Raw genomic sequence first — 249,245 nt, 5'->3', positions numbered from 1 at the left:
TTCCCAGGCCTCTACTGTGTTGTGAGGCTGGTAGTAACGTTGAGAGAGAGACAGACAGACAGACAGACAGACACACAGACACACAGACACACAGACAGGCGTGGATGAGGGAAGGAAAGGAAACAGAGAAGGGAAAGTGAGAGAAAAAGATGAAGATAGTACGAAGGAGGAAGAGGAAAGTAGAGGGAGAGAAGAGGAGAAAAAGGTAGGGGAGTGAAAGACAGAGGAAGATGGGGAGGGGGAGGGGAGAGGGAGGAAGATTAGTGTTAGAGATGAGAGTATGCCAGGAGAATGCGTTGAAAAATACCCCTCTTTAGCATATCATAGTATAATTGCCGGTCCCTCATCCCTGAGTAGTAAAATTGTCTGTTGACCCCTCGTGAGTTAACTGCATCTCTTGATAGTTTAATAAGGGAAAAAGGATGATGATGTTTTATATACTGCATCGTCCTTGCTTTGTGGTAGGTAGGGGCTCATACCATCCACTCACTTGATGTACTGTAGTTACTGCATTTAGGGTTAATGAGAGAAAAACGATGATGATGTTTTATATACTGCATCGTCCTTGCTTTGAAGTAGGTAGGGGCGCATACCATCCACTCACTTGATGTACTGTACTGTACTTGCTGTATTTAGGCGACTCTGCACTGCGTGACCCAGGAAACCATTTACTACGCTGAGTGGTAGCCATAGAACTAAATGATGCCTGGTGGTTTAGTGGGTATAGGCGCTCAAACCCGATGGAAGGCAAGGGTTTGGGGTTTGTTTTTCGCATAGTGCCGCTCATGGACGAGTGAGGCTGGCCACCCTTGCCTTAAATATCAGAAGTGAGTAACCTAGCCCCCCGGATCCCTAACCTCCAGATGGGGGGAAAAAATGAAGGATGGATGAATGGTAGCAAAAATAAACTTATATGACGTGGTGTTCGTGAAGAGGCTTAGCAAATTTGGTATATGAGAGAGGGGTGTAAGTTGGGGGAAGTGCAGCGATATGGTAGGGGACAGGGCGGCATGGAGACGATTTGTCTGTGGCCAACCCTTAAAGGATTAAGGAGTCTAGCTATAGATTGATATAGATAAGTAGATAGATTGACAGCTAGAGATTTATTCCATTAAGACGTCTGCTAGATAGATAGGTAGATAGAAAAATAGATAGATAGATAGATAGACAGACAGACAGACAGACAGACAGATCATATAACCAGCTAGTATTTCATGCATCTTTCACAAGGCTTTGATGATCGCTGCAGCAATCATGGCGTTGTCTGTTTACCACTGTGTTTGGTACTACTACAGTTCACTCTTATACTGAATACTACTCTTTTGTGACGAAGAAGGACGATGGGGAGCTAGAAACGCCTTCTTCTAAAAATGATGTAGAAATGTGAGGACCCTACCGCCCAGCATTCGTGTTGCAAGCAGTCTCGTACCTCTTAGGGCGTAAGGAGTGCGTTTAAAATAGCTAGACGATTTTTCTTTGCGGATACAACGACAATTATGATGATGATTATGATGATGATTATGACAGCAGTGATGACCTCAGACTTGACTCACTCAAACAAGGGTCGTTCGCCTCTCTTCCCACTACTCAAGTTTTACGTTCATCTACTAAGATTCTGCAACGAGCAACTTTTTCTGCCTGTCTTTTGTTTTAAGGAGCCGACTGTGGGCATAAACAAGCCATTTCGTTCCCTGGGACCCGCCAGTTCTCCCCCGTACTAACAGATGCCGTCATAGTGTTTCATCATTACTCTGTTTTGACCAATTCACTCAGCCTGTTCCCTCCAGTCTCAGCAGATTCGAATTTCATCTACCAATCTTGCTATCCTCTGTGTTTGTGTCGCATTCTCGTTGGGTCAGATTTCATAACATTTTCCCTAATATGCTTTACGTTTACATACCTGAGAAGCAAATCAGTGGCCAGGTCTTCACAAATGGGGGACGAAGGTGAGACCAAACCCTGTTCTGGGGGAGTCCACTGCTGCCTATAGTGTGCACACGTTAAACAATCCAAATTTTCAAATGAGGGAGCCTGTGGGGAAAGGGGGCAAGGAACTGACAAGGGGACTATGCCAGTGCCGGTTGTTCAAACGTCCCTCACCTTCCTCCCTACAACATCCAACAGGGGGATAGTGGACTGAAGGAGAAGGGCAGCTTCACCCTGCTTGGATGTGCCGCTCAGTTACCCCCGTTGTTCATGTGCTTGTGTGTGTTGCAGCCCACACCCTCATACGGGAGCTAATCCCAGCTATACCATAAAAATAAGAGAGGGAGAGGGGAAGAAGCAGCAGCGAGAACCATAAATCCACGCAGATGTGACGGCGTTGGGTGTCGGGGGCGAGGGGTAAGTAAATCCCTCTTAAGATGTAATGGCGCGGCAAGAAAGTGACGCCATTGTTATTACGAACCAGTGTTTGGTTTTGCTGTCAATAAAAACACACTTGCCTTTCCCTGACATATACAGATATAAACAAAAATTCATCGATATTTCTATGTTCACTGTGACAACGAACTGGATTTGAGTGCTAGCAAAGTGAAGCACACAACGAAAGAGTATGAGGAGGGATACTCTGTTGCTTGAGGAGGAATGAGAAATATGAAACGCAGAACGCAGGATTGGTGGCTTGCTTTTGTACATGACTGTAGATAGTCACACGCATCTATCACTTCTTCCTAAGTGATTTATTTTACTTATTACACTTACATCTCATCTATATATCGACACACTTTTGAGTCAGTAGCAAACACGAGTAGATTATGGTGTGACAAACAAAATAAATCGCTTAGGACTAGGTGATGGGAAAGCACTGGTCACACTGCAGCCACAGCATCGTGATTCATACTTGGCCAGGATGGTGAAAAGTTAATTCTGGCTAACACTCTCCCTATGAGGCGCTGGTCGTGCAGTGGATGATGGTGGTGGTGGTGGTGGTGGTGGTGGTGGTGGTGGTAGCACCGTTTCTGGATCTTGCCATGGGAAATATAGATAGACAGACTGGTAGACAGATAGATAGATGGACAGAAAGACAGACAGACAGATAGACAGATAGATAGACAGACAGATAGATAAGACAGGATGATGCCCAGATCATCATAATAAGCAACACCTAAAGTTTATTGTCGGTCCTTCAAATTCCCGCCTGAGTTGAGACCTTTAAAACTGTTGAATATTGTGATGGCATACTTGAGAGGGAGGCCAGAAGAGTGTTGTGGTGTGGTGTGTGGTTGGCACCCTAAAGTTTGGGCCCCTTCACATTATTTATCGCTCCTTCACAAACACAGGTCGTCTTTCTTTTTCTCTTTCATCTCTAGAAAGTATACGCCCAACGACAAAAACCTACAGACTTTATTTCCTTCAGTGAAACTCTGACAGGGAGTCACGACCACCATTAGTATGAGATGCGTGGACGGTAGGTGGTTGTGGCCATACTAAAACCCTTATCATATGACCTTGCCCTCTATAGGTTTAATTGCTAGAGGTTCTAATGCTTCTGAGTACAGGCGCATCTCTGAAAATGCACAAAATTGTCCGGTAGTAACCAAGTTAAAATATAAACGATCCCCTGCTCCCTAAAAGGATAGGTCGTAGGTCATAGACCTCCAGAATAGGGCGGCAGGATGAATGAGGCAAAGCAGAGGCTCTCAAAATATACATGGATGCCATGAGAGGCGTGAGGAAATGATGGGGTGGGGTGGGGTGAAGTGGGGTAAGGCAGGGTGGGGTAGGTCTGGGGCGAGGTAGGGTGAGGAAGGCAGGGCAGGGCAGGGTGGCACCAGGATGCTGCCTCAGTCAAGGCCAAGGCTTCTACCACTCAAGGTGTACCCGCAAAGATCGCTGCTGAGGCACTCCACACGGCTCTCCCTGCCCTGCGTTACTTACTGCCTCGCCTCTCTGCATCATCTTGGAATCAGAGAAGTGCTGATACGGTGATGCTGTCTCGTGTAACCGGATTATAATGGTGAAAGTGAAATTCTAATCAATGTGTTGGAATTCTGACAAGAAAATCCTTTGTGGAGATGACTGGCGATGTTTGTGTGTATATTAGCGAGGAGTTTAAACTTGAATGTTGATCTCTTTGATGGAGCCTCTCTGAATACACTTTTTTCGGGTGCACCAGTTTAGTATGAATATTTCTATATTTTAATGCGTCATGATTTCAACGCACGATAGCAAGCTTCAGTTGAAAGTTTTGCCGAATCAGTTTGGTATTGCCTTAGTTCATTTTTAATTGTTCAGGGACGATTACTAGCATGGCAAAAGTCTTTACGCTCGCAACGCACATAAACAGTAAATGGGAAAAGGGATGGGGACACTCAACGGAAGGCGTTCTTACTGGCCTGTTCACAATGAAACCGTACATATTTTCTCACAAATTATCTGATAGGTTTGTATAAAAACTAGAAGATAAACACCGGTTTCATGCTGGTGGTTTGAGAAATATGGACAAAGTAACGGTGGAATTAAAAGCAAGGTAGGACACACACAAGACACTGGTCGAAAACAAGACACTAGACAGAGGTATGGTTTAGGATCGGTGATGTAACTGTCAGTGGGACTTGTGACATACATCAAAGTATCTCCTGGACATGAGACCAACACCAGATCGACCGAACTGTACAGTCGCCCAGTAAAAGTATGAAAGGCACAGTCCCTCTTCAACACATCCCCCTTTCCTCGACTGTTAGTGGAGGGGCGAGATTATAGACATACTGCTGCTGATGGCTGTATACCTGAGATTATAGACATACTGCTGCTGATGGCTGTATACCTGAGATTATAGACATACTGCTGCTGATGGCTGTATACCTGAGATTATAGACATACTGCTGCTGATGGCTGTATACCTGAGATTATAGACATACTGCTGTTGATGGCTGTATACCTGAGATTATAGACATACTGCTGCTGATGGCTGTATACCTGAGATTATAGACATACTGCTGCTGATGGCTGTATACCTCCCATCAGTCACATATAGTAATTTGGCTGGTCTATCTATTTATCTGTCTGTCTGTCTACCCGTCTGTCTATCTATCTATACCCAGACGCATCCATCCCGCAAGGGGGTTACCACAAACAAATCATCTCCATGTCACCCTGTCCCCTGCTATTTCGCTGCCCTCATATTTAGAATGAAGTTAGACTGACTGACTGACTGATTCACTGACCGACAAGCACAACCTCCAAACATTTCCCTTCAATACACAACTCTCGCTGTTCTAAGACATCAAAGATCATTCTAAACGCTGTAACAAACAAAATAACTTCTGTAAGTGGCGTGGTAATCTCAGGATCGGTATATGGGTGTGTGTGGAAGTGTTATGAATCTCACATGTGTGGTGTGAGTGTCGAGGTAATGGTTTATTTGTGCTGGCAGGAACAGGAGGCGAGGGAGGCGGCAAACGGCTGTCCAAACAACTCAAGACACCCGCCGCGCTGTAACCCAACCGCTCCCGGGGATAAAATTCTAAATCTCCCGTCCCTCAGAAGAACGATGTGATAAAAGGCAGGGTACGGCAAGGCTGAAATTTATGGGCCTTAAGCTTATCTCGTTTCTCGGGAAAAATTGTTAGAAATGTTATTGTAGGATTAAAACCGAAACTTTAAATTTCTCTCGTCCCACAGGAAATAGGTGTTCTTATTAAAAAAAAAAAAAAAAAAAACATCGCAGGGCTAATACTCTGACTTTGATCCTCATTCATCTTGAAAAAGAAATGTTTTGAAAAAAAAAGACATTATCCATAACAGGACTGAAACTTACAGACTTTAATCTTCCCACGTATCTCTAAAAAATGATTTTATGATAAAAGACAGAATATCACAGGTAAATTTTCCAGGCGTATCTGAAAAAAAGAAAAATGATAAAAGAACAGAAGTTGTCACGGTACTGAAACCATTAGACTATACTGTTTTCATATATTTCTGTAGAAAAAATGTTATGATAAAAAGACAGAAGCTCTCACGGTGTTAAAACTTGGAGACTTTCACCACGCATCACGGAAAAAAATGTTATGATAATAAAGAAGGTGTTAGTTGCTGAAAAATGGCCGTGATAAAGCCGTTGCTAGTGGTGGTAACGGCGGTGATTCTGATGCGTGTGGCAGGTGGAGATGATGACACCAAAACCTTGACTTCTCGACGAGAATCTGGCCATGAAACCTCCTGGCTGGATGAGCTCCTGGAAGACACAAACTCTGAGACAAGGTGGCCTCGGCAAGTCGGTTATAACGGCCATAACGAACACCAACGGTCGAGGGAGATTTTGGATGACATAAACAGGGCGTCGTCAACTAGATTATCCTCCCACACCAACCTTGGTCATAAATTCTCCCAGGGTTACATCGACCTGGGACAAAGGAATCCTGTGGAGGAAGGTGCTGCCACTTTAGCTTTCGTTTTTGACACCACGGGGTCTATGTCCGATGATATGGAACAGGTAATTCATTCTAAAGATTGTTTGTTTATGCGTTCAACTTAATTCATACGGGTAACAAAACCTTCACAACCAAAATAGCAACAGGTATAGTCTGACACAAAAATCCCTTCTCCTGTCTTTCCTCTTTCATCGCTGGAGTGGATGCTTGACTGACACGTAATGGACAGATCGTAACATTTCGTTTCGCTTCATTTATAAAGGCTCCAACATACTTGCATACGTTGGCCTTGTTCACCTAATGACGGCTCCCCATGCTGCCTGATCTCTGGCAGCTTCCCTGTTCAGTCCCTTATCCCTGAGGTCACATTCTATGATCTCCTCCCAGGTCTTTTCTGGTCTGCCTATTGCAACCCTATCCCCGACTTTCACACTTTTTTTCCTCACCCAAATGACATCCTCCATCCTCTCCACATGCCCAAAGGTGCATATTAATCATTCACAGAGGGAACTTTGTCCATGTGTCACGTTTAAACATCTATGAATCTAGCGATGAAAGAGACAGCAAGGACTTTTTAACTAACTGCAATATGCACGGTCCTCCTTGGGGTAAGTTTTATCTAAGATCGCTTATTTTAGACTCAGTTTCACTCATGTAGCTACCAATATTTCGCAGCCAAACTATAGGGAATATTAGTGGACAAATGCAGCGGGTATGTGGTCAATGTCTATTCAGGCAAAGATGTATGAAAGAACAAAGGTGCTGGCTATGCTGTATGGACGCCAGACAAGGGACCCAGATGCCAAGGACCGGAGAAAGATGTAGGCGTTGGAAATGATGTGCAGAGAGTGACACAAGCATCTTCCTAGAGTTGAACTAATGCATAGCGAAAAAATAGAACCAACTGAAATACGCACCATCAGAGATAGGGTTTTTCACTGTATTTCCTCAATTGTAAGTTTTCTTCGGACGGAATTGGGAAGATGGTTGTTTTTCTGACTGTACCTCAGATCTACATGTGGGTGAGACACAGTAAGGTCACGTCCAGACCAAATGCTTGCTGGTACAGGCTGGAATTTTGAATCACTGGATGCTTGAGGAAGCGAGGGAGAATTTCCATGGGTTATAGAGTGGAAGTAGACGCATGATAAAGGAAAGAGCCAACCAAGTGAGGTAAAGTGGATGATGAGACATTAGTAGAAGAGGGTTAGAGATCAGAAGTAGACGGAGTGAGAGGAAATATGGATGCCAAGATGTAAGTGGAAGGATGGTGCGAAGGAAGATGTTTCCAGGAAAGTGAGAGGCTTGTATGGAACAGAGCAGATTATGGATTATGAGGGGTGTCAAGAAGTGAAGCGGCTGGGGTAAACCGAAGAGTGATTAGCGTCTCCTGGTTGTGGATGTTTTAAAAATTGCTCTTGTTCAGATCATTATTTACGAAAGCTGAGAGACTGTATGTGGGAATGAGGTTGCTCTCTCCTGCTTTCAGACACCGCTCAGCTGGAATAGGCAGCAGCAGGCATTTATTATTATTATTATTATTACTATTATTATCATTTTTTTTTTACAGACTTCCTTGGGCTTGAGTTTTGTATAAGACAATGATTGGTGTCCGGTGAAACGTGTGCCAAGCTTCAGGAGGCTATTTTTGGACATTTTCTAGAGTACTGAATGCTATATCAAGAGGGATTCAGTTCTCTTTAGTTGTCTCGTTACACATATTAATGACCTTGTGGGAAAATATTGAGAGACCATTTTTCTCTGTGTTGATATAATTTTTTCCCTTAAAATTAGTCCCAGAATAATCTAACTTCCTCAGTTATCTCCAGGGACAAGCTGCATATTCAAAAAGTTATGAGTTTTTGAATATTTCCCCAGGTGATTGACGGCGCAGGCAAAATTCTGAATACTGTGCTGGAGAAGTTTGAGAGACCCATTCACAACTTCGTCTTCGTGCCGTTCCATGATCCGGGTAAGTAGACCGTTGTGTGGGTGCGAGAGGGAGAGAAGAGGGAGGAAAGGCGAGGGGGAAGGAGAGAGGGAGGGAGAGAGGGAGAGAGAAAGAAGAGAAGAGGGAGAAGGAGAAGGTGAAGGAGAGGGAGAGAGGGAAGAAGAAAGGCAGAGGAAGAGGGGGAAGGAGAGGGAAACGAAGAGGCAGAAGAAGTAATGGGAGAAAGAGGAGGAGCTGGAGGAGAAGGAGAGGGATAGGGAGATGGGGGGGGGGAGAAGAGAGAAGGGTACACTGATGATAGTCGTGACCTCGGCCTAAATCAGTGCCCCGAATGAGAACGGGAACAGAACAGTACGTTGGGCGGGACGGGACATTTCAAGTGGTGGCAGTACTCGAGTTGAGGGCCACACTCAAGGGCCAGGTGGTTGACGCTCAAGGGCCAATTCAGGCGTTTCCGGGATAGCTTGGGCGATTAACATATCAAACTAGAAATTACCATCGGAGTGCATACTTTCGCTAGGACCAAGAAAAGTTGAAATTTCTGCTTTAATTTTCTTTCCTTATCAGATAAATACTTTCAGGGTCCCATATTTTATTTATTTTCTACGGTCTTAGTCTGGCCTATTACAGTATCAGAGAACACATACCTCCGCCAACACCATTTAGATTTATTATTCATTCCTGCATACGAATCCACCTCAAAGTCCAGTCAACTCTTCCTTGACCCGCTGCCCACTTGTCCACCAGATTTTATTGGAATCCAGAAGCAACTTCTTTGAGATATCTTGTACTCAGACAGACAGACACGCGTGAACACATAACCTCCGTCCAATTTCGTTGACGGAAGTACTATAGGACGAATTCTAAGTGGCACACCAGACTTCTTAGCTCCTCTTCCCCGGCCATTTATATTGATTATTGCGCCTTAATGTTTTATACTCCCACTATCTTCTGTGTCACCGCCTCTACCTTGTATCTGTCCCACCATACCACTGTCTTCCACCACTGCCTTCTGTTTCTAGACGAAATTTAAAGACAGGGGCTAGGTTACCCCCGGAGACTGGCATCACTGCTCCGACTGACACGTAAGCTGAGACAAAGAAAAATAAGTTACTCATTAGCAGTCACTTCGGCCGTTTTCCCTCAGTCCTATATTACTCTCTATGTTTGTGGTAGGGATCATGAGAAGCTCCGTTGCACCTCTTAGTAAGCGACTTATTTTTGTATGTTAAACTTATCGTTGTCTCTTTTCATATCGTTTTAATATCGTCACAATTCTGCAGTATCAGCAAAAAAGAGGATATTGAGGTGTAATGTTCTGAATAAACTGCTAAGTAAGAGGATACAAGGCACAGACGGTGACACAGATGGTAGTGGTAGTAGATAGTGGTAGTAGAAGATAGTGGTAGTAAAAGACAGTGGTAGTAGACAGAGACACGGTTAAAATTGATGGTTATTTGATAGCAAGAACAGGCGTAAACAGATTCAAATTCAGTGATAGTCAGCATATGCATTAAGGGCAATCTCTCTCTCTCTCTCTCTCTCTCTCTCTCTCTCTCTCTCTCTCGGGAATGAGCAAACAGATTATTGCGTTCCTAAGCTATATTTGGCTAAGGGAATGTGAAGAGCGTGAAGGAGGTGGAGGAGGGGAGGCTAACGCTGCCTTCCTCCTCGCTACACAAACACACTCCCTCCCTCCCCTTTCTCCCTTCCTCCCCTCACTCCCTCCCCCTTCTCCCCTCTCTCCCTCTCTCCTCTCACCCTCTCTCCCTGTCTCCCCTCTGTTACCTCTCGAAACACAATATAAGGCTCAGATTCCCATTAACCTACGATGCTTCTTAACCTCCCCTCCATAACGAACCCCTGGGGAGTGGGGAGGAAAGAACATCTCCCCAGTATCCATGCTTGTTGTAAGGGGCGACTAGAAAGGGGCGTTTTTGTCTCCCCTCTCCCCTTACTGCCCTCTTCTTCTCTTCTGGCCTGCCTCTCTTCTAGATATTTCCATGTTTCTTCCTGCCTTTATTTTCCCTCGCCTCCAATCAGGTTAGTTATTTGGTTCCATTTCATAAATTGTTTAAGGACGTCCCATACTGTATTCTCTCTCTCTCTCTCTCTCTCTCTCTCTCTCTCTTCTCCCTTACACCACTTTCACACCAAGACCACCTCAACACCAGCCTTAATCCTTGGCGCTGGCTCTTCATCATTCCTTCCTTCACATATCCCTTTAGACTCTCCAAATAGTGCTACTGCTAGCACCTCTGCTCTCCCTTCTCTTGCACATGTTCGTCCTCGTCCCTGTCTCAGAAATATACTTGGAGATTCCTAATATTTTTCTATAGATCGTGCAATGAAAGGTCTACAAAATCCATATACTTTACCTAATCTAAAACCTCCCTTTAGTTTCAAATTTTCCTCTGCCGTGTCCTGCTTTTCATATCATAACAGTGTGCCCGTATGATCTTTGCCATGTGGAATTTAGATTTACTCACTCACATACCAGATAGATAAATAGAGAGAGAGAGAGAGAGAGAGAGAGAGAGAGAGAGAGAGAGAGAGGCCAGTAGGATGGAAAAGAAATACAGTGCTAGAGTAAGGATGCATTTTTTTAGTGTGTGTGTGTGTGTGTGTGTGTGTGTGTGTGCGCCGTAGCTACATCTGCCAGGCCACTCCTCTTCCTGCCATCGATCTTTTTTTCTTTTCTCCGTTGTTGTTCTTCTTAGTTACTCTATCTATTTCTTATCTTTTTCACTGTATCTACTACTGTTTATCTATTTTTCTATCTATTATTTTTGCCAACAGCCTTTCTTTTTTTTTCCTGTACAATGGGCGCCCTGGGAGAACACCTTATAATCAATATCCACCTCCTTTGCAAACGGTTTCTCTTCACCTATTTCATATATGTGGTACCCTATTTATGGACTCGTGTGTGTGTGTGTGTGTGTGTGTGTGTGTGTGTGTGTGTGTGTGTGTGTTTTGCACCGTTCCTACCCCCACCAGTTCCCTTCATCATCTTGGGTATTTCCTTGTCATAATGATCTCCAAGCCAAGCATGTGTGAGGGAAAGACCAGAGAAGCAAGAACGTTTCAAAATAAATAAATAAATAAAAAGAGAGATAAACACATGGTTACAATGCATGTTTTTTTCTTAGGCCATATGTCATGTGAGAGAGAGCCCAGATGAAGAAAGATAGTTTGAAATAATAGCAATGGTGTTTTGAGTGCGTGAATGCGTAGGGCTATCATCGACGCTTTTGTTTTTTCTTTTTCTTTTTTTCTTTTTGACAGATTTCCCTTCGCTCAGCTGGCCCCAGACTAGCAAGGATATTAACACGATTTATCTGAGAAAACTACGGCTTGAAGGATTTGAATTATGCAGCACATTATTGTAATTTTGCGGTGTACGCTCGTTTGCCCCCTACCCCCTCCCTCTCGCCCACTTCATACTCGCTACACACTTCTTGGCCGACACAAAAAGCAACACAGTGGGCGGCACCTTTGGCTCTGGGTTGGCATAATTTTGGGGTGGACACACTCAAGGTTAAATCTGTTTTGGCATAAAGACTGCAAGATAAAAACTGATCTTTTTATTCTCATTTCAAATAATTACGAGGCACCGCTAGATAAAAACTGATCTTTTTATTCGCATTTGAAATAATTACGAGGGAGATTAGCATAAGTGGGCGTTTAAATTGAGTGGGAGAAGGAGAGATATTTTAATTAACTCCTACTGTCGGTCTGGCACTTATAACAGTTTTTATTCTGGGTAATTTCAGATGATTCCGTTTTTTAATTTGGCTCTCTGTTATTTTGTTTTTAGTGTTTCTTGGAAGGGACGCTCTTGCGGGCTTCTGGCCTTTGGTTCCTTCTTCCTTGCATTAAAAAAAAAGCTAAGGAAAGCTGCCAAGTAAGGGAATTAATACAAATATTTTATTTCCCTCATATTCTGAAAAACAAGATTGATTTATATTTATTTGGCGATATACTCTGCTTACGCATGCCCTCCCCCCCTGTGTGTGTGTGTGTGTGTGTGTGTGTGTGTGTGTGTGTGTACTGCAAGCGCTAATAATAACCCATTTTTATTCCATCCTCAGTGGTGGGGCCAGTAACAGTAACCACGGAGCCCAGAGAATTCCACGCTTCACTCAAACGTTCCCAATCCGAGATCTACGGAGGCGGTGACTGTCCCGAGATGGCTGTACAAGGGATCAAGCAGGCCCTGGAAGTTAGCCTGCCTTCGTCCTATATCTACGTGTTTACCGATGCCCGTGCTAAGGACTACTACCTCCTTGATGAAGTCCTAAGGCTCATACAGAAGAAACAGTCCCAGGTGGGGTGGTTGGTGGCCTTTGAATTTGTTTAATGTTAGGTTCTCCTTTCGTGTCTACAGGCCTTCCTCCCCCGTCGCACCTGAGCTCTTACTACGGTCATTTACCTGTCAGCTAAAATTACTACTACAACAACTACTACTACTACTGTTACTACTATTGCTACTACTACTACTACTACTACTATTATTTTTTGTTCAATATGGACAGTAAAAAGATATTGCATGATATAGTTTCTCTTCGTTCTTCTTATAAAACAAATTCTAATATGAGAAGAGAATAAAATGAAGGCTAAATGGAATAATTCATACCCCTCTTTCTTCTTTACTGATTTATTTCTTTATTTTTATTTTACCTATCTTTTTTTCTTGTTTTTTCTTGTTGTCTTGGCGCAGGTTGTGTTTGTAATGACGGGAGACTGCGGCAACCACACCCATCCCGGCTACCAGGCATTTGAAAGCATTGCATCTACATCCTCTGGCCAAATCTTCCACCTAAATAAGAGTGATGTGAATGAGGTGAGTGTCTGTGTTATCTGTCTGTTTGTCTGTCTCTCTGTCTACCTTCCTATCTATCTATATACTCGTATCTATCTAATTTTATCTATCTATTTATCTGTCTGTCTGTCTGTGTCTCTCTGTCTGTATCTCTGCCCACTCACCTTCCTACCTATCTATCTATCAGTTTATCTATTCATCTATCTATATCTATCTATCTATCTGTCTGTCTATATATAATCATGATGCTGGTGATAATGAACTCAGCTTGTTGATTTCTCCAGGTTCTGAGTTTCGTGCGAGTGTCCCTAGAGGCTAGGAAAGTGAACCTGCTCTCAGTGGACCGGGAAAGAGATGGACCAGGGGAGGAGAACTTACCCCTGCTTGTGGACCGCACGCTTCGCCAATTTACCATCTCGGTTTCGGGAGAGAAGCCGAAAATTGAGGTGAGCCGAATCTTCTCTTTCCCCTAACCTAAATTAACCTAACCTAACCTGACAGATTAACCCAACTAGCTCACTAACCTGACCTAACCTAATACTAAGAAAAACAGAGTATGTATGAGTGAAGTGGAGAGAGGGGGAATTGGAGACCTAGGTTGAGATGCAGGAGTGGAGTGGAGAGGTATATGAGAGAGGGAGGGGTGTACACTGGGGAGAGGGCAGCGAAATGCCAGGGGGACGACATGGAGGTGGAAACAGAGGATGAGATGGAGGGGTGGAGTAGAGAGGTACATGAGGGAGTGAGGGGTTTAAGTTGTGGGGAGGGCAGCGAAATGGCAGGGGACATGGCGACATGGAGGCGATTTGATTGTGGCCACCCTTTACGGGATTAAGGCGTCTGGCTATAGATAGATAGACAGATGGATAAATAGATAGATAGATAGATAGATAGATAAAAATGTGTATTGAAATTTAAACCTACCCGTCACCTTTATTATTCAGATTTATGGACCTGAGAGTGAGGGCTCTTCTGAACCGGCTGGAGTCGAAAATCTATTGGCCTTAGAGAACGTGAAGATTGTTGGAGTGAAAGAACCGCCGCCAGGTAAGAAATTAAAGACAGTTTCTCTCTCTCTCTCTCTCTCTCTCTCTCTCTCTCTCTCTCTCACTAATGATAATATTTTATAATGCTTTGTGTTTCAAGTCAATGATGATGATGATACTGATGATGACACTGATGATGATGATGATGATCAAGAGGATGATGATATTGATGATGATTACCATGATATTGATGATGATGATAATGATGACTTATACTGGTACTTTTTTCAGGACGGTACAATATATCAGTGGGCAGTGAGAGCAAATACACAGTGAGGGCCACGGGACTGTCTTCCATCAATTTTGAACATGGATTCTCTCTCAAACCCACAACTAACTTCAAGGAAACGTATCATCGCCCCATGAGAGGTTGGTATTGCTTTTCATGTAGGCAGTTCGTTCCCTAAAACCCAGGAAAATACTCAGAAACCTTCAAATAGCCACCTGCCCACCGTCTATATTGAATACATACTGTAGAATTGTCTCACTTAGCTCTGGTGTAACGGTAAGGACGAGGCTCTACATCCTTTTCATAGCACTTCTTCGTGACTAGTATCATTTTCCCGTGTTAATGTCTTGTTACAGCTCAGCACGCAGGATGGAGAGGTGGCAATTGTAGGTCAAGATGAAGTGAAGAGAGTATAGGCTAACATTTCACCAATGGCCATGAGTTAGGGGCGCATTTTAGGCCGAGTTAAAAATAGTATAACACATCAATGACATTTTTTGCCAAGCGAAAGTGAACAGAGTATGTACAACATTTTACTGACATTCTTGACGCAGGTGGTACTAATTTCCTGCTGGTGAGGCCGACGGATCCCACTGAGTTTGGAGAGTTGTACCGTCTTCAGCTGGTGTCTCTAGAAGGGGACGTTTTAGAAGACTTGTCACTTACTCGTCTTCAAGGGCCAGAGCATCTTTATAATGCCTCATCCTTCGTTGCTCCCGACCAGCCCTTCAATATTAAGGTGAGAGAGATGGGTGGTTGGATGGATGGAAGGATGGATAAATAGATGAAAGATAGATAGACTGATTGATAGACAGATAGGTAAATAAATAGATGCAAGATAGATAGACAGAGAGGCAGACAGATAGATACTGTACATACATACATACATATAGGCAGACAGGTAGAGAGATGGATGGATGGACAAATAAATGGACGGATATATATATATATATATATATATATATATATATATATATATATATATATATATATATATATATATATATATATATATGTGTGTGTGTGTGTGTGTGTGTGTGTGTGTGTGTGTGTGTGTGTATTTATCATCATCATCATCCGGATCTCCTTTCCCACCCTAGGGCAGGGTGAGGAGTGGCAACGTCCAGACGGCCTAAGTTTGCCCAGTTCAATGGGCCACGCTTCCATTCACTCATCGTTCAAGCCCCCTGAATCCTGGCTCTATCGGATACGCCAAAAACATTCAACACATTTTGTAGCTTCACATATACCTATCTGATAGAGTCAATCCGAACACTGTCACGTTAAATAGAGGTGCCAAATCCCTGGTTATGCGCTTCTCCACACAAAATTCATCCAGCCAGCTCGGTCTCTTGTCAGTCCCTTAGCCTCACCAACTTCCATACCTCTCTTCCTCACAAACTCATCCACCATATCTCTCTTCCTTCTTCTTGGCCTACCTCGCCTCCCTCCTCCTTCAAATTAGTTCAGATATACCTTTTTCACCACTCTATTGCCATCCATTCTCTCCACATGCCCAAACCATCTCAGTACACTCTTTGATTCTGGTGTCCACAGACTGATCCGCATCTTTCACGAATCACATTACACATTTGTAATCTCTCATTTCACTCTGCCACATTTCATTCATCAACAGAGGAACTCCTTCCTTGCATCTTCCTCACCAATTCATGCCCGACCTTACGCACTTTACGCCCTCCAACTGCTACACTTCACACCCTCTCATCTATCTATTTATCCATCTATCTATCTATATCTATATCTACATCTACATCTATCTATCTATAGGATATATATATATATATATATATATATATATATATATATATATATATATATATATATATATATATATGCTGTACAGAGAGAGAGAGAGAGAGAGAGAGAGAGAGAGAGAGAGAGAGAGATCATGAGGCTAGGAGGGGTTTGACATACCCTTAACCTCTTCACTTGCATAATTTATTTCCCTGATAATTAAGTTGAAAAATGTTTCAGCGGCGTGAAAGGAGCATCTTGTAATATTTTTCCCTTTCCAGTCAGTCGACTGCGGCTACAAGGAGCCATTCTTACAGTACCTCAGAACTAGGGCTCAACAGATTTGATGCTTGTAGTCAATTTGTAGGTGTGACCAGTTCCATCAGATGAAAACGGACCGATTATAAGAAGCTTTGGATCACCTTTTCCTTACACATTGATTTCAGTATATTATATATTGATAACTATGTTGGCCTATTTCTTTAAATTAGCTGATGATGGTATTAGAGGGATATGGATAGGGCGTCACATGCAACTCGAAATGAAAGTACGATCGGTTGATTGTAGTTGGGTAAGTTCTTGAGATAAGCGAGAATAAACTATAGTAGGAAGATATTAAGATTCAATGCACAGAAGAAATAATTAAAAAGAGGGCATTACGAAACCTATAGAGCTATGTGCAATGACGGGACGAAAGGATGACGGTGTGTGTTTTGATGGGAACGGCTGTTCGAGAGGCTTTAAACCTATGCAACTTTACCTTTTTAACTGAAATATATATCATCCATAACTAATGGGTTCGTATAGTTAAAATTTCATCTTTCAGCGACAGTATGTAGAAGTCTGACCGCTGACTGGCCATGTTTACTGTTTTTGTCGAATATTTCGTGAATCACGGCATTTAATTAAATATCCCGCCTTTCATGTGCTTCTGTATGTAAACAAAACCACGTGACTCGTCGGACGTAAACAAACACTCCCGCGTCCATTTAAACGTTTAAACGCCCATTGCGCGCAATTTGTAGTGTTTTCTGGGGTTCATTTCTTGACTTTGTTATTGCACAGACAACCTGGTCTGCCGTAGAACATTGGTTAAATGAGGATGGGCACTAATCACAAGTCCTTCGGGTATAGAAATGAGGACGAGCACTAATCACAAGTCCTTGGGGTATGGAGATGAGGATGGGGACTAATAAGAAGCCGTTGAAGAATAGAAATATATAGATACCATGACCTTAAAGGTATGGGACAAGGCCAGGGAAAGAGTAATAATCTTAAGGCATATCAGTGCTGGTTTTGGCACTTGGTTTATCTTCCAGTCCATTGAAAACTTCAGCTCTACCATGGCCAACCTCAGTATGGGGAATCCCTGGGAGGAATCGTGGTATCATTTTTCTATGCTTATATACTTAATTTCTTGAGTACAAATTAGCTTAAAGACTATAGCACAGTCTGTCATCCCCACATTACAGTTGTTTGGACGAGATGAACACGGGTATGACTTTGAGAGGATATCACCTACCGCTGTCTCCTCCCAGCTGCCATGTGAGTCCCACTGCCTACCATGTTGCTTCACCTCACATGCATTTCTTGCTAGAGTTGTATGACCACATTATTAAAACTGAGTGTGTGAAGATGTAGGCAAGTCCTGGAATTATGACCATGAATTTTAAATCACGTCATGACAGGGAAAAATTAGACAACATTCCACTTTATGTAGGTGACACGTTCAACAGTGGGATACAAAAATCGTCTTTCTTTTATTTCCGTTATTAGTAAGAGAGGTTTGCCTTTCTTCTTGATATCTCAGTGTTAATAATGCAACCCGTAAGTACCTAGTGGTCTGAGGATATGATGATAATGATAGTGATTGTGATGATGATGATGATTACCATGCTTTATTATACTGGTAATGATTCATTCATTCATTCATTGCCAGATGCCATGTATCCCAAACAGGGTGGCCGAGGCTTAGAGTTAATTATTTTACAGGGAGGGGCACTAATCCTCCACCAACCCCACTTGACACGTAGGGAGAACGTTATGCCAACAGCATCTGGTGTTCCCAGGCGGTCACCCATCCAAGTACCAACCAGACCCAACGTTGCTTAACTTCGCTGATCGGACAGGAAGCGGTGTACTCAACGTGGTATTTACAAGATAGTTCTCTGCTTTCATCCCCAGTGAAGCCAGAAGTGAGTGCTTTGAGAGAGGTGAGCGGCCACCATGGTAGACCCACCAGCATCCGGTGCCATGTCCACACCCTGGTCCCATTCTCATTGGTCTGGCAGAAGGATGGCTCACTGCTCACTGTACCTACTACTTATCCGTGAGCTGACACCTTATATTATCCCATATTATTTTGTTCATACTAGCTTTTGTATTTTATTTGTACTATCTCCAAACTACAGTGGTATATAAAGGCTGTCTAATTCATTTTTTTTAATGCCTTAATTGTTTTATTCTTCCTCTTTCTCCACACTATTCTCTGTGCTCAATAAAGGAAGTACTTCTAGCAGTGTTCCAGTATGTACGATATCTGTTGCCAAATGCCTTTATTCTGTAAGGAATGGCCACAAACCAGTAGTCTCCATGTCCCTCTATCCTCCACCATCACTCTATCCTCTATCCAGCTCACATTCTCCTCCCTCATATACTTCGATCTCTATGCCATCCATCCATTTCATTTCAGTCTCCCCCTGCCCCTCCTCCATCTCCCTTATTCATATGCAGTCTCCCTAACAATCTCTCTTTTTTTCCTCTCTTATACTCTTTGTATTCATCAAATTTATCTAGTAAATGATCTGTCACCACAGTTATCAAGTTAAAAAGTGTTTCATATTGCATATTACATGGAGTATGGTAGGATATGTTCCTTGTTTAACTCTGTAATTGTTACCATGTATGCAAAGAAGTTTGTATGACAGTGATTGTAGTCATAAAGGTGCATGTGTGTTTTGACCTGGGACCTACAGTGAACTGGAGTATTATGCATTCATGGATATTCTTCCATAATGTGGGTATCTCTGCAGGCAGTCAGCTGAGGTGGAGTATGTGGTGGAGAGGGCCCAGCGAGAGGATGAGGGTTATTACACCTGTGAGGCCACAAACGTGGCTGGATCGTCATCAGCAACTGTCTTCTTGGATGTCAAGGGTGAGTGCATTGTGAATGACAAGGAAAGCAACCCAGTATTCCCCCAGACAATAAACCACAGCCATTTACATTTTAGGTCTCCACATTTCTAGGTGTTTTTTGTTAGCTTTACTTTTTTTTTTTTTTTAATCTTGATTCCCAAATTCACCATTCAGGACTACTGGGTCACACATAATTTTCTGTCTCCTAATATATTGCACTACTTTATGCCTGTCATCTTTTACCCTTATCATAGGGTTATTATTAATTTTGCAACATTGGTACTATAGTTTAGCGATCTGTATTGTATTTTATATTTACCAGTGTATTTTGTGTTTCTTTGGGACTATAAGCAATGTTAGATTATTGGTAGTCAGTACTGTAGTTTGTCTGTTTAATGAATGTCTGTCTCTACCTAATTGCCTGACACCATATATTGTACTGTAGGTTCAGTGCTGTTTATGTTTGATATTTAGTTTGAATTTCTTACTCCTTATACTCTTCATTTTCACAGTTGCATTTGCACTGTCAAAGACACTTTGGATGGCCTGCAGAAATTTACTTTCTATTCCACATACTTTATTCACTCGCTTTAATACTACTTCCAGGAGCTTCTTAGCTAAACATCAGTGGCCAAATATCTGATCCTCACTTCCTCTACCTTCTGTTATATAACCCCTGTTCCTCACACAGATTAATTATGATTTAAATCCTTTTTGTGAAACTTTTTGTAAGCCCTACTTACAACTTTTGTGCTACAGGTAATGTTAAGGATGATGCCACATGAAGTTCCAAGCATTCATCTGTATTTCATGACAGCATAGAGAAATACAGTATCACTATCTTATTTCTGGTGCAGTACAGAGATGTAACTGATTTTTTAAGTGTTTAAATGTCACAAAATAATTTTCTTTCACAGACTTAAGAAATATAACTTTTTTTTTTTTTTTTCCCATATACCTTGCCACATAGTTTTGCCTTTTTTCACTAATGATTTCATGAAGCTCTTTCTAGTAAACACCTATGCCTATGGTCCTACCTTTAATCCACTGAGTAAATCCTCGTGTTATGTCCAATGCAGAGAATGTTTTTTTTTATATACTGTATGTGTACCTGAGTATTAGTAAAATTCTTCCCTATAAGTCTGTCTTCCTCGGTCTTCTCAGTTGGTATTATGTAGAGGTAGACTCTTCTCACATGCATCTGTGGTTATGCCAGTACAGTAGTTTGGTAGTGTTGACTGTGTTTTTGTGGGATTAGGAGGCGCCTTAGAACTTTTTCTTTTACCAGCAAAGTATCTATGTAAGCTACATCAGTACCTCTACTTAAAAGATAGATACTCTGTACAGCATGTCTTCACTAATAGAGATCTTTCCCATGCTTAATTAAATTGTTTGGCCTTGATCATAATACTGAAGGGGTTAAGATGCGTGATGGATGTAGTACCTCCCACTAGCCCTTGTCAAAAGCGCCATTAAGTTGGACCTTTTAACTTCGATTCCCATGTGCCATACAGTATACAGAAATAAAATGATAAGGAAGGGGTTCTAGAAGATCTCCTAAGCCCATGAGATTATGACCCTGTGAGTGTATGACCTTGAATTGTAGATACTTCACATTAGTAGAACCTCATGACTGTACAGTCATCCTTTGTTTTTTGCAGGTGTTGAGGAAGAGATGCACCTGTAGATAATAAAAATCCATGAATAATGAAAACTTATTTAAAGGGCCCCCACAACCTTAATTTAACTACTGTATGTGATTCTCTGCAGTCCCTATGTAGTGTCCCAAAACATCACCTGATATAAGACATTACTTATTTAAAGTGTATTTTCAGATGATTTGGCATCAAATTTTGTTGAATCATACCAGAACAGACCTTAAAATGGTATGTTTTTTCATGCTTTACTCACTCACATATAAGCAAAACCGACAAAGATGAAAACACAAAAAACGAAGGATGATCATACTGTAAAACCCTGTAGCTAGACCCTCTCACCCTCACCCCCACCCTACAGAGCCACCCCCATACCTGGTAGCCCCTGCCAGTGTCTCTCTCACCCCTGCTCAATCGGCTGTCCTTACCTGCGACGTCACCTCCACCGTCCCATACAACCTTACCTGGAGCCGATATGTCGAGCAAGGGCAGGTTCGGGACTTTTTCGGCCGATTGGAAACCAGTAGGTACAGGTGCTGTAGTTCGTCCACCTTAACTTGGCAGGGATTTTTTGTTTTTTGTAGCTTATTTTTTGTGGCTTAATAGCAGAATAAGACAATACTATGGCTGCATATCTTTTTTAGAGCATTTTTTGTGTGTGTGACCAGTGCCATGTTCTATTGCTTATACCTTGTTACAGCTCAGCATTCAGTATGGAGAGATAGCAATTTTAGGCCAAGTTAAAGTGGACAGAGTATAATCAGTGAGTTCCCTGGCCTTCCTTTCCTCAGACTGTCATGGATTGCTGCATGAAATTGTACTGTAGTTGATTGCAAATTGGTGTTGGTTTGAATTGTTTTTGCCACCATATTCTTGCATATTCAAGCATGTTTTTCCTTCCAGACTGACCACAGTATATTCTTCATGAAATATTCAGTCTAATTAGTGAAGTTACAAAGCTTCTTATGTAATGCTATTGTTCCATGAAATGAATGGAACCCTGTTTTATGGAGGGAGTTGCATATGTATTGGTTAGAATGATCTGTGGAAATAATATCACTGGATTTAATATTATAATACTGTGTCAAGTACTTAACAGATTTAGTAGAATATCATAAATGTTGAGATGTTAACCCTTCATTCCAGTGATGTATTCTTCATATTATTCTTGCCAAAACCAGAAAATTTTAGTCATCTTAGGAGAGAATAAATGGTGATGTGGTGATGTGTTCTGATGCATAGTGATTATTCTAGATCTTACCACACCCAGTCTATAGGTGGGAAAAAAAAAAACATTAATGATGATGATGGTTATGTTTAAGGTAGTTTTAAGACAGTTACTGATCATGTTGATGGAAAGATAAATGATAGGGTAAAGTTGATAGAAGCAAACCTTAGGTGGCTTTGAAGAAGAGTGGACCAGTATATTGATAATAGAGATGGAAAAGAAAGAGGAATATTTGAGTGGGTGAGAGAGGGCGTGAGGATAAAGTAACCTGAAGGTGTTTACGTCATGGCCATCCCCTGTCCAGAAGTTATTGGGAGGAAGCAAGACATCAGAGTTAATGGTGATGATTAGGTAATATTTTATGATCATGTGGTGACCTCAATGTGATGCTTTGCAGTTGGAGAGTTTGTGAGTGTACGTTTGATGGAGGGATACCAGAGACTGGATAATGGCTCCCTGCTCTTGGAAAATGTCACTCCACAACACCAAGGCTGGATCAGATGTACTGCTGCCAATGAGGGTAAGATAGTTGGAAGAACTGTGCTCACATTTTTAAAGTTTATTGTATTTATTTTTATTATTATTATTATTATATTTTAATTACATCTCCCCAGTAAATCCAAATGTGCATATAATTCTTCTGTCTGATCAAGTCATAGCTTTGTAATGGCAAGAATTGGTAAGTGAATTTTTCCAAAATCATCCACTGTCCACGTACATAATACAGAGCTGCCTGCAGGTGACCCTACAATGAGGGACATGAGAAATAGTTTCTTATAGCCCAGGAAATTATTTTACTACATTGATTGGTAAGCACTTAGCCAAATAAGCACTCCAGTCAGATCTGGCCTATCAGAGTTTATGACCAGTATGTGGCTGGGCTTTATCACTTATACAGGGCGATACAGCTCTCCACTAGAAACTCACGTGGTAGTATATTATGTGTCTGGGGGATGGCTCATTCCTGTAATGTAGTCATGGGTGTCAGTAGTTATGAGGTAGCGATGAGTCTCCCTGATTAATAGTCAAATCAGCTCTACAGTCTGACTACACTGAAGGGGTAGGGATCTTCACTGTGGTAGAAAAAAATAGGCTAGAGGTAGGGATCTTCATAGAAAAACAAGTTAGAGGTTAGGGTTTACAACAGATTAAAAAGTATGTATTAGAGGTATTGGTATATGAGTGTGGTATTGTTCTTCCCTGGTACAGGAGGGCGAGTTTCACGTGAGGTGGAAGTGTTTGTGGCAGCGGTACCTGTGGTGACCGTGTTGCCACAGTTGACCTCATACCGCACTGGTGAGAATGTTACCCTCGTGTGTGAGGCCCAGGGCACCCCTCCCATCACCCTGGCCTGGTGGCGGGGGGGAGTGCCGGTGGAAGAGTGGGGTGGGGGCAGGGTGAGGACAGCACATACACAAGATGGATCTCACCTGCAGCTGTTCTATGCCCGTAGGGAAGATGAGGGAGCTTTCACCTGCCAAGTCTCCAACACTGCAGGCACAGGTCAATCAACATATATACAGTAGCTACAACAATACCCAAAGTTCTTGTTGACAGTCACATATTTGATATTTTTTCAGCTGCTAGGTCTAAAGTGAATACAAGAAAAGTTTCATATTATAGTTTTGTTGCTTCTTATAAAGCTGATTTTTCCAAAGTACCCCAGTTGACAGTACCTGTTGTATGAGAAATGTTATCAGTTGAGAGAATTCTGAGCAGTCAGTGGCTTTAAAAGATATCATGAACAATATCTTCCCTGCTAGTGGTACACCAAGGAGTTAGATTAATACCAGATTATTTTGTTTGTGTTAGGGATATCCTAACAGTCAAAGGATCAAATGAGCCACATGATCATTCACACATCATTCTAGCCATCATTACTTGTGTCTATATGTATGATTTTATTGCAGGTCAAAGTGAAGCCATTCTGAGGTACACAGAAGCTCCCGAGGCCAGAGCAGTTCAAGATGATGTCTTGGTTGCTGCTGGAGGCACGGTAAGACCATGGTCATTTTAGTTTTTTTCGTGGTTCTGCTCAGTTTGTGTAATTTTCAGTTTATGATTTAACTCCTTCAGTACTCTGACGCATTTTTATATTCTTGCTGTCATCACATAATTATGTTAAACTTTTAACAGACTTCTATTTGTGAAGGGGTTAGTGAAGGCTGAATCTAAACTCTGCAGTTCAGAGCATCCCTTCAAAGGCGAATAAAATCATCTGATGGTAATAAGAATAGAATAAAAAACTTGCCACAAGTATGAAAGGGTTAAATGTGTCGGGTCAGGACATGTACTGTACTTTTATAGTAGTTTGGGAACCATTTTACATAAGATATTTATAGGTGAGCGAATGAGAAGACAAGTGTTGGATGCAAGGGTGTGGAGAGGGTGGGGGAATGGAGTCTTGGACCATCACTTAGTGATGGCCAAGGTAGAGCTGCAAAGAAAGTGGTTGAGGAGGCGAAGGGGAAGACAGGAGGAAGCAGCTCCTATGAGAAGAGTGGAGAAATTGCAAGATAGTGAGAAGAGGACAGAGTATAAGAGAATAGTGGAAGAAAGATTGGGAAGGTATGAGCTAGAGCAGATGGAAGGGGTGGAAGATGTATGTAAGATATTCACGGAAGAGATAAGCGCAGCGTGTGAGGTGGTTTGTGGAGTGAGGAGGAGATGCAAGGGTGTGGAAGGGACAGCATGGTGGAATGATGAGGTGAAACGAGCTGTGGAACAAAAGAAGAAGGCATATGGTGAATGGTTGGCGAGTAGAGGTAGGGGAGAAGATGAGAGAGAGAAGGGAGAGGTATATGTGAGCAGGAGAAGGGAGGTTAAGAGACTGGTGAAGGAGAGTAAGAAGAAAGTGGATGAAGAGTTTGGGAGGAATCTGAGTGTGAAATGGAGGGAGAGCAAGAAATTGTTTTGGAAGGAGGTAAAGAAAGTAAGGCAGTGTGAAAGGGGAAATAGTAGGGGAGTGAAAGATAGGAATAATAGATTGTTGGTGGAGAAGAGAGAGAAATTCAGGAGATGGAAGGAGCACTTTGAGGATTTGTTGAATGTAGAGAGTGAGAGCAGTGTGAGTATAAGTGGTTGGGGAATGGCTGGGAGAAGAAGAGATGAGAGGAGGGAGGAAGAGATCAGTAGGTCGGAAGTAGTGGAAGCGATGAAGAAGATTAAGCTGGGAAAGGCCCCAGGAATTGATGGAGTGTGTGGTGAAATGCTTAGGTATGGGGGTGAGATTGTTGTGGAGTGGATATGGAAGTTGTGTAGATTGGCTTGGGAAGAGGGAAGGGTTCCAGAGGACTGGAAATCAGGTATAATTGTTCCTCTGTACAAAGGAAAAGGGGAGAGAGAAGTATGTGGTAACCATAGGGGTATTTGCCTTCTTAGTATGACTGGTAAAATATATGGTAGAATACTCATTGATAGGGTTAGGCATATGACAGAGGAGCTAGTTGGAGAAGAACAAGGGGGATTTAGGAAGGGAAAAGGGTGTGTAGATCAGATATTTGTTCTAAGATGTTTAGTGGAGAAGTATCTAGAGAAGGGAAGGAAAGTGTGCGCTGCCCTCATGGACTTGGAGAAAGCTCATGACAGAATAGATAGGAAAGGTATGTGGAAGGTATTAAGAGTATATGGAGTGGAGGGGAAATTGTTGAGTGCTGTGAAGAGTATGTACGAGGGAGCTAGGGCTACGGTGCGAGTGGATGGTGAGCTGAGTGAGTTCTTTGATCTCAATGTGGGACTGAAACAGGGGTGTGTAATGTCTCCATGGCTGTTTAATATATATATATGGATGGGGTTGTAAAGGAGGTACAAGGTAGGGCAGTGGATGTGGGGGTGGCCCTAATGAATGAGGGTGAGATTTGGAAGCTTCCGGTGTTGCTGTTTGCTGATGATACAGTATTGTTGAGTGAAGATGAATGGGAGTTGCAAGGTTTGGTGAATGAATTTGGGACAGTGTGTAGGAGGAGGAAGCTGAAAGTTAATGTAAACAAAAGTAAAGTTATGGTGTTTGAGAGGAATGAAGTCACAGAGTGTGCAGTGAGGTTGAATGGTGAGGATATGGAGAATGTGAGTGCATTCAAGTACTTGGGTAGTGTGATGAGTAAGGATGGAACTTTGGGGGATGAAGTACGTGAAAGGGTACAGCAGGGAAGGAAGGTTGTTGGCACACTGAAAGCAGTGATGAGAAATAGGGAGGTGAGTATGGAAGTTAAGAAGTCACTGCATGATGGTATTGTGATCCCTACCCTGACGTATGGAAGCGAGGCGTGGACCTTGCAAGAGGGGAAGAAGTCAAGAGTGAGAGCAGTGGAAATGAGTTACTTGAGAGAAGCATGTGGAGTGACGTGGAGGGACAGGTTGACGAATGAAGAAGTGAAGGAACGTTGTGGGGTAGATGTGGATGTGGTTGAAAAGATTAGGAGAAATACACTGAGGTGGTTTGGACATGTGGAGAGGATGGAGAATGAAAGACTGACTAAGAGGGTGTATGTAGGTGAGGTGGAGGGAGGGAGAGGGAGGGGTAGACCGAGGATGAGGTGGAGGGATGGAGTTGAGAGGTATATGAGGGAGGGGGGGTGAGTTGGGGGGAGGGGAGTCAAATGGTGGGTGACAGAGTGACTTGGAGGCGTTTTGTCTGCGGCCACCCTTTGCGGGATTAGGGCGTCGGGCTATAGATAGATAGATAGATAGAGTGATATTTACCTATTTGTAGTATACAGGAATTGAGCAATGCTCGTGTTGTCCTGTCTCCATATCCACATTTATCAAGTCTACCTTTACACACATGAATGTTTTTCTCATGCACCACCTCTTTGTCTAAGTCGTTCCAAATATTTAAGTATTTACCTAATATACCTAATTGTGATGTGGAGTGACGTGGAGGGACAGGTTGCCGAATGAAGAAGTGAAGGAACGTTGTGGGGTAGATGTGGATGTGGTTGAAAAGATTAGGAGAAATACACTGAGGTGGTTTGGACATGTGGAGAGAATGGAGAATGAAAGACTGACTAAGAGGGTGTATGTAGGTGAGGTGGAGGGAGGGAGAGGGAGGGGTAGACCGAGGATGAGGTGGAGGGATGGAGTTGAGAGGTATATGAGGGAGGGAGGGGTGAGTTGGGGGGAGGGTAGTCAAATGGTGGGTGACAGAGTGACTTGGAGGCGTTTTGTCTGCGGCCACCCTTTGCGGGATTAGGGCGTCGGGCTATAGATGGATAGATAGATAGTGATATACACGGAATGTACTATGCTCGTGGGTTTCCGTCGCTGTTTCTCAATAAGTCGAATTTAGCTTTAAACTTGTTTAAGTTTTTAGACTGGACGATCTCTTTGTCCAGGCTATTCCATAAGTCTATACTTCTGTAAGGAAAGCTATATTTCTTGATATCCTTCAAGCAGCTTGACTTTTTCAATTTCATTTCGTGTCCTCTTGTTGCTCTCTTATCCCATGCAAACAGATCTTCTTTGTCAATTTTATCTACTCCCACCATAGTCCTGAACACCGCAATCATGTCTCCTCTCTTTCTCCTTTCCTCTAACGAAGGCAAATCCAGTTTTTCCAGCCTCTCTCTGTATGACAGGTCTGTCAGACTGGGGACCTTCTTGGTTGCTGTTCTTTGTATTCTCTCAATCTTGTTTATATCTTTCTTTTTGTGTGGGGACCACACTACCGCTGCATATTCTAACCTGGGGCGGATCATGGCCACTATCAATTTTTTTCATCATTTCCTCATCCATATAATGAAATGCTACTCTTATGTTAGTCAAGAGTTTATAAGTCTCTCCAACTATCTTGTTAATGTGCTTTTCTGGTGACAAACTATCTTGGACCAGCACTCCCAAATCTTTCTCTTCTCTCCTTTTTGTGATTAATTCATTACCCAAAAAATAATTCAGTGATGGTCTCCTGGTACTTTTACCCATTTCCAATATTTTACATTTCTTTACATTAAATTTCATTTCCCACGTCCAGCTCCAATTGTGTATCCTATCCAAATCCTCCTGCAGTATTTTACAATCCTCCTCAACCTCTATCTTCCTCAAGATCTTTACATCATCAGCAAACAGACTTGCATAACTGTTCACTCCATCTACCATATCATTTACATAAATCAGGAACATTACTGGCTCCAACACTGAGCCTTGAGGGACTCCACTTGTTACTTCTCTCCATCCAGACATCCTTTCCTTTATTACTGTCCTCATTTGTCTGTCTCTCAAAAAGTCTCTCATCCATTCCAGAAGTTTCCCCTTTAATCCTCCTATATATTCTAGTTTCCACATTAGTCTCTTATGAGGTACCTTGTCAAAGGCCTTCTCTAAGTCTAAGTACACACAATCCACCCAACCATCTCTCTCCTGTACCACATCAATCGCTCTTGAGTAAAAGCTCAACAAGTTAGAAACACATGACCTTCCACTTCTGAATCCAAGCTGACATTCAGCCAAAATATTCATCTCTTCCAGATATTTTATCCACCTGTCTTTCAGGATTCTCTCACACAATTTTGCGACCATGCTGGTTAGAGACACTGGTCTATAATTCAGGGGTTCTTCCCTGTTTCCTCCCTTGTAAATTGGTACCACATTTGCCCTCTTCCATTCTTTTGGCACTTTCCCCTCTTCCAGTGAGCATACAATTAAGCTGTGAATTTTATCTGCCAGTTGTTCTCTGCATTCCTTCAGTACCCAATTAGAAATTCCATCAGGTCCTGGGGCTTTCCTTACATCCTGAGTTTCCAGTAATTTATACACTTCCTGTACCTCCACTTTTATATCTTTCATCACTGGAACATTTCTAATCACTCCCTCCCCTTCCACAAGCTCCTTTTCTTTAGTGAAAACTGACTGGAAACGTTTGTTCATTATTTCTGCTTGCATTGCCGCATCCTTAAAGACCTCTCCTTCTACTTTCAGTTTGGTGATTCCTTCCTTTTGTTTCAGTTTGCCATTAACAAATCTATAAAACAGTTTGGGTTCATCCTTGCATTTGTCAATTATACCTTTTTCAAAATTCCTTTCTTCTTCTTTACGTATTCTTGTGTATTCATTTCTTGTTCTTTTATATTCTTCCTTTGTTCTGTCGTTACCTCTCTTTCTCCAATTGTTCCACGCCTTATCTCTCTCTTTTTTTGCTATCATACACCTTCTATTAAACCACTCCTTTTTCCTGTTTTCTTTCCCTCTTACTCTTGGTACAAATTTTTCCACACCCAAATTATAGAGGTCTAGAAAGATATCCCACTTCCTCTGTATCTCTCTTGTTTCTCTGAATTTTCTCCAATCCGCATTTTCAAAAAAGTTTCTCAATCCTGTAAAATTTGCTTTCCCAAAGTTGTATCTTCCCTGTCTATGAAGCTCGTCTCTTGGCTCGACATTTCCTGTTAACATCTGAAACTCAATGACCACGTGATCACTTTTTCCCAAAGGACAGAGATATTCCAATGATTCTATTACATCAGGTTCTTTGGTGAACAGTAAATCTAACCTTGCTGGTGTGTCCTCACCTCGAAACCGTGTCTCTTCTTTGACCCATTGCGTCATCACATTATTCATTATTATATTTAATAACATAGTGCCCCACGAATCCTCGCCGCCTCCTGAGTACCATTCCTCCCAGTTCACCTCTTTACAATTAAAGTCGCCCACCAAAATTATATTATTGCTTTTCTCAATTATTTTTTGCAAGTAATTAGCCATATCTAACAACATCTCATGGTATTCGTCATCCTTCCATGCTCTTGTCTTTGGGGGAACATACACTACCGCCATATCTCTCTTAACATTCTGTCCAGTTTCTAATTTCATATATATCACTTCAGCCCTGCCTTCTCCCATTTCCACAGTATCTACATTTATGTTGTTCTTCACTGCTATCATCACTCCTCCTCCCTTTTTTTCTTTTCTGTCTTTTCTCCACAGTTTGTATTTACCATCTCCCAAATGAACATCAATATCTTCTCTTAATTTGGTCTCTACAAAGCACATGACATCAGGTTCATGTTCTCTCAAGAAATCATTAATTTCGATCCTTGTCGATATGAAACCATCCTCATTAGTATATATCACCCTCAAATTATTTTTGACATTATTAATACCCTCTTCTCTCCTACTCTCTGTCCGTACCACTTCCTCAACTTCTGATCTTTCACAACCATCCCCCTTAGTTTCCTTCATTTCTATTTCCTTAAATACCATTTCCTTACTTTCATATCCAATACTCTCCAAAAAAAAGTATTACATTCTTCCTCTGTCCTCTTATCATTTTTTTCCTTTACTTCTTCCTTTAATGATTTTAAAACTTCTCTTTCTTCTTCATTTAGATCTTTTCTTATTATAATATTTTCCATCCCCGCCTCTTTGCTTAATTTCCAGGCCACTTTAAGTATCTCATTTATTACACTTTCTGATGTGTAAGTGTTTGTGTGTATATCAGGCAGTGCTGGAGTGTGTGGTGAGAGGGATACCAGCACCTGACGTACACTGGATCAGGGACGATATGGCTGACATCACACCATTGTCGTTCATACAGGTGGGTTACGTATGCTCATTTCCACCCTTTATGTACAGCTGTGAAAGTGATGATGATGATGTGTTTATACAGGTAGAGGAGCTACACAATGTTGTTGCTGCTGATGATTATGATGATGATGAATAATGGTGCATTTATACAGGAAGAAGGGCCACAGCTGATTATCACCAACATTGAAGAGAGTGATGGTGGAGGGTACAGCTGTGTGGCAGCCAATGAGGCAGGGATAGCTCAGGCTTCGGTTACTTTGAGGGTTGGCCGTCCTCCCACCATCATCAGGCCTCCTGCAGGTGTGTACAAAGAGATACAGTAATACTTGCACATTTAGTGGGGGGAGAGAGATAGGGAGGGAGGGTGAGAGAGAGGGAGGGAGGGAGGGAGAGAGGGAGGAAGGAAAGGAGAGAGAAGGAAGAGAGAGGGATAGGGAGGAAGACAGGGAAGAAGGGAGGCATTGAAGGAGAGGATAGGAAGGCAGGTAACAAATGAGATGGGGAGGCAAGTAGAGGGATGGTAATAATGCCAGTAATAATAATAATAATAATAATAATAATACTCTGTATTATAATGATCCGATTTCTGCACATTTGTTTGTTATTGTAACACAACAAAAATGCCAAAACGTAGTGCTATTTTTACTAGAGCTCTAATTTGAAGAATAAAGCTATTTCCAGTCCAATTGGGCTACTGGTTCCCGAGTTATGACTCATTTCTGGCCGTTTGACATCAAACAGAGGCCACCAAAGGTGGTCTTTAAGCGAGCAATAATAATAATAATAATTACCTCAGTGCTGGAAAGGGATGCTTTCATCTGGTGGCACCAATATAACAGGGCAGTTCTGCTACCTGGTTATTTAAACATCCATTATCCTCTTATTAGTTACTGAAAGGGAGGATGGCAGACTGCAGAGAGAGTGAAATTTTAGCCTATGGTCCATTGGGTTTATGTCCAGATGAGTCTGGAGCCACAACAAGAAGCTAACCACTTTCTGATCTCCTCAAAGACACTGGTGTAGAGTTTGGAGGGACGGGTCAGCTGTCATGTCAAGGATCGGGTGAACCTGAACCAATAGTGAGGTGGCAGAGAGTTGATGGCCTCCCACTATCACCCAGATTCGTACAGGATCACCACGGCAACCTTAGGGTTAGAGGTCAGTTCTGCTGCTTTTTTTTTTTTTTCTTTCTTTTTTAAGGGTTGGCATTTTTTTTTTTTTTTTTTTTTTTTTTTTTTAAAGGCTGTTTGATATATAATTATGAAACTGCATGTGGAGGGTGTGTCTGTGAGATGGAGCCAGGATTCAAGGGACTTGAATATTGAGTCAGTGGGTGCATGGTCCATTTCATTAGGCATCCTGTTACTGTAATTAGATCTCCCACTATCATATATATTGCTTTTCCTTGCATTCTGGGCCCTACCTCACCCCCTTTCCAGATGAGAAAAAGAGGTAGGATGATGATGATGATGATGATGATGATGATGATGATGATGTATTAAATTCCTCCCAGATATGCAGGTGGAGGATGAGGGAACATACATGTGTATCCTGGAGAACCAATATGGCCAACAACACTTCCAGGCCTCACTCTCAGTCACGGGACTCTGTAAGTTGAATTGGGGAGAGTATAGCGTTTATTTTGGTGGTGTTGTTATGTTGTTGTTGTGACCCCATGCTTGGTGATTTGTGATACTGTACTTATACATGATGTTCTATGAGATCTTTTTAGAAACTCCAGATTATTCCAGGGCTAATTTTGAGTAAAAAATGGTGTTTAATGTGGGTCCAGATAGCACTCATTGCGGAGCTACAATTACTGATGAACATATGTGGGAAAATGGTTTTCCTTATAATTAACCCATAAAGTCATCAATAACTGTAACCTGAGAATTGGAACCATATTGATATAGATTTTTCTCCCAAAATTAGCTGTTAAATAACTTCCTTAAGTTTCTCAAAAATCTCATGGGACTCCCTGCTGTATATACAGTAATTCGTCATCTTCATCAGTGGCACCGTTGATCGCTGCCCCACCTGACCCCAACCTGAGTGTGACCTTGGACTCCCCCATCAGCCTGCCCTGTGTGGTGGTCCTAGCCAGCCCTGTTCCAACCCTCACTTGGCTGCATCGTGGCCAACCCATCACTCAGGAAAGAGGTTGGTTCCACAACATGAAGAACATTTAAAATTTATGTGATCCCTGTAACCTTTTTGCTGTTGCTGTCATAGTTTCTGCACACCACACTGTTAATCTGCCATTAATTTCCCCTTCTTTAACCCGTGCTGTCCCGGCGACATGAATTAACGCGGCAACATTGCTAGGTCCCTAATTTGCACAATTTTCAACTTTCGCGGGTGATTTCGCGAGTGATTTTTGGCACGTATACACGGGACACCTTCCTCTATTCCTCTACAAGATGCCAAGCAGGAACAATGCCTTACACCGCATAACCTGCACGCCATTGTCTCGACAATTCACCTGTTACCAGTGACCTGGCCAATAAAGACATTCAGGGCCAGAGTGATTCCCCAATCGATGACAGTGTGGAGGACAAAGTTTAGAGGAAGAAACAGTCAGAAATGATGATCAGGTAATGTGGGAAAAAAAAGGTCATGAATGGTGATGAGTTAGTGAGTGAAACAATGCTTATAATGCCTATATTACTGTTTGAAAACCAATATACTCTTGTACTACATATAAATTCGTACCAAGTAAATAAATAAATACTGTTTATGAGTGGATAAAATAGTTACCCTCCCATAGAACTCGTTTTCTTTGGTGCCAGCCTGTTAGAAAACCCAATCAGGTAAGGAAGTACTCGCACCTAAATCCGGTATTTTAAACCTCAGGTGAGCGATTTCTCTATGAATTTTCGATGTTTCTTACCAAAAGCGGATGTTTGAGCCAAAAAAAAAAGGTCCAAAAACGTCGGGATGGGGCGGGTTAAGTAGGGATAAGGATCAGAGTAATGATGATGTTAACTAGTCATATAGTCATTATTCCTAGGCAGAATGTTCAACGACAAGTATACACATTTGCATTCAGGCTAGATTCTCACACATTTACAAGTTGTTTATATATATTAGATTTTTTTTTCTCAGCCACTCCTAGGTGCCATTAGGAAGTACTGTAATTATATATATATATATATATATTTTTTCTGGGGGGAGGGATGATCTTCCAGCTCTTAGAAAGCCTCCAGTTGCACCATGGCCATCCCTGGCATGAAGGTTCATTAAGAGAAAACAGTGATTCTTTTTCACTTGGCATGCAGTTGATATTTCTCCATCATTTATGCTTTCCATGCCATATTTCATGGTCCAGTCTGATATATATACTGTATATATTTTTTTTTATAGTTAATGGTAGGTGGGGGCACTCACCATCCTCTTGCTCAATAGAGTGCTGCTCTAAGGTGACTGTCCTTTCCTCTCTTCTTTCCTTCCTTCCTCCTCTGTCCTTCTTTCCTTCATTCTTTCCATTTCTGTCTACAGGTGACTCTACACTGAGTGACAGGCCAAATGGTTTCCTTTACACCAGGAAACCATTTCCTATGCAGGGTGGTAACCATATAATCAAATTACGACACCAAGTGGCTTAGTGGGTAATTAAGGTGCTTCAGTCAGATTGAGCCTATGCAGGTTTACATCCAAGGGATGGTTGGGGTTTATTGCTCATGTGATGCCACTCAGGGATGAGTGAGACTGGTCACTCTCATCTTAAATAGCAATATCAACTTGCCTAGTCCCGGGCTCCTACTCTTTTTATGGGGCAACTCAGGCTTAGATGATGGTGATGATAATGATACAGGACGGTGATAGTTGTGATAACTGATAATTTTTGTAGTGTGATATTCTGGAAATGTTGTGTTACAGGTGTGGTGGTGCGCAGTGATGGATCGCTGCACATCGCTGCCGTGAGGGTGCGTGATGAGGGAGAGTACCAGTGTGTGGCCACAAATCTTGCCGGAAATGCTTCACTCACACTTAACCTCTCCGTCCTTGGTTAGTTGAGAGAGGGAGGGAGGGAGATTGCTGAAGTCACAGTTTGGTGTTGACAGTTGATTTATAACTACCTTTACTGAGCCATATTTTTGTAATCTGTAGAGTTCACAATTTGGCGTAGACTCTTGACAGAATGTTGATTTCTTGTCACATTGTGTAATCTGTTTGATCCTTTTGTTTGATGTTCCTCTTCATAACGTCACCCAGATTGTATCGTAAGGAATCCATATTTCTAAAGCAGTCACCTCATTAGAGTCATTTAAGAAACAACTCATAACTTTTCTCTTCTCTGAAATTTACGAACTGGTTAATGATGCTGTGAGGGATGCTAGTAGAGTTGAATAGGGATCCTGATCTGATAGGGTGATGTACTATAGACTGCTGATTTTAGGGTGATAAGTTTTAATATTTATTTTCCTATATGTAGAAGTTGTTTTGTCTGTTCTGAGTGGCAGGAGGGAGAGATTTATGACAATACACTAGTTTGAAAAGTGATTCCTTATTACCATATATTTTCAGTTCTCCCTTTCTTTTTTTTTTCATATCTCAGTCCATCTCAGGCTGGCATTACAGTTGGGTTGATGTTAATGATAATGATAATATTTTATTTATTTATTTTTTTTTTCCCCTCTGTTCTGCCTTGAGCAAAGGGTGGACAGGCCAGGTTGGATGTTGAGGCAGTGAATTAGGATTATGATGATGATGATGATGATGATGATAATTTACTTTTTTTTTTTTTTTTTTTTTTTTAATAATCTCAGTGCCACCTCGAGCAAAGGGTGGCCGGGAGAATGAGGAGGTTGAGGCAGTGGAGGGGTCGATGGTAAGGCTTCGATGTCCTGTCAAAGCCCACCCTCGTCCTGTGTTTTCCTGGAGCAAGGATGGACAACCCATTACAGGAGACTCCAGGTTAACAAATTATGCTGACTACAGTTTTCCCATACTATCATGTAGACTTTCAATGCCTGGTGATCTAGTGGCTTTAGGTCCAGCAAGATGAGGCCCTTAAGGGTTTACATCCAAGGTGAGGCTGGAGTTTATTCGCGACATAAAGCCACTTTTTTTTTTTTTTTTTTTATGCGAGGAAGAAGGAACCAAAGGCCATGAGCCCGCAGTAACAGTTCCCTCCAAGAGAAAAACAAAATACAATATAGAGCCAAATTCAAGATCCGATCATTTTGAGATGCCTGGACACACTGCGTTTGAAAGACTGGAGATCATAGGCAGCAGGAAATACAGACAGAGGGAGACAGTTCCAGAGCTGACCTGTTGCATAAATGAAAGACTGGGAGTAACGGTTAACTCTTGCATTAGAGAGTTGGACAGAAAAAGGATGAGAGTTTGCTGCCAGACGGGTGCTACGCGCCCGTCGTAGAGGTGGAGGAATGCAAGCAGACAGTTCAGAGGAGCAGTGACCATTAAAGTAGCGATAGAAAAGAGATAAAGATGCAACAGTGTGGCGAAGAGACAGAGGTTGAAGGGAGTCAGTAAGAGGAGGAGAGTTAATGAGACGAAAAGCCTTTGACTCCACCCTATAGAGAAGAGCTGTATGTGGGGAGCCTCCCCACACATGAGAGTTGTACTCCACACAGGGGCGGATAATACCCCTGTATAGAGTCAACAGTTGTGCAGGGGTAAAGAAAGAGCGGAGTCGGCTTAGCACACCCAATCTCTTGGAAGCAGATTTTACAAGAGATGTAATATGATCTTTCCAAGATAAGTCCCGAGTAAATGAAACCCCAAGCATGTTCAAGGATGATGCAGGATTAAGCTGAATATTATTAAACATTAGTGGGTATACCTGTGGAAGATTTTGTCGGGTTGATAGGTGTAAGAACTGAGTCTTAGATGCATTAAAGACAACCATATTATTTTTACCCCAGTCAGAGATACGAGCCAAATCAGACATTAGGTGTGCCACAGCCTCATCCCTTGCTTGTTGAAGTAACTGTTGAGATGGGCGTTGCGGGAACCGAATGGAAAGGTGAAGGGTGGAGTCGTCAGCGTATGAGTGGATAGGGTTAGATGTACAGCTTAGAAGATCATTGATGAATAAAAGGAAGAGAGTTAGTGATAGGACAGAGCCCTGAGGAACACCACTGTTGATAGATCTAGGAGAAGAACGATGGCCGTCTACAACAGCGGCTATAGAACGACCAGAATGGAAGCTAGCAATGAAGGCACAGATAGAAGGATAGAAACCGTAGGAGGGCAGTTTGGAAATTAAAGATTTATGCCAGACTTGATCGAAAGCCTTTGAGATGTCAAGTGCAATGGCAAAGCTTTCGCCAAAGTCCCGAAAGGAGGATGACCAGGAGTCTGAAAGGTAGGTGAGAAGATCGCCAGTGGAGCGTCCCTGACGGAACCCATACTGACGATCGGAAAGAAGGTTGTGATAGGAAAGATGCCTTAAAATTTTTCTATTAAGAATTGACTCGAAAACTTTTGAAATACAGGACGTTAAAGCAATTGGACGATAGTTGGAGGGTTGGGAGTGGTCACCCTTCTTTGGGACTGGCTGAATGAGAGCAAACTTCCAGCAAGAAGGAAAGGTACAAGTTGACAGACAAAGGCGAAAGAGTTTGCCTAGGCAGGGTGTAAGCACAGAAGCACAGTTCTTGAGAACAACAGGAGGGACCCCATCAGGCCCATATGCCTTGTTAGTACTGAGGCCAGTGATGGCAGAAAATACATCAACTGAAGAAATTTTAATGTCAGCCATGAGGAAGTCAGAGGGGGGAAGTGATGGAGGAACAGCACCGGAATCGTCTAAGGTGGAATTGGAGGAGAAAGTTTGTGCGAAGAGATCTGCTTTATCAGTAGAAGAAATAGCTACAGAACCATCAGAGTAGAAAAGAGGGGGGAAGGATGATGAGGTAAAGTTGTTAGAAAGATTTTTGGCAAGATGCCAGAAGGAGCGGGAAGAATTCGAGTCGGAGAGTTGAGAGCATTTAGTATGGATGAAATTATTTTTAGTAGAGCGAAGAACAGACTTAGCACGATTCCGGGCAGAAACATAAAGATGATGTGATTCAGGGGTGGGTTGGCTCCGGTACCTTTTGTAGGCCCTCTCCTTGTTGCGGACAGCATTAGAACAAGCGTGATTAAAAAAAGGCTTTCTTGCATTAGTCAAAGGATATGAGAAAGGAATGTATGCTTCCATGCCCGAGAGAATAACCTCCGTAATGCGCAAGGCACACTCAGATGGCTCACGGCCATGGAAGCAATAATCATTCCAGGGAAAATCAAAGAAGTACTGCCTGAGGGCCTCCCAGTCCGCGGCTCCAAAATGCCACAGACAACGTTTCCCTGGAGGGTCCACAGGCCGTACCGGAGTGATAGGACAGGTTAAGGTAATAAGGTTGTGATCGGAGGAGCCCAACGGAGAGAAAAGATTAACAGAGTAAGCAGAAGGATTAGTTGTGAGGAAGAGGTCAAGTATGTTGGAGCTCTCTCCAAGGCGGTCAGGGATACGGGTAGGGTGCTGTACAAGCTGCTCTAGGTCATTAAGGATAGAAAAGATGTAGGCTTGTTCACCAGGTGGATCCGTGAAAGGAGAGGAGAGCCAAAGGTGGTGGTGAACATTGAAATCTCCAAGAATGGAGATTTCAGAGAAAGGAGAAATGGATAGAATGTGTTCCATCGTAGAAGTAAGATAGTCGAAGAATTTTTGATAGTCAGTAGAATTAGGGGATAAGTAAACAGCACAGATATATTTAGTCAGAGAATGACAGGAAAGCCGAAGCCAGAGTGTGGAGAATTCAGAAGAATCAAGTTCAGGAACACGAGAGCAAGATAAGTCGTTGCGTATATATACACAACAGCCACCTTTGGCTTTGAAATGAGTATAGAGAAAGTAGGAGGATACAGAAAAGAGTTTGCTGTCAGTTGCCTCAGACAGCTGAGTCTCCGTTAGAAAAAGAAGGTGAGGTTTAGAGGAGGAGAGGTGGTGCTCAACAGAGCGAAAGTTAGAGGAAAGGCCGCGAATGTTGCAGAAATGAAGAAGAAGAGACTCAGACCGTGGTTCCAGGCACCTTGAGTCGTCACCGGGAGACGGGCAGATGGTGGGGGCATTTATGGTCCCCCCCCCCTGGGGACTCCGAGGCTTGATAAGACAACGCCATTTTGGTAAATTTTGAATAGGAAGTGTAGTGTGTACTGTGCATGTAGTTTGGTGAAGATAGTTAGAGAAATCTGTACTGGAGAGCATGCTGGCCTACTCTCTGTGTAACTGAGACACTGAAAAAGTTCAGCAAAGGGGGATGGTCAGGAACTAGTCCTGAGGGCTGATGAAACGGGAGCTCCAGCACTCCCTGTCATCAGCTTTCCATCCACCTCGGGAGTACTGCCCTGCTCGACTTGGTGACCAGGTGAGGTAGGTCACGCTTGCCTTAAATGCTAGGACTGAGTAGCCTCTATGTCAGTTAAGGATTGAATAATGCATGAATAAATAAATCATGTACTACTTGGTATTGCTGAGATATGAGCTTTTTAAATCTTGGGTGCTATTTAATAAGCTAGTTTTTGTACAGACCTTAATCTCTAATGCTGGTTTTGGAACAGAATTACATTATACCTGAGATATTTTTTGTTCCTTTTGTTTAATGCCTCAAATACTGTTTGTATATGTGGGTTGCAGTGGATGAGCACATGATGATTGAAGGTGTAGTTGTAGGTGTCAAACAATTTCTCTTCATCGAGGGCAGATGAGAAACAGCAAAAGATATTCTCTTTATTTTAGACATATTGTTCCAGTAATTCCATTGGTGGTCTCAGATTCCGTGTGTTGCGAGGGGGAGTGCTTGCTATCCGTGGTGTTGGTGAGAGTGACGCTGGCATATACACTTGCACAGCCACAAATGCAGCAGGCACCACCACTGTCCCCGTCAACCTCGACATCCTAGGTATATTTTCATGCTTACCAGCTTTTTTTTCATACGACAGGTGCTGTAATTTGAAAGAAGATGAAAAACCAGCTGTGTTGAAACCATGTTGTATGTTTGTTGATTACGTGACCGTTTGCTATAACGATCTTAAAATTTTAGCACCCCTTTTCTTTATATATAAAATTGCTGTATTTGGTTACGTGATTGCCATGACCCTATATGAAGCACCATCTTTTCATATATTACCCATACATTTGATAAATGATTGATCATTGTCCAATTTTCCCCTGAATGTAACCAGATCATATCATGAGGTTGACCTGTAGTATGGAGGTTAATTACTTCACTGATGTATAGTATATTATGTTGTTGCTGCCACCTAAAGATTTTATGATGCAGTTCTGGAAATGCTTTCAGACTGGCAGAGATCGCTACTAGAAGCCTGCCATAAACTGAATAAAATCACTTAGTGTCAGCCTGAATGAAATAAATAAGTCATCAGCTTGAAAGAATTGATAGGTAATTTTTCTGTAATGTGTTGTGAAGTTAACCATCAAACCTCGGAGAATGACCCGTCTTTTCGAACTGTTTAATCTTTCGCTAGGTAACCTGGGATCTGAGGGATAAGAAGCCACCTTCTTTGAACACTAAGACCTCAGGGAATGATTTGTCTGTTTTATGATGTCTAATGCCATACAATGTTGTTTACTACTGCAGCATTTCCCAAGGTGTATACCAGTAGGTTAGTAACTAAAGAATATGTCAGTAAAAGCAACTTGCAGTATAATTGGGACTCACAATATAAACAGCCACACTGAATATGTTTGCATCATGCTGGCTGTTCCTCCAACCATAAGGAGAGATTTAGAGGTGTTCACAGTGTGGATGAGAGTAGTCATTTTTTATCTAATTCCACCATATATTACTGAAAAAATATGAAAAGGAAACTTGTAATGATGAATGAAGTGTTATATATGACTTACCTTACCAAAGAAGTTAATTTTGTACCTCCAGTGCCTCCAGCCATCAAGAGAGATGCAGAGGAGTACACAGTAGATGAGGGTGATACAGTGGAGCTGCCGTGTGAGAGTCAGGGTCGACCCCCACCCACAGTGTCCTGGACACGTCGTAGGGACCGTAAACTCCTTTGGGACAGCACCAGATATGATGGCACACTCAGGTGGGACTGCAGTTATGTCTTAAAAAAATAAAATCCATCCATCTGTATTAATCAGTTTTTGTGCTTATCTGTCTGTTTATCTGTATACAGTACTGTATAAGTCTGTCTGTGTGTCCATTTTTCTTTGTATCAGTCATTTAGTATCTGCTTAAGTTTGTCCATCTGTCTGTCTGTGGTTGATCTGTTTACCAAGTTAAGTATGTATATACATGTAGCTGATATCTAGTATCAGAATTGAATTTTGTAGATGTTCTTAATGTCTATTTCTTTAGTCCATTTGCTGAGTTACTGCATTCTTATTAATGCCAAATAACTTTTTTCATCAAGAGAACCCTCGAGATATTATTCAGTAGAGAGAATCTCCCAGTGCTGTGTATTATTCAGCTTTGAGAACCCTTAATAATGTAATCAGTTGGGAGAATCCTAAGTAAACCATTCAGCTGAGAGAACCCTTAATATTTTATTCAGCTGCAAGATCCACAAAAATTATATCCAACTAAGAGAACCCATAATTTGCCTGAAGAACCCCTACATAGTTGAGGGTGGAATTAAAAACTGTGTGTGTTTTTTTTACAGATTGGTGGGATCACCTGAGACTGAGGGTGAATACGACTGTGTTGCCTCCAATGTTGCTGGTTCAGATGAGCGATCAGTTACCATTATCCTCAGCAGTAAGTAAATAATTTTATGAAACTTGGCCTGATGTTTCTGTGATTTTGCTCATAGGATATTATGTCTGGCAGTAGGTAAATAGATGTAAACTACAGGTTCAAAGAAGATGCTACTTCTCTTAATGATACTTTGACTCTACCATCTGTAACCAGATACCCAGCTCACAATATTTTTATATTGAACTTGGGCAGAGATACCTGAGATCTTTCCTGCTGGAGATGAGACCTTGACGGTGGATGCTGGGCAGGACCTGAAGTTGCCGTGTGAGGTGGAGGGGCATCCGGAGCCTCGAGTCACCTGGCAGAAGGAAGGCAGAAACTTGGTGGCAACAGAGAACATGAGGTCAGTTGTGAGACTGTTTGATCATTTGCTTATTATCAAGATTCACTTTGGATGATGGTGACGATGCTGATGATGGTGAATATAGATGCAACAGTAAATGTCCTACAAGGATATGTATTAGGGAACCTCCTAATTCATGACAGTGTAATGCCCAGCAGTATGATGAGGGGGGGGGGGGAGAAGGATGAGATGGCTGTGAAAAAGCCAAAATGATCCATTATGTCCGCAGACCAGAACGAAGGTACCTTCTGCTGGAGGGTGCCATGCCAGACACCGCTGGTCAGTACACCTGTATGGCCACCAACTCTGCCGGCTCCACCACCAAGACCTTCACCATCCATGTCAACTGTGAGTCACCATCTTTACCTGTCATTTTTTATGACATATAAGAAGGAAATTTGTAATACAGTATACATCATTGTACTGAAAGACTTAATAAGTGGTACTGAGAATGTAGCAATGAGTTTTGTGCCAACAGATGCACCCATTGTGTCTGAGGACAGGGTTCAACCGAATCAGAGTGTGGTTTTAGGGGGTCAACTCACCCTGCCCTGTCCCGCTCATGCCCGCCCACACCCTAGACGAGATTGGACCAAGGATGGCAACAGGCTGGTTACTGATGCTAGTGAGTGAATATTTTCTCAGTATGTTTTACTCTCTTAGGAGGAGGGATGAAATGGAAGTCAAGATTGGGATGGATGCCACTTATGTCAGTTTTTACCCTTAGTCATATATAGTTTAGCTTGTGAGGTTCCTGGAGTTTAAGTGGACAGTGAATTTTTCCTTTGAATTAGTTAACACTGAAAATTTTGAGGCAAAATAGCAGTCTAGATACTTGTTGGGTATGCTTTGAGGCCAACTGACTGTGCCCTGCCCTGCACTGCCCATGCCCACCTACTCCCTAAACAGAACTGGACCAGAGATAGCAACGGGCTGGTTACTGATGCGTATGAGGGAAAGATTACCTTGGGTTGGTTGACACTCTAACAAGGAGCAGTAAAATAGCAGTTTATATGTGGAATGGTACCAGTTTTGCAATAGTCATACTTCTTTCATTGATGTTTATTGATATTTTAGCTTGTAGACAGGAGAGTGAATTTTTAGCTCAAATTAGTTGGCGGATGAGTGTTGAAATAGCTGTAACATATAGAAGAATTTTACCACCTCCCCATGCCCCAGACCATTTTCTCTTCCCTTACACACATCTGTGCTTAACTTGGTGAAATGTGCTGCCCCAGACTTGAGCATCTCACGGTCAGGGAGTGTGGAGGTGCATCGTGCAGTCCCTTCACATGCTGGCCAATACCGCTGTACTCTCACCAACGCCCTGGGTCGAGCTCATCTTGACTATGATGTTAATGTTATGGGTGAGTATAATACATATGTTTACACCTGATGGAACTGGCAACTGGAATATAAATTATAGTTGCACAAAATTCAGTGAGTCGTTACATATATGGGAGGAATGAATCTCCATTCTAATTAATCAGAGCAACTTTCCACTCTGACTACCCTTGTTTATCAGTTGAAAAATGGGGTAGGGATCTTTGTATGTTAAAATCAACGTGCTGCAACAGTAATAATAATAATATTATTAAAAAAAAAATAATAATAATAATAGCAATAATAATAATACAGTAATAATAATGACAATAATAATAATAATAATAATAATAATAATAATAATTAATAATTGTAATAATAATCCATCCATCCATCCATTGCCAGACGCCATATATCATAATAATAATAATATTGTAATATTTCTTTATGATCCTCAGTACCTCCCCGCTTGACCTCACAGCAGCCTCCCAGTTCCCCCCAGGTGGTGGAAGGAGAAGGCATCACCATCAACTGCCCTGTGGATGCCGTGCCAATCCCCACCATTGACTGGTTCAAAGTATGTCTTCCTCCAAAACACCTTCAATACCAGGGGCCTCTCTAAGCTGTATACAATCATCTGGTGGCATTCTGCTAGTACTGGCAACATAAGTAAATTTTTAAAGCTGTTCTCATTTGAAACGAATTAAAGTTTAATATTTCTGCCATCAGTTTACCTTATTCATCTTGGAATTGTTGTAAGTCAGGGATAAGGGACTGAATAGGGAAGCTGCCAAAGATCGAGCAGTATGGAGAGCTGCCATTAGGTAACCAAGGCCAACACATGCAAGCATGTTGGATCCTTTACTAACAATATGATACAAAACAATACAAAGTGGTTTCCTGTTGTATGAGAGTTAAATGCCTAAGGGATGTGGATGTACTGTGTTACTGATGAGCTGTGTTAAATAATGTACAGGTAACTTTAAGTAAGATGTGCTTTTGATTTATGCCTAAATGTTTAAAAGCACAAGAAGCCAATCATAACTGACTGAAAAATAAGTTTTTATTAAATCTAGAGCAAATTTACCTGAGTAATAGGTGTTCATTCTAGAGCAAATTTACTTGAGTAATAGGTGTTCATTCAGCAGCAGCCTGAGAATAAATCAGTGCAAAGTGAAACAAGTTTTAACGAAGACTAACAGTACAGAAAGTCCTTGATATATCATGTTTTTATTTATTTTTTTATTTTTTTATTTATTTTGTTTTAAATCCACAATTATTCAAAGAAAAATTGCCCCTTAAAATTCCATTGCTGTTCATAAATTTGATTTGCCAGTTTCCTCCAATTCACAGTATATATTAGTTATTTGGTAAATAGTTGTGATGCAATATTTTGGGACACATCACCAACATACAGTGTAAAGAGAATGTACTGTATTAATATAAATATGAATTCCACTACAGGACGGTGTATCCATCCTCTCAACCAAGGACCGAGCAGATATGACCCACATTATCATTGAGGACCAGGGCCAAACTCTTCACATCTTGGAGGCAACTGCTGATGACCAAGGTACAAATTTTCCCTTAGACATTTTGGTTGCCTATGATAAGGATTTGAGCCCCACTGGTTGGCTAGGATAAGAATTTTAGCCCCCTTACAATGCTATCATACTGATCACTTTGATAATTTTACTCAGCTTAGGGACCAGAACCAGACACTTTTTTATCTTGGAGGCAACTTTAAGATTATACATTAGTTCATTCCTATCCCGTGGTATTCCCATCAGGTGTGTATCGGTGTGTGGCACGGAATGAGGCAGGAGAGACAGAGTTAACCACACAGTTGGAGGTTCTGGTGCCGCCACAGTTCACACAGTTCTTCCACGTGCCTGAGGTCACACTCAGAATCGGACAATACTTACATCTTGACTGTGAGGTTAATGGTGACCCTGAACCACAGGTTAGTATACTCTGTCTCTGTTGGCATTATTGTTGCTGTGACCAGAGGCTCATCTTGATGTAAACCTTGTGAACTGCAGGCTAAAACTACCCTTTTCTACCAGTCCACCATCTTCCTTATAGAGGGATATGAAGATGGTGAGGGATATTTACGTAACTGGGCAGTGATAGTTGTACAATTAGAAGCATGAAGGCATCCTTCCTTAGCACCACATTGTCTTTTTACGTGTGCCTTCCTAGGCAATACATACATCTCCCTCACTTTATCTCAAAACAAGTGCCAGAATCTAATAAGCTCCTAATGTTTGAGGATGAGGATGATGATACTTTGTTAAGATGGTTTGGTAGGAGTTACTAATTATTTTTAAATGATGCTTACAGGTTGTTTGGCATCACAATGGAGTTCCACTGAGGGAAGGTGTGATAAGTATAGGCGGGGAACAAGTGGGAATAACAGGTGTTGGACTGGATGATGCTGGCCTTTATACCTGCACTGCCACAAATGCTGCTGGAACTGCTAACAGGAACTTCACTGTTACTGTCCTAAGTAAGTGCACACCGGTTTTCAGCAAATGAATGTGAATGTGAAATTTAAAATTTTCTGCATATTTATTTATTTATCTATATGATTTTTCATCATTTCAAAGTTTCCAGTATGTTTATTTAATCATCCATCCATCCATCCATCATCCAATCCTGTGTTGCCCTATGAGGGATGTAGGAGCCCAGGGCTAGGTAAGTTGATCCTGACATTTAAAAATGAGATTTATTTATTTATTTATTCATTTTTCCAATTCTGCCATATTTTCCCTGTAGTGCCACCCACACTGGAGGAAGGTGAGGATGTGGGTGATGGAAGTGGAGTGATTGAGGCAGTGAGTGGGCAGGATAGTCAGCTGAGATGTGGTGTGGTGGGCTCTCCCCCGCCAACACTAACATGGAGCAAAGATCAGCAGCCTCTTGACCACTGGTGAGTCATGCACTAGATACATTATACAGTACACCTTCATGTTACAATGGAGGTGAAGGTTTGAAAATTGATTGTATAATGAGTTTAATGTTGTAATGATCATATAAGTATGAAAAACTATTATATAGCAGAAAATTAGACATTACAGTGATTGCATACATTAAAAAAAAAAAAATGATTGTAAAGCAAAAAAAAAAGTCCTAAATTTTTACTGATTGTGTAAACGAATGACTTCAATGTATACCCAGTGATCATATAATGAGGATATACTGGGGTCACCCTTGTTTTATGATTGACTATTATATGACAGTTTCCTTATTCAGACTGTGTTAATGTTTAGCATCTTTATTTTTTATATATGATTGTCATTTTCACTTATATGGTTGCTAAGATCCCCAGTGAAGTCCAACTTTTCGATAAATGGTGGCTATTTTTGCCTAATGATCACTGCAGTTGCTACATTTCGTATATGATCGATTGCTATTTGATTGGTTTCCATGAACCGAGCACAGTCATATAGTAAGGCTGACCTGCAATAAAGCCTGCAGCATCATCATCCTTTCAGGGGATACGGAAGGAGTTGAAGGACATTTATATAATAGAGCAATGGAGACACCTTGGGGAGAGGGAGAGGGACACTGAGGATGAGACTGAGGGAAGTTTAGAGAGATACATGAAAGAGAGGAATGTAAGTTGGGGTGAGGGCAGTGAAATGGAAGGGGACAGGGTGACATGGAGGCAAGACATGTTTGTGGCCACCCCGTATGAGATTAAGGCCTCTGACTATAGATAGATAGATAGATACACACCTGGGTATATCAGTACTACCATATGAAGGGGTCTCTCTCCAGTACCAGTAAGTACAGTATGATGATGTTGATGAAAAATGTATCTCCCTCATTATAAGTTGCCAATTACTATGTCATAATGTTACAGGTCAGAGTTGGAGTATTCACTGACAGATGACTACCAGGTGCTGACACTCCACCAGGTTGACCCCCACTACTCAGGCCTCTACCTCTGCTCTGCATCCAATGCTCTCGGTGCCATACAGAGGCAGTTTAACTTCTCCGTTTTATGTGAGTTATTGGAGTTGTTGTACAGGTATAGATAAGATTATGTTCCAAAATATCTCCACTTTTTTCTAACAACTGATACTGTAGACTGGGAAAACCTGGCAATATAGCCCTGTAGGTAGTAATGGAACTTTAATTGGCAGTTCTTATGAAAGTAGAAAAAAAGATGACATAATAAAAAATTACTGTAGGCTACTTATTTTAGTATTTGTTATTAATCTTTTCTCTTTCCTTGTTCTGGATCCTACTTCACCCAGTCTTCAGGTGGGCAAAAGGGCCAGATAATGATGATGATGTTAAGTGATAGACTTCTGAGAGCCAAACTTTGTGTCTCTGCAGCCCCTCCCACAATGGAAGGCAAGGATGGTGAAGGTGATACAGTAGAAGTGGTGAGTGTGGAAGTCGGTGAAGACATCACCCTCCTTTGCCCTGCCTCTGGTTCACCCCCCCCCTCCATCACCTGGCTCCGGGGTGGGCGGGCACTGACTCCAGCCCCGCCCTTCCGCACCCGCCCTGCCCCACACCTCCTGCGGCTCCTGGGGGTGACCAGGGAGGATGCTGGGGACTATACCTGCCTGGCCACCAACCGAGCAGGAGCAGCTGAGAAACAGTTTGATCTGAGGGTGATTGGTGAGACTCTTGGTTGATTTTTGCCCTTATAAGATAAATTAATAAGTCTTCTGTAATATAAACATAGATCAAGAGGCTTTTTCTGATTTCAAAGGCTAAATTAAAAGTCTTCTATATTATAAGTTAGATTAAGATAGTCTCCTCCATTTTCATTGAGGAGAATTATGAAAACACAGTCGTTGCCAATATAAGTCCACTAATATCATAAGTAACTGCCTTACTCCCCTTTATTTAATACACTCACAGTTTTATTCAGCTAACAGGACACTTCGGTCTTAAAGTATAAATATAATTTTCCAGTATTAGCTAAAATGAAATGTAAGAGATGTCATCATACCGAAAGTTAAAACATTCTCCAGAAATGTCATAAATTAGAATAGCTAAAAACAATCTCTGCCAGTAACGCAAGCTAGATTCATTGCGGAAATCTTCCCTGATATTATACTGAAGTGGTTGTGAGACCCTAACCCGGCTGACATATATGTTTCAGTACCGGCCAGGATTGTATCACTGGGAGATGAGGTGGACAGCCCCGAGACCCAGCCTGAGCAGGAGGTGATGGTGGACATGCCCTTTACACTGTACTGCCCAGCCACTGGTACACCTGAGCCCCTTATAACATGGGCCAAGGTAACAGGGGAATGGATTTAAGACTAAAATACATGTCAATACTCCCAAACTGTACTTTAGGAGAGCCCTTTCATTGTAATGTAGGTAAGGGTAAAGTGATAATTGTTGAGATAAAGTGGAAAGTGAATGCAAATAAAAAGTAAAAGGATAATTGCTAAGATCATACTGCTCTCCCCAACCTGCATCCAGGATGGTGCTGCTATAGTGGATGGAAATGAGAGTGGTGTCTTTGCTGGTCATGTGAGTGTGGTGGATGGCGGACGGCGGCTTCTGGTTGCAGGTGCATCTGTGGCAGATGCCGGAAACTACTCCTGCACTGCCACAAACCACGCTGGATCTGACACCGCACGCTACCATGTTTCAGTGCTAGGTTGGTAAATTTTGGCATCATCCCTGTAAGAACCTATAATTAATGTTGCTTAGTGGTTTGTAATATATTGATATGACACCTTCCTTTCTGGACCCTACTTCACCCTGTCCTTAGGTGGGAAAAAAGTTGATGATGATGATGACACCTATGATATCTTACACGTACATCCATAAAAAAAAAAAGATTATTGTATCGGAACCTTTACAGTGCCTAATGTGTAATATTTTTTTTTGTCCCTCCACACCTCCAGTTCCACCTCTGATTAATGTGGATGAGGTGGACACAATGCACTCAAGTGTGGAGGGTGAGGAGGTGGTGCTTGAGTGTGAGGTTGAGGGTGAGCCAGGCCCCAGTGTGATGTGGGAACAGGATGGTGTTGCCTTGGATGACCTGGCCCTACCTGGGGTCACCGTAAAGGACTCAGCTTCCATCTCGCCTGCTGGGATCACTGTTACTAAGGTCAGTATTTATTTGTCTGTCTGTCTGCCTGTCTGTTTGTCTGTCTGCCTGTCTGTTTGTCTGTCTGTTTGTCTTTCTGTCTGGCTTTGTGTTTCTCTGTCTGTCCATCCATCTGTCTGCCCATCCATCTATTTATCTGCTGTACCTGATATCACAGTAAGAGACTCAGCTTCCAAATCATGAGTGGGGATCACCATTACTAGAGTCAATGTGTAGAAAAATCTCTGAATGGTCAATTTACATTTATGCTTAGAGATCACTAAAATCCAGTTGCCTTTACAGTCTGAGGTACATGTGGCCAGTGTGGGTGAACAACATGCAGGAACGTACACATGTCTGGCCAGCAGCCCAGCTGGATCAGACCAAGTGAGCCACCAGGTGCGTGTGGCCACAGTGCCCCGACCGGAGGAGGAGTGGGCCTTGGGGCAGGACCCACCCACAGACCTCATCACCACACTCGTCAACCGCCCTGCCACACTCACGTGCCGGGTCCACGCCACACCTGAACCACAGATTATATGGTTCAAGGTACTTAATATCTTCGCTATCACGACTTCTGCTTTATCATCTTTGTAATTAAGACTTCTGCCTTCTTGTCTCCATAATGTAGACCTCTTTTGCTTTTTCTGTTATTTACTTTCTTATAATTACATGCTTTAAACCATTTAACACCTTCACTCATAGGATACAAAGTTTTATGACAGTGTACTGTCATCAAGGGAAGTATGCTTCATCTACTCTTATTTGAGCTAAAATACAGTAGCCTAACCTTGGGCTCCGACACCTCAAATGGGATAATACGGGATAGACTGCCATTGTTTTATTTTTATTTTATATTTTATGTATTTACTGTTCTTATTGTTTTTTTTTTACCAATACCCCAGGACTCTGTGCCCCTGGATGAGAATGACCCTAATGTAGTAGTGAGTAGTGGGGGTCGGGAAATTCGCATCCTGGCAGCCAGAGAAGAGAATGCCGGGAACTACACCTGCCTTGCTGTCAATGAAGCTGGTGACCTGTTGCTCAACTTTACCCTTGATGTTCATGGTAAGATAAAGGACTATATTCTGGGTAGCATAGGAGGCCTTAGCACCTTTTCCTAAATTGTTTTCCATATTAGAAAATTTTAGCTATTTATTTTGCATAATTGAAAATGCCAAAAGCTATGTCTGCCTTGTCATCAGTGAGGCTGGTGTTCTCTTACTCAGCCTCACACTTGATGTTCACGGAATTTCCTTTTACTGCAATCTGTTCGTACCTAGAACGGAAACAGGGAACTGGACTATATATTTGACTTTACTGCACTTGTTTATTTATTTATTTTTATTGATATACCAGTATGATTTTACAGTACATTTTAATTATTTGTTTATTTATTTATTTTTCGTGACCTATACAGTGCCCCCAAGGCTGTCTGATGATGTACAAGAGGAGGTGCATGTTGCTGAAGGAAATGATGGAGTCCTTATCTGTCCTGTTGATGCCACGCCAGCTCCCTCCATACTGTGGATGAAGGATGCCAATATCTTAGACCAGTCCTTTACCTCACTGTAAGATATGGGCATTATCATTTCACTAGAGCAGATATACTAAGGTCAACTGTGCAATTGTCTGATGTGATTCATATAACATAATGAGTTGAACTAAAATGCTGTGTACATACATAACCTCTTTATTCCTATGATTCCTTTTCTTGCTTCCTTGTCACCCTGTCCCCTGCCATTTCGTTGTCCTCCACCCAGTGCGCACTCCCCACCTCTTTTATATACCTTTTCTATTTGCTATTTACAGACAGTTTTAATCAGCTTTACTGAAGATTTGTTCAAGCTGGAGGAGTTTAGTATAGCCTTCATGAGCCTTTGCACCATCACACATCCATCTTAAGTTGAATGAAATCTGAAGATAGCAAGAATATTCTACAACAGGTGTTTTTGGGTTAAAGATGTCAAAGATCGTTTAGCATTATTTAAAGTTAGTTTTCAAACCAGTATTTCTCTTATTTCAATCCAGAAATCCAGAACGTTTGGTACTGAGGAATGTAGGTCGTGAAGATGGTGGCCAGTACACCTGCCTGGCTACTAATGAGGCAGGCACACTGGAACAGGACTTCACTCTGCATATCCAGGGTAAGTTTAATGTGCTGTGAGAGTAGTGTGCAGCTTGGATGTGATTGTGCATTTGTCAGTTGTTGATCTGAACTCATATTTATGTGTGTAAAGAGACATGATGGTTCAGCAGTTACTGTGTTTGTCCATCACTTTGCAGTGCCCTGAGTTCGTTCAAATCCAGCCATGACAAACTTTTAAAGTGGGTGCTCATATGCCTTTTCATATGCGTGTATGTTTGCACTATTTGAGTTCCACCAGTAGCATATGCAGACTGTCACACAGACATAACGTAGCCATTATGGCACTGCAGCTTTCACATGCATCTTTTTTGTACAGACATCCTTTCCCCATTTGTACTTTGCCACCGAGGAGAAGATCCAGCCATGCAATGGAACTAATATGAATATGCAGCTTTAGAAATAATTCTAATGAAAGAAGTTAAAATTACTTTTAGTTGTCCACTTTTCCAGTACCACCACAGCTGGGAGACCTAGAGGATCCAGTGTTGGAGAGGGATGTGGTGGTGAACCGTCCTGTTACCCTTACCTGCCCAATCACAGCAGACCCACCACCTACATTCACATGGTTCAAGGTTTGTCTTTGCCTGTTTTGTTTTTGTGATTTTCCTTTTTCCTGGGTGCTACAGTGAGACACCTTCACATGATGAAACCAGTATAATGACTATACAGACGTTCCTCAGCTCCATATCCCCCGAAAGGAGGATGGTGGACTGCAGAAAAAGAGCAAGGTTAGCCTGCAGTTGATGGAGTTCACATTCAGATTGAACCTGGGGATACCAGCAATCCTCCCCCCCACACACACACATGCACATGCACAGGAAAAAAAAAAAAAAAAAAAAGGAAGATAAGATGACAGAATTAAAAACAGGAAGGGATTAAGGTATATAATTTGTCAGCAAAGTAAAAACAGCAATTTCTCTCTTAGGATGGCCAGCCAGTGTCGAGTTTCCTGAGGGCAGTGGATGGGTCGCGGCGTCACCTGAACCTTGGTCGTGTGAGAGTGGAGGACTCGGGCAACTACACCTGCATGGCCACAAACCCTGCTGGCTCCACCAACCTTACCACCTCACTCAGTGTTCTGACACCACCTGCATGGAATACGGTTAGTCTTTGTGTATATCCATCAAGAGTTTTAAAAAATACTTTGAATTACATGGTACAAGAAAAGTGTTACCACCTCACTCACTGTCTTTACCCACTTGGAGGTTAGAAGTTAGTAATGTTAGACAAGTAATTCATGGGACACCACACTTAGAAAATGAATGGTCATTGGGATTTAAGGTTGCTTGTGTATTAACCTAGTGCCTGAATTTATACAGAACTCGCTTCCCCAGAGTTATTTCCCTCCAGAGTTCAACCCACAGCTCTTCAAGTCTAATTGTTACAGTTATTTTATGAACAGAGGACACCAGTAATCTGGTGTATGGATTATTATTTTTTATTCATTTGTTTTTCCTTCCTCTGTTTTGTTAAAAAAAAAAAAAAAAGAGAAATTACAATTAAGGTATTAAGTATTTCTATTACAAAACAGTGCATAGTCAGATTTTAAGAATGCCTGACATGCAGTATTAAAAACAAGAGACATGAATGATCATAAACCCCATAATTGTTACCTTATTTTTATGTTCTTACCTAATTGTTCTTACCTAATTGTATCTTTACAGGAATGAGTCAGGCTTGTACTGTCCTGTGTCTTAAACCATATTTATCGTACATATCCTTAAATTTGTAAATTGTTTTGGCACACACTATTTCATTCGGTAGTGCATTCCATTGATCAATTGCTCTGTTTGGGAAACTGAATTTCCTTACATCTTTATCACCTCTCTTCTTATGCAGTTTTTTGCAGTGTCCTCTTGCTGATGCTTCTCCATATGTTAAGTAATCATTTATGTCTATTTTCTCCTTTCCTGATATGCACTTATATAGCATTATCATGTCACCTCTTTTCCTTCTTTCCTGTAGTGTTGGTAGCTTCAGTTTATTTAGTCTTTCTTCATAGCTTAGGTCCCTTAAGCTTGGTATCCATCTTGTAGCGGCCCTTTGAACTTTTTCAATCTTGTCTATATGCTTTTTGAGATGAGGACTCCAGACTACTGATGCATATTCCAGGGTTGGTCTAATGAATGATGTTATTATCCTTCTTAGCATGTCTTCATTTATGTATGTGAATGCTATTCTCATATTTGCAAGCAGTGTATACATGTTCCGTACCTTCTCGCTGACGTGGTCAGCCGGAGATAGTCTGTTATTGATAATCACACCTAGGTCTTTCTCTCTTTCTGATGTGTATAGGGTTTTATTTCCTAACTTATAATCCCAATCAGGTCTTTTTCCACTTTTACCAAACTTGATTACATGACACTTGTCCACATTGAATTCCATTTGCCATGTACTACTCCATTCATGAAGTTTATTTAATTCTTCTTGTAGCTCTTTACAAGAGTCTGTGTTAGTAATTCTCATTTGTATTTTTGCATCATCTGCAAACATATTCAGATAGCTCTCATTTCCAGTGTTACTGTTTATATCATTTATATACACTAAAAACATGATTGGTGCCAGCACTGAACCCTGTGGTGCTCCACTAGTCACTTCTTTCCATGATGAGTAGTTTCCTCTTAGTACTGTCCTCATTTCTCTTTTTATGAGAAAGTCTTGCATCCAACAAAACAGTTTGCTTCGTATTCCTCCTTGATGGTACAGTTTCCATAAAAGTCTTTGGTGTGGTACTGTGTCAAAAGCTTTCTTGAAATCTAAATAGATACTGTCCACCCATCCTTCCCTTTCCTGTATTGTGTTTGTTACTCTGTCATAGTAGCTCAACAGATTAGTAACACATGATTTTCCTTTTCTGGAACCAAACTGTCTTTCTGATTTCATACTGTGTTCTTCTAGATGATTTACCCAAGCTTTTCTTATAAGTTTTTCTTTTGTGTGTGTGTGTGTGTGTGTGTGTGTGTGTTTTTGTGGGTTAATTTTTATGTATGTGTGTTTTTTTTTTGTGGGCTAAGTCCCATACTAGCTTCATAGCGCTGTACAGTGGACTAGCATTAAGGAAAATTTCATGATCCGGTAGCATTTCTGGTATTACTGGACAAACAGGTTACTGCCAATTTCAGTTGGGTTCTGAAAGTGAGAAGTGTCAATGTCGGGGGTAGGCTTACAAGAGGCAGACCAAGAAAAACATGGGATGAGGTCATAGATTGTGAGCTCAGAGATAAGGGATTGCATAAGGAAGCTGCCAGAGATTGAGCAGTGTGGAGAGCTGTCATTAGGTGACCAGGGCCGACACATGCAAGTATGTTGGAGCCTTTATAAATGATACAAATGATATGATACAATACAAAGAGGCGCTGCAAAGTCTCCTGTGCCACTTAGAATATCCTGTAAGTTAAGGTGTTGTGGTTTGGCAGGAGATGGACTTCAATGAGAACGTCTTGGGTGTGGTGAATGGAGAGACCATCCTGAACTGTAATGTTGATGCCGTTCCCCCACCCTCAGTCCTTTGGCTACGGGATGGTCTGGTATTGCTGCCTGACCCACCACGAGTCAACCTCACCCATGATGACAGGTGAGTTGGGTTGTTAGGTTAGTTGATGCAAAGGAAGTGTTTTTTGCAGATGATACTGTGTTGTTGAGTGAAGACGAAGGGGAGCTGCAAGGCTTGGTGGATGAGTTTGGGAGAGTGTGTAAGAAATGGAATCTAAAGGTGAATGTAGGGAGGAGTAAAGTGATGGTCTTTGAGAGAGGTGAAGTCAGTGAATGTACAGCGAGGTTGGATGGTGAGGAATTGGAAAATGTGAGTACGTTTAAGTACTTGGGTAGTGTGATGAGTAAGGATGGAGGTTTGGAGGGTGAAGTGCTTGAAAGAGTACAGCAGGGAAGAAAGGTTGCTGGTTCTTTGAAAGCAGTGATAAGAAACAGGGAAGTGAGCATGGAAGTGAAAAAGTTACTACATGACAATATTGTGATACCAACTCTAACGTACAGAAGTGAAACTTGGACGTTGTTGGAAGGACACAAGTCAAGAGTGAGAGCAGTGGAAATGAGTTATTTAAGAGGAGCCTGTGGAGTCACATGGAGAGACAGGCTGATGAATGAGGATATAAAGGAGCATGTGGTGTGGATGTGGATGTGATAGGAAGTGTTATGAGGAACACACTGAGATGGTTTGGCCATGTGGAGAGGATGGAGGGTGAAAGACTGATGAAGAGAGTGTATGTGAGTGAGGTGTAGGGGGGAAGAGGGAGGGGGAGGCCGAGGATGAGATGGAGGGATGGGGTGGAGAGATATATGAGAGAGGGGGGTGTGAGTTGGGAGCAGGGCAGTGAAATGGCGGGGGACAGGGCGACTTGGAGGCGATTTGTTTGTGGCCACCCCAAACGTGATTGAGGCATCTGGCAGATAGATAGATAGATAGACAAAGATAGGTGAGGTGGGTTGCTATGTTAAGTGTGCTAAGGGAAAGTCCTCTTAGATTAGGTAATGTGAGGTAGGTAATTTATGTTGGTATTGTGCTACACAGGCATTCTTTGTTATAAGCAGAGGTGTGTTCTAAAATATCACAGATTTTTCGCTATTGTAGGTAATGTAACATTTCCCATATAATTGATTGCTTATGTAAGTTGACAGTAACTGGCAAATCAGCATTATAGGTAACAACTGAGCATTAATATGCAATTTTTCTGCAGTTTCTGGTATATTTAATAACAAAAGCAGGATAAAAAATGCTATATGTCTTCTTCAATAAGGTTAGATCTTTTTTTTTCTTTATATTCTGGCTGCTGAATGGATAATAAGACTAGTCTATAAATAGTTCCCCACTAGAAACTCAGATGGCAGTATTTTATGTGTTATTTTGATGACTCAGCATGCTAATGTGGGCATGGATGTGGCAATGGGAACTAAAAATAAATACTGGTATATGATGCAGGATAGACATTGATAAGGGTGACTGAGATGAAGAAACACCATGATGGAGTGAAAGAGGAATATTATACAGTACATGAACCACCCAGTATTATAACCAGTGACACCTGTATTTGGTTCAGGGTCTTAGTATTGAGTGAACTTGATGTGAGTGACAGTGGACGGTACGTATGTGTAGCCAGCAACCCAGCGGGAACTGTGGAGTACGAGTTTCAGGTCAACGTCCAATCTCCACCCACCCTCACTCACCAACCTCAGCAAAACCATACAGGTACTTTTTAATACTTTTGTTTATTTATCAGGATTCCTAGGGTTTAAACAGTGTAGATGAGAGTGTGGCCTATTTAGCTGAGTTGACTTTTGGTTAGTTTATCCTTCTATCAGTTTTTTTCTTGTTCCTTGGACCCTATGTCACTCCATCCTGAGGCGGGATAAGAAGTAGGATGATGATGATATTGATGATGATGATGATGATATTCACTACTTTTATCGACTAGATTGCTGACGGAGAGGGATGCCTTTACATGGCGGCAACCATGCCTGTAGAACTGGTGGTTTTTCATATATATCTTAGCCTCCTTCCTGTCTCTTGAAAGAAGGAGGATGGACTGCAGAAGGGCACTTTAAGCCTGCATTCCACTGGGTTCATGTCCAGGTGAACCTGGGACAACAGCAATAATAGTATAACAGCATTTACTTGTTTGCATAACTTTCACATGCATGTGGTTTTGCTTAGTTTTTACATATACCATTTTTTAGTCATGAAAATATTGATGGTGGTGTAGATGAAATTTGTTTACTGGCCATTATAGTGGTAAAGATGGTGATATAACTCATACCATTCAGTTGTGGTGAACCGTGCAGTGACATTGGAGTGCCCGGTGGAGGGAGTACCAGAGCCGGAGGTGGAGTGGGCAGTGGCAGGGAGGGAGGTGAAGGGATCCGGCAAGTATGTGAGGCTGTCACCTTCAGGACGACATCTACATCTCTTAAGGTAAGGTGCTGGGATTGTATATACAAGAAGTCTGACAAGATTTTTGAGAAATTCGAAGATGTGATTTTGTGGCCAATGTAAGCCATAACAATAAAATCAATAACTTTTGTGGGCCGTATACTTTATTACATCTTGTAAGATGGTATGTTGCAGACAGTTGTTTCATTACACCATCATGCTTATGTTTTCCTCTAGTGGGTATCTTGAGCTGCTGCAGTTGTGGTTAGTTTTCCCTCTGCCATTACATAAAATAAGTGATTAACAGATGGGTTGATGTGCTTTTTTTTTTTTTTTTTTTAATGAATTTTTTAGCATTATTGTCAGAGTTCAGTGTTAAGTCAATAATGAGTCAGGCTGTACTGAGTTTTTTTTTTTTTTTTTTTTTTTTCACGTGGTAGACTTGCCTATTCTCTTCAGGGTGCTGGAGTTCATGGCAGGGGAAGTGAAGTGCTTTATAAATAATAGATAAGTGGATTTATTTGTTTATTTATTTATTATTTGCCAGTACTGTATATTTAAGTAACAGCAGACTCCCATATTCCCTTCAGAGTGCTGGAATCCATGGCAGGGGAAGTGACATGCACAGCTGAAAACCCAGTGGGCAGTTTGGTGACGGAGTACAACCTGGAGGTACTGGTGCCACCTACCATAACTCCAAGCCCACCCTCACACCGCGCCACCGTCATGGAAGACGACACACTTATACTCTCATGTGCTGCCACGGGATATCCACACCCACAGGTTTGTGTCACACTCCTTTTTCCTGTTCCTATTTCTGGATTTGCCTAGACCCCTTTTGTCAAGGGTGCAGCCAAGCATTTCTTATGGGGGAGCCTGAATTTTGTTTGTGATTATTCTTGAAACAGAACTGCTTGGAAAGTGTTATAATTGTATCTACAGTAGTGTAATAAAAACTTACTAAATGTTATGTAGTAAAGGAGGAAAATTGAGAAACAATCAGTTACATTAAATGTTATTATGGCACCTACTGTTTCTTGAACAATGACTGCTTTCTGTTCAACTTATTTTGTATAATGTGAACTCACCAAGGAAGAGGTACTAGAAAGCTTCTTAAGCTCATGAGAGTAAAGATCAGATTTTTTTATGTATTGACCAACAGGTAGCATGGGTGTCAGGTGATGAAGGAAAGACTTAATGTACTGTATTGCCCATCAGGTAGCTTGGGTGGTTGGTGATGAAGGATTGGTGATTGGTGGTGGTGGTAACGGTCGTGAAGGGTGGGTGCTGCGTGAGGGTGGACACACACTGGTGGTGGAGGCTGCCAGGGCCTCAGATCAGGGACCATTTACCTGCCTTGCCACTAACTCCGCAGGATCTGCACAGGAAACCTTCACTGTACAGGTCCTCTGTGAGTATAGTAATACAGTAATATGTTTTTAAATTTTGCATTTGCTACTACGATACAATTTATTCGGATTATATATATATATATATATATATATATATATATATATATATATATATATATATATATATATACATATATATATATATATATATATATATATATATATATATATATATATATATATATATATATATATATATATATATATATATATATATATATATATATATATATATATATATATATATATATATATATATATATATATATATATATATATATATATATATATATATATATATATATATATATATATATATATATATATATATATATATATATATATATACAATATATATATATATATATATATATATATATATATATATATATATATATATATATATATATATATACGATCTATATATATATATATAAATATATATATATATATATATATATATATATATATATATATATATATATATATATATATATATATATATATATATATATATATTTTTACAGTCTAGGGCCTTTCTGAGTATTGCCTTTGTTATTTTAAAAGTGTAAACAAGATTATTTGGATCTATGAAGATTAAAGTAACAAAGGTATAATTACTGTATAATCAAAAGTTCACATGGTAACTGCCTCCTCTCTCTTTTCCTTCTTTGTCTCCTCTACCCCATCTTACCCCTTCCCCTCTCCCTCTCCTCCTCTTTGCTTTTCTTTTCTCCCCATTTCTTTCTCTTCCATCCTCTTCTCCTTCTCACATCCTCTTCTTCTTCTTCCAGTGCCACCTGAGATCGAACAACCCGAGAGTGGCACAAATCTGGAGGTGGTTGAAAGTTCAAGTGTCACCCTTAACTGCCCCACTTCTGCCAGACCCCAACCATCCATCACATGGTTCAAGGTTAGACTGTGCCTGTACAGTAGTAGTAGTAGTAGTAGTAGTAGTAATGGTAGTAGTAGTAGCAGTAGTAGTAGATGTCGTAATAGTAGTAGTTGTTGTTGTAGCCCCATGATCATCAGAAATGTAAAAATGTGAACCCAGTGGACTGCAGGTTGAAGTTGCCCTCTTGCATTCCACCATCCTGATGAGTTGAGGGACTTCTGTATACGTAGGTATTGGAGCCACATATTTATTTTGATGCCACTGTGATAATGTAATAACTTTTGTTCTTAGTACCTCCTGATTATTTCATTCAGCATAGGAGAGGCTTTCTGATTTGAGGGGATTGATACAGCATTCACTAATCCTATTGCAGCTACAGAACCTCCTTAAGTTAAATAAAATAATCTGTTTGGAGCTTCATTACAATTTTAAACATTAGATTTAAGAGGTTAATCAAATAGTAAATTCCTCTGTGTGCATTCAGATCAACAAACGTTTTACAATGGAACTAAATGGGAGAAATTACTTGACTCATTTTATTCACTCCTCATTCACCAGTCATTCACTATATCCATTGAATACATTAACCTTGATCAGACACTTTAATATATTCACTGAATGCTTTCAAATTAACTGACATTGCAGGATGGAGCTAGCCTGGAGGAGGGACGTGACCCATTCCTTCATGTGACTGGTGGGGGAGAGCGTCTGAGGTTCCTGAGGGTGCTGGATACACATGCTGGCAATTACACATGTCTGGCCACAAACTCAGCTGGCCAGGATGCCCTCACATATCAGCTGAATATCCTTGGTAAGCATGGGTGGTTGAGGAGAGGGAGAGACAGAGAAGGAAATGGATAATATTGTAGAAGAATTAGGAAGGCAGTCCTTATTGTAGTAGTGGTAGAGTAACCTATCCTGCAGTGGAATGCATGTTGAAGCTGTCCTCATGCAGTCTGATATTCTCATCCTGGGGAACAGGAAGGGAGTTGAGGGACATTTGTATAGTCAGGCAGTGTATTCACCTGGTCATATCAGTGTCACTGTATGAAAGCACCCCTCTCCAGCACTAGAATGGGAGGCCAAAAAAGGAAATGAATAATAGACAGAATTGTGATATACTGATATTCCTTTATTATAAATCAGGGATGTGTTGCAAAATAGCACAAGTCCACCAAGACCTTCCAGACTCTTCTTTTCTCCCCAGTTCCTCCAGTGATACTGGATGTAAGTGATGGCAGTTTGGGTGAGGATGGTGAGACAGTGGGTGTGGTAGGTGGGAATGTGGACCTGGAGTGTTACACTATCGGTACACCTACACCCACTGTTACATGGACTAAGGATGATCAGGTAATAATCTCACTCACATGCTACGGCTGGGGTGGGGTAGACTTATGAATTTATATGCAGAAACTCCAGTATGCACACACTCTGCTTTAATATAAAAAAAAAAAAACTTCCTTTACCAAAAGAAGATGTCTTCCAGTAATGAATTTGGTGTCACAGAAATCTACTGTTATCATATGTTCCTGCAATTATGAAGCAAATAATTCCAAGTAGTTTTGGGAATAGTAAATTTTTCTTTGTAAGACTACATTCAGATGCCTGAATATTAGAGCAGCTTTACCCAAGAGAGTGAGTTCAGAAATCACCTGCCTGAGTGGAAGAAGATTTGTGACCACCCTGGATTTTAATAAGTGTAACATTGATGCCAGTTTATCCTGGCAGAGTGTGGAGGAGGGTGGGCGTGTGTCAGTGGAGGAGGATGGCCAGGTGCTGCGTTTGACAGGGGCACAGGTGGATGACTCTGGCCGCTACACCTGTACAGCGACATCACCTGCTGGAGCTACTGCCAGGGAGTTTGTGGTTGTCATTCATAGTGAGTCCAGTTTTGTATTTTCCTTTGTCTTTATCCATTCTTTCATACTCTCATTTCTTTATTTCTCATCTCATCTCATCTTACCTCTTCTCTTTGCTTAAAGAGTGAGTGCATTTTGTATATATTTCTCATTCTCTATATTTCTGTTTCTTGTCTCGTCGCACTTCTTGACTTGCATTGTCGTCTTGCCATGCCTTCCCTTTTCTTCTTACTTCTTTGCAGCTTTTCTTTTCATTTCTCTTCTCTTTTCTTTTCTTCTCTTTGCTAACCGGCATCACATGAAAAATTAGTTGAGATTATCATCAGACTCACTGAAATAATTGAACACCCCTTCTCCTACCCTCCACATTCTAGGTCCTCCAAGAGTTGTTCCACCAAAGGAGAGGGATGTTGAGGCTGTGGCAGGGAGACGTTTGGTGTTACCTTGTGAAGTGGAAAGCTCTCTTCCTCCTGCACGATCCTGGCTAAGACATGCTCGGCCCCTCTCCCCCTTTGCCAATCCTAATATTCAGGTTTGTTACGTGGAGCCATATTCTTGTGGCTGAGAATGCTGTCTGATGTCTAATTCTTAACAATTTACTGTATTTTCTGTACTGCACTGCTCTTTTTTTTTCATTATCTCAGTTCTTAATGAATTTGGGGGATACTGGCAAAGTAACTTTATAAGGTAGCAGTGAAACTGTATTAGATAATATTTCCACAATTTATCATAGTCTTAGTGCATTACAATACTATAAAACTGTGAGTACAAAAATGTGGACAAGCCCCCAAGATATGACAGTAAATTCCGAAACATGTGATATCAGTGCAGTATATTGAATCTCTCTGTATCACTGATGACTGTACTCTGCAATGTGGGGTGCAGTCTGATCACATTTAACAATTGTATGGTTTTATAAATGACTGTCAAAACATTAGAGGTTTTCTTACAACTTCACATACTTTAAATGATAAGGCTTCCAACAAAAAATAGCATCAAAACAGGGGACTGATAAAAGAAGATTGCATACAGGTTCGAGGTGGCGGTAGTGAGGTTGAGTTGATGCGAGTGAGGGAGGGTGATGGAGGCCAGTATACCTGCGTAGTCATCACCACTGCTGGACAGGACACCCTCACCTATAATGTCCTCGTGCAAGGTGACAGATCTTGCATTTCTTTTCCCTCACTTAATGTCTTTATTCAGTGTTATAGCTCTTGCATTTCTCTAACTGTGAAGACTATAAATCCTTGTAGAAGGTTTTCTCATGCATTTTGCTTCTCATAGGGCCTATAATAACCACCTACAAGGTTTTGTTTGTTGCATTTCTTTTCTCACTAGGCCTTTTGTTGCCTCTCTCATTACTTATAATATGTAGTTGTGGTCAGTGATCCTTTTGCTCATTAAATTGTAAACTACATAAAAAAAAAAGATATTAGCTTTTCAAGCCCATTTTAATTATATTGGTTATTTTAGCAGGTGCTCATAATGTTTTGACACATTTTTGAAACAGTGTAATGGAACTATCAGCTTTAACTCCATGCTCTTAGTCATCAGATCTACCTGATTCAAGCATAAAAACATCTATAAACTGTTACCCTGACAAAATCTTATCTATAAACTGCTACTCTGACATATATTGCAGTACCAGCAAGGATCGAGAGAGCCAACATTCGTGAGAGGGTATCTGGTGTGGCTGGTCGCAGTGTGGAGATTGTCTGTGAGGCAGCGGGCAGCCCGAGACCTAACATTACGTGGACATTAGGTTCTACTCTCATCACACCACAACACCTTAGATATCAGGTTTGTTTCAGCCTCTCTTTTTGTTTCTTCTCTTCTTTTTCTGTATTTTTCCTCTATGCTTTTTTTTTTTCCATTAATTTCCTTTCTGTCCCTTGTTCTCTGTTCTTTTTCTTTCCCTTCCCTTCCCTTCCCTTCCCTTCCCTTCATTTCCTTTCTCTTGATCTTTATGCTTTTATTTTTTGTGGTTATTACTGTATATGTTTTTCTTGCCACAGATTTTGGATGGAGGTCAGCGGCTGCACGTGGAGGAGGTGAGGACAGATGATGAAGGCATCATCACCTGCACAGCTGAAAACCCAGCAGGATCAGACTCCCTGAATTTCACACTTGAAGTCTCAGGTGAGGGGAAACAGGGGTAAAGTGTGGTGTGTTGCTGTTCAAATGAGCAGCGTGTTTATCTGCATGTCACTGAAGAAAAAATTAAAACAGTAAAAATGAATGGTTATGGACAAGAATATCATTCCACTTTTTAGTCAAACAAGCATGATATTCTAATGATATATTTTGGAAAGTTTTGGCTTTTGAGATCACCTCACTTGGTTTTGAGACTCATTGCTCACCATCTCGCTGTTTATTGTAATGGGGTGGATCGGTATGTAAGTCCGCAAGTGTATGTTTCTTTTCACTGCACTCGTAGCCAGTGTAACCCAGTTTTGTGCTTCTCCCAACAGTGGCTCCCTATGTGCCCGATGATGCTGTGTTGGAAGTGAGGGTACGGGAGGAGGAAAGCGTTACCTTACAGTGTCCCGTGGAAGCAGTGCCTGGTGAGTACAGTACACTGGATTATGGACAGTATCATACCACTCTTCTTCTTTTTTCTTTCCTCTGTTTTTTTTTTTTTTTGTTACTGCATTGTTTACTTAACTTTTCTTTCTCAAGCTTTCTTTTTTATGTGGAGCACACTGCATTATATATGGGTATTACAGTAATGTACTTTTTTCTTTTCTCTTGCCTTCTTTTCTAGAGATACTCTAGTCATCCATTTTCTAGGGCCCACAGTATGGATAAAACTTTGATCCATAGAGCATTTGTTTTCTCTCCCTTGTGACCTCAGGGATAAAGGACTGATTAGGGAGGCTGCCCCAAGTGGCATGGAGAGCTGCCATTGGGTGACCAAGGCTAATGTGTGTAAGCACATTGGAGCCTTTATAAATGATATGATACAAATTAAGCTCAGGTAAATTCAGGAATATTGCCCCTTGAGCTTAAATAGTTGATGTTATTTTTTTTGTGCATATCCTGGTAGGGCAGTTTCTGTGTGCTTTATATATTTATTTATTTTTAAGTTGTACAGAAGGTGTCAGGGGATAATAATGACAGATATCTCTTTTATTTTGCTTTATTCACTAAATATCACACAAGGAACATGCGATACTTATATATTTTATTCTATACTGGAAGAACTACCTGTACTTAATGAAGTTTGCATGTAGTTGTTATCGGTGGAAGGAGATCCATTGCTAATGTGTTTCATCATATGCTATTTTTGTTTCGTATAGGACTTCTCTGTTTTTACTCAGGTATTGCACCTACCTTTAATAATTTGTTGTTTTCATTTTATACAAGATTTCTCTGTTTTTTTTACTATGCTTACCAGACACTGTTATTTGTAATTGCCAATGGATATTGCCTGTATTTATTGTACTAATGGATTTTTTTTTTTTAAGTTTTGACTGAGATAATGATGTGGATGTTGGTAAAGTTGAAACGTTATACTGTACATACAGATTTTTAAATTTTGATAAGAATTACTGGGTTGATGTGGTTATGATGAAGGTGAAGTTCTATTCTGTAGTGTACTTATGCATTTTTATGGTACCGTATGAAAGTATTGATAAAGAATTAGGCATACAGTATATACTGTATATAGATGAACTTGGAGTGTTGTGACATTTGTAGCATAATTGATGTGTTGGGCAGCAGAAACACATACTTTATTGTTTTGGTGATAATGGCACTGTAGTTGTGTTAAGCTCATTCCATTGTTGATGAAAGTTCAATTAATATATACATGACTCATAAGGCAGATGAGTCTCTTGTCAAAGATTCACTGAGCGTGGTTGGTGTATTTAATGTCCGCTCTTGCTGATTAAGTTCGTATGTTTTGAAAGTTTGGTAGTTTTTGTATGTAGGTGAGTAGAGGCATTTTTTGGTCAGTGAGGGTGGTTTGTGTTTTTAGGATTAGGTCAGACATAGCCTGTTGATCAGTTAGTCATTAGTTACCCATCCAGGTCTATATATCAACAACAAGAGTACCCTTTCAGCCATAGCCAGTCAGTCACGTAGCAGCTGTTAAGGTATTCATTCTGGTGATTATTCTACTTTATTCTTTTTACCTCCAGGTGATTGTATCACTATGGGAAAAATCTCTAGCAGTGAAAAGATAAATTAAGGCTTTTCCTAACCCCTCCTGTTCATAATGCACCTCTTAAATTCAAGAAATTACCTAATGGTAATAAGACTTGGGTAAAAAAGACGGCATCAGATAACAGGGATTAAGCTATTCAATCCACGTATCGAGTGTAGTCTCTCTCTCTTTTGTGGCGGAGGATGGGGGAGAACGAGAGTAGACTAAGTACTCGGCCAACAGCAAAGCCACCCCCAATAGACATCCCCCTCCCAAGATCAGATACAGCGTGAAGACCTGGGATGGGGGCAGGAGGACAAAATGGTTAGGATTAATGCTAGTAGTACTAAAACTGAGCTCATGGAGATTTAGACAAGCCCCAGTTTTTTTATTATATTTTCTGAAGCATATGATGATAGAACATGTCTGAGTTTTATTTTTTATTTTTTTTCATACACCTGGTAATGTGAGGTGCAAACTGATCACATTTAGTAATTACAAGTGTTCCATGAATTACCATAAAAAATTAGAGGTTTGGTTACATCTTTGCATACTCAGTTTTAAAAATATGGTTGTTTGTGACAGGAAGATCTACAGTATGTTGATGCAGTTTTATACCATGAACTCCTTACTTAGAGAGTCTGAGGCATTGCTTCTATTTGGAGGGCTTTTGATGCTGGAGAGAGCTCCCTTGATGCAGTGGCATTGATACTACTAGGTGACTCCACTGTGTAGGTATACAAATGTCCCTAATTTTCCTCCTCATCCCCCCAAAAGAGGACAGCAAACTGTAGGAGAAGTGTAGTTTTAGCCATGCACTGGGTTCACATTCAAATGAGCCTGGGGTTGCAACTACTACTACAGTACTATTACAACAGTGGAAGAAGCATACTGTACCTCTTTGAAGCCCGGTGATGGATACTCAGCTTCTGGGTCGCGGTCAATGTTGGGCCACCATTTTCGTTTGAGTCGGTTCAAGTGACCCTTTTGTGTCATCTTGGTTAGGCTGGTAAAGACAGTGTCTGGAATTAATTATGAGAACAGGAAGCTGATTTGTGTTTAGATAGCTAGCTTCTGGAGAAAGATATAGTAATTTTTGGAGCTAAAATTTTTATACATCTGATTGAATTATTACCCCATGGAGTACTGATAGTCTTATCAGTAAAAAAAGAAAAAGAAAGAAAGAAAAAAAAAATCTATCCCCCAAAGCTAGACTACAATATTCCAGACAGCTGAGGTAGGTTTTGGCATAATCTCATGGTACAGTACTTTATTAAGTGAGAGGGATGCCTCAATATACTGGTACTGATATACCTGTGAGGGTGAATTGCTTGTTTATATACTGTAAATGTCCCTCAACCACTTACCTCTCCCTCAGACAATGGTGGATTGCAGAAAAAAAAATGGCTTAAGCCTACAATCCACTGGGTTAATAGTAACACCAACAACTGACAGCATTAAGCTGCACAATAGAAACCTTCCTGTACAGCCAACTTACACATGGTTAAATAGCTTTTTATAGGGTGATCGCTTCTGTAGCCCAAAACCAATGCCACGTTTTAGGAAGTCTGTCTTGGTGTCCACAATATCCATAGCCTGTGCTAGTGGTAGTTTACGCTGCAGGCGGTAGATGATGTACTCCTTGTTAGCAAAGAAGGCATACTTTCCTGTTGGGGAATAGATGGTGAAATGGAGAAATAAAAATAAATTACAACTGTGCTCTATATATATTCTTTACAGTATAGGCAAAAAAAGAGGACTTACATGGTGGGGATTATTAGTAATGATAATAAAACTAGGGTGAGAGGAAGCAAGGAATAAGGTAAAGAAACGGGCAGGAATAACTTATACAGAGAGAAATTTTATAGAATGCATTTTGTTTGGAAGAAGATGTGGGCCAAGAACCCATTTAATATGCTGGTTTATTATGTTACATGCAATAACAGTTAGTAAAGGAGAGATGAGCAACAGTAATGTATACAGAGGGTAAAAGTATATGCTGCACTTGAGAAAAAGAAGTAGACCAAGAACCAGTTGAATATATTTCGTGTACAGTGTGTAACATGCAATATCAGTTGAAATGGAGATATGGGCAGCAATAATGTATACAGAGGTTTATAGTTTATGTTGCTCATTGTCTGGGAGAAGAGGTAAATTAAGGATGTTTTGAATATGAATTATGTATGGTATATGAGAAGCGGTAGTGGCATAAATGATCAGGAGAGATGTACATATTATAAATTATCAGGAGAATCTTTGTATTGATACTGTAATACAATCATTACCTTTGAGAACACTAGCCAAGGCATCATCATTGTTACTTGGCAGGTTGTTGATTGGGTCCTTCCCAACAAACCTTTCCCATGACAACCTCATTGAGGAATGTGGGGGGGCCAGCTGGGGGAAGAAGAAAAAAACAAGACATAAATAGGAAGGGAAATCAGGAGAAGAGGAAGATAAGTTGGGTAGTAGGGAAAATACAAGATGATACAAGATGGAGATTGAGTATATTTGAGGAGGAGAAAAAGAAATAAAGAAAAGAGGAAGATTTTTTTGGCAAGACAGAAAAAAACTACCAATCATCTTTCTGGAACTGAATGGATTTTTCTTGTAGTAGCAAGCTTGATAAAGGGTCAGGGGAAGTAGATAATAAATTAGGCGGGAGGAAGAACACAGGAAAGAGGGGGAAAGATTGTTAAAAGTGGAAGAGAGAGTAGATGCACACAAGAAGAAATGGGTGTAGAAACAAGAGAAATGGATGATGAAATGGGTGGGATGAAAATTACAGGAAAGAGCATAAGTAACCTGGTGTGCTGAAAGTAGAAGAGAATAATGCACTATAAGATAATTAGAAAACTATCTCAGGCCTTTTGAGGGAAACTGAATGCTTAGATATTGTATTGCAACTTATGTCATGCAATTTTAACATATGAAGAAAGATTTGTGCCAGATAAAAGATTAAAATAATCACAAAGCAGGTTTTCATGAAAGTAATTACCACACTTGATGCTTCATTTTCTACCGTTGATATGCACTGTATTAGCAGTTAAAGATTTTTGTTCAAGTCATATGCTGTGCTGTGATCCCTTGCTTTAACAAATCACACTTCACCCACTATTTATCCTGCCAACTAACCTACCGCAAGAGAGTCTGCCAGTGCTGTGTTTGTCCGGACCCCAAGATTCCAGTCTGGGTTTTCTAGAAGTTCCTCGAAGTTTCTGAAGGGAAGTTTGGGCTGGCGGGTGGTGAGGATTGAGACAAGGATGGCGGAGTAGCAGGTTAGGAGAATCAGACCCATCCATAGCCCAGAGAAGAAGACTAGTTTGCCAGACACAGGCCGGGGTTCATTGACTGTTGCTGTAGAGAGAGAGAGAGAGAGAAAAAAAAAGTAGGGAGTAAAAGGGAAATGTATAGAAAGAATGTGTAAGTGGGAAGTGAGGAGATGAGGATGGTGGAGTAGCAGGTTAGAGGTTCAATTACTGTAGCTTATGATGAGAAAAAAATAATTCTTACATGTACGATTGTGGATATGAACACTGATAAACTTCAATACAATAAATAATGATGCAGTGATCAGTAACTTTCCAAACACAGTGACAAGATTTGTAGAACCCAGCCAACTTTTTAGAATATTGTTTAAAAGTTTCAGAATTATTTGACTAGAAAGTGTAGTGATATACTTGTCCACAACTGTACATTCTTAAGACTGATATCTCACAGAGGAGGGAAGTGTTTAGTTTATTGTGTTAGTGAAATGTGAGGGAAAAAGAAATGTGGTTTTTCTTCTTCGTTGATCCATGCATTTATAGTATGTACTGTGGGGTGCTGTCTAGCCATTTGCTACCCTTGCAGGTGTTCTAGAAAAATTCGTCTGGTAGTCTATCTATCTATCTATCTATTGCCAGATGCCTCAATCCCGTTTGGGGTGGCCACAAACAAATCGCCTCCAAGTCGCCCTGTCCCCCGCCATTTCACTCCCCTGCTCCCAACTCACACCCCCCTCTCTCATATACCTCTCCACCCCATCTCTCCATCTCATCCTCGGCCTCCCCCTCCCTCTTTCCCCCTCCACCTCACTCACATACACTCTCTTCGTCAGTCTTTGACCCTCCATCCTCTCCACACGGCCAAACCACCTCAGTGTGTTCCTCATAATGCTTCCTATCACATCCACATCAACACCACAACGCTCCTTTATATCCTCATTCGTCAGCCTGTCTCTCCATGTGACTCCACAGGCTCCTCTTAAATAACTCATTTCCACGGCCCTCACTCTTGACTTGTGTCCTTCCAACAACGTCCAAGCTTCACTTCCGTACGTTAGAGTTGGTATCACAATACTGTCATGTAGTAACTTTTTCACTTCCATGCTCACTTCCCTGTTTCTTATCACTGCTTTCAAAGAACCAGCAACCTTTCTTCCCTGCTGTACCCTTTCAAGCACTTCACCCTCCAAACCTCCATCCTTACTCATCACACTACCCAAGTACTTAAACGTACTCACATTTTCCAATTCCTCACCATCCAACCTCGCTGTACATTCACTGACTTCACCTCTCTCAAAGACCATCACTTTACTCTTCCCTACATTCACCGTTAGATTCCGTTTCTTACACACTCTCTCAAACTCATCCACCAAGCCTTGCAGCTCCCCTTCGTCTTCACTCAACAACACGGTATCATCTGCAAACAACAGTACAGGGAGTTTCCAAAGACTATCCTCTCTCACCAGGGCCACTCCAACATCCACTACCCTACCTTGAACCTCTTTTATTACCCCATCCATGTACAGATTGAACAACCATGGAGACATGACACATCCCTGTTTCAACCCAACCTTCAAAGAGAAAAATTCACTTAGTTCACCATCCACACGCACTGCAGCCTTCGCACCATCGTACATACTCTTCACAGCATTCAACAACTTCCCATCTATTCCATATATTCTTAACACTTTCCACAATCCTAGTCTATCCACCCTGTCATATGCTTTCTCCAAATCCATGAAAGCCGCATACAACTTCTTTCCCTTCTCTAGAAACTTTTCCACTAAAGATCTGAGAATGAATAACTGATCTACACAACCTCTTCCCTTCCTAAAGCCTCCCTGTTCTTCTCCAACTAATTTCTCTGTTCTTTCTCTAACTCTGTCAATAAGTATCCTACCATATACTTTTCCTATTATACTAAGAAGACAAATGCCCCTATGATTACCACACACTCCTTTTGCAATTACGGAAAGATTTCATATATTCTTGCATGTTTTAGCTTTATTCACGTGATGGCAGTACTCCATACTACATAATCTATGATGATATTTTTACCTTATCCTTAAATAAATCAAGGAATTTAAAAAGAACAGAATTCGGGGAACTAAAAATAAACTAACTCAAAGTGACCTACACTGTTGTACGACACCAGAGAAGATGATCCAGAAGGCTTCCCCCATGGTGATATGGTGGGAGTTGCCAGCCAGCTGTCCTGTCACCCAGTTGAACACCCACAATACAAACACTGCATGTGGGATGGAGGACAGTGTATTAAAATAAATTCTAGTGACATAGTACCCCTGTAAGTTGTATTGGCCTGATGTTGGGCTACTGTTGTCCAGATTATGAATCGGTGACTTGCCTATGCCCCTGATTGGAAAGCCTGCAATTGCCATTTAGGGATTCAAATTCATACACTCACAGCACGTGATCATCATCTTGAGTGGCATCTTTGACCGTGGAATTGTTAGATGACTATATATCTTGCAAAATTATTTCTTGGTGCAATAATCATGAATTAGCATTCTCTTGTCTCCTGTATTTGTGTTGAGTAGAAATGAATGAGGTTTAGTTGTGGGAAATTGCTATAAGTACCCAGAGCTTGATCTTTGGTGATGGGAGACTACTTCTATCAACCTTTTCCCTGATTCTGTTCCCTACCCAGTCCATGTATAGTAGTGGGAGTTGGATTGTTATGATATGGCTCAGGATAGTTCAGTGTACAGTACAGTATATTTTCATTGTAAATTGCCTTTTTGACATACAAGTATTTATTTTGGCATTAAGAAATTAGAATATCACAGAAGAATTGCTTGTGAAAGATGCATTATTACCTACATAACCAATATGGCTGTTTCTCCTAATTTATAGTGTCATTACTATGGAAGAAAAATGCTTGTCATGTATAAAATATCCCTGACTTTAATGATGGCTGCCTGTAAGTACCAACCTCTAGCAATGGGTATGAAAAGAGACTAAAGGTAATTATAACATGAATCATACAGCCAGTGTTATCAGTGATTCCATAGTAATACTGACCACAGACTAGGACAGAGATAGGGATGATGAGCCACAGAAAAGAGTCAAAAGGCTGGGTGTAGAGAGTCCACGTGCCTTCCAGAACTGGTCGCTTTATGTACAGTCGGGTGCTGAGGAGTAGAAATACAGTAGATGTTATATTTGATCTAAGCCATAAGGTAGTTTGATAGTGTCTACCATGATCTGCCATTGGAACGTGCTCTAAGAAATGGTTTACTCAGCATAAAATTCCATAGTAAACAGGTAACCCATCAGGTGGGCTGTTTGTGAGTCTTATTTTGTGTTCATATTGTAGCAGGGAAGAGTGGTGATCACATTGAAGTCTGGCTAGGAGTACTCATAAAAAGACCTATACAACTTATTACTGTATTAGCCAGTCCTACCTGACCATCTGTATGGGTATGGTAAAGTCAATGGTGATGGAGCGTATCTGTGTAATGGAGAGAGGTGCTACAGCCACATCGGCATCTCTGGTCTGAAGCATTCCAACCATCCCATTCCAGGTTTTGCCATCATCTTGTAGGGAGCCAAATAGGGTGTTGGTGGCTGTGTACCTGGTGGATAGATAGATAAATAGATAGATAGATAGGTAGATAGAAAGTGGATGAATTGATAGATAGGTGGATGGTTGGATGGATGGATGGATGGATGGATGGTAGGTTGGATGGATGACTAGAGAGTAGGTTGAAAGGGTGGATGGAGGGATGAATAAACAAAGAGGTAGGTTGACAGATAGATAGATGGATGGGTGGATAGTTTGGTTGACTGATGGACACAGGTGATAGATAGATGGATGGATGGAAAAATGTCAAGGAACATCCATAGCCCACAAGAATAGGGACTAAAGATGGGTATTTTAAAGGGTGACGTACGTGAAATTGAGTTGTTGTTGGAGGATGTGCCAAACGTCCACCACATATCCCTCGCCAAAGTTCTGAGGCTGGTTCTCCGCTATCAGACTTTCATAGGGCATTGCCTGAAAGGACCGAGAGGGGCTTAGTTGTTGTAGTAGTAGTAATAGTAATAGTAGTGGTAGTACTAGTAGTAGTAGTAGTAGCAGAGTAGTAGTGGTAGTAGGTGTTGTTGTTGTTGTTACCCCAGGCTCATCTGAATGTAAACTTGGTGGACTGCTGGCTGAAGTTGCCCTCCTGCAGCACACAGTCCTCCTTTTGGGGGATAGAGAAAGGACTGAGGGACATTTGTATAACCAGGCAGTAAAGCCACTTGGTCATATCAGTGCCACTGCATGAAGGCATCTCTCTCCAGGGCCAAAGTGAAATTACCTTGATAGTGGCAACACGAAGATGGTAGCCAAGCAGGTCCTTACGTCGGTCATACTTGTGGTCGAGTGGGAGGGGTCTCAGCCCCCCCTGATGCCCCCACCATCCCCACAACCCCCTCTGCCACCCATCACCATTCTCCCCCACCTGCCACACCTCCTCTAACACCCACCGACCATTCTCGCCCTCACCTGTCCACTCTCCATCGTAGTAACACATCCACACCTGTGGAAATAATGACTATGAGTGAAGGAACATTTCATTATTGTGACATCTTTTGAAACTTTGATCATGCTTCCTTCAGGCAGGTTTATTTGATTTATGAGAGGCAATGTTCATGTGTGTGTGCATGCATGTGTGTGTGTGTGTGTGTGTGTGTTCTTACCTTACCTAATTGTATCTTTACAGGAATGAGTCAAGCTCGTATTGTCCCGTGTCTTAAACCATATTTATCGTACATATCCTTAAATTTGTGAATTGTTTTGGCACACACTATTTCATTCGGTAGTGCATTCCATTGATCAATTGCTCTGTTTGGGAAACTGAATTTCCTTACGTCTTTATCACCTCTCTTCTTATGCAGTTTTTTGCAGTGTCCTCTTGCTAATGCTTCTCCATATGTTAAGTAATCATTTATGTCTATTTTCTCCTTTCCTGATATGCACTTATATAGCATTATCACGTCACCTCTTTTCCTTCTCTCCTGTAGTGTTGGTAGATTCAGTTTATTTAGTCTTTCTTCGTAGCTTAGGTCCCTTAAGCTTGGTATCCATCTTGTTGCGGCCCTTTGAACTTTTTCAATCTTGTCTATATGCTTTTTGAGATGAGGACTCCAGACTATTGATGCATATTCCAGGGTTGGTCTAATGAATGATGTTATTATCCTTCTTAGCATGTCTTCATTTATGTATGTGAATGCTATTCTCATATTTGCAAGCAGTGTATACATGTTAGCTTAGGTCCCTTAAGCTTGGTATCCATCTTGTTGCGGCCCTTTGAACTTTTTCAATCTTGTCTATATGCTTTTTGAGATGAGGACTCCAGACTATTGATGCATATTCCAGGGTTGGTCTAATGAATGATGTTATTATCCTTCTTAGCATGTCTTCATTTATGTATGTGAATGCTATTCTCATATTTGCAAGCAGTGTATACATGTTCCGTACCTTCTCGCTGATGTGGTCAGCCGGAGATAGTCTGTTATTGATAATCACACCTAGGTCTTTCTCTCTTTCTGATATGTATAGGGTTTTATTTCCTAACTTAAAATCCCAGTCAGGTCTTTTTCCACTTTTACCAAACTTGATTACATGACACTTGTCCTCATTGAATTCCATTTGCCATGTACTACTCCATTCATGAAGTTTATTTAATTCTTCTTGTAGCTCCCTACAAGAGTCTGTGCTAGTAATTCTCCTTTGTATTTTTGCATCATCTGCAAACATATTCAGATAGCTCTCATTTCCAGTGTTACTGTTTATATCATTTATGTACCCTAAAAACATGATTGGTGCCAGCACCGAACCCTGTGGTACTCCACTAGTCACTTCTTTCCATGATGAGTAGTTTCCTCTTAGTACTGTCCTCATTTCTCTTTTTATGAGAAAGTCTTGCATCCAACAAAACAGTTTGCCTCGAATTCCTCCTTGATGGTACAGCTTCCATAAAAGTCTTTGGTGTGGTACTGTGTCAAAAGCTTTGTTGAAATCTAAATAGATACTGTCCACCCATCCTTCCCTTTCCTGTATTGTGTTTGTTACTCTGTCATAGTAGCTCAACAGATTAGTAACACATGATTTTCCTTTTCTGAAACCAAACTGTCTTTCTGTTATCATACTGTGTTCTTCTAGATGATTTACCCAAGCTTTTCTTATAAGTTTTTGTAATACCTTGCTTACAACACTGGTCAGTGATACTGGTCGGTAGTTGAGAGGATTTTGTCTATTTCCTTTCTTGAATAAGGGGACTATATTTGCTTTTTTCCAAATATCAGGTAGTTTCCCTTGACTCAAGAATTTCTTGAAAATTAAAAATAATGGTTTACTTAACTCCTTTGCACATTCTCGTAACACCCAACATGAAATTTCATCAGGACCACTTGCTTTTCCTCTGTCTAATCTACTTAACTCCTCCTGTATTACTTTTTCTGCTATTTGTATATCTGGTAATATGTGTGGACATGCGTGTTCCACACAGTCCCTCTCAAAATTTTTTTCTTCTGTAAAAACTAATTGGAAATTCTTATTTAGTGCTTCACAAATATCTTTCTCTTGTGTATAAGTGATTCCCTCGTCCGTAATGGATTGTATTATATCTTTTACTTTGGTTTTGCTTCTGATATAGCTGTAAAACAGCTTTGGTTGATCACTACTTTTATTTATTATATCCTCCTCAAACTGTTTTTGGGCTTCCCTCCTTATTCTTGTATAGTCGTTTCTTGCCTGTTTGTAATTATTATACACCCTTTCACTATTGTGTCTTCTGTATCTATTCTGTGTCTTCTGTATCTGTGTGTGTGTGTGTGTGTGTGTGTGTGTGTGTGTGTGTGTGTGTGTGTGTGTGCATGCATGGGGAGGGAATTAGAGGGGCTATCTGTCTGTCTGTAGCCAGATGCCTTAATCCCAGTAGGGGTGGTCACAGTTGAATCCCCTCTGTTTTGCCTGTTCACCATCAGGCTGCCCTTTCTCCAACTCACATCCCCTTCTTCCGTATGCCTCTCCACCCCATCCCTCCATGTCATCCTCGGTCTCTGTAGCCTTTATAAGCCCCTCCACTATGAGGAGCCCTTACCCTCACCACCCCCGCCCTTCCCACTTACCATCAAAGTAACCCATCCACACTTTGGAAATTAAATGTCAGAAATTAACACTCAGAGGTCGGGAAGCCTTTTTAAAGCTGAATAAAATCATCTGCTTGAAAAGATAAAATTGCCAGGTGCATGATACCGCCTTGTTAAATAGTACTGTATTCCATTTTGCAGTTCTTATATTACTTTTCCCTTTTGAAAGTCTGTCTATTGCCAGACGCCTTAATCTCGTAAGGGGTGGCCAAAAACAAATCGCCTCCATTGTCGTCCTGTCTCCCGCCATTTCATTGCCCTGCTCCCAGCTCACACCCCTCTCTCTCATATACAACTCCACTCCATCCCTCCTTTTGAAAGTATACGTTGAATTATGTGAAGTTTCTATTTAAATGTAAGAATAAAACATGAATAGGGTGCTGGAGAGGGATGCCTTCACGTGGAGGCACAGATATAACTCGGTGGCTCCTCTGCCTGGTTTTACAAATGTCTCTAAAGCCACTCCCTGTTCTCAAAACAAGGTGAGTGGAGTACAGGAGAATGTCACCTTCAGCCTGCAGTCCACTGGGTTCACATTCAGATGAGCCTGGGGCAATAACAACAACAGCAACAAATAGGATGTAGATACCTGACTGTCAACGAAGATGCGAGTATTACGAAGTGCTGAAGTAACTGCGGCCAGGGATGTGTTTAGCGGTAGGAGAATCAGCCACTCTTGCTGATCAGTAAAAAGACCGAACTCACTTGCCTGGGGGAGAGTAGGATATGAATGAATAACGTAGAATAGACTTTGGTAATGCTAAATCATCTTCACAACTCATGAGAAATCACGGAGGAAAGTGAAAGAAGAACTTTATATATGGACCTTCCCGTACCGGTATAATGAGATTGTCTGCTGGGATAAAAGTCTGTCTATCTATATATCTATTACCAGACGCCTTAATCCCGTAATGGGTGTCCACAAACAAATTGCCTCCATGTCGCCCACTCCCCTGCCATTTCACTGCCCTGTTCGCAGCTCACACCCTCCTCTCTCATATACCTCTCCACTCCATACCCCCATCTCATCCTTGGCCTCTCCCTTCCTCTCCCCACCTCACATTAACGATTTGACAGACGTGTGTGAGAAAAGGAAGGAAGAGAGATTTGAAACAGCAGTACTTGTGAGGCCATATTACCTTGTTCATGAAGGCAGCTGCAAATCCTTCCTCATCCCACACCAGTATATACTGAGATCTGTAATGTGGCGCTCTCAGATACATCACTTGTCCACCACCGTTACCCACATCACCATCACCACCACTGTCATTACCAGTGCTGTGGAGCAGAACATAATTACTTCACTACGAGACTAATGATGCAACTCAGTCAGAAGGAAGAGGGTCATTTATTCATTACTGCTTAGTTAAGGAGTATCTGCCACGTGGGAACATTCTCAGTTTTGAGAATGGAGGGAACGTTCAAGTCTGGACCTACTGTACGTGCTGTGTGATTGTGAACTGGTAGGCGAATGGTGGTACGCATGTGTAGAAATTTCAGACACAAGTGGGTTAAGGCAGACAAATAATTTTATACTCAGTTCCAGTCTTCCTCTAGAACATGACCTACCAGCAACATTTGATGTGACTGAGATGATATACTTACTGTGGTCTTGGTAGGGAGAGTGTGAGCGTGGTAGGAGGGGTGAGGGGCATTATGGCGGCTGACAGCGAGAACACAAGTCTTGATAGTAACTTCCCTCCTTGTTTTGATGTCACTAAGCCTGTAAATATTATTAAGATAGCTAGAACCAACGGCTGGAACCCCGTAAAAATTTGTCTTTTCCTAAGAAATAAAACGAGAGAGACAAAATCAAGATCCATTCATTGTGAGCAGTAGAAATAGTAAATGTAGGGATAGGTTCAGCTGAAATGTGAACCCAGTAGAATGTAGGATGAAGCTTAATTTCCTCTCTGGCATTCCACCATCTACCTTTGGGGGATAAGGAGTAAGGTAAGGGACGTTTGTATAACCGAGCAGAACACCTGACCAACTATATCAATGCCACCACATCAAGGCTTACCTCCCCAGCAATAATTTCAAGATAGATACAGTGTGTTTAAAAGACTGGAGATCATAGGCAGAGAGAAGTACAGAACGAAGAAAGACAGATCTAGATTAGACCAGCTGCATATATGGAGGACTGTGAGTGTCAGTTACCTTTTGATTTATAGAGTTGTGGTGTGGATGTGCATGTGATAAAAAGCGTGAAGAGAAATACATTGGGGTGGTTTAGCCATGTGGAGTGGATGGAAAGTGAGATTAACTAGAAGAGTGTATGTAAGTAAGGGATGGAGTAGAGAGGTATATGAGAGAGGGGGATGTAAGCTGGGAGGAGGGGAGCTAAATGGCAGGGGACAGGGCGACATGGAGGCCATTTGTTTATGGCCACCCCATACGGGATTAAGGCGTCTGGCAATAGATAGATAGACAGAGACAGGGGGCAGGAGTGCATTGTTAGACGGGTACTGCATGCATAGTGAAGGAATGTAGTGACTTACAGTACCATTGTCTTGTGTGAGGTGCAGAGTGACATGATCCCAACCGCGATGAGTGATGATGTCGTGGATGAGCTGGATAACATCACTGTCACCATCATCACCTTCACCACCATTACACACCATCATCACCATCAACACCATAAGTAGGGTAACTTCATTTCTTTTTCCCATCATTGCTCTGGAAAAAAAAAAAAAAGTCTCTCTCTCTCTCTCTCTCTCTCTCTCTCTCTCTCTCTCTCTCTCTCTCTCTCTCTCTCTGTAATTACATAACGATTATTCCGCGTAGTGTGCAGTTACAAACTAATAGGCTAGAATTATTCATAACTAAGAAAGTGCCTTTATCATCATCATCATCATCATCATTTTCTTCTTTTACCTCCTCCTCCTCCTCCTTCTCCTCCTCCTCCTCCTCCCAGCATTCTCTTTTGATATCGACATAGTTTTGCGTTGATATCCTACAAGAGGATACTGAGGTGTAATGTGCAAAATAAATCGCTTAGGCAGAGGTGTTAGGAAATTCCATACCCACATAGACCTGCTTTCTCGTCGGGTAAGGAAGCTCCCTAACACTTCATCTTTAGCGATTAATTTTTGGATATGGCTGATTAATATCGTTTTGTACGTTATTTATGCAGAGTATGGAGATATTAGAAGGCTGTATGTGAAGCAGAAGAAGACAGTATGGTGTAATAAGCAAAATAAATCGCTTAGGAAAATGTGTTAGGGATCCCTCAACTGACGTGAATACTCTGAGGCTGTGTGTGTATTTCACCGGGTCGGTCATTATCACTTGATGGTCGTGATCGTCAGCTTTTTACCCTCCCGGAAGGGAGCTGAGAGCTCATATAGTCCGATCTAAGGGCAAGGCTGTGACCTTCACACACACACACACCCTTCCCCTTGTTCGAGGGGGACAGTAACCACCCACTTCATCAGTGAAACTTTTCGCAACCTGAGCGAGGCGCGAACTCCCGTCCACCAGTTGGCAAGCGAGAACGTTACCACTGCGCCAGTGTGTGTGTGTGTGTGCCTAAGTGCCATACATATCACAGGATAACTACAATATACTCATTCATCACATTCGTATTTCATCCTTGGGTGCCTTCACGTGATGGCACTGATATAATTAGGTGGTTCGGCTGTCCGTGTGTACAAACTTCCCTCAACTCACTCCCTATCTCCCGAAAGAAGGATAGGGAACTGCAGGCGAGGGATATTCAGCCTGCAGTCCACTGGGTTTACAAACAGATGAGCTTGGGGCCACATCAGCAGAAAATCCAATCAAAACTGCATTACTAGTCAAATTTCGTATTGAAGGATGTTATTTTCCCCTCCCTATCCCCCGAAAGGATCATGGTGGACTGCAGGAGAGGGATTTTTAGCCTGCAGTCCACTGGGTCCTCGTTCATATGAGCCTCTGATTCTCTGTCATATTAAATTCTTTCTGACGAATCTGTTTATTTATCTTATGGGCGTAAAATGAACTCACTTCAGTGGATTTTTTGAAGGCTTCATAAAGTTGACTAACAGAGAGAGAGAGAGAGAGAGAGAGAGAGAGAGAGAGAGAGAGATGGAGCTTGCATGTTCTTACCGACTCTGTTCATGATTAGCTGATGAGGTGTGTGTGTGTGTGTGTGTGTGTGTGTGTGTGTGTGTGTGTGTGCACGTTGCTAAGGCAGTCCGTATCGATGCTGTAGTACCATATAAGAGAATACCAAAGCATATCACACATAATAAATCGCTAACGTGAGGATCTTACGAAACTTTCATAGCCACTGTAATCACGAACCTGTAGCGAGCCAAGCCAGATGTTATGTGAGAGGCTTGTAGTCTGCGCGGCTTTGGAAATTTCGCAACAATTCTCCCGTTGCGATTCATTCTCACATCATACTTTAATATTCTTCTCTTTGTTACTAATGCTTTCTGTTCTAACCTAAGCCTTAGCCCCTTTCAGCTCAGTTGATGGTCAGGTGTACCTAGATTGAAGGATTGATTTGACTAGTAACCAAGGAGACTCATTCACACCCCATAGCTAAGGTGAGCTTGGTCTAGATTGAGAACTGACTGGGAAGCCTATACCCAGAAGCAGACACACAAGAAGTAAAAATAAAATAAAATAAAATGGAGTAACTTCCTTATATAGATCTGATCCCCCAAGAGGTGTCTGTTAGGGGATGTTTGAAGACTGTAATGCCACCAAGGGAGTAGGCTGCTCATCCACCTTCAGATATACTTGACTATGTAGCCTAGCCCCGGTGCACTACGTCTCAGGGGACTGGGTGTCACATTGCTACTCCCGGGAATGTAATGATGTACAACTGAGCAGGGAGGCTTGTACAAATTTGCTGTTTACGTTTTATTTATTTAGATTATTTACACTCTAGGGACTTTGCCTCTGTCGACCTAGCAGGAAGGATAGATAGGAGCAGGTGGATAGATTGATGCAAGCAGGAAGGACACATGAGAGCAGAGGGGTAGATTGATGCAAGCAGGACATATGAATGCAGAGGGATAGATTGATGCAAGCAGGACACATGAAAGCAGAGGGATAGATTGATGCAAGCAGGACATATGAAAGCAGAGGGATAGATTGATGCAAGCAGGACACATGAAAGCAGAGGGGTAGATTGATGCAAGCAGGAAGGACACATGAAAGCAGAGGGATAGATTGATGCAAGCAGGAAGGACACATGAAAGCAGAGGGGTAGATTGATGCAAGCATGAAGGACACATGAAAGCAGAGGGGTAGATTGATGCAAGCAGGAAGGACACGGGATAGCAGAGACAGATTAATGTGCCTCTAAGCAACGCAGGAACCCTTTAAATTACTGATCCTATTTCTAGTAAGCTCGAATTGTTGAAAAAAAAAAAATGTATATATGGAAGACTGTGATAAGTAAAAGTGTCCTTATTTTGAATGAAATGAAGCCCTCAGTACAATTATTTTTACACACACACACACACACACACACACACACACACACACACAAAAACTACCTTACCCACTCAGAGCAACTTACTCCTCCCCCCGTCTCTTGCCAACTGAGAGCCAAGCCATGTTATTACTAGTAGTCTAGGCTAGCCTCTCATAGCTGTGGCGCCAAATATCGCCACGTAGATAAATATTTAAATGTCAGGCTCTCTGTTAATTGATCCACTACGTAATATGCAATTTTTACTCTAACTTGGGCTAATTTTCTCTCTCTCTCTCTCTCTCTCTCTCTCTCTCTCTCTCTCTCTCTCTCTCTCTCTCTCGTGATTCTTCAACTTGGCATTTTTTACTCTAACTTGGTCTAAAATTGCCAATCCTCCATGTGGAATACTGAGTTATGAGAATAGAATAAACAATGACATTATGCTAGTCACGAAGAGGTGCTATGGAAAGGACGTAGAACCGTAGTATTGTCCTTTTCCTCAACTGACCGATGTGAAATAAGCAGCAAAAGGACGAAAATCTAGGCCAGGTTAAGATGAAAAGAGTATAGATCAATATCCATTTGCCACGATTTTTATGCATGTTGTTGTATTTTGATTTCTTGTGTTCCAGGAGCATATGTGTGTGTGTGTGTGTGTGTGTGTGAGAGAGAGAGAGAGAGAGAGAGAGAGATGAAGTTCAAAATTTCTCTTCTAATCTGAATAAAATCGTATGCAGTCAGAAAGAATGAAAATGAAACACGTAATTGAATTCAAGATGTTAAGGAGCATTGTGTTGATGTGGATGTGCTGGAAAGTGTCAGGAGAAGTAACTTAGATGGTTTGGCTATGTGGACAGAATGGAAAGTGAGAGACTGACTAGGAGAGCGTATGTGTGTAGCGTGTGGAGTTACGTGACGAGACAGATAGGCAAATGAGAAAGGGGCGTTGTGGTATTGATGTGAATGTGTTGGATTATGTTGGGAGGGCCTTGAGATAGTTTGGCTACGGTACGTAGAAACAGTGGAGATTGAAAGACTGACTAGAAGAGTGTATGTGTATGGGGCAGAGAGGGAGACTGAAGATGAGGTAGTAGCACATGAAGTGAGTGGATGGTGCGTACCCTTAGCTGTGCAAAATTCAGTGACCTAAAGTGACATCCTGTTGTTGCCTGAGGTCACGAGACAGATAAATATTCATGCCTGGCCCTATCTGAATAATCTATCTTGTTACGTCACGGTGTATAAGGATTGTTCTTCCTCCACTCTTATGTAGCTTTTGTACCCCTTCCTCAGCCCATCTTTAGGTGGGAATGATGATGATGATGATGATGATGATGATGATGGTGGTGGTGGTGGTGGTGGTGGTAGTGGTGGTGGTGGGGGTGGTGGTAGTGGTGGGGGGTGCTGTTGGTGATGATGATGATGATGATGGAAGTTCTCCTACCTTCGTACCTTTTACTTGTTCGTGGATATTACAGTACTTCACCTCATTTTTTAAGTAAAGCACACACACACACACACACACACACACACACACACACACACACACACACACACACACACACACACACACATCCCACATCTCACAGCACAAAGAAGCAGATAAGAAAATACAGAAATGGTTCAATACAGAATGTAAAAAATCAAAAGAAAGAAGAGATTTGTTGTGGAATAGATACAGAAGACACAATAGTGAAAGGGCGTATAATAATTACAAACAGGCAAGAAACAACTATACAAGAATAAGGAGGGAAGCCCAAAAACAGTTTGAGGAGGATATAATAAAAAAAAGTAGTGATCAACCAAAGCTGTTTTACAGCTATATCAGAAGCAAAACCAAAGTAAAAGATATAATACAATCCATCACGGACGAGGGAATCACTTATACACAAGAGAAAGATATTTGTGAAGCACTAAATAAGAATTTCCAATTAGTTTTTACAGAAGAAAAAAATTTTGAGAGGGACTGTGTGGAACACGCATGTCCACACATATTACCAGATATACAAATAGCAGAAAAAGTAATACAGGAGGAGTTAAGTAGATTAGACAGAGGAAAAGCAAGTGGTCCTGATGAAATTTCATGTTGGGTGTTACGAGAATGTGCAAAGGAGTTAAGTAAACCATTATTTTTAATTTTCAAGAAATCCTTGAGTCAAGGGAAACTACCTGATATTTGGAAAAAAGCAAATATAGTCCCCTTATTCAAGAAAGGAAATATACAAAATCCTCTCAACTACCGACCAGTATCACCGACCAGTGTTGTAAGCAAGGTATTAGAAAAACTTATAAGAAAAGCTTGGGTAAATCATCTAGAAGAACACAGTATGATAACAGAAAGACAGTTTGGTTTCAGAAAAGGAAAATCATGTGTTACTAATCTGTTGAGCTACTATGACAGAGTAACAAACACAATACAGGAAAGGGAAGGATGGGTGGACAGTATCTATTTAGATTTCAAGAAAGCTTTTGACACAGTACCACACCAAAGACTTTTATGGAAACTGTACCATCAAGGAGGAATTCGAGGCAAACTGTTTTGTTGGATGCAAGACTTTCTCATAAAAAGAGAAATGAGGACAGTACTAAGAGGAAACTACTCAACATGGAAAGAAGTGACTAGTGGAGTACCACAGGGTTCGGTGCTGGCACCAATCATGTTTCTAGTGTACATAAATGATATAAACAGTAACACTGGAAATGAGAGCTATCTGAATATGTTTGCAGATGATGCAAAAATACAAAGGAGAATGACTAGCACAGACTCTTGTAGGGAGCTACAAGAAGAATTAAATAAACTTCATGAATGGAGTAGTACATGGCAAATGGAATTCAATGTGGACAAGTGTCATGTAATCAAGTTTGGTAAAAGTGGAAAAAGACCTGATTGGGATTATAAGTTAGGAAATAAAACCCTATACACATCAGAAAGAGAGAAAGACCTAGGTGTGATTATCAATAACAGACTATCTCCGGCTGACCACATCAGCGAGAAGGTACGGAACATGTATACACTGCTTGCAAATATGAGAATAGCATTCACATACATAAATGAAGACATGCTAAGAAGGATAATAACATCATTCATTAGACCAACCCTGGAATATGCATCAATAGTCTGGAGTCCTCATCTCAAAAAGCATATAGACAAGATTGAAAAAGTTCAAAGGGCCGCTACAAGATGGATACCAAGCTTAAGGGACCTAAGCTACGAAGAAAGACTAAATAAACTGAATCTACCAACACTACAGGAGAGAAGGAAAAGAGGTGACATGATAATGCTATATAAGTGCATATCAGGAAAGGAGAAAATAGACATAAATGATTACTTAACATTTGGAGAAGCATCAGCAAGAGGACACTGCAAAAAACTGCATAAGAAGAGAGGTGATAAAGACGTAAGGAAATTCAGTTTCCCAAACAGAGCAATTGATCAATGGAATGCACTACCGAATGAAATAGTGTGCGCCAAAACAATTCACAAATTTAAGGATATGTACGATAAATATGGTCTAAGACACGGGACAATACGAGCTTGACTCATTCCTGGAAAGATACAATTAGGTAAGAACAATTAGGTAAGAACACACACACACACACACACAGACACACACACCGATCGCTCGCTGGTGCAGTGGTAACGTTCCCGCTTGCCAACTGGTGGACGGGAGTTCGCGCCTCGCTCAGGTTGCGAAAAGTTTCACTGACGAAGTGGGTGGTTACTGTCCCCCTTGAGCAAGGGGACGGTTGTGTGCGTGTGTGTGAAGGTCACAGCCTTGCCCTTAGATCGGACTATATGAGCTCTCAGCTCCCTTCCGGGAGGGTAAAAGCTGACCATCACGACCATCAAGTGATCCTGACCGACCCGGTGAAATACACACACACACACACACACACACACACAGGGAGCTTCGGCTCGACAGACCGTTGCTTGTTATGTAATGTTCAAATGTATAGCCTACATGGATGTATGACTATAAAGCAATAAACATTTACTTACTTACTTACACACACACACGCACACACATGACGTTCAGATTTTACTGTCTCCAAACGTTTTATTTTTAGCAATGGAGAAACGTTTCTAACTGTAGGAAGGGATCAGATATGAACACCCAGTAATTTTTATAAGTTCTGTGTGTGTGTGTGTGTGTGTGTGTGTGTGTGTGTGTGTGTGTGTGTGTGTGTAAAAGTTCTGTGTGTTTTTTCGTTATGCAAGTCCTGTGTCTGTTTTTTACTTTGTGTAAGTTGTGTCACCTCTGTTTTCTTATTCTCACGAGTTCCTGATAGAACAAAAGCATATGTAACTTCTCAAAGGCCTTGTGTAGGAAGTTAAGATGGCGTTAAAGTTTGATGGAAGTGGTTGGGATAGTGGATGTTTCTCTCTCTCTCTCTCTCTCTCTCTCTCTCTCTCTCACACACACACACACACACACACACATACACATGTAATTATATAATATAACTCTGCATATATCTATCAGGCCGTGTTTATAAAAGGTCTCAGTGAAGGTTTTTTTTAGATTATTATGCAAAAGAAATTATTTAGCTCCTTATTTTCATTTAGATATTCTGTACTCTTTTCACCCTGACTAGGTTCGGAGTTTAGTATATTTGCAGTTAATTTCACATAGCTGAGTGACAGAATGAGGTAATATTAAGGTCTAACACCCTTTCCATAGCACTCCTTGACACTCAAGATGGAGGGATAGCAATTCTAGGCCAGGTTCGAGTAGAAAGAGTGCAGTTTGATTTGGCAGATATAATGGGTGAAGATACGGGAACAGAAAAGCAGCCCTATAGACAAATCAAGTTCAAGAAGGTGTATAAATATAGTCTCTGGGGAATGATAGAAATAGTGGTTGGTTAAGATCTTTTGTGGATTTGCACAAACTGCCTGGTTATGCTGGTCCCACCACATGAAGGTGTCCCCCTCCAACCACCCTGAACTGTCACATAAGTCTAGTCTCCCATAACAGTACTTACAAAACTTTGTCCACGTCAGCCATCTTTAACTTCTGCCCACAATACATAAGAAAGGAAGACCTACTAGTTTTGTAGAGCTTGTGATTAGGATAAGTCTACAGTGGATGACCAAAGTAGTGAGATATGAGTGAAATGAACTAACTTATCTCTTCAAACATGGCATTAGAAAGGTCTTGCTGTTGTGGAGTGGGAAATGGGTAGAATGATGATGATAATGATAATAATAATGATAATTTCTGACCCCTACAGCTGCCTCCGTGATATGGACACGTGAGGGCTCTGTCGTTGGCATAGGTGGGCGTGGAAATGTGGATGTGGGTGGAGATGGGCGTACATTGCGTGTGGTGAGGGCGGGACCACATAATGCAGGGGAGTATATCTGCACTGCCACCAACATTGCTGGATTCGTGGATATCCCTGTTACCCTCACAGTGCTTGGTAAGTAATCTCCATATAGTCTTGGAGAGGGATGCCTTCATGTGGCCTCACTGATATGGCAGGATGATGGAGCTGCCTGGTTATACAGACATCCACCAACCTCTTCCTTATCTCCCCAAAAGGACTGCAGAGTAAGAGCAGCGTTAGCCTGCAATGCACTGGGTTTATGTGCTGATGAGACTGAAATTGCAGCTGGTTCCTCTCCCACTGCTATTCTCCCCATACCTAACCAGCCAGAGTACATCATTACACCTGTATGCACGGTAGTGCAGTGGGTGTGTTGTATCACATGATATATAGTAGGTGTGTTTATAGGCGTGTGAAGAGCCTAATTTCTTCACCTTTTTTCTTAAATTTTCCCCTCATTTTTTCTTTCCACATTTCCTCCCAACATCAATCCTATTTCTCCATCATTTCTTTCTGCATTTCCTCCCAATACCAGCCTAATTTCTCCATCTTTTCAGTATGAAATTCCTCCCAGTACCAACCAAATTTATCGAGTCTCTTTGTTCCACAGTTCCTCCGGTCATTGCCCGCAAGAGACCTGGGGTGGTGGGCGACGTGGGTGTGGCTGTGGGTGTGGGTGAAGAGGTGGTGAGGGTGCGGGAGGGTGGACATGCGGCCTTGGAGTGTCATCTCATCAAGGGTTCACCCACTCCGTCCCGCACGTGGCGATCCCCACACCATCCCATCCTGCCACCACACCACACAGTAATACCCCATACTCTCTTGCGTAATCATCAGTTTGACTCTAGCTGACAGTTAATGTGAAATGCATAAGTGTGGATGCTTATGCCTGTGAGGTCGAGTCAGTTTTCCAAGATGGATGACTCAGGGTGATACAGATGACATTGATAATGATAATAATTTGCGATTATGAGTAGATAAAAATCCTGCATCCTATTTTCAGGTTGTGGATTGTGAAGAATGACTGATGATAGCAGGTGTAAATGTGAAAGATGATGATGATGATGATGGTAGTGATGATGATGATGATGGTAGTGATGATGATGATGATGGTGATGGTGATGATAATGGTGATGATGATGATGATGATGATGATGATGGTGATGATGATGATAATAATAATAATAATACTGTATTAATAATAATCATCATCATCATCATCGTCATCATCATCATCATCATCATCATCATTATCATCATCATCATCATCATCATCATCATCATCATCATCTCTAACCCTGTGTTGCCCCATGAGAAACATAAGAACCCTGGGCTAGGCAAGTTGGTCCTGACATTTAAGATGAGAGTGACCAGCCTCATCCCTGGGTGGCAGTACGTGTGCAATAAACCCCAACCACCCTTTGGATAATAACAATAATAATATGTGTGTATGAATATGGATGAACTAAAGGTTACCTTCCACACCCTATTTTCAGATTGTTGGTGGTGGAGAGAGACTGGTGATCGCTGGTGCGGGTGTGGATGATTCAGGGCGCTACAGCTGCCGTGCCAACAACTCAGCTGGTGAGGACGTGAAGGTGGTGGTGGTGGAGGTGATGGCCCCACCACGCATCAACACCACGGCGCTGCCCGGCAACCCCATTGTTCTCAACCCAGGTCAGGATTCACAAGAAAATCTTTTATATTGCCTTGTCTCCAGTTGGAATCTAAGAGGATGAATTATATGTAACCCAGATTAAGCTTAACTTAATCTAACTAATGTAAATTAAAATGTGTCTTGGTTTTCAGGAGGTGAGGGCAGAGGACGAGGAGACACCAGAGTGAGCACCACTGTCACCACCACACTGGGCACCACCATCACACTTCCCTGCCCTGTCACAGGTAACACTATAATTTGTTCACCTTAACCTGGCCCAGACTTTTGTCTTTTTGCACCTTATTTAAAAAAACTTAGTGGCAGAATAAGGCAGTGCAATGGTTTTGTGTACTTTCATTGTATTTCTTTATAACATTTTATCATATTTTAACCTTAATCTCCTTACAGCTCAGGGCAGAAAAGGGCAATGCTATGGCTCAGTTTATTATATCCATGGCACTTCTTCATGACTAGGACTACAGTAGCATGTTACTGAGGAGAAGACCACAGCTTTCACTTCATCTGGCTTTAAGTGGTCTCAATATGAAGCATTACATCAATAGCCTTTCCTCTCATGGTTTCACAGGAGCTCTGTCACTGCATCCCCTGTAACACTGATGCTTGTTTTGCTGCCCCACAAAGCAGTAAGACCACCATTTTTTTCTACCGGTTCTGTCCTACTGACCTATTTATTCAAACAGTACCCTGGCAACAAAGCATCTATTGTTTGGTTGCCTCACTGCTTTTAACTTCTTCAATCTGAGGACATATAATTTATTCTATTCTTGCAATTTTGATAATTTATGGATTCTATTCAGTTTAGGAGAGCCCCAAGTTGAGAAGGATTTAATCAAGCCTATACAGCTACCTAACCCCTGCATTTCAAAACATTTGTCCAGATCTTAATGAAGTCGTCTAGAGGTAACATGGATAAAACAAAAGAGGACATCATTGTAGTGAAAGGACTGCATTCACAGGTTCACCGTTGCCACGTCGTTTATGGTACCGGGGAACAGAAGCCCTTGTGTCAACTTCCCGGCAGGTCCTGGGCACAGGTGGGCGAGACCTGACACTAGTTGGCGTCACTGGGCGGGAGGCGGGCGTGTACGTGTGTCTGGCTGTCAACCCAGCTGGGGAGGCTCAACTTACCACCACACTTATTATTATTGGTAAGTGGTACAGCTGTAGTTCTAAGTCTTTTAATTTATTGTTTTGCTCATAACTTTTAATAGTTTAAGAACAGATATGATATGAATATTTCCTTGATTTTGATTACATTGTCATGTCTCATCAAGCTTCATTTTAGTTGCTACATCACATGCTGACAAGGATACATTAATAATATCACTTTTGTTTATCTCAGGTCGTCCAGAAGTGGAGGGAGACAGTGAAGAAGAAGTGACGGTGGTGGAAGGAGGCAGGGCAGAGTTGGAGTGTCGGGTGAGGAGGCCTTCCACTTCCCTCACCTCCACAACCTCCACCCACACATTTACTCCTAACCTCCATGACTACAATATCACATGGACTAAGGTAGGGATTTGGTCTATACACACTGGTGTAGCTAATTTTGTTCTTCTCTTACATATGATTACCTGCTTTTGTCCAGTCCATCCATTCTTTTATAGTTTTAGATTTACCCACTTGCTTATGTACTTCATTCCGTTTTCTTACCACACGTACTGTATAAACCTCTCATCATACCCATATCTGTGCTACACACACATACCATATTTCTGTCTTTGCTGTCTTTGGTTTGCCCAGCCATATGTCTTGTTTTCCCCATACATCCCTCCTTTTGCATTACTCTTTGTCCCACCTGCACATATCTAAGAGTACTGTAATCTCTTCAATACAGTGAAGTGTTTCATAGTTTACTTTTGCTACTGTCAGATGATAATATCAGCATAGAGGAGACTCATCTTCATAAAGATGTTAAAAACTTATATTTTTATGAGAAAACTATTATTTTTATTGTTACCCTATATAATCTCTGATTAACTGTCTGGTCAGGAACTGCCAAGACTATCCCAAGCCAGACTGTGCATCCCACAGTTGATTTTATTTAATGAAGGGGAGATTACTCATATTAAGATTGAGATTTGTGATATACATTATTAAGAAGAAAGGGAAAAGAGGTCTGAATGACGATGATGATGTATTAAAAAGACGCCTGTTTGTTTACACCCTGTAATGGCTTATCTACAGTATTCTTTGGTTAACAGTCTGGTCGGGAACTGCCAAGAGTATCCCATAGCAGGCCATACATACCCCAGTGGCCAGTGTTGGGCAGCCGAGGGACAGTGGACCACCTGACCGGCCCATACCTGGACAACTCAACCTCCTTCGACAACATATACTTGGAGAATGGTTTCTTTGATGGCACCCTATCTGACAGCCCTACCACTTTTGACAGCAACTTCAATGCCTCGTACCTGGACACCATTTATGAGTATGCATATGATTATCTTACACCACCAGAGAGCCCCAAGAGGCCAGACAGCATAGAGTGGGGGAGGAATGGGACAGGCTGGTACACCATATCAGGGGATGGATCTCGGCTGTTGCTGCCTCGGGTCACCGAGACAGAAGAGGGGCTGTACACATGTGAAGTCAGTAACCAGGCTGGGTCCACCAGGAGGACCTTCAGAGTGGATGTGCTGGGTGAGTCAAATGTCATATTGTCACCATGATGCAGGTTCCATAGGAAGCTTAGTAGCATCATTTAGTTAATATATTGCACCTTAATATTCTTTTGTAAGCTATTTAAATCATCTTGTTATTGACATACAGTAGTTGCATCAGTGACATACAGAAGAATATCATGGTGTATAATGCAAAATACATTGGTAAGGGTGAGGTGTTACAAAAAAGCCACTTTAAAATATGACACTTAGGACATGGACTTATTGATTTATTGTTTAGTACTGTATTTCAGAATGTCTTGTCCTGTTTATCGCTTTATCTCCCTTCTCTTCACATGTCTGTCCAGTGCTGAAATATAGCCTGTCAGCAGGAGGGAGCAAGAATAAAAATAAAATGATGCCCTCAGGCAGACATTGTTAAGAAAGCAAGCATGGAACTGACATAAATAGTAAATAGCCTTTGATGTTCTCAATTGGTTTCTGGACATTCATTTGTGTGTGTGAAATGCTGGTATTATGAGGTAGTGATGGCCACAAATCAGTTGCCTGATCATTGGTTTTATACACACATGCACGCAAGCACACACACACACACACACACACACACACACACACACACACACACACACACACACACACACACACACACACACACACACACACACACACACACACACACACACACACACACACACACACACACACACACACACACACACACACACACACACACACACACACACACACACACACACACACACACACACACACACAAATATAATAATTAAGAAGTCCTTTCATAATAAAATGTGTACATGACATTTCTTGAGTGAGGTGTAGATGAGTTTATGTTATGATATCAGGAAGTGTTAGGGAGTAGGTGCACTGTGTTCTTGCTGTGAAAATCAATAACACAAGAATTATTTACCAGAATGTAATTTATGCTGAAAGCCAGTCCTAAGTTGTAAGACAAGGAAATCAATGTTTCTAGGTATAATTGATTGATTCATATTATATGTAAGCTCACTTTGACTCCATATTTATGGCTTATATTTTTACCTGAGTGGTTTTCATAGCTGGAAATGTAATGGGGTGTGATATTCCAAACCTTTTTAACCTCAAGATGTACTGTACTGTACTTTTTATATTATTCTTGCTTCCTCCTGCCAGTTTTAATTTAGCTTAGGAGAAAACATTTGAACTGGAAGGGTTGGATATAGCCTATAAGGACTTCTTCAGTTTAGATCATTCCTAAGATGAATATGACAATGGTTTAGAAATAATGAGAATGAAATACAAAATACAACAAGTGCTTAGCCTCTTCAGCCAAAGACATTATATCTATCTTGTTCTTTCTGTGACCAAGCAGTTTTTCTCAGTTCAAGATAAACTTCAAACATGAGGGGATACACACAGTCTTTGTCTACCCCTTCATTACCAGTGAACTGTCCGAAGCAGAATAAAATTATCAAGAAGCAGCAGCAGCAACCTATAAATAGAGCATCATAGTCAAGAGGTTAAGTGCTGTGCATTTTGAAGAAGGCATTGTGCATAAGATATAATTCATACCATTGATTAGTGGTTAGATTTTACACTACTCCCTAATGACTACTTATGGATGATGTAAGGCAAACAGCACTTAGTGCTTTGTGTATGTAACTTGTACTTTATAAATGAAGATGAAAGTTCAGTGGTAGTAATGTAAAAGTGCTGGAAAGTGTTTGCAAAACTCCCCTGAGATGGTTTGACTATGTGGAGAGAATGGAGAATGAGAGACTGACTAGTAGAGTGTGTGTGAATGAGGTGGAGGGGGAGACCAAGGATAAAGTGGAGAGATGGGGTGAAAAGATATATGAATGAGGATGATACGAAATGGAAGAAATGCAGCCTGATGATAATGGACAGGATGACATTAAGGTGAATTGTTTGTGGCAACTCCCTCCAGGATTAAGGCATTTGGCTATAAATAGTTGGATAGATAGATAGATAGTGTGAAGTTTGTATGGTAACTGTGGGTGTGTATGCTTGTGAGGTGGAGATGGGTTTCCAAGGGCTTGAATAATGAGTGAGTGAGTGTGTTGCCCCTTCAGTTGGGCAGACTTTGATTAGTTTGTCCATGTATCATTTTTTTTCTGGGATTTGAATCTTACCTTACTCCATCCAAGGGTGGAAAAAAAAAGTATGGATGATGATAATGATGATGATGATGATGATGATGATGATGATAGTTTCATGCATGTTTACTAAATCTTTCAGAATAACTTATGACTGTTTGCCACCCACTCTTTCTCTACTTAGTCAACAAAATAAGATCAACTCTGCTTTGTCTACAACCTCACTTAGCACTCTGTTGACATCCCATTGACTTGTCCGCGGAACATGGAATTTATTTACTACATAATTTGTGTTGGCTTCAGATATGTAGTAAAATTATGCAAAATATTACTTGGTCTAGTGCAGCCCTTTCCATTGATTTGTTTGTAAAGTTTTAGTCTTTGTACTGAAACAAGCAGGAGCTTATCCATGTTGTTGTTTGGTTGGCTAGACTTCCCCCCCCCCCTCTCCCCATCCCTTCTTAGGATATTAAATTTGAGGACATATTTTTGATATTATTCTTGCCACCTGATAATGTTATTTGGCTCATGATAATCAGTGGATATATTCTCATTAAATGTGAAGGACATCTTTGAAGAAAAGTGCATTCAAATGCTGCTGTATGATTGACCTATGTTCATGGAGAACCAATTGGATGATGGTTATTCTTATATTCAATGTAGGGATTGTAGTGCCTGTGCAAGTGAACATAGCCATCCATCCATCCATCATCCAATCCTACGTCGTTGCCCCATGAGGAGCGTAGGAGCCCGGGGCTAGGCAGTTGGTCCTACAACGACATATAAATAAATGGTGATTCATAGAGAATTATGATGATCAGATAAGGAAAAATGGTGGTCATATATGGAAGAAAGTGTGCTAAATGCTAAAACTGTATAGGTGAATGATCATATAATGGGAGCTCACATAGCAGGGTTTGAGTGAATTATGATGATGATGATGATGATGATGATGATGATGATGATTCCCTCCTACCTGAACTTTATAATCACCCTAAGTTTTTAAATTCCAGTGGCCCCAGCAATTGAGGAGATAGGTACAGGACGGAGACAGCTTGCAGCAGCTGTGGGGGAGCCAGTGGTGTTAGAGTGTGATGCCAGAGGAGATCCACCACCACAGATCAGCTGGTTCCATGGCTCTAAACAGGTGGATTCTGGGGCTCGGTTACAGCTGCTGGAGAAGAATCAGGTCCTGCTTATTACTTCAGTTGAGGTGCGTATTGTACATTTGTTTTTATCTGATGGAACTGAGCCACTCTCAGAACTTGAATACTATGTCTTGGTTGTTTGAAATATGAGCCTTAGCTGTGGAATGAGTCTTCTTGGTTATTAGTTAAATTAGCCTTTCGTTATGACTACACTTAGCCCCTCAGTTGAGGTAGAAGGGGTTAGCGATCTTTTTCAGAATAGGACAGACACACTGTACTGTTGGGGTACTGTGTAATGTCAAAATGATAGTCCTCTCATTTTTGGATGTACTGTATCAGCATAGTATACTGTACTGAAATAGTTTGTTGTGACTGTACAAACTTGGACACGTAATGTTTAGTGGTGAGAATCCCCCAGTTGAAGTGACAGTCTTGGCATGTGCATGGATTCAGTTCTTTAACAAGTTGGTGGAAGTTCTTCAGTCAATACTTTAATGCCACCAGGGGTTTAGGCTGGTCACTTACCCTTAAACATTCTCGACCATTGAAGTGTAGCTAAAAGTCACTACACATTGCAAGGGCTATTATTGTTATACATTGCATTTGTGAAGGATGAAGCAGCTGCGACACCAGGCTTTTCTGGATGTGGATCTGGTGGACTGAAGGCTAAAGTTGCCCCCCCTCCTGCAGTCCACCATCTTCCTTTTGAGGGATAAGAAGAAAGTTGAGGGACATCTATATAACTGAGTAACAAAGTTGCCCTACTATGTATGTGCCACCACATAAAACCCTCCCTCTCCAGCACCATATGTGTTATAACATATCTTCACTCAACAGGAAGGTGATGAGGGCAGCTATAACTGCCTGGCAACTAACTTGGCAGGTGACACTGAAGAAAACTTCCAACTCCAGGTGTTAGGTTAGTGAATTTATCCTTTCACCATGAGGACTTCAGATTTTAGGTTGATGCTGTCTGCAAGTAATTTTATTTAGCACAAAACACTTTTTGAACTTGAGGGTTTAGAGGTAGCCTTCAGCAGTCCCTTCACTAAGTCTTCAGTAACCCCTTCATTAGTTGGGGTCATTTTAAGGTTGAATTAAACTGCGAGGTAGTAACAAGAATTGGACTAAAAAGATGTCCTCAATAGTGTAAATTTCAGAAATCACTGTTTGTCTGTGTGCATGTGTGTGTACAGCCATGTCTTGTTTTTCCAGATTTTGACTTTGCTAGTTTTGGTTATTCATGAATGAGTAAGCCATCACAGAATGCAGTAGTTTTTTATGTATTTAGGGATGATTTAGTTAAAGTTGTGGGTCAGCCTTCTGAAAATATACTGTACACAAGTCGATTCTAATATCTGGTTTTGTTTTGGGACTCCTTATAGAGTTTTTGGGTAGTCACATAGTCACATTATGGCTGTGAGGACAGTTTTGGATGAGTTTTCATCATTCACAGATTTTGGGTAACTAATGGATGTGTCTGTTCCCAAACTTCTGCAAAAAAAAAATGTGATGGCTGTACAGTAATCACTCCAATATCCGGATCAATAGAGCCATCGGTAGGTTCGGATATTGGTTTTGTCCGGATATTGGGCCCCAGCTTATGGACTTGTACTTACGGACCCTAACACAGAGAAACACCTATACAACTCCCTCCGGACATGCATAGCACCTATTTAACACCCAAATCACACCAATAAGGCACATAAATGACTGAAATAAATGCAATAGACACATAAAATGTGGGTTTAGAAGTATGTTCATACATTAATAAACATTCTGGTACTTATGGACTCTAACCGAACCTAACCTAACCGAACCTAACCGAACTCTGAAAAACACATTCCTACTGCACATGCATGAGGTAAGTTTAGTATGGAAAGAAGTACAGTATGACACTTTCTGGTAAGTATAGTATGGGAAAAAATACAATATGAAACATTCTGGTAAATATAGTATGGAAAATAGTACAACATGAAACATTTTGGCTACTTACAGCAAGTCCCTGGCCACCTCGATGAATAACCGCCTCCTCTCGGACTCTGACAGTAAGAACGATTTCCTGAAGCACTTGCACTACACTCTTCCTGAAGTCTTGCACTGAACTTAGTCACTAACACACAGAAGTCCGTTCTTTTTCACAGTGTTCACTTTAGTCCAAATAATGTTCCATTAAATTTAAGTGTTGCACATTAACTTTTCCCAAGTTTTTTAAGTTTCCAAAGCCAAACAAAGAAGGTTAGTTACGTTAAATTTCTTTTCTACTTAGTCTTTTCTCCCAACTTGAAAACCTTAACACAACACACCGTTTTTTTTTCACTGCACAACACTCAAAATTCCCGTGTGGTCTAGTGGAGAAGTTCTTGCTGCTTATTCACTGTCAGAGCCCGAGAGTATCACTGGCAGGCGTCCAAGGGGTGCATCGGTGGGTAGTGGTGATGGCGTACCGACTACAGAAGACTCTGAAGACAGCCGCAAACTCACGTCGAGCGGTGACTCCACTGTAGCTGATGTGCTGGGCTGTGGCTCGAGCATGAGGGCCTGTCTTGGGAGGCAACGGAGTGGAACCAGGGCTTGGCACAGCGGGGGTCACGGGCCTGAAAAAACTGTCAATCGTTGACTGACGCAAGGACCGACGATTCTGGCGATTGATGATGCGCTGTCGGAAAGCACGCACTTCCTCCACGAGTCCCAAGGGCCCCATCTCCCTGTCGCAGTCCGGGTGTTCCAGGTAGTCTAGGACGAACTCTAGATGTTCCCGGAGTGCGCTCAGCTTGGGGATGGCTGGAGTAGTGTCCTGCTGGGCGGAGTCTGCATCATCATCACCTTCGTCGTCGGAATCTTCAAGTTCGGGACTGACACCAGCAACCGAAGACGCGATCTCGATATCAGACAACGTCTGATACCCAGGATCGCCTCGTCGTCGTCCAACCACTCACGAACATCGTCCACATCAACATCGTCGCCGTGCGTACGTAGCCGTGCATGGAAGTCATCCACGTCAAACCCTAGGAAATCGTACTCCACATCTGTTCCGAGAAGCAGACGAGACCAACCATTTTCAAGAGTTTTCACAGGGACTTCCTTCCATGCACTAGCCCAGTTGTACAGCGCAGACTTGATGTTGTAGCGGCGAAGGTTTTCCAAAGTCCGCTTGCCTCGAGTGTCACGTCCTTCCCTGCGCTCGTCCTCGTCCTCGAGAACCACCATCACCTCGTCCAGGAACTTCCGACGGTACAGGCGCTTGGTTGCCACGATCACTCCTTGGTCCATTGGTTGAATGAGAGCAGTCGTATTAGGTGGCAGAAACATGCACCTAATACGGCCATTCTCAGCAACCAAGTCCTTGTCGCACGGGTGGGCAGGTGCATTGTCGAGGAGAAGGAGAGCCTTTACCTGGTCGCGAGGAATTCCCAGTGTCTTCGTCTGGTAATGTATGACCTCCTTGACGAAGTGATGGTGAAACCAGTCTTTGAAAATCACAGCTGTGAACCATGCTTTCAAAGAATGGTACCATACGACAGGAAGGACATCCATCACCCCACGAAGGCACCGAGGCTGCTTTGCACGGCCAACAATAACGGGCTTAAGCCGGTGCATGCCGTTAGCATTGGCACAACACAAAGCAGATATCCGTTCCTTAGAAAGCTTGCGGCCAGGTACACGCTTCTCCGTCTCATCGGCGAGAGTGTTCGTTGGCACCGAGCGATAGAATAGGCCAGTTTCGTCAGCGTTATAGACTTGACCGAGAGTGAGGCCCTCCCTGTCGATCAAGCCTTTCACCTTGTGCCGAAACTCGTCCACTCCATCCTCGTTAGCGTCCAATGCTTCGCCATGTGCTTTACGGTTAGTAAGGCCATGTCGCAACTTGAACGCGAAGAGCCAACCCTCGGATGCCTTGAAGTCTAGGGCGTCGTGAAGCCTTGCAAACTTCTCAGCAGCAGCCTTCAGCTCCGTTCCACGTACCATCACACCAGCTGCACGTTGCTGTCGATACCAAATCAACGTGGAGCGGTCGATCTCTGCATACTTGGGAGTAAACATAACCTTCCTCTCCACGTTGCGTTTGCTTCTCGACGAGAAGTCAGCCGTGTACTGCATGAGCTTGTCTCGGGAACGCTTGATATCAAACAAAGTCGACCGGGCCAGGTTGAACTCGCGGTAGAATGCGAGAGGAAGACCAACCAGCATCAACCTTCTCCAATATCTCCCGTTTCTTCTCCAGAGTCAACACCACTCTTCCTTTTCTCAGGAGGCGGGGCCATCATCACACACACTAAGAGTAGGGCAGAGAGCAGCAGGAGGCCTTGCAGCAAGTACGGCACCACCACAAAAGCGAGCACGTGGGCAGCCATGACGAAGAGCGTAGGTCTTGTCGCGGTGAGAGACAGGCGGGAAGTGGGGAGGATGCAGCGGCGCTCTATCGGACGTCGGAGGAATGACGAACCAAAACAATGCTCTCACGCGGCGCGCGCGGCAAGTTCAAATTACGGACGGCAAAAAATCGATTTTTTTTCCAATTTTTTTGGATTTTCGGACCATTTTGGGAATGTTTGATCCCAGGACGATAAGGTTCGGTTAGTGGGGATGTTCGGTTATTGGGCGTCCGGATATTAGAGGGATTACTGTATTTGTATTTATGCCTATGGAAGTATTTGTGTATACTGAGTATTCTGCAAAAAACAAGTGATGGCTGTATTTGTATTTATGCATATGGAAGTATATATGTGTACTAGGTATTCTGTATAAATCCTCTAACCAAGCCCTGCACCACCAGTCCCCCCAGAGGTGTCTGGTATGAGGGAGGTGTCAGTGTCAGAGGCCAGTGGGGGTGAGGTGAGGCTGGAGTGTCAGGTCAGAGGTCACCCACATCCGGAGGTCACGTGGACATACGAGGGCGAAGTGTTGGAAGACAGTGACAACATTATCATTGACGACAAGAAGCTCACTATCAAGAGGTGAGAGAGAGAGAGAGAGAGAGAGAGCATATACTGTATATATCTCTTTGTCTTGAGAATATGTGGCAGAATGAGAATGATGATGATGATGATGGTGAGGAGGAGGAGGAGAAGGAGGAGCAGGAGGGGGAGGAGGAGGATAATGTAATATGGAAAACAAATTGTTAATAAAGATGTGCATTGATGCCTCCTGTTCCACCTAAAATACGAGCCTTGATGTATGTGGGTGTGGGTGCGTTTGTACAGAGTCGGGGTAGAGGTGGCAGGAGGATACCAGTGTGAGGCTGTGAACTCTGTGGGGGCTGCAGTCAAACGCTTCAACCTCGAGGTCACAGGTTAGTTTTTGTGTGTTGCTCAAGTTTCTGGCACACCCCTCAAAAAAGTACTGTATCATGCCACTGGGGTTCAGTGGTTATGGAAATGAACAAAGTACCCCCAAATAGATGGCTTTATTATAATGCTCTTCCAGACTATATAGCGTCCTTTATTTTGCCATATCATATATTTTCAGAGTTCTAATATGTACCAGGAACAATATTTGCACTACCCTACCCTGTTCTATTCTCCCATGCTCTCCTCTTCTCTCCTCTCCTCTCCTCTTCTTTCCTCTTCTCTCCTCTCCTCTCCTCTTCTTTCCTCTTCTCTCCTCTCCTCTCCTCTTCTTTCCTCTTCTCTCCTCTCCTATAACCTACACTAATTCATTCTTCCATTCAGAGGCACCAGTGATAGTGGGTGTGAGTGAGGAGGCAGTGGTGACAGTTGTAGAGGGGGACAGTGCAACCTTAAACTGCCTTGCATCTGGACATCCTGAACCTCTCATCTCTTGGCTCAAGGTAACAGATCTATCAACATTTTTGTAATGCTATAGTGCCATAGACTAATGTCCATATTTAATGCTAGTTCATGCTGCATATGTGTGTCAAAGCTAATTGAGACATTTATTTATTTATTTATTTATTCCTAGACCTCTGTAGTTTGTAAAGCTCTGAGGGTGGAATGCATTGTTGCTTAGATGCTGCAGTTTGACTCTCACTGGTAATCAGGTCTTTTTCTGTCATGTAAAACTCTACAAGGGTATGGGTCAGGCTCCAACCTTTAAATGTTCAGGACAGTGGTAGCCTAGTCTTGGCCCCCTATGCACTGAAGGTGGCAATATGGGTATAGTAATTTCATCCACTAACCTTGATGTTGTGCGTCCTCAAGCTCGTATCAACATGAACCCAGTGGACTGCAGGCTGAAGTTGCCTTTCTGTAGCAGTTCTCTTGTTTTGGGATATGGATCTGTTACATCTGTTGCCTTGCCAGAATGGTGTGGGTGTGAGGGTGAGTGAGCGTGTGGACATGACAGCTGGAGGACAGACACTGGTGGTGAGGAGGGCCAGTCGAGATGACTCTGCACGATACACCTGTCTGGCATCCAACGTGGCCGGCAATGACACCAGACACTATCGACTCCAGGTCCTGCGTGAGTATGTTATTGTTATTGTTGTTGTTGTGTCTCCAGGATCATCTAGTTGTGAACCTGGTGGACTGCAGGCTGAAACTCATGCAGTCCTCCATCCTCCTTTGAGGGAATGGGGAAGGAATTGAGAGACATTTATATAACCTGTTGGTACCAATGCATGAAGGCATCTGTTCCAAGCACCCTTGCATGAGTTAGTGGGTACATGTATATTGGTACTCTCTTTTTTATTTTTATTTATTTAATCTTTTTGCCTTTTTCCACTTGGCTTTCTTCACAGAACCGCCTGAGCTGTTGGAGGGTGTAGGTGAGGTTGAGGCAGTGGCAGGTGATGTTGTCACTCTGAGGTGCTCCTTCAAGGGATACCCTCCTCCTCAGGTGGGTCATGCCAAAGCAGTAAACACTTACTTTGAGCCATACTGTATTTTAGTTAGGCTTTTGTTAGGAGCTTTGGTGATAGTTCACCTAATTTTGTCTTTTTATGTTTACTGTTTCTGGATTCCACCGTGTCACTTCTAACAGTGAGATATATGGTTAAGATGTTAAGATGCTGGTAATGACAATGATGATGATGATGATGATGTCGATGATTATGATGATGATGATGTCGATTATGATGATGGTGATGATTGATGGTGATGAAAATGATGAATAGTGCAGCTGGGAATGAAATATAGAGCTAGGATAGAGGAAATAAAAAGGGAATGACAGAAACACTTAATTTGTTAAAAAAAAAAAAAAATGAAAGTGGCTGTTAATCACGATGTTATGACAGATCAGCTGGTACTTTGGTGATGTGCCTGTGGGTCTGAGTGAGGGTGAGGACTGGGTTGTGCTGCCATCATCTGCCCTGCAGATCGCACCAGCCCGAGGTGCACACTCAGGCCAATATGTCTGCCTGGCTGACAACGAAGCAGGCAGAAGCAACCACACCACCACACTGACCGTCATGAGTAAGATTGTGCTGATTTTTTAATGTAAAGAGAGAGAGAGAGTTAGAGAATTACCGGTAATAACTCAAGCCAGTATGTCTGCCTGGATAATAATGATGGGGGCAGAAGCAATCACACCACCACATGAACAAGACTACTTCTTTTAATGCAGAAATTTAAGAAATGAACCCAAGGGTGGGGAATTGCAAATTTGTCCCTTTCAGGATAAAATGAAGACAATGTACTATCATTTAACTTTTTGGCTGTGTGTTACCTACTTTGCTTTTTAATTTGGCTAATATCAGAGATAATTTACCACGCTCAGGAGAAACTTAAAATATGCCACCATAGATATTATGAACTGTTACAGTCAACATTTTGCCTGAGAATAAAGAACAGTCATACTATTTTCCAGCTTGTGACAAGTGACATAGACAGTTAAAGAGTTAATGCACTTTAGAAGAAGCTTATAGTGATGGGGCTAAATGGAAAGAATGCAGCTAGGAAAGAATCTAAAATGCTAAAACCTCAATAACTCTTCCAGCCCCACCAACTGTGAAGGTTGGATTGCCCCATGTGGAGGTGGTGAGCGGAGATGAAGTAACATTGAGGTGTAGAGGGGATGGTGCCCCCCCTCCCACTATAAGGTGGCTTAAGGGACATCAGCTTATCCTGGAGGACCAAGGTATGTTATGGAAGACGGGTGAGAGAGAGAAAGAGAGAGAGAGAATTAATGAGCCAAATAACAGAAGGAACTGACAAGGGACTGAGTTGGTTGGATGAATTTTGTATGGAGTGCATCAAAGGGGTTTTATATCTCATTTTTAACTCCATCTGATAGGTAATTATGAAGCTACATGTGGAATTCGTGCCCTTGATGATGGGCTGAGTTTCTGAAGGTTTGAATGGTGAGTGAATGAATGAATGTGTGGTCCATTTTGTTGGACATGTTAGCGATTAGTTCTTCAAGTATCATTCTTTTTTTATTCTTGACCCTATTCTAGCTGTGAGTGAGGAAAAAGATTATAATGATAGTGATGATGATGATATATTAATTTACTTTCTCATTCCATGCAGAAGAATTTGAGGTACAGGATGATGGCTCACTACACATTGCATCAGTGACCCCTGCCTTAGCCGACACCTATGTTTGCAGTGGTCGCAGTCAGGCTGGAGCTGCACATGACCACACACAACTTATCGTACTGGGTGTGTTGATGATGCAGCATGCCTTTTATTTTTTACTACACACTCTGCCTAATTCTGCATACTGTACTTTCATTGTCACTTCACTTTCATGCTCCTTTTGTCCAACCATTAAATATTTTTATCATCTCCATATCCACTTACTGCAAACTCATACTGACTACTACACACTATTGGTTAAGGATAATGTGAGATGTTTAATTGTATTTTTACTTTGTGTTGTGCCTCATACAGAGCCACCAACAGTAGTTCCAGTAGAAGATGAGGTAGTGGCCGTGGAGGGGCAGGAGGTGAAGTTGGGGTGTGAGGTGACTGGTCGACCCACACCCACCCTCATGTGGGCCAGACCAGACCAAGGACTGACACCTGTCACCCCGGAGGATCCTAGAGTGCTCGTAAGTTATATGAGACCTATCAAATTAAGTTGAATGCTTCCTCTTAAGGAGTCTTCGTAAGTCAGCCATGGTACAGCTGATGGTTTCTATGGAATGGGAGCTAAACTAAGTGCCAAAACCAGGTAGCTGCTTCTCAACAGTTGCTGGAAACTATATGAAGTAAAGAAATTTGAAATATGTAGTAAGAATTGTAGCAATATGTGTCTCAGCTAAGACTGTGACTCTGTTTCCTTTTGGCAGAGTTTTCTGCCTAAGCATAATGATTGTGTGGCTAGTTACATATCATTTACTTTATTTTACGCATGCCCTAGATGTCTGGACTATATATTTTAGCCCTAGGCACCTTTTTCTGTATTAGGCAATGTATATTAAAATTATTCTGGTACTTATATTTAAAAACATGATGTGGTGTATTACTGTTGCAGATATCAGAAGAAGAGCTTGTGATATCTGGTGTGGAGGTTGGTGATGGTGGCAGTTACCAGTGTTCAGCCCATAACACTGCTGGTCATGCATCTGCTCTCATCCACCTCACTGTACACTGTTAGTATTGCGAAGTATATTTCACTCTTGTCTATGTGTTTCCCCAATTTAGAATCAAATCATCAGTTAACTTTTTCCTGTACATCCCCCATCACAGCCCCACCATCCGTGTCTGAGGAGCTATTCGAGAGTGTGAGGGTGCGGCGTGGGGAGGAGCTTGAGCTAGGGTGCAGTGCCTTGGGATATCCTCTGCCTCGTGTCACATGGCGTAGGGATGGTCGTGCCTTGCAAGTCTCTCCCACACAGTCCATCACTCCTACTGGATCACTCATTATACCTGTTACCCAGGTTAGAGGGTGACAGAAAGAGAGAATGTGCGTGTGTGTGTGTGCGTTCTTGCCTGTGCATTTGTGTGTGAGAGGGAGCAGTTTAAATAATTAACTCCAACAAGAGAGTAACACTGGAACCTAGGTTAGTTACAAGCAGGTGCTATGGAAAGGATGTAAAACATTATACATTGTCTTAGTCTGTCACCATTCAATAGGAAATAATCTGGATGTCAAAAATCTCCACCAAATTAAGGTGAAAGAACTATGCAGTATCTAGAGACGTGCATCTCTGTTTATGACAAGCTCCTTAAGTGACGGGTTAGGTAGGTCAGGTCTCGAGGGAGTCACTGGTAACCTGTACATAAAGCTGGGTTAGCCAAAGTCACTTCACTCCTTGGAAGGGGTCTGTTGTTGAAAACGGTCAGGAATAAAGTTCTGTCTTGGACTCATTTTTCCATACAGCATCACCATATAAATGTCTTAGTATTTGGCAGTTTCTCCTTCTCTATCCCACCAGGCCTCAGACTCTGGGTTGTATACATGCCTGGTGACCAATCCAGCAGGGAGGCTGTACAGGGAGGTGGACGTGACTGTTTTGGTACCCCCTCGTCTCACCATCCTGCCACGCACCACTGAAGTCACCATGGGACAAGAGTGAGTTAAAATTTCACCCTCTTTCTAGTGTTATTGCCATTGATATTAGTTTTTTTTTTTGTTATGGCACCAAGCTCATGTAGAGTCATGAGTCTCTTCATGATTATTCATTAATTAATGCATTCAGGCAAGGGACATTGTTTTATTCAAGTTATCTTGATGGTTTTATGCAATATATGATAGACTAATTGTACTGGAAGGTGTAGATACAGCCCTAGCAAATCCCTTCTATATGTAAGGCCTTTTCTAAGTTGAACAAAATCATGTGGAAGCAGCAAGAATGAACTAATAAGGATATCACTTGCATTCAAGGTTTTAAAGTTCATTGACTTGTCTGTTGCAGGTTCACTCTGGAGTGTGAGGCAGAGGGTGTGCCTACTCCATCCATACGCTGGTTACTGAATGGAGTTGAGGTGAGTCCACATCATATGAGCTGGAAATGAAGCATCCTTTAACAGGTTAGCCATCACATTAAATCTCCAGATTATTTTACTCAGATAAGGAGAGCCGTTACTGAAGGCTGAATCTAACCATTGCTGTCTAAAAGGTCTCAGATGAAGCTGCATAAATTCATGTTGAGATAGCAGGAATTAGATATAAGAGACATCTTCATATTGAAAGGGTTCATTTAAAAAAATTCACAAGAAAGGCAGCTAGATCATAGTTCATACAATCATTTGTTTTTATATACAGGTTGAGGGTGTGGGAGCAACACCAGGTGGCCGAGGGGAACTAGTGGTTGAGAAGGCAGCCAAAACGGATGAGGGCACATACACTTGCCTGGCCGAGAATGAAGCCGGCCATCGAAAAGCTGTTGCTGCCATCAGAGTCAAGAGTCAGTTAAGTTTTGAATTGTTTACCTTTTCTCACTCTTTTTTTCTTCTTCTCAGCTAAGTGTAAACAAAAGACCCTACAAGTTTTAATCTTGTCATTATTATACCTTTATATTTAGGACAACTCTAGCATTATTTTTCACCTAACACTAGATTATTTTACTCACCATGAGTCATAGGAGACTGAGAGTAGTAATGCTGTCTCCATTAACTCATTCATAATCAGAGTAACTCTAATATTGTATTCGACCTAAGTAAGGTGAATGAAAAGGGTCTGAAGGTGTTAATGTTAGTACTGTATGGTGTTCTGTTGCAACTAATGCCAAATGATTTATTCAACTGAAAGTAAATCATGCGAGCCTGAGATTAATATGTACTTTTATTTATCCTTTTTCTTTTGCCTTGTCTTTGCATCAGTACTTTCTGTGATCAGGGTTGGGTTGGGTTGGGTGAGACAGCAGCACTAGAACTAACTGCTGTGACCCTAACAAGCCAGAGCCCATCAGTATGTGCCTTTATGCATGTTTTTCCTCTGTTCTTCCTTTTGTGTCAGTGCCTCCTGTGATCAAGGCTGGGCCAGGCGAGACAACGGTGCTAGAACTAACTGCAGTGACCCTGACCTGCTTGGCTGAGGGTGACCCGGCCCCTGCCACCACCTGGACCAAGGGTGGCCACTCCATCCATTCCTCTGACCGCGTCCATCTCATGGAAAACGGATCACTGGTAACTCACAGTCCCTTCAGTCTGATGATGTATTTTTCATTTTATTTGTAATATCTTCAGATGGTTTAAGATTTATTTTTTGAACTGGAGTGGTTAAATGTAGCAATGATTATATGAGATCTGTTCACAATTGAATAACATTTTCTGGCTGATCAAGTTGAGCAGAATGGTGTTGCAATGGTTTGGGCATATACAGTAGAGAGAATGGATAATGAGTAATTGGTGAAAAAGATAACTAGATCTGATGTGAGAAGTGTAAGGCTGAGAGGAAGACCACAAATAGGATGGATGGACAGTGTGAAGAAAGCATTAGATGTGAGAGGGATGTCTGTTGAGCAAGGAAGCGTGGCTGTGTGTGTTGGAAATGAATGGAAATTGTGAATGAATAAATGATGACGCAGCCCTGAGGGGATATTCTCCCGCATTTGTCTGATCAGCTGATCAGGTCAGGTGCGGGTAAGGGGATGGGTCTATTATGATGTGGCAGGGGTACACCAGCTCTGCTGTCAGGCCCTGCTGCAGATGTCTCTGATTGCACTGTGCAGTTGACCCTCGTGTGGTGTGGTGTGGTGAGGATGTGTCCCTTCTCCCCTTTGGGGCTAAGAGGCAAATGAATGTGTTTGAGTGGATGAGTAAGTTGAGAGTGTGTCGTCCTGTCTCGGCTACCTTCCTTTCCTTGGGGGAAGCAGGCTAGGTATATAGATAGACAGTTATACCAAGCATATAAGAAAAGTATGTCATCAGACTAAAGTGGTTAATTCATTCAGTGTAATGATATTATTTTTATATTATTCTTCCTTCCTTCATATGTTTGCTGGAGGGGATGCTTTCATGTGGTTGCACAAATATGACAGGCAGTGGAGCTGCCTGGCTATATGAACATCTCTCAGTCCCTCCCTTTCCCCCATAAGGAGGATGGAGGACTACAGAAGGGCAACTTAAGCTTGCAGTCCACCAGGTTTACTTATATATGAGCCTGGGGTTGCAGCTACTGTCACTACTCTTAGATGATTTCATTCTACATGTGATAGACATTCCAGATTGGAAAGGTTAGGGATAATTTTATTCACCCCTTCACTACTAGGGATCATGCCATATTTGAATAATATCATCTGGTGATAGATGATGAAATATAAACAAGAGGAAGCACTTGGAGAATGCAACACCCCCCCTCCAGTGCAATTTAAGGGCTGAATCTTCAACCTTGCATTGTAACCGTGATCGTGAGACCCATGAACTGAATGTGTGGAGTGATGTTACTGTGTGGGTTTGGTGGATTGTATGTGACATGTACAACTTATTGGTATTGTCCACTTTCTTCAGTTATTTGACTCCTTTAAACATCATTATCAACTCTCCTCTCCTCTGATGTGTGTTACAAGTAAGCAATGCATTCCAGGCCTCTGTTGTAGGTGAGGACAAGTGTTTGGTGAGCAGTGATATAGTATATTGTAATGTACTGTATTATAATGCTTCGTGTGGTATGTGTTGCAGGTAATCAACACATCCCGGGCCTCTGATACAGGTAAGTACAAGTGTGTGGTGAGCAGTGATGTAATGCATTGTATTGTAATGTACTATAATGCACTGTGTGATATGCATTGCAGGTAATCAATGCATCCCAGGCCTCTGATGCTGGTGAGTACAAGTGTGTGGTGAGCAATGATGCTGGTGCAGCTGAAGCAACAGCACAGCTAGTGGTTTACACTCCACCCGTCATCATACGACCTCCTGTTACTTCTGGTATGCCTAAACGTTTTTTTTTTTTCTCTAAGTTTCTTCCCATCTTATCATGTCCCTTCTCTTGTCCGTTTTTCACTTTTCTCTTCTCTTTTCTTCTCATTTCCTCTCATCAAACAACCTCCTGTCACTTCAGGTATGCCTAACTGCCTCCTCTCTCTTTGTTTTTTCCGCTTCTCTTCTCTTGTTCCTTCTTCTCTCTTCTCTTCTCTCCAATTTTCTTTCCTTCTCTTCTCTTTTCCTTTCTTATCATATGGTCTCATCTCACTTCAAGTATGCCTAACCACCTCCTCCTCCTTTTTTTTTTTTCTCCTTGAATGTCAGAGAGTATCTGTCACTATGCTTTCCTGTTGTGTACTTCATATTGCACTCCATCTCATATACAGACTTTTGATAGTGATAATTCTTTGTAGCCCCATATCTGTACTTTATCAATTGCTTTTCTTGTATAAACAGTGGTAGAGGTGGGAGCTACAGTGGTGTTTGACTGCATAGCAGAAGGCTCCCCAGAGCCAGCCATCCAGTGGAATGTCTCACCTGGAGACCTACACGTACGCTACCTCAAACTGACAAACGGATCACTACAGGTGTGTTGTGATGCTGTACACATACACGTAGGGAGGTATTTATAAAGGAGCCTGAGTGTGTTAATATCAGTACCATTAATCCTCTCATAGTCAGTATAACACCAACATTCTGTGGCAGCTGATACTTGATGATTATATCAATTTTAGAGTGAGTATCAGAGGCAGGGAGTGTTGTTGCTGTCACCATTAACCCTCTCATGATCAAAACAGCTATAGTGCTATGTTTTAGCTATACTGGATGATTTTTGCACTGTACACCCTGTATCAGGTCTCAGGTGGGGGCGCTCACCATCCGCTCACTCGACATAGTGCTGCTTTGGGTGTCTGCCCTTTCCTCTCTTCCATCCCTCTCTTTCTGTCTTTCTTTCCTTCATTCTTTCCTCTTTCTTCTGCCTACGGTGGACTTTACACTCTCTCTCTTTCCACTTCCTTCTGTCAGTGGGTGACTCGACATTGAGTGACAAGCCAAATGGTTTCCTGTACACCAGGAAACCATTTACATTGCTGGGTGGTAACCTTATAACCATATTATGGCACCTGGTGGTTTAGTGGGTAATGAAGGTGTTCCAATCAGATTGAGCCTGTGTAGATTTATATCCAAGGGGTGATTGGGTTTATTGCTCACGTAATGACACTCAGGGATGAGTGAGGCTGGTCACTCTCATCTTAAATGTCGGGACCAACTTGCCTAGCCCCGGGTTCCTACTCTCCTTATGGGGCAACATGGGATTGGATAATGGATGGATGGATGGACACTTTATATAATTTATAATTAAAAGCTGTACTGTACAGAACATGCATGAAATTTCAAGTGGTCTAACTTTTGGATATGAGAAATCTTACTTTACATTATTTTTTATTAAGTTTCTATATTTTATTCATATAAGCTTTTTCTTATGTTGTGCAGTTGATAGCAGCTCAGATAGAGGATGAAGGTCAAGTAATCTGCCAAGCATATAATGACCTAGGAGAGGACCTGGCCAAGGCAAACCTGGATATCAGAGGTAAAGTTTGTATTTATCCAGTCTTTCCTTCCAGTACATTTACTTCCCCTCTGAAAAGCCTGGATATCAGTGGCAAGGAGCCTGTTTCCACATAATGAGGAATTACTGTAAAAATGACATCCATAGATTGAATGTAATAGGATATATGATTTGTTGTGTCAGTGTCTGGGATGTGGGGGCTGTGGGGTCCATGGTCTCCATGCAGTGTGTCATGTGGCATGGGGAAGCAGCAGAGGCGGCGGCTGTGTGATTCCCCTGCCCCTCGGCACGGCGGAGCAGCATGCCCGGGGGAGGAGGCCCAGGTCCGACCCTGCCGTCCAGACCCTTGCCCTGTTGATGGTCAGTGGTCACCCTGGCAGACTTGGAGTGAGTGCAGGTGAGAGCCATTGTTACTGTAGAGGAGATGGTGGAGGAATGTAAGAAACGATATGGGACAGGATGAAGATATGAAGGGAAGGAAAAGAAGCAAAGGGAAGTGGAGGAATAGAAGGAAGCAGAATGAGGGAAAACCAGGAAAGAGAGGCGGAAATACTGGTATATATATATTTTTTTCTTGACAACTTGGCCACTTCCACAATTTGAGCACTAAATTGTGATTGCATGAACTCTTTCCTCGTTAGCTATGAGCTAAGGATGAGCCTCCTTGGTTAACTGGCAAAGTGATGCTCTAGTCTAACTACATGTGGCCATCACCTAAATGTAAAGTTATTAGGGATATTTGTCAGGTTAGAATAAATGTGCTGTAATCACTATCTAGTGGAATCATCATGGGTGTCACCATGTACAGTATATCTATATCTTCATCAGTATATTTGTCTTCTTTAATTCTTTCTTCATCATTACCTTTATTTATACATCACTCAAGCATCCACATTTCTCAACATCTTCCACATGCACATTCCAGTGTGACGTGTGGTGTGGGTGAACGTGTGCGCTTACGTGTGTGTGCAGATCCAGCTCCTGTGTATGGAGGTAAGACATGTGAGGGTGCTGCCACGCAGAGGGAAGAATGCCACCCCAAGGATTGTCCAGGTAAGTCCTTCAAAGTTTATAATAAAAATATAGGGTTTGTCTGTTACAATGAGAGAGCAAGAGAGAGGGAGAGAGACCAGAAGAAAAGGTAGAGAGTAAAAAAAATAAATAAATAAAAAGCAAACAAAGTTATGTAGTGAAGCACAGCAGTGGATGATTACTGTTAAAAATTTAATTGCTTATATATTTTTTTATGTTTACTTATTTCCCCAGTGTCTGGGGGATGGGGCGAGTGGGGTGAGTGGTCAGAGTGCAGCAAGACATGTGGGGATGGTCTTCGTCAGCGCACTCGCCTGTGTGACTCCCCACCACCTGCGGCTGGAGGAGGCGAGTGTGAGGGAGACCCATTAGAGCTGACACCCTGCTCTGGACCTCCCTGTCTGGTGAGAGAGAAAGAGACAGATATAAAGACAAACAAACTGACAGAAAAAGGGGGGAAACATATAGAAGATGAAAATTTTAGTGAAGATGAATATAATGCCAGAGAGAGAGAGAGAGAGAGAGAGAGAGAGAGAGAGAGAGAGAGAGAGAGAGAATAACTGGAAATGAAAAAGTGCAAGAGACAAAAGTTACTACCCTTATATGTTTCATTCTTTGTTGTCAAGTATTCCTAATGCAAGCAGAGGATCATTCAAGAGCAGACCTTAATTGACATTACTAATATGCTTATGACATATTTTGTCTAATGTGATAGAGATGATTAACTCCCTTTTAACTTAGCTGATGATCAAGTTTAGACAAATGGAAAACTGATTTTGACTAGTAACCAAGGAAACTCATTTCCACCTCATAACCAAGGCATACAGAATTTACTGCAACCATATCTTAGTGTTTATGTTGTCAGAGTTATCCTGATAGAAGTATTTGAGCTGTCAGAGTGGTTCAATTCTGTCAGTTAAAAGCAAACTGACTCTTCTTCTTCTCCTTTCGGCTCTCCCGTTAGGGGTCACCTCAGCAGATCACCCGTCTCCATCTTACTCTGTCTTCTGCATCTTCTTCTCTTACACCTACCACCTGACTGTAGTGAATGAATTATATCTACGTATACCCAGGTGGACGGTGGATGGGGTATATGGAGTGGATGGAGTGTGTGCAGTGTGTCGTGTGGTGGAGGAGTGAGGAAGCGACGGAGGGTATGTGACAACCCCACCCCATCCAATGGGGGACGATACTGTCCTGGCTCAGACTCCATTGAGGACTACTGCAACCTGGATATGTGCCCTATCAATGGTATGACTTAATGGTGCTTTAGTATTTTATTGCTCATATGTTAGATTTGGTGACTGTTGCAACCTGGACATATGCCCTATTAACTGTATCCATTTTTATAATGACATGGTATGTGCATGTGTTGAGTTAATGCTTGATGGTTTAGGGCAGAGCATTCAAGTTGTAATGTTGTTATTATGTTGGTGTCATGATTGTGTTAGTAAATGTGTTTTGATTCTTTTATTGTTATATAGTTATGTTGTAATTTTGCTGTGAAAGTTGCGCTAGAAGGGTGGTTTTCATAGTCCAAGTGGGATATATGTACTACATATATCATGTGGTTGTGGTATGATTGTGTGATAGCAGGGTTGTGGTGGTATGATTGTGTTGTAAAGCTGTGGTGGTGTTACAGGAGGATGGTAATTATGATTTGAGTGATGCATTTGTTCTACCATGTGTAGCTGTGGTATGGTGATGTTTTAATGATGAAGTGGTGTTATGCTGTATGTAAAAAAATGAATAGACTGTAGTGTGATGCTGGACTATTGTAACGTTATTGTTAATGTTGTAGGAGGGTGGTCATCATGGTCTGAGTGGGGTATATGCACTGCGTCATGTGGTGGTGGTCAGCGGCGCAGATTCCGCACCTGTGACAGCCCTGCCCCATCACCTGATGGTCGTGCCTGCCCTGGCCCTGACACCGACACACAGTCCTGCAACAACCACACCTGCCCTGGTAAGATTCACCTATGTGCTTTCAAATCTTCTGAATCTTAGTTCTGTTGTTTTGTACTTAGATACTGCCTCACTGCATCATGTAGTTGGGAATTACCAGTAAATTTAGGATAGCAGTGACAGTGGTGATGATGATGATGTGGATCATGTTATTTGTGCAGTGTCAGGCTCATGGGGATCATGGGGAGAGTGGTCAGCATGCAGTATGACATGTGGCATTGGATTCCGCACCAGGACCAGGCAGTGTGATGCCCCCTCACCCAGATCTGGTGGAAACCCGTGCCTCGGAGACTACACACAGGTTGGTGGTTGTGTGTACTGTATACACTTCCCCTTTCTTTGCATCAGCCTTGCCTGATATTCTTTTATTTTCATTACATCCACCTTTTCTAATATTCCATGCCATTTGGCCCCTTGCCTCTTTCTTTCCACTTATTCCACATGCCTAATATTCCCATCCACTTCCCATCCCTGCCTAATATTCTTTTCCCCTCTTCCCCTTTGCTTAATATTCCCTTCCTCTCACCCCTTTGCCTAATATTCATTTCCCCTTTTCCTCCTTGCCTAAAAAACCTTTCCAATTGTTCCCATGCTTAATATACCCTTCCATTCATCCATCTTCCCTAAAATTCCCATCCCTCTTCTCCTTTACCTAATTTCCCTTCCTCACGTCTGCCTTGCCCAATTTTTCCGTCGTCTTCTCTACATCCACCGTATTTTTATTGTTTGTTACATCCACTTTTCCTAATCTGCCACCACCATCCTCTCTCCATCTATTAGCCATACCATCTTCTTTCCATCTCTTATCCACACCATCTCCTTTTCTTCCAGCTCTCTCCTTTCCCTCCTTCTTTACATCCAATTTGTCCTTTATTACCTGTACTTTGATTTTGTGTAATGTGTCCATCCGTTTTTACACATACCTTGTGTAATCATTCCTTACTAGCCTTCCTGTATTTACCTTCCTGTCTGAATTTTCACCCCCAGACAGCCACGTGTGAGGGTGAGGGTTGTGATGAACTTCCTGGTGTGGCTCGTGGTACACTGATGGGTGAACTGAACAGTGAGGATCTGGGTGTGGTGGGGCTGACTGCAAACCTCTCAAACAGAAGTCCCCATCGCACCCTTGGAGCTGCCTTCACACCCGTCACACACAAGCATGTCAGTTTCTCAAGGATTTTTTTACATGTTCTAGCACAGTCAACATTATGCTGACAATTCCTTGCCAGTTGTGGTGACGGAAGGTGTTTCACGAAAAGTTAATCATAATAGTAGTAGTTTTAAATACCTGACTTATGGCCCATGAAAGTAATTCTGAGGGATGGTTGGGGTTTATTGCCCATGCAATGCCACTAAGGGGCAAGTAACTGCTCGCTATCACCATAAATGTCTGGACTGTGTAGCTGAGACCCAGGCTCCTATGACCTTACAGGACAGTACTGCATTGGATGATGGATAGCAGTATGAAGTACACAACAAAAGATTATAAGAAGGAAGTATATTCATATTGCATTAAAATGAATCAGATTATAAAAAAATAAAATCTTGCTGAAGGGGCTGACTGCCTTTCTGAACAACCTGCAGTGTGAAGTAAACAGAAAAAAAACAACAAAAGTTGAAAAGGAGAGATGCTCACAGAAATTGAGCAAAAAGAGAAAAATATCAGAGAATAGTATGCTAAAGAAAATAACCCTAATGGAGGGGTAAGTTAAGCTGAATAAAATCATCTGGATAATAATAATGAGAACAAAATACTACTACTGGTGGTGTTAATTCTCTGTACAATTTGTAGGGTACTTGGCTGGTTCCACTGCTGCCAGTTCTATCTCCAGGGCAGTGGGTGGCAGCGTATGAGCGAGAAGGAGCTGCCAATGGACACACACTCACTAGGGGATTCTTCAGGCGGGAAACCCATGTCACATTTGCTACTGGTAATGTTTTTTTCTTTTCTTTGTTTTTGGATCCTGATTGTCCTATTTATGATAGTAGGAAAAGTTTTAGAATGGTGGTGGTGGGGATGGTGTTAATGATGATGATGATGGCAATTGGGAGTAGGACAAAGAGAAACCGATGATTTGGGCAGAAATGAAATGAAACTTGAATTGTTAACATATCCAGGCTTCTTGATAATAATGATAATAATAATAATGGGAATTAATATTATCAGGTGAGACTGTGGATGTGACTCAGGTGGTACGTGGTGTGGATTCCTCGGGTGTGTTACTGGTGGATGTGGTGGTGACGGGTGATGTGCCATACCTCCCTCCAGACTCACCTGTCACACTACAGCCATACACAGGTGAAACACATATTTAGAAGTAAATATAGTCTGTTAATTTAGAAGATGCCTGGTGATGTGGTTGGCAGAGCATTTGGGTTGCAGTGCATTGTGGCTTTTGTGCTATGGTTTGAGTCCAAGAGCTGACCAGAGAGGTTTTTTTCTATCATGTAAGTGTTACCAGAGGCATAAATTGGTCTCCTACCCTTAAATGTTCTGAATTAATGGTAGCCTGGCCTTGGACCCTATGCCTTAAAGGAGGCAAAATAGGATTTGACAGTTACCATTATCAAATTACTGTAGTAAGTTATTACTCTTTTTTTATTGGAAGGGACAAGTTTTGCAGCTTCTCAAGCCTTTGTTTTTTTTCTTTTGTATTATAAAAAAGAAATCAGTCAACCACTCAAATCTCTTCAGAGGATTATGTGCAGACTGGAGGTGGGACCTTGTTTGCCTCTTCCACTCGGACTTTCGGCCTGGGTGAACATCTGCTTCCTTATGCTTGGAACCACACACTCTCATACGACCCTGAGCTGGGAAATATGCCGTACCTTGTACAGACTCTACAAGCATCTAATCTCGACTCAGCTTATAGGTAAGGAGTTTGTCTTGTTAATAAGTGATTGTGAGAGAGAGAGGGATCATAACGTGGAGTGTTGTGGTGTTATATTTTTTCATGTGTGTGAGTAGTGTGCCAACGGCCATACCACGTTGAGTACACCGCTTCCCGTTCGATCAGCGAAGTTAAGCAACGTTGGGTCTGGTTAGTACTTGGATGGGTGACCACCGGGGAACACCAGATGCTGTTGGCATCCCTACGTCAAGTGGGGTTGGTGGAGGATTAGTGCCCCTCCCTGTAAAACAGTTAACTCTAAGCCCTTGGCCACCCTGTCTGGGATACATGGCGTCTGGCAATGAATGAATGATGAATGTGAGTAGTGATGTATACAAAATGAATTTCTGTATTGCACAATATAGTGTAAGCAGTAGAGTGTATTATAGAGTGCTGTAGTGAAATATAGTGTGGTTTATTGTAGTGTATCACAATACTGTACGGTACTGTGCAACTGCAGTAGTGGATGTATAAATGGTAATGATAGTACTGATGATGATTGTAACAGTAATGACAGTACAGTATAAGCATATAAACTTAATTATCTCCAGCACAAGCCGGGGTGAGCTCCAGTACTCTGCCTCCACCACAGTCAGACCCGGTACAGTCAGTGGTTCATGTCCCTCTGGTTTCACCCTGGATCCAGCTGGACCGTACTGCCGGGACAACAATGAATGCCAGGACTCCACCAGCCGATGTTCACATGGATGTATGAACACTCAGGGTGGATATTCGTGCACATGTACACCTGGTTACATGCTTGGACCTGATGGTTATACTTGCCAGGGTGAGAACTGTACTCTATTGAAGTGATTTGTGCATGTGTGCATGCGTGCGTGGATGCGTTCGTGCATGCGTGTGTGAGCCTAATTGTAGTATGCATGATTTAAACTAAGCTCATGTCTTGTCTCCATGTCTACATTTATCCAATCTGTTTTTCAAGACACAGTTGTTCATTGCTGTCACCAACTTCCTTTTCAAGGTGTTCAAAATATCCATTGATAGATATGTGAGGTAATGTAGACTAATACATGATCATATTTTGAGATGTGGATGAGCATTCTGTATGAAGTGTGCATGTGTTATTTTGTTGGTGATCCAGTTCTGTCATTTGAAAGCTGTCTGACCATACCTATTACCATTTACAGTTTTATTTTATATGACAAGTGTTTTAGGATCTGAATCTTTTCCTGGTGATGCGATAGGTGTTGGATATAATCTAGCTAATAGGTAATATGAAAACCATAAGTGTAGGTGTTTATGTCTGTGAGGTGAAGTAAGAGATGCTGGGAACTTGAATGGTGACTGAATGAGAGTGTGACCCAATTAGCCGGATAGACTTCTAGTTAGTTTCTCTTTATATTCGTTTTTTTCTGGGCCCTACAATACCCCATCCTTAAGTGGGAAAAGAGGTATGGATGATGAATCAAGACCAATACGTGACCTTGTTGTCAGATGTGGATGAGTGCACCATGGCGGGTGTATGTGGTCCGCGTGAACAGTGCAGCAACACACCTGGCTCATACACCTGCACATACACCTGTGGACCGGGCTTGCGCAACACACCTTCGGGGACATCGTGTGAAGGTTAGTATTAGTCCTGCCAAATCAAGGAATTCCTGTGGTTCCTCTTATGATGACTAGTACATTTGTGTATTCCTATCTCCTGTTTCTGAATCCTACCCACCCCTTATATAATTACAGGAAGCAGATGTGTAGTATGCTGTGTATAAATAATGTTACAGTTGTACCTTGTAATCATAAAGGTGCAAACATGTTTTAAATGCTAGTGAATTCCTGCGTAAGAACTGGCACTTTTCAGAAATAAAATACTACATTGTTGTTATGATGATGATGAGGAGGAGGAGGAGGATGGTTTATTCATTTTTGTATATTTTAAGTATATAAAGAAAATTATGATGATTACCATGACAAACTATTTTTTCTATTGTCCTCAGACATCAACGAATGTGAGGAGGTGCCAGGTGTGTGTGATCAGACATGCCTTAATCTGATTGGTGGGTACCGCTGTGATTGCCAGAGAGGCTTCAGGCTCATTGGACAAAGCCGCTGCGTAGGTTAGTACGATTCTTTCATCTTAACATAGCCCAAATTTTCATCCTTTTGCAGCGTATTTTACGTAACTGAGTAGCAGAAAAACATAATGCTACAGCTCTACCTCCTTTCCTTGGTATTGTGTTTGGCATCATACTCTGGTGTTAAGCAGTTACTACATTTTAGCACTCAAGATGGAGGGATGGCAATTTTAGGTCAAGTTAAAGAACGGTGAGCAAATGGAAGCGTGGCTCATTGGACTGGGCAAACTTGGACTGTCTGGACGTTGCTACTCCTCACCCTGCCCTAGGGTGGGAAAGGAGGACCGGATGATGATAATGAAGATGATGGTGAATAAAGTAAAAACAGTAGCTGTTGATGAACATACTGTAATGTTTTTGTTAGAGTTTGAGAGCTTTCCCTTTTATTCTTTGTGGATTCTTCCTCACCATACCATTTAGTTGGGAATTAAGATTAGGGTAATCATGATAAAAATGATGATAGTAGTGATGGTGATGATGATGATGATGATGATGACCTCCCACAGACATAGATGAGTGTTTGCAGCTGGTGTCACCATGTAGCCACTCTTGCCAGAACACTGTTGGCTCCTTCAGGTGTCAATGTCCAGATGGCTATGCAGTCCTCCCCAATGGACGCTGCAAAGGTGAGATGCTGGGATACCATTTTCTGAACCTCTTCATTTCTTCTTCTTGTGGCCAAGGAGGCTGAAGTTGCCCTTTTCCTGTAGTCCATCGTCTTCCTCTCAGGGAATAGGGAGGGAGTTGTGATATATGAGTATTTGTATTGATTACTAGGTTATATCAATGCCACTGTGTGAAATCATCCCTTTAGTTCTAGCTTTTGGTCTTTAAAAAAATATAGTACATCATCATACCAAGGGACTTAATAATAAAAATTATAATAATAATAATAATTATTTTATTTCTTGTTACTCAAAAACATCACCAATTTTAAAGAAATTTTACTAGCACTTGAAGCACATTTATGCTAACATACTTTTATTGCCACAGAGTAACATTAGATACAACTAATTGCAGATATTGATGAGTGTGCCACATACGAGCATGACTGTGTGGAGGGTCAAGACTGCCAGAACACACCTGGCTCATACACTTGCACCACTGACTGTCCACCAGGCCTCACTCAAGCCAACAACGTCTCTTGCATAGGTAACATTCTTTGGTTGCTTGGAGTGGTGTTTTCAAATTTATAATCCATTACCAGTCATATCTTAGATTTGGTTTTGCAGGAAGAGCAGGAGACAAGAGGAGTTGCTTCACTCCCTTTTTCTTGGCCTTCCTTCCAAAAGAAATAGATAATCCTCTGATAATTTTCCCTTCCTGACCAAGATTTTGTTTTATAGGAGGAACAGAAGACATGGAAAGTCTCTGAATTCTCCTTTCCTTCTCCTTCAAAAATTAATTAAAGTTGTGAGCAGTCATTGATTATAAGTTTGTGAATCAGGCCTTGATTGTGATGGCAATAGGAAGATTAATATAGGTACTGTAAGTTCTCATACAGGTCATCTTGTATTGTCATTAGTTTTTTCTGTAGTCCAAAGTATATTACATTTTTTAAAATGCCTGTTTACCCCACAGCCATTAATTTTGAGATGGGCTGTTCCATACACAATACTCTACTTGCAGGGGGAGGCCTGGCTGGTGGGTGAGTGAATTTTATCACTCAAAAATAATTTTTCCAGGTTCTCTGATACTAATTGCACAAGTACAACTTCAGGAGGCAATTTTTGTCACTCAAATTGTGTTCAAATACCAGTTTAAGAGGTATTTTTTTATGATGTGATTCATGTCACTGTGCAGTTTCAGGCGGTAATCAAGTCACAGTGTGCAAAGGGATTAAAGTTCCATTGCTGCTTATGAAATGGTTTGCAAATTTTCCCCAGTATGTAATAGCAATTGTATGAATCCACTCACTCAATGTAGTGCTGCTCTTGGGTGTCTGCCCTGTCCTCTCCTCCATCCTTCTTTCCTTCCATCTTCTTCTATCTTTCTTTCCTTCGTTCTTTCCTCGTCCTTCTGCCTACGGGTGACTTTACACTCCATCTTCTGTCTTTCATTCCTTCATTCTTTCCTCTTCCTTCTGCTTATGGGTGACTCTACACTGAGTGACAAGGCAAATGGTTTCCTGTACACCAGGAATCTATTTACTATGCTGGGTGGTAACCATATAACCAAAGTTTGGCGCCTGGTGGTTTAGTGGGTAATTATTGCGCTCCAATCGGATTGAGCCGGTGAAGGTTTATATCCAAGGGGTGGTTGGGGTTTATTGCTCACGTAATGCCACCTAGGGATGAGTGAGGTTGGTCACTCTCATCTTAAATGTCAGGACCAACTGCCTAGCCCCGGGCTCCTACGCTCCTCATGGGGCAGCATAGGATTGGATGATGGATGGATGGATGGATGAATAAATCATCATACTTGGAACACATCCTTTATATATAATGGGGTCTGTCTGCATGTAACTCCTACAGACAATGATGAGTGCAGAATGAGGTGGTGCTAATTGTAGTAGGTTCATCAACAACTATTCGTCTTACATCAGTCATTGTATCCTGCAGATATTGATGAGTGTGCAGATGAGACAGCAGCCTGCCACTACACACAACAATGCACCAACACTTGGGGGTCCTACCACTGCTTGTGTTCTCGTGGATTCACATCACCTGGACCTGGACACCCTTGCCGCGGTCAGACCTTTTGTCACATGCTTGCTTTGCCTCTAGTGTCTCCTTGTTAGCCCTCCTAATTATTGTATATTAGGTGTGGAAAAGTTATGGTCCTGTAGAGGATTATAGCACACAGTGTACACTTCATATCACACGAACACCCCTCACACTGTCACACATTAAACACACTTCACTCTTAAGTATCACATATTACTGCACCTCACAGTTACACCTTCCACTGCCACACCACACACTGCCATACCTCACACTACCACACCACACACTGCCATACCTCACACTGCCACACCACACACTGCCATACCTCATACTACTGCACCACACACTGCCATACCTCACACTGCCACACCAGACACTGCCTTACCTCACATTTCCCTGAGATACTCTGCCACACTACACAGTACCACATTACACACTGCCATATCATGCATCTCACAGTAACACCTCACAGTGACATACTTCCCATGTCCTACTGCACAGAAACTCCTCCAACACCATATATAAGTATTCTCATTTCATTTTTTGTTTTGTTTTCAGTTTGATATATTCACATGTTTTTAGCAACTGCTGGCTCTTTTAAAATCATCTCAATGTTTTTTCTGTTTAGCATAAAACTTTAAAACTTATGGATACTTAATGAACAAGGTAGAATTATTTAGTGGTAGCCAGAATGTTTTCTTAATGTGATTATACTTTGAGTTTGATTATTTCAGCAATTCCCTTGACTGGATTTACTATTGACTGCATACAGATAGATAATCTTCACAATCCTTACCCCTAGTTCTTCAGTTGTAATTTTCAGTGCATGTCATTCATTTCTTTCATTTTTGCATATTTTTCTACTGCATATTTAATCTGCTACTTTTGCACAGTACTGAGTTTAAATCTGCCATTGAAGACTGTATATTATTGCCATTTTGCTACTGTTAAATGTGTAATATGGCTTACTTAATTCTTGCTCAGCTGAATGTGTTGTAAACCATTTTACTCATCTTGTGTATGGGTGTGGGGGTTTCAAGAATACTCCCCCAGTATCCCTGCTTGTCGTACGAGGCGACTAAAAGGGTTGGTGGTGGGTTAGTGTCCCACCCCGTAAAAAGAACTAACTAAAAAAGCAAATAAAGCGCCTCGGACCCGGACGGACCATACGTTGACGACTAAGGAACGGACAAAGGACATTCTGAGGGTGGGAACGTGGAATGTGAGAGGAGTGAATGATGAAGTGAAAGAGAGAGAGATTGTCCAGGTGCTTGAGGATGCAAAAGTGGATATATGTGGATTGACTGAAACTAAATGGAAAGGTGAAAGGATGAGAGAATGGGAATACGGTGCAGGTATATGTGCGGGAGTCAATGAGAATGAGAGGGCAAGAGAGGGAGTATGTCTGATGATAAGCAAGAAGTGGAAGGAGAATATAAGAGAGTATGGAACAGTGGGTGCAAGGATTGTATGGGTGAGGATGAAAGTAGGTATACAAGCATGGGCGATTGTATGTGTGTATGCTCCAACAGAGGATCGAGTGGCAAGAGTGAAAGATGAGTTTTGGGCGAGAGTAGAAGCATGTATGGACAAGTTTGAGAGGAGTGAGAGAGTGCTGTTGATTGGAGACATGAATGGCAAAGTTGGGAATGTACGAGTGGATGGAGTGGTTGGTCAGTGGGGTGTGCCAGCTGAAGTAGATGGGAATGGTAGTGCTTTGGTGGACATCTGTGCTGGTAAGGGGTTGGCAATAGCCAACACCTACTTTCGTCATAAGATGATCCACCGGTATACATGGAGAGTAATGAGGAGGATGGATGGTGAACTTGTTGAACGAAAGGCAATGATAGACTACGTGTGTGTGGATGAGCGAATGAGAAGACAAGTGTTGGATGCAAGGGTGTGGAGAGGGTGGGGGAATGGAGTCTCGGACCATCACTTAGTGATGGCCAAGGTAGAGCTGCAAAGAAAGTGGTTGAGGAGGCGAAGGGGAAGACAGGAGGAAGCAGCTCCTGTGAGAAGAGTGGAGAAATTGCAAGATAGTGAGAAAAGGACAGAGTATAAGAGCATAGTGGAAGAAAGATTGGGAAGGTATGAGCTAGAGCAGATGGAAGGGGTGGAAGATGTATATAAGATATTAACGGAAGAGATAAGCGCAGCGTGTGAGGCGGTTTGTGGAGTGAGGAGGAGATGCAAGGGTGTGCAAGGGACAGCATGGTGGAATGATGAGGTGAAACGAGCTGTGGAACAAAAGAAGAAGGCATATGGTGAATGGTTGGCGAGTAGAGGTAGGGGAGAAGATGAGAGAGAGAAGAGAGAGGTATATGTGAGCAGGAGAAGGGAGGTTAAGAGACTGGTGAAGGAGAGTAAGAAGAAAGTGGATGAAGAGTTTGGGAGGAATCTGAGTGTGAAATGGAGGGAGAGTAAGAAATTGTTTTGGAAGGAGGTAAAGAAAGTAAGGCAGTGTGAAAGGGGAAGTAGTAGGGGAGTGAAAGATAGGAATAATAGATTGTTGGTGGAGAAGAGAGAGAAATTGAGGAGATGGAAGGAGCACTTTGAGGATTTGTTGAATGTAGAGAGTGAGAGCAGTGTGAGTATAAGTGGTTGGGGAATGGCTGGGAGAAGAAGAGTTGAGAGGAGGGAGGAAGAGATCAGTAGGTCGGAAGTAGTGGAAGCGATGAAGAAGATTAAGCTGGGAAAGGCCCCAGGAATTGATGGAGTGTGTGGTGAAATGCTTAGGTATGGGGGTGAGATTGTTGTGGAGTGGATATGGAAGTTGAGTAGATTGGCTTGGGAAGAGGGAAGGGTTCCAGAGGACTGGAAATCAGGTATAATTGTTCCTCTGTACAAAGGAAAAGGGGAGAGAGAAGTATGTGATAACCATAGGGGTATTTGCCTTCTTAGTGTGACTGGTAAAATATATGGTAGAATACTCATTGATAGGGTTAGGCATATGACAGAGGAGCTAGTTGGAGAAGAACAAGGGGGATTTAGGAAGGGAAAAGGGTGTGTAGATCAGATATTTGTTCTAAGATGTTTAGTGGAGAAGTATCTAGAGAAGGGAAGGAAAGTGTATGCTGCCTTCATGGACTTGGAGAAAGCTTATGACAGAATAGATAGGCAAGGTATGTGGAAGGTATTAAGAATATATGGAGTGGAGGGGAAATTGTTAAGTGCTGTGAAGAGTATGTACGAGGGAGCTAGGGCTACGGTGCGAGTGGATGGTGAGCTGAGTGAGTTCTTTGATCTCAATGTGGGACTGAAACAGGGGTGTGTAATGTCTCCATGGCTGTTTAATATATATATGGATGGGGTTGTAAAGGAGGTACAAGGTAGGGCAGTGGATGTGGGGGTGGCCCTAATGAATGAGGGTGAGATTTGGAAGCTTCCGGTGTTGCTGTTTGCTGATGATACAGTATTGTTGAGTGAAGATGAATGGGAGTTGCAAGGTTTGGTGAATGAATTTGGGACAGTGTGTAGGAGGAGGAAGCTGAAAGTTAATGTAAACAAAAGTAAAGTTATGGTGTTTGAGAGGAATGAAGTCACAGAGTGTGCAGTGAGGTTGGATGGTGAGGATATGGAGAATGTGAGTGCATTCAAGTACTTGGGTAGTGTGATGAGTAAGGATGGAACTTTGGGGGATGAAGTACGTGAAAGGGTACAGCAGGGAAGAAAGGTTGTTGGTACACTGAAAGCAGTGATGAGAAATAGGGAGGTGAGTATGGAAGTTAAGAAGTCACTGCATGATGGTATTGTGATCCCTACCCTGACGTATGGAAGCGAGGCGTGGACATTGCAAGAGGGGAACAAGTCAAGAGTGAGAGCAGTGGAAATGAGTTACTTGAGAGGAGCATGTGGAGTGACGTGGAGGGACAGGTTGACGAATGAAGAAGTGAAGGAACGTTGTGGGGTAGATGTGGATGTGGTTGAAAAGATTAGGAGAAATACACTGAGGTGGTTTGGACATGTAGAGAGAATGGAGAATGAAAGACTGACTAAGAGGGTGTATGTAGGTGAGGTGGAGGGAGGAAGAGGGAGGGGTAGACCGAGGATGAGGTGGAGGGATGGAGTTGAGAGGTATATGAGGGAGGGGGGGGTGAGTTGGGGGGAGGGGAGTCAAATGGTGGGTGACAGAGTGACTTGGAGGCGTTTTGTCTGCGGCCACCCTTTACGGGATTAGGGCGTCGGGCTATAGATAGATAGATATTATTTGTTCTGTGGTGGTGGTTAGGCTATATGCAGTGACCATCTGTGATTTGTTGAATAAGGTGTCATGTGTTGTCATGATGTGTGGTAATACAGATATAAATGAGTGCCTGGGCAGTCCATCACCATGCCAATACCAGTGCCAAAACCTGGTTGGCACCTATGAGTGTATCTGCCCACCCGGCCAGCAAAGACTACCTGACGGAAAGTCATGCATTGGTGCGCATATGTTTCCTATTTTGTTGACCTACTTGAATATCCTGATGTATTTAGTGAACTACATGAAACATAAGCAAAAGTATCATGAATGACAAAATCATCAGAAGGAATCTTATTCATAGTAAGGACTCCTTTTGACTACCTAGATGATTTTTACAAACCACAGTGCTGACAGAGAAATATAGGCTGGGTGTTTTAAAGTTTAATGGTCCATGAAATACTGCAAAATAAAAGTTTTGTAATGTGGGGGCTTGTTTATCGTAAAAATAGTCTGAGATCCTTTTGAAATGCTTCCCAGGGCTTCAGTATGTAGAAGATCCCCCCCGCACCCGCCTGCCCCCTGCCCCCCGCCATCCCCGCCCTGCCCAGCCTGGCCTCCCTACCTCACAGTTCCAAGAGCGCCTCCTCCGTAACTTCTACATTCAGTCCAGCTGCCCCACTGGTTTTGAGTACCGACAGGGTGAATGCCAAGGTAAACACACTTGGTTACCTCCTTTTATGCATTATCATCATCGTAAACTTAATTCCCCCATGTTATAAAAGGCATTGGTATGTTCAAGATACCATGGTGGCTGTGGGGTGGGTGTGGACCCAACCATCAAATTGATTGTGGGTACAGGGTGGGTGTGGGTTTTACCCACAAACTTCAGGGAATAACATCTGTTTTACACTGGCTGATGCTGAACAATATTGCTTACCTGTGGAAAGCCTACCAAAGTTTGAGGTTTAAAATGCTAAAAATTCTTGCAGATGCTGTGCAGTTTTGTCCTGCATTGTGGCCTAAACCTCCATCTCACCATTCATATTTCATTACACTCAAATTCATGAACATATTCCTCTTCTTTTGCCTGTGCTTCAACACTGTACATTGTGTGTGTCCATCTGTCTGTATGTATGCATGCTTGCATGTGTGTATGAGTGTGTATGAATTTCTCTGCATTAAACAACCATCCATTTGTCTCCTATAGTGTATTTATTATTATTACTGACCCCATAGGGTTTGGATGATTAGGATGATTACCGGTAATAATAATGATGAATTTTTCTTCCGCAGATATTGATGAATGCCGTCTGCTGGAGCGTTGCCAACACCAGTGCCACAACACCTATGGCAGCTACATGTGCCTCTGTCCACCAGGGTATCGCCTAAACCCTAATCACCGCACCTGTGATGGTACATTGTATTAGCACCTAGTTTTCGTTTCGTTTTCGTTTTCGTTTTTAAAGGCTCCAACATGCTTGCATGTGTCGGCCTTGGTCACCTAATGGCGGCTCTCCATGCTGCACGATCCATTGCAGCCTCCCTGTTCAGTCCCTTAACCCTAAGGTCACACTTAATGACCTCGTCCCATGTCTTTCTCGGTCTACCCCTCATAACCCCACCCCCAATATTAACACTTCACACCTTCCTCACCCAACTATCATCCCCCATCCTCTCCACATGTCCAAACCACCTCAATCTACCTCTCCTCATGACAACACCAATACACTCCAGTCCCATCCTACCTCTCAACTCTTCCATTGTAAACCCAGCCCCTCCAGGCCTTGGACACAGGGACGCACTGCACATCCACCTAATCATTGTCATTTCTGTACGTCTGAGCCGGCGAATGTCTTCCTCCTTCACTGCCCAGGTCTCACTGCCATACAGCATTACACTCCTAACACACGCTGCATACAAAGACCTCTTAGCACGTAGGGAGAGCCCCCTCAATGTCAGGAGAGGCAAGAGCTCCCTGAACTTCTTCCAACCACTTCTCACCCTAGCCACAGAGCTAGCTCCAGCCCCACCTCCAGCACACAACATGTCTCCTAAATAACAAAACTCTTCCACACACTCAAGAGATTCACCAGCAAGTTCAATTCTTTCACGTCTGACAATCTCCACCTGCTCACCCCGGCACGCCGTACACATAAAATCAGCATTATCTCGCAGTCTACCTCTGATACCACTACATCTCTTATGCACCCATTTATCACACACACCGCACAAGATGGAATTACTTCCCACGCCCTTGTGGCAAACTGCACATGGCCACTCTCCCTCGTCTTTGACAGTACCGCCACCAACCCTAGATATCATCACTTTTGTTTTATCTGCATTTACCCTTAAACCCTTTTGCCCCATACCATCTCTCCACTTCCTAAACCTTTCCTCCGCCTCCCTTTCATTCTCTGCAATCAACACCAAATCATCAGCATACAACAACTCCCACGGGAGTCCGTTTCTAAAGTCACGTGAAAGGGCTTCAAGTACCATGATAAACAACATGGGACTCAAGACTGACCCCTGATGCACACCAACATTCACGGAAAACTCATCACTCAAATCTCCATTCACTCTCACCTGGGTGTGAGCACCCACATACATGGCCATAACCACCCTAACCAGCCACTCCTCCAAGCCAAGCTTTCTCATTGCCCACTTCACCACCTCTCTAGGGACTCTGTCAAAGGCCTTTTCCAAATCAACAAAAACAAAATAAAGATCCCTTCTCCTACCAATATATTTTTCCTGAAGCTGTCGAACAATGAATATGGCATCAGTGCTCCCCCTACCTGGCATAAACCCAAACTGCATCTCATCAATATTCACTCTTTCTCGAATCATACCTTCTAAAACTCTCTCCATTACCTTCATTATCTGATCTAAAAGCTTTATACCTCTATAATTCCCTCTTTCCAGGGCATCACCCTTCCCTTTATACACATTTACAATTACACTCTTCAGCCAATCATCTGGGACAACACACTCATAAATAATCCTATTTATCAGGTCAGTGACTAAACTCACCCCTATATCGCCTGAGGCCTTCAACATTTCGGCAGTCAACCCAGACACACCTGCTGCCTTCCCCACCCTCATCCTGCCTATTGCCTCACTCACAGTAGCAGTATCAATCAAAGGCCAAGGGCCAGACACTGGATCTGCTGGCTCCAAACCTTCCCTGTCCCAGTCAAACTCCTCATTCAACAACCGGTTATAATGCTCTCTCCATGCATCTTTAATATCCTCACTGTTCACCACTACCCTTCCTTCATCATTCTTCACACACTGCTCACCTATGATATCCCGATTATCCCTCTTCACCTGACCTGCCACCCTAAATATATTTTTCCTTTCCCCATGATTTAGGTTATCAAGTAATTGTCTCTGTGACTCAGACTTTGCCCTGTATACCTCTCTCCTAGCCCTACGCTTGGCAGCCAAATATTCCTCTTTGCTACCACCCTTCTTCCATTCCCGGAAAAGCCTTCTTTTCTCCTTAATTGCAGCTTCTACACCCTCATCCCACCACCAAGTTACTTTATGTCTTGGTGGTCCTCTTGTCCAGCCGCATGTTACATCAGTAACTCTCAAGAAATTGTTCTTGAGGGCTCTGTACTGTTCATTAACGCCTCTGTCTACAGCTCCCTGTTCAGCCACCACTCTCCTCAACTCGCTATAGAAGGCATCCCTTACTACTTGGTTTTTCAGCTTCCATATTTTCCTCCTAGGTACATAAGTCCTCTTTTTCATCATTTGTTCTTTAAGCACCATATCACAAATCAATAGTTTGTGCTGCTGCACACACTCCTCACTTCCTATAACTTTAACATCCCTCACTAACCTCCTATCGGCCCTCCTAACCAGAAAATAATCTATCTGACTGCTATTTCCCCCAGACTCATACGTAATTAACCTACAGTACTGTCTCTTTTCCTAAAATATGTGTTGCACACAATCATGTCCGTTGCCTCCCCAAACTCGAGTATCCTTTCCCCTTCTGCATTCCTTAGACCATATGCACATCCCCCATGCACTCCTTCATAACCTTGTGCTGCTTCACCTACATGACCATTTAAGTCCCCTCCCAAAATCACTATCTCATCATCCCGCATACCACCCACTACACGTATTAAATCATCCCAAAATCTATCTTTCTCTGATTCATCCAATCCTGCCTGTGGAGCATATGCCGATATAATCACAGCTATCTTTCTTCCCAACAGAATTTTCACAACCAATATCCTATCGCTTACTCTCAAAACATTCATAACATATTCCACCCATTTCTCCGCAACCATCACACCAACACCTCCATATCCGTCTGTCCTCCCCTGCCAAAACAACTTATAGCAACAGTCCTTCCCAACAATCTTTCTGGCTGATCCACCCCTGTACCGGACTTCCTGCAAACACGCCACGTCCACCCACCTCCTACTGAATGCCTCAACGACTTCCCCTGCTCTTCCCCTCAAACTTCCCACATTCCATGAACCCACCCTCATCCCCATGGGTGATTTACTGTCCTCAGGCTTGCTTTGAAACCTTTTTTGTTTTGTCATCTTCAGTATTAATAAATGGGGACAGACACAGCACAGGTCCCACTCACCGCACAATTCCAGGTCCAGGCAATGGATCTGGGACCCCTAGCCCACCAGCTTACCAGTGGCTGTGGTAGTGGCCTCGGGGCACCCTGCCAGGACAGCTGCAGGGACACCCTCCAAGCGCGTCTTGGCACTGCAACTATCCCGCCATTATACACCCACTGATAGGGCAGCCTCCTGGGACGCTACTCCCAGGTTCGGGCCCCTCTCTATTGGGCGAAAGCGGCAGCCTGGGAACCGCAATGCCCTGTACCCTCTAGCACAGGCCCGAGCCCCATCTCGCCCTGGACCCATGATCTATGCCGGCGGAACCCCCGCCACGCCTCCCCCCAGAAGTCCGCCACTAGGTAGCGGGGGCAAAGTTTTCTGGCCGCATGCCCTTGCTGGCGCCAACCCCTGTAACGTAGTGGGATACGTTGTGTGAAATGTAAAGTGCATGTGATGTAGTGCATAGATAGTTAGAGGAAATGTTTGGGAGAGTATGCTGGTCTACTCTCCATGTTACTGTCACACTGAAAAGGTCAGCAAAGGGGGATGGTTAGATAGCTAGTGAAACAGGAGCTCCAGCTCTCCCTATCACCAGCATTCCCATTCCCCTCAGGAGTACTACCCTGTTCGGCCCGTGCTACGGCCTCCTCCTACATCTAATTAAACTACATTGACTGCATCTAATTAAACTACATTGACTGTATTGACCACTTCTTTCCAGTTATGTGCTATATATTTCATTATTGCTATCACAAAATAATTTATTCAGCTCTGGAGAGGCTTTTCAAGCTGGTGGAGTTATATATAGCCGGAGAGGGATGCCTTCATGTTGTGGCATTGACATAGTTGAACAGCTCCATTTCCTATCTATACAAACATTCCTCAGCTCACTTCCTGTCCCAGAAAAGGAGGATGGTGGACTGCAGAGAAAGGGCAGCTTCAGCCTGTAGTCCAGTGGGTTTATGTTTAAATGAGCCTGGGGCAATGACAACAGCACCAGCAGTATTTAATTATTTACCGTAACTACTTATTCATGCTCTGACTACCTTCCCCCCAGATGTAAATGAGTGCCAGGAACAACATGTACAATGTGGTGCTGATGAGCTGTGTTTCAATCTGCGTGGGTCCTATAAATGCATCTCCACCCCATGTCCACCTTACTACCAGCGCGATCCAGTCACTGGGTAAGTACAGCAGTGTTATAGTTAGTTTGTTATTATCAGATGGAACTGGACCACTCCCTCAACCTGAATACTAAGTCATGATTGTATCAAATTTGATAATCTGTAGTTTTGAGATAGGAGGAGTCACACTGGTTACTAGTCCAATCTGAATACACTTGGCCATCAACTAAGTTAAAAGATGTTAGGAACCTGTGTCAGGTTACAACAAGCATACAATGGTACTTTCTTCTTTTGTTTCAGCTCATGCCTGTTGGACTGCCGGCATGGGGGTCCTGGGTGTCTGCCTGGTGAACACTATGCACACATCCTGGCGTTCAAGACAGCCTCACTCCCTGCCGGCATCCAGGCCAACCAGGACTTAGTGCGACTCATGGCATATGACCAGGCTGGCAGACTTGTACCTCACACACTCTTTACCATCATTGAAAATGACACTGGTAGGTTGTTGTGTGATCCAGTTCATTATTGCACACAGGGTTTTTGTTATATATGGTAAATTAGGTGAACTGTTGCCATTCCTATTGTTGGATGACTTCATGATTTGCCCTGATGCTTGAGAGGAACACCTCCAGGTGATGGCACTGATACTGCCCTCAACACCCCCATTAAGACTATTGTGCACTGCAGAAGGAGGGTAGCTTCACCTTGCTGTACATCAAGTTCATATTTAGATGAGGCTGGAGTCATAATAACAACAGTAGCTTACCAGTGATCCCTCAATAAAGTCACAAGACGTCAGTTGATTTAGATAAATTACTCTGCATTTGAGTTTTATTACAATTAATTGTAAGGAATTAATGTTGTATATATTTTGAGATAATTCACTTGAATCACTTTCTTCTCCGTTATTCCAGGTATTCCATTTGGAATTCGCCTAGAGAATGGAAAAGGCATTTTGCGTACCTTCGAGACCCTCACAGCTGGAAGGGAGTACAGGTGAGTAGCAGTATTTTACTGAAATCTGAAGTAAGGTTTGGAAGTTAATGAAACTAGATAACTGGCATGGGACTGAGTTGCTGAGATGAATCATGTAAGAATTACATGCAAGGGTGTGGCACTCCATTTTCACCTTGACTGCTGACATAGTGACTGTTCGACTTGTTACGTAAAGTCTATCTTTAAAGAAAATACAATTAATGTGTGCATATGGCTAGGGCTGTGAAGTGAAGACAAGATTTCAGAGTTCTGAGTGATGTGTGAATGAAAGTGTTGCCCATTTCACTCGGCATGCTGCACATAGTTCTCCCAGATAATTCTCCTACTTCTATGTCTGGATAATTAGGTGGAAAAAGGATCAGGATGATGATGATGAGGATGCAACTTTTCTCTGCTGTTACATCTGATAACTTGATATTCGTCCTTTGCTGGCAGGATGGTGGTGAAAGCAGTTTCATACGATGAGGTGAAACACTCCATCAGATACTTCACACGTTTCATCATCTTCCTTCACGTCTCAGAGTATCCTTACTAATAAGGACTCTATTGGATAGTTTGTTAAATTTTAATAGATTATCCATGTGAGCTGTTGTGCCTTATTCCTGTGCATTTCATACTCATGTAAATGTTATAGACACTCAGAAGCAATAATTGGTATCTTACCAGCAGACCAAGCCAGGGCCAGGGAGCAGCCCAGTTACCTAGTGTAAAAACAAACACCAGAAGAGGGTGAGAGTGAGGGTGAGTTCACAGTAAGATGATGGGGAAGACAGTAGAAAGTGGTAAACTCTATAGGCTTTTGTCTACTGAAGGGATAGATATTACTGCTTTTGTCTGTACCTGTCATAATGTAGATGACTTTAGTGAGACTCTCTAGGCTGATATGGATTGCCTCTTGCCTGGATTAGGGTAGGGATGGAGTTGGGAGTTTAAGGGTAGGATCAGGCATGCAAGGACTTAGCTTAAGGCAGATGTCTTGTACTGAAGAGCTTAATGAAGGCCATATTTAACCCCTGCAGTCTGAAACTTCAGTCCCCAGGCTAAGTAAAATTTTCTCTAGAATGCAAAAAAAAAAAAAAAGAAAGAAAAAGAAAAAAAGGTGTCATCTGACTGCATTACAAATAATATGGGTTCATGGAAATGCAAAACTCTCCAAACTGCTTTTTTCGTGATGCAGAAGTTATTTTGATGTATGGGGGAGGACACACTTTTCCAGTAACTTAGCCATTTTAAAGAGTTTGTGCCAAAATAAGTAGATTTCTCACAGACCTTCTTCAAATATGCTGTGGCTTAGCATCTGCAGAAAAGTTCTATTTGTACTTTTCTTTTCATGTATGATACATGGATTCAGGACAACAGGTATCATTTCACTATAGTACTAAACAATCCACAGTACAGTACTGCACTGAACAGTACTACAGTGCACACGTGGACACACACAAATACTCTGCCACAGCAATTCCTGCCTTTGGATCTGCCAGATGAGATTACTACTGCCTTTTAGATCTGTAGCAATATTTATTTTCTTGTAATATAAGGTAGAGGCACAAGTATATGTGTGCCTTGTCCTGGCTAGTATTTTCAGTAGAGCATAATGATTTTGATGATTATCACTAATGTTATTAATTTTATAGACTGGTGTGGAAAACTAATGATTATGTATAGTCAATCAAAAAAGTATTGGTGCACACTTCATGTGAAATGGTATAACACCACAGATAATGACTATTGCAGAATTCCAGATGATTCTGTTGTACATTAATAATTTTGGATTCTAGAGGATACCATTTATATATATTGCTTGTTGGACATTTCCTAGTCATTACTGTTATCAGATGCAACATATGATTATAATACTCATAGATTAATCATCTTGGAACATCACAAGCAATATAAATCAGTTAAGGTATCATCAAACCCTTTGTGTACAATAATTTTTTGATCAAGTGTGCAAGCACATAACTTACATCACAAAATTTAGTATTTCCACATAGAGCACTGGTTCATTTTCAAAAAAGTACAGTTAATGTCTTATTCTGAGTGAACCTTTAGCCTGCACCACTTACTTTTATTAGTCCCTTCAGCTCAGGGTAGTCTTTCTTAGGATAACATGCAGACATAAAAATAACACCATGCTTCCTCTAAAGTAATCCCCATATTGGGGTTAGCCGTGGTACAGCTTATGTATTCAGTGGACTGAAAGCTAAACCAAGTGCCAAAACCAGCCAGTTTCTTCCTAGCAGCTGCTGGAAACTGCTAGGAGAAAAGAATCCTACAATGTTTAACAGTGTGAGAGTCTCCGCTTGGATTCTGTTTACATGTGACTGAGTGTCCTGCCAAAGAATTTTTATTGTGTCTCGCTACCAATCTGATAACCACATTCCACCCTCATGGTAGTACATGTGAGGATGGATGGTAGCTACCCATCTACTGCCTCATGTAATGGTAAGCTGAATGAAATTGTTTGGCACATTCCAGGCTGAAGGGATTAATAATAAATTTATATAGTATAGATACTGTTAAGGCAGAGAAAAGGTGAATGTGTTGGTGTGTCGTGTTAGTACATTACTGTATAAACAGGGAATGTGTTGTATGTGTATCTGATATCATGTCAGCAGTGTACAAGTACCTTATAATGTAATTTTTCACAAATATAGATAAGGTTTATAAGTTGTTGGTTTTATTTTAATCCTCGTAAGTCTCCACACAAATTGTTATTATTGTGGCCCCAGACTTATCTGTACCTGAACCCGGTGGACTGTAGGTTGACGCTGGCCTTCATCTGCATTCCACTATTCTCCTCTGGGGAACAGGGAGGGAGATGAGGAATGTTTGTGTAACTGGGCAAATGAACCACTTCATTGGAGCCACTGTGTGAAGGCATCCCTCTCCAGCACTATGAATGTTCTACTGAGAGTTAAAAGAAAGATTTGGAAGCATTCACCTCTTCTCTCTCTCTCTCTCTGTCTCTGTCTCTCTCTCTCTTCATGTGTCTGTCTGTCTGTCTGTCTGTCTATAGCCAAACAATAATCTCAGAGCAGGTATCACACACAATTGCCTTCATGTCACTCTGTCATCTGCCAAGGGGGTGCCTTCCCCTCAGCTCACCCCATCCCCATCTACATACCCCTCCTCCCCACCCCTCTGCCTCATCTTTGATTCTTCCCTCCCCCCACCCTCTGCCCCATCCTTGATCTACCCCCCCTTCTGCCCTTTGCCTCATCCTTGATCTACCCCCCCTTCTCCCCTTTGCCTCATCCTTGATCTACCCCCCTTCTGCCCTTTGCCTCATCCTTGATCTGCCCCTCCTCCCAACCCTCTGCTTCATGCTGGATCTCCCCCCATCCCAGCCCTCTACCCAATCTTGATCTCCCTTCTGTCCTTTGCCTCATCCTTGATCTCCCCCTCCTCCCACCCTTCTGCCTAATCCTTGATCTCCCTCCCCCCTGTCCTCTGCCTCATCCTTGATCTCCTCCCCCTGCCCTTTGCCTCATCCTCGATCTCCCTCTCCTCCCACCCCTTGCCTAATCCTTGATCTCCCTCCCCATTGTCCTCTGCCTCATCCTTGATCTCCCTTCCCCTGCCCTTTGCCTCATCCTTGATCTCCCTCCCCCCTGCCCTCTGCCTCATCCTTGATCTCCCTTCCCCTGCCCTCTGCCTCATCCTTGATCTCCCTTCCCCTGCCCTCTGCCTCATCCTTGATCTCCCTTCCCCTGCCCTCTGCCTCATGTGGAATAAAAAATATAAATGGAGGAGGCGCAGTCATCTAAGTGTTAATATTGGGTGTTCGAATTTGCCCTCGTTCAGTTCATCCATCCAGACATTTTGGTTTAATTTAGGAATGACCTCTCGTTCTGGAAGGGTTAATGATGGCTTTATCTAACCCCTTAAATTCAAAATACCTCTCCCAGTCTGTATAGACTCATATGGAGATAGTAAGAATAATAGAAATGGAGTATATATCGGCTGCTCAAACCTTCCACCACAAAGTTCATCCTACTGCTAAGAATCCTTTGAACCCCAAGACCGCTCATCCAGTCTCATTCACCTTCAGACTATTTTATGCAATTTAAACAACACCTCTCGTGCTTAGGAGGTTAATGAAGGCTATATCCAAGTTTACTCCATCGAAATATCCCTTCTAATATGTTTTAAATTGTCAAAATAGGGTAAACATATGCCAAAGAAAGGACACATCACAGTGAACCATTCAGTATCAGCTATTCGAATCCTCCACACCAAAGCTCATTCTCCTGATTCGAATCTTTTGAACCCCTGAACCTGCCCGAACACCTCATTTGCCGGACTGAATTGAGAGAGGGAGGATACGCCGGTGGAGAGCAGAGGTGAGATTATTACTTCAATTATTATTATGCTTTTATTTCCTTTATCTTTACTATTATTTGTGGCACTTTTTGATGTTTTGTGATAGGGTATAATATAACTATTGGTGGTTGTTGTTTAGTTAAGGTATATGTGTGGTTTAATAAGCCGGCTGGTGCAAGAGAGGGACACCATAGTGAACACTGTAGCAACTTTCACAGTATATGGACGCAAATTTAAACCCATTGAGCCGGGAGCTTGCTTACCATAGTGCCTGCTTACCGTAGTCATTTATAAGAAACTAGAGAGATTATTCATCTGGATTACTTTTCCTAAGCTGATAAAAGTCCATTGGTAGCAGCAAGCAGGAGACATCTGAGCATCCACCCTATAATATCGTCTGTGTTTATTGTTATTATTATTATTGTTAATGGCACCTGGTGGTTTAGTGGGTAATTATTGCGCTCCAGTCGGATTGAGCCGGCGAAGGTTTATATCCAAGGGTTGGTTGGGGTTGATTGCTCATGTAATGCCACTCAGGGATGAGTTGAGGCTGGTCACTCTCATCTTAAATGTCGAGACCAACTACCTGGCCCTGGGCTCCTACGCTCCTCATGGGGCAATGTAGGACTGGATGATGGATGGATGGATTATTATTATCACTCTCATCTTAAATGTCAGGACCAACTGCCTAGCTCCGGGCTCCTACGCTCCTCTTGGGGCAACGTAGGATTGGATGATGGATGGATGGAATTATTATTATTATTATTATTTGATCATATTCTTACTATTATTACTGATTATTGATGGCTATTGTGGATTATCATTGTGATTTGTCCACAGGTGCTGCCACAGTGACGTAACCTCTTCACCACAAGCCGTTTAACCAACTTCAGCCAGCCACCTTATACCAGTGCAAGTGGCCACAGACAACTCTCCTCCACGTCGCCCTGTTCTCCGCCATCAGGTTGCCCTTCCTTCCAGCTTGCACAACTCATTCGTGTACCTCTCCACCTCATCCCTCCAGCTTACACTCCTCTAATATACCTCTCCTCCCCATCCTTCCATCTTAGCCTCAGCCTCCTCCTCCCCCTTTTCCCTCTCACTTTCCAAGTTAATCTCTCATTCTCCATTCTCTCCACAACCAAAACATCTCAGGATTCCTCCTAACACCTTCGTGTGTATCCACATCAACACCACAAAGTTCCTTCACTTCTCTCTACGTAACACCACATTGCTCCGTCACTTCTTGATTTTTCTGTCTATGTACCTCCACATGCTCCACATCCACATCAAAACCACAACTCTCTATCGCTTCTTTTTTTCAGTCTACGTAACTCCACATGCAATCCTCTCAGCTCATTTTACACCTCTCACACTTGGCATATACTCTTGCAGTAAAGTCCAGGTTTTTTGTATTGCAATCTGACACATCACGGTTTCATTCTAAAATCTTTCTTTGGACATTTTCCACATTGGCCGCTGCCTATGCACATCCATACATACTCAGCTGCATTCAAAGTTTCCCATAGACTTCATTTATTCTCAGACCCTTCCACATTCCTTTATCTATTCTCATATGCTTTCTCCAGATCCATAAAGACAGCATACTTCTACAACTTCTCTAAATACTTTTCTACCATAGAGAAAATAGTCTACACTTTCTCTCCCCTTCCTAAAATCCCTTTCTTCCTCTCCAAAGCAATCTCTCAGTTCTCTCCTATCTCTCTCGACAGTTGTCCTATCATCATCTTTCCCACTATAAGACAAATACCCCTATAATTGCCACACCTCCTCTTTCGACTTTACTTTCATACAAGGGAACTGTTATTGGTATATTTGACTTCCAGCTCCCAGACACCGTTCTCCCAGGTCTATGTATCTGTCTATCTATCTATCTGTTTATCTATCTATCTATCTATCTATGGTCAGATGCCCTAATTCCGTAAGGGATGCCCACAAACAAGTCACTCCCATATCACAGTGTCCCTTATTATCGGGCTGTCCTCTCCAGCCCCTCTTGCATATATCTCTCCACCTCATCCCTCAATCTTATCCTCGGTCTACCTCTCTGACTTCACCCTCCACCTCGCACATAAACTCTCCTAATCACTCTCTCCCAGGCCAATCTACACATTTTCCGTTTCCATTCAGTCATCATCTCTCCTCCATATTTCATCGTTTTTTCCCACACACTCCATAAATTCTGGTGCTTTCCCCACTTTGACTTCCTTCAGTGCCACACACACTTCTCTACTCCTCTCTTCTCGCCTCCCTCTTCTCGCCTCCCTCTTCTCGCCTCCCTCTTCGCCTCTCTTCTTGCCTCCTTCCTCGCCTCTCTTCTCACCTCTCTTCTGGCCTCTCTTCTTTCCTCCCTCTTCGCCTCTCTTCTCCCCTCTCTTCTCGCCTCTCTCTTCTTGCCTCTCTTCTCTGCTCTCTTCTTGCCTCCCTCCTCGCCTCTCATCTTGCCTCTCTCCTCGCCTCTCTTCTCGCCTCTTCTTTCCTCCCTCTTCGCCTTTCTTCTCCCATCTCTTCTCGCCTCTCTTCTCCCATCTCTTCTCGCCTCTCTTCTTGCCTCTCTTCTTGCCTCTCTTCTTGCCTCTCTTCTTGCCTCTCTTCTTGCCTCTCTCGTCCTCTCTCTTCTTCCAGTCAGTCCCCGGCTACTTGAGTATCGGTTGATCCAGCCACAAGATTAATCCGTCCCGAGTCATTTAATCCCTACTAACCTAATCTAACATAACTAACATAATCTAACCAAACATAACTTTAATTCTAACCTAACCAGAATGACAGGGACGGATGCATTTTTGGCAGGATCGACTTGTTCCCACCACTTTTATTATTATTATTATTATTACGATCACTATATTCGTTCCCTCTATTCAGAATCTCATTGAAATGCTCCTTCCTTCCGATCACCTCACTCAATTTCTTTACTACTTACTAATTTCTCTTCTCTCATCTCTCGCTAGTCTCTCTCAAATCTCTCTTGTCTCGCTAGCCTTCTCTGTCACAAATTTCTCCTGTCTCTCTTTCTCTGGTCATTTCTTTCTCTCTAGTCAATCTTTTACAACTCTTCGTTTATCCTCACCCTCAGCCCCTGCAGCTTACCCACAAGACCTGCAGCTTACCCACAAGACCTGCAGCTTACCCACAAGACCTGCAGCTTACCCACAAGACCTGCAGCTTACCCACAAGACCTGCAGCTTACCCACAAGACCTGCAGCTTACCTACAAGACCTACAGCTTACCTACAAGACCTACAGCTTACCTACAAGACCTGCAGCTTACCTACAAGACCTGCAGCTTACCTACAAGACCTACAGCTTACCTACAAGACCTACAGCTTACTCACAGGAGAGGGCAGCTTTAGGCTAAACTAAAGTGGACAGTGTATAGACAGTCCCAGATCTCCCACGTCTTCACCTCTTGTGGAAATTGGAAGTTACAGCCTCGTCATTGCTGCCTGTAAGTTGTGGATTTGGCCAACTGTAAATTCTCCTTCAGGGTAAGTCGGTTTTGCTTTTTTTTATATTCACAACAGATTTCATTCATTACCATACACGCACAGAAATGTCCCAAACTGTTCGTATATTTTTTAAGATATAATATGTGAGATATGGAAGTGGAGACAGGGATGGAGTGAGACATGAAGTGGAGGAGCGTTGTGGTGGTGGTGGTGAGTTAGTGGAGAAAGAAATGAGGAAGAGGAGGAGCGTTGCGGTGGTGTGGTGTTAGTGGAGACGCACAACTGAGGAACTAAAGGAGCGTTGTGGTGTTGATGTGGATGATTTGAAAGCATTAAAGATATGGTGTGGCCTTTAGGAGAGAATGGAGTGTGAGAGACTGACTAGGAGAGTGTATGTCAGAATGGTAGAAGGGAGGAAGGGAAGGGGGAGGCTGAGGAGATGGAGGGACGAGTTGGAGAGGTATATGAGCGTGGAGGTGCGAGCTGGAGGGATAGCAACCAGATAGAGGAAGAAAGGGTGATAGAAGTTGTATATGATCACGATATACACAGATTCATAGATAATTTTCACTTAGGTTTTTTTTTTAATTATATCTTCATATTTCTAATTTCTGAAATATTTTCAGGAGCAGAGGAACAGGACGAAGAGGAAGAGAAGGAAGCAGGAGAGACGAGAGAAAGGAGAGAGAAGAGGAGAGAAGAAAGAAGAGAGAAGAGAAGAAAGAAGAGAGAAGAGAGAAGAATGAAGAGAGAAGAGTCAAGAGAGAAGAGTGAAGAGAGAAGAATGAAGAGAGAAGAGTGAAGAGAGAAGAGAGAAGAAGAGAGAACAAAGAAGAGAGAAGAAAGAAGAGAGAAGAGAGAAAAGAGAAGAGAGAAAAGAGAAGAGAGAAAAGAGAAGAGAGAAGAGAGAAAAGAGAAGAGAGAAGAAAGAAGAGAGAAGAGGAGGGGGCCGAGGGGGAGGAAGGGTTGGGGGGAGGGGGATGGGGAGGCGGCGGCGGCAGCGGCAGGGGTGGAGGTGGAGGCGACGGCGGTGGTGGAGGTGGAGACGGAAGAAGAAAGAGGAGGAGGTGGAAGAAAAGGAGGTTAGTCTCTCTCCTCCTTTAAGACCCTAGAAAACTGTTATATGAACTTACTACATACACACACACACACACACACACACACACACACACACACACACACACACGCGCACGCGCACGCGCACGCGCACGCGCACGCGCACGCGCACGCACACGCACACGCACACGCACACGCACACACACGCACACACACCGCTCGCTGGCGCAGTGGTAACGTTCTCGCTTGCCATCTGGTAGACGGGAGTTCGCTCCTCGCTCAGGTTGCGAAAAGTTTCACTGAAGAAGTGGGTGGTTACTGTCCCCCTTGAGCAAGGGGACGGGTGTGTGGGTGTGTGAAGGTCACAGCCTTGCCCTTAGATCGGACTATATGAGCTCTCAGCTCCCTTCCGGGAGGGTAAAATGCTGACGATCACGACCATCAAGTGATCCTGACCGACCCGGTGAATTACACACACACACACACACACACACACACACATACATATACACATACATACACACATACATGCATTAATAGACTTTTTCTCACACTTCTTCAGGCTCTGTGCCACCAGCCATCGCCTTGCAGCACCAGCCGCCATCATGTGACACAGCTGACATCTGCCTCATCTTGTGCCGTAGGAGATGAGTATTTTTCCTTTTCTGTCGGTTTGTGAGAGAACGTGGTTGTGTGTGTGCGCCCACTCCTACCTTAACTTGGCCTTTACATATCTTTAATGCTAAGTAACAATAGGGTAGCTTAGAATGTGATGCTAGTCACGAAGATGTGTTAGGGAAAGGCTGCAGTCTTAGCACTGTCATTCGGATCCAGGCCAAGTTAAGGTGGAGTATAATGTAGTGGAGGTAGTTAGAACAGAAGAGGGCAATCGCCAGAAATAAATCAGTATTATGATATTTGATAACTAATCTCACTTTAAATATCGAGATAGTTTTTAAAGAGTATTTTACTATTATAGCATTAGTATTTTATCAGGCACTTTATCACTGCTGTCACATTGGCGATTGTCTGTCTGCTTCTGCTGCCTCTTGTGTAGTGTTAGTGTTAGTCTATGGACCACGAGGCCTAATGATCTTAGCTTCCATAGCTCTGATCTACGGCCGACGGTCTTAGATTATGACCGTGTAGGGTAGTGTTAGATACTGTGTGTACTTGTGTGTGTACTTGTGTGTGTGTACGTATGTGTAGATTTATGTAGACTTTGTGTACTTAATCCATTACCTTCCCTTACAGGTACTTTTGCTTAAACACTGTCTAATCTCTGCTCTTCTATTTTCACTCAGATAACTAAGATTGGCGTTATCGGGCATACAGTACTAGAGTTGTTCCCACCGGGAGAGGATTAACGCTCTTCCCACTGCTCTATCCGACTCCATCAACTTTAATTTGTAACACTACTGTAACGTAACTTAATTTAAATACTGCGATATATGAAGATATATATTGGAATACTTTGTATTGCAATATATGCATATAGTGACATACTTTGACAAGACTGTAATACATGAAAATACTTAAACTGTATTACGATATATGAAGATAACCACTGTAGTGCGATATATGGAGATATACAGAAATACTTTGTAACAATGAAATACTTTGAATATATTTAAAGAATTGTAAACTTTCCATTTGTATAAGCTTTTAAATTGATTATAATAAAAAAAGACGTTTACAAAACCTTTTATTTGCCGAAATACACATTACTGGTGGATGAACATGACGTAACTGATACCTGAGAGAAAAAAGATGTACTTAGAGTATTGAAAATATTATTGGGAAAGCGAAGTCATCGACTTAGCTTCAATATCAGAAGTCTAAGCCACCAAGGCTAGACTTGGTGTATACAGTATATACAACACTGTATAGAGAGAACAGTATATATATAGTACAGCCACCAAGGCTGGACTTAGTATATATACAACACTGTATAGAGAAGACAGTATATATACAGTACAGCCACCAAGGCTGCACGAAGTATACACACTGTACAGTACAGCCACCAAGGCTGGACTTAGTATATATACAGTACAGCCACCAAGGCTGGACTTAGTATATATACAGTACAGCCACCAAGGCTGGACTTAGTATATATACAGTACAGCCACCAAGGCTGGACTTATAATATATACAGTACTGCCACCAAGGCTGGACTTATAATATATACAGTACAGCCACCAAGGCTGGACTTAGTATATATAGAACCATCAAAGCTGGACTTAGTATACAGTACAGCCACCAAGGCTGGACTTAGTATATAGGCTATACAGTACAGCCACCAAGGCTGGACTTAGAATATGTACAGTACAGCCACCAAGGCTGGACTCGTCATGGTTGGGCTTGTGCTACAACTTATTTGGCTGTATTTAGTATAGTGTAGTACACGAAGGCCACTTTTACATCAACCAAAATTATGGTACGTAAGAGTAGGGGTTAAGAAAATTTAAAGTTCATTATTGCTGTTTATTATATATCACCTTATACATTCATACTGATTACATGAACTGTCATATGCAGTAAAATAGATATGGTGTACACAACTTAGGTATTTCAGCTCATCTCATACAAGCAATTTTATATCTACCTAGCAATGTGTGTGATCTTAACATTGTAATCTCATTCAAAAAGTGTTACACTTTATATGGTATGTAAAAAATTGTAAGCACATGTTTGTACTTTCCATTATCATTAAAGTTTTTCCTAAAATCTGAAATTATCAATCCCATTTCCTGATACAGTTTGTGTGGGCAGGATCCAATAAAAGGTTTTCCTATTTACAAAATTGTTAAATAGGCCTGACATCCATTCTTCAAGTCTAGCCTTTATCATTTTACCGGCAAAGTAAAAGAAATGCAGTGCTTAAAGCTAAGTACAGTAGTCAGTTTACCCAAGTAACAAATGCTGCTTGATCTGGAGAAGTTTGGTTTTCGGAAAATGGTAGAGGATTTGAAGGTACTGATTACGATAGTGAAAGGGAGGGGAAGATGCAGGGATGGGTTGCAGAGATACAAGAGGGGGAGCTGAAGAGAGAGCACCCTGATAATACCTATGAGACTGACTCCATTATGTTCCTAGATTCCTCTACCATTTTCCACAAAACATTTTCAAGACCAACCATTGGAGAACGACAGGCCACTTGTAAGCTGACAATCACCTAGCGGTATTTACAAAAGTTACTATAAGTTACTGTACAGTTAACATGTTATTACGATTCGGTACTTACGATTGTTATGCTTTGTTTAGTGTCAAAGGATTATCAGGCACCAATAATTTCAGCTTAGGAGCGGCCATTTGTTCTCTAAAGGCTGAGAAACTTCTTTTGAATTTCAAGATAGTCAAAAAGTTATGTTTTAAAAGACTGGGTCAAAATTATAAACATATGTATGAAATTTTGAACATCTCAACATCGGTAAAAGAAACAGATGCTACTTATATATTTTTATTTCAGCCACTGGACGAACAACTACGAATTCTTTGCCTCTGGAACCAGCCTCTTCTTGGATACAACCCTTCTCCTGAAATCATCTCTGCACCACCCATCCTCGCATCACCTGTGGGAGAACATTACAGCAGCCAGCATCAATGAGGAAGGTAGAAAGTGATAGTTTCGTAATCTAAGCCTCTAATGAATTCCAACCCATTCAATCCCATAACGCATTTTTCAATTACGTTTTTATGAATTAAGGACACCTGTAGTTTAGCATGGATTTACATAATGATTTTTTCAAATTGAAGAAAGAGAGACTTTCAGAAAGACAGTTAAAGGCAATAGCTAACCCTTAGTTCTAAAAATGTAAATAGAAATGAGATAGTCTGGTGTAGCAAGAATGAAAAATACGTTATTGGATACATGGGGATTCAGTAAATATGCCAGCAATACGAATCTCTCTCAAGTTTTAATCCCACAACAAGAGATAACCCCTCCACGAAACACCCAGACCACCCTCACCCCAGACCACCCCCACCCCAGACCATCCATCTTCGATACTCATACTTCACAGGAAACCCTATAAAACTCTTTCACCTCCCCAAACTTCACAAAAGTCTCCAGGACTTTTACTAAATACCAGAATCCCTTTGTGAAGCATCCAAACCTCCACGAAAACTACCTAAAACTTTACGAAATATTCTTATCCCCTTACGAAGCCCCCCCAGACCTCCACGAAACCACCCAGAACTCTGTACTAAATATTTAGATCACAAAAAAAAAAAAAAAAGGCTTAGAGAAAAATAGTCTGGAACTTTGTTAAATACCCATATCCCTTTACGAAAGGCCAAAATCACCAAACATCATGAAATGTCTAAGTAACAGTAACACTAATAGTAATTAACAATAACAGTAACTCGACAGAATATAATAACCATCTATGTAATTTTAGTAACCCCCTACGAAATAAATCAATCAGTAATCAAGAAGTATGCAGATTCAACTAAAAGAGGTTCCACTACAAAAGACCCCACTACAAATATACAGATTCCCCACTACAAGAGTACAGATTCCCCTACGAAATAAACCCCACTAAATATTCAAATCTTCCAAGAGATATTGAAACCCCATACGAAATTTGACCCCCTGCGAAACAGGTCCGTTTACGAAATTTTCTCGTTCCCCTACGATATATTCAGGTTCCCCTACGATATATTCAGGTTCCCCTACGATATATTCAGGTTCCCCTACGATATATTCAGGTTCCCCTACGAAATATCCAGGTTCCCCTACGAAATAAAATAAATTCGAAATATTCAGATCAACACCCATATCCCTCTCCAAAAACAGGTACAAAAGTATCAGTTCCCGCTACAAAACATCCAGATCTGGCTACGAAATTCTAGTATACTGTTTAAAAATACTAATCTCTTAAAGTATCCAGACTTCTTTACAAAATGTTTGAATCTCTCCACGATACACCCCAGGTCCCCTCCACGACACACCCCAGGTCCCCTCCACGACACACGAATGCCAGTCCATATATACCTTTATTTTCTTGAGTTTTTGAATATGTACTTGTCATAGGCTCATTGATTCCTCGATCCTATACTCGTAATCTCTAGGTATATTTGTCCCTACTCAGCAACGACCCCTCATTGCCATGTCATATACTGTTCACTTTATCTTCTCTTCCTACCCCACCCTAGAAATGCTACACCATGGACACAAAACACAGTAGTGGGATAAAATTTTATTCTGAAAAGTATTGCGTGGCTCTTGTGATGGTGCAGGCAGGCAAGCGGGCAGTGGAAAGGCAAGGTAAGCAGGCAGTGAAGAGGCAAAGCAGGCAAGCAGGCAGTGAAGAGGCAAAGCAGGCAGGCAGGCAGTGAAGAGGCAAGGCAAGCAGGCAGTGAAGAGGCAAAGCAAAGCAGGCAGGCAGGCAATGGACGCAGGGCAGGCGGACAGGCAGGCAGGCCAAGAAGAGACGGAGGCACTGGAGGTAGGGCAGGCTGGTAGGCAAGCGGGCAGCGGGGGGGAAGCGGGCGGGCAGCGGGGGAAGCGGGCGGGCAGCGGGCGGGCGGGCGGGCAGCGGGCGGGCGGGCGGGCAGCGGGCGGAAGCGGGCGGGCGGGCGGGCAGCGGGCGGGCAGCGGGCGGGCGGGCGGGCGGGCCGCGGGCGGGCGGGCGGGCGGGCGGGGGGCGGGCAGCGGGCGGGCGGGCGGGCAGCGGGATGGCGGGCGGGCAGCGGGCGGGCGGGCAGGCAGCGGGCGGGCAGGCAGCGGGCGGGCCGGCAGGCAGCGGGCGGGCAGGCAGGCAGCGGGCGGGCAGGCAGGCAGCGGGCGGGCGGCAGGCGGGCGGGCGGCAGGCGGGCGGGCGGCAGGCGGGCGGGCGGCAGGCGGCAGGCGGGCGGGCGGCAGGCGGGCAGGCAGCAAGCAGGCTAAGCAAATAGCCCAAACTAATTTAGACCTGAATGTAACTTAATCACATCAAGCTTCTTGCCCCAAAAATATCCTTATCAGCACAATTAGTAGGCAGCCGATATCTAAAGTCATTTTAATGTTATGGTTATATCAAAGTAAGTTCCTCAAAGTCAGCTATTTTGAAGTCAGTCCCTCTAAAGTCTTTATTCAAAGGCTTAAGACTTCAAAATTAGTAAAAGTCTGTCAGTTACATTAAAGTTATTTAGTTCTGTTCAGAGTAAGTTATTTGCTCTGTCAGTCAATGTTTAGTAAATTCTAATGTGAAATAAACTGTCAGTCATTATATATTACCCAGTCACAGCTATTCCCCCTCCCCTCACAGTCACAAAGTCGAAGTAAAAAATCATCATCATCTCACCCTTCAAAGTCAAAGTCATCACCACCATCTCACCCTTCAGAGTCAAAGTCATCATCATCATCTCACCCTTCACAGTCAAAGTCCATCATCATCATCATCTCACCCTTCACAGTCAAAGTCCATCATCATCATCATCTCACCCTTCACAGCCAAAGTCCATCATCATCTCACCCTTCACAGCCAAAGTCCATCATCATCTCACCCTTCACAGCCAAAGTCCATCATCATCTCACCCTTCACAGCCAAAGTCCATCATCATCTCACCCTTCACAGCCAAAGTCCATCATCATCATCATCATCTCACCCTTCACAGCCAAAGTCCATCATCATCATCATCATCTCACCCTTCACAGCCAAAGTCCATCATCATCATCATCATCTCACCCTTCACAGCCAAAGTCCATCATCATCATCTCACCCTTCACAGTCAAACTCCATCATCTCACCCTTCACAGTCAAACTCCATCATCTCACCCTTCACAGTCAAACTCCATCATCTCACCCTTCACAGTCAAACTCCATCATCTCACCCTTCACAGTCAAACTCCATCATCTCACCCTTCACAGTCAAACTCCATCATCTCACCCTTCACAGTCAAACTCCATCATCTCACCCTTCACAGTCAAACTCCATCATCTCACCCTTCACAGTCAAACTCCATCATCTCACCCTTCACAGTCAAACTCCATCATCTCACCCTTCACAGTCAAACTCCATCATCTCACCCTTCACAGTCAAACTCCATCATCTCACCCTTCACAGTCAAACTCCATCATCTCACCCTTCACAGTCAAACTCCATCATCTCACCCTTCACAGTCAAACTCCATCATCTCACCCTTCACAGTCAAACTCCATCATCTCACCCTTCACAGTCAAACTCCATCATCTCACCCTTCACAGTCAAACTCCATCATCTCACCCTTCACAGTCAAACTCCATCATCTCACCCTTCACAGTCAAACTCCATCATCTCACCCTTCACAGTCAAACTCCATCATCATCTCACCCTTCACAGTCAAACTCCATCATCATCTCACCCTTCACAGTCAAACTCCATCATCATCTCACCCTTCACAGTCAAACTCCATCATCATCTCACCCTTCACAGTCAAACACCATCATCATCACAGTCAAACTCCATCATCTCACCCTTCACAGTCAAACTCCATCATCTCACCCTTCACAGTCAAACTCCATCATCTCAACCTTCCCAGACAAACTCAATCATCTCACCCTTCACAGTCAAACTCCATCATCTCACCCTTCACAGTCAAACTCCATCATCTCACCCTTCACAGTCAAACTCCATCATCTCACCCTTCACAGTCAAACTCCATCATCTCACCCTTCACAGTCAAAGTCCATCATCTCACCCTTCACAGTCAAAGTCCATCATCTCACCCTTCACAGTCAAACTCCATCATCTCACCCTTCACAGTCAAACTCCATCATCATCTCACCCTTCAAAATCAATTAATTCAAAAGGAAGTAAAGGCAGCTAAATCAAAGTTACAATATTTTAGTTACACATCAACTAAAGTCAGTTATCAAAGTAATCAGTTACCATAGTGTTTTCCTAGATATGGTAATTAATAGATCACTTATTACCACTGATCAAGTTCCATTGTCACAGTCAAATCAGTCAGCCATAAATTATCAGTAAGGTATCGGCCAGTTATTTCAGTTTATCAGTCATCAGCCAGTTTATCAGTCATCAGCCAGTTTATCAGTCATCAGCCAGTTTATCAGTCATCAGCCAGTTTATTAGTCATCAGCCAGTTTATCAGTCAGCTAATTAGACATACTTATAGCCAGTGAATTATCAGCCTTTCACTTATATCAGCTCAGTTTATCAGTCAGTGCATCCTCAGTTGATTGTCAGTTTATTACCGTCAGTTGTCAGCCAGGTACGCTGTCATATCCATTTATCAGTCAACTATCAGTAAATTGTCAGCTTTAAGCCACAGTTGTCAGCATTAGTAAATTGTGAGTCTGTTCATTTCTCATAGCTACTAAACCCATCAATCCTAGATACTCATTTCACCTTAACTTGACCCAAATTTTAGTTTCACGTAGCTCATTGGCACCAAATACTATCACTATCATTTCATAACACTTCCTCGTAACGAGTATAGTCTTGTCTTATTGGTTACATCTCTACAATTACGAATATACCAGTTGTAGGCCAAGTTAGAATAAAAAGAGTAATCGGTCAGTAAAAAGAGTAATCAGTCACTTTAAAGTAACCTAATTAAGTCATAGAAAATTTCATTTTTAAGTCAACTTTCCTTATACCCAGACATCTTAACCTCCCCGTATAAGGGGTGGCCACTAATATATCCACGTCACCCTCTCTAACTCAAACCTTTCCTCTCTCCACTCCATCCCTCCCGCCCTCCCTTCCTCCATCTATCCTCGTTTCTCTCCACTCCACCCCTCCCCTCCCCTCCATCTATCCTCGTTTCTCTCCACTCCACCCCTCCCCTCCCCTCCATCTATCCTCGTTTCTCTCCACTCCACCCCTCCCCTCCCCTCCATCTATCCTCGTTTCTCTCCACTCCACCCCTCCCCTCCCCTCCATCTATCCTCGTTTCTCTCCACTCCACCCCTCCCCTCCCCTCCATCTATCCTCGTTTCTCTCCACTCCACCCTCCCCTCCCCTCCATCTATCCTCGTTTCTCTCCACTCACCCTCCCCTCCCCTCCATCTATCCTCGTTTGTCTCCACTCCACCCTCCCTCCCCTCCATCTATCCTCGTTTCTCTCCACTCCACCCCTCCCCTCCCCTCCATCTATCCTCGTTTCTCTCCACTCCACCCCTCCCCTCCCCTCCATCTATCCTCGTTTCTCTCCACTCCACCCCTCCCCTCCCCTCCATCTATCCTCGTTTCTCTCCACTCCACCCCTCCCCTCCCCTCCATCTATCCTCGTTTCTCTCCACTCCACCCCTCCCCTCCCCTCCATCTATCCTCGTTTCTCTCCACTCCACCCCTCCCCTCCCCTCCATCTATCCTCGTTTCTCTCCACTCCACCCCTCCCCTCCATCTATCCTCGTTTCTCTCCACTCCACCTCTCCATCTACCCTTGATCCCCCCTCCTTTCCCTCCCCGCAGGACACTTCTAGCCCGTCTCTCCTCCATCCTCTTCACATGGTCAAATCATCTATTTCTCAAAGCTTTCAAACTTTGCACATCAGTACATCATAATCTCGGGGTAAATCACAATAGTTTCATCTAATCCCTTAAGAATTTTAATATAAATTCATAATATGTCAAGAGTGAGAGCAGTGGAAATGAGTTATTTAAGAGGAGCCTGTGGAGTCAAATGGAGAGACAGGCTGACGAATGAGGATATAAAGGAGCGTTGTGGTATGGATGTGATAGGAAGCGTTATGAGGAACACACTGAGGTGGTTTGGCCATGTGGAGAGGATGGAGGGTGAAAGACTGACGAAGAGAGTGTATGTGAGTGAGGTGGAGGGGGGAAGAGGGAGGGGGAGGCCGAGGATGAGATGGAGGGATGGGGTGGAGAGGTATATGAGAGAGGGGGGTGTGAGTTGGGAGCAGGGCAGTGAAATGGCGGGGGACAGGGCGACTTGGAGGCGATTTGTTTGTGGCCACCCCAAACGGGATTGAGGCGTCTGGCAATAGATAGATAGATAGATAAAAATATGAAAGTTCTATAACTATCTGCAAAGTATATACCCTTTCGCTTTAACTTGGCCTAAAATTACCATCTCCACCTTGAATGAGAGTTGTAATAATACTTTAACATCAGAATGATACTAGTCACGAAGAACTGCTGTTGAAAAGATGTGTAGAGCTGTACACTTGAATTTGCCACTACTGTATTACTTGAAATACGCTCTAGAGTCTAGAAGGACGCAAATCTGGGCCAAGTTAATGTGAATACATAAGTATTCGATATATTTAAAACCTTAGTACATTGGCTTCTTGATGCCACCAGATTTTTCAGCTTAGGGGAGTGATGAGGGGGTTAAAGAAATCTATTGTCTTTTATATACTGTTATCTTCAGGTCACTACACTGATTGACAACCCAAATTAATTGTAACACAGGTAACCATTTGCTACGTTGGGTGATGACCATATAACCAAACTGATCCTTGGTGGTGTAGTGGGTCAGGTAATCATTTGCTACGTTGGGTGGTAACCATATAACCAAATTGATCCTTGGTGGTGTGGTGGGTCAGGTAACCATTTGCTACGTTGGGTGGTAACCATATAACCAAATTGATCCTTGGTGGTGTAGTGGGTCAGGTAACCATTTGCAACGTTGGGTGGTAACCATATAACCAAAGTGATTCTTGGTGGTGTAGTGGGTCAGGTAACCATTTGCTACGTTGGGTGGTAACCATATATTGGGTGGTAACCATATAACCAAACTGATCCTTGGTGGTGTAGTGGGTTTAGGCTGTGGTTCTCAAACTATGGATCGTGAGAGGAACTTTGATGGGTCGCAGAAGAGACCTAATACAATCGGTTTATTTTACTTTGAAGTTATAGTAAGCACTATGCATTCATAATTTCTGTAGCATAGTTGCTGTGAGAGCTTTGATTTTTTAAACCATCTAGGTCTCAAATTCTTAATTATTCCGAAGAGATTACACCAGAAGGAGTACCACTGGGTTAAGGCACTGACCGGATGTGGACAGTAAGTGTTTGAGTCCGAGGGTCAGTTGGGGTTTATTGCTCATTGCCACTCAGGGATGGGGGACTGGTCTTTCCGAGGGTCAGTTGGGGTTTATTGCTCATTGCCACTCAGGGATGGGGGAACGGTCTTTAGCCTTAAATGTCTAATTAGCCTGGTCTCGTGTCCCTACCCTTCTGAAGGGGCAACTGGAGTGGATAGTAGGGTGGCAATTGTTCCTTAAGTCAGACGTTTTAACTCTGGTCTGATGGTGAAGGGAATACGAAAACTTTGCCGAGTAACCGCATAACAGAACATGAGTAACCAGACGGAACTAAAGTGTGTTGGGTGTACTGGGTAAGGAGAGGGTATTTTGTACTAAGCTGAATAAAGCTGTCTGGAGGCAACATTAAAGCCATTGCAGTTGACGAGCTTAAGACTTAACTACTCAGGACGGGAGGAAGCCAAATTTAATAATCTGGTGTTGTCTTTAGTAAATGATCAGATTTAAAGAATTAATGATGAACTGCTAGCGGTAGCATGAGTCACCAAACTGAAGGAGTTAACGTTCCAAAGCGCTAATACGAAGGGTCAAAATCGTCTAGCAGCCTCTTTAAAAAAAGCGTTAGTTATTAATCCCAACCTTCTAACATCTAAGCTGACTTTATATCGATTGGTTGTGGTAGGATTAAAATATAGTTTTGAATGTGCTAATAAATACACTATATCTAGGTTTTATCTTTGCTATCGTCAGACTAATTTATGCAGTGCTTTGCGTTGTCTGAGGGATAAAAATAGTCTTCACTAACGAAAGACATTACCACCTGAGTATTACATTTAGCTCCAGGGCCTCCCGTCATCTAAGAAATAATACACAAACGCATTACCGTGTTCCAGAGCAGAGCTGACCCAGGGCAAGGCAGGGCAGGACACGGAGGCTCGTGAGGGGTAGGCCAGACGAGGCAGAACCAGGGCAGGACGCTGAAACCTGAAAAAAACAAGGTAAAGTTACTAATGGCTCTGCTTATACGTTGACTCCTGAAAATTTTGCTCAGTATGACAAAAGCTCATAAGTCAAAGTCGATATGAAAACTGTGTCACGTTATTCTCAAGTTATCTCTATTTTCACTGATAAAACCAGAAAATTGCCAAGTGTAAGTGCTTTTACGTTATACTGACTTGTATTCTTCCAGGAGTCTTCATTCGCCTCTTCTATATTTCATCCTTTTACTCCTCACGTCCTTTCCCTCTTCTGTGTTAACGTCTAAGTCACTACCTCCCGCTGGGCATATCCTCTCTTCTCCCATCCATCCAACATCCATCCTCCTTTCTCAGCAAGTTGTGGTTTTCAGGGAGCACAACTCTTGGCATCTTTTCGTAGCTCTTTCTTCGGTCCTCTTTCTTTAGCCATCTTGTCTTCCTTGGCTCTCTTCTTTGGCGGTCCTTTTCGCTCCTCTTCTCTCTTCCCCGGCGTCACTCCGTCCTGTCTCTCCGTCCCTTTGGCATCGCTCCGTCCCTCTGGCATCGCTCCGTCCCTCTGGCATCGCTCCGTCCCTCTGGCATCGCTCCGTCCCTCTGGCATCGCTCCGTCCCTCTGGCATCGCTCCGTCCCTCTGGCATCGCTCCGTCCCTCTGGCATCGCTCCGTCCCTCTGGCATCGCTCCGTCCCGACTCTCCGTCCCTCTGGCATCGCTCCGTCCCGACTCTCCGTCCCTCTGGCATCGCTCCGTCCCGACTCTCCGTCCCTCTGGCATCGCTCCGTCCCGACTCTCAGTCCCTCTGGCATCGCTCCGTCCCGACTCTCAGTCCCTCTGGCATCGCTCCGTCCCGACTCTCAGTCCCTCTGGCATCGCTCCGTCCAGTCTCTCCATCCCTGCTCTGCCTCCACACCAGTCTGTGGCCTGCTGAAAATAATATAAGCTGTAGTACTGGTTACACAAATTGCACCGCACATTCACACACTCATCCACACAGTTTAGTCATTCACTCCACAGCATACTTATATACTTGCTGACCTCCTCTTGCTTCTGCATACATCTGCTCACGTCTGCTTCCAGGCACCACGTCTGCTTCCAGGCACCATGTCTGCTTCCAGGCACCACGTCTGCTTCCAGGCACCACGTCTGCTTCGGCTGCTGCTGGATCACACTGCTGCCTAACAACCAGAGAGACGATACCGGCGCCGGATTTCAACCAACACGTCAACAGACCAAGAAACCAGCCAAGTAACGTAGCTAAATACCTTTGTACCTGACAACTTTAACACTGCCTAGTGTCAGCTAAACTGTACCTTTCTCCCTAACATCTTTACCTGTCTAAGTTTCCTGCCTCACCCACCCCTATCTCACCCCACCCAGCCCTACCTCTCCCCACTCCACCTCTCCCCACCCCCACCCTTGCCTCCCACCAGCCTTTCCTCATCCTATTTCACTATCTACCAGGACTCGACAACCAGTAGAATATTGGGAAGGAAATTATCATTAGTGCACATAAGAATTTAACGAATATTACGACTTCTGAAAGCAATCTGATGTAGCTCTAAATTTAACAGCAAATTTAGGTTACCTTTATAATTCATTATTATGACTCAAAAGCTCAAAATTTAACGGCAAATTAACTTTATAAATTAACTTTATAAATTATTATGGATCAACAGCTCAAATACAACAGCAAATTTAAGTTAACTTTATAAATCACTTATGGCTCAAAAATTATAGTTCTATTCGTTAACGTTATAATAATTCTGGTAGCAATAACATTAAGAAAAAACTAATTCAGAGCTAATTTGATCTTAGCAGTCAAAAAAAAAAAAAAATATATTCACAAGGAGATGTTAAGACTTGAAAATATTACAAGGAAAAGAACCTCATACTTGTACCTTGAGTTCTCGCAGTTTCCGCTCGAGTACGAGTAGTAGTCTCTCGTAGAATTTCAGGAACAGAGTAATCTAGAATAAAAATTGGTTCTTTAGTTTTGTGTACAGTCTGTAATTTTGTTTCATACTACATCAGGATGGTTACGAAATTATCTGTATTCGCCTATATGTATGTATCTATAGCCAGACACTAATCCCTAAAGGGGTGGCCACAAGTGAATCGCCTCTATTCCCCTTGTCATCAGGCTGCCCCCCTCTCTAACTCCCTCCACCTTCTCATACTTCTCCACCCATCCTTCAGTTCACACCCATCATACCTTTCCATCCCGCCTCTCCATTGTCTTCCTCTGTTTTCCCTTCCACTTCCCCCTCCACTTCACTGATCTATGCTACTTAATTTTCTCCATTCTCTCCACATAAACCCCAAGATGCTATTTCTTTCCAGCATATACCACCATTAACAACTCATGCTTCCGTCTTATTTACCAAATCAATCTATACAAGTAGGAGTATACAGTAGGAGCCGTCGATTTAATATTTGCACCAGCTCGCAGTCATTTTTGTTCCTGTTAACTCCAGACGATGTACTCAATACAAACTTCACTGGCAAAATCAAGCTTATAAGAGTAATGGCAAAATCAAGCTTATAAGAGTAATGGCAAAATCAAGCCTATAGGAGATTGACTGTTGATAACTACCTACAGTATCATTAATCCCGTGAGGGGTGACCACAAGTTTATCTCCACGTCGCCCTGTCCCCAGCCATTTCGCTGACCTCCCATCTTACATCCCTCTCAAACCTCTCCACTCCATCCCTCCACCTCATTCTCGGTCTTCCCTTCCACCTCACACTCTCCTAGTTAGTCTCAGTCCTCTCCACATGGCTCTATTAGTCTATTCATTTCTAAAACTGATCATCAATCATCTTAGTCAAAATTACGCATTTCTCACTTTTCAAACCTGTATCTTAAAGTACTATATGTTTTTAAAAGGAAAAAAACATAGGCATATCACAAATACCTTATAATTAGAGGAGTGACTGGCGTAGGCCTGGCGGTAGATTGGTGGGGGTAGTGGCAGTTGTGGTAGGAACGGTGATAGTGGTAGACTGGTGATGGTAGCTGCGGTAGGAACGGTGATGGTGGTGGTGGTGGTGGTGGTAGGAATGGCGATGGTGGTGTGGTGGTGGAAGGAACGGCGATGGTGGGAGACTGGTGGTGGTAGCTGTGGTAGGAACGGCGATGGTGTAGGAACTGCGATGGTGGTAGTTGTGGCAGGAACGGGGATGGTGGTAGACTGTCTAGTGGTGGTAGTTGTGGTGAGAACGGAGATGGTGGTAGACTGTCTGGTAGTGGCAGGAACGGCATTGGTGGTGGTAGGAACGATGATGGTGGTAGACTGTCTGGTGGTGGTAGTGGTAGTTGTGGTAGGAGAGGCGATGGGAGATGGTGGTAGTGGTAGTTGTGGTAGGAGAGGCGATGGGAGATGGTGGTAGTGGTAGGAAGGGCGATGATTGTGGTAGCAATGATAGACTTGTTACCCTCCAGCAGAACCAACTCCTCTCCTCCGCTCTCTGGAAAACCCACATCAGTCAGTACATTGCAATAACCATCTACTTTATTTCTCTCTATCTACCTATTGTCAGACGCCTTAATCCCGTAAGGGGTGGCCACAAACAAATCGCCTCCATGTCGCCCTGTCTCCCGCCATTTCACTTCCCTGCTCCCATCCCACACACTCCCTCTCTCATACCTCTCCACTCCATCCCTCCATCTCATCCTTGGCATCCCCCTCCCTCCACCTCACTCACATACTGTACACTCTTCTCATTAGTCTCACTCTCCACATTGCCAAACCACCTCACTGTGTTTCTCCTAACGCTTCCTATCACATCCACATCCACACCACAACGATCCTTCACTTCATTTGTCAATCTGTCTCTCCATGAGACTCCACATGCTCCCCTCAAATAACTCATTTCCACACCTCTCACTCTTGACTTCAATCCCTCCAACAAATTCCAAGCTTCACTTCCATACATTAGAGCTGGTATCATAATGCTGTCATGTAGTAACTTTTCACTTCCATGCTCACTATACTGTTTCTTATCGCTGCTTTCAAGAAACCAGCAACCTTTCTTCCTTGTTGTACCCTTTCAAGCACTTCACTTTATTTCGATAATTTTAGAGGCACCATGAAGCCACGTCACTTAGAATTAAAATAGCCTTCAGCATTACTAACCTTCTACCCTACGCTACATAAAATCGTCTGGAGATAAGAATAAAATACTAAGCCGGAATATTCAACGCACAACTCAAAAAAATGTTGGTACGTAATTTTATCTATTTCCATGTCATTTTTTTTCACCTTGGGTCAGATTTTTTATAGAATCTTTAAAAATCATTTTATTATTACAGGGGCTTTAGTAGTTAACTTAAATATAATTAAGAATCCTCACCCTGCCCTGGGGTGGGAAAGGAGGTCCGGGTGATAAAACTACGTTGGAGTGAGGATAATCACGTACTAAAGACAATTAAAATACTATAATTTTGATATAGGGCCGTGCTTTTATTTCTAGCAGCTTATTTAATGCTATTTTTCATTGATTAATAATAGTAGCTTGTATCATGTACGTAAAATGCAGTGCCGTGATGAACCAGCGAACCATATGTTTCGAAATTCATCACTGCTACAGCATTGAAATCCCCTCTAGTACACTCGGATGGGCAGTTATAGTGAGAAATCTTTTTCAATAATTGACTTTGGAGAGTGAAAAAGCCGGTTTATTCATCAGTGTCCAGCCGGCTTCCATATGGTACAAAACCTGCCGGCTTCCCACATATTTCCGTCCATTATATAGCCAAAACGTACTTAACATTACGAAAAAGGCACGTTCAAGCCTTCCACAAATTCCAGTAACTTGGAAAATATGTCACTTATGCAATTCGGACTTTAAAAATTATTAACCAATTTCAGGGAACGAGAAGTGACGAGAACTCTTCACTTACCTGTTAACTCCAGGACTGCAGGCTGCAAAATGGGAAAAAGGGCTGATTTTACCTTTCCTCATCACCTCGGTCGGCCAGAGCTGCCATACGTCACCAGAATTTTTATTTGTAAGTACGATTTTTCTTGATTTTCGGGCTTTTTTCTTGCTCTTTAAATGCCCCATTGTAATTTTCAAAGCATTTTAAAGGCGCTGAAGCCTATTTAACTAGTATTTTTCCCCTCTATAAGTGATTTTGGCAATTTCAGTACCCTATATTCTAAGGTGCTTTTTTCGGCTTCCCTGCACAGAAAATGCATTAAAAATAGGTACAAATAGGTCAAAATAGGCAGAAAAAGGGAAAAAAAGGGGTTAAAAGGCCTAAATATGGGAGATTCCGCAGGCAGCCATGCTTCGGGCACGTAGTTCCAAATTCCTGCAATAGATGGCGCTGGTGAGGCCTTAGGAATGAATTATCCTGGCTTCTGATTAGTCGAATTTCCTATGACGTCATCGTGCGCGCGCGCGCGCCAGTTTTGGCACCACTAACGCCATCTATAGGAGCAATTTTGCCCTACCCTTTTTGTTTCATTATGGTCCATAGTTTATCGCACTATTTCATATTGTTTCGTCTCTTCATTTATTGCAGTCATACGTTTCATTGCACTTGCTAACATTACTGTGTTTTCTGGCATTTATCGCTTTTATTCTGTTGCATCTCGTTACCTTTGTTCATTTCTCCTCTAGTACTGAAAGCTATTTGAGAGACTCCTATTTTTATTATTTTATTACATTATTATTTTACTCTTGCTGCCTCCAGACGATATCATTTAACTTGTGAAGGGATGATGCAGATTTTTGTTATTCATTTGTTCTTGAATAACATCGTCTGGTGACAGCATGAGTGAATGATGGAGGGATGAATGAGAAAGGCCACATTATGAAACAAGGTATTTATTCATTTATTTATTTATTTATTTTCAGTGGAGAAGGTAACACAAGGGCGCTTGCAGGACACGCAGCAGGACACCACCAGGACACGTAGCAGGACACCACCAGGACACGCAGCAGGACACCACCAGGACACGCAGCAGGACACCACCAGGACACCACCAGGACAGCAGGACACCACCAGGACACGTAGCAGGACACCACCAGGACACGTAGCAGGACACCACCAGGACAACACCAGGACACAGCAGGACACAGCAGGACACCACCAGGACACAGCAGGACACGTAGCAGGACACCACCAGGACACGTAGCAGGACACCACCAGGACACAGCAGGACACCACCAGGACACGTAGCAGGACACCACCAGGACACAGCAGGACACCACCAGGACACCACCAGGACACAGCAGGACACCACCAGGACACAGCAGGACACGTAGCAGGACACCACCAGGACACAGCAGGACACGTAGCAGGACACCACCAGGACACAGCAGGACACGTAGCAGGACACCACCAGGACACAGCAGGACACGTAGCAGGACACCACCAGGACACAGCAGGACACGTAGCAGGACACCACCAGGACACAGCAGGACACGTAGCAGGACACCACCAGGACACAGCAGGACACGTAGCAGGACACCACCAGGACACAGCAGGACACGTAGCAGGACACCACCAGGACACAGCAGGACACGTAGCAGGACACCACCAGGACACAGCAGGACACCACCAGGACACAGCAGGACACGTAGCAGGACACAGCAGGACACAGCAGGACATTAAGTACCTGTAAGAGAAAATAATGTATCATGTGGAAATATGCACCATGATCAAAAATTGTTATAATAAACACTAATTATACTATGTGTTTGTTAAATAAACCTTTGTATTCGTTAAAACACAGACACACAGAGATCGATAGATAAATAGACAGACAGATCGATAGATAGACAGACAGATAGATACAGATCGACAGACAGACGGGTAGGTAGACTGAGAAACACACAGACAGATACAAACTGATAGACGGACAGACAGACAGATAGACAGACAGACATAGACGGACAGAAAGACAGACAGGCAGACATAGATAGACAGACAGACAGACAGTTTGACAGACATAAACAGATAGACAGACAGATAGGCAGCCAGAAAGACAGATAAATGGATAGCCTTTAATACCGTCAACCCCTTCAGTACGATTATATATCTCAATTTAGGCAAAGGCAGGTGATTTTATTCAGCTAAGAGACGCATGACTGGAGAGAAAGGGAGAGAGAGAGAGAGAGAGAGAGAGAGAGAGAGAGAGAGAGAGAGAGAGAGAGAGAGAGAGAGAGAGAGAGAGAGAGAGGAGGGGGGAGGGGGAAGGAATGGGGAAGGAAGGAAGTAATAGAGAGAGAGAGATAATTATAGGAAGCACACAATGACAAAAGATCAAAATTCAACATACATAAAACAACATATCAGAATATGAGACCAAAAGCAAAAAATATATAACAGATAAGTGACTATATGAATGAAATCTCCTTGTTCTGTGTCTCAGTAAATGAAATAAATAATAAATGGTTTTCTTCCTTTAATATCCTTGAATATAGAAAAGGATTAGCCAAAAAGTGTATGCTAAAAGTTATCAATTATTCAAAAGTTGATTTCGAACTAAGGTACTGGGCTGCCTGTTAAATGTGCCAAAAAATAAATATACGTTTGATGAGACAGTTATTATAAATCCAAAAATATAAATTAATCTTGTCAGTTAAATTCTTTTCATTCATTCATTGCCAGACGCTACGTATCCCGAACGGGGTGGCCAAGGGCTTAGAGTTAATTGTTTTACAGGAAGGGGCACTAATCCTCCACCAACCCCACTTGACACGTAGAGAGAACGTTATGCCAACAGCATCTGGTGCTCCCAGGCGGTCACCCATCCAAGTACTAACCAGACCCAACGTTGCTTAACTTCGCTGATCGGACGGGAAGCGGTGTACTCAGTTAAATTCTTCATTGTGATATGACTGCTAACTTCACACGACTTGATCCTATTGGGAAGAGACTATGACACATGGCCCCTTGGCTATGACACATGGCCCCTTGACTATATGACACATGGCCCCTTGACTAACACATGGCCCCTAGACTAACACATGGCCCCTAGACTATGACACATGGCCCCTTGACTATGACACATGGCCCCTTGACTATGACACATGGCCCCTTGACTATGACACATGGCCCCTTGACTATGTCATGGACCCCTAACCATGACACATGGCCCCTTGACTAACACATGGCCCCTAAACTATGACACATGGCCTCTAGACTATGTCGTGGCCCCCTAGACTATGACAGATGGCCCCTAGACTATGACAGATGGCCCCTAGACAATGACAGATGGCCCCCTAGACAATGACAGATGGCCCCCTAGACAATGACAGATGGCCCCCTAGACAATGACAGATGGCCCCTAGACTATGACAGATGGCCCCTAGACTATGGCAGATGGCCCTTAGACAATGACAGATGGCCCCCTAGACTATGGCAGATGGCCCCTAGACAATGACAGATGGCCCCTAGACTATGGCAGATGGCCCCTAGACTAAGGCAGATGGCCCCTAGACTATGACAGATGGCCCCTAGACAATGACAGATGGCCCTAGATGGCCCCTAGACAATGACAGATGGCCCCTAGACTATGGCAGATGGCCCCTAGACTAAGGCAGATGGCCCCTAGACTATGGCAGATGGCCCCTAGACTATGGCAGATGGCCCCCTAGACTATGGCAGATGGCCCCTAGACTATGGCAGATGGCCCCTAGACTATGGCAGATGGCCCCCTAGACTATGACAGATGGCCCCCTAGACTATGGCAGATGGCCCCCTAGACTATGACAGATGGCCCCTTGACCAGTGGTTTCCAACCTGTTGGGCGCGCCCCCCCAGGGGGGCACGAAGGGCTGCCTGGGGAAGGTGGCGCAAAGGCTTGATAAAGAGGGTAATTATATTTGAAAACTATGAATTATGATGGAATTCAGTAATTTCTAAATATGTAGAAAATATTTCATATATGAATAAGAAATCTAGTTATCTGAATATATAAACTATTGCAAAGATTAAGAATCTATGATATTTATTGACATGTGCCAACTATGCCAGTAAAATACAGTACTTGAGGAAGGGGGACGCAGGGAACGTGTCATTCAGTGAGGGGGGGCGAGAATTAGAAAAGGTTGGAAACCACTGCCCTTGACTATGTCATGGCCCCTTGACTGTGACACATGGCCCCTTGACTATGTCATGGCCCCTTGACTGTGACACATGGCCCCTTGACTATGTCATGGCCCCTTGACTGTGACACATGGCCCCTAGACTATGTCATGGCCCCTAGACTATGACACATGGCCCCTAGCCTATGACACATGGCCCCTAGCCTATGACACATGGCCCCTAGACTATGTCATGGCCCCTTGACTGTGACACATGGCCCCTTGACTATGTCATGGCCCCTTGACTGTGACACATGGCCCCTTGACTATGTCATGGCCCCTTGACTGACACATGGCCCCTTGACTATGTCATGGCCCCTTGACTGACACATGGCCCCTTGACTATGTCATGGCCCCTAGACTATGACACATGGCCCCTTGACTATGTCATGGCCCCTTGACTGTGACACATGGCCCCTTGACTATGTCATGGCCCCTAGACTATGACACATGGCCCCTTGACTATGTCATGGCCCCTTGACTGACACATGGCCCCTTGACTGTGACACGTGGCCCCTTGACTATGTCATGGCCCCTTGACTGTGACATATGGCCCTTAGACTATGTCATGGCCCCTTGACTATGACACATGGCCCTTAGACTATGTCATGGCCCCTTGACTGTGACACGTGGCCCCTTGACTATGTCATGGCCCCTTGACTGTGACACGTGGCCCCTTGACTATGTCATGGCCCCTTGACTATGACATATGGCCCTTAGACTATGTCATGGCCCCTTGACTATGACACATGGCCCTTAGACTATGTCATGGCCCCTTGACTATGACACATGGCCCCTAGACTATGTCATGGCCCCTAGACTACTGTATATCATGGCCTCTAGACTATGACAGATGGCTCCTAAACTATGTCATGATCCCTTGACTATGACAGATGGCCACTTGGCTGACAGATTGCCCCTATGACAGCAGGAACGAGTCTCCTTGGTTACTAGTCAAATATATCCCCATTCCGAAAATCCTTAGGGAGAGACTGACTGACCAGGCCGCATCAAAATATGCTCCAGTATCTAATCCTGGAATACGGAGAAAAATTAGTAGGAGAAGAGAATATTATAAGTACATACAACTACACTGAGGTGGTTTGGACAAGTGGAGAGAATGGAGAATGAACGACTGACTAAGAGGGTGTATGTAGGTGAAGCGGAGGGAGGGAGAGGGAGGGGGAGACCGAGGATGAGGTGGAGGGATGGAGTTAAGAGGTATATGAGGGAAGGGGGGGGGTGAGCTGGGGGGAGGGCAGTCAAATGGTGGGTGACAGAGCGACTTGGAGGCGTTTTGTCTGCGGCCACCCTTTGCGTGATTAAGGCGTCGGGCTATAGATAGATAGATAGACGTATAAATCATTGTATTGATGTTGGAGAGGGACGCCTTCACGTGGTGGCACTGGTATAACTAGGCGGCTCCACTGCCCTCTTATACGCCACTCAGCTCCTTCCCTATCCCCCAAGAGGAGGATGGTGGACTGCAGCAGGAGGGCAACTTCAGCCTGCAGTCCACCGGGTTCACGTGAAGATGAACTGGTGCCACATCTTAAAATATTACACTGTGAAATACAACACACACACACACACACACACACACACACACACACACACACACACACAAACTACATGAATCCAACAAACCTATCCTGGGCGAGAATGAGTGAGTGAGTAAGAATCTAAACACACACACACACACACGCACTCACAGGGTCGTACTGTAAGTGGCTTTGCAGTGTTCGTAAAACCTTTTCCTTGGCTATTTATCCTGGTCTATGCACCTTAGTACGCTCTCGTGTGTTCCTGATCCAAACTATGTCTATCTGTCTATCTATCTATTGCCAGACGCCTTAATTCCCGTAAGGGGTGGCCACAATCAAATCGTCTCCATGTCGCCCTGTCCCCAGCCATTTCACTGCCCTGCTTCTAGCACACACAACCCTCTCTCATATACCTCTCCACTCCATCCCTCCATCTCATCCTTGGCCTCCCCCTCCCTATCCCCCCCCTCCACCTCACTCACATACACTCTCCTCGTCAGTCTCTCATTCTCCATCTCCTCTCCACATGGCCAAACCATGTCGATATAAGGATATAAAAAACAATTACTGTATACAAGGAAATGTTCAGGTGTGGTATGCAAAACAAGTCGCTAATTAAAAGAGTTGGTCTGGCCAGGAGAGGATGGAGGGTAACAGACAGGCTAGGAGACAGTGAGCGAGGTGGAAAGGGGAGAGGGAGGGGGAGACCGAGGATGAAATGGAGGGATAGAGTGGAGAGTATACTCGTATGATAGGGGGTGTAAATTCGGGGGAGGGCAGCGAAATGGCAGTGGAGGCTATTTATCGTGTCCTCTCCTTACCGGATTACGGCGTCTGGCTATAGATTGTTTGATAGACATAGACTGATAGAAATAAAACCAGTTACCTTTCCTTCCAGGCCGACGGACAGGCAAGGGGGAAGGGCTGATGCAGAGGCGGCAAAGATGCCAGACTTGAGTTGGCGTCGTGAGCCAAGACTGAGGTGGCAGAGGACCCAGTTGGAAGTTTTCATAGCAGTGCATTGGCTGAGTAATCTGTTGTGTTGTCCCTGAAATACATGAGAATAGTGAGATAAACTTTGTATCTTTAACGTTGATTAATCATTCTTTACCTCTGTTTACATTCCTTTATTCACATTAAGTTTATTTACAATTTCAATTCGGTGCATCTTAAATTCCTTATTGCTGTTAGACGCTTTTATAAAGTTCTAGGATAGTCCAATACTTAGTGTCAGTGATGGTTGTATCTAAATTCCTCCAGTTCGAAAAAGCTCTCTAAACTTGAATAAAGTTGCCGGGAATTAGCTAGAGTAATTTTTAAAATGTCACTGAATTGAATGGCGTTGTCATTGCAATTTTAGACACTGGCATACTTCACTGCCACGTACTATCACTTCATTGGTCGAGTGTTGGTTTGGCTAGGAGGAGGAAATGAATAAGACTACAGAGGTGAAGAGGGGGAGGGGTGAGCAGAAAAGATGGGGGAGATAGGGAGAAGAGGTATGAGTGAGGTATGAAGTGGAGGGATTATAGCCTAATGGTGGAAAGTAAGGTGACAACATTTGTTAGTGACCATCCCCTCCGGAATTAAGGCGTCTGACTATGGATGGATAGGAAGATTGACAAAAGGGGAATAAACAAACATCCCTCACATCCCTCATCCCCTTCCCTTTTACACTCTACCTTCAGCAAAAATCTTCCTCAATGATCTTGGCTGCTGTATATTTCTCCCGCAGGTGATGTGAGGACAGCTAGTGCAGAGATTGTTCCAAGAAAAGGATGTATTCCTGGAGAAAGGTGTCCATGAAGGGGCTGGTTCCAGGGGCAAAGATCGTGGTTGCTCAAGGGAATTTCCAGTGGCAGCTCTTCCAAAATTTTCCTTAAATAAAATCAGAATAGTAACTTCCGTCTATCCGTATAACAGTATCAGTGAGGCAAGGATTTCATGTTTCAAACCTTTGCAATGCACATGAATTTGATATAAAGTGGCATCTAAAGGTTTAAATCAGTGGGCTGGGTGAAGTTTACTGCTCATGTCACTCAGGGACTAGACAACTCAAATGCCAGGACTAATACCCCCCATCCCGGGCCCCTACGCTGTTGAAGCGTAAATAACTGGATGAAACCTTGCTTGGACTACATTCAGTGTAAATATTAATACGATCGCACATATACAAAGAAAAATACTTTGAAATTATCTGCAATAATATTTTAGACTACAGCTAAAACTACTAAAATAATATTGTCTTGAAACACTAAAACATGGTATTATTAGTGTTAGTTGTAAATTATACATTTGATCCAGAGTTAAATACAGTACTAAATATACAGTAGCATCATGCACATATATCCCGTGAGATGCAAGCTAACACTTCGCCTTTATGCAAGTACAATTAATGAGCACCTTGTCAACGTCCACCATCACCAGCCTGAACCTCTGAACCACCAAGGACCTACTCCAAACCTGACAAGCTACCTGTCTACCTAAAAACATTGCTGATTAATATAACCAGCTTTACAGGATTATAAACTGAGTAGCTAGAAAAATTCAATCACGTTTTCCTTGGCTGTCATCGATTGAGTACAGGAAGATTTAACAATACTCCAGATTAGCTTCCAATATATCTAAGCAGAACTAATACTGCTTAGAACAGTTAAAGTGGCTGACTGCATTAATGAACACTGTACCATACACCTTACCTACAACACTCAACAGACTTATACCCCTAAAGCTAGTACATTCATATTTATCACATTTACCTTTATACAACGGGACCACACAAGCACTTGCCCAATCAATTGGCATCATACCTTGCACAAGCACACATTCAAAAATCTTACTAACCAGTCAACAATAGTCGCTCCACCTTCTTTCAGACATTCCACAGCACACCCATCCATACCTGCACCTTTCCCTGTTTTCATCTCCTGTACTGCCTCCTGCACTTCCTCCTTCGTAATCAAAGAATCAGTCAACTCTTCCAGCACATTTATTCCCTGCACCCTTCCATCTGCCACAATCTCAGCCTCCCTTTCTTCCTCTTCATTTAACAATCTTTCAAAATACTCCAACCATCTCTTCCTTACTGCATCCATCTCAGTTAACATCCTTCCATCCTCTGCTTTTACTCGCACTTCCTTCCCAGACTCTCCCTTTCACACCCTTTTCACCTCCTTCCAAAACATTTTCTTATTCTGTTGAAAATTCGCAGTCAACCGTCTGCCCCACCTCTCATCTGCTGCCACTATACCATCACACACAGCCCTTCTCGCCCTATGCCTCGTTTTCTTATACCTCTCATATGACACCTCATCCTTCCTCTGTAACCAAACTTCATATGCATGTCTCTTCTCAGCCACAGCCATACTTATTTCCTCACACCACCATTCACTTCTCTCTCTTACACCACCACCCACTCGTCTCACACCACACACCTCTTCTGCATGCCCCACCACAGCACGCTTAAACAACTGCCATTCCTCCTCCACACTGCCATTCTCCTGATCTTTCAATTTCTCCTGATACGCTATCAATTTCTCTCTTTTATCCAACTCAATCACTTTCAAAACCTCCCTGACACATCTAACTCTACTAGCTCTTACCCAGCTCTTACCTATTCTCAACTTTCCCTCCTCCAGGTAGTGGTCAGACATACCTCCACCCTCCCCTCTCAAAACTCGCACATCCAACAATCTTCCTATTACATTCCTGGACACAGCCACATAGTCCATCAATATTCTATCAACAATCCTTCCACCCTCCTGTCTCACCCATGTATACTTATATCTTTCTTCTCAAACAAGGTATTTCCAATCACCATCTCTCGCTCAACGCACATCGCTATCATTCGTTCCCGATTTTCATTCCTTCCAGGCACATCATTCTTACCAACTACACCTTCAACTGCTACGTTTTCCACTCTAGCATTCATATCTCCCATCATTACCACATTTACATTCGCTTCAAAACTCGGCAGACACTCATCAACATCATTCCAGAAAGATTCCCTTCCTTCCTCATCCCTTTCAATACCAGGCCCATTTGCACTCACAAATACCCACAACTCACGTTCACATTTCGCTTTCACCTACATCAGTCTCGATGACACCTCCTTTCATTCAATCACACACTGCTGCACGTCCGGGCTCACTAACAAGGCCACACCTTCTCTTCCCCTTCCTCTATCAACACCTGACAATCTTCCATTCACACTTCCAAACTTAGACTCACCTTTCCCTTTGATTTTTGCTTCACTCAAAGCTAACACATCCAACTTTCTTCTCACAAATATTCACCCAGTCTCCTCCAGTTTAGCCTCAATCGTACTACATCCACGCACATTCATAGACCCAATCTTCAGGGTACGGGGATAACTCAATCCCCCATCCCTTTCTATGGCCTGTCTGTTTTTAGGAACAAAAAACAAACAAACAGAGGAGGGGGTTCCTAGTCCCCTCACCCAGCCCCTATTAGTCGCTATTTCCGACACGCTGGGAAAACGGTGGCAGAATTCTTCCTAACACAACCTGGCCACAGAGTAGCAGTACCACTCCATAGTGCAACCAGATAGTGTCCCCCCTGCCACAGGGGGGAGTATTTCGCACTGTCCATATATTGCAATACAAAGTACTGTATTCCGATATTTATTTCATATATCGCAATACATTTAAATATATCTTCATATATCCAAGTATTTCACTCTGTCGAATACAGTCAAAGTATTTCACACTGTCCATATATTGCAATACAAAGTATTCCAATATGTATCATATCTCGCACAGGATTTCAATTATTTCAATTATTATTACGTTAGAGTATTGTTATAAATTAGATCAGAGTTGATGGAGTGTGATTGACCAGTGGGAAGAGCATTAGCCCTCTCCCGGTGCAGACAACTCTAGTACTCTGTGCCTGATAACGCCAATCTAATGCTCCAGTCACACTGCAGGTATGACTTGTCGCAAACCTGAAATTCGCAAAACCAGTCCCCGACCACGGAGGTCTCCGAGCAGTCGTGCCACCGATCGGCTACCGGTGGTCGTCCAGTGTCTGTCCAGCGTATGTCCAGTGGGCGGCCGAACGGCAACCATAGCAAGGTTCACACAATTCAAGACACTGACAGGTGGCTGGCCGGTCCGCGTCCTGTTGCAATTTAGACCACGACCTCTAGGCTGCCACTAGACCGACACCGGCCGCAGATTGGCCGGCGGCTCGTCTCGGTCAAGCCCACCACTTGTCACTCGACCATTCGCCCGCTGGACGGCGGCCAGACTTCAACCACCACCCCGGACAGGAGACTTGTGGACGGCGGCCGCTGCAGTCCAGTCGTCGCCTTGACGGAGTGCGAATGCCCACCGCACAGAGTGAACGGCGACCGGCCTCTGTCCGGATGGCAACCACCGCTTAAAAATCCGATGTCGCCGACCAGTCGCAGTCCTTAAGCCGGCCAGACGCAGTCCAGCCGCCCACCTGGCGGCTTCTGTGCCACGACATCGGTGGTCATGGGGAGGTTTTTTGTGCAGCACGAAAAACCTCACGACGATTTTTTGGTAGCCATGGTGGCCTGCGGCTAGGCCGAGACATATGAAGACCTGTCATAAACCTCACCAAAACCACCCACGACTTGCAGGTCGCGGGTGGTTTGCGATAAGTCGTACCTGCAGTGTGACTGGGGCCTTAGTTATCTGAGTGAAAATATAGTAGAGCAGAGATAAGATACTGTTTAAGCAAAAGTACCTGAAAGAGAAGGCAATGGATGACGTACACAATAAATAAAATGTCTACATTAATCTACACATCACATACACACACACACACACACACATTGAAAGGAAACCAAAAATATTCATCTTAAACAACGTAGAAGACGAAGCAGAATATGCTGACTGATGTCAAGACTTTTGCTGCTGTCACAAGATAGCGGCTGGTGTCACAAGATGGCGGCTGGTGACACAAGGTGGCAGCTGGTGTCAAAAGATGGCGGCTGGTGTCACAAGATGGCGGCTGGTGTCACAAGATGGCTGCTGGTGTCACAAGATGGCTGCTGGTGTCACAAGATGGTGGCTAGTTGCAAGTTCTGGAAAAGTGGAAGCGAGACGGTCTCAGTGTTAAGGTCGACTTATGAAGAAGCGTGCATGTTCGCGTGCATATGTGTGTGTGTGTGTGTGTGTGTGTGTGTGTGTGTGTGTGTAACATTGCTAATCAGTTTGTATACTGCAATAAAATAGGGATGTGTCATGATTCAGGGAGCAAGCATGCACTTCACTATGGGGACACAGCATCATGAGTGAACGGACTGGAGAACAGAGGATAGGATGTGGAGTTACCTGGAGACAGATAAATGGAGAAGTGGAGGAGCGTTGTGGAGGTGATGTGGATGTGCTTGACTTGTTAGAAGAAGTACCCCCACATGTATGGATTATGTGGAGAGAATGGAGAGAGACTAAGAGAGTACATGTTGAGGTAAATGGAGATAGATAAATTAGGAAGTGGCGGAGCGTTGTGGAGCTGACGTGGATGTGCTGGAAAGCGTTAGGAAATGTACCCTGACATGTTTGGGTTATGTGGAGAGAATAGAGATTGACTAGGAGAGTGCATGTGAGTGACGTGGAAGATGCAAGAGAAAAGTGGAGAGGGGGATGCTGAGGCTAGGGTGGAAGGATGGGAAGGAGAGGTACAGTATGTGAGTGAGGTTGGTGTGAGGTGGAGGCTGGTCTTATGTCTCCTTATAGATTACCGTCCGCAGATTGAAGAATAATATATAAAATTTCATCAGCCAACTGAAGGAGTTTCGGTAGGCATTATAAACATCCCAGAAAGTATAATAAAAAAAAAACCCTTCTAGACAAGTAATATCCCTGAACAAAAAATATAGGACAGTAAATAAGTGTTAAGAAAATCATACATAAGGGACGATGGTCAGACGTACGCTTGCTGCTGCCAAAGGAATTTATTGATCTGTGGAAATGGAATGAAGACGCCCTCTGGTCTCTTATAAACGACTACGGTAGGCAGTAACTATGGTGAGTAAATCCTAGTTCAGCGGGTTTAAAATGTTTCGTTCATATACCGTGAAACAAATAGTACATGATGTCACAGTTATCAATATGGCGTCCCTCTTCAGCACCAGCCAAAAGTTACCTCACATACACCTTAAGTAAATACGAGTCACTTTTAACTAAATCACATCCTAGCACAAGACATCAAAAAGTGCCACGAATAAGGGTAAAAATAAAAGAAAGATATGCACAATAACAATATAAAAAGGACTTACCTCACCCCTGCTCTCCATCAGCGTGTCTTCTTCACGTCAGTCGGGCAAATGAGGGAATCGAGAGGGTTCAGGGATTCAGAGGATTCGAAGCAGGAGGCTGAGCATCGCCGTGGAGGGTTCGAACACCTGATCCTAACTTGTTCACTGTGACGCCTCCTTTCTATAGTCTAATTGTGCTATATTCAGACAATCTAAACTCACTAAGAGGGATATATCGATCTAGAAGGTTTAGATATAGGGTTCATTGATATATTTAGTAGGAGAGGTCTTACTTAAATAGCACAATATCGTTTGAATGAGACGGATGACAAGACGTTGAGGGTTCGTGGGATTGGATGTACGAGGGAGTGGATTCGAACAGCTGATATTTCCTCCATTTCCATGATGCTTGCTGTTTCCAGATGGTTTTTATACAAATTATGGGATGTATTTCTAGCCAGAGGGATTAGACATAGCCTGCATTAACTCTTATTGTACGAGAAGCCTTTCCTAAAATGAACAGAAGCATTTGGATTGTTAGGCAGAGTTCGAACAAATGATGCGTTCTCCTTCATGGGCGTGGGTGAGGCAGGTTTGTCGTTTCGTGGAAATCGTCTGCTATTGTGGAAAAACAAATGAGCGATCGACCTAAGCGTGGAAGATAAGGACGTCCTTCCACACCAGTGTGGAAGATTTCCACACTACCCATTTATGCAAGTTTTGTACTATAAAAGAGATTTTAACATGGTTAGGAGATATTAACCTGCATTGTTATTTATATTTATCATAGTTTTGTATTTGAAAATGTATCGTTTGTGCATAATACACTTATTTATAACAAGGAAAAATACGTCGTGGACCATTGTTGACCTGCACCTGGCCAGCAGTATCGTTGCTACTTTATTACTTAGCAAAGTATTCACAAGACAGTGCCAACACTGGAAGTCATACTTACTTAAAAGTGTTCAGGAACAGCAGAAGCAATTCTCGCAGTAAATCGTGTGTAGATGAACTGCGAACGAGTTTGGCATAGATTGATGGCCAGCATGACCACAGATTAGATGTGATAAACTGATGTAATCTATTTGTGGTTGGTTACCTGTATATATACTTTTATCGTGTAGAGATAGACTAATGAATGTAAGAGTTACCTGGTTAGTATCTTTAAATTATTTTTTGGGTGTGGAGAAATTTATTTGTCTATTGTTTCATTACTTTTCAGCAGTACTGAAGATTTCTTTTTGCACATTAACCATTTAACTGCTGTCCACATCAATCAGGATATTTTTAAATTCGTTACTGATACCTTTTTTTGCAATAATCATGTCTAATATATATATGATTTCAGTGGTACCAACATCACCTGGCGGAGTGTAATGGAAGCGTTATATATGTGAACTACCCTGCATGCCATTCTGACGGGATATTTCTCTTGTGTTGTGTGGACGGCTCAGTGTTATCAGTATCTACTCTGCATCATTCAGTCATTTCCTACTCCCACCTCCACAACCACGCCCACACTAGCCGACTGAGCCGTCCTAGCAACACATCAGATATTGCCAAGAGAGTTTCCAGTGTAACACCATTTACGCGTTTCAGAAATCTAAGTCTTTTGGCAATATTAATTTTTCAACTACTTTTTCTACGTCTCTAGGGTGAAAAATTAATCTTCAGCTGACTAAAATCGTCTTGCGTCCATAATAATTCCTTTACGAGTTCAATATCTAAACCTTATAGAGGGTGATCTGTACGGATCACTACTCATGTGGCAGTATTTTGTGTTGCGGGGACGGCTAAGTCTGCTGGTGTGGTCGTGGCTGCGGCACTAGGAGCAGGAGATAAATGATGCAGGAGAGACATAACACTAATTGAACCGTTCTCGCAACACACAAGAAATCGCCCAGCTGAGTGTTAGAGGAGGGTTATATATGGACCACTCTATACGCTGTATTCTAAGTGGCTTTGGGGATATCTTAACACTTCTTCCTTAGCGATTTATCCAGCACAATACACCTAATTATTCTCTCGTATGGTACTGATTCACACTATGGCTATGTCAGGATGATTGAAGGAAGATGCAGGAGATGGATTAATGCCTCACAATCTTGAATAACGAGTTGTAACAATAGATTAAAGTTAAATTATGATGCTGGTCACGAAGCAGTGCTATGGAAAGGAGGTGTAGCCATAGCATCGCCCTTTTCTGCCAACGTGCTACGTGGAATAAGCTACTCTGGCCCAAGTTAAGGTGAGAAAAGTATAGTACTCGACTCCCACGACCATAAAGCTTTTCAATTCAATGACATTAATTTTCTCTCTTATTCTTGCCATCTCCAGACGATTGATTCAGCCAAGGAAGGATGTCTGGCAGTTGAGGGGTTAGTGAAGGCTGAATGTAACCCCTCCGGCTCGAAAAGTCTCTCCTAAGCTGAATAAAATCGTCTGAATAAAACGAGAAATGTCAGCGGAATGAAGGGGCTGGCTCTCTCCGCGACTGTACTATTATGATGATGATGATCATGGTGATGATGGTGATTATTTGTAGTAATATCAGTAGTACTGTGATCTTTCCGCTGTTGTTATTGCATCATCATCATCATCATCATCATCAGAAGCAGCAGCAGCAGAAGTAGCAGTTGCAGCAGTAGATGTATAGTAGTAATTGCTACCCCAGGTTCGTCTGTACTGTGAACCCGGTGGACTGTAGGCTGAAGTTGTCCTTCACCGCAGTTCACCATCCTCCTTTCGGGGGCAGGGAGGGAGGGAGATGAGGGACGTTAGTGCAAGGGGCAGTGGATCCACCCAGTTATATCGGTGCCACCACGGGAGGGCGACCCTCTCCAAACACCCCCCCCGCATATGGCGTGCTTGGGAAATTTTGTCAAACACATCAGTATTTTTTTTTTTAACTCAGTAATATCGAATTAGTCACAGGCTTTACAAAAAAACTGCAGAGTAAACCTGTCTGTGTTACTGGTACATCATTATATTTTCATCAGGCCAACAAGACGATTTCTTTCAGTAATGGGAAATTCTGTCTGTCAATGGATTAAAACAGAGTGAGGGTTTATATTTTAAACTAACTTCAGACGATTTCCTTAAGGTTGCGGGAGACTTACAGAATATCTTCAATAACCTCTCCATTCCTGTGTTTGTTTTACGCTAACTTGACCTAAAAGTGCCACCTCTCCATCCTGAATTCTGGACCGTAGCAAGAGATTAGTATTAGAATATGCTGCTAGTCACGAGGAGGTGCTTTGAAGATATGCAGAGTCGCAGCAGTGTCTTATGTTATTCTGTCACTGGGGAGCGGGGTGGCTCAGTGGTGAAGCGTGTGACTCGAGATTGTGAGGTCGAGAGTTCAAGCCTCGCCCGGGTAGCTGCCTTTGATGGGAGTGGTAACGCTCTCCTGTAACCCTAGCATGGCTGTATGAACTATCCAGGTCTAGATCGGGGAAATAATCCCTTTATTCTGTCACTGAACTAGGTGAACTACACTACAAAACGACGAAAATTTGAGCCAAGTTTTGGTTTGAGGCAAGTATAGCTAAAAAAGAAGGAGTAGTAGTAGTTGTAGTAGTAGCAGTAATATTAGTAACAGTAATTGTAACAGTAGAAATAGTAGTAATAATAGTATTAGCAGTAGCAGTAGTAGAAGTAGCAGAAATATTAGCAATAGCAATATTAGTAGTAGTAGTAGTAGTAGCAATATTAGTAACAGTAGAAGTAGTAGTAATATTGGTAATAGCAATACTTGTGGTAGAAGTAGCAGAAATAATAGCAATAGCAGTAGCAATAGTAGTAGTAATAGTAGTAGTAGTAGTAGTAGTAGCAGCAGCAGTAACGTCCATAAAATCTTTTGGTGGTAGCAGGATTAAAATGGTTGGTACGTTATCAGACTGAAGGGCTTGAACTCATGATAAGTGATAAGATGTGACTGCTGGACCCCGCTGCTGCACGCACTCTATAACGTGGCATGCAGTCTAAACACATCTAATGCTTAAGTATAGATGTATCTGGCTTCCCTACCTCCTTGCTGAACGCAGTCTATAACGTGACATGCAGGCTAACCCACCCCATCAAATACTCAGCAGGTGTTCCATATAAACCCTTCACAAAATTGGCTGTTTGCATACGAACGTCAGCCTTTGAGTTGATGCGGCTGTTGTTTTGGCTCCTGTGTCCAAAACAAGATCACATTTCCACCAGACAATCAAGAAAATGTCAGCAGTAATCGTTCAGCTATTTAATTCATTGTTTTTCACTGTACTGGCTCTGGTGATTGACCCCTTCGTGTGGTGGCACCGATATAACTAGGCGGCTCACCTGTCTGGTTATACAAACATCCTCCTCATACAATTGGTAAACTGGGATTCGTGTTTACTGAGGATTTTATGTCTCTTAGGTGTGCAGAGGGACGCCTTCACGTGGTGGCACTGACATGGCTGGGTGGTGGAGATACCGGGTTTACAAACGTCCCCCAATCCCTGAAATACTGCAACTACTACTGCTGCTGCTGCTACTACTACTGCAACTACTACTACGACTACTACTACTACTACTACTAATATAAATAACAATACTAGCAATAAACTAATATTAATAAATCACACAACGAGAAATTAACCATATGTGTTCGTTCATGAATTTGCCCTTTCCCCACTGCCACATCCTCCCTCTCCTCCTCACCCCCCTTACTCCTCTCTCTCTCCTCCTTCTCTCTCTCCCCCTTCCTCTTTCTCCCTCCACACGCCTGCGCCAAGCCCCCTGGTGCCGGCTATAAGGTGCTGGTGTTTGTGAAGGTGTGGTGGTGGTGTGGTGGGGCAGGTGTGGTCACTCGCCATGGCGTCTTCATACACACAACACTGCCTCTGCTTCTCTCTCCTCGCTTCCATCGCTGGACCTGTTGAAGTCCTACGCAGCTTCCCAGTGCCATCCGGTGAGAGAGAGAGAGAGAGAGAGAGAGAGAGAGAGAGAGAGAGAGAGAGAGAGAGAGAGAGAGAGACTAATAATACGAGAAATTACTTTTCGAAATTAAACATAATCATCTGGCTGAGGTTTTGTAGCATCTGTTCCTTAGCGAATTATTCTCCTGTATACTGCTGATCCAAGCTGCATGGAGATTCAAATGGTTTAAAATGAAAAAAAAATAATGTAAGGATTCGGAAGGAATTTAAATGCATAGCGGAGGGAATAAAAGAAAATGTTCTGGATGAAGGTAAAGAGAGTTAGACAGGGTGATAAAGAAGTTAGTAGGAGTGTGAAAGGCAAAAATGGTAGATGACTAGTGGAGAAGGGAGAGAAAAGTGAGCAGATCGGGAGAAGACTTTAAGGAACTGTTGAACACAGAGAATGAGAGTAATGCGAGTATAAGTGGCTGGGGAATGGCTGGGACAAGGAGGGATGTGAGAAGGGAGGAAGAGATCAATAGGATGGAAGTTGTGGATGCAATGAAGAAAGAATGGAAAAAGCCCCCAGAATTGATGGAGTGTGTGGAGAAATGACGAAGCATGGGGGAGAGATACTAATGGAATGGATATGGAAGATGTGAAGATTAGCCTGGGAGGAAGGTAGAGTCCCGGAGGATTGGAACTCAGGTATAATTATTTCGCTCTACAAAGGAAAAGGGGAAGAAGTGTGTGGTAATCATTGGGGCATTTGTCTTCTTAGTGTAATAGGAAAAGTATATGGTAGGATACTTATTGACAAAGTTAGAGAAATAACAAAGGAATTAGTTGGAGAAGAATAGGGAGGTTTAAGGAAAGGAAGAGACTATGTAGACCAGATATTTATCCTTAGGTCTTTAGTGGAAAAGTTTCTAGAGAAGGTAAAGAAGTTGTATGCATCCTTCATGGCTTTGGAGAAAGCATACGACAGAGTGGATAGACAAGGAATGTGGAAAACATTAAGAATATACGTAGGTATGTAGCTGAATGCTGTGAAGAGTATGTATCAGGGTGCTAAGGCTTCAGTGCATGTGGATAGTGAACTGAGATAATTTATCTATCTGAAAGTTGGATTGAAACAGGTATGTGTCACGTCTACATGGTTGTTCAGTCTGCATAGGGATGGGGTTATAAAAGAGATACAAGGTAGGGAAGTTGATGCTGGAATGACCCTAATGAGGGAGGGCAGCGTTTGGAAACTTCCTGTATTGTTGTTTGCAGATGATAATGTATTGCTGAATGAGTTTGGGAGAGTGTGTATGAAACAGAATCTAAAGGTGAATGTAGGAGAGAGTAAAGTTATGGTCTTCCAGAGAAATGAAGTCAGTGAATGTACAGTGATGCTGGATGATGAGGAAATAGAAAATGGGAGTGCATTTATGTACCTGGATAGTGTGATGAGTTATGATGGAAGTTTGGAGGATGAAGTGCTTGAAAGGGTATAACAAGGAAGAAAGGTTGCTGGTTCTTTGAAAGCCATGATAAGGAACAGGGAAGTGAGCATGGAAAAAAATAAGTCACTGAATGATAGTATTGTGATACCAACTATAACGTATGGAAGTGAAGCTTTGACCGTTGGAAGGACACATGTCTAGAGTGAGTGCAGTGGAAATGAGTTATCTGAGAGAAGCATGAGGAGTTATATCAGGGGTGGGGAACGTTCGGCCTCCGGGCTGTATAAGGCCCGCAAGACCATTTGATCAGGCCCGCGAGACAATTCATAAATGGAATTTCATAAACTCATGAACGAGTAAATATATATATATATATATATATATATATATATATATATATATATATATATATATATATATATATATTTATTAATTAAGTTAATAATTTCGTATAGCAGGCGAAAGATGTTAAAAATATCCTAATGGCCCTTCATAGGAGAAAGGTTCCTCACCCCTGAGTTATGTAGAGAGACAGACTGACAAGTGAGGAAGTGAAGGAGCATTGTGGTGTGGATGCGGATGTGACAGAAAGCGTTAGGAGAAATGCATTGAGGTGGTTTGACCATGTGGAGAGGATGGAAAGCGACAGGTTAAAGAGGAGAGCGTATGTGAGTGAGGTGGAGGGAGGGAAACCAAGGATGAGATGGAGGGATGGAGTAGAGAGGTATATGAGAGAGGGGTGTGTGAGCTGCGGAGGTCAGTGAAATGGCTGGGGACAGGGCGACATGGAGGCGATGCTTGTGGCCACCTTTTACGGGATTAAGGCATTTGACAATAGATATATAGGAATACGAAAAATAAATCACTATGGAAGAGGTGCTACGAAGCCTCCTCTGTCACGTAGAATCGACTCTATCTAGTAGTAGTAGTAGTAGTACTGTAGTAGTAGTAGTAGTAGTAGTAGTAGTAGTAGTGGTAGCAGTAGTAGTAGTGGTGGTAGTAGTAGTAGTAGTAGTAGTAGTAGTAGTAGTAGTAGTAGTAGTAGTAATAGTAGTAGTTATAGCCCCAGGTTCATCTGGAACGTGAACCCATTGGAGTACAGGCTGAAATCGCCTTCCTCTTGCAGTCCACCATCGTCCTGTAGGCGAACACGGAAGTAGTTGTGGGATGTATGTATAACCTGGCAATTGAGCCGCCTGGTTATATCGGTGCCACCACGTGAAGGCGTCCCTCTCCAGCACCACGACATAGGAGTATAAAGAGTAAAAATGGCCCAATATGTTAACGATCTCGGGGAGATTTTCATTTAACAGCTTTTTTCCCGTAGCCCATGGGTAGAAAAAGGCAACACTGCGGCTTAACATCTCTTTTTAAGCACTTCTTTGTGACTAGCACCATATTCTAGTGTTAATCTCTTGTTACTGCTCTGTACTGAGAATGGAGAGAGGGCAGTTTTACGGTTATTCACTGTTCACTTCAGCTAGGTGTAAAATGGCCATCTCTCCATCATGAATATTCAGCTGATACGAGAGACTGACCCTAGACTATGATGCTAGTCACGAAGAAGTTCAATGTGAAGGAAACAAAGTCGTAGTCTAGCCTTAGTCTGTCAGTGAGTTACGGGATGAAAATATCCGCCAAGTTAAAATGAACGAGATATAGGTGAAGTTTAAGATATATTTCTCGTCCTCCTAACTTCAGTCTTCCCTCTTGAGCTTCAGATACTTCAGCCTCCTTCAGAAAGTCTTAGCTTCTTCCGGTGACAGTGGAACGTATCCTAAGTGGTACAGGGGCCTTCGTAGCACCCCTTCCTTAGCTATTTAGCCTGAATATTTCACTTAACATTTTATTTCGTGCCATTTTTTTTCATCGACACAGGCGGTGGAGAGGGACGTCTTCCTGTGGTGGCACTGATATAACATGGCTGTGGAGCTGCCCGGTTATACAAACTTCCCTCAACTCCCTCCCTATCCTCCCAAAGGAGGATGGTGGACTGCAGGAGGGCAACTTAAGCCTGCAATCCACTGGGCTCACATTTCAGATGAACCTTGGGTAACGAAAACAACAACAACAATTACTGCTACTGCTACTACTACTACTACTACTACTACTAATGCGATTACTACTACTACTGCTACGACTACCGCCATCGACAGTTTCCACAAATACGAAGGGTGATCAGAAAGTAATGACAGTTCGTGCTATAACATGAAAACCTTGAATGATGGGAGGTAGGGGAGCAAGGAGAGTGCAGAGTTGCCTGTCCTTACGAGTTTGAACTTGTCGCCGTATGCCTGACTTTTCTTGTTTTATTGTTGTGAGTGAATGCTTCACTCTTGTTTTTGCTCTCTGGTCAGAAACATGGATTACTCGAAAGAAGGCTGCATGTTCTACATTTTTACGAGGTGGAAACTCGGAAAGAAAGCAACAGAGATTCAAGGGGAATTATTACAAGTTTATCCGCCTGGTTATATCGGTGCCACCACGTGAAGGCGTCCCTCTCCATTCGTGCTTTCACAGCAGGAAAAACTGAATTGAAAGATGAACAACGCTCTGGACGCCCCCGGACATCCGTGACCGAAGCAACAACTGTCCGTGCACGGTCCATCATTGACGAGGATCCAACTGTAACTCTTAGGTTCTTAGCCTTGGAGCTTGATATCAGTTATGGGAGTGCATATGACATCGTGCATGAACAATTACACCTGAGGAAGAAGTGTTGTCGATGGATACCCCATTTGTTGACTGATGAGCAAAAGGCTGAACGGGTGAGGATTTGTCGTGTCTGGCTTGCTGAATTTGAACCAAATGGTCCAAAACGGTTCTCAGATGTTGCTACTGGAGATGAGTGTTGGATTTCATTCTTCACAACCCGTGACAAGCAGTCAAACATGGTGTGGTTGGGCGATGAAGACCCTCGACCTCAGATTTTGAAGGAAGGATTTCGCAGCCGGAAGCGCTTTTTCACCATCTTTTTCAATTCTCAAGGACCAATATGCGTGGATGTGATGCCTGAAAAGTCCACTATCACAGCCCAATACTACACAGACCAGGTCCTTCCACAAGTCTTGGAACACAAGGCCAACACCGCACCAACCCACCGTCGGTCTCGCCTTTTGCTGCACCACGACAATGCTGCACCCCAACAAAGCTCGCCTCACTATGCAGTACCTGGAACAACAAGCGGAGTATAACGTCTGCTCCCCCACCCACCCTACTCCCCTGACCTGGCTCCCTGTGACTTTCGGTTGTTTCCAAAAATTAAATCTGCCATTGCTGGGAAGCAATTTCATCGCATCCAAGACTTGGCACGGACCGTCAATTCAGAACTCCGAAGTATACCGTCTTCAGAGTACCACGCTTGCTTCAGATGAACCTTGGAGAAAGAGAATCGAACGCTGCATAGAGGTTGGAGGGGAGTACTTTGAAGGAATGTGAGTCATAGTTTGATAGTTCTTCATGCTAATAAAAGTTTATGGACTCACTGTCATTTCTTTCTAATCACCCCTCGTAACATGCAAGGACGTTGGGGTGCAGTGTGCAGACTATATCGAAAAAAAAAAAAAATCTGTATCTTGATATCTATAGTCACATTTAAATATTCTCATACCAGATAATTTTGAGTTTAAGAGAGTTCCCCCTACTAGAGAATAAAATATATTCTTTCGCCCTAACCTGGTCTAGATTTTCGTTCAATGGTGCTTATTTCACATAGCTCAGTGGCAGAAAACGGCAATATTATGGCTTTACATTCTTTTTATACCACTTCTTCATGACTAGCATCATGTTTAAGTATTATTCTATAGTTACTGCTCAGTATTCAAGATGGAGAGTTGTTAATTTTCGGCAAAGTTAAAGTAAAAAGAGTATAGTTCTTTTAACTTGGCCTTGATTTCCGTCCTCTGGAAACTTAAGTGGTACAATAAGACAGTACACTAGTTTACGTCATTTACATTGAACTTGTTCGTGACTAACATTGTATTCTAGTGCTAATCTACCATTACAAATTAACAATCAAGATGGGGAGATGACAGTTTTAAGGCAACCTTACCTACAGTGGGTCCTCGAAGTTCATGCAGCCACAACTTAGTATTCAAACAACAGAAGTGACCCAGTTCCCTCAGATGAAAGCCAACCAACTCTAATTCATTCTTTCTCCCCCAGACAGCCACATCCTCCCAACCAACATTCTGTCATCGCTGGTCGGGGGTCCTTTGCGTGGGCAGGACCTCCTGGTGGTGAGCGAGGACCACTACCATCACGTACTAGATCTGAGTCAGGTGGTGTCAGTGGCAGGACTCTCCCTCACTCCCGTGTACCTCGCCAGCCATCACTCACTCCTCCACACCCCCAGACCCCAACACCACATCAGGGGATCAAGACTCACCGCTGTCATCATCTTCTACAGCGATCCTACTTCGTTTTTCCTCCTCCTGGCACTCAACAAAGACTGGAATCCTCGGTACCTGGTCCTCTTCTGTCTGGACCCATATCTCAACACGACCTCCATCTTGAGTCAACCTGTCATCCAACGCTCAGAATTCATCCTACTTCTGCAGTCTGTCGTTCAAGCGGGAAAAACACGCATATATTCCTATACCAGCCTGCCCACACAGCGCAACAGACAAGGACACTCACTTACAAAAGCTCCAATGGATGTTTGGAATGCTAGTAAACTTTACACACTGAAATCTCTTTTCCCACCTCGCTTCCTGGATTTCGGGGGCAAGATTTTGCAGGTTTCGGCCTTTTGCTACGATAATCCTTTCATTTACTATGGCAAAAAGGGTAGCTGCCTCGGGGGGAATGTGGACGCCTTGAACATCATCGGAGACAAGTGTGGGTTTGGAGTGAACATGATTCCCCTCCCTAATGTTGAGTTCGCTCGTAAAATAAACGGTACCTACACGGGAATGCTTGGCCAAGTGATGTACCACGGGAAGGACATGACCATCAACGGTCTTCAGTCGAACACAGATCAACTTCACGACTTTGATCTCACGTATCCTCACTGGGGCACGGGATACGCCTTCATTTTACGTGTCCCGCAGCCACTGGCGCGTTGGAGGAATGTTCTGTACCCTTTTTCGACGCTCATGTGGGGACTGCTGGCCGCTACGACCATTGTGGTGGCTTCGTCCCTTGCCTTGCTTCTGTATCAACAACATGTTATAAGTGATCCTGTCAACATTGCTCTCAAGGTGATTGTATTGGTGTTGATTGATAGATGGAGAGATAGATATAGATAGACATATGGATAGGCAGACAAATGGACAAATAGATAGTCTGTGTGTGTGTTCTTACCTAATTGTTCATATATAATTGTATCTTTACAGGAATGAGTCAAGCTCATACTGTCCCATGTATTAAACCATCTTTATCATACATATCCTTAAATTTGTGAATGGTTTTGGCACACACTATTTCATTCGGTAGTGCATTCCACTGATCAATTGCCCAATTTGGGAAACTAAATTTCCTTATGTCTATTTTCTCCTTCCCTGATATGCATTTATATAGCATAATCATGTCTCCTCTTTTCCTTCTCTCCTATAGTGTTGGCAGATTCAGTTTCCCTAAAATTTCTTCATAGCTTAGATCCCTTAAGCTTGGTACCCATCTTGTTGCGGCTCTTTGAACTTTTTCAATCTTATCTATGTACTTATTGAGATGAGGATTCTAGCTAACTGATCCATACTCCACGGTTGGTCTGATGAATGATGTTATTATCTTTCTCAGTATATCTTCATTTATGTATGTGAATGCTATTCTCATGTTTGCAGGCACTGTATACATCTTCCTTACCTTCTCACTGATGTGGTCAGCTAGAGATGGTCTGTTATTGATAATCACACCTAGGTCCTTCTCTCTTTCTGATATGTGTAGGGTTTTACTTCCTAACTTATAATCCCAATCTGGTCTTTTTCCACTTTTTCAAAACTTGATTACATGACACTTGTCCACACTGAATTCCATTTGCCATGTATTACTCCATTCACGAAGTTTATTTAATTCTTCTTGTAGCTCTTTCCAAGAGTCTGTGTTAGTAATTCTCCTTTGTATTTTGCATCATCAGCAAACATAATTATTTAGATAGCTTTCATTTCCAATGTTACTATTTATGTCATTTATATACACTAAAAAATAAATGGTGCCAGCACTGAGCCCTGTGGAACTCTGCTAGTCACTTCCATCCATGGTGAGTAATTTCCCTTAGTACTGTTATCATTTCCCTTTTTCTGAGAAAATCTTGCATCCAACAGTACAGCTTGCCTCGGATTCCTCCTTGATGATACAGTTTCCATAAAAGTCTTTGGTGCGGTACTCTGTCAAATGCTTTCTTGAACTCTAGATAGATACTGTCCACCCACCCTTCTCTTTTCTGTAATGTTTCTGCAACTCCGTCACAGTAGCTTAATAGGTTAGTGACACATGATATTCCCTTTCTGAAACCAAACTGCCTTTCTGTTATCATATTGTGTTCTTCCAGATGGTTTGCACAAACTTTTATCAGCTTTTCCAGCACCTTACTTACAACACTGGTTAGTAGTAGTAGTAGTAGTTGTTCCCTAGGCAGCCTGGCCAAACAGCCCAGAGTCCCTTAGGAAGGCCATGGCCGAGACCGGGCTTTCCCATAGAGCTCTCGAAGAGTGTATGTTGTGTTGTTGGCATAGATGATTGTGTGCAATGCAGTCTTCCATAATGTGCTTAATAGTATGGGGTGCTGTGTTGCATCCTGGACAGGCATCAGCGATGGAGTCATCCAGCCTCTTCTGGTAGCTTAAGAGGGCTGGATGGTGCCCACATCTCAGCCTGGCCAGATGGACCCTGTCCTCACGAGGAAGATAGGATTCAGAAGGGTGGATGTCAGGAAGCCGTGCATGCAGCTGTGTGTTGTCTTTAAGTGACTGAATGGAGCGGCGAGTGATCTGAGTGTGGATATGCTTCTGGAAGCTGGTCTGAGGTGGGCGAGGAGGGAGAGATGACAGTATTTGTGTATAGTATCGTGTGCTGGGTGTTGTTTTGATGTTCCTTGGTGTGGGTGGATGTGCTGCCATGTACTGTAGTGGATGTTGTGGGTTTGTGGAGGCTGCAGCAAGAAACTGGGTGCCTTTCATGTCTAGGTGATCCTTGACTTTGAGGACTTTGGTTTCTTGATGTAGGTGGTCTGTGGGTGTAGTAGCTGTACAGCCTGTGATTATTTTTAGGGCCTTGTTCTGTTTGGTCTGTAGAGTGTTGTAGTGTGTTTTGGTCAGGTTAGAAGCCCAGGCAGGGCTTGCATAAATTCATCACTGAACGTATGTATTGTTTGTATACTGTGTTGGTGGTTTCTTTGTTGTGTCCGAATGTTGTATGGGCAAGTGACCTCAAAGCATTGAGTCTTGGTGTTATTTTATTTTTTATGTTTGTGATGTGTTGTTTAAATGACATTGATGTATTGTATGTTACACCAAGGATTTTGTGTGTGTGTGTGTGTGTGTGTGTGTGTGTGTGTGTGTGTGTGTGTGGTAGGGGAGTGTTGTTTATGGTGAGGGTGTGGGATGTGACTGTGTTCTGCTGTCCAGTTTGTGAGAAGAGTCACTGTAGATTTGGCTGGGGCTATTTTGAGCCTGTTTGTGGTGAACCATTCGTGTAGTGTGTTGAGGTAAGGTTGAATGATGTGTGCAGCTGTGTTTGCGTTTTGGTGTGTACATGTAAGTGTTATATCATCTGCATAGGAAGCTATGTGAATCTGTGGTGTGTGGGGTGTGGGTACGTCGTGCAGGTATAGATTAAAGAGTGTAGGGGACAAAACACATCCTTGGGGGACGCCGTTTGTGAAGTTTCTGATGTTAGAAGACTGACCGGCAAATGTTACGTGTGCACATCTGCCTGCTCCAGCCATCTTTTTGTGTTATTGTGCATGTTTGTGTTGAATATTTTGTTTGTGAGGTTGTGGCGGGGGATGGCATCAAAAGCTTTGCTAATGTCTAGTGTGACTAGAAGTGTTCTGTGTGGTGGCCTAGCTGAATTCATGCCATCGAAAACTCTCCGTGTAAGGTCTGTAAGAAGGGTGTTTGTGGAGTGTAGTGGCCTAAAGCCATGTTGTGACTGGGCTAGGGGAATGTGAGGTGTGACTAGTTGTAGTATCAGTCGTTCAGTGACTTTAGTGGGGGTGCAGAGGAGTGTGATGGGGCGATGTGAGGAGGGTAATATGGGATCTTTGTTGGGTTTAGGGATAGTGATGATATTGCCATGCTTCCAGATGTTGGGTATTATGTTGTGTGAGTAGCTGTAGTTTGATATGTTGGTGAGTGATTGTATGCCTTGTGGTCCTAGGTGTTTAAGGTGAATGTTGCTTATGTTGTCTGGTCCACAGGCAGATGAGTGCTTGAGGTTGTTAATGATGTGCTTCGTCTGGTTGTAAGTGAAAGGTGCGTAGTCTGGGTCTGTGGGGAACTGTCTCTTACGTCTGATGATACGTCGGTCTTCCGGATGGAGGGTTAAATGGCTGACTTGTGAAAAGTGATTGATGAGAGTGTTTGCTTGTTGTTTGTTTGAGGGTATGGTGTCTGTTGTTGTGATGGCAGCGTGTGATTGTGTGGTGTTGCTGTTGGAAAGTGTGATGCTGTTTAGTGTTTTGTAGAGTTTGCTGATGTTTGTTCTGTGGTCAAGTGTTTGGAGGTAATTTTTCCAGTTTAGTGTTTGCTGTTCTGATATTTTACTGTTTATCTGAGTGTTGAGTTCTTGTATTTGTTGTATGGTGTCTTGTGTATGGGGTGTTGGGGAGTGTCGCAGTGTGTCCCGTTGTCTGATGAGGCCTTGAATTTCTGGTGTGAAGTTGGGGTTGTGTCTCTTTCTGTTGCCTCTAGGGATGTGTCTTTTGTCTGCATTTTGTATGATTGTATTGAAAGTGTGCACAGCGGTGTTGATGTTTGTGATAGGTGTACTGTTTAGTGTTTCAGTTACAGGTTTGTTACAGTTTCAGTTTGTGATAGGTGTACTGTTCTGTTTCAGTTACAAAGGCCTCCCAGTTGGCTCTCTTATAAATAGTGTATGTGTGTTTGCGGCCAGCTGGGGTGATTCTGGTTTTGGTAGTGATGATGATTGGGAGGTGATCAGAACCTAGGGTTTTGACCACTCCCCATGATGTAGTGGGAGCGAAGTTTGGGGAGCAGAAGGTGATGTCTGGAGATGATGGGAGGAAGAGGGCTTGGTGTGGGATATGGGTATGTTGGTCTAGACTGTTTAGTATGAAAAGATGATCTGTCTGGGATTGTAGTACCAGCCCTTTCTGTGTCAGGGTTGTTGACATGCCAGGCCGACGACTTGGCGTTGAAATCACCACCCAGGATGATGTTGGGTATGTTAGTGATGTGGTGTATCTGTGAAGAGTATTTGTGTGGTACTGTGGGGGACGATTGGGGGGGAATGTATGTGTTAGCGATTGTTATGTGCGATTTGTTACCAGTGCGTATTTTAATTGATTGTATTTCTGTTGTGGTGTCATGTGGGGGGAGAAGTGACTTTTTGTGTGCACTGGTATCTGCAAAGTTGATGGATTTGTGTACCAGGGTGATGAGTCCACCGCCATCGCCGTCAGCCCGGTCTTGTCGAATGGTGGTGAAGTTATGAAATGTCAGTGTTTTCTGTGCTCTGTGTAGTTTTGCTTCTTGTAAGATGGCAATGTGTATGTTCTGTTGTTTGATGAATTGTGTGAGTTCATGTATTTTGGTGTTTATGCCATCTATGTTTAACTGAAGGATGTTTATGTTGTGTGTGCGATGTGTGTCGGCTGCTGCAGCACAGGGGGGAGGTGGTGTGGGTGGAGGGGAAGGGGTAGGAGGAGGTTGTGATGGAGGGAAGGGTTGAGGTGGATTAGGATGGGTTGGAATGGGAGGAGTTGGGGGAAGGGTCAGTGGGTTTGGCTGTGAAGGTGTGAAGGAAGTAGGAGTAGGATTGGAAGAGGGGTTGATGGGTGGGGGAAAGGAGCATAAGGAGCAGGTCCAGGTGTTTGTGTAATGTTTCCTGGATGCAAGTGTTGTGCAGGTGTAATGGGTCCAGTTCTTGCAGGAGTTGCACTGAACTGAACCCTTTGTCTGTCGGCTCGACGTGATAGGTTTTGAGCATGTTGGACATATGTATTTGTTGGTGGGTCCTGGATTGCTCTCAATGTCCCCGGCTAGAAGAAGTTGTCGAGAAATGACAACCGGGGAGTCATTTCTCGGTGTAGAAAAAACGGTGTTCTTGTGTGTCTTGTGTTGAGAGATGTGGTACTTGCCCAGGCGACCGTAGCCACTCCCAGGAACTCGAGCCCCGTGAGGGGCCGGAGGGGTTTGTGGTGGTTTGGCCCCCATGCAGTCCTCCTCTTCTCTTCGACAGCCTCTGAGGGGTAGACCCACGGCGAAGACGCCACCGCTCCAGGTCCACACTGGTTAGTGATACTGGTCGGTTGTTGAGTGGATTTTGTCTATTCTCTTTCTTGAATAAGGGAACAATGTTTCCATTCTTCCAAATATCAGGCAGTTTACCTTGACTAAACGATTCCTTGAATATTAAAGATAATGGTCTACTTAACTCCTTTGCACATTCATGCAGCACCCAACATGAAATTTCTTCAGGACCATTTGCTTTTCATTTGTCTAATTGACTTAACTCCTTCTGTATTTCTTTTTCTGATATTTGTATATCTGGTAACATGTGTGGGCATGGATGTTCCGTATCATCCCTCTCAAAATTATTTCTTTCCGTAAAAACTGATTGGAAATTCTTGTTTAGTGCTTCAGAAATATCTTTTTCTTGTGTATAGATGATCCCTTCATCCGTAATGGACTGTATTTTATTTTTTTACTTTGGTTTTGATGTAGCTGTAAAATAGCTTCGGTTGATCACTACATTTATTTTTGATGTCTTCCTCAAACTGTCTTTGGGCTTCCCTCCTTATTCTTGTATAATCGTTTCTTACCTGTTTATAGTTGTTATATGCCCTCTGACTACTGTGTCAACTGTATCTATTCCACAATAAGTCTCTTTTTTCTTTTGATTTTTTATTTTCTTTATTAAACCATTTCTTTAATTTCATTTCTGCTTCTTTGTGCAGATGGATGTCATCTTGGACTCCCATTTCATAAAGTTCATAGAATTTTCTATAAATAACATTTAAATCTTGTCCTCTGAGATCTTTTTCCCAATCTATTTCTAAGAAGTATTTCTTTAGGTCATTATAGTTGTCCTTTTTAAAGTTTAGGCTCTTTTTGTAACTTTCATTTCTGTTAACTCTGTCATATGCAGTCCTGAAGTTGCAATTTAATACTGCATAGTCGCTTTTACCGATTGGAGGGTGCTACATTATATGTCAATACCATTTTCTTGCCTGGTAAATATAAGATATAATACTGATGGTACACCAAGTCTTCTTTTTCTGGTGCTTTCCTTTACATGTTGTGTTAGGAAAAACTCCTGCACAAGACCCAGAAGCTTTTGGTTCCAACAGCTTTCCTGGCTTTTTATATCTAGAGTATTCTAATTTATATTTGTATTGAAATCTTCAGTTAACATAATTCTTTCAGATTTCTCCTCCATTTTATGTAGTAATGCTCTTAAACTCTGAATTGTACTCTCTCCCAAGTCTTCATATTCGGCTCTTTCCCAAGTGATCGATCTGTGCGACATGCATAAACCTGCCACAATTAATTTCCCCTCAGATGTATTAATCTCTACTGCAGTCAGTTCTACTTGTGAGAATATATCTATTTCTGTTTCTTTGACCTATAGATTTTTCTTTGTAAATATTATAATTCTCCCTCCTTTTTTAAAGTTCCTATCTCTTCTCCATAGTGTATTCCTCCAGGTTTAGGGTATCGTTTGATATCCTTGGTGTTAATTTTGTTTCAGATAGGCAAATAATATGTGGTTCTTTCTCTTTGATATAACCATTCATCTCTAATAATTTAGATACCATTCCATCTACATTTGAGTACATCAACTTAATCATCTTGTTTACATATTTGTCATGACTTGGGTCTGCTACCTTCCTCATTTTTATTCTCTCCTTGTTATGTACCACTTTCGTACCTGCAATCCAATTACGTTGTAAAACAAAAAAAAGTATTCTTCTCTTCCTCTGATCTTCCCTCGTTCTTTGTTTTTGCCTCCTCCCTCTTCTCTTTTAGTAATCCCAGTTCCTCTTGAGTTAGGCATCTTTTTATCCACACATTTTTAAATTCCTCTTTTACCATGAGTTTGTTTGCATTTTTTAGTATCTCCTCCGAGGTGTTTACGCTCTGGAAGGTTACTCTCACAGGCCTATACTTATTTCTCTCATATTTCCCAATCCTTTTGCATTCCCCTATGTTCTTATTACAGATTTCCTCTGATACTTCCTTCAATATGCTCATTACGTTTGCCATCTCCTTTTTGTCTCTGGAAATCTTGTGTGACAAATATTTGGAGGTTCTGGTAAACAAATCGTGGCTCCTCCCTCAGGACACCACAATGTAAGAAATTTCTAGTATTTCCGAGTAAACAACTCGTAGATCCTTACTCGTCCTTAGAATTGTCTTTAAGTAAATTCAAACAAGTCTCATAGAGTTAGGTGAACCGTAACTTAACATTAACTCACCTACAGTAACTATTTCTCTTCTATCTCCTAGATAATCCCCCTTGAATTGGCCAGTTCTTAAAGGTTACTTAGCTAGACAGTTCGGACAGCAGATGACGATGAGGCTGCTTTTCTGTAGTTACTTGGGCTGTCAAGCGTCCTCGAGTGTGTATGTACAAGCTAACTCGATGAGGTCTAGGAGCACAGTGAGTGAAAACGGCGGACCCCTAGTTCCTCATAGAATTGTAGGGGTGCCAACTATTAATAACAATGCTAAATACAGTTAGATTACATCATGATATATACAGGGCGAATCTAACAAATGAATCTTAGTTGTAATTAAACTAAAGTTAAACCAAATATTCCCTTTCACTATGTGACTATCTTATATCCATATCTGCTTTACATGAGGACCTTTTCATCCTCGCCACGTCATCTAACGCGCAGACGCAGTTTAGGTCCATGGTACTTTCCATATAATTACATGTACAGTATTTACAATATAGTAGTCCACGAGGGTTAGGCGCAGCAGCATTTCATTTATCAATAGTAAGAATTATGAAACAGAAATAATTTCTGGGTTATAAAAACCGCTCAAACAAGTGACAACGATCTCAAGTTTTCCTCTGCTTCTAACTAGGGATGACTATTATAAAAAGTAGAGAGCGCAACTGCTCTGGGGGGAAAGTATTTCCCACAGTTTTGGGGCTGAGCGGAAAATGATACGCTGTATCATGTAATATGACCCTTAGCCAGGAGTTCCCTCCCTAGCCCCTAAAACGCGGCTGTGTACGGGCGATCCCCCCGCTGTGGCGGGGTTGTCGCGGGGTCTGAGTACCTGTGGGAAAATATTTGCCAAAAATCATAGATTAACCCTAGAGCATTAAAATTTTTATGGCATATAGTACTTACATTCAGCTTTCTCCTGAGCCACATGTTGAGCCTTCGTTGACTACCAAAGGACTTGTGAAGACTTGCAAAGTTGGGTAACAAAGTCTTCACTCTCACACCTCCAGAAACCCTGTTTTCTTTCTACCACAGCCTCAATCTGTCACAGTACACTTTATACAACAACGTACAGGTTGTTTGGAATCCGTATTTGTAAATAAGCACTGAAAATAAGGCTAAAATGAACGGAGCGCACGGCCGACATGCAGCGCGGTGGCGATCTTCCCGTCAATATTGTCACATTTGCCTTTTCTCGGCAAAAAACACGTATACTACATTTTTTTTCATCATATTACTTCGCAAACGTTTGCCTGTCACTATTACGGCCATAAAAATCACTGTCACTGCCAGTATTGTGGATTGGGACTGAGGAAGACCACCGCGGCGCGAGTTTATTCAGCCTTACGGCAGGCACTTTATTCTCGCTCCTGTCGGCCACTCGCACTTCATTTCTATCGCTCACTTTCACTGTATCTGTTCTTTTTTTTGCGTTATTCATCAGTGTCACTGTCCAGTGTTATAAAAATAATATTTTCTACACAACAAACTGTCACTGTCAGAACATAGATAGGAAAATATGCTTTCATCTTCTTACACTGGAGTGACTGTCACTCGCAATACTTATATTATTACTATGTACAATTATTTACACCAAAAAACACTGTCACTGGCAGTGCTTTTACAAGTACATACACTAATTTACACTCATCAGGCTGTCACTGTCAGCACGTAAAAGAAAACTAAACAATATTATCACTGTCACTCTAAGTATTATTTCAAAGAATCTTACCCTTATTTTCAAAATCTACTTAGGCTGTGGTAGTCAAAGAAACACGGGTAAGCACAGAGGGGAACTTTGCACTCTTTGTACTGCAAGGAGGTGCGCCTAAAGGTTCTTTCCTGCCTGGTAGTGTGGCTGCACACATGACACCTCCTCAGTGCTTTCCCCCTCTTTGCAGTGGCTGGCAGTGGCTCCAGGCGGTGTCGCTGAAGGTAGGCCATACACTGTAGGCGGTCTGGAGGTGTGTGAGGGTGGCGTTTGGGACCTGTAGAAAGAACCTGGCCGTAACGCTGAAGCAGCTGGTAGACACAAGTCTTGGAAAATCGTCTGAGAGAGTAGTTGGCTGGCTTCCTGTTCTTGATTTTATACAGGATGAAGGCGTTCAACATGCACATATCAATCAAGTGCAAGAACACCTTCCTGTACCAACGACGATTTTTCCTTAGGCAGTCAATCTCTCCAATCATCATATCAGACTTGTCCACCAGCCGCATATTGACGTTATAGTCAATGACAGCATCAGGCTTCATCACAGGCTCGCCAGTCCTTCTGTCGACCTTCCCTGTTGCCAGCATTTCACCCTTGTGTACTGTGGTGAGCATGTTCACGACTCTCTTATCATGCCACCTGATCGCAAGCATCTTGTCAGATTTCTTCAGGTGCACGTCTGCCCGCTTTGACTTTTCAGCCTCAGGGAAGGCAGGGTAATGTGCCCTTTTGCTTCTGACAGTGCCACAGGAGCCGACGCCGTGTTCAGAAAGGTACTTGGCGAGTTTAGGAGCGGTATAGTAATTGTCCGTATACAGGACATGATTCTCGCCAAAGTACTTTTCCAAAAGCACTTTCACCACAGAACCAGAGAATCCAAGGGGGTCAGTCTTATCCAAATCGACATTGCTGGCGGTGTAAATGACGAAGTCAAGGATGAACCCCGTCTTGCAGTCGCACAGCACGAAAAACTTGATTCCAAAGCGGTGGCGTTTGCTTGGAATGTACTGGACGAACCGAAGACGGCCCCTGAACAATACCAAGGACTTGTCAATCACGACTTTCTTGAACGGGCGCAAGAACCTCGTAAACTTATCCTTGATCATGTTCAGGATTCCCCTCACTTTCCATAATGGGTCAGTTTGGGAAGGCTCATCATTGTTCGTGAAGTGAAGATAAGTCATCAGCTGCCTAAAACGATCGCAGCTCATGTATTTATTGAAAATGGGTGTTGGGCACAGCTCGTCGGAAGTCCAGTATTCTTCTAACTTGTGTTTCCAGTTGTGCGGCATTAGCAACATCAATCCAATAAATACAAAAAGCTCACGGATCGTAAGAGGCACCCATGCTGCCATCCGCGACGTGGATGGCGTGGCCGCCTCACCTTCTCCTTCGCGAACTGGAGCACATTGCCCCTCGTACCTGTTTGTCTCAGTACAGATGTGCTCCATAACCTCGTCGTCAAGGAAGGCCAACAGGTAGTCAAGGCATTCACCATCCTCGTCCACAGGGAAGTCAGCCTGAAGTCCACACCCACTGTCGTCAAAGGGCAGATCCTCAGGCACAAAATCTGATCCCTCTGACCACACGAAGGCATCCAGCGTTCCCTGCCTAGGCTGGGAGGTGCTTGGGGCGGCAGGGGCTGAGGCAGGTCGTGTGGGAGTGGGTGAGGCAGGCGGGGCAACAGTAGGTGAGGCAGAGGCTATCCCAGGTCGTGTTGGTGTTGTGGTGGTGGTGGTGGTGGTGGGGGGGACATTATCACTGGGCTCAAGGTCACTCGCGGTGGCGTGACTGCTGAGTTGCCTAGTGCGAGTTCCCTCCCTACGAGTTAGCCTTATACTAGGGGACTTAACTCTACCAACACGAACACTAGGCCTACGAAAACCTCTCAAACGTAATGATGTTCGTTTACTTCCCTTTCTCGGTGGTGAAGGAGACTCCGACGACTCAGGAGACAGGGCAGCAGAGGAGGAGGACGAGAGAACAGGGCTGGGAGTACGTGGCGGGCTTGCGGTGGCGTGACGTGGCGTAGGGGACAATGGCGGTGAGCTGGGGTCACCGCTCCTTTTCCGTTTCTCCCCCTTCCCATACTCTAGGCCCCTTCTCACCGGAGCCTTCCCTGCTGAGGTGCTGGGCACTGACACACTCTCCTCCGGCACAGAAACAATCACTTCTGGCCCGGACTCTGCACTGGATTGTGTGTCAGACTCAGCCAGGCTCGACCACACACCGACGTCACTGCCATAGTCCATTGAGGCTTTCAAAAGTTCTGAGGCTATTGCAGAGTCACTTAGCCCCTTAGTAGTTCCTGGTAAGGTTTTGAAGGGGGTTGAGGTCACAAAACCCTTTTTCGGAGGGCTAGAAGGCACAGACTCGGAAGAGCTCGAGTTAGACATGGTGTCACCGTGGCAGATTTGCGTGGACTGACGCTATTCTGGGGCAAACCGCGCGAAAATTGACAGTGTGACAACTGGGGAAACAAGCGTTTCCCAGTAGCAAAAAGTGCTTGCGAGATGACGGCGCAGATTGACACGTATCAGCCGTCCACGCGTTGCCATATCGCACGACGAGGGAGGGCCGCGCATCGGTGCGTCGGTGGGTAAAAAAAATGAGACTTGGCAACAACCGAGGTCAGTAGTACAAAGGTCAAGTGTGCTAAACGTAGCTCACGGGTGGCGGGACTGATAGACAATACCAGCTGGAGCATGCTTGCCTGCGGTTATTCAAAATTAACTCAAATCGCAAACGCGACGACCCGCCGTTCTGCCCTTTGGGCCGATCGTCGCATTTTTAGGGGCTAGATATCAAGAACCCTGTGCTGCGGCACTTCTAGGTCGTGCATCCTGACCCATTTGATCTTCACCATCCCCCGCATCCGGAGTAGACGCTAACTTAATGGGTGCCAGTTTATCAATAGTTTTTATACAGGTATGTCCCCTACATTTTATTTTTACGAGTCTCAGCACCCCCTCTGAATCTGGGTGCATGGAGATCATTTTCGCTAATGGCCACTGGGATCTTGGTTGTTCTGTTTTCACTAACTGACTTGTTACTGGCAGCCTGAGCCCCATAAAATCTTCCTCGTAGGCTCAAGAGATATTCCTCGCCCCAATGCCTATTCCAAGTATCCAACACCCTTTTCAGATATTGATATCCCTTCCTCAGATGTTGTCCTAAAGCATTATTTTCTATGGTAGGATCATCTACTTCTTCCTGGATATCCATACAAGGCACCGGAGGGAGCTTCCTGCCACATAACACATAAGCCGGTGTTAAGGCCTCTAGCAAGACACTACTGTCATCTAGATAAGTCAGGGGTCTATTATTAATCCTGGTTTCAGTTTCAGTTATTACTGTTCTTAATTCTTCTCTCATGATCTTAGTTCTGTGTAATGTTTTCCTCAGGCAGTTCTTGACAATACCAATCATTCGTTCGGTAAATCCATTTTGCCATGGAGCTCTTGGAGCTGTGAACTACCAGGTACAATTTTGGATTCCCAGCGCTGACTTAACCTTTGGGTCATTCATTATGTTCAACAGTAAAGGTGCCGCTCCAACGAAATTAGTTATGTTGTCAGGGCAAGACCTTCTAGCAGCAAATCTTCGACAGACATTGAGGAATGTCTCTAAGCTCAGATCTTCTGCTATTTCTAGATGGACTGCCCTTGTGTAGGCACAAGTATATAGACAAATGTAAACCTTATGGGGTGTTCCCTCACCCGTAACAGTTATAGCCTCTGTATAGTCCACTCCTGTTACTTGGAAGGACCAACTTAAATTTACCCTATCCCTTGGTAGGGCCGGTGATCCTGGATAGTCATATGGTCGTTGTTCATACCTCCTACAAATGATGCAGGCTTTGAATTATTTTTTTATGACCTGTCTACCCTTAGGAATCTAATACCTTTCCCGAATTTGGGCCAAGGTCTGCGGCACACCTCCATGGAGAGTGGAATCATGGGCTTCGTTTATAATTAATTGTACAAAGTATCCGCTCTTGGGTAATAGAATGGGGTGTATGGTTTGGAGAGACAAATCAGCCCTTATTAATCGGCCCCGACACCAAATCAGACTCTTTCCGTCTAAGAACAAGCCTGAATCCTTGATCAGCTTATTCTTGTTCCCAGTGCCTTGGCCTAAAAGGTTTTATATCTCTCCGTAATAGTTTTTTTTTTTTTTTTTTGTATTCTTTCCAGCCAATATTTCAGGGGATCTAATTTCAGAAACCTCACTTTCTTATTCAAAAATTCAACAACCAATTTAGTAGTGTTTATAAGTTGTCTTATTGACGAGAATCGGCTGATGTCAATTACTTCTGGCTCAGGTACTACAGGATCCAAGTTCACTACACTAACCTCAGCAATACTGTATTGTTTCTGCTCAGGCCAATTCTTAGTGAGTAATCATTTTGGACCTTTAAACCACACGTTATCTTTGATCAGTCTCCTTACGGTCGAACCTCTCGACAGCAGATCAGCTGGATTTTGGTTGGAGGATACATGCATGAAATTAAATTTGGAAGACAGCTCTTCAATAGTCTTCACTCTATTACGGACGAAAAGAATTTTACTGACTTCATTTTTTATCCAGTAAAGACAAATCTCACTGTCATTCCATATGTAGATATCCTCAAACTGAGTATCAAGAGTAGTGGTTATATATCTGGCCAATTTAGTTCCTACTTCTATGGAAGCCAATTTCATTTGAGGTAGTGTTCTTCCTTTGATTGGCGCAACTCTGGCTTCGGACATAATAATCTTACTATCCTCTCCTGTTGCGCAATAAGCTACTGCTCCATAGGCCCTTTGAGAAGCATCACAAACTATGTGTAAGTGAGACTTCTCATTACTGTTTATTTCCCTAGGAATACATATGCTTGATATGGTCTCAAACTCCTTTCTAATCTGTTCCCATTGTTCCACATACGTCTCACCCAATTCAATGTCCCAGTCTAACTTTTCTCGACAAGCCTCCTGTACTAAACATTTGCCCCTAATAACTATAGGACTGACAAATCCTAATGGGTCAAATAGCTTGGAAACCTGACTTAACAAGGACCTCTTTGTGAGAGTGACATTAGAGAACTTAATTGGTTTCAAACTTATTACATCAGCTACTGTATTCCAGTTAAGTCCTAACACATTTTGAATTTCAGAAATATCAGAGTCTGGATTGTCCTCTTCTATTTTATTCCTCAAAAGCGGTGAATTTGTATTCCAGCTCTGTAACGGAAAATTTGTCTTCCAACATTCGGAATTGGCTATTTCATAAGCTTTCAATGCTCCCGACTCTGTATCAGCAACACCTTGCAAATTATCCATGTAAAAAGCCTGCTCTATTTCTGGGCATTTGGCATTTTCAAAATGATGCTTTAGAGTGTTGCAAAGTGGGAAAGGACTAGCACAAGAGCCAAAGAGTACCGATCGGAAACAGTAAGTTTTCAATGGACTATCCCCATTTTGAGGATCATGAGGGCAGAGGAAATTTGTAAATTTCCTATCCTCCTCTCTCAGTCCTATTCTAAAAAAAAGCCTTACTAATGTCTGCTGTGTAAGCATAAGGTCTCTCTCTAAATCTTAGTAACACATTCCCTAACTTCTCCGTTAGTGTAGGTCCAGAGTATACAGTAGGCAATCGTTCAAGCTTGCTGATCCCTTGGACGCTTTACTACTACAGTTGAATACTATCCTTATGGGAGTAGTTACTGAATCCTTGCTTACAGCATGATGTGGTAAATAATGTCCTTCTTTATGGTTAACAGGGAATTCTACCTTTTCTATAAATTTATTCTTCAATTGATCCTTCATAATATGATCATATATGGTCAAATGTTCCGGTCTATCTCTCAACTTCCTTAGAAGAGAATTTAACTAAGCTTTAGCTGCTTGGTAATTTGTTGGTAACTCCGAATGGTTTAGTTTCCATGGTAATCCTACCCGATACTGTCCATCCTTAAATTCCACAGACTGATTGTACAAATCCGAGGTTATTTTATCTTCAGGGGTTGGTTCCTCAGAGTGTATTCCTTCTAGGTCCCACAATTTGTGTACAGGTTTAATATTTTCATCCAACAAGTCATTTATCTGAGTAGGTTCTAATTCTGCACCTATTCTAGCTACCATCAATGACTGTGTGGGGGTAACAAAGACTGAGTCTATTACCTTAGCCTCTCCTGTAACTTGTTTTGAAAAAGGCAACTGACCCATAATAAGGTTACCTCCTGGACTCTTCAACAACTGTTCCTTATTCTTCTTGAAAGTCCTGTGTAGGAATCTTCCACAGTAATCAGAACCAATTATCATTTTTATGGGACCCACAGTATCTGATTCCACATTCCGTTTAGCCAACTTTATCCCTGAGCTTTGTAAATGATCAGAGGTTTCCTTCAATCCCTTTCTATATATACTTGTCTCCATATTATCAAGCACAGCTGCTGTTATACGGCATTTATATCTGCCCAATTGTATTACTGGTCTAACTAAATCCAAAGACTGAGCTTTCTTAGTTGTTAAGAATCCTGTAATGACTAGATTTACCTTGCCAATAATAGGTAACTTTAATTTCTTGACAATGTCTGCAGAAATGAAGGTTTTCTGAGCACCCGTACCAAACAGGGTACTTGCTAATTGGTTTTTATTCTCAAACAATACCTTCACATCCGCTATGGGAACTGCAGCTGCCATTACTACTGGAGCATTCCCTTTTCCAATTGTCATATTAATGCTTGCGGGTTTAGGAACCTCAGTTTTCATCCTAGGACATAGGGCACTATGATGATGATCCCTTTTGCATTTAAAACAAAGATTTTATTTAGTCTTACAGTCCGCGGAAGTATGTTCAGAGTTCATACAAATTATACAACATCCCAGTTCCAGAAGTTTCCTAATCTAGAAGCATAATTAGAATACTGTTTACAAGATGCACTGGGATGTTGCTCACCACAAAATACACAAACTTTCCTGTCGTTTGCCATAGAAAGTTTTACTTCCTTAACCCTAGATAGGTAACGTGGGGTATCAGAAACCCCAGTTCCCGAAATTTAATGTGTAAAAATATGAGCATAAGGTCTACAGATCTGTCCGTCTCATTACCTTCCTGTCTAGTGATGCTCTTCATGGGGATGATGGGGTCATAGCTGTACCTGGCTCTGATTTTGCTCTATAGAGCCATAGAGGTATGTCATACCGCAGGTTACCTGTAAAGTAACCTCAGTTGAGCTCTCTTGTGATTTTTTTTAAATTTTAATTTGCTGTCTTTCTCCTTTTGTCTACAGAAGGTTCCAGCATCGGTCTACTGCAGGCCAACCAAGGAATCATGATATTACTTTTCAGTTTTGCAAGATTTAATTTTAAAATTTGTATACCTAAAATTTAATCATTTTTGTATAAACTTTAAAAAATACATATTTTTTTCAATTAAACTTTTTTTTTTCTGGCCCTATTTAAAGATAATGGGATGAATTATTTGTGTAATGAAGCATTTTGAAATATCTCAAACGGAAGTTTTTTTTTTTTTTTCGTGGGGTACGTCATGCCCCGCGTTACCTAATATAGTAACAAAAAATGGTTACCTATCCAGGGTTAATATCCTTAGCTTGTCTGTTCCTTGTCTTTAATACTTTATTCTCAGCCTTGAAGGAGCTAAGGAAAGTACCTATCTCTTCTTTAGGCACATACTTAGTCTTCTCTGACTTAGCTTTCCCAACCAGGTGGTTATTAGTTTTTTTCTGTATTAAGGTCTTCTCTTTGACCTCAGTAGGTTTTACTGTTCCTTGCAAATGTTTACATAGTTGCATCAAGCCTTCCTCAATCTCTTCGCAGGAGAAATCATCATTTTGATACCTACTATACAAAACATCCTTGGTTTTCGATAGAAGCTTTAAGGACACGAATCTTGAAAGCCCCCAGTCTGATGTCTTAATATCTTCGTAAGCACCCAAGGCCTTTAAGTTACAACTTACTGCAATTCTAAATTTTTGCAAGGAATCAAAATCGTGCCTAGGCGTGGGTAAATCAATTAGAGCCTTCAGTAATTCAATAATAACTTGCTCTCTGTCTTCGTAGCATTGTCTAAGGATGGTCAAGGCCACCTCATAATTATTTTCTTCTATTGGTAATTCTTTTACCAGCTGATATGGTGTTCCTTTGACCTGTCCTAACAAATATGTGAGTTTGCTGACTTTAGGGAGATCTGTTCTATCGTGTACTAAATGTTTGAACTGGTCCCAGAAGGATTTCCAGTTCTGCTCCCCATCAAACTCCGGAAGCGTTATTTGTGGTAACACAACTCTACTCTGCTGTTCCACAACTTGTGTTTCCGCGGCTGCCTCAGCTAATTTTGACTCTAGTGTCTTCACTACAATTAAGTGAAAGATAAAAATGGTAGATTACTAGTGGAGAAGGGAGAAAAAGTGAGCAGATGGAGAGAACACTTTAAGGAATTGTTGAACGTAGAGGATGGAAGTAATGCGAGTATAAGGGGCTGGGGAATGGCTGGGAGAAGGAGGGAGGTGAGAAGACAGGAAGAAATCAGTAGGATAGAAGTTGTGGAAGCAATGAAGAAAGTTAAATCAGGGAAAGCCCCAGGAATTGATGGAGTGTGTGGTGAAATGCTGAAGCATGGGGGAGAGATAGTAGTAGAATGGATGTGGAAGATGTGCAGATTGGCCTGGGAGGAAGGTAGAGTCCCGGAGGATTGGAAGTCAGGTATAATTATTCCCTTGTACAAAGGAAAAGGGGAAAAAGAAGTGTGTAGTAATCATAGGGGCATTTGTCTTCTTAGTATAATAGGAAAAGTGTATGGTAGGATACTTATAGAGTTAGAGAAAGAACAGAGAAATTAGTTGGAGAAGAACAGGGAGGCTTTAGGAAGGGAAGAGGTTGTGTAGATCAGATATTCATTCTCAGATCTTTAGTGGAAAAGTTTCTAGAGAAGGGAAAGAAGTTGTATGCGGCTTTCATGGATTTGGAGAAAGCATATGACAGGGTGGATAGACAAGGATTGTGGAAAGTGTTAAGAATATATGGAGTAGATGGGAAGTTGTTGAATGCTGTGAAGAGTATGTACGATGGTGCGAAGGCTGCAGTGCGTGTGGATGGTGAACTAAGTGAATTTTTCTCTTTGAAAGTTGGTTTGAAACAGGGATGTGTCATGTCTCCATGGTTGTTCAATCTGTACATGGATGGGGTAATAAAAGAGGTACAAGGTAGGGTAGTGGATGTTGGAGTGGCCCTGGTGAGAGAGGATAGTGTTTGGAAACTCCCTGTACTGTTGTTTGCAGATGATACTGTGTTGTTGAGTGAAGACGAAGGGGAGCTGCAAGGCTTGGTGGATGAGTTTGAGAGAGTGTGTAAGAAACGGAACCTAAAGGTGAATGTAGGGAAGAGTAAAGTGATGGTCTTTGAGAGAGGTGAAGTCAGTGAATGTACAGCGAGGTTGGATGGTGAGGAATTGGAAAATGTGAGTACGTTTAAGTATTTGGGTAGTGTGATGAGTAAGGATGGAGGTTTGGAGGGTGAAGTGCTTGAAAGGGTACAGCAGGGAAGAAAGGTTGCTGGTTCCTTGAAAGCAGTGATAAGAAACAGGGAAGTGAGCATGGAAGTAAAAAAGTTACTACATGACTATTGTGATACCAACTCTAACGTACGGAAGTCAAGCTTGGACATTGTTGGAAGGACACAAGTCAAGAGTGAGAGCAGTGGAAATGAGTTATTTAAGAGGAGCCTGTGGAGTCACGTGGAGAGACAGGCTGACGAATGAGGATATAAAGGAGCGTTGTGGCGTGGACGTGGATGTGATAGGAAGCGTTGTGAGGAACACACTGAGGTGGTTTGGCCATGTGGAGAGGATGGAGGGTGAAAGACTGACGAAGAGAGTGTATGTGAGTGAGGTGGAGGGTGGAAGAGGGAGGGGGAGACCGAGGATGAGATGGAGGGATGGGGTGGAGAGGTATATGAGAGAGGGGGGGGTGAGTTGGGAGCAGGGCAGTGAAATGGCGGGGGACAGGGCGACTTGGAGGCGATTTGTTTGTGGCCACCCCAAACGGGATTGAGGCATCTGGCAATAGATAGATAGATAGAAGTATACTTCTAATTTACCTTCAAACTTCGTAGTTTCTGACTCTAAGAGTTCTTATCATCAGCCTTTACTCTAGCTGCTTCTAAAGTAATAACTTTCTTCATTCTTGTTCCATCGGTCTTTCAGGATATTTAGGAGAATATTTAATGTCTCCTTGGACAGAGGTATTTCGTCCAACGACTGTTTGCAATCATTTATGGCTCTAGTTACCCATCCTGCTTTACTACTAGAAGATCTTTGCAGTAAAGAAACAGACATGTTGACTTTTTTCTAATGTAATAATTTAATTATGAGTTTCAACCACAATTTTACCCCAGCTTTGTAATTCTCTGATTAATTTAAATTTCGAAGAGGGTAGGGATTAGGTCCTGTATATCAACCCATCCCCCTGGGTTGTTAAACCTCTAGGGTTGTATATATCCCCCCTCTCAATTTCCAAATATTCACTACAGCTCAGCTAACTATTCATTTTATTTTCAACAGTGTAGGGATTAGGTCCATAATATCAAACCTATCCCCCTGGGTTATTTAACCTCTAGGGTTATATTTATCCCCCCACTCAATTTCCAAAACATCCATTTTCCCTGAACTCGGTATGTACGTATTTCCACATCACCCACTGCAGCCGAACGTGGGAGTAGCTATGCCCATTAAAAGCAACCTTAAACACATTCAGCGCTTTGGCACACATCGGCTATCCTCACTCGATTAGGGCACCAAAATGTGAAAAACATTTGGAGGTTCTGGTAAACAAATTGGGGCTCCTCCCTCGGGGCACCACAACGTAAGAAATTTCTAATATTTCTTAGTAAACAACTCGTAGGTCCTTACTCGTCCTTAGAATTGTCCTTACGTAAATTCAAACAAGTCTCATAGAGTTAGGTGAACCGTAACTTAACATTAACTCACCTACAGTAACTATTTCTCTTCTATCTCCTAGCTAATCCTCCCTTGAATTGGCCAATTCTTAAAGGTTACTTAGCTAGAGAGTTCGGACAGCAGATGACGATGTGGTTGCTTTTCTGTAGTTACTTGGGCTGTCAAACGTCCTTGAGTGTGTATGTACAAGCTAACTCGATGAGGTCTAGGAGCACAGTAAGTGCAAACGGTGGGCCCCTAGTTTCTCATAGAATTGTAGGGGTGCCAACTATTAATTACAATGCTAAATACAGTTAGATTACATCATGATATATACAGGGCGAATCTAACAAATGAATCTTAGTTGTTATTAAACTAAAGTTAAACCAATTATTCCCTTTAACTATGTGAATATCTTAAATCCACATCTGCTTTACATGAGGACCTTTTCATCCTCGCCAAGCCATCTAACGTGCAGATGCAGTTTAGGTCCATGGTACTTTCCATATAATTACATGTACAATACTTACAATATAGTAGCCCACGAGGGTTAGATGCAGTAGCATTTCATCTGTCAATAGGAAGAATTATTAAAGAGAACGTAATTTCTGGGTTATAAAAACCGCTCGAACAAGTGACAACGCTCTCAAGTTTTCCTCTACTTCTATCCAGGGACTACCATTATAAAACGTAGAGAGTGCAACTGCTCTTAGCGAAAATGTTTCCCACATCTTGTTTTTTATTTCTTCCTCATCTATACCAGTCACTACTATAGATATGTTGATATCTGGTGAGTTATTGACTTATTTTGGATTGTTTTGGATTATTTTTTTCACTTCCTTTTTAATGCTTCTTCTTCAACTCTTGTTTCTAAGTCTTTCTTTACTTTCACCATTTCAGCATACACAGCTTCCACATTATTTTTGTAGCTTTGCATCGCCTCATTTATCTGAGTTATCTTCTCAATATCACTGCTCTGATCCATCAGACTGTTTGTTTGCCTAACTGTCTCTGTATCATTTCTGAACTATTCCATTATACTCTCGTGGTTGACAACTGAGCTTGCCATTTCACTAATCTTCCTTCTCAGCGAACCCACCTCAACTGACAGCTCACCTATTGTTGTGTGTTTCTTGTTGACTTCCTGTATTAATTTTTCATTTTCTCCTTTTCATGAGCAATTGTTTCTTAATTTCATCCATTTCACTCTGAAATGCCTTCTTCAATCTGTTTACCCGTTCTACCAGCTTACAGAACGTCTCCATTTCAACCAGTTCCTGGTAGAAATCGTCATCCTGCTTTCTACCCTCTTCCAAATTTGCTTTACTAATGATGGTGGTCATCTTGTGGTACAAAGAGAAAGATTCTGCTTACAAGTATGCAATCCTTGGTGCACTCTACAGACAAAACACTAATCAGCTGATCAGCTTACTCGGCGCAGTCCTGCTCTACTTTGCTTTACTTTGTTATCTGAATAACACTTTTACTTAAACTTCCTCTTTTATATTAGCACACCAGTTGGTTTACCCTAGTACAGAGCTTGACTCTTATAAAGATCCTAGTTAGATATGGCCAATTGTGGCCAAGATTGGCCAAGCGGGGAGCAATGTGTCGTATATCTTCTCCCTGTGATACCTAAAGTGTGTGTGTGTATATATATATATAAAAACCCTACCCCCAGGGGGGTATATATATATATATATATATATATATATATATATATATATACCCCCTGGGGGTAGGGTTTTTTTTTCAAGAATACTCCCCCAGTATCCCTGCTTGTCGTAAAAGGCGACTAAAAGGGTTGGCGGAGGGTTAGTGCCCCTCCCCGGAAAACAACTAACTAAAAAAACAAACAAGAAGCCTCGGACAAGGACTGACCAAACGTTGACGACCAAGGACCGGACAAAGGACATTGCAATTGGAACTTGGAATGTAAGGGGAGCAAATGATGAGGTGAAAGAGAGAGATTGTCCAGGTGCTTGAGGATGCGAAAGTGGATGTATGTGGAATAAGTGAAACAAAATGGAGAGGAGAAAGTGTGAGAGAATGGGAGTATGGATGGGGTATATGTGCAGGAGTAGGTGAGAATGAGAGGGCAAAGGAAGGAGTATGTATAGTTGTGAGTAAAAGATGGAAGAGGAGCATAAGACAGTATGGATCAGTTGGATCAAGGATTGTGTGGGTAAAGTTGAAAGTTGGAATACAAATGTGGGCGATTGTGTGTGTGTATGCACCAACTCAAGATCGTGCTAGAAGAGTAAGAGAAGAGTTCTGGACAAATGTAGAAGTGTGCATGAAAAAGTTTGGAAGGAATGAGAGAGTGTTTTTGATTGGTGATATGAATGGTAAAGTTGGGAATGTGAAGGTGGATGGAATAGTTGGTGAGTGGGGTGTGCCTGCTGAGGTAGATGAGAATGGGAGTGCGTTAGTGGACATTTGTGCTGGGAGGGATTGGTGATAGCCAATACCCTCTTCAGGCATAAAATGATCCACAGGTATACATGGCGAGTGATGAGAAGGGTGGGTGGTGAACTGAGTGAAAGGAAGGCAATGATTGATTATGTGTGTGTGGATGAAAGGATGCGAAGATGTATATTGGATGCAAGAGTTTATAGAGGTTGGGGGAGTGGACTTTCTGACCACTACTTGGTGGTGGCCAGAATTAAAGTTCAAGTAAGATGGAGGAATAGAAGAAGGGAAAGACGAGAGGAAGGAGTAGTTGCAAGGAGAGTGGAAAGGTTACAAGAGGATGAGAAAAAGGCAGAGTATAAGAGAGAAGTGGAGGAACGATTGGGCAAATATGAATTGGAGCAGATGGGGGACGTGGAAGGTGTGTGTAGAATATTTACAGAAGAAATATGTGCAGCATGTGATGTGGTGTGTGGAAGGAAGAGAAGACGGAGGGAGGTGCAAGGAACAGCGTGGTGGACTGAAGAGGTGAAACGGGCTGTGGCACAAAAGAAGAAAGCATACAATGAATGGATGAGAAATAGGGGCGTGGAAGAAGTTGAGAGGCGGAAGAGAGAGTTATATGTAGAAAGAAAGAGAGAGGTGAAAAGATTAGTAAGAGAGAGTAAGAAGAGAGTGGATGAGGAATTTGGAAGGAATTTGAGTGTAAAGTGGAGGGACTGTAAGAAAATGTTCTGGAAAGAGGTGAAAAGAGTAAGACAGGGTGGAAGTGAAGTTAGCAGGGGAGTGAAAGATAAAAATGGTAGATTACTAGTGGAGAAGGGAGAAAAAGTGAGCAGATGGAGAGAACACTTTAAGGAATTGTTGAACGTGGAGGATGGAAGTAATGCGAGTATAAGTGGCTGGGGAATGGGTGGGAGAAGGAGGGAGGTGAGAAGACAGGAAGAAATCAGTAGGATAGAAGTTGTGGAAGCAATGAAGAAAGTTAAATCAGGGAAAGCCCCAGGAATTGATGGAGTGTGTGGTGAAATGGTGAAGCATGGGGGAGAGATAGTAGTAGAATGGATGTGGAAGATGTGCAGATTGGCCTGGGAGGAAGGTAGAGTCCCGGAGGATTGGAAGTCAGGTATAATTATTCCCTTGTACAAAGGAAAAGGGGAAAAAGAAGTGTGTGGTAATCATAGGGGCATTTGTCTTCTTAGTATAATAGGAAAACTGTATGGTAGGATACTTATTGACAGAGTTAGAGAAAGAACAGAGAAATTAGTTGGAGAAGAACAGGGAGGCTTTAGGAAGGGAAGAGGTTGTGTAGATCAGATATTCATTCTCAGATCTTTAGTGGAAAAGTTTCTAGAGAAGGGAAAGAAGTTGTATGCGGCTTTCATGGATTTGGAGAAAGCATATGACAGGGTGGATAGACTAGGATTGTGGAAAGTGTTAAGAATATATGGAGTAGATGGGAAGTTGTTGAATGCTGTGAAGAGTATGTACGATGGTGCGAAGGCTGCAGTGCGTGTGGATGGTGAACTAAGTGAATTTTTCTCTTTGAAAGTTGAGTTGAAACAGGGATGTGTCATGTCTCCATGGTTGTTCAATCTGTACATGGATGGGGTAATAAAAGAGGTACAAGGTAGGGTAGTGGATGTTGGAGTGGCCCTGGTGAGAGAGGATAGTGTTTGGAAACTCCCTGTACTGTTGTTTGCAGATGATACTGTGTTGTTGAGTGAAGACGAAGGGGAGCTGCAAGGCTTGGTGGATGAGTTTGAGAGAGTGTGTAAGAAACGGAATCTAAAGGTGAATGTAGGGAAGAGTAAAGTGATGGTCTTTGAGAGAGGTGAAGTCAGTGAATGTACAGCGAGGTTGGATGGTGAGGAATTGGAAAATGTGAGTACGTTTAAGTACTTGGGTAGTGTGATGAGTAAGGATGGAGGTTTGGAGGGTGAAGTGCTTGAAAGGGTACAGCAGGGAAGAAAGGTTGCTGGTTCTTTGAAAGCAGTGATAAGAAACAGGGAATTGAGCATGGAAGTTAAAAAGTTACTACATGACAGTATTGTGATACCAACTCTAACGTACGGAAGTGAAGCTTGGACGTTGTTGGAAGGACACAAGTCAAGAGTGAGAGCAGTGGAAATGAGTTATTTAAGAGGAGCCTGTGGAGTCACATGGAGAGACAGGCTGACGAATGAGGATATAAAGGAGCGTTGTGGTGTTGGTGTGGATGTGATAGGAAGCGTTATGAGGAACACACTGAGGTGGTTTGGCCATGTGGAGAGGATGGAGGGTGAAAGACTGACGAAGAGAGTGTATGTGAGTGAGGTGGAGGGGGAAAGAGGGAGGGGGAGGCTGAGGATGAGATGGAGAGATGGGGTGGAGAGGTATATGAGAGAGGGGGGTGTGAGTTGGGAGCAGGGGAGTGAAATGGCGGGGGACAGGGCGATTTGGAGGCGATTTGTTTGTGGCCACCCCAAACGGGATTGATGCGTCTGGCAATATATATATATATATATATATATATATATATATATATATATATATATATATGTCTAACAATCTATCTATTTATGTCTGTCTGTCTTTCTGTCTAACAATCTATCTATCTGTGTATACATATATATATATATATATATAAAGTAGACCCTCACTATAACAGACTAATGGGGGGAAATCCAGTAAAGCAGATACTCCGTTCTATCCGATGGTCACCCCTGACGTGGGATTTTAAGTACATCTTAGAATATAAATTAGTAAAATAGTATATTCTAATGCTAAAAATGAGAACTATACCCCTTTTAACCTAACCTGGCTCATAATTTGACACTCTTGACATAGCACTATTTCATGACTAGTACAATATTACTAGTCTGTTTTCACAACTCAGCAGTTATGATGAGAGGATGGTAATTTCAGGTCAGGCTGGGGAGTAAAGGGTAGGAAACTCATGCATTGTTCCCTTCACCTGTATAGATGGATGCAGAGTGGTCACACTTCCATTCTTCTTGTATGCATCAGATTGAATTAAGTGTTATTCATCGTCACTGTTGGCAAAGATGATTTTTGGTGGCTCTGATGTCACATCTGATACAGAGAGTCCTGAGGTGTTGCGGATTGGGATCTTGAAGGCTGTACTGCTGGATCCTGAGGCTATGTGGAGGCTGGCTGAGGATGTTGTTGTCCTGGGCACATTGGAAGTCTCTGACTGAGCAGAGCCCCTTGGCAGCAGAGGGCACATACTTGAAAAACTGGAAAATCTTATCCAGGATTTTCCTTGGCTGCTGCAGTTGTATTAATTCCAACCTGGTTAGCCGCATGACTTCATAATGTTGAGCCAGAGGCCCTCCGACTTTGTCTTCATGGCCAGGATGGTGTTTGCTACATCAATGGTTGCATCTAGAGACGGTTCAGATGTGTTCTCTTTCTTCTTTTCGAGTTCCTCCATTGCCAGTGTCCAGTTTCGCAGTTCATCCACAGTCTCCTCTTCTGGCTGATGAATGTAGCTAGGTCCACCAGCCTCCTCATCCAGCCACTCTTGCAGCCTCTCCTCAGCAAGATCACTCTGCCCTGCAGCTACCAACATTTCTGCCATCTTCAGTGGCTCAAACTCCTAAAAACCCCTGTTCTTGATTCTGGCAAGAGACTTTCTTCCACGCTTATGCCAGGTTGAAGATGGTGTCTTTGATGTTGTACATCTTGAAAATGTACTGGGTTTTCTTGCCTCTGGTGTCTTCATAGTCTTCCTGGTCCATCCCATCCACAGTCACAATGATGCACTGGTGCAAGTAGAGCTTTCTGAAGTGCCTCTGCACTCTCTGTAACTCCATGGTCCAAGGTCTGGGTAAGGTCAGTGATGTTACTGACAGGATCAAGGCTTGATTCGTCCATCCTTGCTGCAGAGTTTAACAGAAGAAAGATCAGCTGGTGCGTTGTCTAGCAGCAGCATTGCCTTCATGTTGTCACGACTGATGCTACAAGTTTTTGGTGCTGCTGCACGCAAGGGTCGTAGCTGTGGTAGAAACAGCCATGAATGATATCTTGGTTAAGCCAGGTTAACTTGTTACCATGGCACTACACAGGAAGTTTGGCCATGATGTCCTTCAGTGACCCGGGTGGCTTGCTCTTACCTACTATGACTGGCTATAGGCGATGAGAGACATCAGCGCTGGCACAGGCCAAAATGGAGAGATGCTCCTTCGCTGATTTGAGCCCTGGAGTCCTGCCAATATTATTGTTATTATTATTATTATTATTATTATTATTATGAGGGAGAATTTAAGATGATACTCACTTGCATCTTCAATGTCGGGGACTAACTTGCCTAGCCCCGGGCTCCTGAGCTCCTCTATGGGGTGACATAGGATTGGATGATGGATGAGAATGGATTATTATTATTATTATTATCATTATTATTATTATTATTATTTTTATTATTATTATTATTATCATCATCATCATCTCATTATTATTATTATTATTATAATTATTATTACCATCATCATCATCTCATTACTATTATTATTATTATTATTATTATTGCCCGCCTAGTGGGGCGATAATGTAACTGCCTGAGTCTGTGTCTGTGTGTGCATCTGCGTGTTACCGGAATATCTCAAAATCAAGTGGGCAAATTATAATCAAATTTACTATTATTATTATTATTATCATTAATATTATTGTTATTGTTATTATTATTATTATTTTTATTATTATTATTATCATTATTATTATTGTTATTGTTATTATTATTATTATTATTATTATTATTATCATTATCATTATTATTATTGTTATTATTATTATTATTATCATTATTATCATTATTATTATTTTTATTGTTATTATTATTATTATTATTATTATTATTATTATTATTATTATCATTATCATTATTATTATTGTTATTGTTATTATTATTATTATTATTATTATTATTATCATTATAATTATTGTTATTGTTATTATTATTGTTATTATTATTATTATTATTATTATTATTATCATTATTATTATTATTATCATTATTATTATTGTTATTGTTATTATTATTATTATTATTATTATTATTATTATCATTATTATTATTGTTATTGTTATTATTATTATTATTATTATTATTACCACCATCATCATCAGTATCATCATTATCATCATCATCATCATCACCATCGCTATTTTCTTCTCCCTCTTCTTGCAGGTAGGGTCTGGGTTGATAGGACAGTCCATGCCGGATAAGGAGATAACAGTGTGGTGGGCGAGGGTGTGGTTGGTGGTGTGGTGGATTGCGGTAGACATCTTAGCGGCCGGATATACAAGCAACCTCGTAGTCATTCTGACAGTGCCCGTCTACCCTACCAGACTTGAGACCGTGAAACAATTGGCGGAATCCCATCTTACGTGAGTTGATTTGTAAGCTTCTGTCTGTCTGTCTGTCTGTCTAACGTAAGACATTTTACAAGCTCAATATACTCACATATGTCTAAGTTTCATACAGTGCTAATCACGAAGAAGTGCTATGGAAAGGATGCATTGCCAAAGATCTGTCAAACTCCACCACTGAGCTACGTGAAATAAAGTGGAAAAGAACGAAAATATTTGGCAAAATTGAACACGCACAGTTTACTAAATATTGGCTGGAGGATTTTATGGAGGGTAGTCCGGAAATAGCGCTGCACAAGTAACTCATCTGATTATTGTGTTGCGGGGATGGTTCAGTCTGCTGGCGTGGGCGTGACAGTGGGGGTTGGAAATAAATACTGGTGGATATAGCGATGACTGAGCCGCCCCCACAGCACACGAGAAATGGCCCGGCGAGGTGTAAGAGGAGCGCTACATATGGACTACCCTGTATTTTGCGTATTATATCTTAACACTGACTTATATGATTATTTATAAAGCTTCAATGTCGACATAGTTTACAGCAATAACATACAAGATGATATTAATGGGTAAAAGGCAGAATGAATCGCTACGGAGGTGTTACGAGCTCTCTCAGGTATGGCATGAAAGTGAAAAAATAGTATGATGATGGTGGTGGTGATGGTGGTGATGATAGTGATGATGGTGGTGGTGATGGTGGTGATGGTGGTGGTGAGGGCGGTAATGATCGTGATGATGATGGTGGTGAGGGTGATAATGATCGTGATGATGATAGTGATGATGGTGGTGATGATGGTGATGATGATGGTGGTGGTGATGGTGGTGATGATGGTGATGGTGGGGATGATAGTCATGATGCTGGTGGTAATGGTGGTGATGATGGTGGTGATGATGGTGATGGTGGTGGTGGTGATGATGATGATGATGATGGTGATGATGGTAGTGATGATGATGATCGTGTCTGTGATGGTGGTGATGATGGTGATGATGGTTGTGGTGATGGTGGTGATGATGGTGCTGGTGATGGTGGTAGTGATGGTGGTGATGAGGTGATGATGGTGGTGGTGATGGTGGTGATGATGATGGTGGTGATGGTGGTGATAATGGTTATGATAGTGGTGGTGTTGGTGGTGATGATGATGGTGATAAAGATTGATTGAGTGAGCAAGCGGAGCAATTGAGAACACTACGTTCAGAAGACTGGAAGTCAAAGGCAGTATGAAATACAGACAAAGTAAGACAGTTCCAGAGTTGACCTGTTACATACAAGAAGGCCTGGGAGTAATGGTTAGTTTTTGCATTAGAGAACTAGAGAGAAAAGGGATGAGAGTTTGCTATTAGACGACTGCTACGTGTGAGTCCAAATGAAGGTGGGGGGAGGGGGTGAAAACAGACAGTTATGAAGATCAATGACAATTAAGGTAGGAATAGAAAGGTAAAAATACGCAACAGTGCAGCGGAGAGACAGAGGTTGAAGGGAGCCAGTAAGAGGAAGAGAGTTAATGAGACGAAATTCCTTTGACTTCATTTTCTTCAGGGGAGCTGTATGTGGAAAGCCTCCCCATACTAGAGTGATGTACTTGACAAAGAGACGAATAAAACTCCTGTATAAAATTAACAACTGTACAAGGGTAAAGGAGGCATGGAGCCGGCTTAGCATACCTAATCTCTATGAAGTAGATTTTACAAGAGAGGTAGTATAATCTTTCGAACCTAAATCCCGAGAATGAAGCCCCACGTATGTTCAAAGGTGATGAAAAATTGAGATGAAAATTGTTAAAAAGTAAGACATACTCCTGCGGATGATTTTGACGGGTTGGAAGTGGTAAGAACTGGGTTTTTGACGCATTAAAAACAACAGTACTTTTACCCCAATCAGAGGTGTAAGCCAAGTCAGACATTAGGTGTGCCATAGCCTCGTCCCGTGTTTGTAGAAGTAACTGCTAACATTGACGCTGCAAGATGCGGATGGAAAGATGAAGGGTGGAGTCATCTGTGTATGAGTGGATAGGGTTAGATGTACAGCTTAGAAAGTCATTGATGAATAGGAGGAGAGCTGGTGATAAGACAGAGTCCTGAGGAGCACCACAATTGAAAGCTCCAAGAGAAGATCGGAGGCTGTCTACAACAAAAGCTATAGAACGACCAGAAAGGAAGCTAGAGATGAAGGCCCACACAGAAGGATGGCAATTGTAAGAGGGCGGTTCGGAAATTAAAGATTTATGCCAAACTCGATCGAAAACTTTTGAGATGCCAAGTGCAATGGCAAAGCTTTCGCCGAAGTCCCGAACAGAGGATAACCGAATGGAAGGTAAGAAGATCGCCAATGGAACGTCCCTGGCGGAACCCATAGTGGTGATCAGAAAGAAGAGTGTGATAGGGAAGGTGCTTGATGTTTTTATTAGAATTAGATTCAATACAGGATGTTAATGCAATTGGAAAATAGTTAGACGATTGGGAATGGTCACCCATCTTAAGGACAATCTGAATGAGAGGAAACTTCCAGCATGAAGGAACGGTGCGAGTTGACAAAGGGGAAAGAGCTTAACTACGAAGGGTGTAAGCAGAGATGCACACTTCTTGAGGACAACAGGAGGGACATCGTCAGGCTTATGCACCTTGTTAGTAATGTGGCTAGTGAGGACAGAAAGGATATCAACTGAAGAAATCTCAGTACCAGTCATGAGGAAGTCAGAGGTGGAAGAGAGGAGGAGTGTCACGAATCAAATTCGTGACATTTCTCTTTTGTGAAAAACACGAACTATTAGTGGAAAACTCACTGTGTATCGCTCAGTTAACCGTTTCTCTCTCTCCATTTCGGGGTATACTTTTCAAAACATTCGTCACTGTTTCAAAAGTGACCGATTTAATGCTCGTCACTAAGTGCTATACTGAGCGATACTATTGTTTCTCTATTGTTCGCCCCTCCTTGCCTCGACCGTTAGAAAAATGCGGCCTAGTGCTCCGCATTTGTTTCCCACGATTTAGTCGAGTGTTTGCTGTGACGGAGAGAGGTCCTATGCTCCAGAAGTGAGAGTAGAGAGAGGTCAGCTAGTACCCAGACTCCGCTTGACACAGTTTCTCCAAGCTCCCACCCTTAGCTCTCCAGCTTTGGGTGATACACCGCATTCATCGACCAGTATTTCATTTTTGTATTTTCCTAGGTTTAAGAGTTTAGTTAAGTGAGCTGTTTCCTTACATGCTGGCCGCATGTTGTGTTTTTTTCTAGGCGTAAGAATTTAGCTCGAGTGAGTGAGTGAGTGCGATCTCATTAATTTGATTTTGAATTGTAACGTTAAATTTATTTTGTAATCTATAAATTTAACTTCTTTTTCTTGAGCTTAATGTAAAGTAAACTCGTGTCATTTCTCCACAATTAAGCTTATTTTCCATATAGCTCCTAGCTTGCATAAACGTTTTGCTATTCATAACTGGTACTTAGGCCAGTCTTGTATTAAACTTAAAATCCGTTGTGCCTCCTAGGAGTTAAGCACCAGCAAGAACCTGATACTATTATTAGTATTAGTTATTTATTGTCAGGGGTGAAGTAACTTTCTCCAGAGGCTAACAGTAACAGCAATCGAGTAATTAGTCTCTGCTGTGTACTGTTGAGAAAGTTTATAAATTCTCGTTCTTAGAGAATCGCTTGAAGAAGTCAGTGTAAAGTAATCGTTGCTTGATTTAGTAAGACGATCATTGCCCCTGCTCTTCAATATTATTGAATATTATTATCAATTAAATAATATTCAGCATTTATTTTTAAAAACCCCGTGATATTTTAAAAACCCCGTGACAAGGAGCAGCACCAGAATCATCTAGGGTGGAATTGGATGAGTGTCTCTGAGCACAGAATTCTGCTCTTCAGTAGAGGAAACAGCTACAGAGTCACCAGAGAAGAAAAGAGGAGGGAAGAAGGATGAATTACACTTGTTAGAAAGGTATTTGGTAAGGTGGTTGAAGGAGTGAGAAGAATCTGAGTCAGAAAGTTCAGAGCATTTTGTAAGAATGAAATTATTTTTAGCTGAGTGGAGAACAGACTTAGCACAATTCCAGACAGAGATGTAATACAGGCGAGAGTCAGCGTGTGTTAACTCCAGTACCTATTGTAGGCCTTCTCCTTGTTGTGGACAGCATTAGAACAAGCATGTTAAAACATTTTTTTCTTTTTTTCAGTAGTTAAAAGTTAAAAGAAAGGAATGTCTGCTTCCATGCCCGAGGGAACAACTTCCATAATGTGCAAGGCAAACTCTGGTGGCTCTCGGCCATGGAAGCAATAATCATTCTAGGGAAAATCATAGAAGTACCGCATCAGGGGCTCCCAATCAGCAGCTCCAAAGTGCTAATGCTCCCTCTTCTTGGGACGGTCCATAGGCCTTACTGGAACGATAGGACAGATTAAGGTGATAAGGTTATGGTCAGAGGAGCCCATCGGAGAGGAAAGATTAACAGAGTAAGCAGAAGGATTAGTTGTAAGGAAAGGCGGTCAGGGATACAGGTGGGGTGCTGTGCGAGTACAAGCTGCTCTGTCATTAGGGATAGAAACGATACAGGTTTATTCACCACGGTGATCAGTTGATTTGTACGAGAGCCAAAGGTGGTGGTGAACATTGAAATTAACTAGGATGGAGATTCCAGAGAAGGAAGAAATTGACAGAATATGTTTCCATCTTAAAGTAAGACAGTCCCAGAATTTTCCATAGCCTGTAGAATTAATCGATATGTACACAAGGTCTGAGAATGAAAGGCTAGCCGAAACCAAAGCAATAGAGAATCCAGAGGATTGAAGTTCAGGAAAACGAAAGAATTAGAGCTTTGCCACACCACTGTCTGCTTATTCGATTTTAATGGAAAGCAAACGACTACAAAAAAATATCAAGGGAAAAGGTGAAGCTATAGAGAAAATGGTGACTTAGAATAAAATTTGAGTTTAGTATCCTGCAATTTTATTTTATCTCAAGAGCTACTCGACTCCATCATGTTCCATACCTTACTGTGGACACCTGTTACCTATACTTATGTCACCTTAACCTGGTCCAGATTATTGTCCTTTTGGAACATGTTTCACGTAGCTCAGTGGCAGAAAAAGACAATGCCACGGCTCTACATTGCACTTCTTCGTGACTAGAATCAGTTTCTAAGGTCAATTTCCTGCTACAACTCAGCACTCAACATGACGAGATGACAATTTTAGGCCAAGTTACAATAAAAAGAGTCGGTTCCTTTTCTTTTGTTCGTATTACGGAGTGAGGAATAAAGTCTAGAGTGGTAATGGTAATGATGATGGCAACGACAATGATGATTCATGATGATTCTCTCTCTCTCTCTCTCTCTCTCTCTCTCTCGCCAGGCCCGTGATGTACGAATATGGCAGCACAGTACCAGACGACTTAAGGAGTTCAGAGGACCCCATCCTAGGCGAACTGGGGAGGAGGCTATACATCGACCCCAACATTACCCACAACGATGTGTATGGGGCCACGCTGAAGTTAGTGATGAGGAGGACACATACTCTGATTGCCCCCATTGATTATATGATTTACACGCAGCATCGCAAGAATTTGACTCGGGATACTTATATTATGAGAGAACAGGTGGGTGGTGTGGAGATAAACAGACAGCCAAACATACTGACAGAAGGATAGAGGGATGGATAGATGGACAGATTTTACACACACACACACACACACACACACACACACACACACACACACACACACACAAATAGAATGGCATTTAGATGGATAGACACATAAACAGGTTGACATGGATACAGACGGACAGACAGAATTTTACAGGCATAGACAGATAAAAATAGATAGATAGATAGATAGATGAATAACAGATACACAGCGGGATAATTAGAGAGATAGACAAACAAACAGAAGCAAAATATAAGCAGTCTAACACACAGCTGGTGCTATAGTGTACTTGCTTCCACAGATATACAGCAACTTTATGATCTGGATAATACATCACAACACCCCCTACACCCACAGACAGGTAGAGAGAGAGAGAGAGAGAGAGAGAGAGAGAGAGAGAGAGAGAGAGAGAGGTGGTATAGTGTACCTACGTCCACAGATTTACAAACACTTTATGATCTGGTTACTGCGTCGCAACACCCCCTACACCCGCCTCATCTCAGACAACCTCATCCGCCTTCTGGAGACCGGCATCCTTTCCAAGATCTATCAACTGCACACCGGAAGCCTCCTGGGAAAAAGCTCCTCCGTAAGTGAGTCGTAGCACCTCTTCCTTAGCGATTTATTTGCAAGATTTATTATTTGCACACCTGAAGCTTCCTGGGAAAAAAATCGCCCGTATCTGACTCAAAACACCACTTTCTTAGCGATTTATTTGCAAGATTTAAAATGTAATAAGCGTCCACACTGATAGTGTGGAACGTGTTCGAGCGAGCCAGCAAGCAAGTCAGGCAGTGCTGAACATTGTCTCATGTGGCTCATCATCTTCCTCTGATTTCCTGACCAGAAAATACTAAAAAGAACTTATTAGATTATACCAGAAATATTCCCTCACCCTTCCTAAAACCAACTCTCTCAGCAATCGTCGGAAAATACTGCTGTGCTACTCACGCAACCTTAGACAGTTACTTCTTGCGTCGCCGGCTGTTACGCTGATCTGCCTTATATAAAATCGTTTCCTCGATTTACGAAAAGACTGTTGGGTATTACTGGTTGTCTATGAAATGGGAATAATTGAGGATTTTTATGCGATTTCCAAATTGGTGTCTATCTTGTAACTTTAAAGCTGACTGAGATATCCAAAAATGTTCGCTACTGTACTATAAAGTTTTCCTCGCGACCCATATCCCATTTCTTGCTGATGCGATAAATCTTTGGCTCGGGTACATATGTCGGGGGTCCAAACTGTGACTAAATTTGGTGTTCGAGCGAGCGAAGTGAGCGAGAACAATTAGCTGACAAATGCTCGCCCTTGATTTGAGAATGGGAAGGCGTATTTTTGTTCTACAGGAGGCTTTGTAACATTTTTTCTTAGCGAATTATCTTACTTTGTAGGTATTTTAGGTGACAAAGGAAGCATCATAGTTACCCTTCATTAACGATACATTCGCAAGACTTAATAGCTGTACACGGAAAGTCTCGTTTGAAAAAGCACGCCCTTGATTTCAGAGTGGATAGACGTATTTTTTGTTCTATAGGAGGCTTTGTAACACCTCTTCCTTAGCGATTTATTTGCAGGACTTATTAGCTGTACACGGGAAGTCATACTGGCAGAAGTTGGCCCTTGTATCATGGGTCTGATATCTTAATTATGGTACTGATGTTAGTCCTGATTCTCACTGGCGTAAGAACTTTTTCCAAAACGTTTATATTGCACAATTCTCCCTAATTTTATCTTGCAATTTGCTTACAGATTTTAATTTCGATGTGGTTTACATCGGTGACAAGAGGATGTTAAGATGTAAGAGGGAAATAAATCGCTTATGAAGAAGAGTTACGAAGTGTGCAACAATAATGAAAAAAAAAAAAAAACGTAATTTGCTCATTTTACACTAAGGGCGTTGGAGAGGGACGCCTTCACGTGGTGACACCAATATGACTGAGTGGCTCAAGAAACGTCCCTGTTCCCTCCCTATCCCCCAAAAGGAAGATGGCGAACTGCAGAAGGGTAACCAGGCTGCAGTCCACTGGGTTCAGGTTCAGATGAGCCTGGGACTACAACTACTATACTCTTTTTACCTTAACCTGGCTCAGAGTTTCATCCTTTTGCATTTTATTTCACATGGCTGAGAGGAGGACAAAGACATGGCACTTCTTTGTAACTATTTTCATATTCTGGTTTTATTGTTACAACTGAGGACTGAAGATGGAGAGATGACAATTTTGGGTCAAGTTAAAGTAAAAGCAATATAGTATTATGATCCATTTACTTTAACCTGGCCTAAAAATACCATCTCTCTATCTTTTATGCTCCGTTATGGCAATAGATAAAGACTAGAGAATGATGCTAGTCACGAAGAAGTGCAATGGAAAATATATCGAACAGTAGCCTAGTATTGTCTCATTCTGCCACTGAACTACGAGAAAGAAGCTGCACAAGAGCGAAAATCTGGGCCAAATTAAGGTGAAAAAAGTATTACTTTCTGAGACACTTATGACTCACTCTTAGTTGAATAAAATAATCTAGAGTTAAGTGAAATAAAAATACTAGAGTTGTCCCGGCCATGACAGGGTGAAGGGAGACAGAATTAACACATACCTAGAGAAGCATTCGATTTAAAAAATGGGAGTTACCGCCTAATAACATTCTCTACCACTCAGACCTCTTCTCAGTATATGTAAAACTCTACGGATTCGTGTTGCCCCATTCCACTTAAACATTTGACACATTAGTAATCGTGGTAGCAATTATCACACAGGTAAGAGTTGTTTTATTGTATAGCTAATGTGTACTTTGGTTGCTAACTTTCATAAAAATGTCATAAAAATGAAAAATTTATGCTTCATTTTTGTTAAGATGTAGAGAGGGAGTGAAGAAACAAAACACACACACACACACACACACACACACACACAAATGCTGTCTTGTGTCTGTGCCTTTATTCATTTTTTTTTTTTGTGCTTTTTCTATCCCCATATCTTAACATTATTAAGAATATCTCTGTCTGTCTGTCTGTCTGTTCATTTTGTCGTCCACACAGGCTCGAGGTGGTGGAGTATTGAACCTAGAACATCTACAAGGTGCCTTCATAGCGCTGGGCCTCGGAGTGGTCGCTTCTGTCATAATCCTCCTCGTGGAACTCTCCTACTCAATCTCTAAACACAAAAAACAAAGGAATTCATTGTTACAAGAGCCTTCGAAAGCACAGAACGAATGTGCTTGAACCGTTGGGATTTGAAGCCGTCACAAGAGCACAAAAGTGGACAAAGAAATCCCTCAGAGTACATCAATTTAATTTCTCTTTGTCTGTCTGTCTCACCGATAGGCAACGATAACAGACATGGCAACACTAAAAAAAAAAAAAAAGGCTGAACATGGGTACAATTTTAAATAAATAAATTTATGGTATACGAGAAGAAACGAATCTGAAGCCTGTTACAGCTTATTATTATCTTTATTATTATTATTATTATTATTATTTCATTAGTGTCTCTTGAAGGCTCCCCTAGCTTGTATACTGTGCAGTGTATTTCTCTAACAGTATAATCGCTTCTTATGTATTAGTCTAATAATATGCTCGTTTTTTATGTACTGGTCAATGTATCTCTCGAATAAAACAATCAGCTTTATGTGTTTGTCAATAAAATCATCCCTGTTTTTCTTTACTGTTCTCTCGCAGCTCTATTTGTGTGTGTATGTGTGTGTGTGTGTGTGTGTGTGTGTGTGTGTGTGTGTGTGTGTGTTTCTCTCTCTCTCCCTCTCTCTCTCTCTCTTACACTGAAACCCCAGACATACAGTAGCATACCATTTTTCAACTCAATATCCAGACAGGTTAACCGCTGCGACTCTACACCTTACACGCGTCACTGCTTCATGACTAGCATCATAAATAAGCTGCCAAAGGAGTGTTCAAGTCAATGATCTTTACTAAGGCAATAAAGACTCCCTAATCAACACTGATGCTGGATAGGGGCGCCTTCATGTGGTGGCACTGACATGATCCGGCTGTTCCACTGGCCGGTTATAATAAATCCCTCAGATCCCTCCCTATCCCCCGAAAGAAGAATGGTGGACTGAAGAAGGAGGTCAGCTTCAGCCTGCAGTCCATTGGGTTCACGTTCAGATAAGTCTGCCCCTGCAACTACTACTTCTACTACTACTACTGCTATTTCTGCTACTACAATTACTATTACTACTAAACAAAATACAACTCCAATAATCTTGTAGTAAATTTACGGTCATAAATAATACAATATTCGTCTTACTCTAACTTGGCCAAAAATTGCCATCTCTCCATTTTGAATGCTGAATTGCAACAGAGGAGTAACACTCAGATATGATGCTAGTCACGATGCAGCGCTGTGGAAATGGTATGAAGTGGTAGTATCAATTTCTGTCAATAAGCTGTGTGAAAGAAGCTGCCAAAGGACGTAAATCTGGGCCAGGTAAATGTAAAAGAACGATAGTCACGAGGAAGTGCAAGGGAAAGGATGTGGAATTATGCTGCAGAAGGACGAAAAAAACACAAATACTTCTTATCAAAGGTCGTAAGAATATGAGAGGCACACGGTATATTGTTTCAGTTCAAGACCCACCCCACCCGAGTAACTTAATGTTGCATCACCAAGAAACAAGAAACTAACAACCGCACAACATTGCACAGAGTATTTCAGCAACATCCCCCCTCCTACACCGAACACTACACTTGACAAACACACTACAAACACAACGACCACAGCCAACCAAAACCTCCAGCCAAACAGCCTCCTTCATGAACCACCGCCAGACATACACACCTCAGAAACTACCCTACCCAGAGAGACACAAGTACACCCAGCCACACTGCGATGCGGCCACCACCCTTCTCTGCCACAACACCAACAAAAAATACACCTCACAGATAATCCACTATACCCACAAGGCAGTGCCTCCCCCCACACCACAACACACTCACCGTATGCCCCACACTATCACAACACAAAAAAAATCCTTCAACAAAAGACCTTTGGGAGCGACCGATTGAAGTAGTTGGTGTCCTACAGTCACTGGGTTCACGTTCATAAACATTTTTTTTTTTTTTCATGCAAGGAAGAAGAAACCAAAAGCCAGGAGCCCGCAAAGAGCTCCCTCCAAGAAAAAACAATAACAAGATAACAGAGAGTCAAGTTCAAGATCTGTTCATTTCGAGATGCCTGGACACACTGTGTTTTAAAGACAAGAGATCATATGCAATAGGAAATACAGACAGAGGGAGACAGTTCCAGAGATGACCTGTTGCATACGTGAAGGACAGGGAGAAACGGTTTACTCCTGCATTTGAGAGTTGGACAGAAAAGGGATGATAGTTTGTTGATAGACGATTGCAACTAGTGATGCAAAAAAAAAAAAAAAAAAAAAAAAAAAAAAAAAAAAAAAAAAAAAAAAAAAAAAAAACGTTTCTTATAATTTTTTTTATGTTTATTTTCCTAATTTCCCGATAGGAATATTTGATTGTTCTTATACCATTTTCTATGCCTAAAGTTCATGTTTTGGGGGTCAGACGTTAGTCAAACATTCTGACAGTCCAGGAAATAGTAAAAATACAATAAATATTTCCCCTGTAACCTGTCTGAACTGTGTTGACAAGGTGTTTATGTATCCCAAAATTTGCAAGAAAGTAACCAAGTTTCCTACTCCACGTTAGAGAAGGTAGCAGGGCCAGGAGTCAGGACTAGAACCTCTGACAAGTCTGACCTTCAGGCTCCATAACTGACTGCCTTAAACCTTATAACCACATTGAAATTTCTTTACTCCTTTCTTAATTTTTGTTCTCAGAACCGTAATTATTTAATAATACTGCTTCAGCCCAAGGCTCAAGCTGTATCAGTTTTTGTACAAAGGACCTCTGCAGTAAGTACACATGGTTCTAATTCTATTACACATAAGGTGGATTGGCTTAAGGAACTCTTATATTGCTGTCATTTCCGGTAATAACCTTTAAAAGAAATATTTTTTTGCCTATTTAATAATACAATAAAAAACAATTTTTTCTACTCTTAAAAAAAAAGTTTTTTATTTAAAAAAAACGAACGCGTTTTTTTTTCTTTGCATCACTAGGTGCAACGCGCCCGCCGTAGTGGTGGAGGGATGCAGACAGACAGTTCAGAGGAGCAGTGGCCATTGAAGTAGCGATAAAAAAGATATTAAGATGCAACAGTGCGGCGACGAGACAGAAGTTGAAGGAATCCAGTGAGAGGAGGTGAGTTACTGAGACGAAAAGCCTTTGACTCCACCCTATTGAGAAGAGCTGTATGCAGGGAGCCTCCCCACACATGAGGGTTGTACTCTACACAGGGGCGAATAAAAACCGTTAATAAATTACAGCTACTATTACCACCACCACCACCACCACCACTACTACTACCACTACTAATACTACTACCACTACTAATACTACTACCACCACCACAACCATCGTCTGTCTGCCGTTTCGACAAACATCATCACTTTTTCAGAACAACCCAACTTGAGTAAAGGTTATATAAACAAGTGTGCTTGGCTGAGAGAAGGAATTAGACCAGGCGTTTGGGATTCGATCCTCTTTGTTTATCTGTTGGTCTATTAGAATCCAGGGCTTGATTTGGATGCCACTTATTTTATATTTTAATTTTTATTTTACCCTAAGCCCGTCATCCCAGGGTCGACTGTGAGATCCTTGGACAGTGAGTGAGTGACACTGTGAGTGAATTAGTGTGTGTGTGTGTGTGTGTGTATTCTGAGATTCTAACATGGTGTACATCGTTACAAAGGAGAGCAAAAAACAGATTTGGAACAAAAAGCCAAGTAAGATGGATAAGAAAAGAAACAATTTAGATTCGAGTAAAAGAAGAAGTGAGAAAGTTTGTCAGCTACAGGGTAGAAGAGAGTGGATGTGATTCTCTCTCTCTCTCTCTCAGTTTTGAAGATGAAGAGTAAGAGTTGTAGGAATGGGACTGTTGAGGAGTGCATATGGGGAGTGTAAGTTGAATAAGATGATAATTTTAGAGATTCATGGAAGACGTGGAACAAGGAAGTCTATGGGTGCTTATAAAAATATAGATATCCGTGAAAGATACGGCCCTGAGCCTTTGGCATCGGAGACACCTGGCTCTAGTGAATTTTCTGCTCATGATACTGGTGACAATGTGCAACTTGAGTTAGCCAGAATTAAGCTGAGAGAACTTGAAGTGCAGGACAAAATGAGAGAAATAGAATTACAAGCCCAAATGAGACATAAGGAAATGGATCACAAGTTCAGACTGATGCACCCTGATAGTTTACCTACAACTACTAGTTCATCTGCCAGGGAAACTTTTGATGTTGCTAGGAACATTAAGCTAGTAACTCCCTTTAATGAGCAAGATGTCACTAATTACTTCCATGTTTGAAAAGGTAGCAGGTCGTCTCTCGTGGTCAAACGACACTTGGACAGTACTGCTGCAGAGTGTTTTGAGAGGAAACGCTCAAGAGGCTTACATTTCTTTATCTGTTGATCAAAGTGCTACAGCAACTATGATTATTTGAAAGAGGCCATTCTAATTGCATATGAATTCGTGCCAGAGGCATATAGGCTTAAATTTAGATCTACCTTTAAACAGAAAGATCAGACTCATGTGGAATATGCTAGAGTACTCACAGACGTACTTGATCAATGGTTGCATTTTTAGAAAGTTGATGATTTCTGTAAACTGAGGGAGCTAAATGTCTTGGAGAACTTCACTGGTAAGATAGATAGGAGTATTGCTACATAGCTAGAGGAGAAAGATTTGGATACCCTAGCAGAGGCTGTTGTTGTAGCAGATAATTACAGTATAATTACTAGGCATGAACGTAAGCCTCAGTCATTTCTTAAGAGTAGGAGAGTGAACCAACCAGTTTTTGTGAACCCTTCTTCTCGTAAAGGCAAGTTAATGTCAAGTGACACAAGTGGGAACACTGGAACCCCTGAGCATGGTAGTTCCACGAAAGTAAGTGAGGACAGTGTTGCCAGAGGGTCAAGAAAAAGTGTCAGGTTTTGCCAGTATTGCCAGAAAACGGGGCACTTGGAGGATTGGTGCTGGAAAAAAACGAGGAAAAAGTTCCAATGTGAAAACTATTACTTAGGCAAACTCTTGGGGACCTTTTGACTCCAACAGAGAGCAGCCACCCACAGATATTGTTAGCGGTAGTCAGACACAACCACAGCAGGTGCATATTGTTGATAAGGCCAGAGTGGAACTGTCAGTGGTTGGCAGACTCCTGTAGATCCATTGTTAGACACTAGTAAGACTGGAGCAGTGCAGCCGTCAGGTTCAGGTGAGAGTGGTAATAAGACCCCATCAGAGTGTCCTCCCCCAAGCAGTACACAAAGTGACTCCTCCCCAGATCATTTATTTGCTAACTTGATATCTGAGAGGTTAGTCCACTTGGTGGAAAAGGTGGTAAGGAAGTCACTATACTAAGAGACACAGGAGCTTCACAGTCACTAATGTTGAAGGGGATTGTTCATGTAGCTGACCCTAATGAATGTGTCTTGTTGCAGGGTATAGCTGAGTTGGTATCATGTTCCCCTAGTTGAGGTGAAGCTCCAGTCCGAGTTAGTTACTGGTTCAGTGCGTGTGGGTGTTGCTGACCAGCTTCCTGTACAAGGGGTCACTTTCCTTTTGGGTAATGACTTGGCTGGAGGACAGGTAAGTGCTGTTCCCCGCGTATCAAGAACTCCCTTGAGTGGGGATTGGACTAAAAAGTTGGATCCTAGATTGTTTCCCTCATGTCCTGTAACTAGAGCTATGATGGCAAAGGCCAGCCATGCTAGTGTTGACAGTAATGGTATTGGCAATGCCAATGATGATATTGGGCTTGGTGATACCTTTTTTGACCAGTTAAATGACTTGGAGGTTGATGAGACTCCCCAGACTGATGTAAAAGCAAAGTTAGCTGATACGTTAAGATCTGATCCAGAGATTGCCACTTTAATTGACTCAGCAGTTAGGGAAGATGAACGCGAGTCTCAATTGACAGAATGTTATTAATTAAGGCCAAACAACGTGTTAATGCGAAGATGGAGACCTCCTATTGTTCCTCATGATAACGAGTGGGAGACTGTACATCAAGTGGTGGTTCCAAAACCCTATAGGCAAAAAATGATGTCCATTGCTCATGCTTCTTCTTTAGCAGGCACTTAGGGGTGAGGAAGACTCTCCCCCGCATCTGGCAGCATTTTTACTGGCCTGGAATCCGTTGAGATGTCTCCCGGTTCTGTAGGTCATGTCACATCTGACAGCTTGTCGGTAAGAGCAATAACCCCATCCCTGCAGCTCCTTTGATTCCTCTACTTGTGTTTGAGGCCCCATTCACTAGAGTCTTTGTGGACATTGTTGGCCTTTTGCCTGAAACCTCAGGCCACCAATACATCCTCACAATGGTAGATAAGGCCACTAGATATCCTGATGCCATTCCCCTGAGAAATATTTCAGCAAAATTGGTTGTAAAAGAGACGCTGACCTTCTTTACTGGTTTGGTCTCCCTAAGGAAGTTCAGTCAGATCAAGGCAGTAATTTTATTTCCAGACGTTTCAGACAAACCCTTAAGTAGTTACGAATCTCCCAGATCACTTCCTCAGCATATAATTCTCAAGGTCAGGGTGCATTTGAGAGGTATCACCAAATTTTGAAGAGTATGCTTAAAAAGATGAGTTTGGATGAAAAGGAATGGGACAAGTGTTTGCCTTTCCTACTTTTTTCCACCAGAGAGGCACTAAGTGAGTCCTTGGGCTACTCCCCATTTCAGTTCATTTTTAGCCATGAAGTAATAGGTCCTCTTAAACTCCTCAACGAATGATGACCAAATTAACTTGCTAGACTATGTGTCAAATTTAAAGAAAGACTGGCCTATAGTATGGAAGCAGCCAGAGCACACTTGGAGTCATCTCAGGAGAAGATGAAGAGGTGGTATGACCAGTCTAAAAAAGTTAGGAACAGAGTGTTTCACACAGGTGATCATGTACTTGTCTTGCGTCCCATTCACGGTCAGCCTCTGCAGGCAAGTTTTGCAAGCCATTATGTAGTGGAGAAGAGTGTAGGTGAAGTAAATTATGTCATTTTAACCCCAGACCGTAGGATGGAACGAACATTGTGCCATGTAAATATGTTGAAGGCGTACCACACACGAGATGTGAACCACGTAGTGCTGCATGCGTGGTGTCGGCAGTCAAGTTGGCAGAGGACGAGAGCTACCTTTTGACTTTGGTCCAGATGACCAGTTGGAGAGAAAATGAGGAAGCTTGGTGTACACTGACTGATAAACTCTCCCACTTGACTGCAGAGCAGTGTGCCGAGATTGTTGCCCTTCTCAGGATTGATTGATTAATTGAAAATAATTAAAATCTGGCGGCACAACTGCCAGGGTCATATGCCGCTGGATGACAAAGTAAAAGACACGGCAAAATAAAAAGTGCCTATTCAAAATAAAGTTAATATCTGTTAGTAGGAATAAAACACTAAAAATAATAAAAGAATAGTTTATAAAATAACTATTTTTTATAAAATTGGAAGGAGGCCTGCCTCCTGAAGAAAACTAAAAACATCAGTAAAATCATTAAAGGCCTCACCAAGCATCGAGGACAAACAGTAGGCACCATCTGCCACCCCATGCCTATGAAGGAACCTCTGACGCAGGTCCCCCAGACTCGGACACTCGACCAGCAAGTGATGAACAGTAAGGGGAACAAGGCAGTCATCACAGTATGGTTGAGTCTCACCACAAATGAGGAACCCATGTGTAAGCTGAGAATGCCCAATGCGAAGCCTAGCAAGAGCCACCTCCAATCGCCGAGACATAGAGGGAAGAACCCTTGGCACAACCACTCTCTGAAAAATTTCTTTTAGTTTATTATGAGAAACACCATCCCAGTGTCTCTGCCTACACGAACGAATTGCATACCTCAAGTAAGGTGTTACATCAGAAACAGGAAGTGGGTAGTCGGTTGGGGGCTGTTGAGAAGATGCAGCTTTAGCTAAAATATCTGCCCTCTCATTGCCCACCACACCAACATGTGCAGGAACACAACAGAAGTCTGCACGGCGGCCACGACAGCCAAGAAGAAAAAGCCATTCTAAAATTGATAAAACCAATGGATGGGATGCCTTAAAAGACTCCAGTGCAGACAAAGCACTACACGAGTCACTAAAAATCACAAAAACGGATTGGCGGAGAGTAAAAATGATTTTAAGAGCATATAAAATTGCAGTCAGTTCTGCCGTATACATTGAAGTAATGCCAGGAAGGCTACCACTCCTACTAAATGAAGGGAAGACAACACCAAATCCTACTCCAGTATCAGACTTAGACCCGTCAGTGTAGACGGGGGCAGAACCCTCATGAATGGAGGCATGTTCTAAAAAGAGAGAGAGGGACACCTGAGAGGGAACTGAGCCCTTTTTTTCAACAACGGACCTACAGAATGTCACGCAAGGGAGTAGCCAAGAACCCACCCTTGGGATCCGATGTGGACAAATTGCCAGTCTCGGGACAGAGAGGGCTAGTGCAACAGACTGGACCTTGTAACCAAATGGCTTTGGGAAATTAGGACAGGTCTCAAAAACAGAAGATTAGGAATCCTGGGAGACAATGGCACATGAACTTGAGTCTGGAATGCGGTGAAGACGATACCAACACCTCATCATTAGCAACTGATGTCGCAAGTCCAAGGGGAGTACACCAGCATCTACCAACAAACTTGGAATTGGGGATGATCTGAATGCCCCGGTTGCCAGATGTACACCAGCATGATGCACGGAATTTAACAACTGGAGGCAGGCATCTGTTGCAGAGGAGTAGACCTCACACCCATATTCAAGTTTAGGAAGAATAAGAGACCCATGCAAGAGGAGGAGGGTCTGACGGTCAGCACCCCAAGAGGTATGAGCTAAAACCCTCAAAAGACCCAAAGCTTTAAGACAAGCCACCTTAACAGAACGAATATGAGGAACCCAGGTTAATCTTCTATCAAACAGAAGACCCAGAAACCGTGTCTCTTCCACACAGGATATTCTCCTACCATAGAGATACAAGTCAGGGTCTGGGTGAAACCCTCGAAAATGACAAAAATGTATAGCCACTGTCTTTGCTGAAGAAAAATGGAAACCGCGTGTTTCTGCCCAGTCAGAAATTCTATTGAGAGCCAGCTGCAACTTCCTCTCTATCAGAGACATTCTAGACACATTGAAGGAAATTGAGAGGTCATCGACATACAGCGATCCTCGTACACCATCAGGAAGTACACTGATGACGCTGTTAATGGCTACAGCAAACAGAGTAACACTAAGGATACTCCCCTGTGGTGCTCCATCTTCTAGTGGTCGGGCATTAGAAAGCATTCCTCCCACTCACACCCTTAAAATTCGGTTAGATAAAAACTGTTGAAGCGTCCACGAAGACGAAACTCATGAAGAGAGAGTAAAATACCATGATGCCAGGCAGTGTCATATGCCTTGCCCTTCTCAGGAAGTTTCCTGATGTCTTATGGGACACCCCAGGATGGACAGAGGTGGCACAACATGACGTGGTAGTTGGAGATGCCAGCCCTGTGAAGCAGTCCCCCTACCGGGCTAGTCCTCAGAAGCAGACCATCATTCAAGAGGAACTGAACTACATGTTGCAGCAGGGGTTAATAAAGTCCTGTCAATGTGAGTGGTGCCCCCCGGTCATAGTGGTTCCAAAACCCGATGGGTCACATTGCTTTTGTATTGATTATTGTATAGTCAACTCACTTACCAAGACTGATACCTACCCACTTACTAGAGTACATGATTGTGTGGATGTGATAGACAGTGCTAAGTTTATTACAAAATTAGATTTGATGAAGGGATATTGGCAAATCCCTCACACAGAAAGGGCACAAGAATTTTCCTGTCTTGTGGTCAGTGGCAATACTTATAAATGTAACGTCATGCACTATGGTATGAAGAATGCTTCTGCCACATTCTGAAGGTTGATAAATGATCTCACCAAGGATGTTAAAGGTTGTGTAACTTACATTGATCATGTTATTTTTAGTGACACCTGGGAACAACACTCGAGCCAACTAGATGCCTTGCTGCAGAGACTGTCCTCTTCTAATTTAGTGCTTATTTTAACTAGATGTGAATTTGTGAGGGCTCGAGTGCAGTACCTAGGTTATGTGGTTAGTTTAGGCCAAGTGAGGCCTCCTGATGTTAAAGTTCGGGCCACTGTCAATTCCCCCCAACCCAAAAATAAGAGAGAGTTGCAACGATGCTTGGGTATGGTAGGGTACTACGGACGTTTTGTCCTGAACTTCTCTGATCTTGTAACTCCTCTCACTGATTTGTTAACTCGAGGCGTCCCATCGACATATGGGTACGTCTCAACGTTTTGTCACAGCTAGACCCGTCGACATACCAGTACGTTGCACAATAGCAAGGTTCATAATTTGCACAATTATCAAATTTTGCGTGTGATTTTTGGTATGTATACACGGGACACCTTCCTCTACAAGAAGCCAGGCAGGGACAATGCCTTACCCCGCATGACCTTCCCCCCCCCCCGCATGCCATTGTCTTGGCAATTCACCTGTTACCAGTGACCTGGTCAATAAAGACATTCAGGGCCTGAGTGTTTCCCCAATCGATGACAATGTGGACGCCAATGTTTACGTAGCATTAGAGGAAGAAACGGTCAGAAATGATGATCAGGTAATGTCACCAAAAAAGGTCAGGTATGTTGATGTGTTAGTGAGTGAAACAATGCTTATATTGCCTATATTATTGTTAGAAAACCAATATACTCTCGTATTACAGATAAATTCGTACCAAAGAAATAAATAAATACCATTTATGAGTAGTGTGGAATAGTTACCCTCCCGTAGAACTCGTTTACTTTGGAGCCAGCCTGATAGAAAACCCAGTAAGGTAAGGAGTACTGGTACCTGTATCAAGTATTTTAAACCTCAGGTGAGCGATTTCTCTATGAATTAGCAATGTTTCTCACCAAAAGCAGAGATTTGAGCAAAAATTTTTTTTTTTTTTCCAAAATTGGTAGGGATTGGGGGGAGTCAGTCGTGGAAAATCAGACAGGAAGGGGCAGGTTAAGAAAAGGAGTCAAGTATGAGTGGAAGCGAAAATGTGAGGAAGGTTATTCTAAAGTCAAAGCCATCCTATTAAGTCACCTGGTGCTTCAAGTGCCATATTTTGATAAACCCTTTAAATTAGCTCTTGATGACAGTGGCCTAGGGGTTGGCGTAGTTTTGCTTCAGGATAATGATCAAGGTTTTGAGATGCCTGTGTGCTATTATACCAAAAACCTTAATAAGGCCCAGAGAAACTATTCAACTATTGAGAAAGAATTCCTTGCACTCATACTCACCCTTCAACACTTCTCTGTGTATGTTGGTCCAGGGTCAGTTGATGTTGCAGTGTACACTAATCACCACCCCCTGAAATTTTTGTCCTGATTTAAGGACAAAAATCTTAGATTGACATGCTGGGCTCAATTTTTGCAGGAATACTCCATTGATGTGAGACATATTACTGGTGTTTCGAATGTTTTAGCAGTTTATGTGTCCAGAACTTAAATTGTACAGTATCCAGAAATTTCCCCTTGAGAAATTTTTTTTTCTCAGGAAGGGAGGTGTCACTGGTGTAGTTACCCCAGTAGCAAATGGGTGAAATAGAAGATAAGGTGATAACGCAAGGAGACAGATGAGCCGCCAAGATCGATAAATCTTTTCTTATCAGTTTTGCTGGCTGTAAGGGTAATCCTAGACCTCAGCTCTGTTTACCCAGTGGTCAACTTTGCCTTCTCGACTGATAACACACTAGTTGTTTTTCCCATAAATTGCGCAGAAAATCCTTTCGTCCTCGACATAGTGGGTGTAATTTATAGTGTGGGAGGAGCAAAATGAGAGTATTTGCCAATAGAAGCCTAAATAATGCTTTCTTTGCTTTCTTGATGGCACGCCATTGGTTCAGTGTAATATGTGTAAGGCTCCCATTGGTAGCAGGTGCCTCTAATTGCACTAAGTCAGCCTAGTGGTTAGTTAGCCGAGAGAGGCAGAGTAAGTCTGCTAAGCTCGAGGATAATATGACAAAGACACATTTGTACACATTTGTTCACATTTTGTCATTTGTACACCTTTGTCACATTTTCACATCCACTTTTTTTTTTTTTTGTCACAGTCACATGACACTTTTGTCACATTCTGTTGCACTTATCCTCACATTTTCACACATTACTCAATATGTGACTTTGATTACAAAACACACTGTTTTTGCACCATATCCCAATTTTGGTTCACTCCTCCATTGACACTTGTGTCCGATTCATATCTGGATTATATTTTCGAAGTCTCCAAGTTTCCTCGAGCTTTACGAGTACTTAGCCTCCACTGAGTGTATTCTAGTTAGGTAAGAAATAACTTGTTTTATATTTGTATTCTGAGGCCTACATGAATTCCTGTTTTCGAAAACGAATCCTGGTTTCTTCGTTTGTGTGTGTATGTTACAGTGTACAGTAAAGTTACGTTAGTTTTCTTGTGAGCTTTACCTTACCCCTTTTTGGTGATTAATTAAGGGCTAAGAGTTCACCGTAATATACACCCCCGTAACATACCTAAGTGGTGGTATGTGAGGGTGTGTGCAGTCAATGGGTGGCATGTGACTAAGCGATTGTGGCTTGGTCGGTAGCGCTTTCGTCTCGTGGTGCCTGTGATTCGAGTAGTGGTGTTAGTTATTATCACTGTAGGGGGTTGATTGATTGACTGATTGATAGAACGCATGGCACCACAACAACATGGTCATATGGTGCCGTATAAACAAAAATATAAGTAGTAGAAAAATAAAAACATTAAAAAAGTAAAACTCCATATTAAAAACTAGACATCAAAGTAAAAACGGTGGAATCATTAAAGGTGAAGGAGGCCAGCCTCCTTCAGAAATAAAAACACATCATCCCCAGGGGTACCAGGCTCTCCCCCCAAGCACCGAAGAGAGACAGTAAACACCACCCTCCCCTTGGTGCCTCAGTAGCAGCCTCCGACTTATGTCGCCCAAACTGGGACACTCAACCAGCAAATGCCTGACAGTAAGGGGAACCAAACAGTCATTACAGAATGGCTGCACGCCTCCACACATGAGGAACTCATGAGTGAGCTTGGTATGTCCAATGCGAAGGCGAGCCAGAACGGTTTCTAACTTACGAGGCATTGTAAAACAAACTCTCTGAGAGACGAACTTGGTGACCTCCTTTAGCTTGCTGACAGGAACGTTATCCCATCGTAACTGCCAACAAGTACGAACAGCAGACAACACTGAAGCGCACAAATCAGTAGCAAGTAGAGGGCAAGGAGCACCTACAGGATGCAAAGCCGCAGCCTTAGCAAGTGCGTCTACCCTTTCATTACCTATGACACCCATGTGCGGGAACCCAGCAGAAATCCACTCTCTTCCCCCGATGACGAATAAGGAACAGCCACTCCAATATAGCTAAAACTATAGGATGGGAAGAGTTAAAAGAGTCCAGGGCCAAAAGTGCCCCTTGAGAGTCGCTAAAAATAGTAAAATGATTGCCATGGTGAATAAACACCAACTTCAGGGCTAAAAGGATGGAGGATATCTCTGCAGTAAAAACTGAGGCAGCCAAAGGAAGACTACCTCCACGGCTAAAATTGGGAAATACCACTCCAAAACCAACACCAGAGGTGGATTTGGAGCTATCAGTATAAACAGGCACAGATCCATCATGACTAGAGGAATGTTCTAAAAATAACTGTAAAAGACACTGAGGAGTGACAGAATCCTTGGAGTCTGCAAAAAACCTGCAGAAATTCACCCTGGGCAAGATCCATGGAGCAACCCTCGGGATCCGAACACAATTGACAGATACTGTTGACAAACCAAACTCCTCCATGATATCCCAAACCCTATAGCCAAATGGATGAGGCATGCGAGGGTGTCTACTATAATACAAAAAACAAAACTGTTGCATCACACACTCACAGACAAGTGAGTCTGGAAGGCGACGCATTCGGAGCCAGCACCGTGCTGCAATAGACTGACGCAGTAAATCTAAGGGAGGCACACCAGCTTCCACCAACAAGCTGGGAATTGGGGATGACCAAAAAGCCCCAGTTGCAAGTCGAAGACCAGCATGATACACAGCATCTAGAGTTGTTAATCTGGCCTCTGTGGCAGAGGAATAGATCTCGCAGCCATATGACAGTTTGGAGGTTACAAAAACCTGAAACAAATGCAAGAGCGTCCTCCGAGTAGCACCCCAAAAGGTATGGGACAGAACCCTCAACAGATTGAGAGCCTTCATACATGATGCTTTAACCCCTTAACCGCGGGGCGTCACTTTCGTGACGCTCGGCTACAATGGATCATACCGCGGGGTGTCACTTTTGTGATTCTGTGTTATTTTGAATTATCCCGGGCTCTCAAGTGGTGGCTTGTATCATATATCAGTACTGCCAATGTCCAACACTAGTCAGCACTCCAAATCTCATCTGTACTCCCATCCATTGTTGACATTTTAGCTATTTTAACCCCTTCCTGACTCCCCTCCCTACCTGCCCTCCATTACCCTCTCCTCTCACCTCCCACGCCGCGCTGCGCTACGGAAATTTCCCCCTTCTCTTTCCACAGATTTCATCCATTGAAATAAGGCCTATGCCCTATATTTTTACCCAATAATATATACCAAAAAAAAACAGGTGATAGTGTTATACTCCAGAAATTGCCTAATTATCACCTGACAACACCTCACGTGCATTCATTCGCTACATTACCACGGTAATTTCCCCTTTGATTTATGCCTTGTAATCGATGTCTGTAATAAAAATATATATCAGAAAGGAAGGGAGAATCCTAATTGACATTTACAGTCACCTGGAACTACCTATTTCTATATTTATTGCCGAGATTTTCTACCTATAAAAAATTAGCATGTAAGTTAGCAGCAGTAAGCCTAAAGTGTCATTGTCAACCCTTCCCTTCTCAGATAATTTACCCCCTTCTTGACTCCCCTCCCTACTTGCCCTCCATTACCCTCTCCTCTCACGCCGCGCTGCGCTACGGAAATTTCCCTCTTCTTTTTCCACAGATTTCATCCATTGAAATAAGCCCTATGCCCAATATTTTTACCCAATAATATATACCAAAAAAAAAACAGGTAAGTGATAGTGTTATACTCCTGAAATTGCCCAATTATCACCTGACAAAACCTCACGTGCATTCATTCGCTACATTACCACGGTAATTTCCCCTTTGATTTATGCCTTGTAATCGATGTCTGTAATAAAAATATATATCAGAAAGGAAGGGAGAATCCTAATTGACATTTACATTCACCTGGAAGTACCTATTTCTTTATTTATTGCCGAGATTTTCTACCTATAAAAAATTAGCCAGTAAGTTAGCAGCAGTCAGCCTAAAGTGTCATTGTCAACCCTTCCCTTCTCAGATAAGCCGCGGCATTTAGTTCCTTGTCCTCCACTGCAGAGACAACATGTCGCACTCGCGCCCCGCCATTCCTGCCGCTTCTGCGCCCATTGCAAAGGGCCCCGTGACCTCTACCTCCAAGAAAAGTGTTGAGGCAAGCAGGAAAGGCCTCAGTGACTCTGCAGTGGCACGAGAACTTGCTGAATTGTCGATGATAATAATGGACAGCGATTTTGACGATTCCGGTGAATCGTGTGATGAGCCGGGTGAACTTATCGCGCCAGAAACAGCGACAACAAGTGCTCCTACCAGTGAATCTGTGTGTAGCTCCAAGGGAAAGGAGCCTTTAGTGCAGGAAGGAAAAGAATTTGGGAAGGGAGTGAAAAGGCGGCGTGTTAGCCCCAGAACAATGCCCCCACGTGACCCAGCCCGCCATGAGTCACGAGATCATTCACCTCCCCGTTCCCCAAGCCCCGCTTTACTCATCTCGTCATCATCGTCGGCTGAGTTATCTCCGGAGTCTTCGTCGTCGGAGTCACCACCAGCATCAACAGTGAAGGCCGGCCGTAGAGGTAGAGGTAGATCTAAGAGAGTGAGAAGTAGTGTAGCTAGTAGGGTAAGGGCTGCTAGTGCTGTACGGCAACCTAGGGTCAGTGCGAGTGACCTTGACTGTGATAAGCCTCCCTCTCAGCCAACCTCCACCACCACCACCACCACCATCCCTCCACCGCCACGCCAGGGAATCCTGGACGCCTTCGCGTGGACGGAAGGGTCAGATTTTGTCCCCGAAAACCTGGTTTTCGATGAGAGCTCGTCAGGAGTTCAGCCTGCCTTCACTATGGACGAAAATGCTGAGTGTGTCGACTACCTTTTGGCCTTCCTAGATGACGAAGTCATGCAGCACATATGTGATGAGACTAACAGGTTCGAATCACAACGTGCTGCTAGTGGTACAGGTGCAGCCAAGATGCAACAGTGGACCATGCTGGGAGTGCAGGAGCTGTATGTGTTCTTTGCCCTCATGCTTCTTATGCCACACTCCAAGAAGCATGAGTTGGAAGAATACTGGTCCATGGACCCCTTACTACCCTCACCGACCTTCAACAAGTACATGGCCAGAGATCGCTTCCGGAACATCATGGGAAACCTGCACTTTGCAGATAATGATGTACCTTCCCAAACCGACCCACTCTGGAAGATCCGGGAGATTCTGAACAGAATGAAGGATAAGTTCATGTCATTCTTCCACCCATTTCAGAAGGTTGTCATTGATGAGTCCTTGGTTCTGTTCAGAGGACGTCTTCGGTTTGTCCAGTACATTCCAAGCAAATGCCATCGCTTTGGAATTAAGTTCTTTGTACTGTGCGACTGTAAGAGGGGTACATCCTTGACTTCGTCATATATTCAGCCAGCACTGTCGATCTCGATAAAACACACCCCTTGGCTTCTCAGGCTGTGTAGTGAAAGTGCTCCTAGAAAAGTATTTTGGTGGGAATCATGTGCTGTATACAGACAACTACTATACAGCACCGAAACTTGCCAAATACCTTTCTGAGCACGGCATTGGCTCCTGCGGCACTGTCAAAAGTAATCGTGCCAACTTCCCCAAATTCCCAGAGGCAGGAAACTCGCAGCGAGGAGACGTGCACCTACGCAAGTCTGAGAAGATGCTGGCAATACGGTGGCATGACAAGAGAGTCGTGCACATGCTCACCACCGTACATAAGGGGGAGATGAGAGACAGTGGGAAGGTCGACCGTAGGACAGGTGAACCTGTGATGAAACCTGATGCTGTGTTGGACTATAATATAAACATGCGGCTGGTGGACAAGTCCGACATGATGATTGGTGAGATCGACTGCCTCAGGAAGAATACTAGGTGGTACAGGAAAGTTTTTCTGCATCTCATAGATATGACGATGCTGAACGCCTTCATCCTGTACAAGATGAAGGTAAAGCCACCCAAGTCCTTCTCCCTGAGGTTGTTCGCCAGGACTTGTGTCCAGCAGCTGCTGGAAAAATATGGTAAGGTGCAAGCAGCAACTCCAAGGCGCCATCCAGTTACACTTCCCGACCGACTTGAGCAGAGGGCGTATATGGAGCGGCACAGACTTGAGCTAATGCCTGCCACAGGGAAAAGGAAGGCTGCGATTCGCAGGTGTCAGGTATGTGCGCATACCACACGCCGCACACCTGAGCATAAACGCACCTCTTGGCAGTGCGCTGAATGCCAGGTTCCCCTCTGTGTAACCTGCTTCTTCGATTATCACAGCCAGAAGCAGTTCTAACAGTGCAAGTGTGGAAGCAGAATTATTTGGAAATAATGTGTAAATAATGTGTAAATAGCAGGTGAAAGCAATGGATGTTCAGTTCATATGATTGAACAGTGTACTATAGTTTCATCTTACTGAAAGTGACAGTGAATAACATATTGTAAGTAAAATAGAAGGGTAAATATTGAAAATAGAATAGAAAATGTAAATAGTAATGTAAGTAATTAGTAATATAAGAATATGAGTACAAATAATTTATGTTATAACAGTGAGAGTGAATCCGTGGCTCTCTACGTATTTTTCTGACTGAAATATAGAATGACTTCAGTGACAATAAAATATTACGACTGAATGAAACTTATGGAGAAAGACTCCAGATATATATAAGTGTGATATAGTAATAGAAATATAAAGTGTGAGGGGTTTTATGAATAATAAATGACAGAGTGCCTAGAGCGAACTAGCGCAAGTGCGGCGATCAGACGCGCTCGTAATTTCCATTGCTTTCACACTGTTTTTTTTTTTAGTATGGATCCCAAACTACTTGAAAATGGTAGAATAGTGTTTATAGTGTTTGTATCTGGCTGTGGTAATCATATAACGGGTTGTCGGGAAGTGTAAAGTGGAGACTTAGTTACCCTACTTCAGAGGTCTCCACAAGTCCTACGGAAACTGACGAAGGCTCAACAATCATTCCAGAAGAAAGCTGAAGGTATGTGCTATAAGCATATATAATTTTATTATTCTAGGACTAATAACTGATTTTTAGCAAATATTTTTTGAGAGTCTCTCGGAGCCCAAATAACCCCGCGGGACACGCAAGTAATTGGTAAACAAGCCCACGGTGTAGGGGTTAAGGCTTGCCAAGTGTGAAACCCAAGTCAAACGACAGTCAAAAGTCAGGCCCAAGAATTTCGTCTCTTCCACACAATGGAGTCTCCTGCCACAAAGCTGGAGATCAGGGTCTGGGTGTACCCCTCTCATCCTTCAGAAGTGCATAGCCACAGTCTTAGATTGGGAAAACCAAAAACCCTTGGAAGTGGCCCAGGCAGAAATCTTGTCCAAGGCAAGTTGCATATGCCGCTCAATAGCAGACATGCGGGAGCCAGAAAACCATATAGCTAAGTCATCCACATAAAGGGATGAGGATACCCCGGTAGGCATAGCGTCGAGAATACTATTGATTGCCACCACAAATAGGGAAACACTTAAGACATTCCCCTGTCGGACACCTTCCTCTTGGCACAGTGGTGCAGAGAAGGTAGAACTCACACAGACCCGGAACACACGATCAGTCAAGAAGTCTCTAAGCAACACAGGCAGGCGACCACGTAAACCAAAAGCATGAAGTTGTTGGAGGATGCCATGGCGCCAGGCAGTGTCATAAGCCTTCTCAAGGTCAAAGAACACAGCCACCAAATGTTGCTTAGAGGCAAAGGCTTCACAGATTGATGCCTCGAGCCTGATAAGGTTGTCTGAAGTGCACCGTAATTTCCGGAAGCCACTCTGCGAAGGAGAGAGAAAACAACCCTTCTCCAGAAACCACATAAGCCTAAAATTGACCATCTTTTCAAACAGTTTACACACACATGATGTCAAACTAATAGGATGATAGTTAGAGATATGGGAACGGTCCTTACCAGGCTTTGGAATGGAAAGGACAACACCCAACTTCCAACTCTTAGGAATAGAGCCCTCACTCCAAACCCTATTAAAAGGTCCAATAAGAATTGAATTGAATCAGTCGGCAGATGACGTAGCATAGCGTATGGAATGTCGCCAGGCCCAGGAGCAGTGTCACAACGCTCCGAGAGGGCAGCACACAGCTCTCAGAGGCTAAAATCTAAATTATACGGTTCTCCGCCATGAGAGCTAAAGTCAAGACCCAGACTCTCCTGTTCCTACGAAAGCTAGCATATGTCCTAGAAGGACCCTTTTTTGAGACAGTGCAAAACTGATCTACAAAAGCAGAGGCTACTGCATCAGGTGCAGACACTAGGTCTCCGTGAAGTCGCAACACCGGTGGGGAGGGGGGCGTGAACCTACCAGAAATCTTGCGTACCTTTTTCCACACACTATGCATTGGCGTGGAGGATGTAACTGTAGAAACATACAACCTCCACGAGTTACGGCGAGCATTCTTCATGACCCATCTGTAGTGAGCATGTGCTCTGTGAAACTGGATTTTTAGAAAAACAACAACACGATTGGCAAAATACTGACGGGCAGCCTCTTTGTAAGCTCCCTTTGCTATAGAGCAGTCGTCATTCCACCATGGCATAGGTCTCTGGCAAAAAACACCAGAAGTCCGTGGGATAGAATGAACCCCTGCTGAGAAAATGGTCTTAGTAAAATAACGTTCAGCATCGTCGATAGTTGAAAAATCAGTAACCCTGTAGGCAAATACACAGTTCCTCAAAAAGAGATCAATCAGCCCTATCCAGACACCAGCGTGGCATAAGGGCTGCGGGAATAGAGCGAGTAGTCTGGACCAACACAGGATAATGGTCACTGCCATCAGATCATCCAAAACCTCCCAAGAAATATCAAGGGCACAATCAGAGGAGGAGATGGTGAGGTCAATGACAGAGTACGTGCCAGTCTGAACATGGAAATGGGTCGACCTCCCATCATTTAGGACAACCAAATCTAAATCCCCAACCAAAGAGGCAAGAAGAACACCCCGGGGAGTTGAAAAGAGTCACCCCACGAAGGATGGCGGCCATTAAGGTCACCAAGGAGAAGGAAAGGGGGTGAAAGTTGGCTGATAAGGGTTTCTAGATCAGCACGTATAATAGGAACGGAAGGTGGAAGGTACACACAACAGATGGTATAGCACCTCCCAACGTGCATCTGTACCACTAGAACTTGAAGGGGAGACTGTATTGTAAAGGAAATAAAGGGGACATCAGAACGGCACAAAATTGCACATCCACCTCTGTGACCGCCAAGAGGAGATGCATGGAAGACCTCATACCCCCTAACAGAAGGGAACTGTCTATCTCCCAGCATTGTCTCCTGAAGACAGACACAGAGCAGGCTCAGAGTAGAGAGTAATAACTGCAATTCCTCCCAATTCGCCATGGCGCCTCTACAATTCCATTGGAGACAAGTTGGTACTGTTTGAGTCATAGTGAATAGTAATAAATATTATGAAATGTGAAATATCAAGGCTATGTAGCAACCTCACTGGGAAGAGTGTGAAAGCCCTTCTTCCTAGGCGTGGAGCTCTGCCTTTCCAAACGAGAAGACAATGAAGATTTAGAGTTTCCATGGGTGGAAGGGCCCTTACCCCGGGATCGCTCCCGCCCATCGCCAGAATGAGCCCGAGGCACAGGGACCTTCCTGGAAGACCCACTCGTTCCGGCCACACCCCCATGTGGGGGTCTGGCTGGCACCTTGGGGCCAAGCAAACCCTCCCCAGCTGAATCTACCAAGGCCTGGCTGCTGGGTAACTTGATCAGAGTGAGCGGGCGACTGAGCCCTTTGAGTATCCAAAGGCCCAGACCCCGCCACACCTGAGCAAGAAACAGGGACTGCGATCTTAAAAAGACCATCAAGAACACCCATTGACTTAGACGCCACCACTGTCTGGGTTGCCGAGCGAAGAGCCTCCTCAGAGTCCTCATGTGGAACAGAAGTTTGAACCTTAGGTGGAGGGGAACCACCCAAAGACTCCTCACTCCTCGCCCGTTTGAGGTTGGCAGACGCAATCTCCATCTCTACGCCAGAACTTGAGGATGCACTAGAATCTATAGAGGGACACTGTGGAGTAGACTGAACACTAGTAATAGAGCAAGCAGATGGTACAAGAGCAGCAGCCATTATGGGAGGAGCAGCTGATACAGTAGTAGTCAGAACAGGAGTATCAGTTGGTAGAGTAGCAGCAGCCAGTATAGCAGTAGCAGCCAGTACAGGAGTAGCAGCCAGTACAGGGGTAGCTGCTGGTACAGTAGTAGCAGCCGATACAGGAGTAACAGCTGGTACAGGAGCAGCAGCCGGACGAGATGCAAACTGCAAAAGTACTGGGTTCTCTGAGCGACCATGGGGAGGAGTAATAGGACGTCTAGTATCATACAAGGGACGAGGAGGAGGGTCAGAATGTGGAGCAGGGGCTCCAAGACGGTGCACAACAGGCTTTGACTGAGAAAGAATAGAAGCAAAGGACACACCAGGGCGCATATACATAGACAGGATACGGGTCTTAGCTTCGGTAAAACTCAGCCTCTCGGAGGCTCTGAGAGACAAAATTTCATGTTCCATTTTGTAACGATCACAAGATTTAGAAGAAGCAGCATGCTTACCACCGCAATTGACACAAGATACAGGGCCAGGGCATTCCACACCCTCATGAACATCTAAACTACATGATGCAGAGACTGCTGGAAGACCTACGGCAAGTCGCCTACAAGTTCGGCCAATATGACCGAAACGCTGACAGTGGAAACATCTACGAGGCATAGGGACATATGGCCTAACTTTGTGTCGGTACCATGCAGCATTAAGGACAGCAGGGAGGCTCAAGGAATCAAAGGTCACAAATAAGGATGGAGTTGGCATGAGGTCACCATTTACCTTCCTCTTAATCCTCTCAATCTTTATTACATTCTGGGCAGACAACTCTTCAACAAGGCGTGCCTCATCATAAGCCAGTAGTTCCTTAGCATAGACAACGCCACGAGAATGATTCAATGAAGCGTGGGGGTAGCATGTAACCGACTGACCAGAAAGCTCTGATAAAGATAGGATAGTCGCATTCTGAGAAGGGTCAGACACCTCTACCAGTCGAGCAGGGCAGTACTCCCGAGGTGGATGGAAAGCTGATGACAGGGAGTGCTGGAGCTCCCATTTCATCAGCCCTCAGGACTAGTTCCTGACCATCCCCCTTTGCTGAACTTTTTCAGTGTCTCAGTTACACAGAGAGTAGGCCAGCATGCTCTCCAGTACAAATTTCTCTAACTATCTTCACCAAACTACATGCACAGTACACACTACACTTCCTATTCAAAATTCACCAAAAATGGCGTCAATTCACCCAGCCTCGGAGTCCCCAGGGGGGGGGACCATAAATGCCCCCGCCATCTGCCCCTCTCCCAGTGACGACTCAAGGTGCCTGGAACCACTGTCTGACTCTCTTCTTCTTCATTTCTGCAACATTCGCGGCCTTTCCTCTAACTTTCGCTCTGTTGAGCACCACCTCTCCTCCTCTAAACCTCACCTTCTTTTTCTAACGGAGGTTCAGCTGTCTGAGGCAACTGACAGCAAACCCTTTTCTGTATCCTCCTACTTTCTCTATACTCATTTCAAAGCCAAAGGTGGCTGTTGTGTATATATACGCAACGACTTATCTTGCTCTCGTGTTCCTGAACTTGATTCTTCTGAATTCTCCACACTCTGGCTTCGGCTTTTCTGTCATTCTCTGACTAAATATATCTGTGCTGTTTACTTATCCCCTAATTCTACTATCAAAAATTCTTCGACTATCTTACTTCTACGATGGAACACATTCTATCCATTTCTCCTTTCTCTGAAATCTCCATTCTTGGAGATTTCAATGTTCACCACCACCTTTGGCTCTCCTCTCCTTTCACGGATCCACCTGGTGAACAAGCCTACATCTTTTCTATCCTTAATGACCTAGAGCAGCTTGTAGAGCACCCTACCTGTATCCCTGACCGCCTTGGAGAGAGCTCCAACATACTTGACCACTTCCTCACAACTAATCCTTCTGCTTACTCTGTTAATCTTTTCTCTCCGTTGGGCTCCTCCGATCACAACCTTATTACCTTAACCTGTCCTATCACTCCGGTACGGCCTGTGGACCCTCCAGGGAAACGTCGTCTGTGGCATTTTCGAACCGCAGACTGGGAGGCCCTCAGGCAGTACTTCTTTGATTTTCCCTGGAATGATTATTGCTTCCATGGCCGTGAGCCATCTGAGTGTGCCTTGCGCATTACGGAGGTTATTCTATCGGGCATGGAAGCATACATTCCTTTCTCATATCCTTTGACTAACGCAAGAAAGCCTTGGTTTAATCACGCTTGTTCTAATGCTGTCCGCAACAAGGAGAGGGCCTACAAAAGGTACCGGAGGCAACCCACCCCTGAATCACATCATCTTTACGTTTCTACCCGGAATCGTGCTAAGTCTGTTCTTCACTCTACTAAAAATAATTTCATCCATACTAAATGCTCTCAACTCTCCAACTCGAATTCTTCCTGCTTCTTCTGGCATCTTGCCAAAAATCTTTCTAACAACTTTACCTCATCATCCTTCCCTCCTCTTTTCTACTCTGATGGTTCTGTAGCTATTTCTTCTACTGATAAAGCAGATCTCTTCCACAGACTTTCTCCTCCAATTCTACGTTAGACGATTCCGGTGCTGTTCCTCCATCACTTCCCCCCTCTGACTTCCTCATGGCTGACATTAAAATTTCTTCAGTTGATGTATTTTCTGCCATCACTGGCCTCAGTACTAACAAGGCATATGGGCCTGATGGGGTCCCTCCTGTTGTTCTCAAGAACTGTGCTTCTGTGCTTACACCCTGCCTAGGCAAACTCTTTCGTCTTTGTCTGTCAACTTGTACCTTTCCTTCTTGCTGGAAGTTTGCTCTCATTCAGCCAGTCCCAAAGAAGGGTGACCACTCCCAACCCTCCAACTATCGTCCAACTGCTTTAACGTCCTGTATTTCAAAAGTTTTCGAGTCAATTCTTAATAGAAAAATTTTAAGGCATCTTTCCTATCACAACCTTCTTTCCGATCGTCAGTATGGGTTCCGTCAGGGACGCTCCACTGGCGATCTTCTCACCTACCTTTCAGACTCCTGGTCATCCTCATTTCGGGACTTTGGCGAAAGCTTTGCCATTGCACTTGACATCTCAAAGGCTTTCGATCGAGTCTGGCATAAATCTTTAATTTCCAAACTGCCCTCCTACGGTTTCTATCCTTCTATCTGTGCCTTCATCGCTAGCTTCCTTTCTGGTCGTTCTATAGCCGCTGTTGTAGACGGCCATCGTTCTTCTCCTAGATCTATCAACAGTGGTGTTCCTCAGGGCTCTGTCCTATCACCAACTCTCTTCCTTTTATTCATCAATGATCTTCTAAGCTGTACAGCTAACCCTATCCACTCATACGCTGATGACTCCACCCTTCACCTTTCCATTCGGTTCCCGCAACGCCCATCTCAACAGTTACTTCAACAATCAAGGGATGAGGCTATGGCACACCTAATGTCTGAGTTGGCTCGTATCTCTGACTGGGGTAAAAATAATATGGTTGTCTTTAATGCATCTAAGACTCAGTTCTTACACCTATCAACCGGACAAAATCTTCCACAGGTATACCCACTAATGTTTAATAATATTCAGCTTAATCCTGCATCATCCTTGAACATGCTTGGGGTTTCATTTACTCGGGACTTATCTTGGAAAGATCATATTACATCTCTTGTAAAATCTGCTTCCAAGAGATTGGGTGTGCTAAGCCGACTCCGCTCTTTCTTTACCCTGCGCAATTGTTGACTCTATACAGGGGTTTTATCCGCCCCTGTGTGGAGTACAACTCTCATGTGTGGGGAGGCTCCCCACATACAGCTCTTCTCAATAGGGTGGAGTCAAAGGCTTTTCGTCTCATTAACTCTCCTCCTCTTACTGACTCCCTTCAACCTCTGTCTCTTCGCCGCACTGTTGCATCTTTATCTCTTTTCTATCGCTACTTTAATGGTCACTGCTCCTCTGAACTGTCTGCTTGCATTCCTCCACCTCTACGACGGGCGCGTAGCACCCGTCTGGCAGCAAACTCTCATCCTTTTTCTGTCCAACTCTCTAATGCAAGAGTTAACCGTTACTCCCAGTCTTTCATTTATGCAACAGGTCAGCTCTGTAACTGTCTTCCTCTGTCTGTATTTCCTGCTGCCTATGATCTCCAGTCTTTCAAACGCAGTGTGTCCAGGCATCTCAAAATGATCGGATCTTGAATTTGGCTCTATGTTGTATTTTGTTTTTCTCTTGGAGGGAACTGTTACTGCGGGCTCATGCCCTTTGGTTCCTTCTTCCTCGCATAAAAAAAAAAAAAAAAACTGCCATCAGCCTGTGGAACAACTTTAGGGGTCGCACCACAAGCAGTGACCAGTTCTCAATGGGTACGGAAAATGTCACATTTCCGGAGATCTACCCCAGCAGGACCATGTATGACTAAGAACTTGTTTGATTGTGGATGATGTGGATTAAATAAAGAATCCATAATACATAACAAAGCACTTCACTCCCCCACCCCCCCAACCACCACGGAGCCCAACAGGGGGAGGTCATATGTCAGGGCCAGTACCACTGACGACCCCAGGGGTAGCGGAGGAGTATACGCAGGTGACCACTGGGGGACCTAGGCAAGGGTGACTCCAGGACGATAGGAGCCCCAGTGCCCACTTGACCCTAGCCAATGCATGACCAGCTGATTGACCTAGTTGGGCCCAACCAGGCTGCCCGTCTAGCCAGAATAAGGGACCAAAGAGGTGTATTGCTAGCTGCAGGGCGCAGCACATCGCTCAACCCCCAGGACTCCTGTCTCCCAGCATTATGGGACGCCACGCACGGCAAACACGTGGGGAGGCAACAGTCCTGCCCTAGATGGCAATGAGCATGGAATAACATCACCAGCTGGCCTCCTCCACCAGTGATGTAGGGGGTGCTTGGTCCACGAGGCCGACAAATGCCGAACTCTACAAAGGTAGGCATGCCTCCAAAGTAGGTGGCACCGCCAACCACGCTTCAAGCCCCGCCACCGCGTCAAGGTGACCCCCCCCTCAGCGGGGTCACTGTAGAGGGTCTTAATTATAAACTAACATAAAGTGAAACAACAACTCACCATTATAATATACGGTATGTGAATATGGCGTTTTGATCAGTACTCAGTATAAATATGCTAGGCCCAATAAATATGCCGAGTACTTAGCTGTGGTGTTGACGGTAATAAATGCAGAGAGATGGCTGATCGTTGTAGAGAGTTTGAGGCACGTATGTTTACTGTTTAGTGGCAGGTTGAGAACTGTCTAGTCTGGTGGCAAGGAGAGAACTGGTCAGCTTCAAGCAGCTTCATGCACAAAGTAAATCAAATGAAACTTAACATTACCGATTCATTCTAACTAAATACGTTGTTTTCTCCATGACCAGATTTATCTCTACTGATAAATAATATTTTACCCAAATTATACAATACAATAATTTATTTACAAAAGTGTGCTGTCATGAGCGGGAATATTTAAACCCGAAATCCATGACATTCCCCCGCCCAGAATATTGTATATACAATATTTACAACTGTCCCGTCCCAATCAGGGTACGCCATAGTTGGGAGGAACCTAAGGCGGTCCGACGTGATGTCCTCAACGGGGCATCACATTGGTCATTTATGGGTGTAGGGAGGTGTTGGATAGCGCCGGTTTGGCTGTCATCTTCTTCCCTTTCTATATCAATTTCTAAGGGATACAGCTTAACCACTGGTCTCGTGGTCAAACTGGCGCTTGTCCTTAGCTGTACTACCCTACATTCTTGATCGAGACCATGTAACAGTTTGGTAACCTGACCTAGTCGCCAGAGAAGTCGAGGTCCATCATCATGTATCAGCACGACATCCCCAACATGAGGTGCTGCCTTCCCCTTCTTGTATGTCAATTGACGGTGTTGCTCCCTGAGAGATATTAGGTAGTCAGTGGTCCATCTCCTCCACAGATCTCGTGAAATCTTTGTCACATATAGGAGACATCGGTTTATTCCCAAATTAGTCCACCAGGTGATGTCCGTGAGATCGTCATCCCTGACTTCCTGTTTCAGGAACTAAGACGCCTCCCATTAATAAGTTGTGAAGGAATGATAGGGAGTGGCTCTTCAAGGTCACCGTATGTATATCCAAGTGGACGGTCATTGACTGTGGCCTCAAGTTCCAATAATACAGTATCCAGTTCTTCACGGGTTACTAAAGCTCGACCCAATACCTTTCTCATGCCAGCCTTTAGGATACCTATCACTCTTTCCCAGATGGCACCGAACCATGGCGCCCTGGCCGGTATGAACCGCCACTCACAATTTACCTTTACCAATTCACTCTGTAACCTTGGATCATTTTTTAACTCCCTCAACACACTGGCTCCACTTATAAATGTAGTGGCATTATCACTAATTATGAGCTCAGGGAAGCCTCTCCTGCTACAGAACCGACTAAGGCATGAATGAAGGACTCACAAGAGAGGTTTGACACCGTCTCAATGTGTATAGCCCTAGTAACTGCACAGGTAAACAAGACTACATCCAATTTTCCTACGGTACCCTTTTCTTTAATAGGTAGAGCACCTGTGTAGTCTACTCCTGTTACTTGAAATGGGTTCACTTCCTGAACCCTAAAGTACGGTAATGGCGGAGCCTGTACAGCACTATATGGGGCACCTTGTAACCTTTTACAAGTTATACATTTCCTTAAAACCTTCTTTACAACTTGTCTGATCATAGGAATCCAAAATCTTTGTCTTATGTAACTTACAACATAACTTACTCCACTATGGCTACACACCTTGTGGCAGTACTCAGAAAGGAGAGCTGCTAACCTATGTTTACTAGGTATTAGGATAGGGTACTTTGCCTCCTCCTTTAAGTCTGACAACTGTAACCTACCTTTACAACGCAACAGCCCACCTTCCATATAGAGGCCTAACTGCTTCACAACATTACTTGGTGTGCCCTTTCCAGTGGATAAATAATGGTAATCCTCAGCGTACTCTTCCATTTGAGCTAACTTAATCATTACTGATTCTGCTGTCCTTATTTCCGGCACTGTCAAATATGCCGGCATTGTCTCATGTGTTCTTTGTCTCCTATCTTTCAGTGTCTTGATAAATCTCAATACCCACGCCATCACATGCCTTGTCTTCACATAAGAACCATATCGGTCCCAATTCAATATGGCAGGAAGGGTTACCGATACTGGTAATGACAGTCTCTTCGAGGAGACAACCCATGGTGACGTCCCCAACTTCCTCAAATGGACCATTTTCCGGCCACATTTTTTGGTGAGGTAGCCATGTGGGCCCTCCCCACCACAAAGAACTTATTAAGGATGCATGTGACTTCCCTTTGGAAACCATATCACTGGGGTTGTCCTTTGTAGACACAACGAAATTCAGCATCAGGGACTAATGCCTTTTTTTCGTCAATTCTGTTTTGAACATATACAGGCAACAGTTTTTTACTATACAACCAGTATAGGGTTATCTGGCTGTCCGTCCAGAGGTATAAGTTCTCTATGCTTAACTCGTTCGCATAGGCCTCATAAATATACTTGGCAAGAAGAACTGCTAGAATGACGGCAGTTAGTTCTAATTTTGGTATAGTGGGGAGTTTAATGGGTGCTACTTTGGCCTTTGCCATAGCTAATCTACTACTTCCCTCACTAACTAAGTAGGCTACTACACCGTAAGCAGTGGTGCTTGCGTCACTAAGTAGATGCAGCGTGACCTTTTTACTATCAGCGACTTGGCAAGGAAATACAATACTGGTACTGTTAATCATATCCTCATATATCCCCTGCCATTCAGCATCCATATCTTCCGGTATGGGAACATCCCACCCACATTCAATACGCCAAAGATCTTGTACAAATTTTCTTGCACGGATGTTCACTGGCAATAATACTCCCAGAGGGTCAAACACACCTGCAGTTATGCTCAACACCTCACGCTTCGTCAATACTGTGGGTCTACTTTCGTGTCCCTTCACCTGTAACATATCCATAGTGCCAAGTACCTTTACCTTGTCCTGAACTTCAGAAGCCAAACCCTTTAGGTGGAGTAGCTTCTGCAATTTCACACTGTTACCCACTCTCTTAAGGACAAATTGGCACTTGAAAATACTCTCAGGGCATCTCAACACAATTGTTGTAAAGCATCCTCATCTTCCTTGGTTCCTTGCAAATTGCCAATGTACAACCCTTTCCTTAATTTATCAATCAAGGCTTTATCCTCCTGAACCACTGATAAATGTTTTTGTATGGTGGCATTTAAGAGGAATTGGGAACAAGTGGCTCCAAACAATACTGCCTTGAACCTATATATAATGTAAGGGCTATTTAGATATAAAGGTTCAACAGGCCAAAGAAATCTAGTGACATCCCTATCCGTTTCACATAACCCCACCATTAGAAATGCCTTCTCGATGTCACTCACCCAGGCAAAACGATGACACCGAAAGCGCAACAATATCTGCGTGAGGTCATTAACCAAAGATGGTCCTGCGTGTAAGCAGTCATTCAGACTATATGCCCTTTCATGCTCTCTATCTGAACAATCAAACACTACTCTAATTGGTGTTGTTAAGCTATCTTTAGTGACACCATGATGAGCTAGATAGTGTACAGGATGTCCTACCAGACTCTTGTCCTCCACCTTTTCTATGAATGCTTTTTCTAATTGATCCTGGATGACTTTACTATACTGTTTGCAATAGTTGGGATCCTTTATGAATTTACGCTACAAACCTCTTAATCTGCTCAAGGCTAACTTAAAATTGTCAGGCAACTTATCAACATTTTCTTTCCATGGTAATTCCACAACATATTGTCCCTGTTCTTTGGAATATTGCACCGTTTCATAAAAGTTACCTAATACCTTCTCTCCCTTCTTATCGGTCTCATTTTGACTAATACCTGTGTGATGAGTCCCATAGAGCTGTCAGATCCTTGATTTCTGGAATAATATTCCTGCCATCCATATTTGCTAACTCCATTATCGGATCTACTGCCAGTTTCAGAACAGTTACCAGCTCTATTTAAGTACCTTCTTCTGACCGATAAGTGCCACTCAGTGTATAACCATAAATTGTGGGTAACAAAACTATGCCTCCTTCTCTTATATAGCCAGCGTGTACAAAGTGACAATAAAAGTCCGCCCCAATCAGCAGTTCGACCACATCCCCACTAGTGACACTTGGATCTGCTAACTTGTAGCCCCGAGCCTTCAGATCCCGCACATTATGTTGCAGCCTCTTCCCTGGCTTTTAGTTAGGTAGTTCGTCGACAACCACCGCCCTCAACTTGCGCACCTTTCTATGATGGCCGAAAAACAACTCCACTACCTCATACTCATCACTACCCCTAGAGCCAGTAAATCCTTGCAGTTGTAAACGTTCCTTTCTCATCTTGTTTACCTTCAAGTTTGCTAAACTTGATCTTAGAACAAAGGTACGTTGTGAGCATTGATCTAATAAAGCCCTAACCTTGTTCTGCTGGCCCGTTTGAGTAACCAATGGAATCTGAATCGTTGGCAACAACACTGCATTACGACTCGAAGCCACAGCCATTGTCACTGTTGGTTCTTGGGTTACTGTTTGTTCATGGGGTTCAGAACGAGCAGTCAGACAAATAGTTGTAGTGTTTCTGCTGGCAATATCGACATGGCCTTACTTTGGGATTTGTACAACCCTGACTACCAAGATCTGCCGACAAACACCCGACACACAGCCTCAATTGCTTTGCTCTCTTTAATTTTGCCTTCTTTGTTTTATACCTTGCACACTTAGCCCAAAAATGTCCCGGCTTAAAACACAATTTACTTCCATTCTTCTGCATAGGTTCAGCGTGTTTCACTTGCTTCACTGCATATGCTGCCGCAGCGGTCTCACCCAAATGTTCTAAGGGATTCTGTCTACTTTCGATGTTACATACCTCCGTCTTTAAAACACGAACATAATCATCTACATCCAACC

At 42.8% G+C, this 249,245-nt stretch overlaps 2 protein-coding genes, 1 non-coding gene and 2 pseudogenes across 3 annotated transcripts; 2 read left to right on the top strand and 3 right to left on the bottom strand.

The window, feature by feature from the left end:
- The first annotated feature begins 6,043 nt into the window (after positions 1-6,043).
- LOC145398078 (hemicentin-1-like) lies at positions 6,044-133,711 on the top strand. The gene is made up of 107 exons (XM_080271033.1): positions 6,044-6,436; positions 8,253-8,346; positions 12,417-12,652; positions 13,046-13,168; positions 13,432-13,593; positions 14,092-14,194; positions 14,425-14,562; positions 14,977-15,161; positions 17,650-17,722; positions 18,362-18,506; positions 19,210-19,331; positions 21,329-21,490; positions 22,593-22,715; positions 23,405-23,698; positions 24,106-24,191; positions 30,627-30,726; positions 30,869-31,012; positions 31,724-31,870; positions 32,226-32,321; positions 32,726-32,872; positions 34,592-34,720; positions 35,482-35,629; positions 39,497-39,624; positions 40,621-40,786; positions 41,363-41,457; positions 41,650-41,800; positions 42,030-42,148; positions 42,279-42,425; positions 43,039-43,167; positions 43,582-43,700; positions 44,588-44,696; positions 44,914-45,086; positions 45,467-45,632; positions 45,902-46,055; positions 46,992-47,134; positions 47,471-47,761; positions 48,252-48,391; positions 48,581-48,761; positions 49,012-49,220; positions 49,503-49,748; positions 50,105-50,267; positions 50,620-50,770; positions 51,231-51,346; positions 51,799-51,920; positions 52,274-52,450; positions 54,765-54,922; positions 56,403-56,551; positions 57,127-57,274; positions 57,823-58,015; positions 58,451-58,643; positions 59,439-59,557; positions 60,185-60,350; positions 60,747-60,889; positions 61,268-61,418; positions 61,773-61,930; positions 62,431-62,554; positions 63,041-63,198; positions 63,414-63,537; positions 63,870-63,962; positions 86,624-86,812; positions 87,330-87,523; positions 88,216-88,426; positions 88,532-88,621; positions 89,354-89,545; positions 89,740-89,906; positions 90,599-91,037; positions 94,146-94,345; positions 95,118-95,199; positions 99,058-99,238; positions 99,485-99,573; positions 99,953-100,071; positions 100,544-100,703; positions 100,981-101,078; positions 101,476-101,653; positions 102,177-102,317; positions 102,713-102,841; positions 103,073-103,233; positions 103,659-103,776; positions 103,874-104,064; positions 104,563-104,699; positions 105,043-105,112; positions 105,393-105,534; positions 106,086-106,255; positions 107,863-107,998; positions 108,452-108,582; positions 109,490-109,586; positions 109,749-109,962; positions 110,491-110,618; positions 110,832-111,001; positions 111,671-111,848; positions 112,399-112,563; positions 112,724-112,867; positions 113,554-113,723; positions 114,355-114,493; positions 114,730-114,861; positions 115,258-115,435; positions 116,005-116,240; positions 116,909-117,040; positions 117,412-117,531; positions 118,056-118,175; positions 118,570-118,701; positions 120,111-120,239; positions 125,695-125,814; positions 130,057-130,183; positions 130,424-130,620; positions 131,038-131,119; positions 131,555-133,711. The coding sequence occupies exons 1-107, from the start codon at positions 6,044-6,046 to the stop codon at positions 131,652-131,654; spliced, it is 16,347 nt and encodes a 5,448-aa protein (XP_080127159.1). The 3' UTR covers positions 131,655-133,711.
- Positions 18,222-18,338, bottom strand: LOC145398278 (5S ribosomal RNA; annotated as a pseudogene).
- On the bottom strand, positions 65,699-78,529 carry LOC145398202 (glutamate receptor ionotropic, kainate glr-3-like). The gene is made up of 14 exons (XM_080271156.1): positions 78,479-78,529; positions 77,578-77,695; positions 77,112-77,250; positions 76,562-76,681; positions 73,137-73,358; positions 72,726-72,829; positions 72,237-72,407; positions 71,854-71,963; positions 70,949-71,059; positions 68,685-68,902; positions 67,831-67,942; positions 67,044-67,212; positions 66,443-66,551; positions 65,699-65,842 (listed from the first exon to the last, which is right to left on the bottom strand). The coding sequence occupies exons 2-14, from the start codon at positions 77,625-77,627 to the stop codon at positions 65,699-65,701; spliced, it is 1,779 nt and encodes a 592-aa protein (XP_080127282.1). The 5' UTR covers positions 77,628-77,695; positions 78,479-78,529.
- Positions 115,534-115,652, top strand: LOC145398225 (5S ribosomal RNA). The gene has a single exon (XR_013897080.1). It is a non-coding gene; the product is annotated as a 5S ribosomal RNA (ribosomal RNA).
- A 25,902-nt stretch (positions 133,712-159,613) lies between the features above and the next one.
- Positions 159,614-159,745, bottom strand: LOC145398273 (5S ribosomal RNA; annotated as a pseudogene).
- Positions 159,746-249,245: the final 89,500 nt, after the last annotated feature.

This window comes from Coenobita brevimanus, chromosome 44, assembly GCF_032717465.1.
Source record: "Coenobita brevimanus isolate Jiangsu-jjx chromosome 44, ASM3271746v2, whole genome shotgun sequence".
Classification (NCBI taxonomy): domain Eukaryota; kingdom Metazoa; phylum Arthropoda; class Malacostraca; order Decapoda; family Coenobitidae; genus Coenobita; species Coenobita brevimanus.
This window is presented reverse-complemented; position numbering and strand designations above follow the sequence as displayed.

What these genes read in the sequence shown, in the direction of transcription:
- LOC145398202 (XM_080271156.1), bottom strand. Translation starts at nt 77,627, where the DNA reads ATGCCCCTCACCCCTCCTACCACGCTCACACTCTCCCTACCAAGACCA. An exon ending in ATACCCATACAGATGGTCAG is followed by an intron (nt 71,964 to 72,236) that starts GTAGGACTGGCT and finishes TCTACTCCTCAG; the next exon opens with CACCCGACTGTACATAAAGC. An exon ending in CATCACCGGGCTTCAAAGAG is followed by an intron (nt 65,843 to 66,442) that starts GTACAGTATGCT and finishes CCCCCATCCCAG; the next exon opens with GTCTTCACGCTGTATCTGAT.
- LOC145398078 (XM_080271033.1), top strand. Translation starts at nt 6,044, where the DNA reads ATGGCCGTGATAAAGCCGTTGCTAGTGGTGGTAACGGCGGTGATTCTG. An exon ending in TACAGAAGAAACAGTCCCAG is followed by an intron (nt 12,653 to 13,045) that starts GTGGGGTGGTTG and finishes GTCTTGGCGCAG; the next exon opens with GTTGTGTTTGTAATGACGGG. An exon ending in GTGGCAACAGAGAACATGAG is followed by an intron (nt 41,801 to 42,029) that starts GTCAGTTGTGAG and finishes TTATGTCCGCAG; the next exon opens with ACCAGAACGAAGGTACCTTC.